Source organism: Megalops cyprinoides, chromosome 11, assembly GCF_013368585.1.
Source record: "Megalops cyprinoides isolate fMegCyp1 chromosome 11, fMegCyp1.pri, whole genome shotgun sequence".
Lineage (NCBI taxonomy): Eukaryota > Metazoa > Chordata > Actinopteri > Elopiformes > Megalopidae > Megalops > Megalops cyprinoides.
The window spans coordinates 5332173-5620530 of record NC_050593.1 but is presented as its reverse complement, the minus strand read 5'-3'; the positions used below and the strand labels follow the sequence as shown (position 1 = coordinate 5620530).

The 288358-nt window shown below is 43.7% G+C and overlaps 8 protein-coding genes and 1 long non-coding RNA gene across 13 annotated transcripts; 6 read left to right on the top strand and 3 right to left on the bottom strand.

Annotated features, from left to right (window-relative positions):
- The first annotated feature begins 46652 nt into the window (after positions 1-46652).
- Positions 46653-90795, top strand: slc39a10 (solute carrier family 39 member 10). 3 transcript variants are annotated; one of them, XM_036541241.1, is made up of 11 exons: positions 46653-46758; positions 62167-62195; positions 64705-66150; positions 68219-68396; positions 75318-75493; positions 76530-76694; positions 79181-79304; positions 79860-80192; positions 80666-80746; positions 86601-86791; positions 90639-90795. In XM_036541241.1, the coding sequence occupies exons 2-11, from the start codon at positions 62193-62195 to the stop codon at positions 90789-90791; spliced, it is 2850 nt and encodes a 949-aa protein (XP_036397134.1). In that variant the 5' UTR covers positions 46653-46758; positions 62167-62192; the 3' UTR covers positions 90792-90795. The 3 variants fall into 3 exon arrangements, with proteins under 3 accessions (XP_036397134.1, XP_036397135.1, XP_036397136.1); XM_036541242.1 differs by lacking the exon at positions 62167-62195; XM_036541243.1 differs by lacking the exons at positions 46653-46758; positions 62167-62195 and adding an exon at positions 62913-63177.
- A 3861-nt stretch (positions 90796-94656) lies between these two features.
- Positions 94657-181364, bottom strand: dnah7 (dynein, axonemal, heavy chain 7). The gene is made up of 64 exons (XM_036540748.1): positions 181353-181364; positions 180986-181057; positions 180312-180384; positions 179668-179824; positions 178941-179031; positions 177735-177915; positions 177485-177557; positions 176918-177043; positions 176343-176462; positions 175859-176042; positions 175180-175359; positions 173949-174221; positions 172622-172749; positions 172408-172486; positions 171766-171990; positions 171106-171252; positions 169988-170676; positions 169428-169614; positions 165461-165654; positions 162836-163034; positions 162097-162237; positions 161542-161754; positions 161154-161263; positions 160346-160514; positions 159379-159481; positions 158794-158921; positions 157814-158026; positions 156842-156940; positions 156364-156612; positions 154788-154937; positions 153391-153573; positions 150086-150262; positions 149464-149595; positions 148298-148519; positions 146036-146233; positions 144090-144245; positions 141400-141568; positions 141126-141252; positions 140812-141031; positions 139444-140316; positions 138108-138337; positions 137451-137781; positions 136772-137118; positions 135568-135748; positions 133882-134067; positions 130596-130759; positions 129070-129224; positions 127194-127384; positions 119429-119562; positions 118750-119085; positions 115575-115701; positions 114750-114944; positions 112587-112679; positions 111560-111736; positions 110679-110840; positions 109405-109605; positions 109082-109243; positions 106519-106704; positions 105197-105334; positions 101072-101302; positions 99852-100004; positions 98031-98208; positions 96046-96149; positions 94657-94880 (listed from the first exon to the last, which is right to left on the bottom strand). Exons 1-64 carry the CDS (start codon positions 181362-181364, stop codon positions 94674-94676), a joined length of 11991 nt encoding a protein of 3996 aa, XP_036396641.1. The 3' UTR covers positions 94657-94673.
- Positions 181365-183571: 2207 nt separating this feature from the next.
- Positions 183572-212031, top strand: esyt3 (extended synaptotagmin-like protein 3). Of its 2 annotated transcripts, XM_036540551.1 has the most exons (23): positions 183572-184451; positions 192850-192891; positions 193575-193709; positions 194439-194515; positions 195068-195137; positions 196218-196307; positions 196582-196637; positions 197070-197190; positions 197568-197744; positions 198038-198120; positions 198398-198446; positions 200617-200706; positions 201505-201567; positions 201860-201919; positions 203247-203318; positions 203523-203609; positions 205823-205972; positions 207593-208116; positions 208378-208476; positions 209501-209632; positions 209743-209848; positions 210206-210255; positions 210905-212031. In XM_036540551.1, the coding sequence occupies exons 1-23, from the start codon at positions 183990-183992 to the stop codon at positions 210942-210944; spliced, it is 2835 nt and encodes a 944-aa protein (XP_036396444.1). In that variant the 5' UTR covers positions 183572-183989; the 3' UTR covers positions 210945-212031. The 2 variants fall into 2 exon arrangements, with proteins under 2 accessions (XP_036396444.1, XP_036396445.1); XM_036540552.1 differs by lacking the exons at positions 210206-210255; positions 210905-212031 and having other exon boundaries at positions 209501-209650; positions 209743-209802.
- Positions 212032-213292: 1261 nt separating this feature from the next.
- vps16 (vacuolar protein sorting 16 homolog) lies at positions 213293-230014 on the top strand. The gene is made up of 24 exons (XM_036541321.1): positions 213293-213445; positions 214023-214111; positions 214209-214300; positions 214766-214894; positions 215319-215463; positions 215595-215710; positions 217237-217359; positions 217728-217783; positions 218275-218364; positions 218732-218826; positions 220313-220389; positions 220568-220699; positions 220882-221009; positions 221161-221196; positions 221340-221448; positions 221626-221760; positions 222069-222177; positions 222447-222544; positions 222669-222773; positions 223082-223159; positions 224455-224624; positions 229035-229131; positions 229221-229324; positions 229500-230014. Exons 1-24 carry the CDS (start codon positions 213396-213398, stop codon positions 229642-229644), a joined length of 2508 nt encoding a protein of 835 aa, XP_036397214.1. The 5' UTR covers positions 213293-213395; the 3' UTR covers positions 229645-230014.
- Positions 230015-230159: 145 nt separating this feature from the next.
- On the bottom strand, positions 230160-242729 carry parp14rs1 (poly(ADP-ribose) polymerase family member 14-related sequence 1). Its single transcript, XM_036540747.1, has 14 exons — positions 242435-242729; positions 241648-241872; positions 239240-241497; positions 238548-238784; positions 237825-238046; positions 237435-237507; positions 236284-236430; positions 235795-235857; positions 234227-234403; positions 233509-233718; positions 232183-232815; positions 231819-231964; positions 231192-231366; positions 230160-230903 (listed from the first exon to the last, which is right to left on the bottom strand). The coding sequence occupies exons 1-14, from the start codon at positions 242727-242729 to the stop codon at positions 230620-230622; spliced, it is 5145 nt and encodes a 1714-aa protein (XP_036396640.1). The 3' UTR covers positions 230160-230619.
- A 1469-nt stretch (positions 242730-244198) lies between these two features.
- parp9 (poly(ADP-ribose) polymerase family member 9) lies at positions 244199-250575 on the top strand. The gene is made up of 10 exons (XM_036541010.1): positions 244199-244464; positions 244783-244941; positions 245565-246457; positions 246916-247137; positions 247587-247805; positions 248153-248225; positions 248666-249241; positions 249364-249488; positions 249681-249837; positions 250154-250575. Exons 3-10 carry the CDS (start codon positions 245756-245758, stop codon positions 250450-250452), a joined length of 2373 nt encoding a protein of 790 aa, XP_036396903.1. The 5' UTR covers positions 244199-244464; positions 244783-244941; positions 245565-245755; the 3' UTR covers positions 250453-250575.
- An 842-nt stretch (positions 250576-251417) lies between these two features.
- faima (Fas apoptotic inhibitory molecule a) lies at positions 251418-257723 on the bottom strand. 2 transcript variants are annotated; one of them, XM_036541111.1, is made up of 5 exons: positions 257408-257723; positions 256378-256623; positions 255782-256010; positions 253642-253691; positions 251418-252570 (listed from the first exon to the last, which is right to left on the bottom strand). In XM_036541111.1, the coding sequence occupies exons 2-5, from the start codon at positions 256489-256491 to the stop codon at positions 252421-252423; spliced, it is 543 nt and encodes a 180-aa protein (XP_036397004.1). In that variant the 5' UTR covers positions 256492-256623; positions 257408-257723; the 3' UTR covers positions 251418-252420. The 2 variants fall into 2 exon arrangements, with proteins under 2 accessions (XP_036397004.1, XP_036397005.1); XM_036541112.1 differs by having other exon boundaries at positions 256378-256509.
- An 11645-nt stretch (positions 257724-269368) lies between these two features.
- LOC118786312 lies at positions 269369-270848 on the top strand. Its single transcript, XR_005005322.1, has 3 exons — positions 269369-269471; positions 269803-269883; positions 270802-270848. It is a non-coding gene; the product is annotated as an uncharacterized LOC118786312 (long non-coding RNA).
- A 70-nt stretch (positions 270849-270918) lies between these two features.
- Positions 270919-287232, top strand: cep70 (centrosomal protein 70). Its single transcript, XM_036540746.1, has 17 exons — positions 270919-271190; positions 271588-271687; positions 272948-273071; positions 274470-274650; positions 275235-275410; positions 278621-278680; positions 278958-279060; positions 279260-279348; positions 279478-279549; positions 281044-281149; positions 282002-282100; positions 282347-282511; positions 282720-282872; positions 284564-284732; positions 285081-285195; positions 286548-286627; positions 287062-287232. Exons 1-17 carry the CDS (start codon positions 271110-271112, stop codon positions 287121-287123), a joined length of 1935 nt encoding a protein of 644 aa, XP_036396639.1. The 5' UTR covers positions 270919-271109; the 3' UTR covers positions 287124-287232.
- The last annotated feature ends 1126 nt before the right edge of the window (positions 287233-288358 follow it).

Here is a 288358-nt window from a genome sequence, read left to right as displayed (position 1 = left end):
GGGTTTAAAAGGCTTCAAAGCAAGTAAAACTAAATTAAACATACATACATAGGTGTCCATTTGCATTTCTAATTTTATTTGAGGTAGGTCACTGTTTTTTATTGGACTTTTCACCAGGAAAAGTGGATTCCAACCCCCAAAAATTCCAAACTCATCTTAAACCTAAAACCCATCTAAAATCTAATTCAACATCTTCAACACTAGACCCAAGGCATGCTTTTTGGGATGTTAAAATTATAATAACTCTGCCTTAATGAAATCCTTGTTTCCCCATTAGTGACTTCTACTATTGTGTTTAACATGCAGACAAAAAAAAATCAATGCTTATATATATATATATATATATATTATTTTATATTACAGAAATGCGAGAATGACATAGATTAATAATCTATTGATCACAACAATGAATTTTTTCAAAATATTGCATGAATGAATTTTCAAAATATTGCAATCGGTGTCTTAAGAATTTGGTATAAATTTCATTGTGCTGTCACCTAAAATGCTGAAGAACTCGGTAAACTTAGCTACATTGTACACTGTGTGAACACGCCTGTAATTCACTATAGATGATTCCGTCGAAGTACCGTAAGTAGACAAGTCGCCTATAATATATGCACGCATGAATGCAAGCTGTCCTCAGAAGGGTACAATTTTCTAATTTTTACCTTTTACTTTCAACTTTTGAAAACGATGTCAAGGAAATCGGGAAGAACCTGTGCTGTTCTGAGCTGCTCCAACAGTAGTGGAAAGTGGTGGTTAAGTTTGGAAAAAAAAAACGTAAGCGAAGTACACAAGCATTGCTTCATAAAGAGTGCCCCTGTCTAAGACCACACTCCTTACATAGATTCTCTGGGTGTGCAGAGGACCAAGATGTTCACCAGAAGTGAACAAAGAATATTAACAGAAAGGACTTTGTTCCCAATAACAACAGCATAGTAGGTTTTGGTTAACAGTAATGTTAGTCAATCTCTGTTCATGTCACAATGACTAGCATGCAGCTGCCTGGCCTAACATGGTGAAACAGGTAACATAAGCTAAGTTAACACTGCTTAGCTAGCTAACATTAGTGTGCTAAGACGCTCGCTAGGGGCTGTGGTGGTCGAACAGAATAAATTAACTCAATCAACTAACTGTAGCATTATTGTAAAATATAATGTTAGTTGCTCTAACTAGGGCAATGTGGTGGATATCCCCCTGGTCTGGGCCAAATGGACCGAGGGTCTTCCTCCACATTTTGATGCCTTCCGGAAAATAATAAGTCCTCACAGAGTCTGATGTAATCATGGTTGTTTGGTTTATTGCATATGGTGATCAATCACATACAGTAAACCAGGTTGGTCCGCGGAGCAACAGGTGTATATGCGGTGTGTATGCATTCACAAACACTCCCCAATCACTCCGCCTTCCCCTCAGCCTACATCCATCCTTTATGCCTTTTCTCATTCCTCCTATCCCAGAACACAATTTCCAACTCCTCCCAGGCTCCTCCTTCAAGATCATCCCATTTTCCATTTTAATACACCATTATTTAATTTTTAAGCTGTTACATTTACCCCGCCTGGAAAGTCCCATAAACTCCATAGTCATTAATTGTATATTATTTTTAAACATAACACTTCTGAAATTTCCCATTATTTCCACTCCACACCTATATGATTTTTAAACATAATTAATTAATACACAGCATATATGCCTGGAATATTACCATTATTTCCAGGCCCACATTTAAATAAAGGTTAAGTAACTCGGTTAGCCAGACCGCGGTGCTGCAGACTGTAAGAAGGCACACAGATATCAATGTGCCATAAGCTACAAGGTTAGGCCTTAAAGCAAAGGGTTAATGTAAGAACTAGGCCCCGTCTGGACACGGCCCAGGAGATGGGCCACGAGAGCAAGACAAAGAAGAATTAAACCCCGCAAAGGGGGGCCGTTGGCTCAGCACTACTATGATGGGCAACTGTCAGGACTCAGGCACGGACTCAGACGCGGACCACGAGTGCTCCAATTACAGGCGTTTATTAGCAGAATCGTCAAACAAGCAGGCAGTCCAAAAACAGGCAGGGTCAAAATACCAGGTAGGCAGTCCAAGGGGAAAACAAGGATCAAAAACAGAAACAGGCAGGGTCAAACCTTGAAGGCAGGCAGATCAGGCAATCAGGACAGAAGGGCAGGCAAAAACGATGTCGAGGAACAGGCGAGGCAAAAACCAGCAAAAATCCAAACAAGGAAAAACAGGCGGGAAACGAGACAGGCAGAAACACTGAAACGATCTGGCAAACAACACAGAGACAAGCAGGGTAGATATAGGGCTGGGCTGATTAGGTGATGGGATGCAGGTGTGCAGGCAGGCAGGTGGAGACAATCAGGTGGGCGGAGACAAGGCGGAGAGCGGGGCAGGGCTAGAACACAAGGAAAACAAAAGCACATGGGCAAGAAAAAACAAAAACACAACAGCTAAGGGGCGGGAGCCCTGACAATACCCCCCCCCCCCCCCACGGACGCCATCAGGCGTCACAGCAGGTGAGCCCGGGTTCCGGCGGTGGAAGTCCCGGATCAAGGCGGGGTCCAGCATCTCTCCTTGGGTCCGTAGCCCTCCCAGTCCACCAGGTACTGGAGACCGCACCCTCGACGCCAAACCCCCAGCAGACGGCGTACAGTGTAGGCTTGGGTTCCATCGATTAGGCGGGGAGGGGGAGGAGTCCGGGGAGCTGGGCAGAGAGGGCTGCGGACGACGGGCTTGATCCTGGAGACGTGGAAGGTCGGGTGGATGCGGCGAAGAGAGAGCGGGAATTTCAGCCAGACCGCTGCGGGGCTGATCACCTTAGCGATGGGAAAGGGACCAATGAAGCGGGGAGCCAGCTTGCGGGACTCCACCTTAAGGGGCAGGTCCCAGGTGGAGAGCCACACTCGCTGACCCTGGCGATAGCGAGGGGCCTTGGAGCGGTGGCGGTCGGCAAACCGTTTAGCCTGAGCCACAGAGCAGAGCAGCGTGTGCCGAGCGCGTCTCCAGGTGCGGCGGCAGCGTCGGATAAACGCCGCCGCTGAGGGTACGTCGACTTTCTCCTGCTGGGCCGGGAACAGGGGAGGTTGGTAACCCACACAACACTGGAACGGGGACAGCCCTGTAGATGCAGAGGGCAAGGAGTTAACGGCGTACTCCACCCAGGGAAGGTGCTGGCTCCACGCTGATGGTTGCTGGGACGTCAGGCATCGCAGCACCGTCTCCAACTGCTGGTTCGCCGGCTCGGTCTGGCCGTTGGACTGGGGATGGAAACCGGACGACAGGTTGACGGTGGCCCCCAGTAGCCTGCAAAATGCCCTCCAAAAATGAGAGGTAAACTGCGGCCCCCCGTCGGACACCACGTCGATGGGCAGACCATGCAGCCGGAACACATGATGAATGAGTAGCTGGGCAGTCTCCTTGGCGGAGGGTAACTTGGGCAGCGGTATGAAATGTACTGACTTTGAAAACCGATCCACAATGGTAAGGATGGTGGTGTTACCATCAGACAGGGGCAGGCCGGTGACAAAATCCAGGGCTATGTGGGACCAGGGTCGTCTGGGAACAGGCAGGGGTTGCAGCAGGCCGGCGGGCGGTTGGTTGGACGTCTTGTTCTGGGCACAGACCGAGCAGGCGGTGACGAAGTTCCGGACATCGTCCTCCATGGTGGGCCACCAGAACCGCTGGCGGATGAACGTCACCGTGCAACGGGCACCGGGATGGCAGGCGAGTCTGGATGAGTGCCCCCACTGCAGGACCTGGGAACAAACAGACTGGGGAACAAAAATACGGTTAGGGGGGCAGGAGCTAGGGCCCGGCTCGGCCTGGAGGCGGTGCGGACGGTCGTCTCGATGTCCCAGCGCGCCGCTGCGACAACGCATTGAGCGGGCAGGATGGTGCTGGGCTCCTGGGTGTCCCCGGCGGGCACGAACTGGCGAGAGAGGGCATCCGGCTTACCGTTCTTGGTTCCCGGGCGGTAGGACAAGGTGAAATTAAACCGGGAGAAGAACAAGGACCAGCGGGCCTGTCTAGGGTTCAGACGCTTGGCCGACCTGAGGTATTCAGGATATATAAGTTCTTATGGTCAGTTCACACCAGGAATGGCATGCTCGCCCCCTCCAGCCAGTGCCTCCACTCCTCCAGAGCCAGCTTGACAGCTAGCAGCACCCGGTCGCCGATGTCATAATTGCGCTCCGTAGGCGAAAGGCGATGGGAGAAGTACGCGCAGGGGTGGAGTTTGCTGTCGGTGGCCAAGCGCTGTGACAGGACGGCCCCCACTCCCACGTCTGAGGCGTCCACCTCCACAACGAACCGCCGGGCAGGGTCTGGCTGAGTCAGGATAGGCGCAGAGGTGAAGCGGGTTTTCAGGTCACGGAAGGCCTCTTCGGCTGCCGGGGACCAGGAGAAGGCCTTGTTGACAGATGTCAGAGCGGTGAGGGGAGCCGCTACCGTGCTGTAATCCCGGATGAAGCGGCAGTAGAAGTTGGCGAATCCGAGGAAGCGCTGCAACTCCCGGCGGGAGGTGGGATGAGACCACTCCTCCACCGCTCGGACTTTCTGCCGGTCCATCTGGATGCTCCCTGCCGTGATGACAAAGCCCAGGAAGGAGATAGTGCTTTGATGGAATTCGCACTTCTCCGCCTTGACGTACAGGTGGTTCTCCAGCAGGCACTGGAGAACGCGACGGACGTGCTGGATGTGTTCGGGCAGGGAGCGTGAGAAGATGAGGATGTCGTCCAGATAGACAAACACAAACCGGTTGAGCAGGTCTCGGAGGATGTCGTTGACCAGGGCCTGGAAGACAGCCGGGGCATTAGTCACACCGAACGGCATGACCAGATATTCATAGTGCCCAGATGGAGTGTTGAAGGCTGTCTTCCACTCATCTCCCTCACAAATCCGGACCAGGTGGTAAGCGTTGCGGAGGTCCAGTTTGGTGAAGACGGTGGCCCCCTGTAACGACTCAAACGCAGAGGACAGAAGTGGCAGGAGGTAGCGGTTCTTTACTGTTATGGCGTTGAGGCCCCGATAATCAATACAGGGACGGAGGGAGCCGTCCTTCTTACCCACGAAGAAGAACCCAGCCCCTGCGGGTGAGGAGGATGGACGGATGATGCCTGCAGCAAGGGACTCCCGGATGTACCGGTTCATGGCCTCGGTCTCTGGGGGTGACAGGGAGTACAGGCGCCCCCTCGGAGGTGACGAGCCGGGCAGGAGGTCGATGGCACAGTCGTATGGACGGTGCAGAGGTAGCGACGTGGCGCGGGACTTGCTGAACACAGGTTTCAGGTCCAGGTACTCAGGAGGCACCGCCGACAGCTCCTGCCCCCGAGGAAGTCCTCGGGGGCAGGAGAGACCGGCGATACAGGAACCAAGGCATCCCGAAGGCAGTGGGAGTGGCAGTACGGGCTCCAGCCCAGGATTGTATTGCCCACCCAATCAATGTGGGGGTTGTGCTGGGCTAGCCAGGGGTGACCCAGGACCACGGAGGCTTGTGGGGTGTTAATAATGTGCAACACAATCTCCTCGCGATGGTTACCAGAGACGAGGAAACTCACCGGAGGAGTGGCGTGGGTGATCCGGACCAGCGGGGCCCCAGTGATGGTGTGGGCTTCCAGTGGCGAGTACAGCGGGACACGGGGCAGTTTCAGCCGGGCCGCCAGGTTGGCATCAATGAAGCTCCCGTCGGCCCCCGAGTCAATCAGGACGGAGACTGCATGAGGCTGACCCCCGATGAGCAGCGTGGCCGAGAACTGAGGACAGACTTCAAGGGACTGGTGTAAGGGGGTGACGCTCACCTGTAACCCCCTGGCTGTGGGTGAGTGCTGGCCTTTTGCCGGGCAGGTTGCGATGAAGTGACCAGGCTGTCTGCAGTACAGGCAGGATCGGGTGCTGATCCTCCTCTGACGCTCGGCGGAGGACAGACAAGTGCAGACAACCCGCATCGGCTCTGGGGAGGCAGGTGGTGGACGTGCAGGGTTCCGTGCGGCCGGCGCAGGCGGATGTTCTCGGGTGAGGCTGAGCGGTCCACTGGCCCCTCTCTCCCGGCGTCGCTGCGATAGGCGCTGATCAACTCGGAGGTCCACCAAGGCGTCAAAGCTAGCTGGCAGTTCCCGGGTGGCCAGCTCATCCTTGATGGGCTCCGAAAGACTGTGGAGGAAAGCGTCGTATTGCGCCTCCATGTTCCACCCACTAGTGGTGGCCAGGGTGCGGAAATCAATGGCGAGATCAGAGACCGACCGGCGCCCCTGGCAGATCAGCAGCATCTCCCTGGCGGCCTCGTGACCGTGCCTGGAGCGGTCAAACACCCTCTTCATCTCCTCGGCAAAGGCTCCGAAAGAGTGACAGAAAGGATGCTGTAGCTGAGCAGTGACAGTGGCCATGTTGGTAGTGAAGCTCTCCAGGGAACTGCTGATGACTTCCAGCTGGCTCTGATGGCTCCCCAGCAACGCACCTTGCAGCTCCAATGCCACCTTCATCTGGGGAAGGTCCGCTGAGTCCATACTGGCCAGATCGTACTGTCAGGACTCAGGCACGGACTCAGACGCGGACCACGAGTGCTCCAATTACAGGCGTTTATTAGCAGAATCGTCAAACAAGCAGGCAGTCCAAAAACAGGCAGGGTCAAAATACCAGGTAGGCAGTCCAAGGGGAAAACAAGGATCAAAAACAGAAACAGGCAGGGTCAAACCTTGAAGGCAGGCAGATCAGGCAATCAGGCTTCTGTCCTGGCCCAATGTTTAGTAGGAGTGATTTTTTTTTTTTTTTTTAACCATGGAAAACTTAAATTACTTGGCAGACAGTCAATAATGTCTACAAAATTCTTTCTCAAAGATAAAAATAAACTAAAACTTGCAATAACTACAATGACCACATTTTGTATTGCTTATCTGTGAGGTTCACATTTGAGCTGCAGCGTGTGTGCACGTTCGAATGAGACGGTCTACGAGAGAGAGACAGGGCCTACTAAAAGGGGGCTAATATTGATGTTGTGGGTAAATTTCAAATTTGTCTATGGTTATCTTATTTTGGCTACGCAACAGATGCCTATTGCTATTTCAAAAGCATTCAATTATTGGACGAACAATGGCAATCATTACGTAAATAAAGCAAATTTATACATCATTTAGGCTACATTTTCATCATAAAGTGTAAAATATCAAACCTTAAATCTAGCCTGCGCGTCCACGCTTTTTCTGAAGCTGTGGGGAGATTATAGGAGCCCATTTGCTCATAAGTCATTTATGTGAAAAATGGACAGCTCATACAAAAGTAGGGTACCGTGTAGAAGGACTGTGATAAAGTTAGCGAAAATACTGTTAAGTACAAACTCTGTGCTGCAAATTTTTATTTTAATAACTCAACTTCCATGATGGTGATGAGGCCAAATGAAGAAACATCAAAGCAGCAAACAGGTATTATCAGCTTTGCCGTGAGGTTCCGACATACAGTGCAACCACAAGCGAGCTGACGTTTAATTGGGGGCCAAGCAGCGAACCTGCGAGACACCCATTGTGTTTCTACCTTTTCTTATTATTATTATTATTATTACACATCTTTCTTCCGTCAATGAAGTCTATGGCAGCCCATAGAACCATCTGGTAAAAAGTTGAAATTTGAAATTTGGCACACTGATTCGGGACGCTCCCTTAATTCTTTTCACCAAGTTTCATATCTGCACCACGACAGCTCTAGCACCACCAACAGGTCAAAGTTGGACCTGCGTTTACACATGTAACTTTTAAACCCTTTGTCCAATATTCAAAAATGAGGTACCGTTGGAATCCTTGGGTCAAGCCGAGTTCAACACACCCTATGACGTCAATTTCTGCCATATTAGATTTTTTCGAAAACGCAATAAATCACAGGTCACAGATTTTCTCCAATCAATTTTGGCATACGTGATCTTCAGACCAATCCTCACAAAAGTTATCAAATGGATTTTTCATTTTCGAAAGCCTTCGCCCAACACAGCCAATCAAAATCAGCAGCGAAGCCACCAAATAGGAAGTGAGCTCATATCTCTGCAACACTTTCACGTATCAAAAACAAACTTCGTACATGGACTTGGGATCCCATTGGGGGAATGCACACGAAATTTGGTGGTATTTTGCCTCTAGGCAGTGCTGTAATTACCAAAAAAAGTATTTTAGCTGATAACTGTTTATAAGTTGGGATTTATATTTCAAACTGCTTGTAAATGCTTATAGTTATGCCTGACGTAATAACATCACATTGCCACGGCAACTCTGGCCTGCTTCGCTGCTTGGCCCCCTCATTGCTGCTTGCAGCTATATTTATTAAACATCTTTCTTCTGCCAGTGAAGTCTATGGCAGCCCATAGAACCGTCTGGTAAAAAGTTGTGAAATTTAGCACACTGATTCGGGACCCTTCCCTGATTCTTTTGACCAAGTTTCATATCTGTACCATGAGCGCTTTAGCGCCACCAACAGGTCAAATTTGGACCTTTGTTTACGTACGTAACTTTTGAACTGTGTGTCCGATTTTTAAAAATGAGGTACCGTTGGAATCTTTGGGTCAAGCCAACATTTAATTGCATTTAATTTTTTTTTAATTGGGACTTTAGATAAAAATATACCAATGACCGATAATGAAAAATTTGCAAATATCGGCCTCGATTATCTAACGACCAGATAATCGGTCGACCCCTAGTCCATAGGTGTAACTTCATCGAAAAGACAAAACACTAAGCTTTATCTACATACACAAATCTTTGCTGACCTGATAGTGATGAATCTTTTCTGAAGCATTAAAATATTGTTGTCCAGGACACTGAGCCCGGCGGTTGTATAGCCTACGGGACACTGTGACTTTGCGCTAGTCAGACGCGCACCCATTCTCTCCTGCTCAGTCTCACACACACACACACAAAGCAGTAGCCTAACCTCACAAAATGTAGCCTACATACAACAACGTGACAACACCTTTCAGAACCCCTATGTCCCACTATAATTGCCACCAATTAAAAGTTATCTGCATGTTATTTTCTTTTAATAATAACGTGTTGTTCTCTTTCCATTACTCTTGAATTATGCATTGTGTGTGCTATCAGTTGATGATATTGTATAATGAAGAACGATAGGATGTCCTAAGAGTACAGTAATAGCTGCCATGCAGTTGCCATACCAGTGCTTTACCCCTTCAGAAGCATTTATATAAAATTTTAAGAAAAAATAATATGCTGTGATATATACCTTTCCTGTCCATGCTTCAGATTATACCATGATATAAATTTTAGGCCATACCGCCCAGCCATAGTCCATACCAGGAGCTTACAATTTGTTTTGTTTGCACAATGCATCACTACTTGGACCTGGTAATAGTAGCCTAATCCTGATGCAGTTTTCCTAAGAACATATCTTGCATTTATATGTTTTACATCATATTTGTTTGATTCAATCATTTTTAGCAGACTGCCATCGTGTGCCTCAAGCTTCTTCATTGTAGGACACAATCTCAAGGATAGTATTTGTGTCAGTGCTCTCCTCCTTAGCTGTTGTGTTTTTGTTTTCCTTGCCCATGTGCTTTTGTTTTCCTTGTGTTATAGTCCTGCCCCGCTCCCTGCCCGGTCTCCGCCCGCCTGATTGCCTGCACACCTGCTTCCCATCCCCTCGTCAGCCCTGCCCTATATCTTCCCTGCTTTTCCCTGTCCTGTTGCTAGTTCGTCACAGTGTGTTTCTCCTGTTTCATCCCCGCCGTTTGCTTCTGTCTGCATGTTTCTCCTTTTCGACCCTGTTCGTATCCTGACCTCGTTTTTGCCTGCCGCCTTGCCACGTTCGCCTGATTGCCTGCCTCTCCGGTTCCCGACCCTGCCTGCTCCGGTTCCCGATCCTCATTCTGTCCACGGACTGCCTTCCGGTTTTCGACCCTGCCCGTTTCTGATTTGCGATCTGCCTGACAATTTCATTAAAGACGCTTGGAACCCGAAGCTCCTGTGGCCCTTGCCTGAGCCTTGACAATTTGTGTCAATGATACCATCAAGGCTGGCACCGCGCCAGATTTTCTCTCGTGCCCAACTAAACCTGAAGTCTCCTCAAGATATTTTCCAGCTAAAGGCTCAGATGTGTGTCCATACCTAGTGGCTGTGTTTCCAACAAACTTGCAGTTAGTTTTCTTTCCACCCAGTTTCTTGGGTCTGCTTTTTTGGCATTGCAGATGCCTCACTACTGGTTATTCTAATTTTTTCTCTGAGCCAAAATGGACAATTCTGGCCCTTGTTTTTGTTTCTGTTGTCTCTCTTTCATCTTTCCCACATTTGACATATCTTTCAAAAACTATATTGCACAGTTTACATTTGTGTTCAGAACATTGTGCATGATCTTTGGGTAGTTCATTAATATTTGAATTCTTCTGTGGCTGTGCAGTGAACACATGATGTAAAATGGTTCCAGGTATCATGACAAAGCCAACCATCTCAGGGGATGAAAAGTGTTGAATGACATCTGCATCTGTTTCAAATACTGTAGCTCTAACTTTCATACTTTGCCTAGGTCCATGGTCTGGTCCTTGAATGTTCTCAACTTTGTCTGGCACCACATTTTTTACAGGTGGATTGGTTCCAGGCACACACTTTGTCAGTGCAGGCCATGCCTGTGAAGCCTTGGGTCACAGCATCTTTCACCTTGTTAAGTAGTCCTGCTGTATGACTGCAGCACTTCCCTCTGTTGGCCATACAGTCACAGTTCACACCTACAACTTTGCCATCCTTCCCCTGCAGAGTTAACTCAACATTATGATAGCTGTTAATGGACTGTGAGTATTGGACAGGTCCTTTTAGAATGATGTGTTCACCATCTGGTAGAGTGTGTGTATATATATATATATATTTTTTTTTTTTTACTAATGTAACTGGTCTGTAATGGTTAAATTCAACTCGCGAATGATTATTCTATCTAGCTAGTACAGTGACGTTAGTACAGTATATTACACTTGAAATGTGGTGGATGGTCAAGTGGTCCATTTTTTCTCTATTTCTGGCTATTGTCGTAACCAATGTCTAACTAATATGTAAAAGTTGAATAACGTTAAGATCGCCATCCATATAAGGTACCTTCATCAGTAACTGGGGGCCACTGCCTAACGTCGTCAATCCAATTAGCCATGCTGCTGTCAGTGTCAGCCGCTGTCAGCAGGCAGCAGGAGACAGACTTGCCATCACAATAATGGCGGCCCCCACAAATTGGTCACCGAACTTGTCTATTGCCAAGACAGCGAATGTATGCACAAAAGTATTGACGTTGCTTCACCAAATGGATCCGATGAAGTAAGACGGAGGCGATGTCTATAGAATATTACTTTCACCTTGAGCCAAAACTCTCGGGTTAAAAATAATGAAGAAAATTCAAAACTATTACTACTTATGGACAGTGTGGTTTATTACTTTTCCAGAGGTCAGGGAGCCATCGATGTTCATTTTGCTGGCTAGAGTGTCTGGCAATTGAATGGGGGTAAATACTTATTCCTAATAGGTTTTGAAAACTAGAAAAGTCATTCCGGACCTTTGGGAAGGATTCGGAACCTAACTGGGCATAGTGTAATACTAATAACGGACCCCCCCCCGGCCCAGAGCCCCACCATCCGGGTTGCGATGCCAGTAACTGTGGACGGTTGTGTTTGACGTGTTAGCTATCTGCTTTGCTGGCAGATTTGTCCCTGGACTTAGCTTTGTTCTGCATGGTCCCTCTTGTTCAAGGTGGAGACATTTGAAAACAACGGTTGTCAATGTTAATTGTCAGTTGAAACCATCAGACAGCCAGCTAGATAGCTAGGTATCTCACGGCTGACCATGCTGGGCTGTGGAAAACTGGTGGCAGTAGCTACTCATGAAAAAGAAAAATCTCGTGTTTCAAAAGTAGCGCGGGAAATGGAGTCTAGTAACGTGATCAATACCGGATCAAAAAGCGAGGGAACAGACCATTAATGTCTCTGTCAAGTTGCAAAACGTAAGTAAGACTTTTGCATTATTTTTATATTATTATATTTATATTAAATATATGCTTCTGTTATAAAATGAATCTACTTTTATGACTGTGCACCCTTCTTATTCTTCATGTCTCATGTTGTCCAGTTCCATGAACATACAATTTATTGCAATAGACCTAGCCTACAGGTCCCTACGCATCTACAATTTTTGGTAATTAGGCTATCCTACACCTCCCTATGCTTGATTCTGTTTCATGTGTTTGTCTATTGGGATGGCTTACTGTTGCTGCATGTTCTGTATGCAGTGTTCAGCATGTTCAGGTACAACAGCTAATGCTTTTAATTTGGGGTGTTTTTGAGCACCCTGTCTATATGTTGTTTGTTTCTGTCAAGCACCACACTGAAAATGGTGGGCTAGATACAATCAAACGCACCCAGCCTCTTAAAAAGCGTATGCAAAAAAAATATATGCTATTCTATTTTAAAATGAAAATAACACATCCAAAGGACATGTCTGTTTGTGTGATATTTTAATCTTATATTGTTCTTTTATTTTTCCTCAAACAAAAACCCAACCCACCTACCTGCCTGAATGACTGACTGACTAACTAGCTAACTAACCCACCTTCCAAGGTCTGGAAATCCACTTAACTCACCATATTTCAACATGTCTGTACAGGTGTCATGACAAAAAAGGAAGGAAATTGTGCTCATTAATTGAAGGGCATCAGACCAAGAAGGGGACCAGGAAGTTAATAAAATGGCTACAAAAAAGTTGAGACAGGCCAACAAAGCAGACTACTTTGAATGGTTTGTACTTTTGTCTATTTTTTGTAATAATTGCAGTATATAAAGAAAATGTTTCAATACATTAATTCCTATCTTGAAAAACTAGATGCAGTCTGACATGTGAGAAATGCCCCATTTTGGTGTTAGGATGAATTCAAAATGGAATCAGAGCAGGTGTTCACTGCTGACATAAAACACCAGTTTTGGTGTAGTTGAAAATTGTTTTGGTGTAAATGAATTTGAAGTGGTTGTTGCTTTTTTGCCAGTAAACTGAGTGATGTTTATCTTTTTTCTCATATATGCAATTCTTCAGGGCACCAAAGTTTATATAGTTTATATGTTGTCTATAGTTTATAATACATTAATACATGGCTTGTATGGATCCACACTAGTACCCCCTACATGTAACTATGTAACCCCACAGTTATGTTGTTTCTTGCAACACTCTTGTTCAGTTTTACCTGTTTATAAATGACTCTGCTCTGAAAAATGTGAGCACTTTGACTTGGTGTTTCATGTCCTCTGAATTGAAGGCAGCTTACCCCCACTTTTTAACAGTATGTGAGAAGATGGCTCATGAATGAACAGCTTGTCTGTTTAACCAAGGCAGTAAAAATATCTGTAATCACTGTATGTTTTATTCTATAGAAAAATGCAATCTATTACCATTGTGGGCTGCTTGTTCATTGAACCCAGACTGTACTACGGCAGAGTTGAAATCTTCCTGTGTTTCTCTATTTGATATCACTAAGGATCTGTAGACAGAGGATGCACAGGGGAGTACCAACAAGAAAATCAGTAAGGTCTGGATCATTGTTCAGAAAGTCCAAGGCCAGTTTATTCTCCTGGATGAAATTCATCTATAAGTATTAAAAAATATCATCTCACAAATTTTACATTCAGGGGTTTGGTGGGTTAAACAAATGGTTCACAGGAAATACACGATTTTTGGGATATGTTATCTTATGTGGAGACGTTCCATATTTTGTTGGTACACTACTGTCACTGGTTTCCATTCATTCTGAAAAAATGTCAAATATACTTCACAAACACAGATTCAAATACTATTAATCTGTTGAACTATGATAGTGAGAAAGAATTGCTGACATAGACTTGATATGATATGATATGATGTCTGTTTTTATTATGTTGAAGTAATACGGTTTTTGGTAATGCAAATTTACAAAGACAATAGTTGTATCTTTCTCCTGAATACATCTGTCACCAAAACACAGGTTTGGACAAGGGCCCATCTTCAGACAAACTGATATGATCGAAGATGACATTGCTGGAAGCTCACGGACTCTCTCCAGGATGGCCAAGGAATTGAGGACCACATGCATAACCTCAATGAAGACATACACTATATGGACAAAAGTATTCAAAAGTATGGACGTCTGACCATTACACCAACAGGGACATTGTATTCAAATACATATACTTTAATATGGAGTTGGTCCCCCTTTTGCAGCTATAACAGCTTCCACTCTTCTTGGAAGGCTTTCCACAAGATTTTGGAGTGTTTCTGTGGGAATTTGTGCCCATTCATTCTGTAGAGCATTTATGAGGTTAGGCACTGATGTTGGACAAGAAGGCCTGGCTCGCAATCTCCGTTGCAGTTCATGAGGTTGAGGGCTCTGTGCGGGCCAGTCAAGTTCTTTCACACCGAACTCATCAAACCATGTCTTCATAGTCCTTGCTTTGTGCACTGGGGCACAGTCATATTGGAATAGAAAAGGGCCTTCCCCAAACTGTTGCCACAAAGTTGGAAGCATAGCATTGTCCAAAATGTCTTGGTATGCTTAAGCATTAAGATTGCCCTTCACTGGAGATAAGGGGCCTGGCCCAAACCCTGAAAAACAGGTGTGGCAAAATACTTTTGTCCATATAGTGTATGTCAGAAGGAAAGGCCAGATTGTTGGATGGTGCAGGGAGTTTGTAATGTTGTATGAGAGCAACTTCCGATATAAGCGATAGGTAGAGCGCATTGAGTGATATTTATGCAATCTAAGCTGTGAACATGTGGCACAGTTTTTCCCCTAGCAAACAGCATTTGGAAGTTGTATGACATTTGCATTTCCCTATACTGATGCAGCTATTGAAAAGTATGGATTGGCTTGGTAATTATATTCATTTCATCTTATCAGAAGATGCCAGAAAATGAGGGGTGTTCAACAGAGATGTGAATGAGGAATGTACCTGGCTAGTAGTTAAAGGCAAATATAATATGAATTAAAAGGGGTTTAAGGCAAATCTATGGACAGATAAACAGCATGGGGGGATTTGCGCCACTGTCCAGTACATAAATAGAGCCCAAAATATATAGAAGTTGTCTATGCTGTCTCTTTGTTTGAACTCTTGTTTTAATGCAGGAGTACACAACTCCATTCCTGAAGGGCTGCTGAAATGCATAATGTTCATATTTTTCAGTATGGATGAGGAAGGTTTGCAAATACGTGGAAGAGAAGAAAGTGGGTCTTTAGGATTCTAGGTGTTGGCCCAAGGAGTAGCAGACCCGTATTAAAACTGGTTCACCGTAGGTCCAGACATCACCTTCTTCCATTGATAGTTTGCCATGTGTATCCTGGTAGCACCATCCTTAGTGATGAATGGCGGGCCTACAGAGGTGTACTCACTGATTATGGCTTCCACCATTTCCCTGTCGACCACAGTCAATGGTTTGTTGACCCAGTAACAGGCAGCCACACACAGAACCTGGAGAGAGCATGGTCTATATATAAGGGTACCGTATGGTGTAATTCCCTGGAGGACCTACTGCAAGAACATCTTTCAGTAATTGAGTGGACTCACTGGCTAGGTAACCAACACAGAGATGGTCCTCTTGGGAGACTCTTAAAGGACATTAAACACAAGCACGACTTGTAAGAAGCCCCTCCCCCCTTTTTTTCCTCCCCAGTTTTTCTGAGGTTTATGTACAGGCACTTTTTGTTGAAGTTTATGCTTGCAAATTCAGCTTTGCAAGCCTCCTTTAGTCCAATTCTGTAAATGGTGTGTTGACACACTGTTCTTCCACATGCATTGATGGCAAATTGTCTGCATTGCAAATGTTGAAAATAAAAAAGATGTCACTTTGTTAAAAGTTATTGCCCTCTCCTCTATATTTACTGTCTTCTCCTCTCATTATATATTGTTGGGCCGCAAAATAGTGAAATGTGGATAACATTCCCAGGTTCTTTACTGTGGAATTTCCTCTATTACGGAAATGGTTACCAGTTGAAAATAGTTTACAAATGTTTAATTACTGTTAAGTGTTTGAAAGGTGTGCCCCTGCATTTAAGTACAAGTTAAGGTATGCTTTGTTTACATTTTACAATAAGGGTCACACAGGCCATTAACTAATGGTTACTTATGTGTAAGTAATGCTTACAAAGTGTACCAATGCATTTGTTAAGTATTAGTTAATGTGTAGATTGTTTACACTGTACAGTAAGGGTCACAAAGGTCATTAATTAATGCTTAGTTATATGTTAGTGATGCTTCTTATGGGTAGACAAGAATTTATAGATTATTAATAAAGAAACATACAAACACCATATACTCTAGATGAAGACAGGATGTCCACATATCTCAAGATTAAGAAGATGTGGTCAGCCAGAGGATGAACAAGTAAGTCATACACCCAAAAGCAGAATAAGAGACAAATCTATACAGTCCAAACAATTTGAGAGTTTTCATATTGCTTTCAGACTATAGATTTACAGGTTGTGTACTGTACATGTAGCCAGCGTTGACATAATGGTGTGTGTGTGTGTGTGTGTGTGTGTGTGTGTGTGTGTGTGTGTGGCAAGGGGAGGGGGGGGGGGGTCACTTTTAAATCATTCACATCCTGCATGATAAACGTTTTTTTTTTTTTACCACTTTTTCATAGAGGTGTATTATTTTGTTGGGGAACAAATATTAAGATATTTATGAACATTTGCAAACATTCAGATTAACTTGAACTTGAACTAACTGTATTAATCATTTCTTAATGTATGTGTTAATCTTATTCAAATTTCACAATGCTAAAAAATACTTTAGCTAACTGTTAATTCATGTCTACTACTTAATGTTGATTAGTGTGCCCTTACACTTAAGAAACACATTTGTTAACTGTTTAACTCATGTTTACTACTGTATTAATTAATATTAATTAGCGTACCCTTATTGTAAAGTTTTACCGGATATATTTATCGTAATGAGAGAGCCACATTGTTGCTGAGAGTGATTTTGATGATGGCTTTATGGTCCTGCAGCTTGGGTTCAAGGTGATGCGACAGCTCGGCAGAACCTGACATTCACCCTGTTGCCTCCCGGTCCCCTGGGATGCCGTCTCCGTGGGACATGACTGATTGCTGCGGAGACGCAAACAACACTCTTTGTCTGCCTCTGACACCATCTGAGATGCATTTTTGTTGTGTAATAATGGTTCACCTAGGAGTGTGTGTAAGTGAGCTCTGGGGAAGAGTGATGCCCATCAGCACAAGGTGAGCTTGTGTTTATGAAGCCCAGCTGATGGTGACACAATAGCCATTACCTTGATTACAGCTGCTTTGTTCTTCTCTCTGTATTGTCTTTTTACTGAAAGTCACACTCCATTATGCCTTGGTCTGCTGTTTTTTCTCTAAACAGTCATTTTTGGCTTCATGCCATTGCGATAACAACTAACTTGAAGGATTATCATTTTTTACTTTCCTTAAACTAAAAGAGAAGGCAAAAATACAACTGCATGTGTACAACTATAAAATCAAGCATGAGAATATGATAAAGCTCATTGAATCTGGGGATACTAGACATGGGTTCCCTCAGTCTTTGCTGCCATTTAAAAAATGATTTGTAAGGACTTTGAGCTCAGTAACGAGATGCCTGTAATAGCAAACCTGGTCAATTGTAATAAACATGCATTACCTTCCACTGACAATGCTGGGATCAAAATATTGGATATCAATTGATCTGTGCCTGAATGCTGAACTAATGATACTAAAAAATACATCTGCATTTCAAAGCCAAGCTCTATTAAATTCCAGGCCAAATGGTAGATTTCTACTGGATAGCAGTAAAGCCTAGGCAAACAGATTGGATTTCTCCTTGATTGGCAGCAGAGGAGAACATGGAGATTGTGATTTAATTAGGGAGTAAGCCTCTCTCTCAATGCAGTCCCTCTTGCTGTGTCTGATGTTGATTCTGCAGAATTAACTGTTCAGGGGGAACACCAAAGGAGGCCCTGGCAGAGGTTTGGAGGTGTGGTCTGGCTGAAAACAGGAAGTCATGTGACTGAAGAGTGGAAGACAGTGATGGTGTGTTGATCCCACCTAGAAAGAGAGTTCACTTGTTTAGTCTTGAACTGGGGAGACAACCTACCTGAACTGTCCAAGTGAATCAACAGTCAGTTGATCAGTCCAAAAGCTACTTCGCATCCACTTCCAGTGTAACTTCAAGACTTGCTCTTTCCTTTCTAACAATTTCAAAAAGAAACTTGTGGTTTCACAACAAGTGCCTTTCTGTAGGACACATTGAGTACTATATTAAAAGAAGGAAGACAGTACAAATAAAATGTGCATTCACTTATCTATGCAATTGACATGGATCTCAGTCTTTTACTGTAATAATTCATGTTGACCTGCTGCATCAGGATCTGAAATAATCCCAAAATAATTTCTTGCAAATCAAGCTATATTTTGACTGGATCCTGTGAGCACATACCTGTATGGTAGCAACATTGCATATTATTAGCTAAAATAATTAGCCAGCAAGATGGCATTACAGCCAAAGCTGGCAGCTGAACTACAGTAATGTTTGCTGCTGCTACTTGCTGGCTACTTCACCAGACATTATCTAAGTGCGTAAAGAACTGCTTGCTGAATTTGGAAACAAAGTTACTCACACAGCCATTCAAAACCCCCCTTTTTTGCAATGACATGCATTGCTCAGAACATGATGTTTATTTATCTGCCGTCTCTTTAATCAATGTACTTTAACTGAGACAATAGATAATAAAAGTAGTTTGTTTTTTAGGCAAGAAGTACCCTCCAGAATGGCTAGTGACCCTGCAACTTTAATCTACTGCAAAAGTGAAGAAAAGGAAACGTGTATTGATCCAATATCTGAAAGCCCTTATGAAGGCTTTAACAACATTATGAGGCGTTATTAATATTTGTTGATTATGGCTTACCTCACACACATTTTTTCCTACGAATTGCCTAGGACCTGTATAATTTCAATCGCAACATGAAAGCGGCAGGTTTCTTTACATTTCTTCTTTTATGTAAACATCATGAAATGTTGTTTACATAAAAACACATTCCTATTGGTGATTTGCTCACTCATGGAATGCAAGGAAAATCAATAAGATCTTTGCACTGGTTTAGTGTCTAAACACCAATAATATGTCTGGTTTCTCTCATTTGTTGCTTTCTTGATTTACGATTTTGTGAACCAAACTGTATTTTTAACCACGGAAGTGAGCAGCTGCAAAGATTATGCTGTGCACCATGTGTGAGAGGGCATGTGCATGCGTGTTCGTGTGTGCTTTTTTGTTTGTGGGGGTGTGCACACACATGTGCGTATGTGTATGCATATGCATGCATGTGCATGAGTGTGTGTGCCCTTGCGTGTATTTGTGTGTGTGTGTGTGTGTGTGTGTGTGTGTGTGTGTGCGTGCGTGTGTGTGTGTGTGTGTGTGTGTGTGAGCGCAATCTAACAAATTTTCCCAGCACAACAAGGACACAGTGCACTGACTTTGAATGTCCTCATAGCACTTTAATGCACTCTATCATCTTTCAAACAAAGCACTGCTTCCATTGTACTGGGAAGACCTTGACTTTGCACAAACAAATTCAGATTATAAAATGCAAATGCTGTGCTCTCACTGTCAGGAGGTAGACACCAAATTAAAATGCAAAGGTCACCTGTCCATGGCGTTTCATTAAAATGTTACATGTTACACAACATTTATGTAAATCATGTACATAATGGAAGCAAGTCAATTTAGGCTCTCTTCAAACAGGGAAAGGTTTTTTCATTGTCTAACAGATGAGCTTTTGCTTAATTCGCCTTAAACTAAGATTAAATATCACATTTGGCGATTGCCTAGCTGTGTGAATGAGTCCTAGGTATGTGATTTACCCCACACAAGTTTCACAAAAGAACCTTGTATAGTGATCTCCAGCTGAAGAACAAGTACATGGGGAGGTCCTTGTAGTGTTTTCTGAGAAATGGTAATGTGCCTGGGTTCATGTGTATGCATGGGTCTTTTTGAGTGCGTATGTGAGTGTATGTGCATGCATGCGTGAATGTTCTTGTATGTGTGCGCATGTGTGTCAGTACACGTTTCATTACGTGTACATGCTTGCATGTATGTGACTGCACTCATACGTGCGTGTGCAATTGTGGCTGTGACTGTGTGTAGGTCTATACATGAGTACAGGTGTGTGTGTGTGTGTGTGTGTATGTGTGTGTGTGTGTGTGTGTGTGTGTGTGTGCATGTCTGTGCATATGTGTGTGGGTGTGGGTGTGTGCATGTGTGTGTGTGTGTGTGTGTGTGTGTGTGTGTGTGTGTGCGTGCGTGCACTCTTGGAAGGGTATTGCTCTCATTCTCTCAGCTCTCAGGTTACATTGTATTAATTCAGTCAGAACATGTGTATTATGTTATTGCTTACCAATCAAGTATGAATAATTGTTTAAACCATTAATAAACAGATTGTAAGCAAGAAGCAAATAGGTATGTCACTTCTATCAGGAAGTGAATATATCTCTAAAGATCCATGTTAAATCCTGACATTAATTCAAACAACAAATCCGAACTTTCCAGAGGTGTATTTCACATACAGCTACCTACCAAATATATTAGCACGATCATTGGAAGTAGCATTGGCATTGCCATCAATAGCCTGCTCACCTCACCTGATAACCCCTGCAAACACTTAATTAATGGGTACCAATGTATCCCTTTGGCGTTTCAAAACAATATTAGGAGGTCCTTAAAATGAACTGTGGTGGCCATGGAAAGCATGGCCATTTTAAGTGGAGGAAATGGATAGTTGCAACAAGCTCTAAAATAGATGGTTTTTCTTGCTGTCCCTGTCCCCAGAGGAGGACCATTCATCCCCAATATCAGTACAACAAGGATCATATGGTCCACATATAGCCCTTTCTTTGGCCAGAAATTCATTAATAATAAAAAATAAGGAGAGTGTCAAGGCTCAGGCAAGGACTCGGGCGCGGACCACGGGAGCTTCGGGTTCCAAGTGTCTTTAACGAAATCGTCAGGCAGATCGCTAATCAGAAATGGGCAGGGTCGAAAACGAGGAACATGCAGACAGAAGCAAAAAGAAAACAGCGGGGACGAAACAGGAGAAACACACTGTGACGAACTAGCAACAGGACAGGGAAAAGCAGGAAAGATATAGGGCAGGGCTGACGAGGGGGTGGGAAGCAGGTGTGTAGGCAATCAGGCAGGCGGAGACCGGGCGGGGAGCGGGGCAGGACTAAAACACAAGGAAAACAAAAGCACATGGGCAAGGAAAACAAAAACACAACAGCTAAGGAGGCAGAGCACTGACAGAGAGGAAGAAGAAGAATGATGATAATAATGATGACGATCATAAAGATTACAACAGAAACAACAATAATAAACTGTACATATATTCTTTTCATACCTATTCTCTCAAAGCCCTTTACAACTCACCGCAAAGACACAGAAGGAAATCTGAAGGATAAAATATCCCAGTATTGTAAAATATTAAAATATTAAAGATACAAATTTAAATCTTAACTTAAATATAAAGGGAAAAAAATAACAAATTAAGGAGGGATGTACTCAGAAGACATAATGAAAGGAATCTGCAAACATGAGTTTAAAAGTTTTAGTAGGGAATTAAAATCATGACTATAAAAGTGCATTTTCAATAATGACTTCAAACTCTATAAAGAAGGAGCAGCAATGATAGCTTTCCACCTAACAAGAGCAATTAGACCAGACGGTCTCGTGAGATTATTACAGTGATTAAAACAGACCTGTTCCACTAATTTCCCTAGCACATCAAGGACACAGTGCCTCCACTCTGGATGTCCTCGTAACACTTTAACACACTGTATCACCTTCCAAACAAAGTATACAAAGTATGTGCACTCCGAGTGTCTGAGGGTCAAATTACTACACAACAGTCACCGGTCCATGGTGTTTTTATTTCAACTGTTACATGCTGCACAACTTCTACAGTTATGTAAATCAGTAAAAGGAGCCAGTCAATACATGGTACCCTTCAAAGGGGAACACAGTCACAGGAATAAGTTTTTTTGTTGTTGTTGTGTGTGTGTGTGTGTGTGTGTGTGCGTGTGTGCGTGTGTGTGTGTGTGTGTGTGCGCGTGTGTGTGTAACAAGATGCATGTTTTTGCTTAATTCGCCTTAAACAAAGATTACACATTGCGTTTGATGATTGGCCAGCTGTGTGACTGAGTCTGAGGTATGAGAATTATCCGCGAAAAGAACCTTGCACGGTGATCTCCAGTCAAAGAACGGGTGCACCCACAACATCAGTGTTTCACTCCACAAACCAGTCAGATACCATTTTGCACAGATATTCTATACAATAACCAGATATTCAGCTCCATGTGGCTCATAATAAAGCTCTCTCTGCTATTGTTGAAGCTGAAAGTGTTCTGACTTGCCAGTTTGTTGTCAGCATTCTTGAAGGGGTGTGGTCTAAAACCAAACAATCTAGCATAGCAATACAGCACTGGAACTTCCTGTTGCCAGCATGTAACCTCCTACTCAAGGAAGTACAGAGGAAGAAAGGAAGGAAGATACACAGGTCTCAAATATTTAGTCATAACATAGCATATCTGCGGTGTAATTTTGATGCAGTTACAGCGTGTTTATGTTTTCATCCGTGAAGACCGCGCTTCAGTCAAGGGGTGGCCAGGGTCCTTTATGTAATGTAACACTCTTCATATATGACAGAAGGTCCATTTCTCAACGTGGAAAAAGTAAACCTATTTGGACCCCTATGTTAAATAGGTCTGACCATAGCTTGAACATTTCTCACATCTTAGTACCAAAGTAGTAGTGAAACAGGGACCACAGTCGCTTAGAATTAAGGTACATCAGTTGATATTTATGTTGAATATTGAAGAATGAACTAATAGCCGTTGTCTTTCTTGAATTACTTATTCATGTCATATCTGAAGAGCTTAATTAATGGCACTTATTCAGGCATGCTGAGTGCTTTCAACTTCAGACCAGATGGGACTCTGTGGTGGAGTATGACTGGAGGGTCAATGCACACTTGGTATAAACTAGCAGATGCTGTTGAAAATCACGCTCACTTAGTTTAAAGACTACATGAGCTAAAACACACAGAAAACAGCCTCTTAATTTCTCCCTGTGCTCTAAAATGCAATTTATAGGCACAACCACACATTGGTTTGTGAGTTTAAATGAAGACATTTTAAAAGCTGTTTCACATCAGCCAGATCACATGCATCCATCTCTGGACCTCCCTGAACACTAGGGGGTGGACTCAGAATGCTCAAGCGCATATGTTAGAACTCATCCAAAATTTTTAATGTCCGTGAGTTTCATGAAATATTCAAACATGCTGCTTGTCTCTTGGTACAATTATTAAATGTATTTATCCTGAAATCACTCTGGTGTTGGGCCCACGTTTGGTCCTCATGGGTAGTATGCTTCGAGGTAGCACGTGGCTTTGGAGTGGGGCCACATGGCACTGTGGAAGTGGTTCTGATGGGGGTTGAACAGGGACAGGGAGCCGGTCTTCACAAGGCTCAAAAAGTCACCTAACATGGCCTCACTATGAAAAACACAGAAAAAGGAAAACACCTATGGTGAACACTGAGGGTTGGGCATGTTTTTGTAGGTCTTAAGCAGAGCACCTGAGGTACTGAAACATAAATCCCAGGAAAGGCGTTTTGTTAGATGAGTCAAGTCATCATAAATGAGCTTTGCGTGGGCGCATGGACGCAAAAGGGAATGCCGGAGGGAGTGGGACCTTCCAATTTCAGCACAACAGATGGCACTACGGGCAACCCAGTGCCTGCTCAGGGGTGAGTGTGGAGTTTAGAGGAGGTGTGACACATATCGTGGGTAAAAGAGGCATCCCAGAATTCCCTTTGGCATCTGCTGTGTTATGCCTCTTTCCCTCCTCCCACACGGACAGCAGAGAGGCAACGAGACAGAAAGCTACAGCAGCAGTGTCATCAAAAAACAACACCCTAACAAGACACTGGGCTTGTGCAGTAGCAACAGGAGACTGTGACCTTGTCGATCCTAAAATTGGTGGCACTATTGCATTGGTAGTGATGCAGTGATTTGCTGTGAAGACTTTAAGTTCATTGATTGCTTTTAGCAAGTCAGAAACTGACACCTCATGGTAGCCCGGCCCATCATGGCATTCTTCTGTCGATACTCTTCATTATGACTTGCGCCCCCTGCAGGTGAACAGAATAAGAGTGTAATACTGTCACATTCCTTAAAAAGTATTAGGTAAAATAACGTCCAGTGCCCTGCAGCCTCTATGGCACCCGGCTGGTTCGACAAGGGAAGCATGCAGGGATTTTCTGGGTCCATATTTGTAACTGTTTTCATGCTGAAGGGAGGAGAGAGGGGTAATGCTGTTGTGCCCTTATATGATGCATCAATTTCTCCAGCATAAAAAATATATACACTAAAAAAAAGCATCAAGCTTGTTCAAATGGATTTACAGGCCAGCAAGAAAACCGCATGCTTCAGGATAAGGGTGTCTGTAAAGGCAGTAAATAATTCAAGAAGAACGCCACATCTGCTTTTGAGAAAATAGCATCTCTTCCACAGCCAGCAGCAATGACAACACAAAAAGTCAGCTGCCTAGTCAGAAAGTTTTTTTTCTGCTTGCGACTGAGGGGTCTGTGGTGGAAGTGGTGGCCCCCGCAGGGACAGCTAGACTCCATTTGTGCACCAATTTCACAGTGACTGACTCACACACTGGATGCGTCCCACTCCCCAGTGGAGTGTCCCTGGCGCCAATTTCACAGCCATCCTCACCAAGCCTTCACAGCTTTACAATCAAACACTAATAACCATGATATGCAATTAAAACTGATGGAAAATAACAAGCCACATTTGGTCTGTTTCACCTGACTCTTTCAAACACACACACACTAGCACGTACATGCGTAGATGCACACACACATACATTTTCAAATATGGATACATACACACACACACACACACACACGGACACATTTCTTTTAAAAGCAGAAAACTGTTATCCTTCTCAGAGTAAGAGATGGCTTTAGAACATGAAGCAGTGATTTGAAGCTGTGTAAATAGTTCCCCAGGGTCCCACCAAAGGTCCGTGCTGACAGCTCATGCTTTCTAAAGTCAGATAAAATGATAAAATCCAAACTGTTGAAGTGAGCATGCTCAAAGTCAGCCCTCTAAACGCCTGGGGACCACTGGGAATGAAAGCTGAAATTTTTGCCTTGACAAAGATTGTATGCTCAATGCTCAGGACTGCTTCAGTTCTGTGTGTGTGTGTGTGTGTGTGTGTGTGTGTGGGGGGGGGGTATACAAGTGTATGCTCCCATGCTTCAGTGGCCACTAAAGACCAACCTGATGCTTTTTTCTTTTTTCTGTCATCTGAATACTAAAACTCAATTCAACCACCAGGAGGGGGCATCACAGAGCAGGTGGAGAGGTTCTTCCCTCCTTGTTAGGCCTGGCTTTCTGGCAAACTTCTGCCAGGGTTTCGTGATGACACCCCCCTCCCTTCCCTACTTTCCATAATGTCATCAACTTCTCCTCATTACAGTCACCAGGGGCAACCTGGCTTCCTGTAACAAGATGGAGAATGCGCTGAGCTATGTGTCTGCGCGACTCATCAAGAGCTCCCACAACCACAGTCAGAGAGTTTAAATCTGTTCTTACTTATGTCCCCGTTCAGAGTCTTCCCTGCAACTGGGCAGAATATCCCAGAGTGCCAAGTGTTTTGGGGCTGAGAGTAAACTGTACCCAAAAGCACAACTTGCCAACCGCCCCTTGAAGCACACCCCAGGTGATGCCAGTCACCTCACTAGAGGCTATGAGGATAACGCAGGGTTGTTAAAAGCATTTTTTACCATATCGTTTCCCTTTAGCCTTCACTGCATGCATGAAAAAAGCATCTAATTTGATGTGTAAATGTCCAAAAATAAAGAACCTTTGTGCAATTCTACAAGGTTTTCACTGGTCAAACACTGTGAAAATGGGTGATTATTCCTAATTAGGTGCCTGAATGGATGGTTTGTGGTATGAGAACGTTTGTCTTCCTGTGTCTCTGAGCCCTGAAGCCATTTAAACGGCCCTGTCCTTAAATTTCCTTCTCCCCCTTCCCCTCCATTCACTCCATATTTTCTCTTTTTATTTGTCTAATAACTTCTCCAGTCTGTAATCAGACAGTCGGTCGGAAAACTACGCCGGGCTAAACTTGACCTTTTGAAAAATTCTGGGTAAATCGGAGAAACCGTTCTTTTTTGTGTCTTCTTTAATTAACTGGTAGTGAGAGGTTCTCCTACAGTTTAAATGCCACAGAAATCATAAAACAACGTGTCCTTCTTCCTCAGAGTTCTGTTTTTCAGACAGCATGATTCATGAGGACCCTGAAGGAGTATCTGTGGGGGTGTGTAGGGGGTGGAAGGGAGATGGATTGCCACCAGAGCTGTGTTGTACTAGTTCAGATCTCACATCTATTTGCTAGACCGCAGCATGGTGGTTGCTGTAGCCTTTTCATTGTAAGACCACTACAGAAATCCTACAGAAATCAACAATCAATACCATACACTGCAACTTTGATGACATCACTTTGATGACTTAAGTGATCAGTTTAGGCAACAATTCGATCCAGTTGATATTTTTTGATTTTTTTTTTCTTTTGTGTTTTACATAAGAACACATAACACATCAGGAACCGCCACCACCTAATCCCTCAAATTTATTGTCCCCCATGCATGGTCCTTCCTGGTCATCCACTACCACCTTTCTTCATCTGCTGCTGCACAGACATATAAAAATGGCCAGCTCACTTGCCACTGTCCCCACAGAACCATCTATTGCCACCTTCCTCTACTTCTCCACAGGTATATCTTTCACTCTACAGATGTGAATAGGATTGTATCCCTCTCAGCAGCGTCACATTCCCTTTATGTGGTGCTGCTGTCATATGATTTTTTGGTATCACCTTTCATATCTTTTGCCTTGATCATGCATTCATATTTTGCATTGACCCTGCTACCCACCATCTAAGTTCAGAGCATATGCCAAGAAAATTAAATGGCAATCATTTAAGGACAAATAATAGTCCATGGTGTGAACGCATAAAACTGGAAATATAGCCTCAATAGCTATTAATGTCCTTCACGTTAAAAATGAGTGATGTATAAAAAGTTCCTTTTCTTCTCACAAAGTGTCAGCAGGGTGTCTCTGCAGAAACAAAAAAAGACCTTGGTGTTATATTCAATAATATTGACTGTGATTGAGTGTATAAATGACAGAGTGAGTTCTGAGTCTCATGAAGAAGCAGCTCTGTGTGCTTTTTACTTCAAAGCAGAGGCGATAGCTGTTTCTCAAGAGTATGTGGCAACACAACCATTGTTTATTTTATTTTGAAAATCTGCAATCAAAGAGATGAGACTCATGCTTGTTTGCCCCAGATAATAAATTATTCTCCACTGTCCGCCTGCTTAAGACCAGACAGGAGGTCCATGTTGATCCCCAGTTCATTTTTTTTTTTTTCCAAGAACGAAGAAGAGTATCCTATGCCCTGGCAGATGTTCTCAGACATTCAGATCTGTCCTGGGAAGGTGAGCCACAATCTCATGCATTATTCATACCAGGGAGATGAGCTGAATCCATTTAAAAGGGACAGTGAATAATTTACGACTGTCTGGAAAGAATTAAAACGAGCCCCCCAAAAACTTCAAGATGGGCCACCTTGCTGGTGAGCCCTCTCTTGCAAGTCAATCTGGGACCCTGCTGGTTGCCAGCGCTGTGTATACTAAAAGTTCTTGAGTAAAGAGGCTGACAGGAATTGCTATGTCATTTTAAGGGAACATTCCTTCAAAAAATAAAATCAAACCCTCCTCATTGACTCTGGTACTGTGTTTACAATGAAGTAGACCCTGGATTTAATGAAAACTGTTGAGTCATTTAAGGGTACTTCCCTTTCAAAGAATAAAATCAATCCCTCATAGTTGACTTGGGCACTGTGTTACAATTAAGTAATACCTGGATTTAATCCAAACTGCTGAGTCACTTTGAGGGAAAGTTCTATTCCATGAATGAAACCAAATCTACCTGCAGTGATCCAGCACTATGTTGCAATAACGTTGACCCTTGAAGCAAAACCGCTGAGTCATTGTAGGGGAAAAGTCTTGCAATAAGGTGCCGGGTTCATCAGGGAGCATTGGTTGGTTTTGTAGTTGTTTTTATTTGATCAGACAGCACATTCAGTTAACTGATGACTCAGTGGTTTTGTTTGAACCCCAGGGCAGCTCTGCCAACACCGTTAAGGTGCAAACAGGCCTGCTTCATACCAAATGGCCTCAATTTGTCAAAAAAAAAAGCAGAGAACCTTGGAAGCATAATGAAATGAGGCCCTCCAAGGAGGTTTCCAACCATCTTCCCACAGCAGGACACTGAAGGTGGTGGGGTTCCTGAATCCTGGTCTGGACACCCCACTGTGCTAGGTTTCATTCCATATTAACGCTTGATTGAACTCTTAATGTAATAATTTGGATTTGTTGTCTCTCAACAGGTCTGCATTCTAGCCCTAAATGGTAAAAAATTATGAATATCTTCAACTTATTTCACTTAATGTCTGCCTTTCAAAAGGACACCTTTTAGGACACCTGTCCAAGGCCAAAATCGTTAAGGAAAAATTTAACAACTCGTTAATCTTAATTAGGCAAAATTCTAATCCATATTATACAAATGGTTAGGGGCATAAATAAATAAACACAAAAAATGTCTTCATTTTTTCAAATAATTTTTCCTAATACAAACAACTCTCTTCTAAAAACATTTAATTTGACAAAGGCCTTCAGGCAGAAAATTGTTAGGGGAGGTCTGATCAAGATCAGAATTCAGTTAAAAACTCAATAAATCTAATGTAATTGAGTGTGAGGTTTGCAGTCAGGCAGCAGTAAGCAGTAACAAATGGCAACAAACTGGACACTCCTTTAGTCTCGCCCGTATACCAAACACCACAACCAAGCATATCATTTTTGTAAATATATATGTACACAGCTACCCCAGAGACATCCATCATTAACCATGTGTTCATATTTCCTCAGGACCACTTAAATGAAAGTGTAACAGGTTATTTTGCTGGGAAATGGCTTTTTGACATTATTACTCATAATTGAGGACAGAATATTTTGAGGATGACTGGTAAATAAGTAATGTAACATGATTCTGGAAGTAAAGTTCCTGAGGAGAGTAATGACTGGCATCAGAGGGAATCCCAAAAAATGATACAGGACATGTGGAACAGCAATGCATGATGGGATAAAGTGGTTTACGCAGACAGCAGGAGCAAGCAAAAGTCATGATTTTCCTTAAAAAATCTACTTTGGTTCTGATAAGCGTGAATCCGTTATTGGAGTTCTGAGTGTGAGATTATTGACTCAGCATGATTAAAGTTTGTGCAGACTTTAATGGCGAGGTGCTTCATATTGATTAAGGGATATAACTGGCCCTTGGAACCAATGAACTTTTTGGCGAGGGCAGGAGGGGCTCCATGGGGTTTTTGGCATTGACAGCCATCAAAAAGAAGGTAGGAAAGTAACCCTCTGGAACGGAACCAATTTAACTAAACACTTCATAGTAAGAATATGAGGAAACAATGCCTGATGTGTTATGCCAGCGTTTTATTTTCTATTATTATTTTCCAGGAGTCTCTCGACCTCCTTTTCCCAGGGTCAGAAGTTAATTTTCCATTGTTTTCCCCATTGTTTTGGCCTGGGGTTTCTGGTTACTTGATTCCCTCTGGAAAATGCATTAGGTTTTATCTACAGAGCTTTGTCATAATCTTGATTATAAAAATGTGCTAAAACAAATAAAACTTTATTGATTGATTAATTGATAAGACAGCATTGTTCTGAATTTCCCTGTAGAAAAGATGTGTATGCTGGGACATAATGTAGGTATACACATCCTGTCATGTTTCCACCTTCCAATCAAACACTTATTTTTTTGAATACAAACCCCAAAAGCATACAGTCATATCCATGGCCTTCCCTTTTTCAGTTTATTATTACCATCCCCTCCAAACAACACATAATGGCATACCGTATGACTGACAACTACATATGATTTGTTCTATTATTTTGTCAGATGAAGAATGAGTATTCTTGTCTCCATATTTATAGGTCAAAGGCGATCTTGGATTTGGTCTGGCCCCTGGAGCTGCCGAAAGACTCCACTTTCTTCACAACAACTTTGTGTGGCCAATATTCCAAAAAAATAATAAAAACTGCTACACTGCATTACAAAGTTGTTGACATTTGCAAATGAAGTAGGATGCCCACCTGTATGAGCTGATACTGGTCACATGGCAGGAATGACTGGCTAAAGCAAATTATATCCAGTTATGATACATTCTGAGGATGGTTCAGAGAAAGAGGCGCAGAAGCAGAAAGCTCAAAGGATCAGAGAAAGAAGGTCATGCCTTTTTTAAAGCACAGGTCCTGTCATCATTTGGCCTAAAGCTGTGTTATTGTGGTAATGTGAATTAAAGTTGATCTAATCAAACCATGTTTTCTCAGTGTGTCCGCCACTGTGAAGCGAGGCAGAGCCAGGTTTGTCCTAACCTGTAAAGTGGTAAACATCATTTTCAGCTTCTCTTATTTTACTGTACAAACTGCATAAATGAGTTTCTGAGTGAACTTTCTCAAGGCCCGTAATGTTGATTCGTTTATGGCTTTCACATCAAAATAAGACATGAGCCAAATGTTTGTATACAAGGGAAATAAGGACATGCATAAGTAATGCAGAAGAATTTGCTTTGCATTTACATCTAAACTGCCACTCATGTTAGTGGCAGATAAACTTTGAGACCCAGTGCATCATACAGAAGCTGTGTGCTATGTTGCCATGTACATTTGTTCAATTTTCAGCATTGTGCTCAAGAGATTGAAGAGATGTACTTATTTTTCCTATTTTTTAACCAGGAATGAAAGGATAGCATTGTTTGAAATATAAATAGAATATAAAAAGAAAATGAAAGTGTGCATGTTCATGTGTGTGTGTGTGTGTGTGTGTGTGTGTGTGTGTGCATGCGCGTGCGCACTTGTGTGTCCGTCTATGTGTGTGTGAGTATATTTGTGTGTGTACGAATGTGTGTTTATGTATATTTGTGTATGTGCACACCTGTACATGCACACGTATGTGTATATGGAAGAATGACATTCCGACAAAGTCACCACTGAGTGGCAGACATCATATGATTTTGAAGGAGGGCATTCAACAGGTTTTTTTGGAAAAGAGAAAAAAAAATAAAACGCTGTTTTGAATTCCCTCCTGTCGGGGCAAGGATGGCAGGGTCGCTGTTCCCCCTTTTGATTTCCCAGGGCTTGCTTCACCATGGTGGCACCTTTAACAGCTCCCCCATCACCACCACAGCATAGCTGGAGCATGGTAGAGATGGGCAGACTCAGATTGCATTAGCAGGGATCATTCTGTGGCCCTCAGCACCAGAAAATGCCAAGTACCACTTCTGTCTCACTGGGAAACGTTCAGCAAAAAGCCCAATAAAATCTTTTTCCTTCAGTCTGACACCTACAAAGGTATACTTCAGCACCTGCAGTGCTTCTGTTTCTGAGAAAGCCTTGTCACGATCCCTTCAAACACATCATTTGTTCTTTTATGTTAAAAAAGGAAGCAAGTAAAACATTTTATGTTGTGACAAATCAGCTTACAATAACTTTCTGTTATCCGAACAGCACTAAAAGATAAATAAATAAAGATAAATAAATAACTGGGTTGGAAAGTTTGTTGGTCAAACTTATGTGATGGAATCTTCCCCTGCTGAGTTTTCATAGCCTTTTGGGTGCTTAAGTGACTATCACAATCATAACTGATTAAATGCAGCACCGTGGAAGGATTTGTGTATGGATATCTAGAACAGCAATGTTAAATCAGGGGCAAGCAGCTGTTAGCAAATCATAGTAGCAAGTTTTGCACAATTATTTTCACTTCCTGCCTTATTACTACTGCAGAACCTAACACTTATTCTAGATCTTCCTCTTCTTTCAGTTTTGGTTGTGAGTGGACACGGGGTAAAACAGGGGCAGGACCTGCGTGCTGACCCCCATTACACCCTCGGAGGCAGAAGATCAGAACCACCAACAGCTTCCAGTGATTGGCCGAAGACCAACACACCTGAGGTTGAGCGTCTGTGATTAGCAGCTGCATAAAGAGAAGCTCAGCCTCTTCTTCAGGGTTTAGTCTTGGGCTGACTGCAGGGCCGCTAACAGCTCTGCTCTGCTTTTTCCTCTCACAGACCCCACTTATGATGAGTACAACTGCCCTGGACTGTGAACCAGGTCTCTCTCTCAAGGAGCCACTGGAGGAGTCCTAATGCCGGCTGTACCTCAAAGCCCTACGTCTCTGTCCAGCTTAGTTTACCATCCCTCACCCCCAGACCACTTTTTTTTTTTTTTGCAATTATCTGGATGGTGAAAATCCTTTGTATAAATGTTTTAAGTTTCTTTGGAACCTGGTCTCTCACCCAGGTCTCTCATCTTTTGGAACTTGCAAAGAGGTCAACCCCTGAACCCCTCACACAGTATATATGTTTTATTTGAGTCTTTTTTTCACAGGTTAAGGTTTTTTTGACCAACGTATTGGCCAAATAGTTGTAGAGTCTCGGATATGCGTAAAAATAACCCTCCAAATAAATCATCAACATGCCTCCATTCTTGTCTCTCACTAACTTACACGTAAGTATGCTCACGGAGCCTTTTAGAGAAGAATGCATAAATGTACTCTGCATTTCAGAATTAAGTGCTTTTACATGAGTTTTTGAGAAAGTGTTTTTATTTTGATAAATTGAAATATAAGCCAGGCTGTAGGTTTAATTAACCATGCTTACTAAATAAGAAAAATTAAAATAAATTATCTCAAACTTTTCCTGAATACACATACACAGTTTGCTGTCTGAAGGTTCTGGTTGTGTATCCATCTCATTTGATTTCTCAAGCAGTACTTACTCATCCTTCCATTAAGTGTTTATTAATAGCCTGCCTGCGCTCTAAGAAACATTGTATACTTTCTTTCCAATTAGGCCTTAATTAAGCTGGCATGAGGAGGCCTGCGTCTTAATCAAATTTTTGTGTTCTTTTAGATTAATAAAGATTTATTGCTTTCAGAATGAAAAAATATAAATATTCCAATTAGCATTTTTAGTTGGGGAGATAGTTGGTTCAATCACTCAATTTCGGTTGTACAGTACTCCTGTTATGGAACAGCCAATTAACTGTTTGTTTGTCCTTTCCTAGTATGACCCAGTTGACAGGTAGAACCACCTTAATTCTGTAGGGGTGTTCTAGTACCCTTTGTTTATGCTCTGCCCTGCCTTTCACACAGTCCTGTTCTTGTAGCGTGGCAGACAGGGAAGGTGAATCTTATTGCCAAGTAGTGTGTGATAACACACACACACACACACACACACACACAGGCCAAGGCCTCCTGTCTTGTCCCCCAGTTGTCTCTTGTAATTGCAGGGTCCCTGCACATTGGGCAGGCTTGCGGCCGTGTGCCTAACCCAGTGAAGGGCACTGCAGGGGCAGTTTGAAGCAATTGAAGCAATTCTGCTGCTGAGTTCTGCTGTACAGTTCGAGAAGCTACAAAGCAGCCCTGCATGCAACAGTGGAGCATGTCTGTGTACATGCTTTCTAAAAGGCACATTGCATCACTGGCTTTCTGAAAGCTGTCTGGTGCTTTTACACAGGCAAGACAGCACATTGTGCTGGTTTTAGCATCACCTTTAAGCAACAAAGGGAGAGACAGAGGCTAGGGCAAAGTTTGTGGTAAACTTCTAATCTCCTAATATTTTTGTTATCAGCTGTGAATTTTCTTCTCTGGTTGATGATACATAATATGGCAGGGCTCGTCAACAGCAGAGATGAAGAAGTCTTCATAGAGTCACACTGTTGTTGTCAGGGGAAAAAAATAGCAGATGGCGATTGACAGCTGTTAAGTTACATTCACATCAACAGATTCATTACCATGTACAGATTAAAAAGGCATGTTTTTTCGGGTAATTTGCACACTGACCTCAGCCTCTTTTAATTACAGTTACAATCTTTGGTGACCTAAAATGTTTGGAACTGACCTTCAGGGTCCAATATTCATGGTTGCATATTCAAAGCTTGGTTACGTAATGCTGACAAGCAAAAACTTGGATGGGGCTGCATTCACATTTACATTTAGTCATTTGCAAGACACTCTTACATTTACATTTACATTCGCATTTACATTTACAATCATTTAGCAGATGCTTGTATCCAAAGAGACTTACAAGTGATGTAGAGTACAACACAAGCAAAAAACCATGAGGAGACATTTGTATCCAGCCTGCCACACAAAAGTGCATTCAGTAGTGTTAGACAATCAGCTGCACAGATACTAAGACATTAGTGCCAGTGTGAAATGTGGTGCCATTGCGGGAAATAATGCTGCAATGGGATTAAGCATTATACCTACATCTCCGATTAGACCTTAAGCCTAAATGCTACAACCTTAAATGCCACAGGTATGTATCATCACAACACATTCACAACTGAGTTTATGCCGCTGCGATGCCATCCAGAGCTAGTGGAGCAACATGGTCTGGCAGGAGACTAGGGTCAGAAGAGAGATTGTAAGTATGGGGGTGTAGTTTTTCTTAAAGCTTAGTGGATTAGACCCATAGTTTTGAATTGTATCCAAGCTGTAATGGGTAGCCAGTGTAGACGGATGGGGAGAGGTGTGACATGAGAGCATTTTTCACCAACAGAACTGTGGCAAAGGCACAACCCAGCTGGCAAATCAGGTTGTGCTGCCTAATCAGGTTTGAGAGCCTCACTGTTCCTTTTATTCTGAAATAACAGTTTAAGTCCCCTGAACTTCCTTGTCTGGGAGGTCCTGGTTGATGACAGGGGCATCTGGTGCTGTCTGCTTTGCTATGCTAGCCAAGATCAAACTTATTTAAGGATATTCATAACAAGCCAGAAAATCAGAAAACTTCTGACTTCAGTAATGGAAGCAGAATGGAATCCTCTATATAAGGCACATGAGCTGAGTATCTGGTCAATGTACAGAATATCTATGGCTGTACCACTGAAAGAAAGGTATGGACAGGCCTGAAATGAAACCAAAACAACATACATGTCCGTCTGTTTCCATATGTTAATATTTTTAGTGGTGGATCGTTATATTTGTTCATTTGATGAGCACGGCATAAGCAATGTAGTTATCCCCTTGCATTAAGGAGGTATTATGAAATAGGATTTCACCAATGTAGTTACCCCCTTGTATTAAGGAGGTATTATGAAATAGGATTTCCCCTGGCATACTGGGCCAAAGTGGTGAGACGTATAGAGGGTACTGTTTCAAATGACCAGCACTGATAAAGGGCATTGCTAGTCATCAGTCATTCCTTACTCCTGCCAATCTGGTCACATTCCCATGAGTGGCATAAGAGTAAACTCTCAACAGAAGCTTGGTGGGAAAGGGTGTAGTTTGCATTTAAGTCATTGAGTTCTTAAATCCCACTCACAGGGGCAGGGTCACCATGTGCATTCACAAACCATGTGTGGTTATTGTCATGGAAACACAGCCTTTGCTGATGGTGGGGGGGGGGGGGGGGGATTCTATGTAAGCGCTATCACGAGTGCTGAACCACACAGTCTCCCTTATTTAAAATAATTGAAATCATCAGATCGTGGGCTGGGATAACCCTTGTCATCATTGACATGTTAAACCCAGAGATTCATTAAAGCAATTATATTTTAATAGGAGACATGGCATGACATGTTTGCGCTTTTTATGCAATGTTTACTGCAGCAGAACAGCCAATAATGTTTAAGACTGCAGAGAGATAATCATTATGGTTTTAAAATAATTATGTACATAGCAGTTGCTTAGCAGACATTCTTATCCAAGGTGACAATTTTTACATCCTCCATTTATATGGCTGGATATTTACTGAGGCAACCTTTGCTAAGTGCCATACAACAGAAGTGGCCTACCATTGAAATAAACCACCAACCTTAGCATTATGAGCTCAGCTCCATGCCACTATGCCACACTGCTGTCTGTTAAAGTGCAGCCCTTCAATCCACACATGTACTGATTAGAGTAATGAATTATCAGTAACACAGAGGTATCACTGCTGTTGTTGCTCTTGTGGAATAACCAAGCCAACAAGAAAGCATATCCATTAAGGACAGAAAACTGTACAGTCCTCATGAAAATGTAGCTATGTTACAAATATATAATGCACACTCATACATGCTTATGTCAAATACTTCATTTTAAAGGTTATTCTATATTGTTTGCTACCTGTTTTTGAATTTGTTATTGCATGTACTGAAAATGTCACCTGGGTATGATATTTAAGCCTGCAGTTATGGCTTAAATTATTCACAGTATTTCCCTCAATAAAGACATTTAAATGCTAAGTAGCCCTTGAAGGTTCTGTAAAAATGATGACTGTTCAGCAGAAGTCCACAATCCAGCTGGTTTCTTTGCCAGCCATGCAATTTTAAGGGCTTGAAGTGACCAATTGCTGCCTTAATTGAGCCAGTTAAGCCAGTCCTTCTCTCTTGAAGACACACTGAAAGAGAGCTGAACAACCTGCTGGATTGCAGCTGTCTAAGACCAGTACTGGAAGCCTCTGCTGTAAAACAACTGCTGATCCATACACAGAAACAAGCATGTGAGGTCAGTGAACCTGAAGTGTACAAAGCAGAATCTCAATTTCTACTACACCAAAAACTTTCCTTTACAGTGAGCCTTGTAGTTGTTTAGGTACAGAGGAGGGGGTGGCCCATGACTATAGAAAAGTATAGGTGCTATGAACTGTCTTTGCTGTCTCCTCATTTCCAGCTGATCTGTACGTATTTGGTCCCTGCTCTAAATAGGGCGGGACTGTTTCAAATCATCTTCATGGCCATGGGTCCCAACCTTTCTGCTCACCGCCCCTTTGCATGATGCCATAGTTTTTGTCTGCTGAGGCAACATAATGTCATACTGCCTTATAACTTACTGCACCCAAATTCACTGGTCATCCCATTTTAACCACTACTTTCTCTACCTTTATGTCTTTCGCCGTTTCTATCTTCCTATCTCGGTCTTTCCACTCATCTGAGGAAAAAGTGCTTCTACATGTTAACTGGCCACCATGAATATGATGCCTGGACCATTGCTGCACCATCCATTCTCAGAAGTAGGGTCCCCACTCTTAACCTGCCTGAGGCCAATAATTCCATCCCCTGTCCACCACACTGGCTACAGAACTATTCTGATGAAGTGTTGAGATGAAGTGATGCCTTGAGTTAGACCAATGTTATCTTTCCTATTATTTTTTTCCAGATGCATTTTGACTGTCTTTTTCCAAGGTCAGGGAATATTCTTCCTGTTTTTTTCCCCAGATTAGCCTGGGTTTTCTGTTTTTTGATAGAAAATGTACTATGTACAGCACTTTCTTTATTGTAAAAATAAAACTTGACTGATTTGTTAATTGATTGATTGATTTATTGATTGTGCTGACAGTGAGTGCTGTCTCAGTGCCAGTGGTCCTGAAAATTCTCCCTGCAGAATCTTGCTAAACCCAGCAATCAACAAGTGGGTGTGATGGGCCTCGGAAACAGGCACCAAAACCCACTTTGGAAGGCCTGAGCAAAATCTGAAATCTATATACTGCAAGGTAGTTTACAAGTGGCTAATGGTCTGACAAGTAAAAGCAATCAGCATGACTATGCAGCTTCTGGCCCGGTTTCAAGTGTAATCATGATCAATATCTTGTTTTCAACTTCATTATCATTATCGCTGATATACATATATAGCAATAGTATAATTGCTCAGCAATAATCATACAAAACCCAATTGTGAAATTAACCAATGTGAAATGATCAAAGCTTATATATATACATATTCTTGTAGATCTTCAGTGCCTGGATAAATAATGTTGTTTACGTTATGAATGTGTTATTAGTTCTTGCAGCGTTGAGTTATACATTGATAAATTCAGCCACTATCTAGTTAATAATAAAATTGTAAATGACGTAAGTTGCTCTGCATAAGAGCATCTGCTAAGCAAATCTAATGCAATGTAACACTGCTAATGTTTATCCTTCCTTCCAGCTCACTAGTGGCAATAGGTGGAATTACATAGAGAGTAGACAATTAGGCTTTTCTTGCTGATCTCAGTGTCATCGGGAGAAAAGAAGCCAAACTCCAGGTTTGGGGGACAGGTTGCATTACATTGTGTTGCGAACACTTTGATTGTTCCTCAGCTTGAATCTCCCTCTTGAGTGTGGTTTGAGTGTCACACCTATGCACCCAGCCCAGTTTTCCCTTTTGAGAATGCTTCACTGTAAAAAGGGTGAGATAGAGTTTGGTATGTTTAAACGGGTTCTTATGGCACCCACCCAAATTTTAATTCTGCAGGCTTTTGCCTGCCATTTATGTGAATTAAAAGCCATGTCACAGTGCACTAATGGACTGCCATGGTTGACATCTGGTGCTTTTAGTGGATGTTTTTGCTAAACTTTCTACCATCTTCCAAATTACACTTTATTGTCTATCACAACTGACAAAGTAGATTTGCTACAAAGCCTTTTCTTTGGTTGCCTCTAAGGGACAGAGGGGAATGTTTGAGGTTTTTTAACCACTGAAGAACAATGAGTAAGCTAATAAGTTTAACAACAGCAGTTTAGACAGCTCATCTAATCTGAAACATCTTGGCAGGCCTGAAATTCAAATGTCAACATTAGCTGAAGTTTGACCTCATTCTAGTAAAGTGTACATTGTTGCCTGCTTTGGGGTTCTTGGATGTGCATATAAAACATACACACTAGTTAGGGAGATGTCATTATTGCCGGCAGTAATGACATCTCCCTAACTAGTGTGTCGGTTTAGCTAATGGTATCCCTGGAGTTTTACATCATTAGATTGCCTTGCAGACTTCAGTTGGCTCCTCATGTTGATTTTTACAGGTAAGTACAGTATTATTAGTTAAATCAATTGTTTCAAGACTGGACATCTTAAGAAAAACAACTGAATACTCAGAGGAGGACAATAAACAGGTTTCCATAAGATATTAACAGAGTCTATATAACATTTAAATTATGGGTGAGTGACAGGTGGTTTTGAAAACAAAGGTAGCGTTATGGTGGTATTATTATTACGTTATGGTGGTGATATTAAGCAAGGTAATAATAACTAGCATTAAATAGCATTTTCAAGCAATAATATGTGAAAATATCAAAACTTATTGTGACAGAGTGCCGTCACTTCGGTTGAGTATGCGCTCTGACTGCCATACCAACGAGCCTGGCTCTTTGGCGTCGCGGTCAAAGTCGCATGGTTAGTACCCCGTAGACCCAGGTTTGAGGCTGGGGGGGGGGGTGACTGCTCTCACCCTTTGTTACAAATGGTGTCAGAAGTGGCATGGTTTGCCGCGAGGCCATCGGAGGCGTGCCCAGTGTGTGAGCCGTATGAGGGACCCCCAGGTTAGGTTGACCCTGGTGTGAGGGACCCCAGAGATGGGTGAAGCACTGGTGAGTGGGGCACCCTGGGATGGGAGAAGTATGGCAGGGGAATGTGTGAGGGATGCCTTGGTGTGTGAAGTGTATGGGCGCGCTTCCCGTAGGGGAGGGCAGTGTGACGGAGTGCCGTCACTAAGGTCGAGTATGCGGTCTGACTGCCATACCAACGAGCCTGGCTCCTTGGCGTCACGGTCAAAGTCACATGGTTGGTATCCTGTAGACCCGGGTTTGAGGCCAGGTGGGGTGACTGCTCTTGCCCTTCGCTACACTTATTAATATAAAGAGGGAGTTTTAATCACCTAAGTGAGTAGTTACTCAGCTGTATCAGCCAGCTTTTGAAGGCGTTTGAGTGTGGTGCCAAGAGGGGTCAGATGTCAAGTCCACTTCAGAATATGAGTTTAGGTTTTGCTCATAGTTGCAAAGCAATGATTGCGTGTGAATGGGACTTATTCAGTGGAACTCATAGGTGCTAGAGAGGGGGGCATGCGCTACTTGGCTGTGTGTTTCTGTTCAGCTTGGTGTCATGAAGGAGTCTCGAAATCCTCAAGAGACACAAAATCACCTCCTTTTAAGGACACGGTATTGAAGGTGCCACAAGGACACTCTTGCGTGTCTGATTGCCAGACATTGCCTCTTCAGTCGCCCGTGATAAACTGAGAGAGTGAGGCTCACAGAGACATATGTGTGTCCATAGTGCTTGTGCGCTTGTGTGTGTCTGTATGTGAGTGTGTGTGTGTGTGTGAGAGAGAGAAAGAGAGAGAAAGAGGGAGAGAGAAAGGGTATGGATGTGTGCATGTAAGAGATAGAGAGACACTGTGTATGTGTGCGTGTCCATAAAAGACAAGACAATATGGACAATTCATTAAGCAAAATTATCTACACCATTGCCTACACACATACAAATTCAATCATATAATATGAATAATCAAATAAATGAAGGGGCATGAAATAAATGAAAATGAAGCCTACAGAAATCTAAATCAGAAGGTGCCTTTAACCAAGGATGGCTTTCAGTTCACAATTACATTAAATAAAATACAGAATAAAATGCATAATGACTGTTACATTGGAATAAATTGTAAAGAGGCAGTCACATATGTAACATGATTATAAATATGATTAAATGCCATAAAGCAATATGTATCTGTTCTTTTTCATTTCCATTTTGGCCATTCCAGTTAGATAACAGTAAAATGATGTGCTATGATGGGTTTCTTATTACATTCTGCTAATGGTAAGCACCTGAGAATTGCTTCTTCAATTTTTTCTTGCCTCATTGTGTCTTTTTCCACTAGAGGAAACCATAACCATGTTTCACAACCATGCTCATGCTGACCACGTTCATGCTGAACATGTGTGAACTGAAGTGCAGCCAGTTTGTGTGAAACACGCAGCAAGCAAGTCTCTGACAAAGGGAAACAAAAAGATTTAGATCACCACCTGCTACTTTCTTTTTAACTTGAAATGCAGAAGTGTCAGAGAAAACCCATTCAAAGCAGTGTCTTTGGTAATTAATTTCAGTGGTGGGTGTATTTATTTATTTATTCAAAAAACACTGCAGTGTTATGTGCTGATTGACCCACCCCTCTCTTATACTTCTGAGCCAATCAGAGCCAATCAGAAATGCAGTGCATTGATTGAAAATTATGCCCTATCCAAGTTTCCTGTTGATTGCAACATTTGGGATGTGGGGATGCAGGGCTGTTATTATTTGTGATTATCATATCTCATTTCAAAGGCCTTCATTTTGCATTGAAGCAATGAATAGCAGACCAACTTTGTTTGGTACTTACAGTGCTGTTTTCTAAAATAAACAACTGACTAAATCAGTCAATACAAAATACAAAGTATTCAATATGCAAGCAATATATTATTCAGGTTTAAAAGAGGCCAATACAGTTTAAGAAGGAAAAAAAACATGAATCAACTGTGGGAATTAGTTTATTGGTAAGATTTTATGTCTTGTCAATTAACTATTAATAAAAAAAAAATTAATGTCACCCATTCTTTGTTTTGCACTGTCTGCTGTTAACATCAGTTCATTGCTTTGTGATGCCTGTTCTAATGCAGACATTAGACGGTAGGGGCTTTTTAAATTAGTTATGAATGCTGATTGAACACCAGTTAGAGCCATTAAGCATTAATAAACTTGTTTTTGGTGTCAGCCCTAAAGCCATTTGTAAGGATGGAGTGATTTAAGCCCTTAGGACAGACATAGCAATAAATGTGGAGAATGTCCTACAAGGTGTATACTAATGTGTAATCAATCCATCCTGAATGCAAAATACTACCAAAAGATGCAAGAATTAGGTGAATTGAAGGTGTTCAAATGACTCATGACCTGCAAAAACAGAAGTGTGAGCCATCTTGAGTGAGTGGTAATACAAGACAGGCCTTTTGGGTTATGGTGTAGTTGAATGAATTACTAGGCCTGGCACTCCTGTAGGTGTGAATGCTTGGACACTGCTGACAGGCAGCAAAATTATTGGAAAAGAAGGTAAACAGAACATTGACAAACTACATCAGTATTGTTTTTCCGTCAAGAGCTCATTTGATCACGCTGAATTTTTGGTGCTCAACATAGCGGATTATGTAAATATGGAAACGTTCTTTGTGTGCACTGATTGCTGTGGTAGCTAGTGGACCTGATTGCGTTCATTAGAATTGTTGATTGCATTCAGAGCTTTTGTGTGCCTGATTCATATCTCCGGTGATCACTGAAATCAAAGCATGGATGACCGACCCACCAACCGCAAGTGACAAATGAGGAGCAATTAGTCCTTGTTTTACTTGTCAGGGGAACATTGGATTGTGGGAGTGTAATATCTGATTAGCAGGTTCGGCTATGTTTGGATTTAATTTGTCGAATAATATATTCATTATAGGGTCTTAGGAAGCGTGATTCAATTAAATCTTTTTTTTCAGTAGTGTCATTGACTCAATGTAACCAATCATCTTTCTGGGCATATTTCTGAGAGAAAAAATGGCAACACATCTCCCAGAATAGGTTGTTAAGTGATGATGGTCCATGGTTTGGATGTCTGAAGCCACAGTATCAGATTCCTTTCTGTTGTTCATTCGGATTCGGTTTGAGTTCCCTTGTCACAAGGCACTGTTTTTCCTCCTTACCCTTCCTCTTGGTGAGATTAATCAAGGTGAAGTGGATCTGATACCTGTGCTTGTTTCATGTTTTAAAGGGGACTTTATCTATTGTGTTACAAACTCAGGTTCCTCATAATTCCTCTCCATGTGGACCATCGCCAGTTTGTGCTGAGAACAAGAGCCCATACACACCCACTGGTAAGGCTCACTTGCACGTCTCTCTTGGGGGACCTGTGTTGACACTGTTACGGTTGATAGCACAGATTCAGTTTAGAAAATCATTTAGCCACATTTGGTCCTGAAGAAGACTGGAGGAGCAAAAGCACAGTGCTTGGAGGTGCATTTAACAAGTTTGGAACCATACTGGTTTTGTCAAACAAACACAGAGACTTGAGGTTCTTGGAGTAATTAAACCACAGCCGCGTTGAGGCAAGGCAGGTGTGTGGAGTGGGGTCAAAAATGTTTTAACCTTTAGGTCCATGTAAATACAAGGATGGACAGCTATGACAATCCAATTGGGAGTGCCTGCACCATACAGCTTTACCATCCAAAGAAAAGCATTGTTTTTAAACCCACCTCTTTTGCAAGCAACTGTCTCATCATGTTTTCTTTCAGATAAAACCGATTTTAGGTGCCCCTGTTAAAGTTAATGAATTTCTAAGTCCTTGGATTAAGAGAAAAGGCCTTGGTCCCTTCTGGGAAATGGCATTTGAGTTATTTGTTTGTCAGTAAACACAAGGTGCAAGAGAATGCATTACACAAACCAGCAAGACTCAAAGTGACATTTTAAAGGATGAGGTAATCTTAAGTAGCTGAACAAAGTTTTCCAAAGCAGAGCAGTGACATTCATTTCACATAAAGAAAATGAGCCCTTGAAATATTAAATTTAATGGCATGGTTCATATTAAAACCAACATCACATTCTTTGTAACACCAAGACCATGAACAACTGCATAACATACATCCATTCCTATACACAAAAAGTTTTAAAAATGGACAAAGCCCCATTTATCCTATTGTCATCACTGACTTATCATATTGGTGCTCCATAAAAAACCTCAGAATACTGTACATTCCGGTACTTTGAAGAATCATGTCTTCTCAAGTTACACACTTGAGAAGGATGGGAGCTTAAATGTTGTATATTAAATCTTCTTAAACTGTTCATTAAAGTACAAGTATGCGGAAAGCAAAAAGTAAAGTTAAACATTCTGAAAATATTATTTCACATAATTGAGTAATTGGAAAATATATAAAGATATAATCCATTTCTTACTTTGGAAGAGCTCTGTCTGTACTCTCTTAATCAATGCTCTAAAATAGAAAAACCTCAGACATGTTTTACACATTTATTTGATATAGTAAATTGTAATTCCTTCACTGTCATTTTATTTGTGTGTGTGTGTGCGTGTGTGTGTGTACGCGTGTGTGCATGCGTGTGAGTGTGTGTGTGTGTGAAGAAAAAGCATAAAGAAAAGAATATGAATATTCATCTTACAGGAAATTCTTGAAAACACTGCAATACATTTTTATTCCAAACAGGTGCTGCACTATTTTACATTCATATTGTATTCATAACCAACAAAGGCAGAATGAGTATCCATTGTGAAGTCTGATTATCAATAGTGAGTCACACCAGATGGCAATGATAAGGCCCCTGATTTTGAATAGCTGATGTGAAAACAGGCCACTCCAATTTTGTTATTGGATGATTTTAATCTGAAAAGGACTCCTTCTGAACAAATATCCAGTCAAAACTTGAAAAACACATCAAAGCATGTTGCTCAATGAAAGTTGATTTGAAAGTAAGCTGCAACAGTTTTACCAGTTATTAAGAGCTGAAGTGGAGAAAAGCAACAGACACAGGATCAACTAAAGAGCAGCAGGGTCTCTGTACTATATACATCTGCTGCTGTTCCCTTGGGCAAGGTACTTAACACACAATTACCACGGTAAATATCCAGCTGTATAAATGGATAACATTGTAAAGGAAAAAAAAAACCTGTAATTGATGTAAGTCGCTCTGGATAAGACCGTCTGCTACATGCCAGTATATAGTATATATGAGGTATAATACTGATTTCTGATCAGAGTCCACTTCAGCTTTCCTTCTTTCTCATATCACAAAACCTTAAATTGTGACAATTGACAAGAATTCACAGACTACATTGAGATGAGTAAATAAAAAGATATAACCAAAATAATTGGAAAGCCTATCAGTAGACAGCATACGTCTGCCATGGTTAGCCGTTATTTTATAGCAGGCTGCAAATTCAGTTATTTCTTTCTTGTCCCAAAGTCAGTTGGTACACCATGTTCCATAATATACGCCCACTGTGTTTAGAGTTATCCTGCCCTTAGACAGACAGACAAACAAACAGACAGACACAGTTGATCACATAACCTCTGCTCCCTCAAGTGGAGCTGGAGGTAATAATTTGATAATGAGAGAAAATGAAAGACCTTGGTAGTTTAAAGTCCCTGGAGGTAAGTGACAAGTGAAAAAAGGCTTGTTGACACATTTCTCGATAAGAAGCACTTACTTATTTATTTATTTTCCCACCAAGGTCAGCAGACAGCCGCCGTTTCTCAGCACCACTGCGATCTGACAGCACAGCAGGTGTGTGCATCACAGCCTCTTTGCACACAAACACACATGCGCATGTGTGTGCATGCACACACAAACCATGCACACAGAAACACACATACTGTATACAGTCACAGACACACACATATATGTTCACAAACAGATATACAGAGGGACAGAGACACACATAAACATATAGACAGAGACAGACACAGAGAAACACACAAGCACACACACAAACAGCCACACACACACCAGCACACTCAGGCAGATACACAGAGATAAACGCACACATTTTTTTCCACAGACTGAAGAGCTATTGGTTTCAAGTGAGAAAAGGTGCAGTTAAAAATTACCCTCTGTCCCCCAGCTGCAACCAGAAGACCAAGTCCACCTTGTTGACTGGATCCAGCACAATATTTTCTTGGACAGAGCGTGCTCTTTCAACACTGTGCATGAATGTAATACAGTTTATAAAGATCATGTTTAAAATTATTGCACTGCCATCACAGGACGTTTCTTACAATAAACTTCATACAGACATTGCTATTCATACAGACATCCAGCTCAGTAGTATTGATGTTCACAGTGACTGCACGCATCGCAATGCGTTCAATCCTGTGTAAAATACTCCTACGCAACGTATATTGTCATTGTCAAGGCTTAAACCGAATAATAATAATAATAATAATAATAATAATAATAATGGCCTACAGCGGTACACCCGTACTTGACTTAACATTCCAGTGTGGTTTGTTGCACAATGAACAATGTGACGGACATTATGATTTCCACCTGACAGCGCAGTTCACGCGCACAGACCACTAGACCACCGGATAACACCAGCACATCACGCGGCTAGTTAGGGAGGTGAAAAGTCTTAGAAAAAAAACACGGTCTGATGTACATAACTTTTTTGGCGTGAGAAAAAGTTTCTTTCACGGCCAACTAACCACGTGTCTTCACTTAGAGATACGTGGTTAGTTGGCTATGTAAGCCCCGACCTCGTTGACCAGCATGAGTTATATTATATATTATTGAGGTTGTTTATTGTGTAGTCAAAATAAAACACAATATTTTGAACATTTGTCCATTTCTTTAATCATTTATGATCATCAAACGTTTTGATTTGATTTATAGCACAATGCTAATTGCTGACAATTGCCGATGGCAAAGTGTGTGTCTTTTTAAAATTATTTTACTCATTTATTTATACATGTATAAATCTGTGTATTAAAATCTTATGTTGCAACTATTTAAGGCTAAAGCACAGTGAATATTGAAGAGGCAGAACCGAAGAGTGCCGTCTGAAAAAAGTACGAATCAAAAAGACGTCACATTTCATCATGCGTCTATTCCGCAATTTTGATTTACTCTCCTCCGTGAACGCAACTGGGGAAAACACAGGACGTGTACGGCAAGTACGCAACACGCTTTCGTGAATACCCTTCCGCATACCCGTTGGCCTTTTGTGCGTGGCTGGCTGTACGGATTGAATTTTTTTGGTACCGAGCGAAGAGGAGATGCACACGGCACTCGAGTGAGGTAACTATATAAAAAAACCCGATTTGTTTTCATCCACTCCCACAACACGGAACCGGACAGCTTAAACACAACAAGTCGAAAGATGCTTCCAAGAATTCAATTTGTTCTGAAATAAAGTGTTCGGAGTTTAAAGTATTTGACAAAAAGCTTGATCTTGTTAGCATAGCTACATCGCTAAGCTCATTTCCTGGGAATCGCCAACGTTCGTTATCTAGTTAGCTAGATAGCAGTTTGCTAACCGCGTGTTTGGGTTTTACATCGCTTTTGGCTAACATTACCTATGAAGCTTGCTAACTGGCTAGGTAGCAACCTATTTAGTTAGCCAGACATTGTTTTGATTTCCTTTGTAAAGGATGTGCTTGCCGTATAGCTGGCTAGACATCGGTGTTTAGTGAAACACGCAGCAAGATACCTCGCTAAATTAAATCCACTGAACTTGATTGTAGCTGGTTGGGATGTTACCTTACTGCTAATGTAAAGCGTGTGTATGGAAACCTGGGTGGTTTGGTGTTAGTTATGTACAGGTATTAGCCAGCTAGCGTTCCGTCTCAGGTATTTTGTCATGCTACCACGTGTGAATCGTGGCTAGGTAGACTAGGAATGATTGCTAGCAAGTTAGCTACATATAGTATGAGAAATGGGTGTGAAACCCATGATCTGTGTTAACGAAGATGGCTATGACTAACCCGGGTTCGTTTCTGCGTGAAAATCATTTGGCTACTAGCTAGTAAGCTAAGCATCCCCAGCAAGTTCTTCTACTCGGTTTCCCGGTGTCACCCTACAGGAAGAGAGATGACTAGACTAGCAAACTAAAGGTAGAGAGAACCGCAGCTTGTCAGTTGTTTTCTAATGGAATAAAGATATTTGACTGTTTTAGCCAAGGTACACCATTGTAGACGTTTGGCTGCAAATGTAGTACAAGCAAATCTGTTGGAATAGAAGCTCACTAACGTAGTAACTAATGATCCATGACGCCTATGCGACAGTCCCGCCATCAAATTGCAGCTTGGGGTTGAAGCGTAGCTGACGTAGATACAACAGTTGCATTCAAGGTATTTCGTTTGTTTTGAGAGTTGGTAAATGCTGGCAAATGCGCAGATTGGGTTAAATGAATTGCCATTGATTTAAATAATCTACATATCTGTGTGAGCAGGTGTCTGTAAATCTGCATTGTCACGTCACATTCAGTTTCCCCTCGGATGTTCAGACGAACTGTTTTACTATAATGCAAGTTAGCTAACGTGAATAATGCACTTATGATACCTAGTCAGCTGTTTAATATTAGTCTGCCGAATGGAATGAAACGATCTCTTCTGTCTGGCGATGGTCTCAGTCATACATCTGCGGTGCGTTTCGCGCTACAAGTCTACGTCACCACCATTGTTCTTCATTTTGGCAGTTCGCTCCAAGAGCTGTTACGGCAGCATAGGTGACAGGGACACGTATAGATGAACATGAAACTAAGTACCTGCGTACACACAATCGTTTCGAGTCGGTGGGTAATGAGCTGGCCCTGATCGGATGGCATCGGTTAGAATATGTTGCGGGCGGTGTGCGTAAAAGAAACGCAGTTGTGCCCTACAGCCGCGCATTAGAGGGCGAACAGTTTTCGTTGCCTTTTCAATCGAATTTAAGTACAAAACATGGGGGCACAATGGAGATTGCGTGGCGGTAATGAAAGCGTGTTTTTATTTTCTGACTGGGAGGGATCGCCTGTGAGATCCTAAATAACGAGACATGTTTCTCTGATGCGTTAAAACGACGTCATTTGTCACCAAATAAATGAGTCTGTAAATGTACCCATCAGAAGAGTTTGTAGTATCCCTGCTAACTTTAAACAAAACCTGAGAATGAAGTTATAAGGTCAATACGCTGAAAAAGTGCAGCGTATTAACAAAATTGTAGCCACTTTTACATTTGAATCCGCTGTTAAATCACATGTAGCGTCAACAAAGTTATGATTTACCTGTTAAATGATCCACGTCTATTGGAATGGCTATCCATTAAATAGCCCGACCATTGTGAGCTGTGCCGTGCTGTGTAGGCTTAGCCGAAACATTTGGGGAAACGATTGCATTTGCTTAACAAACACTCTTACCCAGAGCAAATTAGTTTATGACATGTCACAATCCCATTTATACAACTTGATCTTTACTGAGACAGTCAGGTTAATTCCTTAACCCAAGGGTACAAGTGTCCTTGGGCCAGCTCTGGGTTACAAGCCCTGTTCCTACCACCACATTATGCTGCTGTTAAGTAAACATAAGTTTAGTACATATTTCCTAGTACACATGCTCCCATGTTTGGCTGGTTATTTCAAGTGTGTATCGCAACCATTGTCTCAAAAAATCACGTGACTATCATTGGGTCAGATGTGAAGATATTCAGGGAGAACTTCCTCTCGTTTACTTTCAAGTAACTGCTGACAATCAGAGGGTAATGTTTGGTACTTTTGCGTTGATGCAGTTGTTAGCTACCTTCAATGGTGTATCGGGCGTCAGGTCCAACAGTTGAAAAGCCTCCATAATTTCCACAGATACTATGTTCCTGTACTCTACATCCTCCGCTACAATGGTAACAATTCTGTGATGAACAAGAAGAGTCTTTCTAGTATTGGTGCATCATATGGTTTTTACCTGATAAAATGTTGCATCCAGTGGCATGCAGTATCAGACTTTTGTTTCCAGCAAATAACACACTCTGAAATGGTCATGTGCTTCGGCGCTGAGGGCTGAGAGTTCCAATCCAGCCTTAATCAGCAGCAGTCGTGAGAGTTACAGCCACAAGGATGTTATATTGTATGTCTATGGTACAGCTCATCCTGGAACAGGATGTTGGGACAGCAGAGAGGAGCTGAGTGGCAGTTTTTGGAATTACAAGGTGCAGACAAATTCCACAGTCAGACAGGTCACTGCTTTGAGCACTGATCCCAGTGCTGTTGATGCACTGTCCTGTGTGTGTTTAAAAGTGATCCGTTCCACTGTGATTGTGGAGACCCTTGGTTAATGCTGTCATCTGGTAGACCTCCTGGTTTCAAAGACAACAATTAGGCTACCCTCCAAACAGTTCTGCTAATACCGTTCCAATAGCCAACGCTAACATTAATCACAAACCTCTCAATTATTTGTGCTAATCCACTTTGCATAATCCACTTTTCATAACCACCTCATAAGTGCGATTGTAAAACATTTTTTTTCTGTCTGGCATTCTGCCATGCATTCATGTGCAACAATGAGAGACAGGGGCATTCTTAGGAAAGGTAAAAAGTTCATTAATGATCCCTTATTAAACAATGAAAGTAGACCCCATTCATGTGGAAACACCAGAACAGCAAGCTTTTAGGATCTGTTAACCATGGTCATTACACATGTATGGGTGATTTGTTCAGTATTTTCAGCAGACAGGAAACATCAGTCACATTGATGTCTTCTTTGTGCAATTAACCTCTTCCAAAAACATTACATCAAGGTATCATGCCGAGACGAAGTCTTGTGATTTGTACATCATGGTTGTAGTGCCAGCCTGTCTGTGTTGTTGTTGACATTCAGTTTGTTTCATTCAAAGTTAAATTTTGTCCACATACAGAAATTAGACTAAATAGCTGTATAAGTCGATTATATTATATTATATTATATTATATTATATTATATTATAGTCAATATATAATTTTGTGTTATTCATAGTAACTGTTTTTCCATCTACAGTGAGCTTAATTTGATAACCAAAAACCAGTCTGTGCTTGGACTTACGTTCATGTGACATTGCATGTGTGTGATGTCTCAGGTAGGGCAGCTTCCACAACCACACTAAGGTACATTTACATACATTTACATTTATTCATTTGGCAGATGCTTTTATCCAAAGCGACTTACAAATAAGGTAGAGTACAACACAAGCAAAACCCCATAAAGAGTCAACAGTGTTAGAAGAGCTGTATAACTAGGTTTCAGTGGTTGGCCAGATGAGGTACAAGCTAGGTGGCAGAGATAACAAGTGCGTTAAACATTAGATTACATTTTTTTTATAGTTTAGTAGGAAACAGTTTTGAGACATGAGAAATTCCTTTAGGAGGTAGTGTTTCAGGTGGTCAGGTGAGAGCGGAAGAGCTGTGTGTTCAGATGCTTCTTGAAGACAGAGAGGGACTCAGCTGAAGTGTGGAAGTTCATTCCATCGTCGGGGGACAACGGCGGAGAAAGTTCTAGAAAGTGATTTTGTGATCTGCCATTCGGTAGCAGAGTGTAGCAGCATAGGCTTGCAGTAGCACGTTCAGGTAAGTAGGTGCAGTTTGGTCATGGAGATGTCAGGGGTTGGAGGGTGTTGCGCATGGAAGCCTGGAGGAGAGAGGGCAGATGCTGTCGACAGGTGGTTAGATGCTGTCGAGCAGAGAGTGTCAGTGGCGTCATCTACATTTAGTGAGGAGAAGTGGTTGGGAGAGGGGAGAGAGGCAGAGATCAGGGAGGAAAAGTGAGTGGGTGGGAGGGAACGGAGGTCGCAGCGAAAGAAAACAGGAGGAGGAGAGGATGGTGGTTATGGAGGGAGACACAACATGAACTAAACAAAGTAGTGATCAGATATGTGCAGTGGAGTGACAAGGAGGTTGTCAAAGCGTTGAATCAGAGTAGTTACTGAGGAGGGCAAAGTCTCCTGATAGGTTGATAAGGAGTCGGTGGTTGGCAGCTCAGGGGACATCTGACCAACATGGGGTTCACAAGCGACTGTTACTACACCGACACAACAGCGCAACCTGTTCGAGTAGTGGGTGAGTCACAGTGCCTGTTTGAGCAACCCACTGATGAACGATGACATCATTTGATTACGCATAAGGCCCAAGTGTTGCCCGCCCAAACATGTCCATGGCACTCAAGTAACTTTGACCTCACGCCACAAATGGAATGCCCTGGAATGATTTCACTGAAACCTGGGGACAGAGAGAAGGTGTAAATGATTATTGACGAGTCAAAAAAAGTACCTGCCCATTAAAGCCAGTGTACTCGACCAGACCACTTCTCCAGTGACTGGATGAGACTGCCCTGGATCCTAACAGAGAAGAAAGTGAGCCCTTAGCCTATATTCCGTGCCTCTGTAAAAATATCCTTTGCTGTTATATGCGAAGGTAGTCATGCGTAACTGAAACGTCTTAGCTGAGCTGGGAACGGACTGTGTAATTGTATTAGCAGTTTTCAATATAACCGTGTTTCATTTTATTTGCCACTTAATACAAATCCTTGTTTTTAGCTCAGAAAGCCTTCTGTATTCTACAGGCTTTACCATCAGTTACATTCTGACCCAGAAACATGCCAGGAGTGACCTAGACCAGTCTATAATGTGTGTATAGTGTGCAGTGATCAACTGCTTTTGGAACTTTTCCATAAGTGGAATTATCAAGCATAATAGGAATATATCAGCAAAATGGCTTAGATAGTCGACTACTGGAGGAACCCCCAGGTATGGAGAGATAGTGTATTAAGAGATATCGTATGGCAATAGATACAGCGATAGGTATTGTTATTTTCAGTTATACTGTACATGTGTGTTATTTTATGTGTGTTTATTCCTTTTTTAGATTTCAGCAGTTTATGTCAGCCTGTTTTTTATTGCTGCTTTTTTAAAGTGTTTTCAATAAAAAGATTTCTTTATTTCTTAGTTTTGATCCTTGGAAGCTTTGTAAAACTTCAGAGAGTCTAATAGCACTATGACCAACACGTGGCCATTTCCTGTGCTTACAGCTCAGGGGAAAGCAGCACCTTATGGGAAAGTTCCATTGCCGCATACACAGACGTAAACAGCCATATGTGTACCCTTAAATACACCCTAGACTGTGAAGAATGGCTGCGGGGTGCAGTGACATTTCAGTGTCGAGGAGATGCAGCCCTCAGACAGCAGCAAAGCTAGCAGCAAGGGGCAGATTAATTCCTAAAGTCACATTTGTTAATGTGCCGATGGCAGCCGTTAAATGGACAGGACAAGAGCATCCTGAGGACGGTGGGCGGGGCCATCAGAGGAGCAGCGTGGCATGAAGGTGACGAGCCAGCGAGCGCAGGAGGCCTGGCTCGTCCCCACTCCTTACTGCTCCCTCCAGTCTGAGCATCCGAGAGGCCACCGACGCACAAATCACAGCCCGGAGCATTTCCGTGCGAAGCCGTCCAGAATGATACCCCCCCACCCAAGCTCCCTCGTTTACTTTGCATATCTCACCCAATGGGCTTCACTAGTAATGTGGGAATCTAGTTGACAGGCATTGAAAATCTCCTGGATTAGCCCCCACTCTGCCCCCCCTTCATTATTTTTTCCTCTCTCATAGTTCTTGTCTGTTCCCCTTTTTTCCCCTAGCCTGTTTCGTTCGGGCTCTCTCTTGTGTATTTGTTTAGTATTTCTCATTTTTAATATTTTTAAACAGGGTATGGAGTGGTCTTAGCGTGCAACATGCTTTTGAGGTCGCACTCCTGTTGGGAATAAACGTGGCGTGCTCTCTCGTAACCGCCTTGCCTCCTTTAGGTAATCCGCTGGGCGTGGCAGCATGCTTGACCTGCCAGGATGCATACGTCCTGCAGGCCCGCAGGGGGTCTCTTCCAAGACATTCGCCCACAAGCGCATTAACAGAAAGCCCCCCGCCCCCAAGACACCCCTGCCCTGAGCAGTGTCACCTGACTTAAGTGTAAGGTTTCAAAACATAAACCTCAGGCCCCTGTGCTTCCACTGCCATTTGCGTGAAGGGAGCCTGGGATGACTGACACTCCAGGTACTAAAGAGGTAAGCCGTGCCGCAAGAGGAATTTAGGAGCTCTCCCAGCCTCCTCTTCCTCTCTTGTCCTCTGGTAGCACAGTGCTCACAGTAAAGCCGGGGACGAGAAAGGGCCACAGCCGCAGGAGGCTCAGCGGCACCAAAAAAACGGCTGTGCTTTCTTCAGCTCCCGCTTTGCTCAGCCGGGGGTGCGTCTCCAGCTTCCGCAGTGCTGGTTTATTCGTTTGGGGCAGGGAGAAGGGAGAGGGGGGAGGCTGAGCTGGAGGAGGGAGGGGGAGAGGGAGGGAGTGAGTGAGCAAGGGAGGAGTTGGAACTGCTGCAGGATCCCGTTACCATCGGCTTAGTCTTACAGGTCTTTGTGCGTATGTTAATTTCACGGTCGGGATGCCCGGCAGGGCCGGTGGTGACGGCCTGAGCCGGTCCCGCACTCCTTGGCCACGGTGGCCGTTATTTGTTAACCCGTCTCACATGCTGATCGCCCCCAAGAGCTGCACGTCCGCTCCATCTTTGCCCCACTCTGGGTGTGTGTTTGTGGTTGTTCAGGCTGCAGAGCTCTGATGCAGTAGAATAAAAATGAGGAATGCAGGGTATCAATGACAGCTTTTTCCATGACAACTGTCCTCTGCAGGTGTGTTGTTAATTGCAGGGCATCGCTACGCTGCTGGGGATTAAAGAAAGGAAAATAACTGTAATAATAATTTGATTAATGATAGTTATAGTAATGATAATAGTAGTTTAGAAAGAAAATGCAGGCTGTGTGATGTAGAATGCGGGGACAAGAGCATCATGACACCTTGGCATCACAACCAGGTTCCTGATGCTGGTTTTTGTGGGTCCTGTTTTATTTCCACCACTGTTGTCGGATTAGGTATGTAGCAGAAAAGTTAAAGGAAACGTTGGCCTCTTACAGCTCCATTGTGCCTTTTTGTGCTTTCTTAGGGGGTCTGCCAGTCAAGAGGCCGTATAAGCCAGGAACACACAAAACGAGTCCAATCACATGGAACGAACACTGAAATGAGTGTGCTGAGTGTGTGACTAGCTGTAAGTGTGTATAGAGCGGTAACCAGGAGAAGCACAGCCGTGGGGTGTCAGTGGAAAGGCTGAGACAGGTGCAGGTGACGTTGTGCTGATGCGGGTGTGGAGGTAAATCTACAGTCTTCAGACTGGCAGTTTAAATCCTCAGAATAGGGTGTCCTCAGGAACCTTCGAAAAAGGACCATAATGTGACTTTTGCCGCAACCGGCGCGTCGCGCTTATGATGACCATGACTCTCCCATTTTTGTTTCACACTATATCTGCTTTTTGAAAAAATATGTGGGGCTCGTTTTTCCAATACGACTTCAGTTGTTGTGTTGAATTTATGCTCTCTGACCTGAAATACTGGGCTAGACCGTAGTATATTTTGTGTCAATGCTCATTTTAGCAGGTTATAATCAATCACAATAAAAGGGAAACCGAAATGAAATTTTGAATACCTTTGCGTGTTCCATTCCTGATCTACAGTTAAATGTATCCACATTAGGTGCTCTCCCTGTTTCTGTTCTGTTATCGCCTAAATATGCATATATAATATGAATATATGAATCCCTTTGTTATTGCTCTAAATCTCTTATTCTACTCTGATGTTTTTCATCCTATAAATAGGTTTGTTTTTGTGTCAGGAACAGGTTGTGTCTTTGGTTTTCGCTGAATTTCCTGATGCAGGAACCTACGGGAAGTATTTGCAGGGAACAAGTGTCTTCTGCTGAAATTATGTCAGTAAGGATCGCTGTATAAAAGCCTTCAGGGGACTCTTGAGCATGATCCCACCCTACACCACCAGCCAAACGGCAAAGCCTGGGAGAACCACTTTGCGGTCATCTCCGCAACAACTGTGTTCCAGTTCTCGGAACCCAGAAGGACTCCCACAGAGAATGTCTGTGAGGAATGAAAGGGCTTTTGTTTTTACTCTGTTTTTCTCAGATTATTGTGATCACTGATCGGTACAGTATGTGCAATATCCATAAATATGCAACAACAATCAGCAAAAGAAAGGCCAAAGTTGCAGCGGCCGGGACGTTGTTCGTTCTCTCCCCTCTGTTGGTCTGTCTGGCTCACACGGGAGTAGAGGTTGGGAGCAGGCGTTTGTTGGTCACCTGGTTTAAAGCTCAGACCTGTCCACCCAGCCGCGCCCGTTCACCAGCTGTCCGTTGATGCGGGCACTCGAGCCCGTTCTCTAGCAGAACTGGACACTGTCAGCAGACACCTTCAGTATGGGCTTCTGCCATTCCAGAAAAAGGGAAGTCTGGGGGGGTTGCACGGACGAGCGTACTCGCCCATTGACGGATTGGTTTCCCCCCTCCCCACGGGCGCGAACCGCCCACAGCTTCCGTCATGTCCTTGCAGGGCCGTGCCTGTCCCAGGCTGGCCATCTGGTGCGTTCAGGGAGAACACACATGGCAGAGGACCCGGCCAGCCGTTCCGCCCAGGGTGCTCACGTGGACTGATTTAGAGAAACCAGCTGACAAGCAGCCCTGCTAAGTTATCCAAACTGGGAGAGCTGCCCCTCCTTCCCCCAGTCCTGATGAATGTCCAAATTTTTTCTCTATTCATAATCATAAAGGCTCACCCTGACAATTTGTAATTTCCTTTTTTTGAAAAATTATCTTTTTTTAATCAAGTGACACACAAACTCGCAGCTGTAATTATTGTATGTGTTTGAAATGTCTGCATTGAACAGACTGATTGCTGCTGTTATTCTCCGCCCTGCCCACCATCGTTAATGCATTGCACGGGTTGATTTCAGCGTTATTCTTGGCACAAGTTTTCTGATTGTATGCCCCCAGCCTGAAACATGTAAATAATACGCTTGGCAGTGGAAGGAGGTAATGCATCCTGGTTTACAAGACAAACTCCAACTTTGAATATCTTTGAATATTTTCTGTTACATATCTGCCTTCTGCTTGGCTTGAAAATAAAGGCGAAGTATGATTATCCCTGTTTATCCCTGTTACCTATTTTGCATTCATTTTGAAACAGAATGTAATAACAAAGTGCACACAAGGCAAATCCAGAAAAGTGTTATGAATCTGTGACAGCTGGTTTGAGCTAAAGAGTGAAGCAGAATGACAGGGTTCCATTCTGACAGGGCGTTAGCGCCAATTTAAAATTCCATTTTACTGAGTGCTGCCTTCCACACCGCCTCCACTGTCAGCAGGTGACTCTCTTCTGTCCACTCTGCTGCTTGGCTGATTTTTGTCGCTTTGGTTGTCGACTTCTGTCTCACTAGGATTGAAAGATGTTGATGGACACAAGATGTGAAATTATCAGCTGCTGCAAAGACTCGCTTAAGGTCAGGAGGTGTGTGAACCGGCATGCTGTTAGCTCTGTTGTCATAGTAAATCTGATATACAGTAAGCAGTTGTGGAATTGTCGACTTAACCCTCCCATTACGGCTGAGGTCTTTGGATTGGCTGGGAAGGAAGGCGCCCTAGAGGGCACCGGTGGGAGCGCCATGCCAGCTTCCCGTGCTGAGCGGCCTTGGCGATGCTGGGAAACCGCATGCTGCATTCCTGCGCACAAACAAGCAGGATGGGAGGGGTGCGTGTGAGAGTCATATGAGAGAGCTTAAGGGGGTCTCTGTCTGTGCCGTCTGTTGTCTGGGAGGCCAGAGATGAGAGAGGGGTGCGTTTGCTTGAACACAGCCCAAGGAATGCAGTCCGTCCCAGCCAGAGGCACGCCCCCCCCCCCCATCTTTTTGGCTGCTTTTCATTTACTGCTGGGGTAACAGCTTGGTGGTTAAAGAACAAAAGTTATGCAAGATGTTTACCACCCACACCATAAACATGCACCCCCCCACCCCGTACAGACTCAGAGAGAGGGTCTCTGGAAGTTCACAGGTGAGCGGTGCTCTGCCATAGAGAGAGACAGCACTCTCATCTACCTTCTTGTTAACATAGTCTGCGTTTTACTTCCTCAGCCAAATTTGTCAGCTTAGCTTTTTGTTTTTTCCCCCCGATCAGTAGAAAACCTCTTGGAACGCCTGACACATTATGAGAAATACCGGCACTTTTAGCTTACTTTCCCCAGTGCTGAGCTACTTGATCCTGTAAAAGACCACTCAGGATTAAAGTATTGCTGACCGATAAATCGTATTTTCATCGTCATTGCGATATGAACATGCACGATAAACACATCGCAAAAGACTGCCTGCTTCGCCATGCATTCACACTCAGCATGCGAACATTTGACCTATGCGCTCCCGCCGCCATGTTCTTCCAGGTAAGATGACATGCCCCTTAAAACTGATGTTCCACCAGTGAGTGGTAAGGGGCAGGGGTTTAGTGAGCCCTGGCTGAATAGGAAATAAAATTCAGTAAAGAAGCGTGTCTTTTTGATAAACTACAGTCGGCCTTTTCGGCAGGGTTGCCAGTCTGATTTCAAGTGACGTCACATAAAAAGCTGAAATCGTGTTACACGCTATCAAAACCGATTCCCGACATGGTTTGCTTTGGAAAAAGCACTAAAACACCACTCTGCCAAGTGTTTACTTACAATAAACTGCTAATCGTGGAAACAAATCGTGGTTATTTCTGCGCAGGAACGAGTGTTGAAATTGATGGCTAAAATGCATGTTTTATTTTGTTATTTAAGTTGACACGATCTCAGTAAGGAAACCAGACTATTGCCATTTCAGTCATACAAGTCAGTGCGAAATCACTACGAATTAGGCAAAATAATTATGCCAAACCTGACAGCCCAGGTTAGCGAATTCTGTTGTATTTCCGACCAATAATCTGTTGTTGGTGTTATTAGTTAGTAGGGGTGTGCAAAACTATCGTTTTTTCAATTAATCGTTTTTTGAAATTCGTCTGATATCGATATCGATCTGTAAAATTTATGGATCGATCTTTTAGGCTAATATGCATTTTTTTCCGGTTTTCTAGGTTCATTTCCGAAATGGTTAAACATAGCCAAAGAATTAAATTGATGGGCTCTGACATAGCCTGTCAGATTAAAGGCAATTACTAGTCCCCCCCCATTAGATGTCGCCCTCTCTATGTAAACGCATAGAGGAAAACCTGTTACATCATATTTTTTTACTATGATACGACCATGTTCACCATGGCTAACCCTAAGGTCACACCATGGCTAACCCTAAGGTCACACGGACGACACAGGAGAGAGATGAAGCGACCGGCTGCCATTCATTTTAGAGTTGGCCATTTACAGTGACAAGAGACAAGTGCCCATTGCAAAGCCAACTAGGTGGGGCTAAAATAGACTAGACTCGAGGTCTGTTTTATGCAAATACTGAGTGATGCGACACTGCGAAGGCAGCATGACACACGTTGCTGAAACAAATGATCCAACATTCTGGTTCCATCCAGTCAAACATCGTGGCAGTGTTGGGTTTCCCCATACTCTACAATTTGTCTCTTGATACGTACAGAGATATAAATAAAAAGAAGAATGGAGAAGGGTGTCCGAGATGCCTGGTATACATATTCATATATGTAAATATATATATATATATATATATATATATATATATATATATATATATATATATATATATATATATATATATATATATAGCTTTTTAGATTTAACTTTAATACAGTGCCCAACCACTACCTAGCTACCTAACAGCTAGCTAGCTAAACTGAACCACAACACTTGCTCACGAATGCAATGTAATTTAGCGCAATTCAAGAGAAATGTAGTTGTTCATGTTTGTTAGCTAGGTAGCTAGCTAGCTAGTTGTTCATATTAGGCTAGCAAGAAAACGTTCACAATTGCAAAGTTGCTACTGGCAGTCAGCTACGTTTTGTCAGTCATTGTAGCTACCTTACAAACCAGCTTTCCCTGAGCTAACTGACTCAAACACATTGCTGCTTTGTGTCATTAATAAGTAGGCATTGATACAGGTTGGTTTTGTTTTAAGGAACTATACCCATGTATTCCTCAAATAAAAAGATTTTGGTATACAGCCATGCGTCACTTAACGTCCATGATACATTCTGTGAAATAGGACGTTATGTGATTTGGACGTTGTGCCAACACCATACTATATACTTAGCAAACCTATATGGAATAGGCACGAGATTGGATGCTGCTGCTTACGAGTCGAAGCATATACTTATACAGTAAACTTTTTAATTGTAAGTATGCAAAGTTCACATTAAAACAACAATAGAAAGTACAGTACAGTACATAGGCTTCATAAGACATTAGCATAGGCATTTATTATGACTATCAAAACATGTATTATATGGTATACTAAGTACTGTACCATACGCCTGGCAGGGCAATCGCTTTATTTCCATGAGACATGAGATAGACGTGTTGCGTGCGGGAAGCGTTGCCTGTGCTACGTCCGGTTACGTCTGTTACGTCCTGTTCTGCGATCAGGATTTTTAAACTTTATTATAACCTTATGGGACTACGGACATATATGCAAACGGTTGTCCGTATGGATGTTAAGCGGCGCATGACTGTAAGCCTTTGGCCTTTTCTTTAGTGATTTTCACAATTGTGCATTTGTAAATTTGTGTTCCCTTTTTAAACATCTCTCCAAATATGGAAAGCTGCTATATAGTATTTCATATCTCATTCTTATCGAATCAGAATCGAATCAAATCAGATTGAATCGAATCGTTAGCTTGTGAATCGGAATCGAATCGAATCAGGGCATCTGTGCCAATACCCAGCCCTATTAGTTAGCCAACGTTACTATAAAATGAAATTACCAAATCCCTCCGAGTGACCCTGTGAATGAGAAGCTAATTTTCGTTAATACGTTTTGACATTGTGGCTCATTAGCTACTATATGGCGGCATTTTGTGATGTGTAACTTAAACGTTGCTCAGTGTAAACCTAATATCCAATATTGATTTGTTATTCAGTGTTGTCACTATGATGTTTATATTTCTGTCAATTTTTCAAGCTGAAGTCAAATTTCCACTCGATTACAAAGGTGGACAATATAGCTGTTTTCAACTTAATTTTCTAAACCACCTTGAGTTGCGTGCACTTTCTGTCAGGAAGGTGTCTTTACTTATAAATATGTTTAGGCTCCCAAAAAGAAGCATATGGATGTTTTATGTTTTTGACAATCATCTCTGCAAATGAATAAAATTACTGTTAAGCAGATTAAAGAGTAGTGTTTTTATTTTTTTGAAATTTTATTTTAGATTTAGGATGTTAATTTTCTATAAAATGTCATACATTTTAATGTAATGTAATTTCACATAACATCAACATTTTTTTTTAGCCTGCGGCCCTCCATCCAGATTCATTTTTGGTCCTTCATAGGAAAGATTTTGGCCACCTCTGGTTTAGAAGAAAATATTTTAAAGGGAGCAGGGGAAATTAAACTTTCATTTCTTATAGTTATAATGTCTTATTTAAATTAATGTACTGTTTAATTGGTTGGGTATTCATGTGCAATTTGGTCAATAAAAGCATATTCGAAATAATTTATTTCATTTTTTATTCAGTGGGCATAGGTTATTCAATGTTTGGGGTCTATGTTAGCAGTGTACCTATTAAAGCAGAAAGACATAGGGACTGTATAGCTAATATGCACACTTCAGTATTTGTTTATTTATCGCAAGTCATATCGTCATCACAATATTGAACAATGTTATCGCACATCGCAGATTTTCCTCATATCGTGCAGGCGTAGATTAAAGCCCCAGCAAGGTCATTGTGTTTTACCTCACAATTTAATATAGCGACATTCATGCACTGTTTTCTGTTCTGATCACCAGTGGGCATTGCTTTAGACATTCTTTTCATGGAACGCTCTTCTGAATGAGTCAGATAGACAGATAATAGAATGACTGGTGCTTTTCTGCATAATTATAGTGAGCCAATCACAATTTCCTGACTAGAGGCAGACTTTGTGGCAATGGGGAAGTGAAAAGGGGACAGCGGGGTGTTATGATGTCACAAAGGGTGGTGGTTTCATTCACGCCCATGAGCTTGCACAGTCAAACAAGTTCCAGCAGTCTACAGAGGTCCGTGTAGGTAACTCTTCTGAACCCCTGAAGAGCATTGATTTGAAAGAAAGCATCCATTGTTGTCATCTATGTACTTCCATGGTAACTGACACAGTCGTCTGCACATAAACTGCATCAAGGATGGAAATGAATGTGAATCAATGCCATTATTACAGTATGTTTGTTGTCACACTGAATCTTTGTGTCTAATTTAGCCTAATTTCTGAAGAGAGGGTTGACAGTAAATTTGACAGGTTATTTTTGCACTCTGTGGTTTGTACTGAAACCTGTATATGATATTAAGCCATCTAATTTTAAGAAAAAATACAGGGTCTGTGGGAGTGGTTAGTGCAACATTTCCATGCTTACATCATACACATTTGAAAAAAAAGAATCGACTCAACGAATTCAACAACATTGTTCCATGGGCTGTAAGTTTAATTGTAGCCAAGGGCCATTATCAGCCTGATCCTCTGCATTGAGAGTTATGTTTTAAAGGCCTTAATGAAATTAATAGTTGCGGTTTGCACCCAAAACAACGCTCACGTTGCGATGAGGCTACATCACACACGAGCGAGGGAAAAAGGTCTCACTAATGCTCGTTGCCTGCGGCGGCTCCTAGACTCCTTCATTCATGTGTTGTTGGTGTATGGAGTGAGTAAATTGCTTTTTCCATTTGCAGTGTAGGTGAAGAAGCTACCCACGGATATGGTAAGTGAACCGTCCCATTTTTTCTGCTCCTCTTGACCTTTCAAACAAAGGCAGACATTTTCAGTACTGTAGATGATTTTTTTTTAGCTCCCATCTGATCGATCCCCCTGCCAAATCCCCCCACCCCGCGCCTTTGTCACGCGATGTGTTACAAACTCAAAGCATTAGGAGTATCATGATTACACATAGCATCATCAATTATGGCTGTTCCTTGAGGCCCCTGTGGTGGCCAAATGGTCCTCTTGCCCAGTTGTCATTCTAGAACTTTGCTAATGTAAAATAAATGGAGCCATCTGTGAAATTCTTGGAGGGAAATCACCTCAGTCTTAGTTATTGCGAGTTGAGCGCCTACACAGCTATAATAATAATTTCATGGTTACTGCAGGCCATGATTGACAATCTCTTCACCTGGCATTATTGTGAATGGTCTCATCAAATTAAAAGCTGAGAAGCCTAAACAAAATGCAAATTTACTATAGTAAGTTTCCAAAGGGGTGTTAAAAAAAAAAACACACACACACACAAATGATTGCATCAAGTTATGGGACGTCCAACCTCCACAAATTGGCCTTGACAATATTTTTACAGCCCTCAAGGATTGCCAGACATTAATTTCCTGCTCAACTTTAGAAGACTTTCCTGTATCGTGCTCGTTGTCACATGATGGCATTAAGTGCAGTTTTTTTTTATGCTTTTGACTTGGACAACAATCTTTGAAAAAGGTTTCGTCGTTCCAACAAAGAGTTTATTGAGGAAACACAGTGTGCTTTTGTGAAAGGGGAAAAAAATATCTGCCTTCAAACTGAATATGAGCCTGGCCTCATCCTATCTCTTGTGGGGGTCATAGTTCAGAGCCATTCCAAGTTTATAAACAGCTGATAGAAGCTGTGAAGTGAACCGTAAATGTTAGAAACAGAAACTCCCGACCTTCGTGGTATATCCAGTTAACTTAATTACACCGGGGGCGAGACACAACACTGCCGTAAGTACTCTGCGTCAGTTGCTAAAGCCAAAGAAAACTGGACAGCGCCAGCATGCAGTTCTAATATCTGTGACACCCGGCTTAAACCGGCCGGGGTTTGCCTTTGAAGGTCTGTAGGATTGTAGAGGTGAAGATGGAACCAAAGGATCCATGTGGAAATGGCTTGTGGGTAGTTTTTCAAACCTGTTTTCCTATAAGTGGTAATTCACAGGAAGTCCTGTGCAAAACTTGTTACAAGGATGTTCAACAGAATTGTAGTCGACTGTGTCAGTAATCCAGACTTTGATCATTATTGTTTGTTATTAGTGGTAGCAGTAGTAGTAATAGTAGTAGTCGCAGTAATGGTGGTAGTAGTAGCAGTAGTAGTCCTGTGTCTTGGATTCCATTGAGTAATTTAACAGTGTGAAATGAATGCCTCTAATTATTTTATTTTATTTTTCAGTATTGTCTGCTCTGTGATTGCTTCTCTGTTTGCGTTGATGCTACTGTTGGAATTTATACTGTTTTAAGACATGTCAAATCATTTTTACACAGGATTGACTTTGAAAGCAGGAAATGAGAGTGAAGCGTGTGGTCAATTACAGCAGTGTTCTGTAATTTTAATTTAGTTTTAACTGCTGTAATCATTACATGAATGGAATCTCACACTGCTCACAGGCTCCAAACAATGAAGATAATATTGATACCGGTATTTCTTGGCACAAATATTAGCTTCAGGAGGCTTTGCTTTGCTGTTGTGTGCAGAGTGAGTCTGTTTGTCCCATTAAAGTGTGTTTGAAATCACTTGAAATGGCAGAAAACAGGTGTTTTGTGTTTGTTTATAGACAGATGATTGTATACTAAAGATTCATTGCATTTTTAGCAGGCTGTAAACCTTGCAAACAGTCAGACAGAGTGGAACTGGTTGGACTTCTCTGAGTGTGCGAGAAATGTTTGACACACCTTGTTCGATCCCAGCCCATTCCATTTCATTCATGAATATTCGTTACAGCTGCTCGTACCACACTCCCTCTTTTCTTCTTTCCCTCTTCCTCCTGGAAGGGAAAGGGAAGCGAGGGGTTCCCCGCGAGTTTCGGCGGCACGGGCCACGACACACCCTCCACATGACCTTCGACTCGAACCACGCCCCTAGTTTCTGTGCAGTACATTCTTCAGTACATTTTTAGGAGGCATCTGGCACAGCTGTGATGCACGGCTCCACCTCTCAGTCCCTGGCCTGTGTTTTTATTTTACGGCTCTCTGTGATCATCCCCCCACCCAGCCCCAGAACCCGAGGAGAACATACGAACATCATCTGACTGGAATTATATTGTGCCTCTTGGCTCCTGACTGCACTGCTTTCACTCTCAGCAGCGCTGTAAGAGCCTGCTGAATTCACACTGTGGGAAATAGCTACCCACTCAGCGGGCCTGTTGTTGATAGGATTAGATATCATAGCAGTGTTTGAGGCAGATTAGGGTGGTTCTTGTTTGGTTTCTCCAAGCAGGCGAGTTATGTGAGATGGCGACTCCCGCGCTTGTTTTGCAGGTGTCTCGAAGTGAGGAGACCATGAAGGTCCACGTGCACACCAAGTTTTGCCTCCTGTGTGTGGTCACGTTCCTGTTCCACCAGTGCAGCCACTGCCACGGTGACGGCCACCACCACCACCACGACCACGGCCATGCCCGCACCCATGACCACAGCGACCTGCAGATCTCCCAGGCGCCCTACATCCAGGCAGGGGGCCACGGCAACCCCCCAGTCCCCGGGCAGGGCGATGCCGAGAGTGAGCAGAGGTTCTACATACAGCAGCTGTTCCGCCGCTACGGCCAGAGGGACCGGCTGGACTTCACAGGGTTCCAGAAGCTTCTGTCCAGCCTCGGGCTAGGGGAGGTGCGAGTGGTGGGGTTGGACCATGACGACCTGGGCCACGACCACGTGGCACACCTGGATTTGCTGGAGGTGCAGGAGGGTCTGCACTCCCACTCCCCGGCCCACCCCCACCCTCACCCCCGCAGCCACCCACACCCCCATCCGCATCCGCACGCAGAGCCTGAGGAAGACCACGATGTCAGTCAGAACTCCTGCAACCCAAGCACAGCAGGGGCGACCGTGAACCCGACCGCCATACCGGCCCCAAGCGGCGGTCCTCTGGAAGACCATGACCACGAACATGATCACGACCATGAACATGAACATGAACATGAACATGATCATGACCACCGCCACGACCGTGGCGGCAGAAGAGAACAGCAGCGGCATCGCCATGACCACCGCCACAAACACCCGCACGCACACCATCACCACAAGCACAACGGCACGGAAAGCCACCAAGTGCAGCCACAAGATGCCACGGGCCATGAGCAGCTAGCACAGCCAGAGCAGCCATCACAGCCTCCAGGGCAACCAGCGCAGACAGTGCTACCAGAGCAGCCAGGACAGACTGTGCAGACAGAGCAGTCAGTCCATACAGAGCAGCTGGAGCAGCCAGGACAGACTGCACAGTCAGAGCAGTCAGTCCAGTCAGAGCAGCTGGAGCAGCCAGGACAGACTGTGCAGACAGAGCAGTCAGTCCATACAGAGCAGCTGGAGCAGCCAGGACAGACTGCACAGTCAGAGAAGCTAGAGCAGCCAGGACGGAATGCACAGACAGAGCAGTCAGTCCAGTCAGAGCAGCTAGAGCAGCCATCTCAGGCAATATCACCCCAAGACACCATGACCAAGAGACCCAGGAAGCCTTCAAAGAACAAAGGCTCCCGCAATAAAAACAGAGGTGTCCCCGCCCTCACACCTGCCCCGTCTGCCATAGGGGATTATGGGAATGATAGGAAAGCTTCAGAAGAGCAAGAGGGCACCAAGCAGCCGCATATGCATGACCACGATCACGATCATGGGCATGTGCATGTGAAAAAGAGGGAGGCTCCTGGAAGCCCAGTAAACCCCGCCCCCACTGTCCTGGCTAATCACAGGGGCGTGGACCATCAGCATGAGGAGGTGGGTCCCACTTTTGTTGCTGTTGCTGCTGTTGTTTATTACATTCTCACAGGAGCAGCGCTGTGAAAAGAACAGTACATATCAGTTACCCTAAAGAGGGACAAGCTTAGCTCATACTAAAGTGAATACAGAGCCTAACAGTGATCAGCTTTATTACAATGTAGACATAGTTCCAAACAGTGGTGGTTCAGTTGATGAGCTTTGTGCAGTGCAGTTTTGTATGACTCTGGAACAACTGAAAATTAGAGCATAAAAGTGTCAGAAATGTGAGTTCAGATGCCAGTCAAATCATAAAAATGCCAGCAGAACAGGAAAGGGTTTGTAGCCAGTGTAACAATGATGTTGTCTGTGGATTCACAGTGGACAGCACTGATGTTTTCCCCAAGCAGTGTCTTCAGAAGTTCAAATGTAGTCACTCAGTTTACAGTATCAGATGTGAGAGTAATGACTGGTGCTCCTGAATGGAACATGGAATTGTGGGGCAAATAATGACTTGATTTGAGGTATGCAAATGAAATGATCCATTGTTATTAAAGTAAATCATTGATTTGGTATGATTTTGGTATGTTTGCCCAGCTCTATTGTATTTTGAGGGAGTAGACAAGATTTCTCTAATATAAAGAATATAATGGGATACTTTTAATTTAATTAATTTAAGTTATACATCAATTAACAATTAAGTTTCAGTGTAAACATCAGTATCAACATGGTATATTTATCAACACATTATGTTTATAAAAATGGCAGTTGATATCAGCAGTAACAGTGAGAGAGGGCATGACTAGAATGGCGATATTCCCCTTTTATAAAAAATGATGATTGGTCCATATCAGTTATAAAGGACAGGATTGGGATGGTGACATTTTGTGTCCTGGGGCCTTTTAGGATTCCCAAAATGGAACAAAATCACAAAACCCTTCTATAAGTCATTAAAAAAAATAGAAAGTGAGAAGAGTCCTTGTGCACATGTAACTAAGCTTGACATTTTTGCTTCTGAAGCAAAAATGTAGCGGTAGCAGGCGGCTCTTGCCCTTGGGCGTAAATGAGCCGTGATTGATGCACAACCCCCCCCCCCCCCCCCCCCCACTTCGCCAGTGTGAGAGGAGGTAGCGTCCCTCAGAAACCATTAGCAGCCTCTCTCCTCACACTAGGTGGTGGTGGGGCGAGGTTCACCCGTGCAAGGGTGCACAGGGTCATCTGTCGTAGTGGTGGGGGCCGCAACAGCTTTACATGCCAGCCCACGGCACTCACCAGTCGGTGTGTGAGCCGTATGAGGGACCCCCAGGTTCAGTTGACCCCGGTGTGTGAGGGACCCCAGAGATGGGTGAAGCACGGTGTGAGGGACCCCAGAGATGGGTGAAGCACTGGTGAGTGGGGCACCCTGGGATGGGAGAAGTACGGCAGGAGAATGCGTGAGGGATGCCATGGTGCGTGAAGTGCATGGGCGCGCTTCCCGAAGGGGAGGGCAGTGTGACGGAGTGCCGTCACTACGGTTGAGTATGCGCGCTGACTGCCATACCAACGAACCTGGCTCTTTGGCGTCGTGGTCAAAGTTGCATGTTTGGTACCCCGTAGACCCGGGTTCAAGGCCGGGCGGGGCGACTGCTCTCGCCCTTCGCTACACACACACACACACACACACACACACACACACACACACACACACCTGCTGTCTCTGTCTCTTTCTCTCACACACAAACAAACACCACACATCCGCCATCCCTGTCTCTCACACATACACACATGCGCAGTTGTACATGCTGTCTGCACCACTGGTAGTGGATCATGGGATTGACATGAGCAAATGTCATATCAGGGCAGCCAAACTCTGCAATCCAGCAGGTTTTCCAGCTCTGTCTAAACCTCCAGAACTGTAGAAGGGGTTCCTTCTAGACATCATTAGTGGAAGCAGGTGGTTAAGGTCTTGGCTCGGAGTGCAAGTCTGCGGTTACTGCGGCCATCCATGACCATAGGGTCGAGTCGAGTGGGCAGTAAGGGCTGTTGCCTAGCAGCGCTGTACCTCTGATTAATTGGCTCTCCCTCTCTGCGTCTGCCTCTGCCCTACCAGTGTTTGAACCTGACCCAGCTGCTCCACTACTACGGGCTGAGCCCCGACTCACTCATCTCCCCCACCACCTTCACCTACCTGTGCCCTGCCTTGCTGTACCAGATCGACAGCCGCGTCTGCATCCATCACTACCACCAGGTGGACATCGCCCACACGGCCCTGGAGCCCGCGCACTCAGGTGAGGACATGCTCTTCTGCTGCTGCCTTCTCCTAGTCACTAAACAGATACACACACATCCTACATACCTGAGCGTAGCTGTGGCCAGAGCAGACAAGAGGAATGAAGGTTGTTTGCCTCATCATACTACATTCAGTCTCCTGGGATCAAAAGCCCTTTTCATATGTGTTTAACAATGTTCTAGCAGCGCAAAGCCCTGCACCATGTCTGCATTGGCCAGCGATGCCCAACTGCCCTAAATGGCTTCTCATCCAGCAGGACGTGAGAGTGCGATCCTTTCTGGGTTTGCGTTTAGTGGGGTGCGCTGTCACTCTTAGTAGAGTGGGACGGACTGGGAGATCTGTGGGATTAAAGGACTGGAGAATAGTACTGAGTTTTGTTTGCTTAGGAGGCACATGTCCTGACAGACTGAAATAAAAAGTTAAATTAACATTGCGCGAAAACACCCTTCTCAAATAATGCTCCCTCAACATTGTGGCGCTGATAGTGAGCCACAGCACTGCAGAAATATTCTCAGAGTTTGGAAGGGGACAGGCAGGAGGCTGGCGCCATTGGATAGTGGCTGGACACAGCAGTGTTAGACGCACATACTCACGCCCTTTGTGTGTATGTTTTTAGGATTATGAGCAACAGAGTCATCACTGTGACTTGTTTGTCCAACATTGTTGCAGAAACATTAAGCAGTTTGCAGTACAAAGAACACACTCGCCCATTCCATTTGCCCTGGAACTTGTTGCAGAAAGGGGCAGTTTATTTGGATGTTTTGCAGTGCCTGTCTCCTGTCACATGCTGCCCTATCAGAGGGCCGGAGGAGTGTGTTTTCCTGTGACAGCGTTCAGAGAGGATACACGGTGTCACCTTACTCTGTGCCAAAGGTCATAAAAACCACCCTGTGATCAAACGTGTGGTTAACTATTCACCAGAAGCCACATTTGGACCAGATGACTCCTTTCCAAAACATGTAAGCTGATTTAGATTATGTGACTTGGATTTGACAGCAGCTCCGCAGAGTTTTTCTTTGTTTTTAACTCTATGTGCATCGTGCATAGTAAATGACCTTCTACCAGACATTGGTACATGATGTCTTTTTTTTCCCACTGTTTTTTTTTTGCTTTGTTGAAAACCCATTTCAGTCTTTTCCAGCTTCTTCTTCCTTTTTGTCCTCCAACAGTGGTTGGTTGAGGTAGTTGTATACTACTACTTAGCAGCCTTCATATACATGGTTTACATTTGTAATAGTACTCTCACATTATATAGTTATATACAACATTATATATTATATTAATATATAGCAGCACTGTGGTCTAGTGGTAAGGAACAGGGCTCGTAGCCGAAAAGTTGCTGGTTCGATTCCCCACCGGGATACTTAACCCACAGTTGCCTCAGTAAATATCCAGCTGTAATAACGGGTAAAAATTTAAAGCTACATGTATGTAGATCAAGTGTCTGCTAAATGACAATAATATAATTCCATATGCTGTCATGCACTGATATGTTTGGGCTTGTATTTGAACAGTAAACACTGCTGATGAGCCCGGTGCTGTTCTAAAGCAGTGTTCCACCAGGGTTCTAAAACCCTTTCAGGAGTAGCCACAAAGAGATCAAAAGTTATCAAACTGGGGGCAATAAAGCCATAAAAATAAAAAGCAGCTTAACAAGAACAAAACAAAGCTGGAAGCCTAATAGCCTGGAGGACAGCGCTCCGTGACAAAGCAGCATCGCGCACGATATAAATGAAGGCTTTCAAGGCCCCCACTGACAGTTGAATCTCCCCATAGGACCTTCTGCACGACTGTCATTTGTACAGAAAATGTCTCCTGTCAGATTACAACCATTACAGTCTCACATTCATAAACCCTAATATGTATTAATGTTGTCTGTGGCATTTAACAAAGACAAATACTACCCCGTTGTTTTCCTTTGAGAAATGTCGGAGGGGGATGGAACACGCGGTGAGAGAGGGGAGAAGGCAGTTTTTTGAAGTAAAATGTGGTCAAAAGTCAATGATATATATATATATATATATAATTTTTTTTACGGCCTCTCTTAAAGGTTGCGTGGAGCAAGGTAGTTGGTGTGGGCAGGTACCTGAGCTGTCCCAGCTCCTCTCAGAGGCAGAAAGAACTTGTGTATTTGTGCTTCGTTCTGCTAGTGGGGGGAGCATAAAAGGGCTTTTAGGAGGCCACTGCAAATTTACCAAGTAGGTAGAGGCTATAATGTAATAATTGTAATTTTTTCAAAATCAAGCAACAGCAATCCATTTCAGTCCATTACTTTGATTTTTGAATGCTGTCCTTTGATTTCTTCTCTTTTTATCTTTCACTCTTGAGAATTGGGATTTAGTGGATGTCCCTATCTCTGGCTAAACTGAAAATATTCATCTTTTCAAGCATATATTTTCAATGTACAGCATGTTAGCTGTAAGTAAAACTAAGTAGTTTCATAGTAAATTCTAGATCATGTTAGACCCAAATCTGCATGTACTCTTTGCATATTTTGACTTGACTTGTCTGTACCACACACCCCTCCTAAACAGGTCGAGCGAGAGTGGGAAAGTTAAGGGCGAAGACTGGCTAACTGCATTGTACTATGCTGAGCAGATACTATATATTTCCACTCCCTAATAGAGTGTGATATTACTACCATTTATCTGTTCACTTTACAGCATTCAATCCAGCCTGTGCAGCTCTGTAAGTAGCTGAAAATGGTTTCTTTTTGTAGAAGAGCAGGGCTGATTTTGTGCCAGTCCCCGCACATACTCTTGCCCTTTCCTGTAAACCAGGCATGCTGACCTGTGGGCCACAGCAGTTCTGAATCCCCACATAAACCCCCTAATTAAGAAAAACTAGTGAAAAAGCATGCCAAGAAAGTTGAGATAGGGCCGTCCAACTCCAGGACTGTTTTTCCCAAAGTAATTAGCTTCTCTTCATTACCGTCCCTGGCTCATTTCTGATGCTTAATCCTCAGCGACGCGGCCGGGACCTGCTTGGGCCATACAGAAGCACACCCATCATGTCACGCTGCTGATGTCGTTAACCGAAAGCAGGAGACCCTGCTGGGAGGGGCTGGGTAATCGCATGGCAGCAGGGACAGGGACAAAGAGGCAGAGGCACGCAGAGGGGACACAGATAATGGCTCATCAGTTCCCCGGCCATTGCCACAGCATCTCGGAGGCATACAGCGATGGCCGGCTTGCCGGGAATTGCCGTGCCTCATTTCCATTCTGCCAGGGGGGCTTACCGAAGACTATTAAGCAAAAGGGCCACTAATCGTTTTTGTTTTTTTTTCCCCTCTCCGCCAATTAAAATGTTCAAATGGTGCGGAGTGCCCTCTTCCCAGACCTGGCCTGGAAAACGGCGTAATTGGAAAGCTTGTGCAGGCTGCCGCTTCTCTTGCTCCCTGAGAGTGATAATGAAACGGGGAACAGTTCAGTAAGCTGAGAATGGAGGACCTCTAGTGCATTTCCCACGATTCTTCTTGGCATTTTAAAGCACGCGGGGGCAGGTGGCTCGGTCCCAGGTGAAGTAAAGCACAGAGAGTGGCGGTGCCGTAACGAGGACAGATGCAGTTACCAAACTCACGGCTTGCAGGTAGGCGCATGAGAAGGGAGAGAGGAGCAGGGTTGTTTCAGAGGAGATCATAAGCAGTTGCAGCAGGTCTTTCCAATTAAAAGGAACACGTGCTAAGCTCTTGCCAGGAGATGGCTCACACTGACACAGTGGTCCTGTGGAGTACCAGTCAACACCTGTGGGCTCTTTTGGTTGTTTAACAATCACAGGATCAACATACCCAGTATTTAAGCCATGAGGTTTGGTGCCCACTCCCCAAGCTCAAATTCTGCTAAGGAGCTTTACTTGAGTTCTATTTTAGTCCATCCCACAGTAAAGGAGCCACCAACTCCCTGTGGGCTGTGGATGAGTTGACCATATTGTCAAAGGTGGGTTTTAACCCTGTCTTTTTCCATAGAGAGAGTTACCATGGACAGTGCTTAAACCTTCCTGATTGAGGACCCTTCAGGGCATGCGTTCTTTAAAGGGCAGCAAGAGCTGTGAAACTGCACAACAATTTCTTTCACTGAAACCTTTCACTATAACCACAGATGAAAGGAAAGGGGCCTGATTGGTCAATAGCTGTCCATCATTGAGCTCTGGTTGGCCAGACTCTGCATCCGGTGAGAGCCCCCAATTGGGTGCAAGTAGAACTCTCTTATTTTTCTTTTTATTGGTTTTATTGGTTCTTTTTATTGGTTCTAATCTGGACAATATTCACAGTTCTGAATGTCCACTTCCAAGCACATAGCCTACCAATTGCTCACACAGTGAATTTCCTTTTTACATAGTCATCCTGTGTGTGGCTTTGTTTGGGAGTGCACGGTGATAAGTGTTAATTATTACAAAACCAGCTAATCGTCTCCAAGTTGTAATTGCTTTCTGAGTGCCTCTTTTTGGCATCTCCCTTTTTTGATTAGTATTCCCTGGAGCGTCCGCAGTGCTGTTTGTCTGTGGCTTACAAAAGGCTTTGTGCCGTTTGGAAATTGAAAAGGGGAGGGGGTGGTGCTTAATGGTTTTTAATCTCCCAGCTGCGAAATGCTCTGCAGGAATTCATTCCACATAAGAGTGCACCACGATGTGAGGTTTCATTGTCCAAATCCCACAAAAACCAAACACAATATGTGACTAAATCCATGGGCACATATAAATGAAATACTAATAACTGGATAATGTGAACATTTATGTATTGGTTACAGTATAATCAAACTTTTGTATTCATGTATAAAATGGACTGCAGTCTGATAACTGCCTGTATTTGGAAGTGCTGCCATGTTATGCACTTAAGCAGTGCATGCCCACAAGAGGAGCATGGAAATGTCAGTGGGCTCATAACTGCAGCTCCATGCTATGCAATAAAGTGGAGTGTGCAGTTGTCCAGTATGCAGTTACGGGGAGTTTGCCATGTGTCATCGGGACAGCTCTGGCAGCGGTGGGTTAGGCCCTTGTCTTATTTGTGAATTCCTTGATCCCCTGGTTTACTGTGTACTCGATAGGGCAGACCCCTTATTAAGAATCTCAGACAGTGCAGGTATGGGCAGAGCAAGACTGATGTCCTCAACGGGGGCAGATTTTGGAGATACCCCCCACCTGGGGGGTGGGATTGAGAGGGAGGGCCTGCCCTGCTCTGGGGCAGAGCCTGTATTTGAGGATGGGCGTCTCTCAAGGCACAAAGCTGACACCATCGGTCACATAACAGGAAGCTCAGAGTGGAAACGACAGGAATGTAGAAGACCAGACTGAAATGACCCCCGCAGTGACCCTATGCCCTGATGACAGAGGACACTCGTGACTAGGGAGTGGCTGGTCGGTCCGTCTCGGCGTGATCAGGAGGAGAGGCCAGACAGAGCCAGGCACCGGTCACATGACACGTCAGGCAGGATCGGTATTGTCCATCAAAGCACCACCGCTCCGGGCCAGTGAGAAGGCCACATCTCCAGGACTCATGGGTAAATGCCACATGGAGAGCGGGTCAGCATACTGCGACAGCAGAATTGCGATCTCTGTTCAGAGAACATGCCCTGCAACAATGTTAGGCTGCTGCTGTGTGCCTCTGTGATCTGAGACCCATTGTTCTGAGCCTCTGGCACTCACACAGAGGGAGCTAGTGTTCAGCGCATTGACAGATAACCTGCCTTGTGTGCATTAACCCAAAGTGTTAGGTTGAAGTGTTTGCTTAATGTTACCTCATTTGCATTGTGTAGACTAGACCGGAACAGTCGTAGCCATGCAGCTGACTTACAGCCTGCCCTTTGCAGTTAATGCTCAGTTCAGTAATTACAGACCATATTTTTAATGGGGGAAAAAGACGTGTCATGAAAGCAACAATGAAATTAACTGGCCGGAAGACGATGGCAGGGAGCAATTACACAAGCTCAGCGTGGGCTGTAGTAAAACGCTGCTGTTGTTCAGGTGGCATGCGGGTGAGAGACGCTACGCTTTCACTGATCTTGAGAGTCCTCCTGCAGTTTGGATTTTACGCTGCATTTGGCGCCAAATGTTAAAAGCCTGTTGGATCCGCCTGAATCTTCCTTGGTGGATTTGCGGCACCCCGCCAGCGTTTTCGTACGGCAACGATGTTGTGTTGCAGCATCATGCAAAACGGCAGCTGCTTCCAAGCCCATCTCTGGACTGTCGCACACGTCGGCGTTTCGTTTCGGAAAAAAAAAACAGCTTTTCAGTCCTCTGCCGAAAGAGCGACGCAAAGCAACTTTCCACTAGCTCTTCTCCTGTCCCCGATCCTCGATGGGAGAGAGACAGGAACGTCTTTTAAATGCAAATGAGAAGGATCTGCATTCTTCCTCTGGCTGCAGATGAAAAGCTGGAAGCAGAGAGCACTCTCTGCTGTACAGGAACTGTAAAGTGATTGAGAGGGGAGACGTGCATTGTTTTGCCAGCCCCGGAGGGTTGCATTTAAGAATTTTGATAAAAGAAAAGGACTACATTTCCTCTTTTTTCCAACATTATTGCATTTGATTTTGTTTGATTTGGTGCTGATAGAGAGATGCTGATACAGTGCCATTTTAACTGACTGTTAAAAGTGAACAGAAATGACACTGCTTTTTCTTGAAATCTGAAGACTGCTATCTTATTTATCTTATTTACTAAGACTTTAAGACAGCTTTTTGGAAGTTTTTAAACACTGTAAACACCCATGTGCATCAGTTCCTTTTTGTAGCCTCCTCAGGGTTTCCTTAGGGAAAACAGACTTCTGTATTTCATTGTGTAGCAGTGTGAAACTTTCATTTGTTGGGTATAGTAAGTAATATGGTGCGTATGTCAATATCATTCATTATTTATTGAGATGAGTGGTGTGTGCTGGCTCCCACTGGTAGCATGGTGGAGTAACTGCATCTGTCCTCTCCCTCTGCAGCATGGATCTGGGTGTGGGGCTTCGTGTCCATCACCATCATCAGCCTGCTGTCCCTGCTGGGTGTGGTCCTGGTGCCCATCCTCAACCAATCATGCTTCAAGTTTCTGCTCACCTTCCTGGTGGCGCTGGCGGTGGGCACGCTGAGTGGCGACGCACTGCTCCACCTGCTGCCCCATGTGAGTACTGCGTCTCACCCACTGATCGGTCAGCCTGTATAGCTGACGATGGGAGAGTGGGGCTTCAGGAGCCCCATCATGGGTGGAGCTACCATGTACCACCCATCATCAACTACTGTCCACAGTGTAGCCAGGATGATTGTTTCAAATCAACAGCTCACTGATCATTTATAATTACATTTTTCTTGCAGGCACTCTTATCCAGAGCAATGTACAAGATGAGTACATGTAACTTTACATTTTCATTATTGACATTGAGTATAGTCCTCTTCTTCAGAGCAACTGCAGGGTTCAAGCACAAAGGGCATCCAACAAAGGATGACAGAAAACATTACACAAACAAGGACATCAATGATACTGAACATAATAGTACCTAAAACATGGTAATGCGTGGTGGCTCCACCCATTGTGAGGGTGAGGAGCCATACTTTTGCCACGTACAGCTAAACCTCTTCACGATCGTGTCAGATTGCACTTCCTTCAGGGGTGAAACAGTGTTTGCCTCACCCCCACACACACTGCTAGCAACCATGGGGTCAGGTGGCCTTAAATAGAGGAACAGCTTCCATTTGGCTCTCTCTCACACATTTGGATAGGTTACTGAGCCCGGCTGGGTGTCAGCGAATACGCTCAAAAATAGGACAAAGCCAGGAAGCTTGGAAATAGAGATGCACTCAGAAATATATATTCTACCTTGTTTCTGGTGTCATCTTTCCTTTGTTTTCTATTATCTGTACCAAACCAGGGTTTTTGTAGAAGACAAACTGATTTCAATTTCATGTCATCTTTTCTGGAATGTTCTGCCAAACCCCTTGATGATTAATACTGACAGGTCTGTTGGAATTGGGTTTAGTGCATAATAGCATGATTGCCAGGAATCTGCAGGTCTGGTTAACATGGACAGCAAACACAGGTTCCCATGGTCTAACACAAGAGGTCATGCTCAGTTGTACTGCTCAGACTCCCAAGGCTTCACCTCACCATCAGCAGTGCTTTTGCAGAACATAGTAACGCCTCTCTCTGCCTTGGCATGCAGTCACAAGGCCAGCATGATCACAGCCACAGCCACTTGGACCCAGAGGCCGACCTGCTGACCGCATTCGACGGGGTTTGGAAAGGCCTGACCGCCCTAGCTGGAATCTACCTGCTCTTCATCATTGAACACTGCATTGGCATGTTCAAACACTACAAGGACCAAGGGGTGAGGCATGCAGTTGTGTGAACACTCCACAGATAATGGCATGAGATATTGTTGGGACTAAGCTAACAAGCTTAGACACTATAGAGCAGGGGTCTCCAACACGTCCCTCGCGAGCTACCAGTAGCTCGCTGCCTGCTTTTGAGTAGCTCGCCAAAAGGTTCAAAGATTATGTGCAAAAAAATTTGACAACGAATAAATGCATCCTGGAAACCTCTTCCCATTTCAATCCAATCAATTACACAGATGTCCCACCCCCCTCCAACACAAAATGATATCAGCTGTCAAGCAAATAAGTTAGGCTACTGTCAAGTTTGCCAACACATCGTCACGTCACTTAAAATGTAGGCTAGTTTCTGAGGTAGCTACTGAGCTAAAGCAAGGAGTTCGGAAGTGTTAGCAAGCCGGTTTAGCTTATAAAATAGGCAGATTTATGATGAACAAAGAAAGTGGCCAAACATGCTATTTGCATGATGAATGGGAACGCCATTTTTTTTTTCCACGAATGTGAAGGACAAGCGTGTGCCTCATCTGCGGTACCAGCGTTTCAGTTGGTAAAAGATGCAACGTTCAGCGCCACTTCAGGGACATTCTAAAGCCCTTAACGTGAAAAGGCTTAACGTGGCTTAATGTTCCAAAACAGCACTCAATGATCACCAAATTTCTCTCGGACATGTCTTGTCATAAACACTTTCACCTGTTAAAAAATCAAAACCGAAATCCTATGAATATGGACGTTATCTTACATTAAGCGTGTTCCTCTCTATTGACGCCCATTATAAGGAAAAGGCTTAATGTAGCTTAATGTTCCAAAACAGCGATCAATGATGACCAAATTTGTCTGACATCTCACATCATATTCACGTAGTAATGTTTTCTATGTTTTCTATGACTTTGATGTGAATTTAAGATGTTTTGATATATAATGTGTGTGACAGAGTGCTGTCATTACGGTTGAGTATGTGCTCTGACTACCAAAGAGCCTGGCTCTTTAGCGTTGCGATCAAAGCTGCAGTTTGGTATCCCGTAGACCCGGGTTCGAGGCTGGCTACGGTGACTGCTCTCACCCGTCGCTACAGTGAGCTTGTCACTTTGAAATTTGAAACATATGGATATAGAATGTACGTTTGACATGCTATTAATGTGAATTTAAGATACTTTTGATACAAAGTGTGAGCTTTGGATATTGACATTTGATACATGTATATACAAAAAGTAGCTTAATTCAGCTGTTTAATGTGAGTGTTTTGATACGTTATATGAATAAGTGTGAGTAATATAAGACGTGATTACCTCCTGGCCAATTTCATTTTTTCAAAGTAGCTCTCAGATGAAAAAAGGTTGGAGACCCCTGCTATAGAGGGTAAGCTAATGAGTTTCCCTAAGACACTACAGGGGGCTAAGCTAAGGAGTTTCCCTTAGCACTTTAGGGGTTAAGCTAACATGTTTCCCTAAAATATTGTGAGGGGCTAAACTAGTGAGTTTCCCTAAGAAGCTAACACATATCCCTAAGCAGAGGTGGAAAACCCCGGCTTCAGAAAGTAAAAGTTCTGCAACGTATTTGTTCCACCCATGCACTACACCAGCTGAATTTAATTAGCACAACTCTTCAGCCAGGTAGAGGAGCTAATTAGTGAAATCACCTTGTTTAGTGAATGGTTAGAACAAATACATGGTAGGACTTTTACTTTCTGAAGTTGGGATTTTCCACCTCTGTCCCTAAGATACTGTTGGAGCTAAGCTAACAAGTTTCCCTAAGTCACTGTGGGGGATGCGCTATCATGTTTCCCCTTATGTATTTCTTATTTATTTACTCCATAGATACCCTTATCCAGGGCCACCCGCACAGCTTCCATTTTACCTAATATCCATTTATACAGCAGGGTATGTTCTGAGGCAATTAATTATCCGGCCTGGCGCTGATAATTAACTTCTCTGTGGGGCGCAAACCCCTTGCGGTTTTTGATGTGACCTGCAACTGTCCCAGCACGGCATGGTATAAACTGCAGTTTTTACAGCTGATTTGTTGTACCATCTATTCCCTATTCCAGAGCATCTCTTACACATTCATTTTTTGCATAGTATCCATTTTCATCTGAATATTTACGGAAGCAATTTAGGGTCAGCACCTTGCTCAGGGGTACAAACAGCTATCATGGAACTGAACTCACAACCTTTAAATTACAGGTCCAGCTCTGTTTGCATACAAATTATTTACACCAGTGCATTTAAATAATACAAATCTAATACAGCTAGTTATTGTTTTAGCATTTTTATTCCATCATGAAATAGAGCCAGGCAGCCTTATACTCTCTGATTTATTGCACATAACTCATACTTACATGTGACAACTGTCTGAATGCAGATGATCAAAGTCTGCATTAGTATGCAATATGTGCGCATTGTCACAGTGCATAACGCAGTCACATAATAAACTGCAACACAGTGACAAAGCCGGCTCAGTCCTCTCTGTTTTTTCCTTCTCCCAGGGGAGCTGGTGCAGGAAGACAAGGAAGGACGATGAGGGGAAGATCGGGAGGAAGCTGTCGGACCACAAGCTCAACCGGCGCTCAGACGCCGAGTGGCTGCACCTCAAGCCGCTGACCGCCGATGGTACAGTACCCCCCCCCCCCCACCTCCTTCTATTCATGGACCACTTTTGAATCCTCGAATCAAAAAGCATGACTGCCTACACTTAGCTGAGGCACTGTTTGTGGTGAGGAAAGAAAAAAAAAAAAAAGGTACAGGCCATGAGGTTTTTGTCAGGCTCTTCCTGGCTCTTCGGGTTCCTGAAGCGTTGGAACGTGTCGTACATTTCCTCTGTCCTCGCTTTTCAGACAAATTCAAAGGAAGTAAAGGAAGAATAAGTAAATGGAAACGTAAGGTCAATCCTGTTTTATGTGTGTGCTTTTGCAAAGAACACAGAGCTTTAAGACTGGTCTGGCATGCTGTTTTCCATTCTTTTTTTGAATACAAAAGAAAAAAAAATGAATTATTTTACTTACTTTAGTAGATTCTGTTATCTTCTGATGCATTTGTTAAACTGCTGTGTGAAAATGAGGAAGGGGTTTGACTCGACCACTGTGCGAAGATGACAAGGATGTGTGGAGTTGAACTTGCAGCAGGGTGATTTCAGAATTTTAAACCCCGCCATTTCTCTGTTGCCAGGGCCTGACAGCTCCATGCTGTCATGCGACAGCAAGCACAACAACACCCAGCTGACGGAGCTGCAGGACCCGGAGTCTCCCAGCAAGAGGCCTCTGTCTCCCACCGATCCCGAATACGGCCACCGGGGTGTGGGCTCCCCGGCCGTGGAAAATGGCAGGAAGGCCAAGACGAAGAGGCATGGTCACGGCCACTCTCATGGCCACTCCCATGGCCACGCCCACCACAACCACTGTCACTCGGACCAGGAGATGAAGGATGCTGGGATAGCTAGCATTGCCTGGATGGTCATCATGGGAGATGGCATGCACAACTTCAGTGATGGTCTGGCAATAGGTAAGACCCTCTATTTACAGACTACAGGCCTACATCTTAGAGTACTGCTTCTTTTTATCATCGGATATCTTTATGAGTCATGTCTCACAAGTAAATGATATTGGGGAATGTTGCTATTATAGATCAGAAATGTGTGCATGCTGGTATCCTACAGGTATGTAGCTGTCTGGGATAAATACTGGGGTCTGTGTGTGTGCCGGAACACTGACATATGCTTACTGACATACTGTTTTTCAGCTCAATACTTATTCAGTGAGTTATAGGCTGTTCAGTACTTGTTGTTCTGTAATTCGTGCTGTTCTCGTTGCTCCTGCAATTTGCATTTAATGTAGCGTGCCATTATGGCTTGGAAAGAATGTCTGCCAGATAAGTACAGACTGACAATAATAAGAATACTTTTAATTTTGACATTCTCAAATGTTGGTAGCCTTAAAGGTGGTGTTGTTGATAAAGCTGTGCCATGTGTTTGCCAGGTGCCGCCTTCAGTGCCAACGTGACGGGAGGCATCAGTACGTCTGTTGCCGTGTTCTGTCATGAGCTGCCCCATGAGCTGGGTGAGTGCGCCGTGCCCGGCATTTTCAGGGCTTCCCCCTTCCTCCCCAGTGTCATTACAAGGGGTTCATGGCATCACGACTGTAGAGGACACGAGGGCACAAGCGCACAAGTTTGAGGAGGAAGACCGTCAGCCCTGTTATAATAACCATTTTCAATTTGGCTCAGCTTCAAGGCCACGCCAGTACTCCTCCACCTCTGGAGACAGGACACATTGTGTATTCCTAGCAGTCTTTGCTGATCAGCTAGCACTAATATTGCTATTCGTACTTCATTTCTTTGTTTCATACTTGTGGCTGGGGATGTAAGTGTTCACATTCCATAATGTGAGTGGTGTTCGACAGCGAATGCCCACCGTGAGGCTGTGTGTGTGTGTGTGTTTGACTCTTGAAGCACAGGTGTTGAGTGAGGAAACAGAGAAAAGTGATTGGTTCCCCCAGTCTCAGGGGCACATGAGTAGGGAGAGGGAGACCGTTCCCAGACTCAGAGGGGGTATCAGTCGTGTAATTGCGAGAGGAGAGTGACCGGGCTGTGTGCCATAGTAAGTAAGTAAGCCGTGTCCAAGCCCAGGTGGCTCATAGGCCTGGATGTTAAGTGGGTCTCTGCTGCACTTGTAGTTAGAAGTGTGCCCGTAATGACAGAGCCACAATCTGCTGCAAGGCCATTACCTATAATCCATCACTTTTACTTCTGAGTGACCGGCAGAAAGGCCACGGTCTACCCACGGGGTTAATCCCATAACCTCCCATAGCATAGCCAGTGGAGATTCTGGACACAAGGCCACTGAGCCATGTGGGTTAGGTGGGGTGGGTTGGAGCAGTTGCATTGGAAGGTGGGTGTGGGGTCCCTGCCATGGGCCACCTGCCGGGGGTCTCTTTAGCTGTGATTGTGTCCGCCCGAGCACGGAGTCATTAATGACCCGTTAATGACATCGTATCCCGGATGTGCTGTCCCTTGATGCCCCTTTGCTGAAGGTCACCATCATCGGCATGCAAGGATGAGAGAGTAGCACTTTCTTCTCACAAATAGCTAACGCTCCAGTAACTTTTAACACACACGAGAGTGCTCTTAGCTTCTCATCAGTGTGCATGTGCAATCACATGAATGTGAAGTTTAGTCGACCATGTTCCGTTTTTGGAAGGTAATCACGTATTACAGGTTCACAGATTTTACAGTCAGTTTGTAACCCAGAGTGTTTTTATTTCAGTGAAAAAAGTTCAGTGGGGTGAAAAACACTGCCCCTTGCTCATGCTCTCCTCTTCACTCACACATCCAAACGCTCAAAGACCATGCAATTCTGGGAGCAAGTATGTTAATCACATCCACACACACAAATGCAGGGCACTTCGATTGACAGTTTTTCTATGCAGCCATATCTCGAGGACATCGTTGTTGAATATTTCACGTCTCTGAGCTTCTGTGCACAGCGTGGGTGAGTAATATTCACTGCAGGCAGTGCAGCTCTGGTAGCTGATGGAGTTTTGTACCTTTGGATTTGAAGGGATGTTAGCTGTCAGCGCATGCAAGCCTGCACGGGACAGACTCGATTAAACAAAGCGCATTTTCCACATATTTTCTGCTGCAGTTCCGTGTACCTCTTACCTTTTCAAGTATTCACACATTGTCTAACAACAGCCTGTAGAGACATCTTACAAACCTAGAACAGGTCTACTTCATATTACATTCAGTTGGAATAATATTATGTTCACACACAAATATGTCAAAATCTTTGCTGAAATAATATTTTTTAAACATGAATCATCACTGAATCATTTTAAAGGATTCTTGAAGATTATGTGAGCTGGCCATTGGCCATGTGTCTGGTATCGCATTGTGGATGCTATAATAGATAATAATAATAGATAATAGAACATGATAATACTTCTTTACAAACATACTCAAGCATAGTCATAACATATGCTATTCTATATCTGCTTGTGAGGAGTGTGTTTGTAAGTGCCTGTAATGCATTCTGCCACATTAGATTTTCTGCCATTTTAAATTTTTTGTGATGCGCTTAAACAATTTAAGATAATGAACAGTTGGGCGGATTTGCCCGAAAATTAGTGTGAATAACATATGCCCTGCCATCTGTCAGATTTGTTAAATACAGATTCAGCTCTTTCCAATTGGGGCCCCCTATTTGTAGAACTCTGAGCATTTCTGAATAGGATTAAATAGAGACCAGGAATTCTTCCAGCTGTGCACAACTGCAAATGGGTCTAAAAAAAAAAAGAAAAACTGGAACTGTCATTTGCATGAAAATTGGAACTGTCAGTCGTATTAATTTAGCCATCTGTGGCATAATCACACATAATCGCTAAGTTTGTACTTTGTAGGGTGTTTAATTCGATTTGTATGAGACAGATCTGTTTAATTTGCTGTGAAGCTCTGACGTGGATTGTGATGGGGGCCTCTCGTGTCACTCAGACAAAGTAACGCAATATTTTTGATAGCACCAGATGCATCCTGCGTGATGAGATGTTTGACGCTGACGCATATAGTGTGTGTATGTGGAGTGTGTGAGAGAGGAAAAATACAACAGACCGGGGCTGACTTGGAGGAACCAACAGATGACAGACATGTTGTGTAACCAGCACAGAGTTCCCATTAATTTTAATGTATGTGTGTATGTCGTGGAGAATTATTGTGTGTGTTTGCACCAAAGAAATGCAGTAGTGACTCCACCCCTTGAGACAGGTTCGATCACAAGACTGACGATCTGCAGTCATAATCGTTTGTACATATTTATACTATACATTTACACTCATAGAATCCTTTTTTGGAGAGCCCAACATCCTATGATGCCCCTTTGACTAACTAATCAATTCAAGTCTGTTAAGTAGATTGAAAGTGACATAGTGCCTGCTTGCTTTTTGTTTGTGGTTGAGGGGGCGTCACTTGACCCACAGCTGACCCTAGACTAGCAGAAAAGGGCAGAGAGCTTGTCAGCCTCCTAGACCGTGGGGGGTGGGATGGAGGCAGAGTCAATGGGGACAGTAAGGCGTCGTTCTCGGAGCTCCTCTCCGCCACCGCGGTCTCACCTCCAGCTTGTTTAATGAGGCAGTTTGGCGGCGCGCTCAGAAAGTGACAGTTCCTCAGCGCTAATGATATCTCCTGTCAGCGAGGCTGATGCGAGGAATTTCTCAGTTGATGAATGGGCCCGTGACCGCCTGCCAAATGTTACTTTGTGAAAGCTAAGTAAATACTCAACAGCTCGCTCCCCACGTCTGCCTGCCTGCCTTTGTTTTCGTTAACTTTCGCTGTCAGGTTCCGTCTCTCACCCATCCCCCAGCAATATTAAACTGACAAAACCCCACAGCACGTACGGCTCACAGTTGTTTTCAAGCGGCACACAAAAAGTTGAACTTCTCTTAAAACTTTTACGCAGAGTGACACTGGCGGAAAATGACCACTGTGGTCTAGCTTATGGTGAGTGAATGTGATTTTTCATTGTTAAGATGTGCCCTTAAAGTAATTTCATTCTAAAAGGTTAATGATAGTGCCTAATGCTTTTTGAACAACAGTTCTTTTCCACAGCCTAGTGAACACGAGACAGGCATTGATGTCAAATTTTCCATGATTCATCATTTATCTCATGCTGGTTCAATGTCAAAACATGAAGATCGATCTGTGTGTGTTTCCAAAAGCCGTCTTTATGAATTCACATTTCAGCATTCTTTTTTGTCCTCCCATGTGTACTACTAAATGAAAGTAAACTGCAACTAAATGGGAATAAAATTTAAATACAATTAGTCTTAATCAGATGAAAGATAAAAAAGTAAGCTCGTTAATGCGTATGAGAAGATAAGAAGTCTTGCTTAAGTTTTTGCCTCTTTGTGAGTTTTATTATGCACAAAAGCAATGTAAATCTATTCAAGTTTTCAGATAAAAAGGAACAACTACATGGTGTGTAATATATTATTAATGTAAGTTGTAAGATTCTGTTTTTGGTTTGCAAAGTAGATACCCGTGTCTTATTGACCTAAATAAGTTTAATCATGCATTTCCATGGATACATCATGTTTCAGGTAGGTAAAAGCCCATTACAGGATTTACCTTTGATCGTTTGATTGCAAGTGTAGCCCATAGTCAACAGCAGTCAGTCAAAAGTATATGAGGTAGATCTCATGTCCACAGTAACAGTGTTTAAATGCCTTGACGATCGGCTCACTGATTTTCTTTATTCTAATATAGGAAGATTTAAAGCCTTCATTTAAGCAGTTAAGCTGATTTGTATCACACATGGATTTTCCACAGTCTCTCTTGTAGGTATGTCGTCCCCCAGCCAGGGGGGACTGTAACACTGGTGTAACACTGATTTCCTGGAAATTTAAGGCAAATCTGGAGTTTGAAGTGAAAGGGCCATGTTGCTTTCCCTACTGTCCAGCGGCTGGGAGAGTGTGATGTTCGGCGATTTTTATCACACTCACTCTTTTGACAGATGCAACGGTCACCGGTGGGGCTGCCTCTTTGCTTTTCACAAGACAGCCTCCCACTCTTAGTGCGGTGATACGATAAGGGGTTTGTACCCCACAGAGAAGTTAATTGTCGGTGTTGGGTTGGTAAATTATGCTCACTGGCACGGTTATGTTTCCGTGGTGTGCCAGACAGGGACAGCAGAGCAGGTGAAGACAAAGGCTGAAGACCTGCCGCTGGGTTAAGAGCCGCGCACTGCTTCATTGACTGATAGATGTGAAAAGAGCCTGTTAAAATGCTAATTTTGGTAATCTGCAGGACTGCAGTAAAGTCAATTTTTCCCAAAAGTGAAGTTCCCTTTTCTGTACTTTGAATTGAGGCCATTTTGCAGAGTTTGCGGAACTCGATGCAACAGTGTGTGTGTGTGTGTGTGTGTGTGTGTGCGCGTGTGTTTGCGGATATGTAGTTTCTTTTTTAAGTGATTTAGAACGGTATATATTTTCCTCTGAATCTGTTGTGTGCAGCACAGATTAATTTCACATTCAAATATTCTGTGGCTCCCAACATCAAACATCAGAAAAATCAAAAGGCTTCTTTTTCCCCCTAAGCACTGTATGAAACTCCTGTTCCTTCTATGTAAAGAAGCACTCGCTGCAGAGGGATCATCCTTCACTCAAACTTTCAGGCAGGAAACTTAATATCAAGGAATCGTTATTTTTATGCCATGTTCTCAGGCTGTCCTTCATGAATATTGACGAGACAGAATAAAAGTGGATTTTTTGGTATTGTTGGTGAAGTAACAACATTACTATTGTTGTACTAAATGATTAATCGTTTAGTAATGTTAGGAGAACCAGGCTTCATATTGACCCCATACTAGGTAGAGCTACCAGAACTGCTATCAGGCACTGATTTGAACCAATTAAAAGACTTTACTCTTCACAGCAAAATAGTATGGTTTCAATTTGTTAGTCACTGACAGCTTGATAGCCCCACACATTTTGTGGTCCATGCAGCTTCATTGTCTGATTGATATTGAGTAGTGACCTCATGATAGAATAAGAAAAATACTCATTTGTCCCTATCAGAGATTCTTAATACATGGACCAGATAGTCACCTGGGCACATTTCAATTTGAAACTTCTGTCTCTGAATTGTTGAAGCTACAAGCTTTCTGAATTTCTGGTTTGCTAGCAACATTCTTGAAGGGATATTCTCTAAAACAGAACATCCGTAGTCAGGAAGTGAACTCAGTCAGCACTCAGGCTTCCTGTTACCCTCTGGAGCATTCTACAGGCATGACAGGAGGAACGCAGGATCTGAATATCTGGTAATAATAGAGTATCTGCATCCCTAATCTATAACTGGCGTAGTGATGCTAGGAGGCCCCAGTCAGGTGCAGACAAGGCAGCGCAATGTCTGTGTTTTCTGCCGCAGGCGATTTTGCGGTGCTGCTGAAGGCGGGGATGTCGGTGAAGCAGGCCATCGTGTACAACCTCCTGTCAGCACTGATGGCCTACGTGGGCATGCTGATCGGCACGGCGGTGGGCCAGTACACGCACAACGTCACCAGCTGGATCTTCGCCATCACGGCTGGCATGTTCCTGTACGTCGCTCTGGTGGACATGGTAAGGCTTCTCTTGCTGCGGTGGCACTGAGAGGTGTTAGCTCTGACCTCTTGCTGTTACTCTCTGTGGTCTCCTTCCTCTGTGAGTGCTGGCAGTGAGAGCACCAACATAGCTTTGTTCAATGGATTTTTTTATGTGGTTGTCTTTGTAATTCGGGTAGCAGTGGAAAATATTTGCCATTTTTATGTTAAGAGATGCTCAGTTCCTGCTCCTACTATGGCTAACATGACCTACCATGCTAGTTCCATGAGTTAGGGTATAAAGGATATATGTAGTGAATGGTGTCAGCTCTGCTGGCTTTTCTGTCCTCTGCTGGTGCTGAGGGTAGGGGTATGCAAACTACAGCATTTGATTTTGTCTTTTTATGATGCTCTGTGTAAAATCGACAAAGGCCTTGTCATGCTGGCTTTTTAGAACAACTTTGAAACATGGTACCAGCTGCTTCCAGCTCCATCTGTCCAATAATGTACAAGGAAATGTATGTACGGCAAACTCCTAATGCACACCTCCAGAATGAAAGACCCAGAATGGTGGACAGAGAGGGAGAGAAAGTTGGGAGGGACAGATTGAGTGAGGAGAGGGAGAAAAAGGGAGACAGAGAGGGGAGGAGGGACAACAGAAGGAGAAGAAAAACAAGGAGAGGGGCACCTCATAAGGAGCATCTAACAAATTTGACTATGGCAAACGTTGGTCTTGAGGGGGAGGTGGACAAACAGACAAAGCCAGCCTGAGAGAGCTGGAGCCCAGCCAAGCCCCTGTCCTTTGTGAAGGGAGCAGATAAGCGCCCCCTGCCCCTGCAGAGCCCCTACCTCCCTCCCAAGAGACTTCACACCCCTACCTCCCAGATCCCGGAGGGCTCGGATGTGTGGGTCTAGGCTACATTCACGATCGCCCACACCTCCCTCCTGAAGGCACATTCTTCCCCATGTGCCTGCTTCGGCGACAGCGTGCCCATATCAAGGCCAAACACACACTTGGAAAGGCATTGAAACTGTGCCATCCCTCAGCTCCTGAAAACGAGGGTTCCGCTGGGTTTCTGCGACCGAGCTGCGAACGTGCAGACACTGAGGTGACAGCCCTGCCTCCATCGCACCCGGCATTTATTCGGAGGCAGAGGGAGCCTGTCTGGCGGCAGACGCCTCTGGCCCGCTGACAGGCTAAAAAGGCTGGCACATAAATGTCACCATGCTGGTGTGTTCAGCCACTGCCTTTATCAACCTGTCACAGTGCCTCCAACCACAGTCAACAGAGCGCACTGTGCTTTTACTGTCCCTGCTGTGGCCAAGGAAGAGTAAAGTTCATATTAAGATCAACACCACGCTCAATGTGTGCTGGCAGCCACTGCAGCAACCCATTTATTTGTAAGAAAAGAGATTATTTTTACATTCCTTTTTGTCCCCCACTTAAAAGCCAGTGAGATTCACCTGGTCTACTGGTCGACAGTGATTCACAGACTCAGGCTCGGGAGATATTAATTTATACCATTTATGATGACAGGCTAATTCTTCAGCGCACAGAGGCCAGCTGCAGGTATGTGGGCAACACCTTGAGCCCAAAATGCAACAGGAACAAAAGGCTGTCAGGGGACAATTACAGGTGATATTTACAAATGGCACACCTTGTGTCATTGTGTCCGTGGATCAAAGGAGGGTGCAAAAATCCCGCCTACGTCCCACTTCCCGCGACAGCAGCTTTAACGATAAGTCTATCAATTCTGTCCTTGCTCCCACTATGATTTAGAGACTCTGGGCACAAGGCGGCGGGCATGATGCCAGTCTGTCTTGACATCTGTGAGGTGACAGGGCTTAGCAAGGATAGATTCGCGACCACAGCCCCAACGTTGTTTAGGGGCCTGGAGAAATGGAGGAAGTAGGGATGGGCTAGATGCTAAGAGCTGAAAAATCTGCCTCCGATTATATGACTTGTGACTTTGTATTCAGTCCTGCAGGGGAAAGACAGACACTACAGACAGGAGAGGAGCCACGCTGAGAATTAAGCCTCTGTAACAGCAACAGAGATCTACACAGGAAGGGACTTGGACAGCCAAGCTGTCTCAGAAACAGAATGCTTAAGAATAAAATTCTTACGAGAAAAAAATGTCCTTCCGTACATCCCATTTTTACCCCCCTTTCAATTAAAAGAAGAAAATTGTATTTGAGGAAAGTAAAAAGCACATAATCATTTCATTAAAATGAGAAAATTCTGAAGAGAACGAATCAAATCGTGCAGCCCAAGCAAATTCAAAGTCCCGCCCCCCTGTAGAGCAATCTGTCAGGTGATTGATTTGCCTCTTTGCTTTTATCTTTGTCTGTTTGGTCAGATGAGGCAGGACAGGGAAGAACCATTTCCTGTTTCTTTTTTTGAGCAATGAAATTAAATGATCGTGATAGATCAAATTAATCTGCAAAACCAAAGATCAGCCCCCACAACACAAATTGCATTAATTGCTCTAGGGTAATCATCACTGCAGAGAGGAAGACATGAACTGAAAAGTTCAGTTCCTTTTTAGAGAATACTACAACAGAAAATATAAAAAATGAAACTTAAAACAAACACAGCAGCAGAAAAAAGCTACAGTCTTGACACAAAATACATAATGTACCCAAAGTTCTCACTGCAGGCAAGTTTTGACATGAATCCCACAGAGTGCAACATGTCAGAAGTAGAATTCGTCAGATGCGATGAGGACAGCGTTTTCCAGCAGCACTGAAGTTCCACTCCCAACAGAAAGGGCAGAGTCCGGTCTCTTCCCTCAGCCAGCAGACAAGCTCCCATTGGTTTGTTCTCCAAGCTGGCCAATAATCGGCTTGCTGTGATACGTGCTTCATCGGACGCCAGCCCCCACCTCCATGGTGGGTTGCAGGAATCTCGTTAACACAGCGCTGATGGTTAATGAGGCAAAGATCAAGCGCCAAGATCTGATGATAGAGTAAGGGAACAAGAACAGCCTCCAAAGTGCTGCGTCGGGATCCGGACAGAGATAACTCTGCATTTTTTAGGGGGCCACAGAGGGAACTTGCACAGCACAGGAAGAAAAAGCGGTGCCCCTCTGCTGCAAAGTTTTCATTTTGCCCAGGATGCAGGTTTCTGATAATTAAAGTGGCCCTTGCAAAAGCTGATAACGTTTAGTTAGAGAGGCCGCATAACATGTCACCATTCATTCCACTCCAAAGTCATACTGCCGTAAATCTGTTCCGGAGGTCCAGGCTGAGATGTGGATTTGCTGGTCACAGAATGATAACAGCACATTTTGCCTGTGTGGTGTCCTTTCCTTATCTGGTCATTGGCTCATTTTCAAATGGCATTTTCCTGTGAGTGCCATACAGGTGCATCATGCAGTTTACTTTTAAAAGGCATACTTCTACCCAAACTCAAACCAGCGGCACCAAGGGGTCAGCACAAGTCTGCTCACCACGTACTGGTGTCAAAATATATTATCATTTAACTGGTCACAATCTTATGGGTTCACTACACCAATCGGTAAACAGCTACTCCTTTACACACTTAGTATGTTGTTTAAGTGTTTTGAACATGTAACATGCCATCTTGCAGCTTATGAGTAGTGTTTATTCTGTCAAATACACTAATACCCTAAGGCTATATCAGATGCAATCAGTTGTACTAAGTGTTGTTTTCATGTCTCAGTGCATTGTATTCATGTCTAAGTTTGTTGTTTTTAAATCCTGGTGTGTTATTTCTGTGTCATTACATTGTTTTGGGGTCTCGGTGTGTTACTTTTGTCTCTTACCACATTGTTTTGTTATGTGAGTGTATGTTGTGTCTGAGTGTCTTCTGAGATGATGTGGTGTGTTTAGTGATATCCCATCTCCCTCTCTGTGTCTCACAGCTGCCAGAGATGCTTCACGGTGACAGCGAGGACCACAAACGCTGCCAGTTCGGTCACTTCCTTCTGCAGAATGTGGGCATGTTGACCGGCTTTGCCATCATGCTGCTCATCGCCATCTTTGAGGACCGCATCGTGCTGGACTTCGGCTTCTAAAGTTCGCCTTAAAGCGCATCTGTGACAATACCATCCTGCATGAATCGCGCCCAGCAGCCATGTCTCATGTCCCCATCAGAAAACATTGGCTTGCAGTCACCTTTGTCACCGAGAGGTTTACACACCCACATTTCCATCTGACATTCTCTCTGTCCTGTCAATCATGTCTGGGCATTCTGAGCATTTGCTGTAACCCTGTAAAACACTGTGTGTACCCCCCCATGCCAGCACAGCTAAGTTTAACCACATCCATGTCTAAATGCAAACCCCACCAGTCTACAGATGTGCAAACCCCCACCCAGCCTTATTATCAATTTCTGACAGCAGCCCTTTTTAAACAGTTCAGTTTACACAGCCAGGAAACATATGACTCATCATGCTGTGCCAGACAAAGAGAACAGAAAAAGCCTTCTGATCATTAAATTTCAGCACCATAAAAGCTGCTTGATGGTATGTCTTTAATCAACCTCCTGTGTGCACGCTGATCAGACACGCTGTCCCAGAGAGCACCGTGTTTAATTAACTCAGCCACCCACCACCCTGCCACCCCCCAGCAGCCCCCTTCCTCTGGAGGCCGTAAACACGACTGGGTTGCCAGCAGGAGAGACGGTTGCCAAAGAACGATAATTTTATCCTTTCTGAACGCAATCCCAATCCCAGTCAGGGTCCACTATGGGAAATCAACACCAGCCAGACCCACACACCTTGTGAGTTCACCTTCGAAAACCTGAGATCCCTCATTTTTACCGCTTTTACTTTTGACCAGTACAAGAGCATGTCACACTGATGGCTATTATAAATCACTTCTGGTTTGCCCGGGTGGGACGGGGCGAATGGTGCCCCGCGTCCCTTGCTGTGCCACTCCAGGTGTTCCGGGTCACCACAGCGCTCGATGCAGGTCACTGCCATCACCGGCAGACCTACCAAGTGTTTGTTTCAGAATCTGTCATGCCAGCAGCCAGCTCTCTGACTGGACCCATCCAAACGTTAAATGCATTGCTGCCTCCCCTGGCTCCTTCACAAACTCCTGGGGTTGCTTTTCATCAAGTGTTAAAAAACACGAATGCCATTTGGGAGGTTTGAAGTTACAATTGCACACAAATGGAGTATTGAAAGTAAAAAGCTACACAGCAGTGTTTTACAAGCAGAAAAAATAAACCTAACAGCTATTAACCAATCCTGTTTGCCTGTGGACAGCTCCCCTGTTCTCTCCAAATATAAAAATTAGATACAGCGGTTCATCATGTTCATCTCAGTTCAGCTATGTACAAGTACCCTTCAGAGGAGTGGATTAATCAGGTGAATCCCTTAATCTGAAATGCAGTCCAAGCTCTGCTTCTGCAGTGAGGAGCTGGTGTCCGATTATGCCAGACTCCTACACCTTTCCATCAAGTGTTCATTCATTGGTCCCTGTTCATGCACACGCAATCTGTATATGATGAAAAAGGCTTTGATTTTAAGCTTTAGGAGAGCGTCCATAAATTATTTGTTAAAAAAATGTTGTACTACAGTCTTGAGAGAGTTCAATGGCTCCATTTTTATTTATTATCTTTTTTTTTTTTTTGAACTAGTGTCTTCCACACTGCCTACCAGATAGTCTGTCCTGTTGGTCTGTCATGTGATGCACACATAGTGGAACTGAAGGTACAACTAAATCATTAGATGTAATGTAGTCTTTTGTAGTCATTTTTATTACAAAAATATTAACATAGATGATCACGTTCTACAAGTAGCCATGTGTTATAAATGTTCTTTAGTTTTAAATGGGTCACAGCTTGGATAAACTTTTCATGAACCAAGAAAAACTCCCAACTTGGGATGACTTCTTTTCATATAAGACATTGACATAACTCACTGAAACAGGAGTGCATCTGATATGTTTTAAGTAGTCTTATGGACTACAATAAATTAAATGCTGCTCCCTATTGTTTGATGAACTCCGTTCTCAAATCAAACAAGGAAAAAAAAAGTCTAAGAAACTGGCTCCTTTAAGAGTCCCGAATCAAAGACTGACAATCCAAACCAGCACTATTTATTATTGAATCATTAACTTGGCTACGCCCCTATATCATTTAAACCTGCATGCTGTATGTTGCTAAGTGTTTAATTCATATCAGGCTAATTTGCACTGTGATTGATATCTGACAAGCTAAATTGGAAGCACTGGAGAACACCACTGATCGTTAATTTGATAGAAATATCTTCTTTTATTTTGCTTTAATGGTTGTATGTGACAGAAACCGATATGAGCTGTGCCAAACACTGGTCATTCCACTCACCATGAAGTTGTGCACAAATGATAGCAGTGCTGTAGTTGCCTCCTGACATTCCATTATCGTTTCTGTTGCGCGTGTTACCAGAGCATTGTCTGTGCATAGACTAACTAGTGCAGATGGCTTGCCTCTATGTTTGCTGGAGTTCAGACCTGTGTGACTTATGTAAAAATGACACCTGTCACTGTGTGACAACCATGGTCTCGTTTTGTTGGGTGCAAATCATCAAGATCACATTAAACTAATGTAACTAGATCAATACATGCATGAGGCATGACTTAAGCAGACAGACAAAATGTTTTGGTTGTAATAATTTTTTGTTATTAAAAAAATGAATAACAAATGTGACTGTGTTTGAACATTGTGTTAGTTTTTTCCTTTTTGTATGGATTACATTCAGAGATGCTGTACTTTGGGGCAGCTGTAACTGGAGAGAATGGTTGTTAGTTCACATGTGAACGCGGTGGATGCAGCATCTGATTGGTCTCAAGGGAAAAAAAACCTGCACGCCGAGTCTGGTGAATGCCCCCTATTCTGTGGAGAATGCTGTCACCAATGGGAAGAGAGAGATAGAGAATGAGAGATGACAGCTGTTTGGTGTGGCTCTTAAGTCACATAGTGGATGCACCTCGCAAAGACAAAAAGGGGGCCGTAAGGTGAGGTGTGGTTATCTGTTTCTCAGCCAATCAAGAGATGTTCCAGCCAATGCTCTGAAGGCTGAATCAGACCACTTTGGACATGGAGGGATCTCTACACTAGAATTTCATTTTGAAACATTAGGCATCAGGCCCAGCTGAACCAAACAGAAATCTGGGATGTAAAAGTACTGACAGGTCTGTAGTTTGAGGCCTCAGGCTTCATGCCTCACGTTTGAAACGGGGTATTTACAGCCTTTCTTACCACATGCCGGTCATCACTTTTCAGCAGTCACTACATGTATGCCACATCATGGCTCAGAAATGCAGTTCCTGGGCTGACCATTATAGAGATGATTTACAGAATGGAGAAATTAAGAGGACAAAGCAACAACCTGAGGTTACTTTGCCCCAAAGAATACCTGGTCTCTTTGCAGGTACGCCAGTGTAAATCTGTCCAGAGGTCAAAACAATGAAGGTTCATCTTTGTTCTTTCCTCTTAATTTTATGTATTGTTTACAAACCTGGATATATAAATGTGTTCACTGCGTTAGCCATACTCGCTGATTGTCTTTGGTCTGATTGTGTGGTTTACCCATCAAAGAAAGAAAATAAAGTTCGAAAGGAGTTGCTTTTTGTGTCTCTGACTGGTCATTGCTTTGTATGTCTGATTGGATACTGTGTACATCTGACTGTCTGATTATATATTGTATGTGCCTGACCCTGCTTTGATGCACCTGATGGAGATGCACCTGACTCTGATTAGAGACTGCATCTCTCTCTGTCTCTCTCTGATTGGAGACCGTGTCTCTCAGGCTCACACTGCTCAACCTTGGCCTTAAGGGAAAAGTCTTCTAACCAGAACATGACTAGTGGTCACGCAGGTCAAAGGAGAGTTTAATAATGAATGGGAAGAATGAGTAGGGAATGGAATACAAGGTTTTACAGCTGGCTTTGGGGAGAGCAGCTGAGAGTTACGAGTTCAGCTGGCACAGGAGTGCCACCCCTCGTCTGATCCAGTGCTCGGGGGGCACGCTGGAGTTGAGCGTCATGGAAATTACAAAGTTGGTGGAGTGTCCTGTGGTGGAGAGGGTGCCGCGGCGCTCGCTGGTCTTGTAGACAGGGGAAGTATAGCAGAGCCGCTCAGGGATCTCCTGCTTCTTCAGTGGCTTCAGCCAAATCTGGGGGAGGATAAGAGGGGTGGAGTCAGAGTACTGAGGGGAAGGGAGGGGAAAATTGAAAGGAGAACGGTGGGTTTGACCCCATTGCAAAACCAGTGCTATGGTTCAGAGTTGATCATATCTGGAACAAAGCCACAGGGGTACTGTCAGCGCAATTAAACAAAGGTGATAAACTGTAGTCCCACTTTTGGCCAGGCCTGCATGTGGTAACCTCTCAGCTCCCATATATAAAGCATGCAGTCGATTTAAATAATAGGGATGCAGGGCACGGCTCTCTGGAGAGATTTGCATTTCAAAGTCCGTCCCACTGACTCCGTTGTATTTCCTTCTCAAACGATAAACACATTCTTAATTTAGTTTTGCTCTTGTCAAAAATGGTTTTGGTAATAAGCTGACCTGGAATGTCTGAATATCAAAGAAACACTCCTGAATAATGCATGACCCTGGGGTGTGGGTGGAGGGGGTGGAGAAAACTTTCAAAGTAATCGTCCATTTTCCCTCCAAGCACCACAGCCACACTGCCATCAGCGATCTGTTTTAATATAACGCTTAATAATTTATATAGAAGCTGTATCGGGTTGTAATTAATATAAACTATAAAATGAGGAAACAAACTCCTTTTTCTTTGTGTATTGTTCTACCCATAATTGGATGGCCTCAAAAGCCCTGCCATAAAAATTTCAAGAAGCTGAGCACTGCAATGGTCTCTGTGGCGGAAGTCCCAGACGCCTGAGGTATTGTTGCTTTTTGCTGCTGTCCACAAAGCTCCACAAAGAGTTTTTAGGGATCCCGCTTTGATTTGTTTCAATGTGGTGACACAGAGAGCAGAACAGAGATGGAAAGAGCATAATTTTTATTATTAATTATTTACAATATTTAATACAAATATGTAATGAATTAATTACTACTTTCTTTATTGTTCGTCTACATTGAAGACACCTTGTGTCTTGACCACCCACTGAGGTGGCTTTGATGGACAGCTGCTTTGACTCCCCTGTCCTTCGTGGGGTTTATGGACCAGGGAGGGGTGGAGAGACCAGAAGGGTAGGACCCGGGGTACACCATCAGTGTACATTCTACAGTAACTTTCTGCAAGTGGATCTGACAGTAACTGCTACAACGACGCAGCAGGTGTTTAGTATGAGCAGTGAAAGGTAGCACTTACCACAGGCATGGTGTCGTGCAGCACTTTGGGGTAGGACTCCGCCAGGAGCTTGGTCTTTCGATCCCAGCGTGCACCGTCCAGGAAGAGCCCGTAGATGTAGACACCTGCAGATACACACACACACGCACACACACAAACACACACACACAGCACAATCAGACTTTAACACAATATAAAAGCGGGGACACGTGCATTCTCAGCTCTCTTGGACTGTAACGTTACACACTGATGAAATACATGTACACAGACAAGGCTGTCTCTGCCACTTAACACACTGTAGAAACACACGCAGCTGTATCAGACCACAATGTCAGACATCGGAAAACCAAACTCACACACACAACCACATACTCACACACACTCACACACTCCCTGTGGCACCCTTTAGATATGCTCTCATCCAGAGCGTCTCAGGTGCCCCTTTTCCACCAACGCATTTCACGGGCTGGTTTGGAGCTGGTGCCTAATCTCAAACCAGTCCTTCGCATTTCGACAGCCAAAGAACTGGAAACACAGGAAAACTGGTTCGAGAGCAGCACCAGCCCTTTGCTGGTCTAGAACAAAGAACCGCTACGTCAGGGGCTGGGGGCGGGATTATCGTGACCAATAAATCCAACTAAAACTTTGTGACCGCCATTTTTAAAAAACAAGAGCTAGTGTAGTGTCTAGTCTGCCTAAAAAGAAGAACCAGAGTTTTATTTTTCAAACATTTCGCCTTGTTGCCAGTCAGCTATGTATTTCTCACCTGTTTAGTGAGCTACTAATTTCTCACATCAATGCGCTAGCTATCTAGCTGTTGGTTAGATAACATTACCCAAGCAAGCATAGCTACTAATTTCTCACATCAATGTTACGTTCGACATTCGTATCATTGATGTGAGAAATTAGTAGCTATGCTTGCTTGGGTAATGTTAGCTGACCAACAGCTAGCTGGCCAACTACCATAACCTTGGTAACAGTTGCTAATGTTAGCATGCTACTTTCTAACATTGCCATTAACTCAACTACCAATGTCACTTAACATTTGGCTTCACAAAAGGTTAACATTGTATAAAGTGCAGTGGACAAGTTTGTTTTTTAAAGCACTGTTCTCTTGTTTTTATTGTTGTTGTTTGTTCCCGCTAGCTTGCAGTGGCGGCTGCAACCTAGCGAAACATGCTCACGAAACACCGCAGATTGTCTGAAATTTGTGTGCTATTGCGAAAGCTACATCATGAGATTGTTTAATTAACAAGGATGGCAATTTAAGTGGCAACTAATCCCAACGCTTTCTCTTAAATGTGTCACATTCCAGCTTTCTTGTGTTACAAAATTAAAATTACAGAACGGAGCTAAATTTAGTTAAATCGATTTAAATTACTGAGAATAAACTTTTAGGTTAGTTTGAGTGCAATGAACAATAACATTTAGAACACAGACCTCACAAAAGCTGTGATGTGTCATAAGCATTTAACATAGTTTAAATCGATAAATGCCATCCTTGTTAATTAATCTCATGTTGTAGCTTTCACAAGCACACAAACTACAGACAATCTGCTGTGTTTTGTGAGCATAATCATTTACTCTATTCACGCGACTGGTGTCAACTATTATGTGAATTACTTGTTTTATTGTTAATCAAGGAGAATAAAGGGGAACAATTTGAAAGTATTGGTAGATTTAAAGGTAGTGTTTGGGCTTCCCGTTTCCAGCTCACCAGCCTCCACTGCTAGGTTGCCGCTAGCGGGAAAGCGGAGACATATACAGACGTATACAGTGACGTGATGACGTGGCTCTATGGTGGCTCTCTAACCCCTGGAAAAGCAAAACCATTCTTGGAAGGTTTGCAACTCCGAACTGGCACTAGCACCAGCCCAGAACTAGCACGTAGTTCGCGTTGGTGGAAAAGGGGTAAGGGAGAGTTGAGTAATACTGATGCCAGTCCAGCAGGCACAAGAGAGCAGTGTCGGATAGCAAAGACAGGCCACATGGATGGGGCCTCTCACCATCCTCAGGGGGCTGCCGATACTCCTTGTCATCCAGCACCTCAAAATCGAAACCCAGCAAGTCAATGGGGATGGTGTGCTTGCGGGCGTAGTTCTGCTGGCCGCCCGTCAGGAAGGCTTGAGTGAAGAAGAACCCAGACATCCAGAAGACCGCGGGCGTGCCATTGTCATACCAATCCTACAGAGGGAAAGACAAACAAGCACCCATAATGCACTGCAGAGGACTTTTACCTTCACAATCCATTAGCCATGGAGTGTTAACAACTACTACCTTGAGTAAGTGCAACATGGTGACAATACTGTGCCATGTTTGATTATGATGTCACTGACCGGTTCTCTCCCCACCTAAAGAATTCTGGGAAACACAAGGCCAAAAATGTGTAAATACTTTGCTGGAGTTGAGAAGTTGCCCTGATGCTTTTGAGTTTCTCCTTGCGTAGCTCCTTCCCTGTCAGGCTGTCTTTGTGCTCCAGTGTGTGTCTGACGGTTGCCCCGTGGTCGCACCGCAGTCACCCCTCAGCGCTCCACTGCCCCTGCCATCCTGGCCCAACGGTATCTGTCCCTGACCGCCCGGGCGTGGCTGCTGACAGGGGCCGACTGTGTGTGTATGTGTGTGAGTGTGTGTGTGATAAGAGACACTGGATCACCGTAGTGACTGCCAATACACTACTACTGTACTTCATGCGCCCCCTACCGTTAGCCCTGCAGTGGCACACTGGCTGTGATTTTAGCCAGAGATGAATCTCATTGATTTACCTACAATATTTCCACAAATTGAAACAGTGCAATGATACAATTCTGGCTGGCTGAGCTTGCCGTCTGTGTTAGGCCCCTCCCTTTGAAGGTCCACGATCAGAGGTGCCACCTGTCTGTGTGCTTCAGCTTTTGGAACAGATCCCTGGACAAGGAACAGCAAGAAACACCCACAATGGTGCAGTGCGTGTTGAGTACCATCAGGTGACCAGAGCGTTCACATTCTAGCATTACCCAGACGGCTATTCCCAGGGAATACGCACAGCGGTTGTGACCTCATGCTGAACTGTAAGAGCATGTCTACCAAGTCTAATGCCAAGAGGGCTTATTCATACTTGAGTGACCAAAACATGGAACACCTTTCCCTCGACCATGTGAGGGAATATCCAACCTCAGAGGTTCTGATGGCCAGGTATCGGATGGCAGAATGAAATGGACACTAGAGAGCTGACAAAGTATGATAACATAATTGTAATAATAATAATCGTAATAATTGTTAGATACTTCATTGATCCCCATGGGGAATTTCGTCCTCTGCATTTAACCCATCCTATACACAGTGAGCAGTGAGCACACACACACTAGCAGTAAACACACACACAATAGGAGCGGTGAGTACACACACACACACTAGGAGCTAGGAGCAGTGGGCAACCGCAGGGCAGTGCCTGGGGACCATCTCTAGTTTTTTTGCCAGTGCCTTGGTCAAGGGCGCTGACAGGGGTATTAACCCTAACATACATGTCTTTGATGGTGGGAGGAAACCGGAACGCCCAGCGGAAACCCACGCAAACACGGGGGAAACCTGCAAACTCTGCACAGAAAGGACCTGGGACCGCCGGGATAGGACCTTCTTGCTGTGAGGCAACAGTACTAACCACTGAACCACCGTGCTGCCCGTGAAAGTCTAACAGGGCATTTCAAAGCCCAATTCTCCTGGCCTCTCTGTGCTGTGTCCTGGAAAACTATAACACGCTCTCAATCACATGTCTACAGTGTGCTACTGAACTTGTGTAGGTGGAGCAAAGGACTCTGGGTTTGGGTGGGGTTTAGGGTACTCTGGGTCACCTGCAGGAACTTGAGTCTGTCCAGAAAGTCGCTGACATAACTCCCCAGGGGTTTGAGGCTGGGGTAAGACTTCTTCATCCACATCCCGGGAATCCGGCCTTTCAGGATGCTGTTAACCACCTCCTCCAGCTCTGCTGACATCACGACCAGACCCTGAAACACAGTCTCTGTTACAGACATTACCACCAGACCCTGAAACACACAGTCCCTGTAACACACAGATATTACCACCAGACCCTGAAAAACACAGTCACCATCACAAGTTTAACACCTTCGCATACGTCACATATTGACTGGTCTGTCACAATGTGACTTCCACATGATCCTGACTATCCCCCATTGGAACTCACACACTCAGCCTACACTCACAGGGAAGGAAAACCAGCCATAACTTCAGGACTTTTCTTCAGAGCTGAACTTCAGCAAAAACTTGAGATGAGAGCTGAGCTGACAGGCCAAATGTAGAAAGTAGAAATGAGGGTTTTAAAAGCAGATTTACTGAGGGCCCTCATGCATTAAGTCTCAAGTTGAAAGCAATGTGTCAGGGTCTTTGGGGAAAAGAAAAAAACGGTGTGTAAAATAATCACTTGCTCAGGTCTGTCGCCGAAGTTGTGATTAAAGCAGAGAAGTATGTGACGTCCGAATAAGTACGATTTTATCAGGCAGATAGTTTCATTACACCGGGTGAGGGTTAAGTCCCGATGATTGACAGACAATAGCTGATAAAGCCTTCTCCGCTGGGCTCCTGGCCTCTGTAGTCCTCTGTGATGTGGAGGTATTTCAGCGAGGTGAGCTCAGACTTGGGACATGCTTTGAAAAGCCTGAGAGATAAGAGGGGTGCTCTATATTTATTCGGGGCACTGGATCCAAGGGAGCCATAGAAGCCCCTGAGGCTGTTGTCAGGTGGAATTACCTGCCTGAACTTCCCGAGCGGGCAAATGCTGCTCCTTTTAAGAGGGGTGCCTCCACAAAAAACCAAAGAACCTGGGGGGTAGGGACCAGCGATGAACGTGGAGGGGATGTTTTAAAGACATTTTAAAGATGTTCTAGTAAAGTATAGTATAGATGCACAGCTATAAACACAGTTCAATTCAATTCAAATCACAATTTCAAGATTATTTTGAGGATTTGTCCTATGGTTGACTCTCAGTCAGATTTTCTTTTCTTTATTTAACCAGCTCCCCCTTCCCATCATGCCCCCATCATGCCTCTGCTCTCACCTTGATGGCCTTCTGGATGTTCAGGCAGGAATCGCGAATGGTCTGCAGCAGCTTGTTGAAGCGGCCCATCTCCTGCACCAGCACCGTGTTCATGCTCTGGTTGTAGTTGGTGGGGAATTTCCACATGGACGCTTCAATGTCAAAGTCCAGGGGCAGCTTGCTCAGCACGTCAGCTGCCACCTCAAACACCATGTCGTCCGATGACTTGGCATCGCCCCCGGACGAGCGGGACTGGGAGGTGCAAAGAAAGAGATAGATGAAGAAGGCAATTATGTCATAATTACTGTTGAGACTGTGCAGTAATCACTTCAGTTATTATATAATTACTCTTGCAATTACTGTAATTAAATGAAAGTATTGCCATATGGTATTGAGTCGTTACATATTATTTTACTGAAATATTGCTGTAACTGTGTCCTCAGTGACATAGGAGCACACTCACTACAGCCCTACTCATTGTTAGTGGTAGGGAAGTAATGTACTCACTGCAGCGCTACTCTGTTCTCAGAGTTAGGGGTTGTATACTCACAGCAGTGTTGCTCTCTGAGGTTGGGGCAGCATACTTACGGCTTTTGTATACACAACATGAGCTCTTGGTTTCCTCTAGTAACACCTAGCTCCGGGCCTACAAGCACTGAGTGAAGGGATACTGACTGTGTGACCCTAAACCCTGCGCTCAACTTACGGTTAACTCTCCCTGGAAAACACAACACATGCACACAAGAGAAGCTACATTGGTGAAATGAGAAACACAGACCGCAGCCAGGGTCAAGTAGTTACTGCACTGTCATTCACATCTGCTTATAAAAAATTACAAACACATTGATATGACAGTTTCAAAATGACTGAATTAAACATCTAATTTTTTACATGTAATCATGCACAGTATTTACAACAAACTGCTCAGCCACAACTAAGCAATACTGGACATTCAAGAGGAACACCTCTGAGTTTCACCAAGAATAATTGCTTAAATTACAATATGCTGTCTTGCATTAAAATACACCTGCAGCATTTATTCCATTTACAGAAGAGTTTATAACTAAGTTTTAGTATGCCTCAGTGCAACAAATTACAGCAATAACCAAGGTGTGATTTTGGAGTCCTGGCTGTTGATTTGTAATTACATATTGTAAAATGAAACAGAGGTGCAAGAATGCTCAATCTTCCATATCCTGACTTTGTAGGGCCCCCAAAGTAATACCATTCTATATGTGCATATGTGTGTGTGTGTGTGTGTGTGTGCGTGTGTGCATTTGCACGTGATCACGAGCATGAGACTATGTATTTCTGTACTGAGTGTGCATATGTGGACAAGTGTCTCTCTCAATGTGTACGTTTGTTTGACATTCTTCTGCTGCACCCCCTTGTGTAACCACTTGAAAGGGCAGCCAACTTTATGTAGCTGTGTGCCTGAGCAAGGTATTTACTTTAATGGGTTGAGTCAGTAACAACAGAATGTAAAGTGATTTTAAGTTCATTATCATCATATCGTGTTGAGCAGCTAAGCTTGCTACAGCTGGATAGACAGACATAATAAAATTGTCAGAATGTTTTCTTAGCAATGAAAGTGGTTTTGGTACTTCTTCTTGGCAGGTGAGTAGAATGCAAGAGAGTGTTAGGCAACACACACGGCGTACAGAAAGTATAAAAAAGGAGAGTAGCTAACAGAGGAATAGCATTACACAGAAATGAAGAGAACATAAGGTTCACAGGTAGTTATGAGACAGTAGATGTGTTATTGTCAGACTTTTCTAAATTTTAACAGAACATCCTGAACATTATGGTGAACTGGACAAAGACTTCTTTTTGAAACAGCAATGGCTGATGAACTACCCATGATTTTCCAGCTAGCTAGAGATATCAAGCAGGCACCTAATGAATTAGGAAAAAGGCTCTTACCCCTAGTCCCCACAGAAATAACAAGACCAAGACCAACAAAGGAGTAGTAAGCAGTGTAACTTCCCAGTAGGATATGTTGATAATCATGATTACATTCTTACTGGTACCTTGTTGTAACTCAGATCTAGGTCAGGACCCACTTATGTGCACCATTTATTTAACCAAATGAAATTTTGACGAAGTGGCCATTTTTTGTAGGTTGGCAACAAATTGTTCATGTGCAATTCATTTTTCACAATCGACTGACACTGTCTTCACTAAGCAATGGACTTGCAGTCCAACCCAATAGATGTTTCACACTCCGAGATAAAGACAGTGTATCAAATGTGCGTTTCTCCAATCCTTATTGCTCTATAATAAACTGCTATTCTTCTTTGGTCATTCAATGAAAGAAATCTACAACAGAAGGGGGGAATTACAAACTAAAGACGTCTCTGAGACGGCCAACTAACCCCCTTCACAACTTCCAATGAGCCATGGCTGAAATGCGACCAAAGACAGTTCAGCCATGGATTAGGTGAGCTGCTCCTGGGGCGTCTTGGCCAATTTACACAGGGAACCGTGGCACCTTGGAGCCACAGTCGAGTCAGCGTTTTCCCTTTGTGTGAACATGGCTTAAGGCACCGACCCCCTGCCATCCAAGAAAGTTGCCTCATTGATTTTTCACAGGATCCGTGATAACCAGCTCAGCCCCGATGCTAATTTAGCTCTGCTAAGCACCTGCTAAGTGGGGGGCTGTAGAAATAAAATGGTTGTTGTGCTTTCCGAGTAAATGAATGCAGGCTTCAGACTGAAGAACTTCAGGTTCTTCAATATAGTATAAGAACTAGTGGATCTTCTCCCCAAGTACAGAGATAAAAGAACCCTGATGGTATGGTAATGCTGATTTTTTAAAGGAAATCTTTCCCACCCCCTCTAACATTCTGGGTACCCATCCTGGCTGGTTACCTTTGGGGGCTGGACATTCCCGCAGTCCCCCCCAGGAAGGAATCATTTGCATTCTGTAAGTGAAGCAACACCTTCCCTTGACTTCCTAGGTTTAGACTGGCCTGGCAAATGGTCAAGCAAAAGATTGTCCCCACAGAGTTAACATTCAATTGGCATTGATGTTAACCACCATTCTGAATACCCATATGAGCTATTGTCCTGTGGAGAGCAGACAGTCCCGCTGTCATCTCAGGAAGGAGTTGTTTGCATATGAAACAGTGGGCTCAAGCAAAACCTTTTCTCAACTTCCTGGGATGAAGCTGATCTGCCAAATGCTCAACCACAACATATTACATATCTCAACAGGGGTATGTCCAGAATCTGAAATTTTCTGCTGTGCTAGGTCATTTTGTGTTGCACATTTCTGTGAAATCGTCTCTGTACCCGCTCTGATTTCAGCTGTTGGAAATGCTCACTGTTAGTGCAACAACCGTGGCCCTTTAGCAAATACGAGGCAATCTCCACTAAAAAGGGTGCCAGTCTCCTCTCTGTCACAGGCAGATATCAGGGCTCGGGTGTGCTGAGGGGAATTCACGTTCTGGTGGTTTTTTCAGATCCGCTCACAAACAACTGAAATATTAATTGAGTTGTTTCTAATGAATGTTTCATGATAAATATTTATTGAATTTTATGAAATATTGAAGTCATCTAGGCTTGATACCACATCATGAAATGGGTCTGAGCTCCCTTGGGACGATAAGCAGGATCGCGGTCTGTGTGAAGGTTGAAGATGGCCCATGAATAAATGAGGAGATACACTGAGACCTGCCGTTCAAATCGGGGGGAGCTCTACTTTTTAACCAACTTTAAAATGTAGCTTTACTGCAAGCACACATCTATATACGCTGTGGCTTTCAACAATATACTGTATCTCCATATTTAAAAGTACTCAAAATACTAAACTTCATCTGAAATCATTTTGTGCTTTAACTATTTCAGCTAAATTCAGCTGTCAAAGGGCCAAAATTAACAGCTAATTTATCCCTGTGGCCCACAGGAAACTGTTTGTTAATTGCAATGCTTTTGTTATCCCTGTTTAATGTACAACAGCACTTGTGACCATACAGTGGTGTTCAGTATATGCTCACTGTGACAATGCAGAGCTGTTCAGTATGTGTTCATTTTGCGCTCAGCATGCTTTCAGCCTGAAGGTACAGTGCTCCTCTGTACATTTTCAGCATGTGTTCAGCGTGACAGCGCAGCACAGTGCTCAGCGCGTGTTCAGCTTTCCAGTACCTGTGTGAGCAGGATGCTGTCAAACAGCAGCTGGGTCTCGGCCTGGTCCTTGGTGATGTCGGCATTGGCGTTCATGCCGAAGATCTCAGGGGAGGGGTTGAGGGGGAGGTTCTTTGTGTACTCGATGTAGCTGCTGTACTGTGGGGGTCGAGATTGAGAGAAAGGGCACTTTTTCACAATGCCAGAATGCCACGAGCTACTGCGAGAAATAACAATCATCCACAACATTAACATTCCAAAGATCGCTGACATTTATAAGAATGACTATGTAAATGCATGTTCATGAATAAAACATTTGGTGTGGAAATGTCATATAAAATGTGTATTGATTACACTTGTGCTGACAGAAATCTAATGAGGGCATTAAAAAAAGATTCATGTCGCTCATTGGTGGCGGGACGGCGATGTGTCTGTGGACCCATGAATGCGGCATGACAGGGGCCGGCTTGGGCCGCTCCCGAGAGGCCATCCCTTTCCAGCTTTTTGTTCCGGGCTCTGCTCTTCATTATTTACCTGACATGAGCTCAGTCTGACATTTCTACCATTTATACACAAACATAAAACCTGCAGAAATTAGTTTGGAATTAACCTTTTGAGCATTCTGCAGAGTCAAAAATGTTGTCAGGCCACTGAGGAATTAAGCAATCATGGAGCAAGAACCAGTGGCCCTCTAGAGCTCTTCCACCTCAACAGCTCCGCATCCCTTTTTTTTAGGTGTCTCTTCCACAATGCAGCTGGCGTCAGCCACATAAACCAACAGCTCTAATTTAATACAACTACTGACAGTCCTTCATTTTGTATTGTGACCCAATTTACCTGTCCCTGCATGTGCTAATCACAGACATTTGAGTAACCTGCACACATCAAGTGTGCCCTAGTAACTGGGGTTGGATTTAGGTGCTGTGTGTAAAACGCCCTCTAAAGCTCTGGGAAAACAAAACTCCTTGCCTGAGAACAAAATCACTGATACATGAACTGCTCAGTAAGCTTATCTAAAAGTGATCTGCAAATAAGCTCCGTAAAGGCTTTCAAGGGCTTAGGGCGGAGACTCACTCCATCAGCCAATCAATTTTTTTGACAGGAGGCTCCTTCACAACAGAAAGTTGTCACAGCACAAAATGAACAAGTGGATCCCATACAAAATATGGACACAAGGTAATAAGACATTCAAACCATGTCAACATTTGAAAGCAAAGGAGCCTGAAATGAATGAATGAGTAAATGTCCCCTGACTTGTCAAACGTCAGGAGTAGTCAGTTCTGCTATAAGTGGGATAGGCGTTGTGTGGATTGCACACTGCTGCTGGGGTTTGGGGTCTGTACCTCTCCCTCCGGGGGCGAGTAGTAAAGGCCGCTGGAGTCAAACTTATAGTCAGGGTCCTGGATGATTTTGGGGGTGTAGAAGAGGGACAAGATGGTGCGGAGTGTGCGGCGGTCCCAGTCGTCCGTCACACGGCCACCATAGTTACACTCGCCCGTCATGTAGTGGATAGCAGCGAATGGAACTTCCTGTTGGAGGGTGGGACGTGGCAAGGATTAAAAACTCTGGAGAACAGAGCTGGAAGGACACCATCTTCATCATCATCTCTGGCACCACAACTGTAGTCCACACCACTATAACCACTACAATCATCATCACCATCATTGTCATCATTTTCATCATCAGCATCATCATCATGGCTGTTCTGTAAACCCTTCATCATTTAAACACTGTTCAGTTGAGGCAAACCCTGCTCCTAACGTTTATACTGGCAAATGCACATTCACAGACACAGACACTGGTAATCTGTACCAACAGCAGTTTGAAGAATCAACAAGACTACCCATCATTTGCATATTCCTATAAGATTATTTTAAGTGTTTCCTTTTTAAAAATCTCTTAAAATCGTGAAGTCATAAAATGGCCCATCAACCTCTGCCTGCAGACAGTTCTGTCCATGAGGACACCTACAGGCTAACCAGCAAAGATTTCCTTAAATTGTAATCTTTATGCAGCTGATTGAGCAATCCTTTATTTGTCACAAAAGCTCCTCTCAAAGTAACTTGTAAACAGAGGAAGAGCTGTGAGCAGGGAATTCCATTGTTCCTGTTGTCTGGGTAATGCAGCCATTTCAAATCTCGCTGCAATTAAGCCTCAGCATTTCTTTGTTGTTTACTTTGTTTCTCAAACAAATAAAATGGACAAGGGAAACATTTAAATGTGGCATTTCATATTCAAATTCCACTTGCAGATCCTGCTCATGGCACGCTACACCTGTTATTGGGAAAATGTCAAGGCATTCAAAACCACTCTGGCTCGCTTTATTTATGCATTGTTTTGAAGGGAAGATATAACAGTTGACGTTTTCAGTTCCCAGCAACAGAGCAGCAGTCCTTAAATGTCAAGTGTTTTTAATCAACTGCAAGAGCAGATGAAAAGAGAAGTATGGGACTATGAAGTTACTGTAGACAGGATGTACAGTAGCTACCTGCTGCAGGCCGTTTACCTGATTATGGCTGAGGAACAGGGCGTCTCTGCGCAGTTACTGCAGACGGGATGAACAGTAGCCACCTGCTGCAGGCCGTTTACCTGATTATGGCTGAGGAACAGGGCGTCTCTGCGCAGTTACTGCAGGCGGGATGAACAGTAGCCACCTGCTGCAGGCCGTTTACCTGATTACGGCCGAGGAACAGGGCGTCTCTGCACAGTTACTGCAGACGGGATGTACAGTAGCTACCTGCTGCAGGACGTTAATGCCTGGTGCACACTAGAGAATTTTCAAATCTTAACCGATTTTAAAAACATGGGAGACCACAGACATAACGATAGATTTAACCGATTTTTTATATTTCAATCATAAGAACACACACACCAGACAATTCAGTCAAGGTGTAGGACCACACACTTAGCGTTTATACTAAACGATTTCAGAGTGGCGAAATCAGGGGCTTGGGATCTCACAGAAACTCACAATCAAATGTGACTTCAGAGCAAAACCAACAATGGAGGTGGACTGTCGTCTTCAGCTTGTTGCGCTTGTATGTGCTGTTTTGCACCAAAGAAAAAATAGGAGAAAAAAACTATGGATGAAGTCATGGCTGAGAAGACGGAATCAGCATGGCTTATACATTTTGCAGCGCAAGCTGGAGTTGAGTTGGAAATAAAGTCTTATTGTTAGTCTCAAACAGGGCTAGTGCAAGCTACTGCTACAAGCTAAGGTTATTGTTATTTGTACACAGGTGGAGGGGAGAGTGAAACCTGTGATCATTAGAAATGTAGTTATTTTTATACATTCTCTGACCTTCCACTGCCCTGGAGATGCCCTTCCATATTTATATTGCTGTGCTCTGGGCTTTTGCGAAGGTTAAGTGTCAATTGCTGGGTTGGAGATGCTTCCCGGTCAGCTCGCTCTCATTGGCTATTGCGGGTTTCTGCTCAATATTACATCGCTGTTCCTTTCACACAACAAGATTTCAAGTCGTAAATATCAAACATATTTGATATTTACGATTCGAAATCGGGGAATCTCCGATCAAGTCTGTAACATTAAGATTATGTCTTTAAACCCCTCACACAACAGGATCATTTGGGCAGTTAATCGGTTCAGACCAGCCTCGAGTCGGGAATGCCCCCACAATTGTCGGGAGGGGCGACTTGGACCCAAAATCGGCCCAATTATCCCCTAGTGTGGGGCCAGCATTACCTGATTATGGACGAGGAACATGCAGAATCACGTGGCCGCATCATGAGTTTCCATCACATGAGCATCCTGCACAGGTGTGTATACAACAGTTGCATCTACCAGTTGTGCTTCTGAGTTGTGTGTGTGTATACATGTCTGTGAGTTTGTAGTGTGTATGTGTGTGCCTGAGCTTAGTGTACATACGCATGTGCATTTGTGCCTACCTCGTACTGGTTGAGGAACATGCGCAGCTGTTGCACTGAAATGCGCAGGTCTGTCTCGTTGAACTCGTAAGGGATGTTCCATCCCAGGGGGCCAAACTTGCGCCTCTCTTGAGTCAGGGCATGGAAGAAGCACAGTCCATACAGCAGCTTCTTAAACACCGCCTGCAAAACACATACACTTACTGACTGGATCTTACACACTGCCAAACATACCCACATACACACACACACTCACACACAGGACCCTAAATACCACCTGCCAGACACATGCAAAAATAACTGTCTCCACAAACACACTGACTGACGGACTGACAGTGACTGACCGGCTTGTTGCAGCTGTTGAAGAAGTCTGGGTCGGAGATGGGGTCCATGAGGAAAGAGCGGGCGATGTTGGCGCGGAGGCCCTTGGGCGCCTCATTGGTCATCTTCACCCCGTTCTGCAGGACAGCCACAGGGAAGGTGGGTGAGGGGTAGCTGGTGAGCCAGAGCCGGAAGTCCGGGTGAGTGGTGTCGGGGTTCAGCTCCTGGGAGAAGTGTGGTGAGGGACGAGAGAGTGCATCATTTCCTCAGATGAACAGTAGAACCTCCTTACATTCCAGTGTGGTTTACCCAGCAGATGCAATACAATCCTCCTCTTACTGTACATCCAGGAATTCCCCAAGGAGGTAAACCTGTGCTTAACCTGTGAGCACATATGCCAGCAGTGTGGTATTGTGGTTAAGAAGCTGGGCTTATAACACACATGGCTCCAGGTTCAACTCCCCAGTAGACTGCTTCTATAGCTTTGAACAAAGAAAGGTTGCTCCAATAAATATCCAGCCATGTAAATGTGGGCTAAGGTAGTTGTACTGGCTGAGGTCTTTAGCCCAGCAAATAAATAACGTAATGCTGTTGGAAATAATGGACGTGGTGATTCCAGCTGGATTTCTGCAGGAGTAAGCGACACTTAATCACAGCCCCACGCTGCTGCCCTCATATGACATTTAATTAGAATGAAATGCAGGGGTGAGTGAAGCAGGAAAACAAAGCGTGACACCAAGGTGCTGCCGGAGAGACTCTTCCCTCTAATTAGCAGGCTTCAGTAATTTCCACCAATTTAAAGGCAAACAATGACATCACTTTAAATTAATCGTACAGCCAGTCAGCAAACTGCCTCACCCCCCTCAGCTTAGCCGGGTAGTGTTTTTTCCACTATTCCCATTGACATTCCTAGGCTTTTTTTTTTTTTTTTTGCTTTTTTATGCAATTGGCTTTTGCATTCTAGTCTTGTTTCACTGTAATACCTTTCTGCACTCAGCCAGCAGTGCTGAGGAGAGATGATCGAAATCCTCAGATTCACTTGCACACAGCCACAGCGAGTGGCCAATCTACCCACCCCTACCTCTGACAAACAAAGCCAATGTGTTCTGCTGCAGACCTGATCAATGCTAGTAAACAACCTAGGCCGTAGGGATCAAACCTGGGCTATAGGGCTCGCCTGAGCCACTGAGGACTAAAAGAGCTGTGTTTTTAACAGAGAAGCTCAGAGAGCACAGAACGCAGTGCCACCCAGGATTCTGAACCCGCAACCCTCCCGGGCCAGAGTGCTGTGACTGACCTCGCACACCCGCTCCAGCGTGGACATCCAGGAGGTGGCCAGGTGGCAGTTCTGCAGCACCACCCAGGTGCCCTCCTTCACGCCCGTCTGGATCATGTTCATGGCAATGGGACCCTGCCCCTGCCCCAGGGACAGTGAGGTCAGCTTGTTCCCGCCGAAGCCCTGGTGGGATGCAACAAAACACACAGGGATGCATGCACTCACATCCTCTCCTTTTACACACTGTCTGTGACTCTGCATGGGATGGGGGCAGCATGAGGAGTATAAGAAACATAGGAAAACACCTGCTACATTCAGTATATGTGACTTAACTGTGTGTGCTGTAAGATCTGTGTGCGAACAATAATCTCTGTTACTGCTCTGGAAACGTCTAACTCCTTATACCAAGTGAGGCTAGAGACTCATGGAAAAGGACTTTGTTTTCACAATTCAGCGTATCTGTAAAATATCTTTATGCATGCACATATGTGTATAAATAAAATGTTTCTATATATATGCGTGTGTGTTTAGCACTACAAAAAATTCATGTTAGTATACATTTCAGCATACATATTCAGCAACACATATGCAGTGCTGTAGACTTGAAACTTGCTGGTGCTTGAAACTAAGGTTATATTTCCTGGAAATTACTGGAGGGCCTTGAAAAACCCACAGAAAATGTAAAGTTTAGCCAACAAAGCACATACTAAGTCAAACTGATGACTCTCCCAAAGATGATTTATAAATGATGGGTATGTCCAACCAAACACTTTCCCTGGGTTTCACTTAGTCATAAAGCAGCTCTGGATGTGTGCGCTGAGGTAGGCCCAGGTCTGTCTCAAACAGGAGCGTCACGCTGCAGTTGTGAGTCGTGGGAGGTGGGGGCCTAGGCTGGCTCAAACCTGGTCGTCTGCGAATTTGAGCAGGGCGGCCATGGGGTCGGAGCCGGGGGACAGGATGAAGATGAGGGGGGCACAGCAGTGGCTGTCCCCAAACGCCTTGCCCAGGTTGAAGGGCGGTGTCTCGATGAACTGGCGCCCCAGGCTGCCTGACACAAACTCCTGCACCATGGGAATGATCTGGGAGTGCAGGAAAGAGGGAGGGAGAGAGAGGGGGAGAGATGGAGATGGAGGGGTAGAGAAGGCAGAGAGATGGAAAAGAGAGGGAGAAAAAGAGAAGGGGAGAGATAGAGACAGACGTGGAGAAGGGAGAGGGATATGGAAAACCAGGAGATTAGAGGAGCGACAGAAGGAGAGGTAGAGAAGCAGGGGGCAGACAGGAAGAGAGGTAAAAAAGTATTGACAGACAGATGAGGGTTTTGTGACAGGAAAGGAGCACAGTCCAAAGAAAACAGAGAAGAGAGGGTGGGAGGGGTAAAGGGGGAGGGCCGTGAGGTAGACGTGAAGGAGAGAAGGAGGACACAGACAGAGGGGAGGGTGCGTCGATAAAGTCTTCCTGCCACAGAAACTCTGTAACTCACCAAATGGAGAGAAGCGCCTTGAGCGTGTGAAGTGAGAGGTGTATCATTGTGTCCTTGTGTGTCTGGGGTCAGGTGTGTTTGCTAGATTGGCTTTCTGGGACAAAGATGCTCTCTGGCAGCTGGTTTGTTGACAGCAGCTTCAGGAAAGCAGTGCCATGGGACCAGAGGAGTGTTTCACTCAAGGTTAGCAGCACCAAGGGGAGACAGAACAGCTTCACCTAGATGCCAGCTCCTCTCACACTCAGATCCAGGCTGCTTATGGGGTTGCCAGTCTGCCATTTTTTTGAGTGTGAACATTGTCTGTGTGTGTGCCTATGTGTGTGTGTGTGTGTGAGAGAGAGAGAGAGAGAGAGAGAGAGACTACTTGTGTGTGTGTGTGTGTGTGTGTGTGTGTGTGCGCGTTTGTGTGTGTGTGCGTGCATGTGAGTGTGTGATTGTATAAAGCTTACCTTGTCTGGCCGCAGGCAGCGTATGACCAGCATCCTCTGGAACTGTCCGAGGCTGTCCTGCCACTTTTCAGGAAAAGGGGCGTGGTGCGGTTCCTGCAAGAGCCATTCAGCACTCAGACTGCTTTCACTTAACCTTTTCATTTTCATCACAATGCCTACTCTTTCACTAACCACAGCCTTCTTTACACTCGAGCTTTCATTTCACATTTCAGCATCTACCCTTTCACTAACCACAGCCTTCTTTACACCAGGGCTTTCATTTCAGCATCTACCCTTTCACTAACCACAGCCTGCTTTACACCAGGGCTTTCATTTCAGCACCTACCCTTTCACTAACCACAGCCTTCTTTACACCAGAGCTTTCATTTCAGCACCTACCCTTTCACTAACCACAGCCTTCTTTACACCAGAGCTTTCATTTCAGCATCTACCCTTTCACTAACCACAGCCTTCTTTACACCAGAGCTTTCATTTCAGCATCTACCCTTTCACTAACCACAGCCTGCTTTACACCAGGGCTTTCATTTCAGCACCTACCCTTTCGCTAACCACAGCCTTCTTTACACCAGAGCTTTCATTTCAGCATCTACCCTTTCGCTAACCACAGCCTGCTTTACACCAGGGCTTTCATTTCAGCACCTACCCTTTCGCTAACCACAGCCTTCTTTACACCAGAGCTTTCATTTCAATATCTAAGCCTTTACTAACATCTCAGTCTCATTTACACTTTACCTTTCATTTCAGCCCAATGCTTTTACTAATCTCAGTCTCCTTTACACCCACACTTTCATTTCAGTTGTTTTAAAAATGTATTAATAACAGGACATGAATACAAACGTACATGATCAAGCATTTATTACAGACAGAATGTTGTACTTTGTTCAGGTTAATGACTTGATACAGAGTATTTATACTGCAAAACTGAAATACAATGATTTGCTTCTCATATTCTTATATAACCTCATTTTTATGTCTCTTTTATAGCAGGGTTATGTGATTTATAAGCCACTTTCACCAGCAGTGTTTCCAAATTAAGGCTTTTACAATGGCAGACAACAGTAATATTTTTCTAGGAATATCACCAAAGAGTCTACACTGCAGCAAGCTTCGGCACGCAGGAGCCTCAATATGCACACATGAGGGGACTGTTTTGATTATTAGCCAGGTTTTCTTTAATACCTGCCTTAATGAAGGCGTTCAGATGCATTTACATTCATTTGGAAGAGATAAACCTTGAAGGGACAGCAGCGTTTCATCACTTAATCAAGTTATTCACGGATAATAGGGGTGCTTTATCACCAAATTTGTTTGGGGGGAATCGTGGGATTTATCGACCTCTTGCAAGATTAAGCAACATAATTAAGTGATGAGGAAGGCGATCCATATCTGTCAGGCCAGCTAACATGTTTTACGCCGCGTGATAAACGCTCATCTCAGGTGCGCGGGAGGAGTGATGGGGCCAGATAAAGCCATGCGAAAGCAGTAATTAACTCCCCGTCCGGACCACACTGACTACATCACGGCGCTCGCTGTCAGCTCGGAGTTCCGCTCAGAAAGCACAAGCATGCCTGAGCTGATCGTCCGAGGGCAGAATTTATGCCCTCCTATGGGCTGAGACGATGTCACTCCCTCCCTTGCCACCATAGCCCATGCCAGAGGGACTGAACAAGTCCTGTTAAAATACTGCTTTTGAATATGCTCCTCCACCCTGCAAGATCACCTGCAACAAAGTTGCAATCAATGGACTGTGGAGGAATAGTGGAGCAGTGTCTCCAAGGGCCACAGTGTAGCTGTATGTCATACAGCTGTTTCTTTGCTGTAGCATGTGTGAACGTGCGTGTGTATGTGTATGCATTAGTGTGTGTGTCTTTGTGAGTGCGTATGAGTCTGTCTGTGTTTATGCATTTACGTGCACACCCATGTGAATGTGAGTGCATGTATATTTACATTTACATTACATTATTTGGCAGATGCTCTTACCCAGAGCGACTTACATAGATTACAACTCTTTACAATGTTATCTATTTATACAGCTGGATATTTACTGAGGCAATTGTGGGTTAAGTACCTTGCCCAAGGGTACAGCAGCAGTGTCCCAATGGAGTATGTCTGTGTTTGTATGTGCATGTGTCTGTTGGTTTGTCCCAAGGCAGCCAGGCTCACCATGCTGTCATACACCTCCTTCCATGCGTCCCGCAGTGTAGCCAGGTCCTTGCGTAGGCCCAGGAAGCCCTCCATCTCGTCCAGCCGGCAGATCTCATCCCAAGACTTCTTGGGTAGCCAGGTGCAGGGGTTGGAGTGGGGGTTGTCCAGGCCCACTCCCCCAGTCAGCAGGAAGCGCCATTGGCTCTCGTCCACCTGGTGGAGGGGCAAGCTTTTAACGTCAGAGCACCAGGAACGCCAGAGTCAGTCCATTTACTGATAAGAAAGGACAAATCTGTCCAAATGGCCTTTACCTGTTAACACACAGACTGTAGGATCTAATAATAATCTAAAACATACAGTATGTCTGATTTTGGTGGAGTCTGTCAGCTGTAATTACAGACTATTTTCTTTACCATAACCTCCCAGTCCTTAACTGTCCCCTGAAACTACCTAAAAAAGATGTGTATAAATAAAAAATCCCTTGAGATTGTAAAGTGCAAAATAAATTATAAACATGTCACTTTTGGAATTTCAGTATCATCCATGAAATCCCTCCTTGCTGCACTCACAGTTATATTGGCCATTTGAAAGTGAGGCAATATGAATCATCAGGGATTATCAGCCTTTAGCTTTGACTAATCCCCAACCTTCCTCTGCATTAGACAACATTGCCCCTATGGGAAATGCTTTCTAATATCTAGCCTGTTATTTTAGACATTAAATCCTACTAGCAATGTCTTGGGCTCAGTGGAGTTAATAAGGCTCAGGTCAGGGGTGAGTGTTGCCATGGGAACACAGGAAGTGATCCAAAGGTGAGGCGTGCCGGCCAGAGCCTCCACTCACCAGGTTATCGTGTTTGAGGAGGTTGACGTTGAGGCAAAAGGAGAAGAGCAGCTTGTCCTTCTCGAAGAGTGAGCGGCACACATTCACGTACAGCGAGTATGTGAAGTGGTCCCTCAGGATCTTCAGCCTGGGATGGACACACACCCGCATCATGAGCGTGGTTTCAGAGAGCTGCAGCCATTAGCATGAGGCCTAGAGAACCCCATTACTGCATTCACATTCTGAATATGACTAAGCTTTACACTTGCGGGCCAAGAACAAATGATGAGCATACCATTGTTCAATAACTATTATTCGCTGTATTGATATTAGAAGTCATGACCTTTTATGGAAAGGCAGAAAGTGCATATCAAAATCTGTTGTCAGGTCCCTGTGATTTCATTTAAATATGACTAATTATCAACTGTTTCTTAATGAGGAGCCATAATTTTAAGAATAATGTGGAAAAAGGCAGGCTGACAAGACTGACAGTAAAATAAAAAAAATGCTGAAATGAAAACCATTCTGAACCCCGCACATAATAGAGAAAAATATGAAAAATAGAGAAAATAATATTTTTTCTGCCTTCTCTGGTTGCACCTGTAAATCTCAAACTTATGATACTTCACACTAAAAGGGTGAGACTTCAGAGTTCTTATTGATTTTTCAGCTGTTGTTTTCTAATGCTCTAGAGGACACAAACAACACACTTCAGCTGCTGGGCCTTGGACAGTGCTCATTTTTCAGAATCATTTGTTTCATGGTGTCTGGATAAAGCACCATTTTATCTGTCTCCAAATCCAAATCAGAAACCAGTGCTAGTAAATTATTTGCAGATTACTCCAGAGGTGATTCAAATGTAAAATGTCTACTAAGCGCTAGAATCAAAACTTTGCACCTTGAACTATTCAGTCATATTAAATCTGTGACTGAAAGTACATTCACACTACTAGGGATGGTAGCTGTCTAGTGGTTAGCACACTAGCCTAGCAACCAGAGGGTTGTCAGTATCCCTCTTGAGCAAGGAAGTTTACCCCCAAAACTACTTCAGGGGTCACTGCACCAACGCCGACCCTGTGCCTCATTACTGCTCTCTTGCATTTGGAGATGAAAAAAAAAAACACGTTTTCACTATCACTCTCTCTTTCATAGCAGACAATTAAATTACATTCTATTCTATTCTACTATTAAGTGGACGCTTTTGAGCTCAAAGTAAGAGATGCTGAAATACTTTACCTTAAACTGGTTTTAACTACCTTGCACAATTAAAGTTCCAAACAAAGATTCAGGAGAAAAATTCTCAGATAATTCCTATATATTTAACCAAATGGGGAACAGGGAACAGGGAAACCGTGAACAGCTGATGAGGAAGTGAAAATGGGATTTTTTTTGTTGTAGACCTGCCCAGTTTGTCTAAGTTTGGTTACTTGCATACTGATTGTGTGAAAATTGTCCACATGAATTTGGAACTTCAAAAATGTAAGGTTAAAGGTAATGGTCTGATTGCCACTACTTTTCTTTGCAAGGCTAAAAATGTGGCCTGTTAAAAATGAACACATCATTGAACAGTTAACAGCAAAGCTTGCAAACAGTCGAGTGAACGCAAATGAGACAGCTATCAGAAATGCCAGCGCGGTATTTGAAACACACAAAAGAATGAATAAACGCTCTATTTCAGCCTTTGTATGTGTGTGCCATATAGCGCTGAATGTTTTGTTTTGATGAGTGACTGTTTTGCTTTTGCCGTGACTTATACGATGCCACTTAATCGCTGATCAAGTCATCGGCAGTTGATTTTTTTTTAGCCCACAGAGCAGCGGCTGTCGTTCTGCGACAGCCCGGAAAGATGGAAAAGGTCTGTCATTATTTAATTCTGCCTCGGCCTCTCCGTCTCTGAGTGTGCACATTAGAATAAATGATACATTTGCCTGCAGTTTCCATTCATTTTTATTCATTAGCTGGAGAGATGTACTCATTGTGCTTTCGGAAGACGACTGGCTGAGTCGCTGCGGGCTCCCCTTTCGGGTAACTGATGACGCACTGTTTAAAATGAAGCCGGGTTGCCTGACAAGCCCATGTGCCAGAGATGCAGACAGAGAGGGAGTAGAGAGTGGGAGTGGTAATGATGCCTCTTTCCATTCAAATGAAATGCAACCTCTGGTTGCTAATATCCAATTGGTTGATTTCATGCAGGGAACTACATGGAATCTCAGGGCCAAATGAGGAGAAAAAAAGCTTCAGAAATGAAGCAGTGTGATTCGAAAGCTCCCAAAACTGCCAAAGTCAGGTGAGACTTCCATATTAGTAAACATTTTTTTATCCCTGAGAAAATCCCGCTTTCATGATCAATGAGACAGGGAGTTGCATGTGATCGCTCTTCCTTTATCTCAACAATCGTTCCAAAGGTGAAACTTGAATTGGTTTTCAGAAAGGACACAGATGCCAAGGGTGGACTGCACTGATTGCGAATGAAGGCACTCGGAGTGAAATTGGTCTCAAAATCTTAACAAGACTGAGCCAGGAGGCCCCTCCCCAAAAGTCGTGATCACATCTAACCGGACCAGATTGGAATGGTTATGATGGGAAATTATATAGATTTGGCCCTGCCCCCTGCAATGAAAGTCTCATCTTTCTTTTTCAGATGTGGGTTAAAGACCAGCCTCTGGCAATTGTCATGTGGCATTCACATGCACATTCAAAGTCTCCACACAAGGCCAGACAAGTATGCCAAAAGCCCAACCGGCACAAGCGCTGCAATTTAACAAGCATCTTCAGAGCTTTCAGATCCAAAGGGTATTGGACAATCACTCCAGTACCATAAAAATCTCTGAATAAGAGCATATTCAACTGCATTGTTCTTCATATAAAAAGAAAAACCACAAAAATAACTCCCATTTGTTTGCCTGTGGCCTAAAAGCTTCCCCTTAAATGCTGTAATTGACTGTTACATGCAACGCCAATTTAAGATGACACTAATGGCATTGTTTGTACCGCCACTTTAATTGGAGCGTGAACTGAATTAGGTCTTTCTAAAATTACAGAATAGCAGTCTTCAAGATAAACACACATTAAAGGCTGTGTTCAGCATGTTTTGGTTCCCACTGCACTCACACAGATTTGCCCAGTGAACCTCATGTGTTGGAAGTCATATGAGTGTGATGATGTAATCATCATGGCAAGCGCATGGCGCCCGTACCTCTCATCCAGGTTTTCGCTCTTGTCTGAGTTGTCGATGGACATGATGAAGAGGTTGATGAACCAGCTAAGGGAGTACTGGTACATGGGCTCAATGTTGGCTAGGTCGGCGATGGAGAAGAACAGGATGGAGGAGTGCACAGCGATGGGCGTGTAGCCCATGCGTGTCTCATCAATCTTCACCTCTGTCGCCTCAGCGACAGCCTGCTTCTCTGAGATCTCGTTGGCCAGGACCTTGGAGGAGGAGAGGACCTGGACGGCCGTCTCGTCCTCGAGAATGTTGCCCTCAGAGGACGACAGCACCTCCAGGATTTTATCCTCAATTTCCTTCAGCTGCCTGGGGGGGGAGTTTACCGAGGAAACAGGTGTGAGGGCACAGCTATGACAATATGAGAATTCCTTCCAAATTATTCCTTGGGCCAATCCTGAGCAGGCCCGGCTTGACTTATAAATGTCCTGCACAAAGAAGCCACAGTAGTCTTTCATGACCAGAGCAATTTAAAGTTACATCTGATGTGAGATGGGGCTGGGACTACATCTAGACATTGTAAAATAAAGAAAAAACCTTAATCCAATTTAGGGTCAGTGCTAAACACACTTCATTCCAATGCCAAAGATCTTATTTTTCCCTGTAGACCCACCCATAAGAGCCCCAGTCTCGCCCTGCAGTAGTAGGCTACCTCTTGTTCTCCGCCCCCTGCAGGATGAGTGCCTGCTTCTCCTCCTCGAGGTCAGGCCTCTCCCGGGCCACCACAATGCCAAGCAGCTGGTCCTGCATGCCCTCTGGGGTGATCATGAAGTTCAGCAGGGTCACCTGGATGAGCGGAGCCAGAGCCCATCAAGCATTGTACCACGTCAGCTGTACTCAAATGTTATTCAAATGTGATTATTACCAGGTTAAGTTACCCAGACTGCTGTTAAATAATAGCAGTTAGCATTAAACACCTATTCTACCATGCTACACATAAAGTAGGAAGTACGTAAATATAGTCATGCGTTCTTCTGTTCCTCACTAGCATCTAGCTAGCTATTTAGCATGGATTCAGATGATAGGCCATTAGTTACAAATGTCTTTCCTCTGTGCAGTGCAAGCAGTTGTCATTCATGAAAATGAACTGGGTATTTATTTACCTTCTTTGTCACTGCTTCTAGTAGTTAATTCAGTGCAACTACAAAATGCAACTTAGATGCAACCTCTGTGTTCTGTCAGAATTGCTCTCCCATACAGAACCCCCAAGCACATTTCTGTGAAGGACAGAGCAATTACCTTGAGTTGCACAAGGGAAATCAAGCATTTTGGGGGTCAACTGAAGCACCCCACATTGCATTTAAATCCCATCCAAAAAGAAAAAATCTTGACTGCAACCTGGAACGTGGTGGAACAGTTGAGCTCTATTAGCAGTTAATGAATCCACTGGGAAGCGCCACACCCAGTCTCAGCTCTCTTGGAGAGCTGGAGCCTCTCAAGGTTTCATTCCTGAATGGATGAAAAGGCAGCTTCACTTTCTACTGATAAATGACTGTGCCGATGCGGGCCGTAATTTGGTTTCTATCGACGCAGGCGGAGTGGCTGATGGCAAAACCTCTCGCGGATGTTACACGTTTTTCGCAGCTGTCAAATTAAAAGCAGCCCCGCCTCCCCAGTTTGAATGCCCATTCCCCCCAGCTGATTGGCTGGATGGGGAAGCGCTGACCTGAAAAGAATGATCATGTTCCCAGTGCAGCAGGATTCTTAATGCACTCCTATCAAGATGGGAACGCTATGAGAAAAGGAAGCCTTAAGTACTCATGTAAATGAGCCAAATCTCCTCTACCTGGGGACTATGAACAGCAGTAATTGTTTGAAGCGTAATGCATGTTGGAAATGCACTGTTGTAGCCTGCCAACCCGCCCACGTTGCAGGTTTAAAACTTTAGGGCTCTTGGTTTAATCGCACCTGCTATAATCTGAGAGCGAGTAGACTGCGCTTTGAGTGTTTAGCAGTTCCCCGCACTTGCTGCTTTAAGGAAATGGCACGTATAGAGTTTGAAGGAGCTCACAGATGGTGTGGGTGAATGCAGGGATGCGAGGATAAGTGCAGCCACTTCATTAAAACCACGTGCTCCTGACAGAAGCAGATGTACAGCTCTACTTAGGCTGTAAACATCTGTAATTCCCCCAATGACAGCAAACAAAAGGGCACAAATAAGAGCCTGACAAGTGGCAGAACGGGGGTGGGGGTGGGGAGGGGTTAGGCCTACTTTTAAGGATGGCATTTGAATGAAAGGCTAACGATTACCCATCAAACTTATACATCGCTTCACCATGAATCTGAAACACTGATGTGACCAATTCATGTTCAGTCATGAAATGTTGAGTCCCGCACTCACCTGAGTAAGCAATGTCTATACAGTATGCAAAACATGCCAGACAAAAATAAGTGTTGCTTTCGAAATGAGCCTGCCGTCACTTCTGTGAGTGTCAAATCAAGATTGCGAATAGGGTGTTAAGTTCAGTGCTCCATTTGTAATTCACCAGAAGCCGGGAAATGATTGACAGGCAGTTACTAAGGAGTCAGAGCGCATAAAAGTCCACTTTGACAAAAAAAGCATTTAAAGCAATTCATCTAATTTGACCTTTATGCGTTTGATTAGGGATGCAATTAGTAAAAAGGCTATACTCTGTCTGTACTGATTAATTGCAGCTTTAAAAGCAGGCAGGTATATTTGGGAATAAACTAACCTTTAAACATGTGTTCAGTCCCATATCCTTGGAGGCAACAGCCACATTAACAACATGACAGGTAGACCATGCAGGATCAAGCTATTCGTTTATAGCACTTACCCCAAGCGATTTGCAGTAAAGTCAACTTTTCCCCCATCTGTACAGGTTTGCAGAATAGGATGTTTAGCAAGTTAATATTGTAATATTAATATAGATGTAATATCCCACATATATTTTATCAAAGCTAGACAGCCAGTAATAATGATATTCCTAGTTAGCTGTTAATGTGGTCTTGTTATATTCAGAACTCTTCACAGCATCTCAATGAGCTTTAACTGAATAAGAGCATTAACTCATACTGGGTGCAAGCACAGGGGTTATTAATAAACCCAGGAGGTTGCAAAGCATGTCCTAAGCAGCCACTCTGTGCTAGGGCACTTAGTCCTTATCTTAATGAGATGGTTGCCAGCACAGCAATGCTATCCTTCATTTCGTCCACCGGAGGCCGTTTTTGTCCCAATATGTTCAACAAAACACTATTCCCTGAGTTTTCATCCTTCAGTCAGGGGTGCAGACAGGTAAGGGGTAAAAAAGGTGAGAACAGTGTGTGGATAGAGAAAAGCTGCCACAACTAGGGGGGTCGGGGGGCATGCTCCCCCGGGAGAAAATGTTGAAAGATATTCGCTTTACATGCTCATTTCTAGTTACCACAAGTATATTTGCAGCTGCCTGTAAACTAATTCTAACAGCCATTATGGGGTAAAACAACCCTGCATAAAACATATAAAAGGAATGAGTAGATGTGGGAGCTGAATACATTAACAAGACAAAAACAAGAAGACAACAAGAAAAAAAGTATGCTGGAAATCTGCTTCTTTATTCACTCTTCCACAGACATGTAATTGGTAAAATTCATAAAAAGGATAAAAATAAAATAAATAAAAATAATAATAAATAAAATAAATAATATATATTATATAATTTTAAGGCAGCATATTCACTCTCCTGACATCAAGGCTGTCCCAAGCGGAAGGAATTGTTTTCTATTACGGCACTGACAAAATAGAACTGAATCATAACTGACACGGCGGTAGCGAAGAGTTTGGCGCTGGTGTGCGGGGTAGTAACAGAAAACAATGGAAACGAAATAATCGAACCTCAGCAGCGGAGTGCGCCGCACTCATGTCGGTGCTGGTGTGTGGTCGGCTTAAGGTAGCTGCCTTTTAAGATACCTTATTTTGGCTATATTTGTGGGCAGCGTCGCATGTATCCTTCACAGAGAAGGCAATCCCATAAATCCCTTAGTCTAACAAACATTCCATGAAATTTTTAAAAAACATGGTGGACAGCCGAAGCAGAGAGGCAGAAGAGTTAGTTTATAAAAGTTCAAACATGTCTTAACCATTTGTTTCTTGGCAATATTTTTATGACTTAAGCTATATTTTTCCTCAAATAAGTATAGAAGCCTGTTTCCGCCGCTTAAAAGAAAAAAAAAAACATACATAATTCATAAATAACGACATACTATCTCAATATTTCAAGATAGTATCTCTAAATAACGACGTAAGGCTGTGTTCACACGTAGCGTCTTTTTTGAAGCTGTCAGCGTCTGTTTTACATTATATTCCTATGGAGTAGACCGTGTTTTCAAAAACATCCTGAGCGTTTTTTTTAAAGCCGTCACCGGCGTCTTTTTCTGCAGCTCAGGGCGTTTTTTTTCTGCAGCTCAGGGCATTTTTTTTCTGCAGCTCAGGACGTTTTTTTTTAGTTGAAAAAAGTTCAACTTCTCAGAAAAAAACACCCTACGTCAAGCGCTTTTTTGACAGCTGACCAATCACAGGCGGAGATGAAGAAGTTAGCGGTGGAGAAGTCAATTGTGCTAGCTAGTTTCTGAGCACAGTGAACTGCACACCATGACAGTTAAACGGTATCATAACATTCATTATAAAGATGCCGTTTAGAGTCAAATTGGACAGATCATAGGAGTTTCTGGGAAGCGTTTGTGTTTACTGCTTGTCGTTAGCAAAACTAGCCTATTACCTAAAGTTAGCTCTGCAACAATGTATAGCCAGCTACATCGCTAACAACATGCTACTGTACATGCTACTGTTGTTATGGCAACAAAAGATGCTCTCAACTGCTTTTTGGAAAAAAAAAACGCTGCCGGCGTTTTTTTAACTTGAAAAAAATGCTCTTGCCAGCATTTTTCATCAAAAAAAGGCGCTACGTGTGAACACAGCCTAATATCAGGGCCAGCCCGACTTTTAAGCGACCTAAGCACCTGCTTAGGGCCCCTGTGGCCACCAGAGGGCCCTCACAAGTGTAAAAACATGCCAGGCTGACATTGGTATGATGTAAGCAACACAGCTACAACTAATAAAATTGATAATGTGTTAGATTGACAGTAGGTGTGCGAATGATCAAGCATCGACAATATTCAACAGTATTGGCAGCGCAGAGACGGTGGGGGGCCCCAAATCAAATTCTGCTTAGGGCCCCATAAAGACTTGGGCCGGCCCTGCATACTATCTGTAAATAACGAGATGATATCTCTAAATAACGAGTTGTGATCTGTTTTTTTTTTCTTTTAAGTGGCGGAAACGGGCTTCCATAAATAAGCCATAAACATAGCTAGGTTGTCAACCCAGTCATAAAAGCAAACTGGCTAGCTAACTCATAGGGGTCAACCTATAGAGTTTGCCTGTATAAAATACTGGGTTTGCACATATACTGTGGGATACAGGAAATGTAGTGTAATACGAGGTTTCCCCAAATAGAAACAAAAACAAAAATAATAGAAACGAATGACCTGTAAATAATAAATTAAGCTGTAATATAAATTAACAAACTGTAAATCATCTGATGATGCAAATAGCAAGCTAGCTCACATGCACAGTGGTTCTGTGGCACGTCTGATTTGTTTATTGTGTAGCTAGCTAGCTAAGTAGTAATTCTGCCAAATTTTATTAAACATTGTAGGGCAAAACGTTTCGTCGTAGCTGGGTGGCTCAGGTAGAAAAGTTTGGCAAGCTAGACTCCACAGTCACCAAGGTTAGCGGTTTCTTCCGCAGCTAGCCTGCATTAATGATGTAGCCTACTAGTAATGATTCTCCTACCAAAAAATGAGTGGGAGAATACGCCATTGAATAATATATTAATATTATAATAGGCAATATTATCATTTAGGGTTCTATCCTTTCAATTATTTTAAAATGTAATTTTGTTTGGTGCCTGTGAAGCTTAGTGTGAACACATACTGTCAATACTGCACTTCTTTGATGAAGACGGTGATGTGGGAGTAAATATAAGTCTCGTGTGAGGCTTTCAAACTTCAAAGGGCATTCCAAACACAATTTATACCGCTGCCTTCTGAGATACCTTACAGGTTAAGGTGCTGCCTATGAAGGCAGTGACTACCAAGTCACTATGATGATGTGCAGTACGTGAACGAACAAATCTTTTTGAATGAATCTTTGAGGTGTACTGAATCGCTAGTCTAAAAGATTCGTTCCTCCCTCTTTGCAAACATGCGTGCTGATTAGCTGGCATAGCAGCTATAACTCTCCCTCCAGTGGATATTAGCTATACGGTCTGTCCATGAAGCAGCCTATCACATAACTGTATCAGCAGTACGTTCATGAGGACAACTAGCCAATGGCTGAAATGCTAAAACACTCGAAGCACCTCCCACTGGCCATCTTGGCACAGAGACTCAGTGACTGTGCTGACCATGGTGACTACAGCACATGACTGACTCTGGAAGACTCAAAACGCCCCCACTGTGTATTGTGTACTGAATGACGTGATGTACTGTTGACAAGTTCTCAGTACAACGGTTCCTTCAGACTCAAAAGATCCAGTGACTACGAAGACTCTAAACTCCCCCTACTGACCTGATGTACTGTAGAAAAGTTCTCAGTACAACGGTGCCTTCAGACTCGAAAGATTCTCTGACTATGTTGACGATGAGACCTGAAATGCCCCGAAATGTTCTCAGTACAATGGTTCCGTATGACTCCAAAGAGTGCAGCGTGAAATGCCCTCTACTGACCTGAATCACAGTTGAATAGTTCAGTAAACTACAGTGGTTTTGTGGATCATTTTAATTATGATGCTTAGACTACATAATATATTGTAGCGGTTGATAGTTAGCCACTGCTGCTAAGGAAGTGTGTGTTCCCATGACTCTTTTTGTTTTTGTCGTTAGCTTTTCTTTGTGATTAATGTTCTTCCTTTAAGACTTTATTACACAGTTACGTTAGGTTGTGTGTATGTGTGTGTGTGTGTGTGTGTGTGTGTGGGAGACCCCATGTGTTTGTTTGGTGCATTTAATGAACTACCATATGTGTGACAGATAGCGGGGGCAGTGACATGCCTTCACTGTCACATTACGATTTGAGTGGTGACTACAGCAGCGGTGTACTGGCCATCAGGCATACCAGGACAAATCCCGGTGGGCCGCCATATCAGTGGGCTGGTGGACCGTCAAAAAATCCATAAAATTTTTAACGGCCCTCTCTGTGTGCCTATCATCTAATGAAATGGTTCAGTTGGGAGGACTGAAAAATGAATCTCAATAACAAGATACCATGAATGCTTTCACTGTCATGTTGCACAGCAGTTTTCAATGACAAATGTTCGTATGTAATCCTTTACTTTGACACTGACAAAGTCATGTCACGATTAGTTCAAACAGATTTTAGTTGCATAAGCTTACCAACAACGCACTCATCTAACCTTAGTAAAATATTGCATTGTTACTGCTGTTTTTATAATTAATGCTAAATAAAACAAGGCAAGTTTTCAATGTCAGCTGTGTGCCGTTAACAAGGCAAGCTAGCTAGCTGGCTACCTAGTGGGTTAAAGGGAACTTCAGGACCACTGATGTCCAAGTTGTACCTAGCTAGCTAGCTAGCTGCATTAAACACAATTATATAAAAATTGCTACGTGACTTATATTCAGAAGAATATAATCATTTGTAAAGTCCATGCATATTAACTAATTAAGAGATAGTCTAAGTTGTAGACAGAACTTGAGAATCGTTGCCAAATATACTTTAATTCCAATTTAATTTCATTGCCATTTGGTTTCACACATGCTGTTTTGCCACAGAGCAGGCTAATAATGGACATGATGTTTGGAACAATGTAGGGTAATTTTTAAAATGCAATAAAACTATTTACAGATTTGTGTATGCTGCCTGACCGGATATGGAAATGAACGAATCAGTGAGTCAAAGATTCGAATCATTTTATTGTACTGAACGAAAGGAACTGAATCACTAAAAAGAATCGTTTTGAACACCATTATAAGTCACCTGCCTTCCGAATGGAAAGCACAGGCCTTTTTGTTTTTTATTTTACCTTCTCTGATTGGCTAGTACTTGTTGCCTTCGTTGGTTAGGAGTGAGATGGTTAGGGTAAGAATATCAGGGTCAAAGCCAATCAGAGGCAGAATAGGGGCAGGTCTTCACAGAATGCTGATGCGAAAAAAATGCAGTTCGCAGAGAAGGTAAACAAGTGTTTCTGCTGTTCTTCTGCTGTTGTTGGTCACCCGACTGACCCCCAACCCCCCCCCCCCCCCCCCCCCAAAAAACAATGGGTGAGGAGTTTGCATCTTTGTTCAGTATACAGAGACTCTGGGCATTCTGAAACATCACAGCCCAGTCCCTTCTTAAAACGCGTCCGCCTAGGGAACATTGCGTTTCTGTAGGCAGTAGGTTTCAGTAGGTGGGGGCCTACCTTTACAGAGGTCTCAGGCAGGTAGTGGGGGTTGCGGAGCTTGGTGGTGATGTAGAAGCGGAAGTCGGGTGCGTACTCAATGGTGGAGTCGCCCAGGCGGATGCAGATGCTACCTCCCTGTTTGAAGGTCTGCTTCAGCAGCAGTGGCTCCAGGATGGGGTCCAGCTCTTCGCCGACGTTCTCCAGCAGGACTGTGGAGAGAGGGGCAGATCCCACTCAGATTACACACACATTCTCACTGACTGTACCGTTTTTTAGTTTAGTTTAACAGGCGTTTTATGTTTAACAATTACTGCACTGAGGAAGTGCAGGGGAAAGAGTGTTTACTGTCAGAATCCTTTGTGTCCACACAGCCACGCTTGCAGGTGCTCTTGACAGGAAATACCAAGTAATCACAAATGGCTTTTCGTAGCGAGCTTATAGTACAGGCCAGTGCAGCATCAGCACATTGACAGACTTTAATTAACATCCAGCTTGTGAAACAGCAAGAAAGATGGACATTTTTTCTGCAACCAAAAATAATAATAAGCTTTTTATTAACTTGATTATTTTGCTCCATGAGCTGTCGAGGAGTAATTTTCCTGGACTTTTCATGATGAAAATATTTTCAAGGACCGTGGGAATCTTGACCAGAAACTACGTCCACCCACACCTCCCATCCACTAAGCCTAAGATATGTTCCCTTTGAACCATTAAGAGGAGCTACATGCCTAAGTACCTGAGTTATTCAATCGATACTGATCTTATTCAATCAACAGAGACTTAGTGTTTGCTGCAGCACGCTTGCGTGGATTACCCCCTTAGTGTCAGCAGATCTGTCATCTATCTACAAAGATGGCCCTGATAGAAAGCCCCAGTAATGAAGGCTCAACTGTGACAAGATGTTTACCTTAACATGAAAGCACAGTGTGAATCTCAATGCATATTACTGTAACCGAAGGAGCTGTCTTAGTATCTATGTGTTATTGACATTCATGTTTAGCATTGTATCTGAGTGAGTATTAATGTGACTTGGTATAAAATGTCATACTGTTACTGATGATAATAATAATAATAATAATAATAATAATAACACATACTCCTTTTATTCTGTATTAATACTCATGTTTATTTATTAATGTAGGTTTTAATTTGGTCCTACGTTGTAATATGACAAGAAGAAAAACGATTGCAGAAACCTGTGGCTGACCTACGCTGCGACAGGGGTGCACAGGCACCCTCGATCAACACAGTACTGTGCAGGTTTCAAGAGGCCGCAGGACCCTCACCTGGTGACGGGACAAGCAGAAAACAGGACTGCGATTGGCGGAGGGGGGATGGGCTGCCCAAAAAGAGTCATGCATGGGTGCACCTTCACATGGAGCTGAACAGTGGCTATTTTGTGAAGGAAGCTATGTTTGCACCCACGTGGCTGTGCTGGGAACCGAGGGGAATGCAGTTAAAAGGACTCTGCTATGCGGCCGAGCCTCAAGGTCCTCGGGGGGGATTTAAAAACACAAAGCTGCCCAAAAACACGTCCTTACACCCACATCTGTTGACAAAGGAAGCCTTCCAGTGCACGACAGCAAACAAGCTTAGACAAATAAAAGCATCGATACACATTATTTGTGCTTTTGGTTCCTTGTAATAAAAAAAGCTTTCCCTGGAGGTTCGGTTATGCAGCTTTCATGACAAATTACTTCTGAAATGTTCTTCTAAATACTGTTAAGACATTAACCAAACCTGGCTCCCCAAGGGCAGAGTGGGGCCTGCATACTTATGTCCTCGCCTCCCTGTTTTTAACAGCGGTTTTATGCCCTGCTTGAAGAAAGGCAACCTGGCTGAGTTCTTGTGGCGGAGGGAGACCCCTTCAGGAAGGAGGTGGTACTGCACTCACCGGGAGTGCCGAACTGGATGCAGTTCTCCAGCGTGCGCACAAAGTCAGAATCACTCAGCTTGATGATGTGCAGGCTGTTGGCCTTCTCCATGTTCTTCACCCACTTGTTGGCCTGGCCTTGGGGATCGATCATGAGGGGCCACCTCCTCGCATTCCTGCACAAAAAATGAACGCTCTGAATTCTCTTTGGAAAGAAATGACCTGCTGGAGGTATATTTGTGCTGTTATTATTTAAAGCCATCTAGCCAACAAAGCTTTCTATCTGCCTCTCAAATGGAGTGCAGCTGTCTCAATGAAGCTGGATGTTCAATTACTTGCCAGCTCTGCAATTTATCTCAATAACTGATCATTTCTTCATGAGTACAATAAAATAGCTTTCTGCATTGCTTTAGGAACTCAAATGAATAGAAATATCTTGGTCCTTTAGAAAAGGACAAATGCATTTTCAACAATGAAATATCTGTAACAAATAATGGATGCTTGTTACGTGATATCAGATTCACCTCATTATTCAGCTGAGCGGCTCATTCAAACCTAATTAACTGAGAGCTCAGTGGGGCTGCAAAGCTACACACTCCGTGTGCCCCCTGGATCAGGTTTGGGAACCTCCACTCTAAGACACCGTGGACCAGCGGGGGGTCGGGGGGGTGGGGGGTTGGTGGCGAAGGTTGCTGACACAGCGTGGCATCTTTCAAGCGTTTCCACCTTTGTTTTTAGTCCTTAGCCTGTAGCAAGCACACTCTGTGGGGTGGTTAATAATGTCTGTACTTAATGCCAGGGAAAGCTAGTGATTTCAGTGATTAAAGGCTGCAGCATCCTTAAAGACTCAGAGCTGACAGCATCTCAATCAGCGAGAGGTTGTAATCTCTTCCCGCCAAATTTTCTGTGCCACAAACTTTCTGTGTGAACTTGTTATGCCCTCTGGGCAGGCCGGTGAGTGGGGGAGAGAGAAAAACATCTCCACGAAATTCTGGGATGTGCCGCCGAAATATGAGACCCATTCAGGAAGATTAACCCTGGCATAATTAGAGCTCCAAAAGAACCTCACTAATGCCTGGGGGATGGAGGTTGTTCAGAAACTGAATTTCTGCACCGATCGCTTTATCACAAAGGGCTTTAGCTGCACTGAGGAGTAATTAAAAAAGGCCCGGTGCTCATTTCTGCTCAAAATCTGTCTGATTTTGCATTTCTGGGTAAACATGGAGATAAAAACTTCACTGAAGTCATAAGGTGCCAGAAAATTTGTGGCCTTAAAAAACACCTGGCTTGCTTTTTCGCATAGTACCACGTACAGTGTAGACATAGTGCCAAGACGCAAGATGTCCATGTGACTTGTGATGTGCAGCTGCATTGTCACTCATGTTCACAACCAGAAATTTGGGATTCTGCCTGTCACTGGTGTAATCTTTCAGTGACAAATAACTTTGTGTGTGTGTGCATGCAAGCAATGAAGTTCAGGGTTTGGGGGAGTGGGCCTCTGACAGTCACTTGGGCTGGAGGGGTGGGGGAGTGGACAGGGCACTCACGAGATGATGATGCCATTGTCGATGGAGAAGCTGTCGGATGGCAGGCCTGCGATGGTCCAGGCACGGATCTTCACTGGCTCCCCCAGCGAGCTCATGAGGGACATGTTTTCAGAGCAGGGGATCTGCCGGCTCTTGCACAGCTCAATCCACTCCTCTGTCTGGCTCTGAAACAGGCCCCCACAAGAGTGTTACTGCGGCTGTGCCTGTGGTGCTCAAACACACACCCTAGTGTCTCTGCAGGGAGCCACAATTCAACCCCAGCTTAATAAAGATAATTCCTCTCCCCCGAAGAGGAGAGCCGTGGCACTGCCCTTTGAAAAGACCCACGTTGTGTTCAAGCTGGCTGGTGTTCATTACTGTAAATATTTATTCATTTGCATCCAGAGTGACTTACATGACTTACATGTATGTTGCAATTCTTACATTTCAAAACAAAACACATAATTACATATTACATTACATGTACATTGTTTTTTTACTTCACTTGCTTAAAGGCACAGCAGTAGTGCCCTACCTGGGAATCCAACCTAAAGCCACCTGGGTTCAAGCCCAATTCCTTAGCCAATGAGCCACACTGTGCTGATGTTACAGAATGTGTGGGGCAGGGTTGTGGCGTAGTAGGACAGGCAGACTGTGCGTTGTGAACACTGAGCTCCGACATTCTCAAAGACCTACCCTGAGCTGCCCATGTGTGTACTCAGTTACATTCAATATTATGCTTTTTATGCTCCAGCAAAAAAGGTACAGTTCCACCAATTCAGACTAATATCATCCTCACTGCTATGATTCTGACCTGAATTTTTAGACTGAAAGGTCTTCTGGGGATTCTACACTGTTCTGAGAGTAGAAAAAAGTACGCCTTGTACCTGTCTAAAGCTAACAGTGAGCACAGCTCTGGGTGGACAAAGACATTTGGAAAAATAAATAGTGAAATTACAATGGGCTTTTTATTAGGAGAGTGATATTTGGGAGTCGAATGCAATCGCGCAGGAGTGGAATTGCTTCCGTTTATCATGTACTGAGACGGATTGAACAGTAATCTATAATAATATATTTATGAGTGCAATTTAGAAAGCACAACAGCAATGTTCCCGACAAACTGTGGCTACTGTTGCCACGGGAATGCCAAAAATTACATTAAATGTATCAGTCAGTTTTGCATCTAGTTCAGTACCGTTACCTTTTAGGTACATGCGCATCTCACAGACAACAAAATTTGCATTTCCAAACACAAGCACAGTCCCTAGAAAGGTCCTCTCTAAGGCAAGAAATTATTAACTGTTCAAGCACCATTCAAGGAATTTCTTGCAAATTCTTTTTTTGGGTGGTGTAACCTACTACAAAAGGACATGTCAGGACCTAGCCTGTGATCCGTCCTGTCACATACGATATGATGGACATGTGTTTTTCAAGCGCAAGACCAAAGATGGGAACTGGGCTCATTTCCTGTGCAGCGCTGCGCTATCTGCATGATACAACATCCTCCAATCAAGAGTCCCGCAGCTGTCTTTCCCGCATTGAGTTAATTCATTTTTCATGAGGGTGCCTTTGTTGTTAAAAATACATGCAGAAAGAAGCATGTGTGTTCCAATAACGTCTTCAGAGAGGAAAAGGACAAGCTCTCAAATCTAGATCACTTTGAACTTCATGAAAAGTGGTTAAATATTAAAATATCTGGCATCCCGCTGTCAGATCAAAGCAATCGCTCATCAGCGGTCAGGACCAGCAGTGGCAACTGAGTGCAGAGGGCAATTCGTGGTGGCAAAGAGAGATAATCCAGCTCACCCCCCTCCGTGTCACTTCAGCTTCAGATATTACTGATGGTGGGAAATATGCTCGCTGCCATATCATAAAGCAGGCTGTCTTTGCTTATCTGACGAACCCTTGTGTGCTTTCCAACCAAGTGTTTCTTCAAACAGAAGTTCACTGCTACTTCAGGAAAGTCACTAATCCACGAGCCAATCAGAGAGCTTTAAGATGACTCTTCCCAGAATGCCAAGGGTTGGTTTTATGAGGGCAGCAGTGTGGAGTAATAGCACCAGATTTGAATCGGGTGATCCGCTACTGCTGTATCCTCTCACACCGCAAAGCTTAACTAGAAAAGTGCATTTCCTTAAGAAAATGCAGTGTGTGATTGCAACCCGGCAGCGAAAACGTGCTATATGAGACAATCGCTAGGATGTGGCTAAGTGGTTGATAGCGTGTTGCTAGGTGGTCACTAGGGTGTTGCTAAGTGGTTGCCAGGGCATTACTGGGTGGTTGCTAGGCTGCTGCTAGGTGGTTGCCAAGGTGTATAAGGTGGTTGCTAGGGTGTTGCTAGGTGGTTGCTAGAGCGTTATTGGGTGGTTGCCAGGATGTTGCGAAGTGGTTGCTACGTAGTTGCTAGGGTGTTGCTAGGTGGTTGCTAGGGTGTTGCTAGGTGGTTTCCAGGGCATTACTAGGTGGTTGCTAAGGTATATTGCTACGGTGTAGCTAGGTGGTTGGTAGGATGTTGTTGGGTGGTTGCCACAGTGTTGCTAGGTGGTTGCTAGGGTGTTGCTAGGTGGTTGCTAGGGTAAACAATATGGTCGCTGGAGTATTGCTAGGGCATTGCTGGGTGATTGCCAGGCTGTTGCTAAGTGGTTGCTGGGGTAAACAGTATGGTCGCTGGGCATTGCTGGGTGGTTGCCAAAGTGTTGCTAAGTGGTTGCTAGGGTGTTGTTAGGCAGTTGCTATGGTAAACAATATGGTTGATAGGGACACACCCACTTTTGATGAGTGTTGGATCACATGACCCAAAGCAGCATATCAGTGTTAATACTTTAAGAAATGCACTGAAGTGAATGGGAGGATGGAAGGATGAATAAACGAGTAAAGGACGAGTGCGGGTCAGTATGGCTTTCAATGAGTGTTGGGTGGCATGACCTGAGCCAGCATATGAGGTACTGTGACCGTAGGCTGAACGGTGACCGAGCGGAAAGACTGAAAAATGAATTGAAGTCAATGGCAGGATGGAGGGATGAGTGAACGAGAAAAAGACGAATGCAGGTCAAGACAGTCTTGCGAAGCATGGCAATCACGCTAATAAAACTATCGGATAACAACAGTGTGTTTGCTTCGCAATCACACCAATAAAACTATCGGGTAACAATAGTGTGCTTGCTTCGCAATCACACTAATTAAAACAAATAAATAACATGCTGCACAAACATATTATGTGCATATGTAAGCAATTCCCTGTAACTTTGAGTTTAAAGGGCAAGCAGATATGTACTGATATTCCATGTAATATACCGATATGCCATACCTGTCTGTAGCTGGAGGTGAAGGCGCCCAGGTAGGCCACGATGGCAGCGGAGATGAGGATGTCGCCAGTCAGGTTGTTGTACAGCTCACCCAGGTTAAACGCTGTCTCACTCCAGCGGGTCTTCTCTCCTCCCAGACCACCGATAAGCTGCTCTGCCCTCTCCAGCTTCTTACTGCACAAGTCCACCTGTAGGGGGCAGTGGAGGGTGAAGTGAGGGCTCAGTGCGGCTCTACACACTGCATACATGCCGTGTATACACCCTCTACACGCACTGAATATGCACACTATACATACATAAATACATTGCTGAATTAATGTACACATTCTACACAAACTTTACACATCTTGAACACACCCTGTGCAGATTTGATATACACCATATACATGGACTGAGCATACTTTATAAACACGATAAACACCCACTGTATACACACCCAATATACACTTTTATCTATATACCTTGTCCATTAAATTCAGTGTATATTTTGAACAGACCCTAAACTCATTCTACATGCCCAGTCTATTACTCTACACACTCAATGAACATATCATCAAAACCCTTTGTAGACTTAACACCTCTTTGCATATCTGTTCATAGCAATACAGTCATATTCACCCACATTTCTCATGCACTAAACTACACATTTCTGCACAAGGCCGGAGCGTGATGGGCTACACCATAAAACCTTGCCTCTGCTAAGCAGAAACTCAAACTCTTAGCAGTGTCTTTCAACAGGCTTAAATCTAATGCCTGATTTTTGAAACACATTAAATGTTAAGACTGTTTGGTTCCCCTTTTAGATTCCAGAGCTATGAGAGGATAAAGCATACTTCACGGGCTGAGGAATGTTAATGAATGAGGAGCTGAGCTAATCCTACGCTAACTGGCACACTAGCTTGTTATCTCTTCCATGGACAAATTTGGAGAAAGTGACACACTTAAGAAGGCTCAGCAGACAAGACATATGTATCATTCCAGACATGATATCAGAAGCTTCAGAGTTTGTAAAAGTTTAAGTTTCACGTCTTCTAAACTACACGAGAGTGTTTGGGAGCTTCCAAATTTAGAGCACTGCGTCGGGCAGCAAGTCGCATATGAGACTTTTTAATGACCTGTAAAATGTTAAAAGGCAATCGAACAAAAAACATGAATGACGAGTGCAGAGAGAGCTTGAAAGGTTGACTTTGCAAAGTTTTGCGTGCTCCTGCGCGCTCGATACGACACGCAAGAGAGTGCACCGCAAAACAGCTTCCCCGCCTTCAAACCGTCAACCTGGGTGAGCAAACCAAGACTGACAACTAGGAGTCCAAACAGTGACTGCAAAAAGAAAAAGAAAAAAAAAGGAATATGAAAGGCAACAAAATAGGCCGAGGAGGAAAAAAAGACGACACGGCACTGGTTGAGTCGCCAAACTAGCAGATGTGGACTGACAGCCCTCCCCAGTGAATTAGCCAGATGAAAATGGAGAGTAGGGAAAAGACGGGAAAAAAAAGAGCAAGCATCAGCAAAGCTAAAAAAAAAAAAAAACCTCCCCTGTTGAACCGTCAAGTTGGGAGAATGCTTTGCATTCTGTTATCCACTGAACATCAGGAAAACCGCATACCTGGCTGCCTTTTAAAGAGGGTTTTTAGTGTGTTGTAATATCTCCCCATGAAGAAACAGATGGTCTGACCGTGGCCCCTGACCTGGTTCTCGAGGTCGGCCTTCTTGTTCTTGTTGGCCTCCAGGGTCTCCTGCAGCTTGGCCAACTTGTCCTGGACCTCCTTCAGGGCAGCCTGCTTCTTGTGGAGGCTCTCCATGGCCACCTTCAGTTCAGCCTCCGCCTGGGCCAATTTCTCCTTCTTTGGAGCGACGACCTTAGCAACACTAAGAGGGAGGAGGCACAAGGCATGTAAAACTAACCAATCCTGCTGAAAAGCTTTAATCGAGTGCTTCATTAACTGCTTTTCCTCTGTTTAGGGAAACAGTTGACAATATTACAACTAGAAAATGCAAAATTACTGCACCCACTGAGTTTGAATTTTGTATTTATTTGTATTTGTTATTTCTTTTAAATACTGTATGCTCTTACTACGAATCCTTGCACAAAGTGGTTGACAATTTATAATGTGGGACTATAGCAACGGAGGCTTATGAAGGAACAGAGTGCGTCTCTCCTAAAATATGAAAAGACAAATGAATTAACTGACTGATCCTCTTTGTTGGAGGAGGGCCAGTTCTGTGGACATGTTACGATATCCACCCTGAAGCTGTAAGGCTGTGGGGTCAATACCCAGCCAAATCATAACAAAGAGTACAGGAATGGTAACTGCTACCTCTCTGCATGGCAATGAGTGCTATATGTGATCAATGGGGGCCCTTAACCCAGACGGATATGAGTTCAATACCCTGCTAAATGATATCAAAAATTTTAGGAATAGTAACTGCCATCTCAAATGCCTGGAATGAGGCATCTGAGGTGATCAGTGGGGGCCAGTGAGTTACAAAGACCCAAGGCAGACAACATGAATCAATAAAGTTTCTCAGTCTGTTTTTGTGATTGACAAGCTCAGCATGCTTATTAAGGACCACCTAATTGATAATGATACATTTTTACCTAACTGTGTGTGTTGAGGCAGCATTGCCTTCGGCAGCTTCACATTAAATCATTTCATTCTAACTGAAAAATTGTATTCCATCACATCAGTTTAGAGTTTAACTTGAAGATTGCTTCTAAATTAAAGTCTGTTTTGTAAATTCTTGTTGATTGGTTCAGGACAGTTACAAAATGAAGGTAAGTCGTTAGCCTCCACTGATTTGCAGCTCACCAGCTGACGCTGAAGTAGACAGATTGTGGGTGACAATCCTACGACAGACTGATGCCACGACCCACCCGGGCGGCTTCCTTACTTGTCGTAGGAGTCCATGGCGCGCACCCATTTGCAGAGGCCCTCGGCGGCAGTGGAGGCGGTGCGGATCTTCTCAGGTACGAAGTCGGGGTTGGTGATGTAGTTCTTGCGGATGATGGCCATGAGGTTGGGCGGGATGTTGTCCTTGTCATACTCGTGCAGACTCTGGAGGAACCGCATGTCCCCCAGCAACTTCTTGGCCGGGCCCCAGTAGTCCTCCACCTTCTTGCCGGAGCCCGAGGGGTCGGGCACACGGTCGGGCTTCATGCCCTTCAGGATACAGATGGCCTCCATCACGATCTTCACTGCGGCCGGAGGGCTCTTCATGGACTTCACCACCGTGATGTCCTGGAGACACAAGCATGCGGCATTCTGAATGTTTACTCTACCCGACACCACAGGGTGGAGTGCATGTCATGTGAATGTCTGCCTGTCTGTGTTTTTGTTTTGCCTGTGCATTTGTCTGTCTGTGAGCAGTCTTAGGCATTCTCATACGGTCTTGGTTAGTGCTTGAACTGGAGGGCTTACTGCAGCTGTCTTGTGTCTGTTAATGTGCTCGTAAAAGAGCTGTTAAGCAGTTCAGATTTGTCTAGTCTACATTGGTGGGAGTATGTGTGTGTGTGTGTGTGTGTGTGTGTGTGGTGTCTGTGTGTGTTGAGGTGTCCTCCACAGTGCCATACCTGTGTGGTCAGTGTGTCCAGGGCAGCCAAGGCGGACTCCAGGATGGGCAGGGCGATGGCAAGATCGGCGTCACACTCATCCTTGATGGCCTTGGCTGCCATGGCCTGTTCGTTGGCCACCGCCTCGTCCATCTTCACCACCTTCTCGGTCTTGGCCACCTCCACAGACTCCCTCTCGATCACCACCATCATCTCGTCCACCTCCTTACTGGCCACCCGGAGCTGTGGCTGCAGGGCCTCCAGCTCCACCTGCATGGTGGCCACCTGGTCCGCCGCTGACTGGAGCTTCTCCAGACCCACCTCATACCGCCGTTTCAGCTTCATCACCTCACTGCAAGCACAAGGGCCCGAGCACTCAGTGCATAACCAATCACAGTCACCCAGAGTAACAGCACAACCAATCACAGTCATCCACAGTAAAAGCACAACCGATCAGTCATCCACAATGAGAGCACAACCAATCACAGTCATTCACAGTAACAGCACAACCAATCACAGTCGCCCATTTGTCCTTAACTCTAACCAGCACTAAAATCCAAATTTTAGCTTGCTCAATCCAGACTTATTTAATCACGAGTCAGAGTTAAGGGCAAACGTTTGCCTGGACCTGGAGCAGGCACTCTAAAGCACTGACAACGGGAAGGGGGCTCCACTCACGATCGCTTCCTCTCCAGCAGGACTTTGAAGGTGGAGATGAGCTCCAGGTAGGAGGTGGGGGTGACATAGTTATGGCGCTGCAGCTCTGCCAAGAAGCGGGCGGACAGCTCGATGGTGGAGGTGTGGAAGGACTGGCACATGTCGATGCAGCCCTCCCGTGTCTGGTCCATCATCTCGATGTCCTCCAGGAAGCGCGAGGCCACCGCCTGTAGGGCGTCCTCCGGCCAGCTCTGCCAGAGAGGGGAGCACAGAGAGACGCTGACCACCAAGGCTAGCATGCCATAGAGTGATATCATTACTGTACTGAGAGAGTACTCCACAAAGTGATATCATTACTGTACTGAGAGAGCACTCCACAAAGTGATATCATTACTGTACTGAGAGAGTACTCCACAAAGTGATATCATTACTGTACTGAGAGAGCACTCCACAAAGTGATATCAGTACTGTACTGAGAGCACTCCACAAAGTGATATCATTACTGTACTGAGAGAGTACTCCACAAAGTGATATCATTACTGTACTGAGAGAGCACTCCACAAAGTGATATCATTACTGTACTGAGAGCACTCCACAAAGTGATATCATTACTGTACTGAGAGAGTACTCCACAAAGTGATATCATTACTGTACTGAGAGAGCACTCCACAAAGTGATATCATTACTGTACTGAGAGCACTCCACAAAGTGATATCATTACTGTACTGAGAGAGAATACCATAGAGTTGCTACTATTACTGTACTGGGAGAGCACACCATAGAGGTGATTTCTTTGCTGTAGCAGGGCTCTTCTCATTAAAGTTGCATTATCACTGCAAAACGGCTTCATTCATTATAGTAGTAGCAGTAGTGCTACTACTATAGCACAGAAAATGAATACAACAGAAAATTTTGTGATTCTTCATCCAGTATCAATGCTGTAATTGAACACTTGGTAGGACAGCTTTATGTAAATTAAATTGAACTCGACAAGTCTCAGGGTTACAGTAACGCTTTTTCTTTTGGCTCAGACACACTGTATGGAGCTTCTATATGCTAATGTCCCTATCTATTCCTTTCATCGGTACAGACTCCTGTATCCAAAGCTACATTTCAGGTTATTTACATCAGTATCTCATTTTAATAACAGCAGCACATTTTCAGTGTTCTGTAAAATTGCTTTGTTAAAGTTGAAGTGCAAACTAAATCAATAGCTTAGAACAGTATTCCGTGAGTGACTTATCTCAGAATCAAGACTTGGACCAAAGGGGATGGACACACACATATTTGTAGCCTGTCTGACAGGGGGCTGTAATATCAGAGTTATAATATCAGGGCTGGGGGAGTGCTGCAGTACCTGGAACCAGTCAATGGTGCAGCAGTTGATAAGGGCGGGGAAGCGGCGCAGGCGGCCACGGAAGGTGTCCCCGATGGGGCTCATGGCCAGCACCACGTGCAACTGGCTGCGGCACCGCTCCAGGAACATGTTGAAGAGCGCCAGCGGGCTGCCGTCCGTTTGCTTCTCGCGCTCGCGCTGCCGGTCCAGCACGCGCATGCGCTCGCAGATCTCTGCCTTCTCGTCGGCCGCAAACAGGTTGGGCACCTCGCCCGTGTTCAGCAGGTTGCTCACATCCTCCAGGAAGGACTCCAGCTTGATCTGCGTGTCGGTGAACAGGAAGACACCGTGCGCCTCGCCCGCCGTCGACTTGCGCATGATGGCCTTCAGGTCTTCACGCCACTCGGCGGGGCCGTAACCCTTGGCGATCTCCACCTGGAAGAGCTCCGACTCTGCCATGTGGGCGGCAAGCCGCGTGAGGGACTGCCGCCCACTGCCGCCCACACCCACCAGCAGGGCGTGGCCACGGGGCTGCTTGAGGACACGCGAGATGCGGCAGACGTGCTCGATGGCGAAGCGGAACAGCACGAGGTTCATGGGCTTCTTGCTGACATTGTTGAACTCATCCAAGTGGGCCTCCACCACCTGCCGCAGCTGGTCCAGGCAGCCCACCTCGCGGTAGTTGTGGTCCTCGCCCTTAGGGTCGTGGAAGTCGCAGAACATTAGGCTGCGCAGGTCGTCCTCTGTCACCTTGCCGTCCTCGTCCCGGTCCAGCCGCTGGAAGAGCTGGTGGAAGTCCTCCTGCAAGTGCTTCTGAGTCACCTCCTGCAGGTAGTCCACCAGCCAGGCCCGGTCCACGTTGTCCACCAGCCGGTCGTAGTAGACCCGCTGCACCTGAATATCAGGACCAGAACCGGAACCGCAGTCAGCATATTTTTTTCCCGAATAATTGCTTAGTGCTTATGTGTCAAAAAAGAAAATGATGACAGTCAGTAAATTAAAAAAACAGCATCAGCTGCTAAAATGTATTTCTGCACAGTCCTATTTAGAGATTTTCCGCTTGGGCAAACCATAGCAAAACCACAAGAAAATGCTGAGAGCTACACGCATAATTATAACCATTCTTTCCAAATCCAATTCAGAGGGAAATTAGTAAAGCAACCCGTGACCTTGCAAGACCCTAAAAGATCTTCTTTTAACAGCTTGCTTCCTGATCTTATTGAGATAGAGATTCTTCCAGGATTCAGATATGATTCTAATTCTGGCAATATTCAAAATGTACAGGCCTCCTTTATATCTGCCTCTAAAGGAATATAACTTAGCCTGTTGGGGAAGATCGTGGAGGTGAACAAGGAGACACGAAGGATCGCGGGGACAGGCGGGGATCACCTCATGCACCCAGAGGCGCTTGATGGCGGAGGGGTGGTCAGCTGTCTCCGGGCGGGACAGGCAGATGCCCTGGATGACACGGGAGAAGTCGCGCAGATTGAAGATGTAGTGGGACTTCGCAGGCGTGGGCAGCAGGCTCATGGTGGCCTCCTTGTACACCGCCATGGTGGCATTGATCACCTGGGGGGTCAGGCTTGCGAACTCTGCAGGGAAGGAAAACCTGGGCCCCCAAGACAGAGTAGGGAAAGACTCAGAGCTGCATTCTCTTTGGGGAAAAAGTGTGGGGGTGGTATGGAAATGCATTATTCTGATACCTTATGGTGAGATGCCAGTTCAGGATTCTAGAGAAGATGGTGTACATGGTTTTCTCGTCAAAGTCATTGATGGTGACCGTGTTGAAATGGCGCAAGTAACGGGGTGTGACAGGATTCCTTCCTCCACCTAGAGAAAACAGACAGACAGACAGATCTGAAATGCGCAAACAAAACCACCAGCTGTGTTTTCAATGGTTTTCTAGAGAGTAGCCCATATCACAGCCCCAGCAAAGCAGCACGTACTCCACACCAGCAGGAGGAGCTGCAGACTCACCAGGTGGTCCCATGGCACACATGATCTGGATGTCCACCAGCTTGATCATGGTGCAGTCCTTCAGGTCGTACCAGTTCCAGTGATCCAGCCACTGACGCAGCAGCTCCACAGGGGGCTGGGCACCATATACCTCCCGTGCTGGCATGTTCACGTCATCCACAAACACCACCTGTCCCAACATATATACACACACTGTATTACACCATTCATAAGCACCATCTGTACCCATATATAACACAAATGCTCTGTAACACCATACAAAGACATCACCTGTACTGATACCTGACATCAGTAAACACCACCTCTACTGATATGTACACATGCACTGTATTACATCATCCATGAATACCATCTGTACCCACATATAACACACATGCCCTGTTAAAGCAAACAAAGATCCACAAACACCACCTGTAATCTTATATAACACACACACACTCTCTTTTACACCTACAATAAACACCAGTTGTACATGTATATAGCATTATACAGTCAAACACACTATGCTACACCAGCTACAAATATCCTTTGCACAGGTATACAACACACATACTCTACTTCGCCATCCATAGTCACCTCCTATACAGGTATATTAATACACAGCTGCCTCGCGCCACTCACAAACACCACCTGTATACTTACACCAAATGCACTTATTGCACATGCAGTGTGTATATTGCATATTACACAAATACAAAATGACACTATCTATCATGACACTGTCTGCACAGGCATTCTTTACAAATGTATGGGGCCACAGTGGGGGTGCTGGGGAAACCGCGGTCTCCAGAGAGGTGGGCACTGTGAAGGACGTAGCCTCTGTCCACAGGTTTATTGCATGGCAAAAAATAATGACATTCAACAATCATTGCATTAAATAAGATAATCAGCGATGCCTCATTCCAGTGTGTTGCTATATGGTGGCGCTTCCATAAAAGCTCTTATCTGTACCCTGCCCAGGAGCTGGTTCCCTTGACTGGCCTTGGATGATTGGGAAAGAGCTTTCTAAAGACTGTTGAATTACTCTGTAGCTCTGCAACAGCGAATTCAAACCTCATGATGGACCGTAATTAGATAATTTTGTCATTTACACTGCTGCAACCTTATTTTACAAAAGAAGATCATCTGCATTTCTTCATTAGGCAGACACTCTTATCCAGGTAAAATTATAAAGCATGGTAAAAAAAAAGTGCAAATAATTTGGCTACAGAAAACACTGGGACTCATTTGAACAAAAGTGTCAATGCCACACGGTGCTACAATGACCACTGCCACACCGAAAACACTGTGAAACACAGAGTAAACAGTACAGTGCTGCCAGAATGAAAATGTCAATAATGTACAAATCAAGCAGTGTTGTGATTATTAGTCAGGGGAGTCAACAGGAGATTTTGAGGAGGTGGGTCTGCAGAAGATGGCAGGGTAGGGCAGACAGTCAGGTGTCTTGAATTTGCAGAGCAGAGCGTGTAAGGCTGGTGTGTAAGGTCTGATGATTGCTTGTAGATCTGGAGGAGCCGTTCCCTCTCCACAATCTGGGCAGGCTAACAGCTAACAACTGCGTTTGGAAATGGAGAGCTGCTACAGGCAGGCAGTGGACGGAGATCAACAGGACTTGAGCTGAGGGGACATCAGGGAGGTCCTAGACCAGGTGAGCAGCCACGTTTTGGATAAAATGTAGAACCATGATTGCACAGGCAGGGAAACTAACAAGGAGAAAGTTGCAGGGGTCCAAGTGGGAGAGGAGCAGGTCAACACATCTGTCTTGAAAGTGTACTTTGCATCTCCTTGTCATTCTTGGATTTTTTTTCTTCAAAAACAATGTGGAAGAAATAAAGGTTTTGACGTCCATTTTGTCATGTTAGGATATTGTAATTTGTGTATGGAGTGTATCTGTATCCTTTAATCACGCTTAAATCAAACAGAGAGCAAAGAAAGAAAAAAAGAAAAATGGTCAGAAAGTGAGGTACCTAACAGAAATGAAATAAATGCAACTAAAAAGAGCAAGCTAAACTTATTGAAGTAGCTGTGTGCTGTGAATATTGCTATGGATTACTGCATAGAGATTCTTTAACAGTTGAACAGAAAAAGTGAATAACACCATATCACTGCTATGTATTCTGTTGTACCTGCAATATAACATCTTTCACCTACACCTGGTGCTGCCTGCATAAAGGCCTAAGTGACTTCTCTAAAGCAGTGTTTCTCAAACCTCTCCTGGAGGACCCTTTGTCCTGCATGTTTTAGATCTCTCCCTGCTCCAAAACAGCTGATTCAAATGATCAACTCGTTATGAACTCCTGAAGCTGCTTAATAACAAACTGATCATTTGAATCAGCTGTGTTGGAGCAGGAAGAGATCTAAAACATGCAGGACAAGGGGTCCTCCAGGAGAGGTTTGAGAAACGCTGCTCTAAAATATGATGTCATGCCAACTAAGCAGACACTGAGGCCAAGTACTGAACATAGGTTACTGCAAACTCCAGAACACACACTGCAGCTGACTACAGGAGAAAGATTGTGGTCAGCTACAGGATACACAATGCAGCTACTACAGGACACAGACTGCGGCCAACTACAGGACATGGACCATGTCCTACGGCTGCAGTCTGTGCTGTAGAAGGCTGCAGACTATTGCCAGCTGAAGGATACACACTGCAGGTAACTAGAAGACATGGAGCCAGGCTTGCTTACTGTTTTCTTCCCCAAGGGAGGGCCAAAGACACCCTTGCGGCGCTTGTCCAGCTTGGACATGATGATGTCCTGGGTCTGGGCAGCTGTCGTCTGAGCTGAGAAGTTGATGAGCAGGGGGCTATAGACGTCCTTATCCAGGTGGTTCAGAAGGAAGTCCTGCAGGGAAATATGGGTAGTCAGACAACTAAGAACTGAGCCAGACTGCGTGGGCCAGGGCACTGGAGCCAAAGGGGTTAATGACAGAGTAAAGAGAATGCGCTGTTCAATACTGCACAAATTCAAAGGGTGTTAGTCGCAGAGCATAAAAACTATTGTTTGGTGTACTGGTGTGTATCTGATGCATCAACTAAATATCATCTCTGGGGTTTTCTTTCTGATATTTACTGATGTTTTCCAGACAACTTAATTTATTGCATTTCCAAACATGCATTTAAATGATCATTATAATTATTTTTCTAAGAACAGCCTCATGCACCCTTTAAGTATATTAGATATAGATTACACTGCAAAGGCATGACTTTCCAATCACATTTCTTTTCAGTTCTTTTTCATTTTTTTCACATGAATTCCGGTCAGAGCACATCAGTTCAATCTTTGAAGTGATTCTTTTTCAGTGTGACCATTTTGGGTCAACAGAAAAAAATATCAAAGACACTAAAACACGCAACAGTTAACCCACATTGAAAAAAAACAATAACAAGGTTGAAGCACACTCGCAAAAAGTGTAACTAGATATGCAGTCAATAAGGCCACTCAGTAGAAGGATTTCAGAGGCATGTTGCCAGGGGATTTCGCACACAGTTTGGTTCTGATCTCTCCCCACATCGTGCTGGGAAGAGGCACACGGCCTGCATTTGTCTCACCCATCAATTTCCATCGGTGGCGGAGCTGGTCGTCACCTGGAAACCATGAGCTCATTTATCACCAGAGGTCCCTCCCTCTATGCTGGAGACTAGGGCCGGGCAATATAGCCGTCGCGATACATCCAATAGCTATTTTTAGCGCAATAACAACTATCCCTGGCATGTGGCGTTAGGTTTCTTCCCATATTTTTTCCCTTTTAGTCTTACCTGATGCGGGAGCACACCTCCAGTTTTCCGAGCCCATGTGAAATACTTCCGGGGGAAAAAACACCACTCGTAACTATACAATGTTGATAGGACATCAACAGCACTATGCTGCTTCCATGTGGTGAATAGAAACACGTGGCTACAAAGATAAAGAGTGAAAACATATGCTATGTGTTTTTCAAAGCTAACAGGTAAGTTAACCAACATATAGATACAAGTGATATTTTTCTGCCTCGGAAGCATTTCACTGAACTTTGGAGGTGTGCTCCCGCATCAGGTAGGCTATGACTAAAGGGAAAAAATACGGGAAGAAACCTAACGCCACATGCTGAGGATAGCTGCTATTGTGCTAAAAATAGCTATTCGATGTATTGCGATATATATAACCCAGCCCTACTGGAGACGTCAGAAATAATCGCGGAGCAGAGCAGGGGAAAACAGGGGATCTGCGCGAAACATTCATTACCTACCCTATCTGTACATAGCGCCTCTTTACACGGGCTGAGGGGGGCCAAGGGGGAATGATGGGGTTGCTGGGGGGTTAAGAAACCACGGACCCCTTCACCAAACATGGGCCATCCCACAGTTTCCAGAAAAATAAAACCTTAGCACGGTTACATTCTTTCATAGCCTTTTCTAATACAGATATTCTCTCCAGGTTTTTATTCTATTCTTTATTCTAACGGTCACAGACAACGAGCGCTATTGTTATAATTTAATATATAAAGTATATTAAAAGGATCCAACGTAGTGCAGTACTACAAGTCCTCAAACCAGAGGATGAGAGAATCAGTGTAACTGTCAGCGCAAACATGCACACAGAGAAGTGCTGTGATGCAGGAAGGCGGGGCGGTGGCAGAGGGCGGGGCCACTCACAATGATGTAAACGCTCTTGCCAGTGCCAGTGGGACCAATGAAGACAGTGGGCTTCTGGTGAGTGATGAGCAGGTCCATCAGGGCGGTGTAACGCACTGTGTTCTCCGTCGGCACAATGATCTCATTGAACTGCACGTCCTTGGGGATGGGGAGGGCAGCTTTCAGCTCCTCAGTCCACAGCTCCCACCTCCCTGGACCCTGCGGGAGTGTGACAGGCCATGAGCAGAGCTGTATTAGCGCACCCTGACCCCCTGACCCGACCCCCTTCAAATGCTATCTGGTGCCACCATGGTGCTTCTTTGCAACTACTAAGCTATCAAACCACCCATACCCCAGAACCATTTATCACCTCTGACGGGTCGAAATCACTGTCCTGCACACTTCCTGTTGCCTCTCACCCTACCCCAACATGGCCCTCCATCTCCACCCCACCTTTCTTCCCTGACTGACTGGGTGGCATTCATTAAAATTACCATTGAGACTCCTCACTTCCATCCCTCAGGAATACAGACACAGACAGCAGGCAACACTCCAACTCAAATGGTAGAATGATGTCCGCTGACTGCTACGCTCCCAATGCAGTTGATTTAACACCTGACATGACACTTCAAGCTATACGCTTTTCAGCAGACTTAATACATACACATTAAGATGCCATAAATACCCATGATTCAAACCAAAACACAACAGTCACATGACCAACACCTCAAACAGACAGGATAGAATAAAAAAATTCACAAAATATTTGCAAGTATTTACAACTTTGTACACAGATATGTCAAGTCAAGCCAAAGATCAGCAGGCGGATAAACACACAGCTCCACCCCACTCCCGAAACAAAGTGAAAGAAGCTCTAAAGTCAAACTGGGGGAAATTTCACACAAACCGCAGTCTGTCGCAACCTGAAAACTTTTCAACATCTTTAACAATGCTGGCTGACACACAGGCCTATAACAGAGTGCTAATAATAATTTCTCTGATAAACATCTCACGCTGCAGGTGCCGTGGCTTGCAAAGAGAAGCGATCTGGATAAATGTGGCCTAGGAAATGGCTGGGGGAGCAGACCTCCTGCAGAGTTCCACCCCCGCCCCCATCCAGCACATTTCCTGCAGGATTCCCCTTGAAGTGAGCCCCTGATAATCCCAGCCTTAGCCCCCCGACTCTTTGAACTTCCTCGTTAAGATCCTCACTGCTGGCGGATCAGGCCACAAGCTGCGTGTTTTCACCACCTTCCTTCATGTTCTGTTAAGTCTGGGCTATACTGCAGATGCAGCCAAGGCACAACATCCTCATGATGTCTCTGGGGACAACATCAGCACAGCATTAGCACAACGTTAGAGCAACATTAGCACCACAATGGGAGTTTGCATTGGCTCTCCCTTCTCTGTATTGAGAAGTTATTATCACTCCCTTGGCAAGTCTTGGGTTGGCACCCTGATCCATTGTTAGCTAAATGAAAGGGATACTAGTGACGGCCTTTCCAGCTAACAAAAAACCTTCCTGCCACCTTTTGGTGAGGTTGAAACAATTCTATTTTGCTTCAAATGCCAGAGCAGCATTGTGAGATGATCACTCTTCAGCCTATCAATGTGCCTTTTTCTCTCATGCAACACACATCACTTCAGGCCAAGGGTCCTGACATTATGTACCATTCACAGCTTCTTATCTGTTCATTTTCTGTCCTCACAGTGAGAATTGTGACTTCAATGTTTTCTGATCTACACAACTTCAAAATAATATGATGTGACTGCAGTGAAAAGCAAGCGGGCTAACAAACTGCCATGTCTGTCTGGGTCACACCAACTAACAGGCTGTTAAGGCACAACATCACCTCTTGAAAGAAAGAACAAAAACATTTGTGATCTGATTTAATTGGCCAGGGTAGGGTTAGGCTAGAGATTCAGAGAAATAGCCCCTGCTGTCCCAGTGAAAACCACCTTAATGGGTTCCAGAATATGTACCATAAGTCAACATGTCAGCCAGGGCAAAGACTCGTAAGATCTGAGAAAAACAAGAAAACAGCAATAGAATGTCTTATTCTGCTCTTCCAGAGACTCTGGTTTTTATACTTGATACGTGATATATTTTCATCCCTGTTCCTGTCCATCCCCAGCACTGTCCCAGACCTCTGTGAAGCTCACAGTTGTCCCTGTAGGATTAACAGTACTGGTGTAGAGCCTTGTGAAACTCACAGCTGGTCCTGCTGGATTATAAATACAGGTGAAGAGCTGTGTGAAACACAGCTGGGCCTGCAAGGTTACCTCCTTGATGAAGCGGTACTCGTACAGCGTGCCCTCTGTGGGCGGGGGCACGGTCATCTGCTTGGCGGGCGGGTCCATTTGCTCCAGGATGCCGTAGCGCGCCCGCGTGTCCTCACTCAGCGGGCCCTCCAGCATCTCCCGCACCACTCCATCAAACCGGTTACGGCCCTCCTCCTGGCAGCTGGCGCCCACCGACCACACCAGCGAGAACACGAAGATCCCCTGCTCACATGACAATATACAGCACTCAGCCACACTGACCACACCACCCAGAACACAAAGATCCCTTGGTCACATGCCAATATATGGGGTGGAGTAAGTTACTTATTCATAAGCGCAACTGTACCTTTCACTGAAAAAAAAAGAAATTAAAATGCGTACTTTATTTGACAGAAAGACAGACAGATAGATATACAGACAGATACGAATAACGGTCAGACAACCAGACGAACACAGGCACGTAAGGTGCTGTATCATAAAAATGTAGTGTTATTCACATTTTTGCTGGAAAAACCCCAGGTGGTTATCTGATCCCAGCTGGGATGCTGCAATAGCACAGTGAATTCTATTTTCGGAGAACCACGGGGGTGAAAGCAGCACTTAAATTGGCATTGATTCAGACCAGGTGAATCAATGCGAACATGTGTACAGGCTTAAGAGGACTCAGCTGCGAGCACTGCTTCTCTGGCCACATGCAGAGATAGAGACTTCACTACGGCTCCCTTTGTGTACCGTGACAACAAACAGCAGGGAGAAAGGCAATCCGTAAAGACTCCATAAACCTCGGAAAGAAATCAGAAAACAAACAGTACCAGGAGTTCTTTCTGCTTCCATTTGTGTGGGCGTCTCCCGGCTTAACAATTCAGTTAACAACACCTGTGTGATGTAACGGCTAAGGAACCAGTCTCGTCACCACTGGGCTGTAGGTTCAATGCCTGGAATGGGAGGTGTGACTGAAGCCTTGATGAAGGAACTTAATCTGAACTGTTTCAGGGAATATTATGTAATTCAGTTGTGTAAATGGATGCTGTGTGTTAACAGCGTGGCAATAAATGAGTTTCTAGCTGACGGGCCATGCTCCCCACCATTACAAATAGTGGTATGAGAACCTGAATCTGAAACTAAATCTGGATCTGGATGTGGATCTGAATCTGAATGTGACTCACCTCCAGCCAGGAGCAGATGTCCCGTTCGTTTTTGCTCTTGATGAGGGCCTCATCCCTGAACTCATCCATCAGGCAGTCCATAAGGTTCATCAGAGAGTTGACCAGGTTGGTGTCCGACGTTGGCGACAGCTCCTTCACGTTCAGGGAAGACAGTACATTATCACATCACAACATTTTCAAAAGGTGTTTTCTAAAGGGTGACATGACTGCAGACAAAGAAAAATCATAAAGGGACTGTTCCGACAAGACAGAATGTTAATACTAATCTCAAAAACAGTGCATTAACAGATTGCAGACATTCCAACTTTTGATGTGAATTCTAAAGGTAGGACATTGTTTCTGTGTCCCTTTGATGCATAAATGCACTACTCTCATGGCATTGGTAACAAAGAATATTCAAATTAAAAAGTCACTGAATTCAACATTATACAAAACAAAACAAGAAGAACTGAAAAGTACACATACATCACAGCAAATCAGTGATGTTTTGCATATACATATGCATATACATACAGAGCATATAATTCATATTATAGAGTGCCATGTCCTATGCAGGGAGCCAACTGCAGGGGCTGTGTGAGTGGGAATGGCTGAGGCATCGAGGTGGTGCTGTATGCTGTACCTTGGTGCCTCTGCGGATGAACTGCAGGCAGGCGGGCAGCATTCTGTGGAAGAGGCCGCTGATGAGCTCTTTGTGCATGTCACTGATGGTGGGGGGCAGAGTGTTGAGCCACGACACCATGAGGGGCCCCCAGCCCAGCATGTGGGGCTCCATGTAGATCATCCCGCAGCGGGACACCTGAACACACACACATGTACACAGTGACACACAGGAATACACATTTAAACACACAAACAGACGTACACACATGCATGAACACACACAATTACACACGCACACACTCAGTGAAACAAATACACAGACACCCAAATGTACACATTGACACATACACACACACACAAATGCGCATACAGATAAAAACAATATGTGCTTTTTCATAAGTATTTTCATAATCAAATTACACTCCTAATTGAGCTATATATACAGTGCTGGCCAAAAGTATTGGCACCCCTGCAATTCTGTCAGATAATGCTCAATTTCTCCCAGAAAATGATTGCAATTACAAATGTTTTGGTAGTAATATCTTCATTTATTTTGCTTGCAATAAAAAAACACAAAAGAGAAAGAAAAAAAAGTCAAATCAAGTATCAATTTACACAAAACTCCTACTGCTATTGGCACCCTTTGAAAAATCATGTGATGCTTCTCTAATTTGTGTAATTAACAGCACCTGTTACTTACCTGTGACACATAACAGGTGGTGGCAATCACTAAATCACACTTGCAGCCAGTTAAAATGGATTAAAGTTGACTCAACCTCTGTCCTGTGTCCTTGTGTGTACCACATTGAGTATGGAGAAAAGAAAGAAGACCAAAGAACTGTCTGAGGACTTGAGAAGCAAAATTGTGAGGAAGCATGGGCAATCTCAAGGCTACAAGTCCATCTCCAAAGACCTGAATGTTCCTGTGTCTACCGTGCGCAGTGTCATCAATAGGTTTAAAGCCCATGGCACTGTGGCTAACCTCCCTAGATGTGGACGGAAAAGAAATTGACGAGAGATTTCAACGAAAGATTGTGCGGATGGTGGATAAAGAACCTCGACTAACATCCAGACAAGTTCAAGCTGTCCTGCAGTCCGAGGGTACAACAGTGTCAACCCGTACTATCCGTCGGTGTCTGAATGAAAAGGGACTCTATGGTAGGATACCCAGGAAGACTCCACTTCTGACCCAGAGACATAAAAAAGCCAGGCTGGAGTTTGCTAAAACTTACCTGAGAAAGCCAAAAACATTTTGGAAGAATGTTCTCTGGTCAGATGAGACAAAAGTAGAGCTTTTTGGGAAAAGGCATCAACATAGAGTTTACAGGAAAAAAAACGAGGCCTTCAAAGAAAAGAACACGGTCCCCACAGTCAAACATGGCGGAGGTTCCCTGATGTTTTGGGGTTGCTTTGCTGCCTCTGGCACTGGACTGCTTGACCGTGTGCATGGCATTATGAAGTCTGAAGACTACCAACAAATTTTGCAGCGTAATGTAGGGCCCAGTGTGAGAAAGCTGGGTCTCCCTCAGAGGTCATGGGTCTTCCAGCAGGACAATGACCCAAAGCACACTTCAAAAAGCACTAGAAAATGGTTTGAGGGAAAGCACTGGAGACTTCTAAAGTGACCAGCAATGAGTCCAGACCTGAATCCCATAGAACACTTGTGGAGAGATCTGAAAATGGCAGTTTGGAGAAGGCACCCTTCAAATCTCAGGGAGCTGGAGCAGTTTGCCAAAGAAGAATGGTCTAAAATTCCAGCAGAGCATTGTAAGAAACTCATTGATGGATACCGGAAGCGGTTGTTCGCAGTTATTTTGTCCAAAGGTTGTGCTACCAAGTATTAGGCTGAGGGTGCCAATACTTTTGTCCGGTCCATTTTTGGAGTTTTGTGTAAAATGATAATTGATTTAATTTTTTTTTCATTGTCTTTTGTGTTTTTTCATTGCAAGCAAAATAAATGAAGATATTACTACCAAAACATTTGTAATTGCAATCATTTTCTGGGAGAAATTGAGCATTATCTGACAGAATTGCAGGGGTGCCAATACTTTTGGCCAGCACTGTACATATCAAAGTCTGAAGATAGCATATGTTGGATACATATCAGTACATATCAGATGTGAATGACATTGCAGTGATAATGAACATGAAATTTAAGCCGCCGCAGTGAGAGGCAGCACCGCAGCCTGCTTCTCCTTTAAACACTTGCGCAGCGTGCTTCTCGCGCTCCTATTCCAGAGCAGAGGGAGGCACGGAGGAGGAGGATTAATCGAGCAGGTGCGGCGGCCCCGCGGGGCGAGGGGGATTTGTTTTGGCAGAGCCCAGGTTCTCCCCCGCTCGCTAATCCTCCTGCAGGAGCCGCAACGCTCCGGAGAGGGGCCCTCGCCGCCGCCCCGCCCCACTCCGCACATACAAAGGCAGCAGGGGTGGGACGGAAACAGAACGTATCAGATGCGTGGAGCAGGAAGGTGACAGAAAGGAGAGCGAGACTCGCAGAGGCTTCTGCGTAGTAATTACACTGCGGCGGTGACCAGAAGGGCCACCGCCCTTTTCATATTCCCAGTCTGAGAGGAGCAGGGGAACCAAGCCTGTAACCACAACTCTCTGAGCTCCAGCCCGGGCCCGGAGGCTGACCCCAAGCTGTTCAAGTAAGGTTAGCAAAGGGAGGGGGGGGGTCTTCATTAGCAAGTTGGAAAATCACTCCTCTGCTCCAGTTGTTGCACTCCTGCCTGCAAAAGCTCAGTGTCAGCCATTGAGGCTTCACTGTCAGCTGTTAAAAAGGCAGGGTTACACAGGACAAACCATATTACTGCGCACACGCCAACGTCTGCTACAGATCCACACGCTCTGATACTTTTAATGGATTCGCTGGCCCATGCTCTCACACTGTGATAATGCTGTGAATGACTCTCTGTTGTGGAGTATGCCAGGAGCCATGCTTAGTGAATCAGAGTAACACGGTTTATCCCTGCAGCTTGTGTGAGATGTACACCTGCTTTCTGCTGTGACATCACACTTAAAACATATGCTTTCACTCTAATTTAGAAATATACTGAGTCATTATTGAATCATTATTGATGATAATTAAATTAAATAATTAGTACTAAATATTACCCTACTGTATCATGTAGCTTTTACTTCCCAGGAAGTTTTAGAATGGAATGGCCTGGAATGTTGGAAACACCAGTTACAGGTTTATGTAAACAACACAGTGCTGAGCACGAAAAGGTTGAACTAATGGGGTGTTTTTCAGACGACACTCCCTGAAGAACTTCACCCTGACCCCAAAAAAATAAAAGTCCCAGAATCCCCTTGGTGCTTCACCGTGGCAGGCGAAGCCACCTCCAGGTCCATGGGCTCGAAGATAAGACTCATCTGTGGGGACATCTGAATGATCTCCCCACTCATCAGACAGAGCTTCTTATTGTCATCCAGCACTGTGTTCATGTTCTCGATCCACACCGCATCCACAGGCCCATCGAAGATCAACCACTTCCTGTCCGGACTCTACGGAGAGGCCACAAGGAGGGATCACACCATTAGCTACTGTATCACACCACCCTTGGGCTACTTTATCACAGGCTGACATTTAACCTTGCTTTAACTTTTCAATAACACTTACAGACATATTTGAATAAACAGGTTTTTTACCCACCTGTCCAAATCCAAGATGCCAGAATTATTACTAAAATATTAATATCATGATACATTTTGTGCTATGTAGCTGTTCATTTAAAGTTGCAAAAGATCACACAAGATCTTTATAAGTTTAACACAGCTACTGAAATAACCATCAAAGTTTATTATTAAGTGCTGACCTAGTTTCTCCAGTTAAAAAAAGAGTTTGAACTCAGAAGGACATTAATCTTTAAGAATAAGGCCTACTACAGACACAGGTTAGGGCAATGACCTTGTGATTAGGTGACTAGGGTGGGTTTAAATCCCATATTGGACTCCAAAGGCCACAGCTGATCTACTCTTGAACTTAACTTGAACTTAACCTTATCTAAAATCCTCCTGTAAAAACTCAGTTGAAAAATGGAAAAAATGGAAAAAAATAAGAACACAACGATATCACTGTATAATATTATAAGAAAACATTTATCTGAACTGCGCTGATACATAACTTAAATTGCTTTAATAACTGGGGGCCACAATAAACCAGTCCCTGCACAAATGAAATATAATTATGGAGGTACATAACAATGACTATAGTTAGGAAAAGTAAAATGATGAAAGCAACCATTATTCAGAGTTAATACAGTTTATTGCTCATATAAAAGTTCCCAATCTAACCTTAATATTAAACTTTGGTATGAGGTTTCATTTCAAGTGAAACGCATACATCTCTATTTCTTATCTGGGAATCCAACTCATTTTCTGTATAAAAGATTCTGAGCACAAATACAAGAAGTCTTCAGTGAGAAATTTCATTCCAGCTGCTGTCACGTAAAGGAGAGATCAATCTCCCATGTCCCACATTTTAAAAGAAGAGGAGTCCCAATTTCAATCGCTGACAGCCAGCACTGCTCTTATTGTTGGGGTGAGTATACCAGTTTAATTTGTGAGAGCACGTAATTTACAAGGACCCTTAACACCACCAAATAACTGCTTTTCAGTTTGTGTACTGACAGAACAGTGACAGTGCAGTCTCTCATTTAGGTGCGGCTTAAGGACTTACACTGGCCACTCTAACGACAGTCTTGCAGGGGCTGGCTTACTTGAGACGTGGCGAAAGCCCTGTAGCTGACCGCTAGGATTCCGTCCGACCACTCGTGGGAGACCGGGTCAAACTGTCCGTACAGCTGACCCATGGTAATCGACTTGGGGTTGATGACCGTGATCTGGACCCTGTTCTCATCCATCAAACCCTGCAAAGATGGCACAGAGAGCAAATGTTGACCCCCCTATTGAATGAACCGCAACCACAGCAGATAAATACAGTGCATTAATATCCACATGACAGAGCCATCATATGCAGTACACAGACAATGCCGCAGCTGATATGCATTTGCTTAGCACATGCTCTCCAAATATTTCCTCATGGCTCTCTTCAGTGAGAGGAGAGGTGCTCCGAGAAAAGCTTTGGTGATTCCTCTCATGGTGACCAAGTGTTTCACCAAACAAAAGGGAAAGGGCCTAGTGCGCCCGCCATGCCTGAGAAAGGAGCTGTCAGGCGGTGCTTAAGGAAGCAGGGCCTTTCGCGGCAAGGATGTAGGTGTCTGGATGAGATGAGAACCACGCGGGGTCCTTGCGGTGATGGACAGGATGGCATTTTGCTGGGACTATGATGGATGCAACGGCCGCTCCCCTCTGTCAGTTGGGATGGCGGGCCGTGGAGGCTGCCTCCGTCTTGCTCTGCGACGCCTGCCACTCAGAATCGCTGCCCATCAGGGCGTGTAAACACCATCAATCCTGTGCCTCGGCGGGCGGAGCAAGCCCACAGAGCTGCCGGCAGTCCCCTGCCATCCTACGCTCCATAAGAAAAGAGCGTGCTGTGTGGTGACTTCAGCTCTGGGATCTGCACTGGAGGATCATAGAGCATTTGGGTTGCAGCCCCTGCACATGGCAGCTTACCTGCTTTACTCCAATCCTGGTTACACACTGACCACATTAATCACTGTAAAACCCTGTGTCTAACAGTGACTTAATATGAAAAATGAAGTCCTGTAAACAGGTCCCCTTCATTTAAAAGGAAGATGCTGCATAAGACTATGAAAGTTTTGAGCATTTTAGACAATAGGCCAGTTTAAAGGAAGTCATGTTCTAAACTGACACTGAGACTGACACCCTTGCCATTTTGACCTTGCTAATCTAAAATTCTTGGCTCGTACTTGCAGCACTATCTCTTGCATTGTATTTGTAGCACATTTTTGGCCTAGGTAGTATAGCGGCACTTTATTGTCCCAGTGACTGTATTTGGTATATGTAACCTTAGATCACATTAGTTCTGTCTTGCTACACTGACCTTGTGCTCAGCATCAGCACTATCTGCATTGTATGACCTGTACACATCTTGCCCTTGTGCCTGTTTGCCCACTATATGCACTTTTGTATGTCGCTTTGGATAAAAGTGTCTGCTAAATGAATAAATGTAGATGTAAATGTAAACTTTGGTGTTCAGTTGACTAAATGAGCCGATTCAACCAGTGCCACTGGCGAAGGTGAGGTGAGGCAGCTCCCACTAAAGATGGTGGTGTCATTGGGGAAGGTGAGGTGTGGTAGCTCGTGTAGAGATGGCGGTGCCACTGGGGAAGGTGAGGTGTGGTGTGGTAGCTCGTGCAGAGACGGTGGTACCTGATCGCAGATGTCGTTCATGGCAGCCGCCAGCACTCGGTAGGCGCAGGTCTTCCCCCCAAAGGGCTCCCCCACCAGCATGAAGCCATGGCGCACAATCATCATCTCAAAGATCTGCAGGATCTTCTCTGCAAAGAAGTCGGTCACCTGCAGGTTCATCTTTGCCGCGTTTTCTCTGATGGCATCCAGTAGGATTCGGTAATCAGGCTTCGGCAGTGTCACGCCAGGGAACAGGTCAGATGTAATGCCCTGCAAACACATGCACACACATGCACACACACGAAGGGTGCAGATGCAGAAACAAGGATAAACACGCGCATGCGCACACACACACACACACACACACACACACACACACACACAAAGGGTGGAGATACAGAAGTACGCACACACGCACTCACACGTTGAGAGTAAAGACACAGAGACTTACACACACACACTCACACACAAACATGCAAGCACGCACAAACATCCTCACCTCAAACAGTGGCAGATCGTGAGCCAGGAATTTGGGCAGATTGACATCAATTATAGACCTCAGCAACAAGACATCTTCATTTTCATCAGGAAACTTCAACTACAGGAAAAAACATGTTATGAAAGGCTTGCCCTGAGAGACGAATCTCATCCTTACCGGGAAAGACCGACTTTCAACTTTTGCGCTGACACAGCCTATTTTCAAATGCAAAAAAAATCAACGGCATTTTCAGCTTTAGCCCTGGGGCCAAATCAGTGTCTCCCCTTCCCACAAAGCAATTTCAAAGGTGGAACTCACAGCACAGGAAAAACAGAGACTTTTTGATGTGTCATATGAATATACTCGTCGCATATGAATATACTCGTGCATCTGGCCTCCCTTTTGAGGTGAGGGGAATGGCGAGGTCTGTATCTGTGATGATTTTTCCTGAGAGGTGTATTAATTAGACTCGGTGACAGACAACTTCGAGCTGAGCTGCTCTGCCACTGTGGCCCCGGCACGCTGACACTCCAAGAGTTTCACAGAACTGTAAATATTGTGATGAAGCGTCTCCTCTGCGCAGGCTGCATACCGCACTCCCGCAGTTGTTGTTATTTATGACAGACATCTACCCAGAATGCAGGGGGAAACAAGCTTGCAGCTGATTCAGGTGGCGATGAGCAAAGACAACAACTTTGTATGGTTTAAATCCTCACTTGTGTATTCTTTACTGTGCGATCCTGCTATTTTCATAGTTGCACAATGGTCCTCATGTGACTTCAATTTATGCACGTAATTACTGTGATTACAAAACTGAACCTGAATTTGAAATGTAAATGTACTGTAAATGCTGGTATACTGGGGAGCACTTCAAACTTGTATCTGAAGGGTGTATAGGGAAGGGGCAGTAAATTTAGGTTACTAGATGAGGTAAGGATATAAGTGAAACGTTATGGTTTGTGATGTGGAGAGGGCGTGGGGGCCAGGAGATACCTTTAGGTTTCCGGCGGCGGTAAGGACAGACTTGACGGCCCTCATGCCGTAGTCATAGTGATGCTGGGAGGACAGCTGCTCGGAGCACAGCCGGTATGTGGCCACTATCTTCACCGACAGCGGCCGTGCCGTCACAAAGCCACAGGAGTACAGCACGATCTCGGCAATCATGGCATAGTCTGGCACCATCATGGCCACAGTCCGGAACAGGGCCTACGGGGCGGGGCAGTGTGCGTCACATGGCTGTCAGTGCCCTGTCACGTTACCTGCCCTCAGTCAACACCCACCTGTGAGGATCTGGTCACACGACTAACCCGTGCCCCTCCAACACCTTCAAAACCTGCAAAGATCTGGTCACATGCCTAGCCCATCCTCCACTAATCCCTTCAAAACCTGTGAAGACCTGGTCATATAACTAACCCACCCCCCACCAATACCTTGAAAACCTGTGATGGCCTGACTAACTGAATAACATGAGACAGCTTGGGCACATGGCCGACCCCACCACTAACATCATCCACTGTACACTTGAATGTGAACTGGTCACATGACAGTTAACAACTGTATATTCACAATTGCCTGCAACCACCTGGTTACATGACTCCGATGATCTCTGTCAATGCAATACTCTGTCAGACAAATGTTTTCATCTCAATTACTGCGGCTCTTGTTCTTTTATACTTATAATGAAATTAAGTGGACACAAGACCACAACTACCAAGGCATTGAAAAGAGACAAGGGATCATTCATGGCACTACCAAATGCAATGCTGGTGTGTGGTGAGCGTTCTGACACAAAATCGCCTCCATGCATTATCCAGATGGGTACTACAAATTAGGGGTGGCTGAGATTAGTTTACTGTAACTGAGCTATATAAGAACTATGTAATGTAATTCATTAGCATTATAATTATTACTACAAAATGAGGCTGGGCCCCATAAAGCCCAGTCTGGACTGTGTGTGGGGCCCGGTTCTGTACCTTCAGGTTGTCGGGCAGCTCGGAGCGGCCGGCGTAGCCTGGGTTCATGGTGATGAACACGGCACAGGTGGGGTCCAGCCTCAGCTCGGTGCCCTCGAACAGCAGAATCTCAGAGTTGGCAGCGATTCCTGCAGGACACCAGATTCAACATCAACAGGCCCGGCCAACAGTTTGTCGAGATGTTGCTGAACACACTACATTGCTATAGGTCAGCCACTCCGGTTGTGTCTGAAAATCAATACCCTCTACCTGATCCCTTCTTTCTGCTCTGGACCTCAAAGGCATTGGACAAGAACAACGTTCCAAGCCAAGTCCTCTCTCTGAAAGCTGAGATACTCTTGCTTTTTCAGGTACTTGTAAATAAACAACTACAGGTCTTGTATTGCAAATTATTTAACTACCAGTACAGATACTGGCTGCAGTTAAGTAATCAATACCTGATTACATGCAACTATACAGGCATTGCGAAGAAAAAAAAGCAACTACAAAACAGCGTTCCATGGTTAATTATTAAAGCCAGGCCTCCATCCAGATTCCTGCTTGTACCTGCCACTCACGATTTTAGTGGCACTCCATAATACTCACCTCTCTGTATGGTCAAAATCTGCTGCGCCACCACGGACAGCACCTCCAGGTCAATCCGGTTGAACTCATCGAAGCAGGCCCATGCACCACATGACAGCAGCCCCTGGGGGGGGAAGGGACAGATCAGTCCACATTTGAACACTCCGCCACAGCTGCTCAAAGTAATCTTATTCAACCTGATCCATCAGAATCTATATCATCACCGACCATGACTGGAAACACATGAAAGTATTACTGTTATCGTTAAGCATGGAATAAGCAATTGGAACATTTATTTTGAGGTATTTCAGAATAAAACACAGAAATGGTATTTGCCAGGCCAGTTGTCTTGTCTTTTCCTGCGATGCGTGCAACCTATATCAGACCAAGAGCAATCCCACAGTTTAATTTTTAATAACAGTTCAAAAGAGCTAAAGAGCTGAACTGAGAAAAGTTTGCATTCAATTGTCATTCTTTATCCTCTGCCTTTCCGGACAATTTACTCTTTCTGAAATCTTTGCAAACACCTGTAGTTTTTTCTTTTTTTATTTGTGCGCTCAAAATAGGTTTCAGCTCAGACTGGATAATTACACTGGGGTACAATAGTCAGGTAAAGCTGTCTGAGTGGTATTAATGAGGGTCCTCACTGTGCCATCTGAGAGCTGTGTGCCCCGCCCCACTGATGTGGCACAATCACAGATTGCTACAAAGCGTCCGCCCCGCTGCCCCATGTTTCCCTGCAAACAGACTCTGATTTAGCAGGCAGGGTGCCCAGTTACTCCAAACCGCCTGATTGCCCATTGTTGCAAGGGTAGCGATCCCTCAGTTCCATTTTGATCTGTATGTAAGGCCAGGCAGAGTAATAAAGTTACAGAGACACAAAGCTGTGTTAGCTCACAGTAATCTCAAACCTTTCTTTTATTTTTTTCACATGGCTCTTGTGAGTGAACAGGTAGATGCTACTGAGGAGACAAATAGTGTGGCTCACCTTGAAGAACTTGCCGAGTGCGATGTAGTCCAGGCCGTCGGAGCAGTTGAAGACGACACACTGCTTGGCGACCGCCTTGGCCAGGTCCTTGGTGGTTTCAGTCTTCCCCGTTCCCGCAGGCCCCTCAGGGGCCCCTCCGAGATGCAGATGCAGGGCCCCGAACAGGGTCCTGAGGTAGGGGAGGGAATGGGAGCATCAGACACCGTGAACCGTGACACATACGTGAACCAGATATGCACTGGCAACATCAACAAAAGACAATCTCACAGCATGAGAAACATTAATGTCAGTTAGGGACTTCAGTGTGTTCTGTGACATCCTGATTGTAAATGTCGGCAAACAAAATTAATTTTGCTTGATTGATTGAGTGTCTATTTTAATGGCAAAGCTCTGCTGAAAATTTGCTGAAGATGCTACCTTATATGTGTTACTATACTGTTGTAGCCACTGTTTGTGGAGGGTTACTGCCCTCCTAATTGCTTAATAGCTTACTGATTGATTGCGGGTGTGCTGCTAGGAGATGCTGTTTTGACATTAATGGTTCTGTCTCTATATTTAAAGCCTGCTTTGCTATATAGGGCTGTGCTGGTTTTCCTGTGACGTCTCAGAACACAAACAGACTGCAGCATACTGTTGTGGTAACAAGCTCAATCAAAGGTTTTCCAAGTTTCCTCTGCAATATATGTTATTAAAGTTGCAGTTGATGTTACAAATGTTTCTGCCACATTTTTACATTGTGAATATATGCTTTTTGCTCCCATGGGAACCACCCAGCCAATGGAGCAGAGAGGAGAGAGGGGATCCTGACCTATAGCAGCGGTCGGTGAGCGGGGTGATGACAAGACGAGGGGTGTTGCCCAGGTATTCGTAGCCATAAGCCAGGCCCGCATTAATCATCTTGGTCTGGAGCTGGTCCTCCTGATCGGAGAGAGAGACAGACATTGCCAAAGGCCTCAGAGCAACATGAAGGCCTAAGCTAGCTGTCCTCAGACTTCAAACATATACATCAGCCTATACACCAAACTTAGAACTAGACCCAAAGACTGGACATGGGAATCTCTCAAGATAATACAAGGTGGTTTCTGGAAGTTTCAATGTATTGAAAAAAATGAAGCAAAAAAGACTTAGACTGGGGAGTGTCCAGTTGTATGGTTTTGACTATCACTTATCACTGGCAATGACATGGTCACACTCACCAGCCAATAGTAGCGCAGTTGGCTGAGCCAGTCAAAGTCATTCTCGTCGCTGATGCCCTTCTTGACGAGCGAGGCCAGCACGTCGCGGGCGTGCACGTCCAGCACCACAAGGGCACCGAGAGTGACACGGTTCTGCTTGGACAGCTTGCCTCGCACCAGTGTCACAATGTCATCAATCTGAGTGTTGTTCTGTTCAAGGTATGCGTCTAAAGCCTGGGGAAACACACACAGACACACACACATGCACACACACACGCACACATACACACATGCGCACACACAAACACACACATGCACGCATGTACTCCTAAGAACATGCAAAGAATGACCTGAAGATATGCTGATACTCAGTTTTCACTTCACAAGCAACTTTTATCACCATGTTTTTAATCATGCGAGCAGAAGTAGCACAGATTCTCTGTTTCTAACAACTGCACTGGAATATTTTTTGAGTGGGCAGCTGAGAATCCCAATTCTAAATGTGTCAGTGAATTTAATTCATTGAGTTGACTGAACAGAACAGACAGCTGGGCCCCTGTGGAGTCTCTGCCTTACCTTCTGGCCCTTGGAGATGGCCTCATGGATGTCCTTGGTCCAGTATACCTGCGAGACGCACAGCACTGTCTGCCCTGGCCATGCCCGCACCCAGTTGATCCGCAGGTCCTTGGGGTAGGCCTGGATCGCCTCTCCAATCACCTGATGGGCACAAGTCATGTCACATCCCAAATGTTCTTCCCAATATCAACTCCAACCTCAGAGCTCAACAATACCCAAAAAGCCAAATGTCACAGCCAAATGTTCACATTTGTCAGTACCACTATGATAAACAAGACTGGTTGTGATAAGGTTGACTGTTGTGTGTTCATCTGTATTGGAGCTAACAATCAGCACACTTATGATTGAGTTAATCATTCTCAGCACCATCCTGATGGAGTTGATAACTATTGGTAACAGTTTGACAAAGATGTTTGTCAGTACACCTGTGATGAAGCTGAATGGTTGTAAATAAACCTGTGGTGGAATTGAATGAATTGACAGGTTGTGATGACTGCTGTGATGGCACTGACTGGTACTGTGATGGCACTGACTGGTACCACTGTGATGTAATTGACCAGTAGTCAGTACAGCTGTGGCGGAGGTGACTGGTAGTCAGTGCCACTGTGAGGGAGGTGACTGGCAGTCAGTATCACTGTGATGTAGTTGACTGATAATCAGTACCATTGTGATGCAGTTAACAAGCTGACATTCTTGCTGTGATAGAACTGATTCTTATGCATACTGGTTGACTCTGTACCTTATGCAGGGACTTCAACATGCCAGATTCCAGCTCCAGCAGCCATTTCTCCACCTGGCCGCGGGCCTTGGAAGTAGAGATGATGTCCTCCAGCTCTACCACCTCACCCTCGCTGCTCTTCATGTGGGTGATGTCCAGCACGTCTGTGAACTGGACACTGGCAATGCCCTCGAAGCACTTCTTCAGGTGGGGCTGCACCCTTCACAAAGACGGGAGAGGGAGAAGGTAACCAGGAGTCATGTTTTAGCACTCCAATTCAAATATGTATGTGATGGCACAAGCTCAATTGGCTCCTTGGGCAGAGTGAATGCAGAGCGCTCCATTCATTCTCCTTCAAATTCTGGCAACAGTTCAGAAAAGAAGGCAATCATACAATCGCATTCTATCCATTTATAAAAGATGACATTCTGAAAAAAATCCAAGAATCTCTCTTTGAAGCTCTTTGTGTGCCTTAGAGAGCATACTCAACAGTTGAGAAAGCGTACAAATTACCAGCGGGTGGTTTGACATTCCCCAGTCAAAAATAGAACTGCATTGCTAATACGCCTCCCTTTGCAACAGAGCGTCACACATGCAGTAGGCCACATGCAATAAAGTGCGTGAATGACACTGATAGTACGTAGGCAGGGGAATGGAACACTCAGTAGGCAAAAGGGGTCTGCAGCCCTCATCAGGCACATTGTGAGGGATTACATTATAATGGGACAATAGGGCAGGGGCTATTATAGAGTTGGGATGTTTGGTGCAAAGGACGGGGCCCCTCTTGACAGGAGTACATGCGCAGGGTTTGGCTTCATCGGGCAAAGAAACTTTAACGAAGGGTCGAGACTTCCTGCTGGACTTCTTGTGCAGGCCACCCCCCTCTCCCTCCACGGCCCATAAGCCCTCATGCTCGCCCAGCCTCAGAGCAACGTGCTTAGCTGGATGAATTAGCAGCGCACTTTAAACCCATTCTTCCTTTTTAAAGGGGCACCGGCAGCCGCAGGTGCTGATGTAATTCTTCGTGGAGAGAGAAAGCACAGAGTGGAAACCTCCTTTGTCTGAAAAGGCATTATTAAACAAATACCTTAGGGTGGAATAAGACAAGGCTTGCTTATCAGCGGCAGACCGGTGAGGGACCAGCAGTGCCTTAAGTAGGGCACGGTGTCTTCACTCAGAACACAGCAGCTGCTGAGGAAAAGAGCCTTTATAATTAAATTCCCACAGTAAGTACAGGACTTTCAAGGTTTGAAATTAGTTTTCTAAGCCCGGACTCAGTTAAATTGCTTTTTTCCATTCGTCTCCCCCCGCCTTTGTAACGCAGAGGATATTAAAAGGTGGCACGATCTATGAAGGAAAAAAAAGAAACAACATTCCCATGTGTACTCCTCCCCGGACAGTGGGCGGCTGCTTGGTTGCAAAGTGCGCCCCTTTGCGTTTTTTTTTAAAAGAGACGGAGCATCAGTTATCTGGTGGAAAGCTCTGATTCTGTTGCATTTATTTGGTTACACAGTGTGTGAATGCTGTGAATGCTTCACAAGGCTCTGTAGTGTTGTTATGCCTGTTTGCCCACGCGTGACCGATGCTAGCCGCTGCCTTCAATACCGCCGGTTGTCCATCATGCACCTTGAGAGACGCTACTATGCAAGAAGGAAAATCCTATTATGAACTGCAAGAGGTTTCCAGGTACTATTTCATAAAGCAGGGGTGGATTATCTGCATGTGGTCCACTGTTTATTTGAACAGGGAGCTGGTATTTCATGATTATTCTGAAATGCATGCAAAGCCAGGATCTCCCACTGTGTTTTCAAGCTGTCCTTCACAGTGGACATTTGATTCACACAGGCTGCAGGGTTGAGTAAGCCACTTTTGTATCTCATCGCTTACTAAAGCTGCGCTAACAAGTATAAGGGGTACATCTACAATCCATTTCAGTGGCTGTCATTCACAGGAGCAGCCAGGTGAAGCATTTTGCTTCTGATCAGCCGTGCCTCACATAGGATCCTCAGAGTAGACTCCTGAGGCATGCTACTATAATAGAATAAGCTGGAGAAACTCTAACACAGGTAATTCAAGGAGGTTGAAAAACATAATGGCTAGATGTGCACTTTGCTGACTGAGCAAAGACTCATGCACTGAATGAGTGTTCTAGAACGCTGATCCTTAGCCTGACCAGAAATATATGGTCACCAACATTCCAAATGTCAGAATAGTCTAGAGCGTTCGGAATTCTGGTGACTATAGTCATCAAAGGCAGCGAATGAGTTAAATGAGCATAGGTTACAACACTGTGTTTTGCGGTACAGGTTTGAGGCATGGGTTGAGATTCCTCTGCTCTCGTCTGCTGCCAAGAGATTCACTAGCAAAATGGTCCCCCGTGTGCAGAATCTTAAATAGTAGCCTACTGAGTGGCTGGGGTTGGGACAGTGGGCTCTACACCATGAAGACAGTTATCTAACTGGCGTATGGGTATCCATCTGGTGGGGGTGTAGTTTCACCTGGTAGGGCTGGGTCTATTGCTCTTGGAGGTAGGTCTTTACCTAGTGTGGTGCTGGCTTTACCTAATAACAGCAAAGCTTCACACATTGGGGGGTGGGACTGTACCTAGTGGGGGTGAGGCTCAGACTGTTAGGCACAGAGCTCTACCTGGTAGGGTCTTTGGTCTCGGAGAGGATCTCCAGCAGCTCGTCGTTGGACAGGAAGAAGAAGCGAGGGAAGTAGAGGCGCTTCTTTTCCAGGTACTCATTCAGGCCTTTTAGGATCAGCTCCAGCAGCTCATTGGATTTCTTAAGCTTCTCCAGCATCTTGTCAATGGCCAGCACTGACAGTACATTTTTGTCCTGGTGAAGAACAAGAAAGATGGCCATAACATGCCTAAATGACCTCTAACACTCTCGCTGCCTCAGACAGCACAGCACCCAAAGTGCTTTTAGAGCTTTAAACAGTCAGCGTAAACCAATGAGAGAGAACACACTGACACACTGACATGTCTCACAGACAGCAGCTGGAACAAATGAACCCTGTACGAGGAGCAACAAATGAGAAAGATGACTGCAATCAAACCACTGAGAGACTTGCATGAAGTTATGTTTACAGCTAAGGGCCTCCTTTTGCAAAAAAACCCATCCCTCATGGTGAAAAATGTACCCTTCAACATCACAACTGGATTCTTTAGACAATGGGTTCTTCATTCCCTTTCTGCCTGTTCTGAAATTGCATTTAATATTGTGTTCACTGCACTCACTGCCATGGCTTTGCAGTGAGTCATTACAGCTATCCTCAGCCATCTGTAAACATTAAACCAAGAGATCAAAGATGGTGTCAGAAAACTGGGTGTCTCACACAGCCACATATTAAAACTGTCACATTTTTTTGGGTATCTGCTCACCAGTCTTCCTTATCTACAGTGACTTACATAGTTTAGGCATCATCCAATTATCCAACTAGATGTTTCTGAACTCAGCTTGGGTTAAGCAGTAGTGCCCCACCTCAGCATGAAATGGCATCTTTTGGGTTTCAGGACAACATCCAACTTGGTTACATGCACTACTGCCAAAAAGCTTTCACTCCGTTTAAAATACACTTAACACACTGGGTTAAATTCACATGGCTACTCTGTAGTTGCTACTGTTGATACAAGTTCAGTAACAGTTGACACATGCTGCAACCTTGCTCGCTTGTAAGCAGCCATTCATTGCTCTTTGTACTGCTCTCGCTGCCATGAGGAAGATTCCAGTGCTTTATCATGGAATTGGCAGTAAATTAAAAGTTGTACTTCATTTTTCTCCCTTTTCTTTGACTAATTACTGTTTCTCCCTCCCTTCCTGATAGCTCTTATTCTGTTACCTTGGCAGCTTGAGACCAGTGATTGAGTGGAGACCAAACTTAAATGATTGCTTTCTTAGTCAGACACTTTTTTTGAAATTCCAGTGGCAAATAACAAAAGGCAGTAATAACGTTTCATACCAGCTAAGCCTTTCTCAAATCCCCTTTTTAAAGCACGAAAAATGACTCATTTAAAGACTGAGACGAAAATAAGTCCGGGGAATCTTATTTCTCAGATTACATCTCTTTTTATTAGAAAGTATTGATAACAGTCTCCTGCCTTGAATGGCGTGAATAAACCGCTTGGAGTAAATGAGGAAATCAAATCTTTCCCTCGTTTGACTGACAATCCAATATGAAGGCAGACAAAATTGGAAATGGAAGGATATGATATTTCTGCTGGTTCATTTTGGTTCATAAGACAGCACTGGAAGGAAATATGATGCTGTTCCCTTTCATTGAGACAAATGAAGGTCATTGCAACATTCGTATTAGAATTACATAGCTTTTTCTTCCCTTGCATAATCAGGATATGGGGCATATTATAAGAATCTAGCTAGCATATTACAGAGCAGGGCAAAGAATGATGGTATGTCCTGCTAAGGCAAGCCTTTGCGCAAAGGAAACAGGGAGATAGTATTGTTCTCTTTATATGATCAGAGAAGCATTTTGTTCATTCATCTCCCTTGTATCTACGTAAGACAGCGTGTCCATGTGGCCCCTGTCCCGACACCTATTTGAAGACCCACACCGAAATGGCCATCATATCCTCATCCTCTCCCCTCCTCCCCCAGGGCCTCCAACCCCCTGTCATATTTCGTCTACAATTAAAAGCAGGTATCACCGCAGGTCAAAATGTTTTACCTGGGGAGAGGAAGTGTCTTGTCACCACCAGACAGATTGTCTCTGCTTTCTACTCTGCATGTCTGACAGCTCAGTAATGATTTCTGTTAGTTCAGCACCCTGCAAAAGCCCACCAATAAATTGAGGAGAGATATTCCTGCATTTATATTCGTTAGAGAGAACCCCTGTTAGTTTCAAGGAATCCAAGCAGAATCGAACGAAAGCAAATCTATGGAACCGTGTTTTTTTTCAATTAAAAAACTGTTTTATCTTCTTCTTTTCCAGAAGAGAAGTTAATTGACATGTTAAACTGGAGGGTAAATAATGACTTGTGATGCGAGGACGATCACAAATGGTCACGACTTCAGGAGGTGTCATGGAGAAACAGCTCCACCCTGTGGTTCTGAGGAAGCTTTCGCTTATGGGTTTTTCCCTTTGATGTTGAGGGAAACGCTTCATACTCTTCAGACAAATATCATTCTTCAAATTTGCCTAAAAGTTTCATGCATCCAGCTCTTTCGGTTAGCTGTAAATATTTTTCAGTGCTCTGACTTTGTTGCAAACAGATATATCCAGGATGAGATTACAGGTCACTTCAAGGCACTACTGTTTGCTGTGAGAACATAGACACCAGCTATGTACAACAATGAAAAGAAAAAAATATTGTATATATAGAAAGAGGGTGAGTTCAGATCTAAACATTTTTAGCACAAATATCCATGAAAGACTGGCACTTCCTTTTTAAAGCAGTCTCATCTAAGTCCATACTTACTATGCCTTGCTATGTGTTAGTATACTCACAAACACACGATAACACACATACAGTGAGCCAGAGGAGTTTTGTGTGCGTGTGTGTATATATGTGTGTCCCTGTGACCTCATTTCCTTGCTATTCCACATCACCGCCTTCTCGCAGACAAAAATCCATAATTTCTATTTGATGGTCTTGTCAGGCAGGGTTTTTTTTGGAGAACAGTGGGTGATATTGATGTGTTTCATTTCAGATCTGCTGAGGGTGCCAATTACCCTTTGGAATGTCTCTGAGGGGGGACAGCGGCAGAAAATTCTGCCTTAAAGTAACGACAGTGGGGGGGGGGGGGGGGGGGGGGTTGGGATCCTCGCTGATTAGACAGCACCACTCGCTGGTGCCACGTGGTGGCCTGGATAATGACCTGCTCTTCCTCTCCTTTGTCCTTTTGGCGCAGCGGTACGTGTGACGCAACCCACGGAGAGCAAATGTGTGAGCGCCTGGGCCGCACCCCTGTCCACCAAGCACTGGCAAGGACGACATGAAACCAGGGGACCGACTCTGCTGTAGCTGAACCTGTTGGTGATCACCTGCAGAGCCTTACTCCTGGCTGTCTTGGCCTGTCTTTGTCTTTGGCCTGTCTTAATCCCCCTCGGGTGATCGGGGATGTGCTCAACACAATGGTTACCTGCTCCGCCAGAAACACTGCTGCTATAGACCTTGGATAGGCTCTACATTTATTTGAGTATGATATACATATTTTGATCATAAGGGTAATCATGAGGCACAAATAATGTGAACATAAAACCATATCAATGTTATTTAAAGACATTTTGCAGCTTTACGTTGCATAATTTTCATTTTTTTGTCATCTAGCAGACTCTTATTCATCGTTAAGTACCTTGCCCAAGTTACTGCAGCAGTGCCCCAACAGGGAATCAAACCAGCAACCTTTCAGTTATGAGCTGTGCTTCTTACCGCTATGCTACACTGATGCTTTACACCAATTTACTGTGACTCTGTACCTTTCCTCTGATTCTTGCGATATGTATGCACGTCTTAATGGCCTTGCAAGCCACGTTGCACAACAGCATGTTTTGCCTATCTGTGGTGATTTACACTGGAGGTCCTTGTAGTGGATGTGGGTGTGGCATATGCATTGGGGGAGGGGTTGATAAGCACAGGGGCGGGGCTTACCAGGGAGACTTGCTTCATGGTGTCTCTCCAGTTCTTGTCGACTGTGGTGAAGCGCCGCCCCTCCTCGGGCATCTGGGCCATGATGTCAGGCGAGCTGAAGATGGGCTCCAGGTAAAGCCAAGTGGCCTGCACCTTCAGCCACTCGTCCAGGATCTCCTGCAGAAGCAGCAGCTTTTCCTCCCACTCCCTGCAGGGGGCAACAATGCACTCATATTACTGGCCAGTCGCCTTCTTTTTGCTCATTTGTCTTTGTCCTTGTATGCCAGCCAACATGTAACAGACTGTATGTAAGCTACTGAGTAACACGCACACGCACACACACACACACACACACACACACACAGAGCATGCCCTATGCAAGTAAGCATAAAATTGTGAATGAATGAATGCCACTGTGAATGTGTTTGTCAGTGTTCCACAGACAAACTGACACAAACACAAAGAAAAACATACATGGGGCACATGCAGCCTGCTGTGTACTAAACAGCAGGCTCACAGCCACATCTGGAATATGTGGTGCCTGTTGGGGGGGGGGGGGGGGGGGGTCTGAGGTGTCTAACCGGATCTCATTCTCGAAGGGCTTGATGAAGGGCGAGCTGCGCATGGTCTGGGTCTTCACAATGTGGTCATCTAGCAGCGTCTGCACCTCCTCCACTGAGGACAGGATGGAGGTGCCCGTCTCACGATAGGGAAGCAGCCCAAACTCCATGCCATTCCACTCCACCATCATCTTCTCCATGGCTTTCTCCAGCGAGTACTCCTTGCTGGCCGCCTCGCTGATGCCCTCGAAGCTGCTCAGGTGGGCCTCCAGGCCCAGGGGCAGGAAGTTAGCTACACAGGCCAGGTCGTCCTCGGGCTTCAGCGGGAAGCCCACCACCTCCGTCATGGCATCCCAGTGGCGGTCACGCAGGCCCGGGTTGCAGAGCACCTGGACTAGGGGGATGTGCTCCTTGAAGCCCTCCACCTCTGCCTTCATGGCCGTGGCAATGTTCAGGGCCTGTGGCGAGTCCTGGAAGGTCTTCTCCAGCTTGTAGAGGGCACGCCAGTAGTTGCCCACTTCCGTCTCCACCTTGTCCGGATTGACCGAGGTCAGTGGCCCTTCCAGCCACGCCCTGTGGCGGCTCTGGAACTCGGATGCCGTCTCGTACAGGCGCAGGTAGGGCATCAGCCGGTCCTGGATCTCCTTCCGCTGCGGGTACTGTGAGACCGGCCAGTCGTAGGCCTCCTCCTCCTGGTTGAACCCCTCTATCTGTTGGAGAGGCAAAGGATCAGTGTGGTGCAACTGGGAGCACAACGTTTGAAAGTTGTACTGGAGCGTGTATGACAGCCATTCACTTTAGGATTAGAGTGATGGGTAACCAGATTATTTTATGAGAAGTCTGATGGTAATTTTTTTAGGGTAATCCTGAAATCCTGAATCTCACAAGAAAAAGATTCAAGCTCTCAGATAGGACATATATTTGTTTCACTTCAACTCACAGCATGACCACCATTATATTACAGATTCTATTCATGGATCTTTGCACATTAGCATGTGTGTATCTATTCCAGATCTACATGTAAGTATTCATTTTATATTTACTCTAAGTACTCATGTACTTATGCCTTCATGGTAAGAAGCTGATTTATGCACAGACGTGTGCGAAAGGCATAGCCAGCAGGCCTCGTTCTCCTCTACCTTCTCCATGGCTGTGTCCAGCTTGGCGCTGAGGGCCTGAGCCTTCTTCAGGTACTTGTTCAGCTCTGCCAGGTCGCCGAAGGTCACAAACTCCTCCACCTGTTTTCTGTAGCCCTCCAGCTCCTCCAAAAACCTCTCGCACCTCAGCTGGTGAGAGACACAGCAGGAAACACTCAGCTGGGGGTTTCATGAACCCATGTGGTGGGGAGATACTACATACTGCCAATCACTGACTTTGGACCAATCAAAACACTTTACTCTCTGCAGAAAAACACTGTGATTGGTTTGACTTGGTCAATTCTACCTATCATGGTGTTCACAAGGACCTCACTTTTCCACCACTAGCTTTCACTAGTCCAGCAACACTATTACTGTGACTGCATCACACTATCATTAGAGTTCCGCACATGCAGACTACATAAAGAAAATGTATAAGTTAAGATCTGTTGTTCTTGTGCATGAGAGATTGATAGAAGCCAGAAGGCCTAAATTAGCTCATACTAATTAGGTAAAAGGTAAAGACAAGGGGACAATTCATTTCCAAGACAAATCCATTTCTGCCTTTGAAATGCATGAGCAGTGAATAAATCAGCAGTAAACGGCTATTCAGTGTTTGCACCCTATTTCCCTCTCTCTTTCACACAGAATGCAGGGCCAAACCTTGAGACCCTCCTGGTACTGCTCGGTCTTCTCCTGGACCATCTCGCGGTGGTCAGCGAAGATGGACGGCATGCGCGCGTGCCACTGGAAGGTGTCCCGGTTCAGGCGCATGTCTTCGGGGGAGAGGCTGGTGTAGTCCACCAGGAAGCACAGCCGCGTCTTGGACTCCAGCAGCGTCTTCTCCAGAAGGGGCATCTCCTTGGTCTCCACCTGGTCCACATACGCCTTGGGGGTTGGGGAAGACGGGGGGTGTATCAGAGCATCACTCATTTTAAAAACCATGGCATTATGTATTCCTAAAAAGTATGTTTGGGATTCAATCAATCCATGTTACCTTTCATAGGATGGTACTATAAAACTGTTGTAACTGTTATAATAACTTTTTTTTAGGTTTTGGGTACGCTTACTTGATCTTAAAAGATCAGAACAGTAAAAATAATATGGGGTAATAATATGGCAAAATTCCAGCTAAATTAACAGCTTTAAACTGCTACTTTTTTCTAATTACATTTTTTTCTTTTTGGAGTGATTTTAGGGAAACTGTAATTGAATCACAGAAGAAGCAACACCCAATTAAAATGTTTGTGTGCAAAGTTGGGGGAGGAGTTTTTTGAAAAGGAGTTTTCACATAGCAAGTGTTACCTTCAGCTCCATCAGCTCCTGAGTGTTCGGCGGGGTGCTCAAAGCCTTCACTGCAATGTTCTCAAACTCCACACACAGCCTACAGTTGGAAGACACGCATTCATGTCACAGCTCAATTCTCACACAAAACAAGCCATCCCCCTTCACTGGAGCCCTCTACAGAGAGGAGGGACTCTAGTGTGGTGCAGGGTGTTTTGGCGGGGGTCGGACTCACTGTTTGTTGATGACCTGGTGGTCCTCTAGCATCTGAGCCACGAGTTTTTGGCAGATTCCCTCAGCGCGCCTCACCAGGGCGTTGATCAGCTCAACACAGTGCACCTCGAACATGCCCAGACGCACCACCTGCAAATGGGCCACAGGTCAGCCTCTGTGCTGCAGAGACTCCTAGCCTTGGCCTGGGACTCACAGTGCTACGATGCATTATCACCATTAAGCAAATGAGCGATTTACACAGTGGATCTACTACAGTGGCATGAAAAGCTGCACAAACAAGATACCACTAGCCACACATGAACAAGCATCACTGCCAAACACTGTGCTGAGATCCATGTAGAGTAGCATGTAAATATCAAACATACACAACATAGGGACTGTATCATTCCGAACAAGATGTTAACACATACCCTGAAGTAAAACTAACACATAAGAGAACAATCCATTTGTGCAGGATTAGCCTTCCCCTTTCAGAAGAACTCATGATCCAAAATGTTATTGTAAAGTAAATATTTACAGTTATGAGTCTCTCCAGTGAGGTTAAAACAAATCCCTTGCATGATTCTTAGTAATTTAATTTCATTGAGCTGTTGATTGAATGTTAATCTGGGTTTGACATCCCCTGCTTTAAATCCTTGAAGAGAAATGTGCTGTTGGAAATGTGCTTGAGCCGAAACAGACAATTAAAAGAGTTTATTCAACATATTATGGCCAACATGGCCCTAAAATAAAGATGGGAAGCTGTTGCCAATTGATCTTAATTGGATGTTGAAACCAGTACACCTAACCGAACAACTTTTTAATCCTAATTAAATTGAATACCAATCTGTGTTTAAATCTAATTAAGCTCTCGGTTGAAAGGAAGCCCAGCATACACCAGTTCCCGCAGGGTCTGGAAACAATGCTTTACAGCCACCTGTGGTTACCAATATGACAATATGTTATAAAGGTTCCATTATTTGGCTGAACACGTCAACATTTCAAGATGATTCTGTGAAAGCAATGCAACAGAATGAATCTTTTACATCACATCCGACATAAACACAATTAACCTGTTATCATGTAGAGATAATTCAATGCATACTAGTCGATATCCAGTTAGAGATGAAGGTTCCATCATCTGTGTTGTCTGTGTTACTGTTCTAGTTATGGATGCTCTGTGTTAGATTGCGGCCCTCCCCTAACAAGCCAGCAAACAAGAAAACATATGGCTTCAACAACAGCACAGACAGAACTTCCAATGCAAAGTACATAGTGCTGACCATCTGATCAACATATGCAGTATCCCTGGCTGTAGAGCAGTGGCGGAGTTGAGCACAGAGCCGCACCTTGGCGCAGTTGTACTGGATCTCGTCGGAGAGCTGCTGGTAGCGCGTGACCTCCATCATGGTCTCCTGGAAGGGGTGCTTCTCACGCAGGAACTGCTCCACGTCCTCGTCCGCCTGCCGAGTGACCAGCGCCGCATACTTGTCGTAGTTGCGGACATGCTGCAGGGGCAGGGCACTCTCAGCCTGGATCATCTGCCGCACCTCGGCCACTCGCGCCTCCAGGATCTCTGGCAGCACTATAGGCTTCAGGGCCCCCGGGGTCTGGCTCCCTGGCTGGAGGACAGGATGGGACAGGGGGATTAGAGTGATGATTTCATCAACAGAGTGCCTTATCACAGGTGCAGAATTACAGGTTAAAGGTAAAAGGCAGACAGGGAAAGGACCTCCACTGACTACAGCTTCAATGTTAGTGAATTGTCTTTAGTCTCCTTCAATAACTGCATGCACTCCATTCATTTCCAACATATCATATACAACATGTGTTGCTTAAAACAAGAGCAACTGGTAAAATTGAAGTTGCAGCTCTTAAGAAAGGCCCTCAAGCTGAGCAGCACAGGCAGTCAACGGCTTTAAAAAAGTGTGCCAAGCACATCTAAAGTATATTTCAGTGGGACACTGGCATCTCATGACACCTGTGTACATGACACCTGTGCACTGGTCACAAGGTGCCCCTCAGGGAAACACTGCCATACAATGGATATTTCCAAATCAAACAACCCACACAGTAGTGTCTGTGCAAAATGCATTGCCATCTGGTGCTTGAAATTAATTGTTTCATGCATGCATAAGTGCCACAGATCCCATCTATAAACCCAGCATCTTTGTGCGCTTTGTGAGTGGGCACGCTGCACTCCAGGATCCTGCTGTCACATTCTGCTTTCTACCGCCAAAATTAGATTCTACAATGCATTTTTGGGTTTATTTATTTATATAGCCTTTACTGATACAAAATTAAACACTACATTTAGTCATACTGTGTCTGTGGGCCAAAAAATGGATTAAAAAAAAAGACAGTCTCCAGTTTCATACAGTAGGGAACGAATATTGGACAGGTGTAAAATAATAATGAAATAATGTATGGCCCTTTTAAACTTTATTTGATTTCTTACTTTTACTAGATGAATGTTAAAACTGTATTTGTTTAATACAGAAAGCTTTTGAAGGAAAATGCCTACATATACCAAAGAGGCAGGCTGTGGTGAATAAAAACACTGAGCGTGGAATTGGGTACCCATTCAGTGTACAGCGTTGTCTCCACACGCTGCACAACGCTGATGGCGTCCAGCATGAGGTCATAGACTTTGAGCATGACTGCCTCAAAGTCTTTGAAATCAGGGTGCAACCTGATAGTCGTCTGATCCAGGACCAGCTTCAGGACAAAGCCAGGGTGTTCATATACACGCACTGAATCCTGGGAAATAAACATGTTTGTATTAACAATGACACCATTGTTCACTTCTCTACTGAACTGAACATAGCTGAAGTCATTCTCAGAGTTTTCATGTTGTGAGGATTAGTTTTGTTCCAGAAAGCATCAAATGAAAAAACATATTTCAAAAAAGCAACAAGGGATTAAATTTGTGTATATACTGAATAGATTCTGGGGGTTAGTTTGTTTTAAATGTCACAACTTTTTAGACAACCAAAGCACTGAGCAAAACAGTAATATAAATGTGCATCTCACAAAGCTAATAGGGTCTTTTAAATAACAACAATATTAACATGAATGACTCTCTAACAAGATATTCCTAAAGTACTTTAGGTGGGTGGTTCTGGTATAGTATCAATTTGCCATCTGGTGCAGTAATCCTACAATAGGAGGATGGCTAAGGTACAGTGTTGATGGGCCTGGTGATGCAATGGATTGTGGGTATCAGCAGTCCTGGTTAGCATGTTGCTGCACTAAGTACCTTGTCCTTAATGATGAGGCGGGTGTAGTCACGGATGGACTCCAGGGCCAGGCTCTGCAGCTGCTGGGTCATCAGAGTGGCGGCACAGTTGAAGAAAGACTGCAGCTTGCATGCGTGGTTGATGCTGGGAAGCAGTTTGCGCTTATTCCCCTGGTAGTAGATCTGCTGAACCTCTATGTACCATCTGAGAGCACACATGAAAAAGAGCTCTGATATCAACATCAATCACCATGTTCAGACTCACTAGCCTGCAAGGCTAGCAAGACTTTTGTGCATATCAAATAGGAAATACCATGACAACAGTACTTTAACTAGACAGAATGCGTATTATAATATATTTTAAACTGTGATTTATCAAGGGTTAACATGCACAGTTGAAAAGCAATTGGTAAACCCATCACTCAATGTTACTTGACTCCGCCCCCCATTCAGCTTTTTAAGAACAGAGAGAGCCGGTTGCCTTCTCTCATGTGACTGCATTTACTTTTTAAGGAGAGTCTCTCGGGCACAAATGATATGCTTCCTGGCTGACTGCTCAAAGAAGGTGAGCTCCATTGACTGCTTCAGGCTGCGGAACTCCTCCACATCGATCAGGCGCAGGCTCCTGTGAGTGGAGAAGGTGGGGCAGCGAGTTGGTCGCATTGGTAGGAAGGAGATTCAAGGGCTTAGCTGATCATGGCTGTTCACGGGCACAACAGGTTGTGTAGACACCTTGGAATCAGCAGGTGGTTTAAGCATGAAGAGGCGCTCTTTGGATTCAATTGTTTTCTGTACAGGCTCCCTCTAGTGGCCAATCTGTAACACTGACAAACCTTTACACCCTTATACAAACTAATACCGGATGTTGATCAGCTGAAATACAGGCAATTAGCTGCAGATTACGACCACTGTCCAGGGGACAGAGTGATGAAAACTCCCCTTTCTTAGGGGAAAATCAAGAAAAAGTATTTATTTCTGAGATAATCTCACAAGCAGACAGACAGACACAAATGTTGTACCAGTAGAGGGTGCTGTGGAACACAAGCAGGCTGTAGGAAGGTGGGGGAAAACTGCACTCACTTGTAGGATACCTGCCACAGGTCCAGCACAGACAGCATGGTAGGGTTGATGGTGTGCAATCTGTCGCGCATCATGTTCTGAGCATGCAAAAAGGACTTTCTCCAAGGCTTCGGCACCACCTCCAATCTGAGCAGTGAAACAGGAAGTTTCCCTGATTCTAAACACTATACATGCTAGGTAGGGAAATAACATTTTTATCCTGCATGTTGTTATACTTTGAAAGCGATCCTTATAATATGTTAGCATCTGTCAAAATGATTTCAACACATGCTAAATAATACTACGAAAACAATGGTTGATAACACCAGTGGTAAAATTGAAATTGGTAAAATTTATTCGGCCATCCAAATTAGCTGGATGACTCATCTTACTGACTGTGCTCTCCATTTCACCTGTCCTCACCCTCTAAGCCGTGAATCTGCACACCACTGATCTGACCAGCCACGTGGCCACGCAGACAGTGCAGGTGGCGCTGGTACATGGAGGGCTTAGAGTCTACACATCATGTATAGGCCTTAAAATAACAATAAACAGTGTGCCAACCAAGGCTCATGGTGCAGAACTCACTCAGCTCGATGTGAGGGCAGATCTTTCACCTTGTTCTCATGCTTATCCCTGGGATCCCGAAGCACAAAATCCACTGGAACAGAAACCCTCCATTTAAGGATAACTAGTAGAGTAACACCTAATATGTATCCATTCCGAAATAGCTACTGCAGATATATGCAATCCACACACACACACACACACACACACACACACACAGTTCCATGCTGTGCATATGATTTGGTACATTGAACAGAGAAGGTGGGAATACCTATAGCTTTTTTGACACTCAAAAGGTAGTCCTCTCTCATCTCATTTGAGAGCACCTCTATGGTGTCGGTCAGCCTCTTCAGCGGTGTTGGAACCAGGGTCATAACGTTCTCCAGCCAGGAGTCATCCATAGTGGCCACATGCTTGGTGTCAATGCCATTTTTGATATAATAGTGGTATCTCTAGATAGCCAAGCACAGAAGGACAAGGGAGTAGTTTCACAGAGCTGAACAACAGCCCCTCCAGGGCAAACACAATGTAGGTCTCCTACAGTCTTACCACTTCTAATTTTTCTTTGAGATAAACTGAGTCAATAATCACTACAATTAGTTTTAATTAGTACAATCTGTGAAAATTCTTGTTCGTGTCTCTCAGTGTCAGTGTTACGTCTAACTGTTGTATTGTTACTGTGGGCCTGAGAGAAACTCAATTTCAATACTCTGTATGACCTGTGCATATTGGAGAATTGACAATAAAGTTGACTTTGACATTGACTTTTAATTACATTTATTTTCCAGGGTGAAATCAATCGATTCAACATCCCATTAGTGTTTTTTTTTATCTAAATAAAATATCTATTTTAATTAAATACCTATAAGAACTAACCCCTATCCTCCTTAAAACTAAACCAAACAACTGTATTAAAATATTGCCTCCTAAAACACTGGAAGAGCTGTCAACTATAAGTGGTTCCTAATTACAAATTACCTCTCCATTTGCTGAACATACAGATATACAAAAACACTATAAGATAACGCCACATGCTTAAAACAGACCTCTCTTATGACAGAACAGGTTATTCAAGGTAACTCACAGGACAGCAGATGTTATGAAACTGGAGCTAGATCACAGAAACATCCTCATTGTAATTTCCTTTCCAATCTCACAGATAGGACATAGTTCAGAACATTTGCCATCACAATTGTATGTCAAAGACTTGATGGCAGACCTGATAAGGACAAGATTTGCATTCCCAAGTTTGCACAAGATGTTCCAAGTATGGTTATGAGAGCATGGGTGTGACAAGACAGGATTAGAGTATCAGAGCCAGCACTTCCTTTCAACGTAATTTAATACCAACAGATGAAAAATCTCATCTAAGCCATACCTGAGAAGATTGGATCTGGAGATATGATTTTATTCAAAAGTAATGTGCCAAATTTCTTCCGGCAGCTGTAAGGCAAACATATTTAGCACCATCCCTTACCAGAATGTCCTTCTCTGCAGAAGTCAGTGGCCCAAAGGCAGGGGGATTTGTGTCATCCAGAACAGGTGGACCTGAAGTGGACTCCTGCTGCCTGATATCAACACAAAGACTAATTAAGATGTAATACCAGCCCCAGCAGTGGGTACGAACAGAGCCCAGCCCGTTAATATTACAATTGCAGGCTTCAAACTCTCAAACGCTCCCCAGGGAATATCCACAGAATATTTTCATATAAAAGGTCTCCTGTGCCAAAGCTTAATGGGGCACTATCTGATTTCAGATGTTGTATAATGTGAGAGCTGGTACATTTATGACTGAATGACGCTTGCAGAATATAAGGACATAGAGCTGAAGCCTTTTATTCAATGATGGTACCATAGCTTGAATTAACGCAGTTTTGAGCTGCTGCCTAAGTTTGTATTAAAAAGAGGGATGTTTCCAGAGGGGTTGCTGAATTTTGTTTTTGTTGAATTTTGTTTGTTTCTCAGAACGAGGTAGAAAGGAATTGTTTACATTCAATAGTCTTGTACATATCTATTCATCGTGCAGTACTATAATGACCTCTTTTTGGCAATGTGTATTTTTTTACTGTGTGTCCCTATGATATCTATGTATTCTTTCTGTGCTGCAATTAGCAGAAATTAATGGATAACCCCGCTGTCTTCCTATATATTCTACAGGTATTTAGATTTACTGCAATAACATGAGCTATGCTGGGCAGACTCACGTGATGATGCTGACGAGTTTGCTACGGAACAGCTCTCGGTCTGACTTGGGCTTGGTTTGCCCGCCACCCTGATATCTCGAGGGCTCTGCTGCAATTCCAGACTCTCTGCTTTGGCTGTCCTCAGGCACCTGGCTCTGGCTTCTTGACACCCCGCCCCCTGCAGGAGAGAGTGACGCAGCACAAGTAGTAAGGGCAATTAGGTTCGCCATGGGACTTTAGCCAGCCTTCGAGAGCGGCCGTCGGAGGATAGCCAAGAATTTGATGGCAGAGGCAAGAGACAACTTGGGCTTGCTTCTCTACTTTTTTGGCACAGTGTAAAATCAGTAAGGGCAGAGGTATTTCACTGCGGGCTGATTCTCCACCTCCCTTAACTGTGCCAGACTAGGGATGAGCTCAATCAGACATTCTTTCCCATATGATTCATGATGAATTGTCATGTTAATGTAAGACAAAAGCACATTTACAGGTGCAGACCATACACAAGGGTGAGTTAATTTGACAAAAATGTGTTCATTAATCTTGTGTTACTTTTTAAAACAGTTTCCTGTTGAGTAACTAGATTAAATCCTAAAGCTGCTACACATAGTGAAAAAGGCTGTATATTGAGCACTTACTAGATAATCCACTTGAAGACCCAATCTCACTGTCCTTTTCCGGCCGTTGGGCCTGTAGCTGAAAGGAGGGGGCAGCGTCCAGCCATTGGTGCTTAGTACGGCCCTGAAACAGCGAGAGACTGCAAGGACTACCATTCATGCAACGACAGACCTGGAATGAGTCACAGCTCTTAGGGTCTTCCACATTCTCCACATTCAGCACTTCACTCTACAGCAAAGGAACTGGGTTTTCGCTGGCCGGTGGTCCTGCAGGGTCCTGGCAGTGTAACTTCGGGACACCAATGAGACTTTTCTTTCCAACGGAGGTGGGAATTACTTTGTACATGATAACTTTATGATCATTCTAGAGACAAAGATGACTTCGTCGATTGCTAACATTTTTACTTGCTATTTATAATCCGCATGTGTACTTACGTTCAGGGTGGCTTCAATGCCATTGATAAATTAAAACGTGGCACCTGTCGCTGTATACTATACAAAAGAGCTTGCCTGTAATGTAGTCTAGCTGGCTAAAGCAGAGGCTCCATACTCACGGTTTAACTGCTTCACGGAGTGAAATCATTTCAGAGCATGCAAGCTGTCTGCAGATCAAAAGATGTTTATACCGTTGCAATATTAAAATCATTAGCTCGCTGAGACAACTCGGAGTGGTAGCAGTGAAAACTACTAGCTGCTAGCTGCATTTGTTAGCTAGGCATAGTTACCTGTGGAAGTTGGGGCAGACGTCGCACGATAGTTTTTGGGAGTCTGGGGAATTTCTTGTTCTGTAAAGCTTCCTGTAACGGCAACCAAAATGGACACTTGATTCAGGTTAATGTTTCTTTTATGTTTCATAGGCCAAGTCATACTCCAAGTAATGTTTTAAGTAGCTAACCAGCTAAGTTAATCAGTTAAACTAGTCTAGCTGGCGTTAGCTAATATCCATATCATCAACTTAAGTAGGCAGCTGGTTAGGTATTTTGTTAATCGGCGTAGCCAGCGAGCTGTAACATTTTAAAGCTAAGAATGTTTAACATGACAAACATCTGGACAATATCAGTCTGGTAACATCAATCTAATTAAACAACTTACCTCAGCATCCATTTTGTAGCTAGACTTCAAGGATGCGATTCAACTGTTTCCGTTAGTGGTGGAACCGTTCCATATTATTTTTCAAAGCTCATACATAGTGAAATGTTACCAAGTCACACGTGTTGATTTAACGCCTTTCTCATTGTGTTCCAAATTAAGTAGTTGGTACATTAAACTAGACTTAAACCAAGTTGTGCGACTATGCATTGATTGTACACTTCAAGGAGTTGCGTTCTGTAGTAGTAATGACCAAAAACAACCACAGAAAAAAATCGCAAAGTCCCACAGAAGGTTTTTTTTTTTGTTTGTTTTGTTTGATGGGTTGTTGAACGCGGCTTGACGTTGCTAGCCTGGTTGCTAAGGAAGCTTAATGTATGTGGCCGGGTCGCCCATTAGCTCTGCAGACAGTAACCAGGGGGGTGTCTGGAGGCAGCCTGGAAGCTCTTCAATGTTTCTCCAGTTCAGCTTAGAGCAAGACGCCTTGTCTTAATTCAATTGTTTATTTGTGCACGGAAACATTACGTTTCGTCTTGATCGGAGTATTTTACACATGGACACAATGAAAGTTTCACCGTACAAATCCGCCAATCACTCGCACGTTTTTGTACTTTGGCTACTCTCTGTAAATCTGTAGATAAACTTGCATAGAATGAGGCCAGCGTTCCATAAACCACCTCACACAAACGGAACAGGCACTATTAAAATACAAGCCTACACAATGTTTTCTATATTATTTTGTTTAATTTGATCCTTTTTGCCATATTACTAGCACAAGAGAGCTTTATGTGTTTTGTCATAAAGATGGTGTTTATGTGTCATGTCCAAATCTTAAATGGAAAGCCTACCTGTGGGGCCGGGAGCAATAGCTATTGTTGATTATAATGTTGCAGGAAAATTAAGATTAGGAAGATAAGAAAGAAAGCGAAAATCGTCCAAGTATGAGTGTTTATTTTGTGGCCGTATGAGATTGCATGCAAATTGTGCACTGTGCTATTTAAAACAGATTCAGTTGTACATAAGTTAATGTTTGTTGTGAGTAATATCCTAGGGCCATTTTGGCTGTTGTGAACCCCCCAAAAGGGGAGAAATCTAAGTGCTGTGTAAGTAGGCATATGCCATCCCACCTGCTGTTGCAATATTGCTCAATACTGTGCATCAGCTTAACAGGGAACCTGCGAAGGTGTTTAAACCAATGATTAGTCGTCTTCCCGCATTCATTTGCCCAGTAGCCATAAAGTTGTTAGTTAGCTAGGCTACTTAGCCAAGTTATTTCTGTTTTCGCACATACTCAGGAGCAGCAATGGTGAAATGCATTCAGAGTATTAGGACTGTGCGAGGAAATTAGAGTCACTGTGGGTATGAAGATACAGAAATATAGCTAAAGAAGGGAAAATATTAATGCAGATTCTCCTGCGACTTTCTTCTTACCACGCAGATGAAAAACGTTGCTAGTGTATTTTCGCGGTCGCTGTAATTGCAGTTCGTTTTAAGTCCACAAGATGGCGGCCATAGCAGACAGCGCAAGCAAATCAAAACCATCTGGCAGAAGGCTTCTTGCCAGTTTCTGAAAGGTATGCAATAGACTAGAGCCATGGCTCTAATGGGCAGTGGAAAAGTATTCGGTTCTGTTGATCGATCGATCACCTCACCGTATGACACAGATGCACTTTTGTTGAAATGAAATGTTTTCTGTATGTGCTGCTTTATTAAATGCATTCACGTTTGTAAGTCGCTTTGGATAAGAATGTCAGCCAAATAAAAAATGGCAGACATATGCATAGGCCTATATGAAAGTTACGACAATTTCATTTTTTCATACATGACACAAACTGTGACTATATCAAGAATGTGTCCTTTCACTAAGTATATTAACACATATAGCCTAATATAACGTATAATGTTTTTCTCCTCTCAAAAGGCACGCTTGGTATGTCACAAGCAACTATTATACCAACTAGCGCTCCGTTCGATTTTATGAGAACTAACCATTGTAAATGAGTAACATGGACGACAGAGAACGGCTGTACTTAGTCGACCACGCTCCGAGCAATTCAACGCCACACGTACTGTGGAAGTGATGGCAAAAGGTAGTGTAAGATGCGGCTTCATTGGCTACATGCTGGAAAGCAGGGTTCATCACTATCCCTTTTGGGTCTTACTGAATAAATGTATTTATGAAAAGGCTCTTTCGGAAACATCGTAAATCTCATCGGAAAGCATGATGTTCACTGAATGCAGGAGCCACAGGCGTCTCATCTTCCCTTAGATGTGATGGAAAGCATGGGGATATATGAGAGGGCGGGCGAGTCTCATACCGCATACTTGAATCACCTATGGGAGTGTGTCAGGTAGCTAAAAACAGACAGGCAGGACAACACGGAAGTCAAAACGTGGAAAACGGAGGCAACACGAAAGTGCATTTAAATCTGGAACACCGCACCATATCAGGAATAGGCTAAAGCTTTAGAAATCAACGACAATCGGGAATCGAACTCAAAGAAAGTTGATGAAAGCGTATTAGTAGGCTACCACATGCTTTTCTTAGTTTTTATATTGTCGGCTATAGCCTTGCTCGCTATCGAACAGGCTGCATAAGTTCACATTAAGCCTACAAGAGGGGAAAACATCGCCAAGGACATGAGAGCTGCTAGCGAAGCCAGAAATGAAATGCGCGAGCCTTTCCCAGATCACAGCAGAGGACTTCAGGATCGATACGGGAGTGTGTCTGCTTTAAATCCCGTTCTCAGTCATTCAGAGACTCCTGCAAGAACGCTATCAGGAGATTCTGGAGATATTCAGATGTACAACGGAGGTGTATCCCCGGACAGCCAAGAGGAGCTCAGCGTGAATTCGGTCAACCACCTTTTGATGGAATTTCTGCTGTATTTTGGGAGAGCTTTACTATTCTTGTACCCCGTCTACCTGACCGGGTACCTTGGGCTTAGCATCAGCTGGGTTTTGTTGTGCTTGATGATATGGACGTGGTGGCGGAAAAATCGAAAGTGGAAAAGTCTTCGAATGGAATCAGCCATCGATTTTTTGGACAATGAGAGAACTGTGATCACTAGTGAATTGAAGGCACTCAACATGCCAGCCTGGGTAGGTAACGGTGTGGGCTCCGATCTGTGAATATTAGTGCTACTGTTTGCGAACACTGCACTTTTCTGCCACTGCAAACGTTTCTGATTCTCCCTGTGCTACCCCATGTCGAAATATTATTCGCATCCGACTATAAATCCAGGCTTTGGCGGTGTGTAGACTAATAGATGCACAAGCCCAGATTTATTTGTTGGACAAGTGCCAGTGAACAGTGCTGGCAGCACTTTGCTGGTACTATCGTGCGCCACCCCTGAGCCTTTAAATTGTGACAGTTTTCGCATGCCCGTAAAAGTCGCTCCTTTCACAACTCGGAGTGCAACGCGTTACCCGATGAAATAAAATATTATCATTAATTTAAATTTCGCCTTTACGTGATTAAAAAAATGTTATGAAAGTGATGCATAGATTTCTGTCAGGTGTCATTGCATTGAATGAAAATTGTCAGAGACCAAAGACCTTCTGGTATTCCTTCTAGGTGTTAGTACTGCATAATTTTACTTGGTTTCTAGGAATGAGGTGTAACTAGCACATTAATGACGTACTAGCTCTGTATCTGCTAAATATACATCAAATGACTTGTATCAAAAGTAGTGCGACATATAACGACGCAATGATCAATTCATGTCCTTTTCCGTTTTCACTATTATTTGTACCATTAGAAAATGGTTGCGTTCAATCTCTTGCCTCGTCTCAGGGTAATGTATCCAAGATCCACGTATGTACAGTCACCGAAGTAGTACTTCCTGTTTACGGATGCAGAGCTTTGATCATCTCGGTCCCCTCTGTGTGGGAGGCGCTCGCCACTCCTGCTAATTCTGGAAAGAACACCTGCAAGCGCTGACCAGGACACGAGCCATAGAGAGAGAGGGCCCTGTTTGCGTATGGGCATTGGGCAGATAGCGAGGTGCAGGAGTCATCACAGGCCAGGAATTTATGTCATGGTTCCACATCCTTTTAAATCTTTTTTTGATTGGTATTGACACATATTAGTTTTAGTGACAACCAAATGTACCTGCTGTGTATACAAATGTTATGCCACTGTATGATACATTTTTATTCTGCAGTACATTTTACCTCTAGCCATGTATCATAAAGGATCTTAAGTATCTGATAAGACTCCTTAATTAGGATGAAGATTGTAAGGGATACATTGAACAGGAGGTATCTTTCTTCACAGGATCTCTAATACACATTCTCCACACCTAGGATCACTCTACGCAACTGCCACGCCCTCTCTCTTTAGTTACTGGCTTATGGAGAGATGGCGACACACTATAGCAAGTCTGCCAATTCTCTGTGGAAGTTGCCTTGATGGAACAAATGTTTGACTGTACATTCTGTGATCGGTCCATCCCTGTTCCTTTGTGTGTTGGTTGAAATAGGGGTGGCTAATAGGCGTGTCGTGTTGTGTGTCTTCTGCCTGGTTCGTGTTGCTGCTTGTCTGCTTTGAGGTTTCAGGTGGCGTTCCTGCATTAGGCAGAGACTCTGAGCTATGGACGTGGTAGGGGTTCCTTGTCTGAGTTGGGGACAGTCCCTGCATCAGGTGGAGTGAGGTACGCGGTGTTTAAGGAGGAACTGGCCAGAGTGAGTTTGTTCAAATTACTGTTACTTTAGGGTGAGTTTATGCAACCTTAGGAGGAGGGATTAACCTCAACCTAGACGAGAGGCCCTTCCTGTCACTGCCTGAGGCCTTCCTGGTTTTACGAGGCTAATATGTGTATGTATACATAAAAAGAAGTGACTGTAACACCAACCTGTGTAAAACATTAAAGATCTGTTTTGTGAGTATAGATTCTTGGAAAGTGTACACTTGGATATGCCAGGCTTATAATAAATAAGGGTCATTGGATTGTGTGTGCCTGATACTCTCAGCCAAACATTTTCCCTCACATCCATTAAGTCCTCCATTTTCACCTGAAAACTTAAAATTGGTAGTATGTTCCGCATGGTTTTACTCATTTTAAAGTGAGCTGTTGATCATTATGAGAAGACAGCCCTGGTTCTATCTGTGATGCAGCATTTAAGTTCCTGAGAGAAGTGAAATGGAAGGAGAATCTCAAATCTTTGTGTCCCAGGAGGCTCCAAGGTACTTAATCCATAATTTCCCCTCAAGACCATCAGGGTATATAGCATCTTCTTCCCCTGTGCACTTGTGTATATATAGCTTCCGTCCCACCTCATCATTACATTATAATATACCACAAAACGTATTCTCACCATGGGAGCCTTTTTCATAGTCATACATTCACTTCTTTGTCCTGTGTTGTTTCCGGTTTGGGAAAGAGAAAATCTATTTTCAAAGGGCCAATTACAGTTTTTCTTTTCATTTTTGTTCTTTCACTTCAATCTGTTCATTTTCACTCCCTTCTTTTTTTAGAGCACTTTTACCCCATCCTCTGACATCTATTCAAAACTTCCACAGAAGCACACTTTTAGTAATGAATGCAACCTTGAACAAGAAAGCTGCAATTGCAGGGTTTCTCAGGAGGTGGAGTCACTGTCTGTCATTGTTGGCTAATCACTTATTCTCACTGTAGCCAACCATTTGAGAGTGGTATTTTTGCATGTACACTTGGAACAAAATGATAATGTTATCAATGCTGATGAGGCTACATACCAAGCACAGACACAGACCATGCAAGATAGTCAGTTAATGTGTGTTGCCTATGTAGTGTATCAACATGTCAGTCAACATGTCCACACCCTCACATTATCATATGTAATTGCAGAGCACTCCCCATTTAGTAATATCACAGTAGTTGCCATGCAATTACTTGTGTGGTCAATGGCAACTGATCTCATTATGAGATACCCGCTTCCTTATGGAAACTCTAATGTCTTTCGCAAATGGAAATTCCGTTCCCAAAGATCAATCATGCAGTTCTGCTAGTGATGCCGATACCATTGAAAACTATGTTCTATGAATGGATGCAGGTCAAAGGGTCACACTGGGTCCAGATTCACTCTAAAAACAAATCTGAGGAACACATTCCTGCACTTTTCGGTGCTCAGGGAGAGCTTTCACAGAGCCCCCATGTGTCATCCACTATGATACTGGGTTTTGAGATCCTGCAGGCTGATTTCTCAGTACAGGACAACAGTGCAGCTTTTATCTTCCATATTCCAACTGCTTTGTGGGTGTTTTTAATTTCCATGTTCCCCACATCAAGGAGAGGTTTTCACCAAATCCAGTCTAACAATCTGGTAATCCAGTTAGATTAGGTAATCACTTAGCCAAGACATGCTGTTCTTATTTCTACAACAATGCAGCAAGTGTGAAAATATTGAATTAGCCAAGAATAAACTGAGTGAAGATAAACTGAAGATTTATTGCATATTGATCTCTGGATTTGAATACTTAATGAAATGTGGATGCAGTGAACACTATGTGGCTTGATTTTCCCAAGGCATATTTACATAGCCACTGGAAGATGGAAGTAATTGGTTTTCAATGGGAGACTTTCAGTCCATCTTGAGGTGTCTGCCACCTTTAATAGCTGGACCTAGTCCTGCTTTAATACACAGAAAACATATATTGGGCCTACTTCCTTCCCCTGTGCTTCAGCAAGCTCAGGAAAGATTGATCAGTCAAAATGTAGTTATTAGTGCACAAAGTGCTGGTTAGAGCATGGTTTCCAGAGGTAATCGAAAAGCCAGAAAAACACACATCCAGTTGGGGAGAACCTGGAAAATGATTCCCTCACCACAGGAAGAGGTTTAGAAACATTCCTGGAAAACAGTGGAAAAGGAGACAGTGGAAATCATGAACTAATGGATATTTATCAATGAAAATCTCCATCAGTTCGCTTCATAGTTGTACAGACTGTTAGACGGTTGTGATAGGAACCCATTGGTGAGCTGTAGGCAGGGGCCTCTGATCCAGTCATTTTTGGGGCAGGGACATCAGGGGATTGCCAGTTCAGTGATGGATAGGGTCTCCTATCCATGTGAATGCTGGGTGTTACAATGATGTATGTTAAATTCTGTACATGGCAACCTCTTGATAGCTGGGACTGGGTATTTACTATGTGGATGGCATGAGAAAGAGAGAGAGAGACTAAGAAGAAAGTAAGGGAAAAGAGGTTGTCAGAGTAGGAAAACAAGGAAATGAGTGCAACATGCAATGGGCCAGTGCAGCACTTTGTAGCCTCAGTAGAGTTAAATAAGTGTGTGGATATACATTTAGGATCAAAGTCATCTTGATGTTCATCCTTAGGAGGGAATACTGTTACCAGGTTGTTGTGAAAACTGTGTCTGTGTTGACATTGTCATAGGCTTGTGTTCCCTCAGATTGCTTGCAGGCAAACTCTGTCACATTCCATTGTTATAAAGTGGGTGTGGAAGGTTGACTGTTGCTAGGGAATGTCTCTCAAGGGGGTAGTGGGATTGTGTTATGGAAACTTCCCTTCTCGTGATCCTTAGGAATTGTGAAGGATTTTTTGCACTAATTACATTTAAGGGTCCATCTAAAATTATATCAGAAAACAAAGGTTTTGCATGTGTCTGTGAGAGTGCTAGATTAAAAAAATGCCTCACATAGTTCTTTGAGAATATAAAACCCATGGTAGTGGTTGTAAAGTCACCCTGAAAAAGGGGTGTTGATTTTATGCATGTTTGGTACATCCAGGTAAAACATTCCCTAGGGTTTATTCACAGAGTAAGCTTAAAAAATAAGTTCCAAGTAGATACATGTTCAATGATAACTTTTTTTAAGAACAGTTTTAGGTGTCCAGGAATTTGCTCAGCACACTCATACAAACGTGTCTGTTTCATTATGTACAGCTCCTCTCCTTGAATAAGAACATTCCAGGGAAATGAGCTGGAAAGGCAACTACTTCATATGAATGGTCACACCTTGTGTCTTCATTCACATCTACCTTGCTGCACAATAGCATTTATTCCAACTGAGAGTTTAATACTGAAAGTAAATGCTTATGGAAAAAACATGCATATGTGGAATGCCACTCTTCAGATTCAGATTCAGTCTAGAAACAAGTACACTCCTCCACACCTTGTTACCAACCCATATAATTTCTCTTATTACTCTAATTTCTCTCATCATCTAACCCTAGCCCTGACCCTTTGAGAAGAGCATGGTGAGAATTTGATATGTCAATATCAGTTCACGTGCCCTAAAATTTAGCATTCAGATCAATTTAATAGCTCACTCAGACCTCTTATGACCTTTATTTCAATACAGACTACTAATTACATGTCTGCTGTAGGACATTTTATATGTAGGTGGTAACCGAGAAATGATCACATCTGGTTAATGTAATGACTAGAAAATAACATAATTAGCTTACTAATTTTGCTTTTTTTTTTTTTCATTTTTCTTCAATCAACCCATTTTTATCCAGGCTGTTTTTAGCCAGCCTTCTTTTGGTGATGAACTGGGTAGGCAAGGTTGGCATGAGGTGCACAAGAAAATGTAGCCAATCTCATGCAAGGGGGTGTTTGTAATATAGCCAAGGCATGACAATTGATGATTTTTTTTTACTCTTTGAGATAAGTTCAGTGTGAATTGTAAGCATTAGTGTCCTTTGTCTCCTCAAATTTTGCATTTGTTCAGATCAGCTTGCATTTTAACAACGTTTTCAGACCATGTTACCTGAGAGTTCAGCTGTAAAGAAAACTAGCACACACAGTGTGCCCTTTGAGGTCAGCGTTAGGATCCACTGTCTTCAGCAAAAGTGGCAGGCCCAAGTACATGTACAAAGAAGGAAGACTGGAACTGCATCAGGATTTGTCCTGTGTCCTCTGTGGAGTGTGGGCACAGGAGGGAGCAGTGCACCATGGGGGTAGTCGCTGAAATACTAAGCACTAGGGAAGATGTGGGGGTATCAGAAGCAGAGCAGTACTCAAATGTCCTGGCAGCACCCTAGTCAAACCCAGTCCAACCCCCTCCCCTACCTTGTTGGTAGAGATAATGCTGGTAAGACCTCTCCACAGCTTAACCCAAGTAACTCTGTTTGTTTGATAGCTTAAGTTATTCAGCTTGACTGAAATTTGCTTTGAAATTTGCTTGACTGCTGTGACTGATGCAACAAAACAACATTCCAGTTTCTAGGCAACAGGTGGAAAAGTATGTATCCAGGGTAATATCAGGTGTGTTTTGTAAAGCATTACAAAGGCCTGATTGTAATGAAAGGTTCAATCCACTTTTGTTTTCAATTTAGCCCAAGTGAAGATTCACATGAAAGACATGGTCTAACAAATATGTTTTTAACTGAGATAATGTATACCACAGCCTGAGAAATGAAAAACAGTGGGTGATTTGCTCATATGTAATGGTGGGCAGACAAAACAGGCTAGACATAATCAATCAATGAGGCTACATCATACCCATCTGCGGATTTTAGTCAAATCTCTAAATCTCTGTCAATATATTTAGTCTATGTATGGATTTTATTATAAAAATTGTCTATACAAAAATAGTGCTCTGAACAGTTACAGTGTTGTGTAGTAGTTGCCAATTTGAATCATGAGTTTGGTACAGCTGCTGTACCATCAAGCAAGAATTGCATTATTGAATATAATCAAATTTTATTTGTTATAGTGTATTTTTCAATTGAATATAGTGCACTTTCCAGAGGGAACCAAGCAGATAAGGAAACCCAGACCATTCTGCTGTGTGGGTGTGTAACAGGTAATGTGAAATATGTCTCCCTGGGTCAGGGTGTCTGTTGGCAAGGGAACAGATGCCAATCAGTGATATTGTTGGTCATGTGACTCACACCCAAACAGGTTTGAGTTCATTAATAATTTAGGAGGCATTGTTGGAGAGACTTGAGAGAACCCCATTAATAATAAGTTCCAGGGCAGCCTGGAACATGATGTCTGCTGAATGAGAACAGAGGTTTCACAGCTGTCCCACCAATAGAATCTGTCTGAGGGAGGCAATCAACTTTATCAGACTCTGCAGTGGGGATGGACATAGAGCTGCCTTCAACGAAAAGGCAATGCCTTTTGAAGATGAAGACACAGAGGTGCACAGAGTGGAAACAGCCTGATAAATGATACCTCTGAAGTGACAGTGAGCATGTCGGGCTGTGTGTTAGCCTGTCAGTGTGCTGTGGTCTCTACAAAGCACAGAGGTATTTGCAAAAGGAAATGTGATGGTTATCACACACTGCTTCATCTCATTTCCTGTTGAGAGTGCAGTTCTACTCTCTGTAAATAATGCAAACCATCTCTTATCTTTAGCCCCTTTCCCAGACGCATACACACACACACACACACACACACACACACACACACACACACACATATATACACACACACACGTGCATATTTACACAGACACACTGAATAGTGGGTTAACCACAAGTGTGGATATGAAGGCATCGGTCAGAGCACACAGACAGTCTCAGACCACATGGCCTTAGTGAGGAGTTGTGTTTAGCCCACAGAGCATATGGCCAGAAGTTTCATTCCCAACATGTGAGGGTTGGGAGCTGCAGTGCCAATGCACTCAAACGTCATTCATGTAGCACCTATTCATAAGACAGTAACACATCAAAGTGTTACGATGACTCAGTGAAGGATCCTGCATTACCACATGAAGGCTTCATAAGAACAACATAAAAGTTTGTATACACTTATACCAGCTGATTAGGCTTACCATGAGGTATGTCGGCAATGGCATTGTAAGTTAACATATAAACATAATGGAATGTTACCAGAGTGGATTGTTATATTAATGCCATTACTGTTATGTGATAATGGCATAGCATACGCAATGACAGTGGACAGATGTATTTATGACTGGTTACGTAACTTTTAAGGTGGTGAAATGACGTTCTTATACAGAACATATTCTGTGTGATAAATGTGCGTCATTTAATAAAGCAGCCTTCATGTTCATTACTCTGCCAAGGAAAATGGTATTTAGAATTACTGTAAATCAGAGTGGCAGATGAACAGGCTGACAAGTTAGGGTATTTAGGGATGATTACTACATAGGGATGGTTTTAGGGATGGTTTAGGGATGGTTATTACATACAGAGGAAACACACAGACAGCCATGACGATAGCACAGCAGGGTACATGTGTTGTTTCTGTACCTCTCTGACAGAAATCTTGCTAGTAAGAGCAGGTTGCACTTGAATTTAGCCCTGTTCCAGGCACAGCAATGTAGCACTAACCTGCTGAGACTCCCATACCACATTAATGCAGTACATGTAGAAAACATACAGGTCTTGGAGCATTTGTAAAGCTCATCAGAGAAAGCTTAGCAAAGCAAATATAATGTCTCTGCAGCTCAGTGCACTGTTGCCCCATGTGCCAGTGCTTTGGGTGTTCTTAAAAATGGATGATGTCACATGAAAGACTCAATGAGTCAATGACCTCTTGCTGCTCTAAGCCCATGCACTGACCTCTCTGTCTCCTCCCCCAGGTGCATTTCCCAGATGTTGAAAAGGCTGATTGGTTGAATAAGGTACTGTGGACAACTCTTGCTTTTCTCCACACTGGCCCAAATAACAGATTTGGTCTAATCTGCAGTATAATACAAATGTACACATATAATATAGAAGAGACATATTTATGCTATTGTAAAGTACATCTCTACACTGACTTCATATATAGCCATCATTTGCTCATGTTTAGTTTTGCTTGTATTTACAATGTCTTTACATTATTTAACTTATTTAACTACATAATATGTTGCTAGTATACAATATATTTCCTGTTTGTATCTGTGTCTGTATCTCATGAGCCAATCAAGCCACTGTGCGGGCATGTTCTGTCCATAAGAGTGTATAATGATGAGAACCAGTCATCCACTCTGTTTTGACTCAGAGTCATTTGCCTATAATCTAAAGAACCTCAGTCCTTCACAGCCACCAGAAATCCCAGCAGGTTATTCTATGCCTTATTAGCATTGTTTGTAACTTCTTAGACACACTATGAAATGCATCTTGAACTTGCTTATACTAGAATCTGCCAGTTCTGACAGAACGCAGCTTGAAAGAGGTCGCAGCTTGGTCCACCTCATTAGTTCCCGTTGAGATATTACGGGAGGAGAAGCTGAGTGGTTCTGAGAGTAAGGTGTGACCCATTGAGCCTCTTCTCAAGTGCTCAACGGGCTGACTAGTCTTTGACTACCCCTTGCTTCTTCAGATCCTGCAGCAGGCCTGGCCTTTCTTTGGTATGTTCATGGAGAAGCTCCTGAAGGAGAAGATACAGCCATCCATCCGGGCCTCCAGCCCACACCTCAAGACTTTCACCTTCACCAAGGTCCACTTTGGACAGAAGGTGGGCCTCCACTGCCAATTTCAAGATGGCCACCTCTGTCTCTCACTGTCTCAGCTGCCTCACTGTTAAGGCAAAGGTTTTCAGTAGAGGAAGTGAAAGGAATATGAAACATTCGCTAGCTTGCAGTTGTAGCTTTCGCAAGCACACAAACTACAGACAATCTGGCTGTTTCGTGAGCATAATCATTCACTCTATTTACGCGATTGGTGTCAATTATTATGTGAATTATTTATTGTTAATCAAGGAGTATAAAGGGGACCAGTTTGAAAGTAATGGTAGATTTAAAGGTAGTGTTTGGGCTTCCCCTGTTTCCAGCTCACCAGCCACCACTGCTAGCTTGCCGCTAGCAGGAAAGCGGAGACGTACACAGATGTATACAGTGACGTAATGACGTGGCTCTATGGTGGCTCTCTAGCTCATGGAAAAGCAAACCGGTTCTTAGAAGGTTTGCAAGTTGAATCAACTCCGAACTGACACTAGCACCAGGCCAGAACTAGCACGTAGTTTGTGTTAGTGGAAAAGAGGCCTGTGAGGAACCAGGTTCATGTAAAGGAGAGGAGGTTCTTAAGCTATGGTTGGGGACTGGTTTTATGTGCATATGTGCTACACTGTAACGCTCAAAGTTATAATGAAGAACAGTGCTGTTACAGAAGCTGAGCACAATGTGAGGTTCCCTTTGAGGTCAGGGAGCAGTGTTTACATGAACTTATGATGTATTCTGTGTTTCAGCCCCTCCGGATCACTGGGGTGAAAGTGTACACAGATGAGGTGGACAAGAGAGAGGTGATCCTGGACCTGAGCCTAAGGTGCGCCCTCCACAACCTCAGAATGCACTAAGATTAGCCCTGCTAAAGGCTGGCCCTGGAAAACAGTCAGGAATTTCTGGTTTTACAGAGCCGTCTTCAGTCTCACCCAAAGTAACCTTCAACCGGTCCTGCTGCTCACCAACAGTGTGCTCTTCCAGCAACAGGCAGTGGTGCTGAGCAGTGAGCTGCATGCAAAGCAACCAAAGTAGTTAACAGCTCATATTTCTCATTCTATCCCTGACATTTGGTTTTTAACCCTTAACAAACCCTGTTTGCCATTTCAGCTGCATGTCCTTTGTTATCTCTTTTGTAACATCTGAGAGGGGTCGCAGGTGCATCCTGTTCATTTGATTCTATACGTTCAATGTGCAAATATGTTAGTATAATGACAGAGAATCATGTACTAACAGACCCTGTGGTTGTATTGTATGTATTTGGACATGCAATTAGGTAAATAAGTCAGGTTACACATAAAATAGACCCGATATGTCTGATATGTTGATTCTGCAATTGCTCACAATAACCAGTCAGTGTAATCTGTGTTAAATGTAGCTACGTGGGGGACGTGGACATCAGCACAGAGGTGAAGAAGCCAATCACCGCTGGAGTCAAGGGCGTACAGGTGTGTGCTATGAACCTCCTCCACCCCCACCCTGTTGCAGAGTTTCCCTGTGTAGAGACCACAAACGCCATCATCCCACTGCAAAAAATGAATATCTGTGTGGTTGAAAAAACTCTGGTTTCCACCTTTCAAACTAGCTAAACCGGTCTCTTCCTATGATGCTCCTGATGATCTGATGAAAATCAAGTGCCTAGAAGCTGTGCTCTCGCTGTGTTTAAAGACAAATGTTCCATGCACTACAAAGGGATCCATTTTGTGTCTGCAGGTATAGAACGGCTGAATCCTCCCTTAACTTTTGGTGGCCAGGGCTATAGTAGGTTCGCAACCTTTGGGCAAGGTCTCAGGTCATGAAAAACCACTATGCATATAGTGCAGCTTTTAATTCTGACTGCTTCCTGAATTGTTCAGTTTAATTACTTCCATGGCTTGGCTGGGTAGGTATGACATATATCCAGATATTCAATTTATGAATATTGTTCTTTAAATTGCCTGCACAGATTGTATTCCCATGTTGTTTAAACTCAGTGAGAGTAATTAATTGTAGTATGGAGAGTAGAGTTTTGGCCGATAATGAACACGCCCTCTTAGTGGCTCATCATGATTATTAACATCATAGATAAAATGCATTCTCCAATTTATGAGAATATGACTATCATAACTGGAATATTTATGGTTGAGATGACTGCTACCTGGTTTGCTTTTGCCTCATAGGACTTTGGCAGCTAATTTAAGCCAATTAAAGAAATATCAGCTTTGGTAAAGACTAAAAGTAAAACTGTCAGATCATCAGACTATGACAGTGACAGCTGTAGCATTCATCTAGCTGCTTTTTATGGAATTTCACACATCTGGCTGACGACCAAGTACCACAGGTGACCTCTTCATTCCAGAAGTCATGCCAGCAGAAAGATTAAAAAATGATGACAGCTAAAGAAATGGTGCCCCTCGAGTGTCGTGCCAGGTTTGGAAAAGTGTTGCATTGGCAGTGTATCTATGCTGTAAACACCTGCGTCTGCGTCAGAGGGTGCATTACACCATCATGATTCTCAGGAAAATAAGTGCAATCAGTCTTTCTCTTAGCTCTATGGAATGCTACGTGTGATTCTGGAGCCTCTGATTGGCCAGTCCCCCCTGGTGGGAGGCATCACCATGTTCTTCATTCGTCGACCGGTGAGGAGGAGCAATCATATTTAATTATATTTCTTCTGTTTGATTTTATTTTTGTCTGTTATTTGAAAATGGTATATTAATTATTTGTCAAAGACACCTAACAATGTAACCATATTTATTTATTTATTTATTTTTACTTAGGAATTGATTACAATCGAATCAAAAATTTACTTCCAGTTAATTTATGATGATAAAATGTACTTCGTTTTCAAACCATTTCAGCACCTACATCACATCCTTATTGCAGTATCCTTGACTATCACATTAATTTTAGAAACTGGAAATCAACTGGACTGGAATGACAAACCTGCTAGATACTCCAGCCCTAAGGTATGCTGTGTTTGGTTGATTACCTGTTACACCAAAGGTTAGGCATGCATGTGTCCTCTAAACACTGAAGAAAAGGATATTCCTACCCAATAACAAGTGTAGATGAGGCTCTTCTTATTGATTTGTCTGTTAATATATCAAATTGGATTTGTTGTGCATTTTTTCATTGCATTTGTACTGCTGGAAAGAATGTGTTTTTAGAAGGAACTGAAAAACTAGATAACGCAGAACTAACTTCAGAATAAAATGAGTACCTGGCTGCATAAAAAGGCAATTGAGAGACCATAGTTTCAAACAGTGGAAAGGAAACAAACAGCAGAATATGCACAAATGAAGGCTTGTAAATGAGAGTTTGTCAGTTCACTAGATAAATCACTAATGACCCATTTGATTAAACGTTAACATTGGCTGTGCCCCCCATCTCCCCCTCAGTCACCTCTCAGAGTCGGCCATCATGGACATCATTGCTTCCATCATGGTGCTGCCCAACCGCATGTGCATACCTCTGATAGACCAGGTGAAGGTGGACCAAATGAGGTTCCCACTGCCCCGCGTGAGTATTATGCTCGAGCACAGTACCTGCACTGCCAGCGGTGCCTTCATTTTGTCTCTGATGGAGGGGTGGTTGAGGTACTGTGGGTTGTGTTGAGTTTCGGGGTGACTTCTATCAGAGGTAATATATTGGGAGTAATTCTGGGTTTCAGGGGTAACTTTTTGAAGGTTGTGATGGATTTCAGGGGTAAGATGTTAGGGGTTGTGATGGGTTTCAGGGGTATCCTATTGCAGGATCATTGGGAGTTTCAAGGATGACATGTTGGACATGTTGGTTGGTAGTGCATTTCAGGGTTAACATGTTGGGCATTGCGGTGGGTTTTGGGGTTAACATGTCATGGGTTGCAGGCTTAACTTGTTGTTTGTGGTGGGTTTCAGGGTGTGGTGAGGGTGCACCTTGTGGAAGCACAGGACCTGATGGCAAAGGACACCTACATGATGGGTATAGTGAAGGGCAAGTCAGACCCCTATGCCATCCTGAGGGTGGGCAACAGCCAGTTCCGCAGTAAGACCATCAAGCAGAACCTAGACCCCCACTGGAATGAGGTGTATGAGGTACGGCCAGTCAGCTGCCAGGGCTGTGGTGTGTCTGAGCTTGGGTGGCTCACAGGAACCTTCCTTGGCACAAAGCAATCAATGATATAGTTACTAACTTATGATTATAATCATATCTGACTATATCTGTGACTATACCTGAATAGTATGTGGACATTAACATTGAATGGAGGAAATCTTTATGGAGCAGGTTCTGTGTCACCTGTTGACATTTGGGAAAGCGTGACTGTAGAGGTATTTCCATGGTGGTGTCTCTAGTTGGGGTTGTTGATGTGTTGGTTTGTCTTTTGCAGTTTGTAATTCACGAGGCCCCTGGGCAGGAGCTGGAGGTAGAATTGTATGATGAGGACACGGACAAGGATGACTTCCTCGGCAGGTAAGGTCACCTGGGGGCAGGTAAAGTCACTTGGGGTCACATGCGTGGGAAATTCCCATTACCTAAAGATAAGTCAGTTTAGTTCAATTACAAGAAAACCACACAAACAACCATTACTAGAATGGTTGTAAAACACACAATCACAACAGAGTAAATCCGTTAACTTCTACATAAATTTTTACACAATGTGGGAATTCATTATTGAAGGTTGGCATTTTGTGGCAGAGAAGCTGTAGGACTTCACTGGAACCACTGGGTTTTTGATCTCTTCCCCTAGGATAAGTCTGGATTGTGGAGATGTGAAGAAGGAGCGTGTTTTAGATAAGGTGAGAAAACCATATTACAGGCCACAGAACAGTTTTATATGGCGTATACGGCCTTTCTCTATGAGAAGCTGAGACACACAAAGGGATCAGCTGGAGACTGCCTGGGACTACAGCAATGGAACAGGGTCAGCTGGCATTCCAGCTGCTGATGATCATAGCAATGTTTGTGGTGTTGTTGTTGTTGCTGCTCTTGATTGTGCTACCATTGATGTTGCTGCTGATATGGGCTAATGTTATTTTTGGTGTTGATGTTGTTGGTTTGGGTACTGGTGTTTTATTGTCATTCTGCTGCTTATCATGCTGTAGTTGCTGGCGTTGGTGTTTTTTTGCTGACATGGTAATGGTTCTGTCATTAACACTGTTGGCGCTTTTGTTGCTTGGCAATAATTTGCATAGTGGACACCTGTAACAGAGCTGGCCGATGCTCTGCGCATAAATTAGCAGAAGGAGAAAAACTTTACAAAAAACACAATTTATTTAAAAAAAAACACACAAACACAGGAGAACCAGTCTAAAACCCACAGCAAAATGGCTTGCAGCAATCTCTGAACCTGGCCACACACCTGTATATAACAAGCCTTAATTAGTGCAGGTGTGACCAGTTAACTGGCTCTCAGACAAAGACAAACAAAACAATGAAACAATCATTAAATCAAGAAACATAAAACCTGTCCCAGTTGTAATTGATTGAATGAAGCGCTTATTTTACAAGATGGAAAGTAGACAATGAGGATCCTCAATTTAACCAATTAAACAATTAACAAACATTTAACCTGTTGGGGGTGAGGTGAAGGGCTACTCCTTCACAACACCCTTATCCATGACGCGTCACAACACCTACAGCCTTGGATATTACACAGAGCATAAGCTGTTTGCATAATCTATTTTACTTGTACAGTTTTGGTAGAATAACCTTCTCAGGGATACAATAGTATCCCACATAGGAGTTAAACCCATGTCCTTGTGGTGCATTATCTAAACCAGTGGTTCTCAACCAGTCACACTGGTGTGCCGTGAGGCAAAGTGAAGTGTGCCTTGGAATTTTGAGGAACTCGATGTACTTTTATATAGGTGTGTGTGTGTACTTATACTCTGTGAAAAGACTGTGCTATTAACCCTTTCGCATGTAACTTATTTTTATGCTATGTAGCGTGCATGTTACGTTAAACCGCTGTTTCCTCAAAGCTAAAATTAGTCAGAATTTTTCCAATCTAGTGTTCTAATTGCACCGGTTTTAGCATACACGCTAAACAGCAAATCACACCGGAATGACCATACATGCAAAAGGGTTAATGGAGTAATGTTTTGTTTTATTTTATTTATTTTATTTTAGTATGTTGCTCTTCATGATGCCACACTATGTCGGACAATTCTTGCTCCAATGCACTTCAATGCATTTTTAATAAATTATATGATTGCCTGTCTGATTTAACTGTCTGTTTGATAATTATTTGACAGTCTGCTGTAGTGCAATATGGGTCAAATCTCGCTAATGACATTATAGCATAGTGTGTGACATTCTTCATAGTCAAAAACCAACTTTAAGTTGGTGTGCCTTGACTGTCTGCTTTGATCTTTGATATGCCTTAGCCCCAAATAGGTTGAAAACCTCTGATCTAAACCACTGACATAATAGTGGGATGATTTTACCACTTCATTACCCCTGATTCCTGTCCAGATGGGTCAGGAGGTGACTGGAGATTACCTTCAGACTATTATCAAAACTTATATCCCAGCCATTCTGCTCTTGAATCTGGTCACCTTTCCAACCCTTCCTGAAAGGGTCCATCTTCTCAGTCAAATCTCTTCTCTACTCTGGCCCCAAAACAGTCAGGAGAGCCAAGTCTGTCCATTTTACCGCTGAAAACTGTAGACCTGGCTTCTCAAATATTTCCAAAGTAAAATCCCTATATCCTTATGCTCCTACCATGACGCTTAGCAGACTGCTGTATGTTATGTAATATCTCCTACAAATGGTTGTGACACTGATGATTTGGTGTTGTTTCTACTCTTAGCTTAGCCTTTTTGTATGCACTTTTGTAGCTCTGCATAAGAGTGTGGTAAGTGGTTAATGTAAATGTAATGTAAATGTAGCTGAGGAGAGCAGGCTGTGGCAGCAGCTGGGAGCTCGGTGTGAAAGGGCTGCTTCATCCTGCTTTCTCCTCTGCAGTGGTTCACCCTGGAGGAGGCAGACAGCGGCAAAGTGCACCTGAACCTGCAGTGGATGTCTCTGCAGAAGGACCAGAGCGAGCTGGTAGAGGTAGGCCCCCCAGACACACACACACACACACACACACACGCACACCCTTCGTTCTTATTCTGAGCATTCACAGTGTTCTTTACACTGCTGGCTCTCTCACACTAAACAGGCTTGTTGCACTATAAAACTGCATTGGATCATTACATTTTATTTTCTTGTTCTTCTTTCTAAGTATACAACACACTCGTACTGTTCTGTCATGAGACAGGCATTCTGTGGTTTCACAGAACACTTCACATCACACAAGCTGGCTACTCCAGTTCAACAAGGCTGGGTTCCTACATGTCCCATTTGTGTTTTTCAAATGACTAATGCTCCACAGTTGTACACTTTAGCAGGCAATTGGCTGCTTCCCTCTCTGAATGTGGTACAAATCATAGTCTGATCACACATCTGATATTATTTCCTAGGCCACTTTGGTCTAGTTTAGAGTGGTAGTGGTAGGACAAAGTTTGATTCAGAAAATTCAGTCTGTGGCAGAACAGGGCAGGCAGCTAATGGCTTCACAGGACGACGCCTAAGACAGCCCAGCACCCAAAGTCACCATGCAACATTTCTAAGATCATGTGAATCCTTTGTCACCATCATAGACTCCCTGAACCATGTGGAAAAGTGGGTCATTTGTTTTCAGTGGAAAAAACAGGAGGTTAAATGAGCTGAAAATGGAACAGTCGGCAGGAACCTGGATGTAGCTGGGACCTGGAGACCTGTCTGCCCCTGTCGCTGTGTTTGAAACCCTGATAATGCACCATTGCAGTGCATAGGTAACCACCCCCATGTTTTTGTTTTTTTTTTCAGACCCCAGATGGCCTTGCGTGTGCGATGCTCGCCGTCTACCTGGACTGCGCCTCCAACCTGCCAGTGAGTGCACTGACACTACTAATATCATTGTGACATCATGATCGTCACTGTATCAGCTATGGAATCTTACAGCGCTGTCATTTGTATCCTGATTAGCTTCTTTCACTGGAGAATTATCGTTAATATGTTGTTCCTGTTATGCCTCTGAGCAATTTTGCAGTGTAATAATAATGGAAATATCAGTCATAGTAGAAGTCTGGTAGAAAGCTGTTGTCCCCACTGGCGCTAATTGTATTGTGTTGATTGTGGCATGTAGACATGCCTGGTTGAATCCAATCTATGTCCAATGCAGAAAGACCACACCGAATTCAGCCATAATGAGAAGACTGGCAAGGCCTCCAAAGAAGCCAGGGTAAGGAGAGACGCAAGAAGAGAAAGCACTGAGCTTGCTGCTTGAATAGGATGTTAGCAATGTAGCCCAATGTCCTGTTTACATCAGAAACTACATTATTTTATAATACATTTGCTTAGCGCAAACTTTTATCCAGAGTGAATTATATAGTTTAGTTTATATTATCCATTAATACAGATGTGTATTTACTCAGGCAAACTTGGTTAAATGCCTTGCTTAAGGGTACTACAGCAGTGGTTCATCTAGGGCTCAAATGAGCAACATTTATGTTATGAATCCCATTCCTTGACCACTACATGTTCATATTAAAAGGAACATGAAGGTTAATGACAACTATCCGCCAATCTGAGATAATATAAGCAGCAGGTAACTTACCCCTGGAACAGCCAGGCTCTTCCCTGCTACCCATGCATACTGATGTCAGTTTAGCATATGGTTTTCAAGTGTCTAGGCCTGGCTGAATGTGGCAGGCCTGACACACAGCTATATAGCAAGGCTAAACAAGGCTAAGGTTTTTCTTGTTAGGCCAGTTCTGTAAGCTTGAAAGTGTGTGTGTGGGGGGGGGGGGTATAGGAATCTCACTATAGCAGGGTGTGTGTCCCTGGATTCTATGTCAGTTCTCTATGACTCATCAGCAGAGGCTCTCTCACTTGTGTCACCTTACATATTGTGCTCCCCCTGCTGGCCTTATGTTAACACTACATTGTGTGATAGACCATTCCATCTGTTTGGTAACCCAGACAAATGCCTCACGGAGGTGTCGTTCTAACAAGGGACTGTCTTAGTATCCTTCAGCAGTCCTCAAAATATAGCGTAATGGTTCAGGAAATTGGCTTGCGCCCAGAGGTGTGTAGGTTCAATGCCTAATTGTTGTCATCTTGCCCTTTGGCAAGGATCTTAACATGGAGAAAAAAACAGAAAAATGTAAGCTATGTAAGGTAAGGATTTCTGCCGAGCAAATGAATTATAGTACATTCCTGCTTTTATGGTACATTCCTGCTTTTGTGAAAGCACTCCCTGTTCTAGTATTTCTTTGGATTGTTCCCTTAAATAATGAAAGTTTGGAATCAAACAAAACAGCATAAATCATTGGCAAATGTGTTTTAATGTTTTTTTTTCCTTTTGCTTGTGCTAATTTATCAATATCCAGCCATTTCATTGCTAAGTTCCTATAGGTATTGCGCAAGGAACCAGTATACTCCCCTGTTACTCTGCTTGCTTGCAGTTGTGTGTGTGTACGCTGAGCCTTTTGTCCATCACGAGTGAGTTACAGTACACTACAAAAACTGCAAAAAACTAACTCCACTGTTTGGTTCTTTGTTTGTAGCTCACAAGGAGAAATGCCAACCCCAATTCCTATGTGGAATTTTCCATCGACAAACAGACTCAGAAGAGCAAGGTGTGTGGACTCTCCGTTTCCTCATTGTTGCAGCTATCACAGAGTTATTGTAGAGTAGTCTCACATTGTCATTCAGTTGTATTATGGTGAATAGTGAAGGTGGTGATATTAAGTTCACATGAAAGTATTCTCAGTGCCACTTTGCATCTAAAACTACTAAAGCCACTTGGTTTTAAAATCTGGTCTGTCCTTGGTCCCCGGAAGGTTGTGTACGCATCCAAGGATCCAATCTGGGAGGAGTGTTTCACGTTCTTCGTACACAGCGTCATGAACCAGCAGCTGAATGTTCAGGTATCGTGCTGTGGTGTCGTCCTTAGGCATGCAGGCAGTGCCCTTCAGTTATCACACTTTATGATCACTGCCAGGATTTTTAACTTGCCAAATCACACCTATCAAACCAAATCATCAATAACCTCCACCCTCACCCACCATAGGTGCCTCCATGTGCATAGCCACTGGAACTTGATGGGGTCCAAATCCTGGATATCATTGTACTATTTCCTATGATCTCAAATGCCACCTTCCCACAAACACTGGGCTCTCCATTACAAGCTTTTTCCTCTATTGCGCTAGCATTTTAGGGGTTAACATCCCTGCAGGTTTTATATTAAATAAGCACCTGGTTGTTTTCATGGATTGAGGCAGCTTCATTGTCACTGCGGGTGTTCTCTTGGAGATGAGAAGAAATGGCTGCTTCTTGACAAAAACAACCATAACATGTCCCTGAGTGCTCATTAGTGGGCATATTCATGTAAGTGACCTTATCATTTGATCAATGATTCAGATATAGCACCAATCCAGGCATTCCTTTTACTAGAACGGTGTCTGAAAATTGCAGCATGAGCCTAACACCTACTGGTTCTGAGTTCTAAGGTCTGCAGCTCAAGGCTGTAATACAGACAAGATGGCATGCAGGTGCTGGGTGTGCCCAGGTTAGAAGTACCCTGCACTGTGGCCCTGGTGTAGAGTGTTTGCCTAGCAGCGCTGGCTGTGGTGTGGTCAAACCCCTGCTCCACCCAGCCGAACAATGGTGTGAAAATTACAACACAGCAACCAGAGACGCAAAACTGATGTCTGTGGAGTGTAAGGCTCTTGGTTATAGCTCCTTTGCTTTGTGAGATTAGCAATGCAATTTCCCCAACACAGACATTCATGGTCCTGCAACATACCATCTTTAAATACAGTCAGTAGTGCTATCCTTTTGGTGGATGAAGTTGATTTTTTTATGTTTCTTCAACATTAAAGATGTGTTTACCCATTACAGTGGTCTCTAAGGGACTGTAATCGGATCAAGGTACTACCTTGCTGGCTCACTGAGGTCCAGGAATGGAAAGTCAAAATACAGTCAGCCCAATACAATCAATAGGTAAAACTCAAAGTACTTGAAGTAGTTAATCAAATTTCAGGTACTCTCTGTCGGATAAAATCATCTTTTTCATCAGAACAGCTGACTGTTTCATCCTACACAAGGCACTTCAGTGTTGCTGAACTTAGTGCTGAGGTAATGCATCCAGTTGCCTTGGAGCAGATCATTGTCTTGTTTATCTACATAGTGGTCTGTGCTACCTTAGGTGTCTAGTGTGTAAAGCCAGTGCTGTGTGTGTCAGTCCAGTGCTCATGACATGTAAATCTAGTACACATTTTGTATAAGTCCAGTATTCATTGTGTTAGTCAAATACTCATTGTGTGTATGTTGTGCCAAATCTCTATTTGGTTATCCCCTCGCATGGCTTCTCTTTCTATTGGTATACAAATGATACACAACTCCCTCTCTCATTTCCACCTACCAAAGACCATACTGCCTCTCACATCAAGACATGCCTTAATGATGTGTCTAATTGGATGATCAGTAAACACTTCAAGCTCAGTCTCCCACAAGTTCAGCTGCGCTCCATGCCAGCTGAGTCTGCACCATTGTATGACCTTTTCCTTTACCCTTGATAGTCTGACTGTGTCAGCATACCGGACTGTCAAGGGACTGGTGGTGGTGCCGGGGACTAACCTGTGCTTCTAATACAGCTGCAGTGACACAGAGCCGCAGATTTCTGTTGTTTTACTTCTAAAAATGTGAGTGTGTCTTACTACCAACACAGCAGAACCCCTGGTCCAGGCCATCATGCTTTCTAGAGTGGACTGCTGCAATGCTCTTCTCTCTGGTCTCTAGGCATGGTCCATCAGGCCTCTCCAGCTGATTCAGAATGCAGCGACTCAAATGATCTACAACCAACCAAAATACTGTGCTGTCTCTAATTATTATGGCTTGCATAAAATTCAAAACTGTGGTTCTAGCCTATCGAGCAATAATTCAATAACAGTTCCTGCCAGACCACTCTGCTCTCACTGTGTGTCCATTGTGTGTAATTCCAGTACTTGCTATGCAAGTCCAGTATTCATTGTGTGTAATTCCAGTACTTTCTGTGTAGGTCCAGTACTCATTTTGTGTAAGTACTCACTGTGTTTAAGTCCACTTCTCACTGGGTCTGAATTCCTGCTCATTCCTTCAGATTAAGGAGCATGAAAAGAAGACTCTTTTGGGCACGCTTTCTCTGCCGCTCACACGCCTTCTTCAAGCCTCAGATCTGACCCTGGATCAGCGCTTCCTGCTAGAGCGCTCCGGCGCCAACAGCCAGATCAAGATGAAGACCACCCTCAGGGTGAGAGAGCCAGACTGCCCCTGCTTAGTAATGCGAGAATGGAGCTGCACTAGCCCCTTAAAACAATTGGTTCAAGCAGGCAATGGTGAGGTCCAGCCATGATGTGTTTTGTCATGACTCACTCTCCCATCATTGTCTGCTCTGAGTCTGTAAATGTACATCAACTCTATTGCTTTCTGAGGGTGCTTTCACACTACAACTTTTGGTGCAGACCCGAGTCCGCTTGAGCCGTTAGTTCGGTTCGTTTTGTTGATGTGAACGCTGTTTTCCGTACCCGAGTCCTCCAGAAAATGGCAGTCTGGGGTACACTTGAACTCCAGTGCGGTTTGCATTTGGTGTGAAAGCTATCCAATCTAAAACCAGGAAGTAAACGCTATTGATGACGTGTAATTTGTTATTTGCTTGTTGTTTGCCCGTCTCCACAAAAACCTCCTTATCCGAGCAGCTTGTATCACTCTCAGACAGCGGGAAGCAATTATGGCGTAGTGAAAATGTCGAACACGGTTATTTTGGTGCTGACACCATATTAACAAAAAGATGAATAAGAAAACTATTGTGGCTTTCCATTTTGCCCCGCCCCCCTTTTGTGTCGTTGCCTAGCGACACAAAACGGTACACAACACAAAACACAACCTTACGTGTTGATGATGTAAACGGACCAGGGTTCGCAACCAAAAAATGTAATGAGAACGGAGATCAGTGGGGGCAGGGGGAGGGGGGAATAATCACACTCAAGTTCGGACCAGCAAAACAGACCAAGTGTGAAAGTGACATGAGTATCCAGAATGGCTTGCAGAGCACTGGAGGACACACGTGCAGGGCAGAGTACATGCTGTGTTTGTAGAGCACTCAGCACTGTTTGTCTTCATTCCCAACACCAACAGCATGAAATTGAGTCAAGTCCCTCCAAGTCAAACTCTTTTTGGCTTGTTTGTTCTTCATATTCGGGCTCTTGTCTACAATCAAAATGGCAACACCCCAGTCACATAATACCAGTCAAGTAAACAGAGCTCTGAGAGTGGCCTTTTGTCGCTGTGTCTTAATGGTATTCTGTAAAATGGAATAGACTGAAGGTAACAAGGACACCTTATGGTGTTGATCAGATCAGTCTGGATAGGAACTTGCTGCTGTTGTCATGGAGTTTGATCACTGAAAGCCATCAAAACATTCCCAGTGTTGCCAGATGAAATCTACAGACCGTGACTTCCCCCTCACTGATAATGTATTATTGTTACAGCATTGTTCTGCATTGCAGCATTGCAGCATTGAACTGTGAGTGTTACTTGGAAACTGGTTCATATTTCAGTTGCACTTTACATTAAATTGAGCTGTAAAGAAATATGACTCAACTTCCAAGTAACTTTCAGGCAGGGGTAATGATAGGGGCAATGATGAGGTAAAATGTGGTTACACAGCATTGTAATCTCAGAGTGGCTCATTGCATAGAAACAAAAAGTGGAAACACAAAACAGAAATTACACTGAAACAAACTGGTTATCAGAGCTGTGAAGTGCGTGCCATTCTCTGGAAAGTTATTTAGGAGGAGATGCTGTGTGACTGGGTCAAGGGGACTGTTGGTGTGTGTTTGATGGTGTCCCTGTGCCACTCTGCTTTTGCTAGATCCTGAAGCTGGAGAAGCCAGAGCCAAAGCCATTGGTTTCCAAACCACCCCTTCAGACTCGAGCCCAGCCTCAATCCCAGCCTCAATTCCAGCCTCAGTCCCAGTCTCATTCTCAACCTCAATCCCAGCCTCCACCGCAGCCCCAAATCCAGCCTCAGCCTCAAGTACAGTCCCAACCCCATATAAGGCAACAGGACCGGGGAGTGTCTGAGCTGAGACCCTCCCCATCCCCCGCTGCTTCCATTTCCCCCTCCCCCACACCTCAAGCCCAGCCCAGTGAGGCCCTGTCCGTCGAGCCCCCGCAAGCTGCCTCCCATGGTAGCTCCATCAATGGGCTGTATACAGAATACCGCTCCCATGGCCGGGCATCCCTCCAGCCCAGTGGATCATTTGAGAGGAGGTCCCCGGCCCCCGGGACCCCGTCCTTGAGAGACCTCCGGCGGTACGACTCGCACAGCCTGCTCTCTGAGAACTCCATTGCCTCGTCACGCTTCGACCTGACCGAGGGCTCCCCCTTTCCAGAGTAAGTTGCACATTTTGACTCTTGGGCCACTACGGGTCGCTACCAAGTAATGAACCTGGTGGGCTAAACAAGATAATCAACTCTCTGCATGTACCTGCTGCACTACACAAATTGTGCCTGAATAAGAGCGTTGACAATGTTTTAGGCAAAAAGGATTCTCACAACTAGTTGTGTGTCAATGTTTTTATGTATTAGCTGTTTAGGGAGAGTGTTATCAACAAGCTGTTTTGACATCTATTTGTGTGTGTGTGTTCAACCCAGGGCCATTATGAACCACCAGGGGAGTTTTGGGGAGATACGGCTGACAGTGCGATATGCCACCCTTAAGAATCGTTTAATCGTTCTTGTTGACTCCTGCAGGTGAGTCTGCCACCCCAGGCCTTTGTGCACATTCACTTGAAAAAGCTAGCTAAGCTAACTGCTTAGCTATTTTCTGCAACCCAAACCTTATGTCTTTTAGTATACCTCCTTATTTTTGAAGTGCTAACATTCTTCAGAAACAAATTGAGAAACAAATGTGTCTCCTAAGGTAAGTTCACAATTTAATTGTTAAATGAACGAATCAAGATAAAACAGTGAATATATTTTTTAACAATGACCATCAGTTTCTACTGTAGTACTGCAAGGCTCTGTTCTTGGTCTTCTTCAGTTCTCTTTACTTCTGATTCCAGAAGTTCTCTCATCCTTTACTATGGCTTCTTTAATCACATTTTAATTCTGTTGATAAGACACTGGTTTCTCTTCCACTTTTTAATCCTCAGGTTTCCATGATTTCATTTAATTTCATATCTTTTGGAAATCTCCTCCTGGGTGTGTTCTAACCATCTTTATCTTAAACTTTCATCCCACTCTGATAACGTCACCTGTCACCTCTTGAATCACCACTTCTTCTTAAAACCTGTTGGCCACTGTAGATTCCTGCCCAATTTCTTGTCCGGGATACTCTTCAAGAGTCTTCTGCTTTTAGTATTCTTGCAGAATTTGTAGAAGTGTACATTTCACATCTCCAAGTTCAGATTTGATTCCTTATGTTTATCACTGTAATCTTGGTTAGCATAATGTAAATGACCTGCTCCATTAAACTCCTTTTCATGTTCAATGTTATTTTATCCTTCTCATCCAAGTCTCCTAAGTGTAGACTTAAGTCCTCTGCTTATCAGTCCATCTGTTTCAAAATCTCATTCTCCTTCTGCTTTTGCCAGCATTAGACCTGCACAGTGAATTATTATCCCTTACGCAGTCTCAATCAGAAGAATTTTTAACCCTTCAGCTTTCTGGTCAGTTGTTCAGAGCCCTAACATCTACTCCAAATAACTTCATTAAAAGTAATACAAGCTTGTTTGTTGTCTTGAAGAATACTAAAATAAGTTTTATTCTTCTATAGAAACTTGTTTCCCTGTAGTGAGAATGGCTCAGATGCCTATGTCCGACTCTACCTGCTCCCAGATCAGTCCTGGAAGCACAGGATGAGAACACAAGTAAAGAAAAAGACAGTGGATCCTGTCTTCAATGAGAAGTAAGAGTTCTCACCAGGGTGAATGTCAACCTCTTTTTTTAAAAAATGTCTTCCAATGAAGTTATGTCACATTGAATAATCTCTTTATCAAACACTAATCTCTCTCTCAGGTTTGAATTTGCTGTGTCCCTGGAAGAGGCAAAGACCAGGAAGTTGGACGTTTCAGTCAAGAACAACAGAATGTTCCACACACGGGAACGGAAGGACATTGGAATGGTATCAGTAATAGCAACATTGGCAGTAAAGACTGTTGTGATGGCATCGATTTAAGAATTCTAGAAAACAAAAATGAAAAACGTACTTTAAAAAATGTCACTGTGTTAATCCTCAGCATAGTGTAAGTATAAGAGCTCTATCACCACAGATATAGGATCATACAAAATTACATGTCGTGTGCTCAACCAATATGGAATGCTGAACAGATGCACAGATGGAGTGCCTGTTGTTCTAGAACCCCTAATAAAACCAAACAAGATGCATTCTATGCCTTTCCATGGCATTGTTTCCATTGTTATGGCTTGGTTTCCAGTAACCCCTAAACTCATGAGCTGTCTTTTTGTCTTCTCTCTGCAGGTACTGGTTGATTTATCTGGACTGGATCTGGTGAAAGGCTTTACAGAATGGTGAGCTGCACTGAAAAAGTCATTCTCACACTGCACATCACCTCCCCCTAACATTTGTCCCCGTTTATCTCAAAGGAAGATGTCTGTGCCACAACAGATTGTATTCCTCTACATTCTCTGCACCCCACGCCCACCCTTCTAGCATCCGGCTTAGCATTCATGAGCCAAGATGTTCCTGCCAAACCAGTCTGAACTGGGTGCATCATTAGACTAACAAATAGATCTGGTCTACATTGTACAGAGCATAAACAATATTAAGCAGGAGCCAGTGACGTGGTGGTATTTAGTGCAGAGAGCAAATGGACCTGCATCTTAGCCCACAAGATCCCTGCTGGCTTCACTTATAAGGCAGAGCTGAGAATGAACAAAGATGTTTATTCACATGAGACAATGTGGTTTAATTAATTTCCTCATATGTGGAAATTTTACTTCGGTGAAGAATGCATGCAGGCAAGCTGAAACCATATAAAGAAATATGAAAAACAGCCTTATCTAAATGCCATTGCATGTTCCAGTTAAAAAGGAAACAAAACAGTGCCCATTGAACAACAATCAGCATAATATTTCCACCTGCTGGACACTTCAGGAATTGCCTCATATTTAAATCTAAGCCATCAGTGGTTCCTCACTCTTCTGTTTGTCTCTATAGGTACGAGCTGACTATACCTGGACTGAAGAAAACAAACTAGAAGAAGGAAACGTGTATGATATTCACCAAAGCAAGTCAAGAACTTCATTCATGAATCAGACGCTAAGCCTCAACCTTTTTAACAGCAGTTCTTTGCGAGAGCTGTCCTATTGATCTTTCCCTTAGTAAAGGAGATGCCTTCAACAAAAGAGTGCAGGTGAAGAACATTAAAGACTGCACAGGGTTTGACACAAGGTGACCTGCAGTTTGCAGTTCATCCCCATGAAGGCTGGAAAGTGAATGACAAGACCAGTTATAAACGTAAATAGATCTCTATGTGAATGAGCAAGGAATGTTCCTTGCTAGGGGTGAAATCTGATGTGCTCTCCAGAATTTCTGTTGAAGTTCAAAGGTCAAAGGTACACCCAAAAAAAAGAATCACCACACTCCACTCTGCTATTAATTATTTCATTAGCGAAGCACTCTTTTCAGTCATTGACATTTATAACTATGGTAAATCAGAGCTATAGACTGTATTTTTACCCTACATTGAAACAGCATAGCGGTGAATGTATTAAATGGTTTCACTACAGGGACAAACTAGTGCAGTTTGTTTTAATGAAAATGGGAATATACTTGTACTTTTAGGATTTCAGTTTGCAGTCAGGGCTGGAGGCATTAAAGGGTAGATTATCATAATTCAGCAAACAACTGGTCTCTCTGCACCTGGAACACTGTCTTTTGGCTAATTTAAAACAGATTTGCTTGATTTAAACTAACATTCCATGTGCTTCAGTTGGCAGAATCAGAAACTTCTTTGTGGGATGTAGTTTGTATTGGTTTGAGTGACATTACTCAAGTTCACAAGACGTAAAGCACATCTTGTTTCAGAAGGACCTTTTATCATTAGCCCCAAATTGTTTACACTTTCATATTTCAATCAGCAGCATCAGTCAAGGAATTCTCAGGTGGGAAAAGATGTATTTTTAGTCTCCAGGCCTGAAATCCCTTTGTTTTGCTGAATGTCATTGGCAAAAAATGCATTTGTTTCCCTTAAACTGTTTTGTTGAATGAATGGTTAGGTTTATTTATCATTTATGAAAATGTATGTGTGTGTGTGAGTGAGTGAGTGAGTGAGTGAGTGAGTGAGTGAGTGAGTGAGTGAGTGAGTGAGTGAGCGTGTGTGTGTGTGTGTGCATGTCTGCATGTGTGTCTATGTGTTTCAGGAATACTTAAAGCTGCATATCTTTTTGCAAACATTGGTTCTTTTTGCAAACATTGGTTCCCTATATTTTGATCATATTTTGGTATAGTCATATACTGCAATAAAGAGTCTTTTTTTAAAAGTGGAAGACAATTTCCCTGCCAAGGTCAGGTTTTGATTTTGGCAGTAAGTAGAGGAAGTGCTCATCAAGTGCACAAGACACAGTAACAACATTTTAGCGCTAGAGGGGAAATGGCTGGCAAAATTGAACGGTACTGGTTCATTTTTAAATAAACATTGTCTTGGTAGGTGGTTTCATCTTGCAGATTCTTCCCGATCAAATTTGCAATGATGTTTAGCCTCTCATCAAAAAACTGGCCACACCCTCAAACTAGAAAATCTTTGATGTTGATGGCAAATTTGTTGTTACCTATTATTTTGTGTTTCATCCATTTAAAGAGAAGTCAATGATTATGGAGACCAGAAGGTTTATATAGAATAAGGTCCTATGTCTTGAATGAGAACAAATGATAGTCTTACAAACTCCGCTGGCATGATCCATTATCAATTATAAATGATAAACTCTGATAAAAATAGATTTATAAAATATCCTCTTAACTGCACAATGGTTGATGTGAACATGTGTTACGCATCAGCACTACTACTATAAACATATTAATTAATATCAGTTATAGATATCCTGAATAATTTCCAGAAAATGTACAACTGAGTACATTGTTCTATAAAAATGTAATTTTTCAAAAGTGCAATGTTTAAAATTTGAGTAATAATTTTCTATTTGTAAATAGAAAGGTGGGTGTTTATGGTGTTCTGTTTAATTGTACATTCCTCTGAATTGTTTGCAAATAAAGTTGCTCTTTAATTTGTGCTTCAGTTGAAAATATCTAAGTCGCCAACATTGAGAAATTGCCCGTAAACTTCAAAGCACTAGTGGCCTGAGAATATGGTCTAAAATTTGCACTGTAGTCCCTTGGTCCTTCATCCCGAAGTAAACGAATTTGGTTGACTAGTAAAGATGCACACGTATCTATACATATACAAGAAACAAACTAAATGCTCTTCGCATGTTTCAAACATTCCATACGAAGAAAAGCAGATTGACCTACAGAACCCACTCAAGACTTGTGTGTTATGTTCGGCGGAAGGCGTCGCTATAGAGCCAAATCGTAACGAGGAAGCGGAAGGATTGGCATTGGTCGGTCAGCTGAGGAGCAGGTGACAAAAACAATAGGGGTACAGTCACCAAACCCCGATCCGTTCGAATGAAAGAGATCAACAGCGGTCAATATGGCGTTCGTCACTGCAAACTGGAATCCGCTGGGGGAAGCTTTCTACAGGTTTGGACAAGCTTTTTCTGCTGCTCAGAAGAAGTTGCATGAATAGCCAGCTAGCTTCTTAGCTAACGTTAGCTAGCAGGCTGCATTGCGTTTAAGCGGTTTAGCTTGGTGTCTAGCTAAATAATATAATATAATAAATAATAATAATACAGCCAACTTTTGCTGTTTGGAGTGTGGCTCGCTGTGTGCACATCTTTGTTTTGTAGTTGCATGTTGCAGCTAGTATTTCACTATTTCACTCTCGATTCGTGGGTCGATGTAGCTAGTAAGCTAACACCCTAAGTGATGTGCATCATGGTAGTGACGTGCTTGTTGTATCATTATACACTCACATGCTGGCATTTACTAGCACAAACGCCAGGAATTGGTTCTGTACTACAGCAATACACGTTTCTGACTATTGTTTCTACACACGGCGTGCTTTCACGACTTTCCTTGGTGGCACTCCGTCACAGTTGGTGATGTTCTGACATAAGTGGGTTACCGAATTCAGTGTATGGGTTAACTGCAGCTGTGTGACTGTTGAATGCCAGTGGTTGAGAACGTATTTGTCAGGGTGTAATTTTCGGTTTTATAGAAAGTTTGAGCTGTACGAGATGGGGTGGACCTTGAGAGATGGGCTCAGAGATTGCCTGGTCGCCGCAGCTCCGTATGGAGGCCCGATCGGTGAGTGACGGGGGGGTAGGTTGTCTTAACACACTTCGTATTGTCGGTAGAACCAGGCGGTACCACAGTCCTGTTAATAATCGTTTTTCTCTCCTAGCACTTCTGAAGGAGCCGCAGCGGCGCTCCCCCAGTGCGCGGCCCCAGCTCGAGATCTACTCCTCCTCTGGCGTCTCCATGGCTAGCTTCCCGGTGCGCAGACACTCAGCCTTCCTGCTCTGATTGCTTACGTTGTGTATTATTAAGTAACGTGTCAAAGCTGTGTCCTGCTGTAAGAATGCAGGTTTGGTAAGCAGTTGCACGGTAGTGCACAGGCTGTCTTAGGCGTGGTGTAACTAAACTAACAGAGCTTTTCAGCTCTGGACCGAGGCCCACGATCTGACAGGATACATATGCTAAGGGCTGGGGAGGAAAAATACCGGGGTGGAGGACCAGGGTACTGTTACTCTGCAGGCCTCCAGGATCAGGGTAGAGTAGCCTTAGCCTCTGGGGGGGTTTAGCAGGTGGTCTTGTGCAGGGTGGTAGGTGTTTGGGGGTGGTTAGCATGTGTTCAGAGTGGTCATTATAGTTTGTCTCTGGTTGTTGCTGTCTGACAAGTGTGTGTGTGTGTGTGTGTATGTGTGTGTGTGGGGGGGGGGCACACACATATGTCCACAGTGGAAGAGTGGGCCAGTGAAGCACCTGGGTTGGACTGTGAGCGACGACTTGCTGTGTGTCCAGGAGGATGGCACTGTGCTCATCTATGACCTGTTCGGAGAATTCAAGAGGCACTTCAGCATGGGCAACGTGAGGGCACAGTGTAGACTGCAAATGCACATGACCATACACACACGCATGTACATGGATATACAGTCTAGACACGCGCACACACTCAATCCACACGCACACACATACCTGCACACATATGATCCACACATCTACACACGCACTTTCAGTGTCTTGCATTGTGCACACAAATGCATGATTCACAGGTCACAATACACACGTCCACGTACACACTATGCACATATACACATCAACATACCGTAAGACACACACACAAATACACAGTCCACACACAGGATCTGCACATGAATGATTACATTATTTGTACACCCACAAAGACACTCACAAATACACACACTCACATACACACCCCTTCATCTGTTTGTGGTGCCACATGCTAGTACATTGTGTGAAACTCTCACTTTGCCTCCATGCACACTTACAGGAAGTCCTGCAGAACCATGTGCTGGAAGCCAAGGTTTTCCATTCGCCATATGGAACAGGCGTTGCCATAATCACAGGAGCGTTCCGGTTTACCCTGGCCACGAACATCGATGACCTTAAGCTCCGTCGCTTGCCAGAGGTTCCAGGTATTTTCGTTGAGTCTGTCTGTCTGCCTGTATTTGTGTGTCTGGTTGTGTCCTTGTGTCATGTGTTGTGTTCCTTGTATAATCCAATACATGCACTTTTGTGATGACATATTTTGAAATTATTCCTCCAGGGCTACAGGGGGTGCCATCATGTTGGGCAGTGCTTACACAGGACAGACAGAGCAAGGTGTTGCTGGCCAGCGGCGCAGATCTCTACATCCTGGATAACACTGCTTGCACTGCAGTGGTGAGGAAGAAGTACATTCACTAATGCATAGTGAATGCATGTGTTCTATCTATGGTCTCATTCACACTGACTCTAGGGCTGTATTTGAAACCGCATACTATACTACCAGTGTATACTGATTTGGACCAAATGTACTATGTAGTATACAGAATGCAAACAAAATGAAATTTCCAGTAGGCCAAAGATACCCGGATGACATTACCTTATTACTTATATGACATATAGCCTAACAGATGTAACACCATAAAAAGTTAAGCTTGCAAGCGACTACTTACATTGTATTCATATTCAAATATCACAGCCAAATTTTTTTTTTTTGTAGCAGCCCTTCTCGTGCCACATTATGTGGCTGTACTACCGAACTCGTCAATACTTTTCACTTGTGCATAGGATACAACTGTGACAACTGAAGCAGTCCCTACAGAAATACTATCTTTCTATGTAATTACACACACACACATACATATATGTGTGTATATATATGTATATATGTGTGTGTGTGTATATATATATATATATATATATATATATATATATATATATATAGACACAGTTGCACACATCTAATGGATATTTCACTGAATAGTTTATAAATCTTCCTGAAAAAAAACCTTGGATTGGCTTTTTAAACAATATTACATTTTATGGATGAAATACCATGTCAATTCCAATGTAATACAAAATTCAGTTCAGTTGAACATGGGTGTTCCATTTGCCTCACCATGTTAGGTACTGCCTTATTTTCTCCTCGCATTTCTACCTTGTTGCCTCGATGGCTGTCATCGAGGAAGCGACATGAGGCCACATCTGTAAAGTATAGGGAAGTCAAATAAATATGCTGTGAACTGTGAAGACACATTTTACCTACACATCACCTGGTTAATTGGGTGGCTGTCCCACACAGTAAAGCACACTTAGAATGCTGAGGAAGGCTTTTGTCATAACATCTTCATGTTTATTTTGTCCGTGACTTTTTAGAGAAGTACAACACATTTCTCCAGAAGCTCACTGTTAATCGTCTGTTATGAATTTATATGGGATTGTGAGAACCTGATCTTTTTTCGGTCATTGTTGTTTTTACAACTGTATTGCAGAACCCAGTGAGGCCTGAACAACAAATGATTATATTGTGTTGGGCAAACTGTGAGCATTTCGGCGGTATCCTGTTTGCACTTGCACTCCTGGCTGCCTGTCTGTGTCTGCTTGAGGCTCAGTAGTGACATACTGTATTGATAAAGTGTTTTGCAAGGACATCAAAGTGCTTTACAGTGTGTTCATGTCAACCAGAATCAAATTGTATCTGACCAGTGGGGGTTGTACAGGGGATCCACTTAGGAAGGGTTTATTTTAAATGGTTAGCCAGGAGATGATTGAAAGTGTGGATTGAGGGAGCCAGAGAAGACCCAGACACCAGGGAACCCTGAACACTCTACAGTAAATGCTGCAAGGTCTGAATTGATTGCCATGAGTCAGGACCTCGGTGTCTGTCTCATCATGACAGATATACATATGTGTGTCTGTGCCAGACCCCTCCAGGCCTCACCCCGCAGGCCAGCAGCATTGTCCAGATGGCAGTGTCCTTCAGCTACAAGTACCTGACCCTCTTCACAGACACGGGCAATGTGTGGATGGGCTCGGCCAATCTAAAGGTGAGCTGGAGTAGGGGGTTGGGGCTTAGTCCATACTTACAACATAAGTGGCCTTGTGGTCAGAGAAGCCCCAGAAGGTTGTGGCTTCTGTCTCCTCCTCAGCCTTACCAAGTGCTTTAAAAGAGGCAGCCACTACTTACTCATCGTTGTAAGTGATGGATTGTAGGTAATGTCCTTGATACATTAGGGATATACACAGAAATCCAGATGATATAATTCTCTGACCCACTCGGGTTAGAAATGACTCCTTTTCAAGAAGCCCTTGAGTTGCTTGTGCATGTGTAAGCTGTGGTACTGAGGGTGTTGTGATATTGTAAGTGAGCTCGGAAAATGCAGGGATGTGAGTGACATTGACCTCATTCTCACAGGAGAAACTCAGCGAGGTGGACACCAAGATTAGGACCCCACCAAAACAGATGGTCTGGTATGTGTGTGTGAGCAGTGCGTGTGTACATTTGCTAGTATATCTAGGTGTATATATACAACAACTGTACGTCTGTCTAGTTTTGCAAGTATGTGTGTTCCGTAGTGTTATGACTCAGCTTTGATCCTACCCTGTTTTATCATGTTGGTTGCACTTCAAGCCTGGCTGCGTAATTCTACTGTATGATCAATGAGCAGTGTTCATTTTCCAGTCAAATTTTAACAATAAATATATATCTGGCATAAGACTGCTCTCTCAAAAAGCACACTTGGTGATTCTGCTTAGTTTAGACACACCCACGCTGGTCTGTGAGACACAAATTTAGGTTTGAACCTGTACATTTTTAAATACTGAAACTGAAGATATGTGGCATGAGAAAACAATGCAGGAATTGCTGTCAGAAGTTAATTTATGAAACAATTGCCCAGAATTGTGGTAGATGAAGTTAGCTGCTGAGTGGAGTTGTTTTATGCTGGCTTTCATGTCTTTAGGTGTCGGAGACCCAAAAGCCAACAGCCCTCAGTGGTGATTATGTGGGATCGGCACCTCCTAGTGGCAGGAGAGTGTAAAGACACCATCCAGTATCTTTTTTTCCCCACTGCTGTGATTGACATAAGCTTGCTTGGAATGAAATTATTCACTGTGCTATGACCATATTTGGTCTCCTGTGTAATTTCCCCCAGCCCCCCTCTAGTTTGCCCAAAGCAAATCGGGTGTAACTACATAAGCGTCAACTGTACATTTATCCCTGTAGTTCTGTGTGCACCTTAGTTATCTCTGCAAGCTGACTGAAATATTAGGGAGGACCACATGTCTTGGTTCACAGGCAGGTTAAACCAGGTTTCGGAGGTGTGTGATTCTGACCCATCCCAGTGCGGTTGCCACCGTGGTTGCTGCATAAACGAGACCCTGGTCAATGTTGGTCAGTGTCCTTGACCAGGCGTGCAGGTACCACCTGGACGATGAGTCGGTTCTGGTTCCGGAGCTGGATGGCGTGAGGATCATCAGCGGGACTCACCATGAGCTGCTGCAGGAGGTCCCAGGTCAGTGCCCCAACCCCGCTCACTCCCACACACGTCCACCCCATCTGCCCTTTGTGCTCTGTACTGTAAAGGTTAATGCTTTCTTCTAAGGGATAAGGGCATCTACCAAATGTATTATTGTAATTTTTTATTGTAATTTTTTTTGCTGTTAAAGAGCAGGTTTGCCTCAGTGCAGTATACACTGATGTGCCAAAACATCATGACCACTCACAGGTGAACTGAATAATGTTGATCATCTCCAAATAAGGGCACGTGTCAAGGTCTGGGTAGATTAGATGGTAAGCGAACGATCAGTTCTCGTCTTCAACGTGTTGGATGCAGGAGAAATGAGCAGGAATAAAGACCTGAGCGACTTTGACAAGGGCCAGACTGTTATGGCCAGATGACTGGGTCAGACCATCTCTGAAATGGCAAGGCTTGTGGGGCACTCGCGGTCAGCAGTGGTGAGTCCCTACTGACGGTGGTCCAGGGAGGGACAATCCACAAACTGGCGACAGGGTGTTGGGCATCCAAGGCTCATCAATGCGCGAGGGCAACGAAGGCTATCCCATCTGGTCCAAACCAACAGAAGGTCTACTGTGGCACAAGTCACAGAAAATTTTAATGATGGTTGCAGGAGGAATGTGTCACAACACACAGCGTATCGTACCTTGCTGCGTATCGGGCTGCGTAGCCGCAGACTGGTCAGAGTGCCCATGATGACCCCTGTCCACCTTCGAAAGTGCCTACAATGGGCACTCGAGCATCGGAACTGGACCTTGGAGCAGTGGAAGAAGGTCGCCTGGTCCGATGAGTCCCATTTTCTTTTAGATCACGTGGATGGCCGTGTACGTGGGCGCCGTTTACCTGGGGAACTGATGGCACCAGGATGCACTGTGGGAAGATGACAAGCCGGTGGAAGGAGTGTGTTGCCCTGGGCAATGTTCTGCTGGGAAACCCTGGGTCCGGCCATTCATATGGACGTCAATTTGACACGTGCCACCTACCTAAACATCGTTGCAGACCAGGTACACCCCTTCATGGTATTCCCTGATGGCAGTGGCCTCTTTCAGCAGGATAATGCGCCCTGCCACACTGCACTGTTCGAGAATGGTTTGAGGAACATGATGAAGTGGTCAAGGTGTTGCCCTGGCCTCCAAATTCTCTAGATCTCAATCCGATTGAGCATCTGTGGGATGTGCTGGACCTACAAGTCCGATCCACGGCGGCTCCACCTTTCAACTTACAGGACTTGAAGGATCTGCTGCTAATGATTTGGTGCCAGATACCACAGGACACCTCTAGGGGTCTTGTAGATTCCATGCCTCGGTGGGTCGGCGCTGTTTTGGCGACACACGGAGGACCAACAGCATATTAGGCAGGTGGTCATAATGTTTTGGCTCATCAGTGTACACTCTAAACTATAGGCTGAGTGAAGAGTCTAGCGGGACTGCATCACCTGTTCTTAGGTCTTCACCCTGATCACTCTGCTGTGCACTCTTTACAGCGGCATGCGAGGAGATATTTAAGATTGCCTCTATGGCCCCAGGGGCTCTACTGCTGGAAGCACATAAGGAGTACGAGGTATGTGTGTATATTACTATATTGTGTGTTTGTGTGTTAATATGCGTGTATTTGTGTGTGCTTGTGTATATGTATTCATTTTGTGTGTGCTCATGCAGAGTGAAAAATCAGGTGAGTGAGAGACACTGTGTTTGTGTGTGTGTTAATATGTGTGTGTTTTTCTGTACTGTGCATGCAGAAAGAGAGTCAGAAGGCGGACGAGTACCTGCGGGAAATTAAAGAGCAGAACCTTCTGGGCGAGGCGGTCAGACAGTGTGTGGAGGCAGCCGGATACGAGCACGAGCCAGAGACCCAGAAAACACTGCTGAGGGTGAGAGAGAAGAGGAGAGGGGGGTAGTGGGAGGGTGGAGACTGGGGTGGGCGAAAAGCAGGGTGTGGGATGAGGGTGTAGGGGCTGTGGCGGACAGGGAACGTGGAAAGCGCGCAGCTGGGAATGAACAAGGGAACTGCAGATCTTGAAGCTCACCTGTCCCCCCTGGCCCCCTGTCACAGGCGGCATCGTTTGGGAAGTGCTTCCTGAGTAACTTTCCTCCGGAGCAGTTTGTCAGCATGTGTCGAGACTTGCGCGTCCTCAATGCAGTCAGAGACTACACTGTAGGAATCCCGCTCACATACTCCCAGTATCCTTTACTGTTAGAGAGATCTATGTTTTTCTTAAAGTTATCTGTTTACAGTAAAAGGCTGTCTAGGGTAGGATGGGGTTAATAGAGAGACACAGCAAAAGGGCACTGATCTGAAAACCAGCACAAGATTCCTCAACAACTCCTTCAGATACAAACAGATGACTGTGCAGGTGCTGATAGACAGGTAAGGCAGGTATCTATGCTTTAGAATGCTTTCTTCACTGCATCCAAATGCTGATCAAGCGATGCATCTCTTTCATTATCTTTCTCACTTTTCTCCCTCTTGTTCATTCTCCCTGTATTGCACACACATGCACACACCTACAGGCTGGTGTACCGCAAGCTGTACCCACTGGCCATTGAGATCTGCCGCTACCTGAAGACCCCAGAGTACCAGGGGGTGAGCAGAGTGCTGAAACACTGGGCCTGCTGCAAGGTGAGTACTGCACTGGTGTGCGCACACACTGAGCATCTGCCAGCAACCTTTGGGTTACGAGCAGAGCTGCTAACCACTGTGCCACACTGCGGCAAAGACGTGTGTGTACATGTGTATGTGTATGCATGCATGCACACCTCCTTTAACCCCCAAACTGTGCTCCTCTGTATATCTCAGGTTCAGCAGAAGGAAGAGGCCGATGAGGTCATTGCCCGAGCGGTCAGTCAGAAGCTAGGCGAGGCTGCTGGGATCTCTTACTCAGAGATTGCAGCCAGGGCCTATGAGTGCGGCAGGACAGAGCTGGCCATCAAGGTATGGCAGATGCAATCAACGTCATTCTCATGAAGGAACTATTGCCATAGGGGTGGCTTCCGATTTTCAATCCCCTCCACTCCCGTTCCTCTGGTTGTCTTTCTCTTTTCATCTGTCTTTCTTTTTTGTCCCTCCTTACCTCTTCATCTGTCTCCCTCCTTATTTTCATCTCTTTTTTTTATTTTCTCCCTCTTCCCTCTCTGTCTCTTTACATCACCTTCTCTGTCCTTCTCGTTCATTTTCTATTTATGCCCTCTCTCTCTCTCTCTCTCTCTCTCTCTCTCTCTCTCTCTCTTCTTCTCCCTCAGCTCCTGGAGTTTGAGCCTCGCTCTGGGGAGCAGGTGCCTCTGCTGCTGAAAATGAAGAGGAGCCAACTGGCGCTGAGCAAGGCCATCGAGAGTGGAGATACTGACCTAGGTATTCAAATATGCCACTACTCTCACTGACCTGGGCACAGCACAATGACACTGACACTGACCTGGGTACAGTACACTTGTAGTGCACTTGCACAATGATACTCACACGGATACTCATTCTTACCATGGCTACATGAACTTTGCACTGGTCTGAGTACAGCACACAAACGGGACACCCACACACACCACCTGTCCAGCAAATAGACACTGAGACAGGTACATGATGCTCTTCCCTGCTCTATCACTCAACTCTCTCCCCCCCATTTCCAGTGTACACGGTAGTTACGTATCTGAAGAACGAGATGAACAGGGGAGACTTCTTCATGACACTGAGGAACCAGCCAGTCGCTCTTAGTCTCTACCGACAGGTAAGAAGGAGCGCCCTCTGCTGGATGGAGATCCAGCATTGAATGCAGAAGGGTACGTTTACTGGAGTCTCAGAACCGACATGGGTACCCACATAGCTCATTTCTTTCTGTGTGTGTGTCTCAGTTCTGTAAGCACCAAGAGCAGGAAACGCTGAAGGACCTGTACAATCAGGACGATGATCATCAGGAGCTGGGAAACTTCTACGTCAGAGCCAGTTACCAGGAGGGGGTAATTGCACAGTTTTCAGTGTCATTGTGTGACTCAGTAGGTCATTTAGCCAGACCAGCTGCTTCCACTCATTTTTTTTATCAAAGCAGATCTTTTAGAATAGCAATTGGACCATAAACATAACTACAGTCCCGTTGTAGTGTTTACATACGTGTGTGATTTCAGACGCTTAGCATTGCAGTTGTTTAGACACAGTCACATTGCAGTGTAATCACACCTGTGTGATTTCAGACAGTGTTGTAGTTGTTCAGATGGGAGACATATCCAAACACAATCACATTAAAGTGTCTACACCTGTTTGATTTCAGAAGCTAGAGGCCCGCATGTCATTACTCCAAAGTGCAGTGGACGAGTACAACAAGGCCAAGAATGAGTTCGCAGCCAAGGTGAGATGGCACAACACATGGGGGCCTAAAGGACTGTTGGCCTCTGTGTTTTGCCATGTCCTTATGATTCATGTGGATGTCACAGGGACAGATTTCACAACCTTTTCCACAACCATTTTTGGTCAGAGTATGACATTTATAGAAACAGGCTAGGATTTCAGGTGTTTCCCATGTACACTGAGTACAGCTTTGCCCTTGATTTATTCTGGTGGATCTCCTGTATTAAGGGAACATAATACAGCAAGGGAACATGGGAGTTCTTTCTGTATAGGAATTGGGGGTCTGTTATCCGGTAATTACCGGTTTTTGCCTGGTAAAATTGATAAAATACCAATAAATTAAAAATTTGCCGGTCAAAATGTCTGGTAATAATGCTCATACAAAATGTAGCTATAATGAAGGCTATCCCTAAACAGGACATTCATGTTTTGACAGCGAAACAGCCTAATAATAGCATACAGTACCTTTTTCCCCCAAAAGGGTGCACTCTTTTATTGTGCAATACTTGCTATTAGGCCCAGCCGAGAGGGGCTTCTTTCTGCAAAATTGAATTAAGACGGCGCTGTGAAGTCGTCTGGAGGAGGAGAGAGGGACACGGCTTATGCGCATTGCAGGCTGCAAAGACACATTGGACACATTTGATTTCAAGTCGGCAGCAGTGCACTTTGCGCGAAGAAAAAAAGGAGAAAGTAAAATGTTACCTGCTAGCCTATAGGCTACATTTCATGCCATGCAGGCTTAGCCTTTTTTTAAATAGGCTGCAGATGTTACACGTTACAGATATTTCATAACAGCCTACATTTTAGCAGCTAATGTTGAGGTTTTGCTCAATCGCTACTGTTTGTTTTGTTTAATAGTTACTGTTCATTAAAGAGTCAAAGTGATTTGAGGTTGTTGTCATTCTTTCCCCAACCTAGGTGTACATTATATTTGCATTTGTAACATAGACTGTTATTGAAACATGACTGGTAAGTTTCAAATTTGTCCGGTAAACGTCTGTGTCCGGGATGACTCGCATAGCTCACATTTTTATAGGTTATCCATTTACTGTATACAGGTGGATATTTAGTGTTTCCTAAAGCAATTAGCTTAGCTGTAAATTAAATACCTTTTTAAATTTTAAATACCTTTTATTAAATACTTTCCTGTCCACCTCACCACACTTAGTGGAACAGCAGTTAGACTGTGCAGGAGGGGGAACAGACACACTCATACTGTGGTTAAGAGGGTCAGCCTCAGGCCGATTTGAGGGTTTCTGTAGAACTGTCCTGCTGACCCCCCCTTTGTTGACCCAGGCCACAGAGGAGGAGATGCGTCTGCTGCGGTTCCAGAGGCGGGTGGAGGAGGAGAAGGGCGAGCGTGTGCTGGGCTGCTCTCTGCAGGACACCATACACTGCCTGCTCACCGCCGGCCTCCACAAGCAGGCCGAACAGCTCTACAAGGACTTCCGCGTCCCGGACAAGAGGTGAGGACAGTGCCAGAGTTCGCAACAGCGGTGCTTACAGCAGGTGGCGTGGGGCCAGAGGAGAGGCAGTCATGGGAGGGTCTAGTGGACTTTGAGTGGAATTAAGTGTATGTGGAGTATGTAGGGTCTGGCTGAGTATATGCAGAGTAATCAGTCTGGTTGAGTTTGGTCAGCATCGGAAGGGTGTAGTAGAGTTTGGCCAGGGTTGGCAGGGTATGGTTGAGTTTGGTCAGGGTTGGCAGGGTGTGGTTGAATTTGGTCAGTGTTTGCAGTAGGGCTGGACTCGAATATTCGACTATTCAGATATTCATTCGTTGGATAGGTATTTGGTTTTCAATTGTGGGATTCGGATATTGTTTTTTTTTTTGCTAAATGTGGGCTATCAATTAAGGCGAACTGCAGAATACATTTTGTCAGCACGTTCTTGTACTACATTTATACTGTTAGTAAATGTCCCAAATACCAAAACGTGTTTCTTTCCGACAAAGAGGCAGATCTGATGTTCATAAAAAGGACAGGAAGGTTTATTTGCACAGCCGGCCGTGGAAACATCAGCATGCAGGAGAAGTTCAACAAGTATAGCATTTCGTTGTTTTTTATACAGTTACATTTACATGTGAGTTATAATGACCAGTGGGGGTGCTGTTTCTGATTGGTTTTGTGGAGCTGTGCATAGCTAAACAGCTCCCACTCTAATTGTGTCTTTCCTGAGCCTTGTAACCTAATTGGCTCCATAGGGTTCAAACTCAAACTTCAGACGGAAGTGAGGTCCATATATGGTCATGGGGAACCCCGTCTTCCGCAGACTGTTATCGTCAAGAGGCGCCGTTTGGCTCCGGTCGGATGTAGCGGCATCGCTTTGTATTCGAATACACATCGCTTGTTTCTAGCGTTTGTATTTGAATACACATCGCGTGTCTCTGGATCAAACGCCATGCCATTGCACAAAACTGTCTCCTAACAATACTTTTTAATTGCACTGTTGGAAATATGGAAATATATACCATATATATATATATATATATACCGCTTGGGCGTCTGACATCCCTCTCACTCACAAGAGTGAACGTCATGGTGATGGGAAATAAAAAGTAGCCTGCAATTGCCAAGCTTGTGCTTTGAGACTGAACGGAGGGTCTAATTGTTTCGACCGACCCCTAGCTAAGTTTGTCACCCTGGGAGAATGCTAGCTGCAGCGATGCCATGCTTCTCTCTGCTTCCAGTGGGGTGTGAGAACATTTTTAAATACCACGGCTCCGTAAGCAGTGACAGCGATGAGTGTATCGGATGGGTTAAATGCAGAGGACAAATTTCGTTTCAATGTATGCGAGTACTGAGAAATGACAATAAAGAAATTATAAATAAATATAAATCTTATAAATATAAATCTCAAATCTTAAATTTCTTGGAGCTAGTATAGCTTACTTCTGTGCTTCTGTTTCACAGTGCTTTGTCAGGCGCTGTCTCGGTTTCGGAGCCTATTATTATCAGCATATATGTAGGTCTATAATTTAGCCATGATAAGAAAAATTGTCACAAGCTGTTATTATGTCACAAAAAGCACATAGATTTTGTTGTGTGATTTGGACGTTGTGCAAACACCATACTATATTACAGTATACGGTGTACTATGTACTGTACCATTATACGCCTGGCAGGGCAATCACTTTATTTCGATGAGACATGAGATACACCTGTCGCGTGCGGGATTTTTAAACTTTATTATACCCCTATGGAACTATGGACGTATATGCAAACGGACGTTGTTCAAATGGACTTAAAAATTAATGCCTTTAATTAAACTGAAAGACACGCTATGTCTGGCTGAGTCCTTTCCGAGTCATGCTCAGCAACCCCCCCCCCCCCCCCCCCCCACCGAAGCTTTGAATATTCGCTGTTGATTACTACCGAAGCTCCGGAGCCCAAAAAATGCTATTCGGGACAGCCCTAGTTTGCAGGGTATGGTTGCGTTTGCTCAGGATTGGCAGGGTGTGGTTGAGTTTGGTCAGGGTTGGCAGGGTGTGGTTGAGTTTGGTCAGGGTTGGCAGGGTGTGGTTGAGTTTGGTCAGGGTTGGCAGGGTGTGGTACGGTTTGAGTGTTTCTCTTTGCAGAAAACACAGAAACACAGGGTCTGAGTGAATCAGTTCTTCCTCAGCTTGAGTACAGCTGGATGGGTCAAGCCCAGCTGGACTTGACAGAGCTGTGTTGGTGTGTAATTGCTGGGGTTTAGCTAAGTTTGGATGGAACTGTTGAGGTTTAGCTGTGATTGGATGCTGTTGGTAGGGTTGGACAGTGTGTGGGGTCAAGCATATTTTGGATGCAGAGTCACTCTGGGTTTTGGTGGAGTTGGACAGAAATTTATTGCAGGTGGTGAGGTTAGGTGGGGTTCAAGGCAAGGACTTCTATAACATCACATTAGACCAGAAAAAAGCATTTGATTTTGTTTCCAGAAAGTATTTATGGGAAGTTCTAAAAATGTATGGATTTACAAAACTGTTTATCGATGCAGTAATGTGTCTATATGCTAAATCTATTGTGCAAGTTAATGTGACCGGCCATCTGACAGAATGCTTTGAAATACGTCGTGGCGTAAAGCAAGGTTGCCCACTTAGTGCAGCACTTTATGTGTTGGCTATAAGCCCACTAATAAAAAGAATTAAGAGCGACGCACGGCTAAAAGGTGTACAGGTCGCCGTAGAGAGATTCATAATATCTCCCTATGCAGATGATATTACGGTTCTCAAAAAAACACCAGAAAAACTTAATATCATCACTGAACATTTTAAATTTTATGAAAAAGTCTCGGGAGCTAAACTTAACCAGGAAAAGTCGGAAGGTGTATGGCTGGGGAATCCTAATAAATGTTTTCCAATCAATGTCTCTGTTAAGGATGAGATAAGTGTACTGGGTATTTTAATTTGAACACAGCAGCGAGAAAAATTTGAATTAAAAGGAACTTGAAATAAAACAAGTGGAGAAATGGTCAGACAAAAACACTACGTATACATCTCGCATAGACCTGGTTAAAATGTGCATTCTGTCCAAACTGTTTCTATCTTCCGTGTTTCCACCTGTAGAACCCTGTATCCAGAGGCTCAATAAAATGTGTTGCCGCTTAATCTGGGGCACAACAAGGGAAGGAACTAAACAAGACCTGTTATTCAAATCAAAACAAAGTGGAGGATTGAGGGCAATACATATTGGAATCAAATGCAAAATTGCCATGTGTAAAATTGTAGCCAAAGGAATTAATAGACAGATTAATTAGATTGGAGACATCGCAAATTGGAAGCACAAAATGGACAAGGGTAGACATGCAGTTCCATATTATAAACTGATATATGGTGATTTCATTCACAAATATAAACATCTAAACATCAATTGGGGCACAGATTCCAGTAAGGAAATATATAATTCAGTTATTAACACAGATTATGGTGGATGCGTCGTTTATAAAAACCTGACGCTATCTGAGAGCCAAAATTGTGTTCAGCACCTAATGTGCAAAAACTTGACAGAAAAGACCAGAGACATCACATGGCTGATAGCAGTACGAAGACTGCCGGTAAAAGCTGTGGTTAAATGGTCTTGTTTTGTCAAAACAAAGATACAGTATGTCTGATGCCTAACTGTGACGAGGATGAAACCCTGGAACATTTTATACTGCAATGTGACAGGTCAGCCGCTGTTTGAGAAATGGTGAAATCTATTGGTCTGCAAGTTAGTATTAACGAGAGATCAATTTTTATGGCCTTTTTGATAAGAAACTGAGTGAGAAAGAACATTCTCTGTTTTGGATCGTAGTAAATATTGTTAAAATGAAACTGTGGAAAACTCGTTCCAGAATGACGACTTACTGTATATTTATACCAGCTGAATCAGTTTTCAAACAAGTAAAGACTGAATTAAATCACAGACGAACTCTGGACAGCAAGAAAGGAATGCCACTGCCATGGAATGTGCTTTTATCGTAAATATATGGTGATCTAATATATTGTAGCTAGGAAAGAGTCAAATATAAAGTACTTGATATTAATAGAATGTTGTGTATACAATGAACGTGTGCAAGATACGTATGTATACGTCATTGATGTAGTGTCTGATGTGTTATGCTTTTTTCTTTTTTTTCTCTCTTCTTGCTCTTTGAGTATACTAATGTGCACTTAATGTGTGTTGATTATACTTCTTGAGTGATGTCATCTATAAGAATGTAATCTCTCTTGAAAAATCTAATAAACATATTTTTAAAAAAAAAAGAAAAGAAAGGGAGGTAAAGGTTTGGGGAAAGGAGGCGCCAAGCGTCACCGAAAAAAAAAGTTAGGTGGGGTTTGGGTGCATCTGGTGGGGGTGGGTGGAGTTTGGGGAGCAGCAGTGGGTCTCCATCCAGTGTCTGTCTGTCAATTCACTCAGGTATTGGTGGCTGAAGTTAACAGCACTGGCAGAGAAAGAAGACTGGGAGGAACTGGAGAAATTTGCCAAGAGCAAGAAGTCCCCCATCGGATACCTGGTGCGACCCTCGTCTTTGTCGGTACAAACCTCCTGTTCTAAAGCGGCGATGTGCTTGTACACTGACTTCTCCCTCTGTGTCTCCACCAGCCCTTCGTGGAGGTCTGCGTGAAGCATCACAATAAGTATGAGGCGAAGAAGTACGTTTCAAAGGTCACTCCGGAGCAAAAGGTCAAAGCATACCTGGCGGTGGGGTGAGTGTCTGTCTGTCGATGGCACGAGTCCGCTTTTTCACCTCTGCTGTCTACACATGCCTGTGCCCTGTTCATCTGTATGCACAAAAACCTGTAATCCAGGGCACCTTTCTCACAGTGTCTCACAGAGAAACCATAATGCTGTGTGGCCACTGTACCGCTGTGTCTCTGTCAGGGAGCTGGAGGGGGCGGCAGAGGCAGCCATCGAGAGGCGCAACGAGGGTGAGATCAGCCTGGTCCTCTCCCGCTGCTCACCCACAACTGACCGAGCCCTCATGGAGCGCCTGAACCGCGCCCGTGCCACTGCTGCCAAGAAGTGACCACCCATCGTGCACGCTCTGCAACTGGCAACTCGCTCAAAGCTAGACCCCCTATACCCTCTGTCCCAGTGATGGCATGTGAACATTCCAGATGGATGTGCACAGGTGACAGAGAGGATACAAGGAGTGTGTAAGATAGGAGGTAGAGGAGAGGGGCATCCTCACCACATTGCTGTAACGTTGCCATAACGTTTCTGAAACAGGAACTCTGAGACTTACAGATGGAGCATGTAACCCTGGAGCCTCCCCACACACCACCACCAGAGGACAGTACCTTTGTGTATCAATGGAGAGATGTCTCTTGAATTACTTTTCACTTTTTTCCTGTTTGCCTGTCCGTGTAGAAATAAAAACCTTGGAAGAAAGAGGGCCCAAGCCATTCCTGCTTCATCATACATTTAATTATTTCATATTTATGCATATTTTTGGTTGTCTACATACACATACAAGGAAAGTTAATCTTACATGAGGTTTTTTATTTGAGGTTCCAAATATTAGTACAAGTAATGTATCTGTATGTAATAAGTATCAATATTATTTTCAAAGAAAGGTGGGTTTTGTTTCCAAGATTTGGAGTTGTCAGGATGAGACTATGAGGCTTATCTCTTCTTACATAAACTTGTATTGACTACTGGTTACAGAAAGTTCACACTGATTCTGTCTAACCATTACTGTGCCAATGTCCTGTATACAGAGGTGAGAAAAATGGCATTGATAGGATAGTAAAACGTAATGACATGTTTAAGACATGGCTGCTAGTTGGAAACACCGGGGATGTCCTCAGTTTGCTAGTGTTTGATTTTGTATGTGGCATGATAAACTGTATTTAACATGATTTTATTAAAAAGCAGCACCAATGCCATACCATATGTATATTTTCAGAAAACAAAATGTAAACCTTCAGGGCATTGGTCAAGTCAGAGTAAGTACAGGGTAAACCACGATCGTTGTGCTGTTCTCGCGAGTAGGCGGGCTCTAGCGGAATGTGATGAGGTACTCTGGATATGCCTGGATGTCATTGAAGATGACAAACATGGAAGGAGTGGCAAGGTTGTCTGTCACGCTGTCATAGAGCTCAGCAGTGGCACTGTTCTTGGCTGGAGGGACAATCATACCACCTTGTCCTGTGGTGAAATCCCCTGTGAGCACTCTGCACAGGTACATGTACTTCTGCCCCTGGGCGTTTGGAACTGAGTACGTGTGGCTGGCCGAGTAACTGGCATTAACTGCGAAATAGGTTCCATTCCCAATGGCCGCAGCTGCAATGCAAACAATGTATAAGTAAGTCACGGTTTCAGTTTAATCTCCATGAGGCTTGCAGTCAAGCCAGTCGTCTCCTCTATAAAGCATTAGACAATTTACCCACAATGCAACTTCCTGAACCATTAAAAATTACAGCTGAGTAAATGTGCTGTATGTCTATTGTGAGCTGATGTAGGAGCCACTGTGGCACCTTAGACCCATAATGTTTCTTAGAATATCAGACTTGACTCTAGCGGAAATGGTCTGAATTGTTTTTCAAACATCCAAATCAAACATGACCATACCATTCTTTCCAGCATAGCTGCGATTGAAACCACGGAGGTTGATGGGCTTGATGGTGGGTTCACTAGTCCCATGGAACAACCTTTTTTCATTATTCTGGTGTCTGTTCTTTTTGTCCATGGCTTGTTTCAAGATCTCAAAGCTCTTCCACAGAGTTGGGTTCTGGACCCTTTCAATCTATGAAAGAGAGGGATCACATGGCAAAAGGCAGGATTTTTTTCTTTATCGTTCACCCATTTTATCAGTTTCGAACAACTGGACACTTCAGAGAAAGGAAGGTTTTCATCTACCTTTTTTACCCACACCAGGATGTGCACAGTTGGTATATCTGCTTGTGCATCATCAGTTTCGAACAACTGGACACCTCAGAGAAAGAAAGGTTTTCATCTACCTTCTTTAGCCACACCAGGATGTGCACAGTTGGTATATCTGCTTGTGCACTCAAGCCACTGTATATTAATATCTACTTCGAAAAAATTAATAAGTACAGAATTGAGGTTGCAGAATGTTCTGAATCCCTCAAATGCAAATTCAAAAGCATATTGTTTGAGCTAAAGTAAAGAAAAAGTTTCATTTACGGACTGACACAAAATAGTTTACCAAACAAAAATGACAAACTAGAGCCATACCTTTAAAACTTGATTTCTACATGTTTTCTGGAACAATCCCAGGACTTCATTGTACTCTTGCATTCCAACCTGTAGAGGAACCATCACATACTGCTCGTTTCCCGTCATGGGATCCCAGTGCTTTGGAAGACTGTCCTGTTCTAGGGCTGCAAAATATCCCACAATTACATATGAGGATATCAAGCTCAAACAGAAACCCTGCCCTCAAATGTAGCATCATGTTTAAAGTAAGGATGTTCTGGCAAGAGCTCCACTTTGCTCCAACTTAGCTTAGAAAGTGGACAAACACCATTGCCTACATGCAGCAAAACCTATAAACTTTGTACCATGTTAAAGTCTGCTCATCAAGGTGGGGGTGTGGTACCTTCTTGTTTGTCGATGCGTTTTATCTGAAGCTGGTTTCCGCTGCTGTCAACGGCAGGCCCGTCTGGCAGGGTGACTTTGTAACGCTTGTTCTGGATGGTGATGTTGGCATCTACCACTTGGCTGACAAGAGCTTTCTCCAGCTCGAGGTTGGCCATGATGTCAAAGGGGATGTACTGGTTACCCTGCTGGTATTGCCACTCCACCAGGGTACTCATTATCTCGGCATCCCTCTTTCTACTTTCCTCGAAGCGGATCTTCTTCACCATGTCCTGAATCTCTCCTATGGCGTTCAGAACATCCCGGCTGAGACCCTCCACAGTGAGAGAAGCCTCTTTGTCCCCCTCCCCCATTGTCACGCTCACGCCCAGCCTCTTCTGCATCTCCCGGATCTTGTGGTGGTCCCCCGCAGACAGGCTGAGGATAGCCTCATCCGTAACTGTCTGGAAGGCCAGCTCGTCCCGTATAAGGTCCTCGATCCAGCGCTTGGCATTCTCCACGTCAGCCTGCGAGCCCCCGCATATGTGGAAGACCGCCGGGTCAGCCTTTTCACCTTCCAGGCGGAAGTCCTTCAGCTTTTGCTTGTCCTCCTGTGCTCCCTTGTCGGACCCCTTCCAGAAGATTGATGTGTAGGCTGGAAAACAAGGGCACATTGTTCTGAGACTGCTGTCTGTGCAGTCATTTTTTTCATGCATTTTCTTCCGTTATAAAGCCCTGTGTTAGAATTTCTAATTGTATATTAGACTTATCTCACCACAACAACTTCTGCACAGGTGCAGGAACATTGAAGTTTACTTCATTAGGATCCTCATTAACTGTAGAAAGTGCAGCAGCTACTCCACTATTATCATCCGAACCACTCACAGGTGACTGACAAATCAAACGGCACCTGAGTGGGGTGAGACAAGGAAGTGCTGGCCAACCTCCCCACTTTGGTCTCTGGTGGAACAAAGCCATTTGATCCGCTGCTGTGGGATCCCTGTCACTCCAAGCAAATGACACAGCTGGTTTTGATTCAAACCCAGGCTGTAGGGCTCAGGCTGCACTCAAGGCATATGCCTACCAACTGATATACTCGGGAACTTAATTTTCAAAGATGCCTTGGCCAGTGTTTCCTAGTACAGGGTTTACATGGTGGATGCCAGTTTATGTATTTTTTAATGAGTTCAAACACTATTATATCTTATCAGTTTTTAAGCTCCGTTAAGATGTTTAATAATAACTTCATAGCTTAATGATATTACTTTATATAATGCACTAAACATGAAGAGCAGCATTGTGTTCCAATAAGCGCAACTTCTTAAAAGGATCTAAAATGAGGTCATACGTTTGAACTTGGACCAAATGGTCTCCTTCTCCTTCTGTGAACTCATGTTCTCTCTCTTCTGCATACTGTTGTGGAAGTCGGTCAGCATTGGCGCCTGGAAGATGACTAGCCTGACCAACTGCAGGGACGTTGTGGGATTCTGTTGCACGGTATCTGCCACTGCATCCAGCATGGTGTCGGCCACCTGAGAGGCACTGACCCCACCCTGACCTGGGGAAGTTTCAGTAGACATTAGATTTTAAATACCTTTCTTCAAAAATGTTTTTAAAAGCTCATGGAACATTGACTTCAAAATGCAGTAGGATTTAGTCTTTTTCAAAAATTCAAAAACAATGAAGAGAATAAAGGGCTGATAGGAGAGTGAGGCTTCACGGACCTCAAAATGGGTGGAGCTATTGTATGTTTACAGTTACTGTGTTTCTTTAAGAAATAATACTGTTTTGCAAAAGAGAGTGGTTGGGATTGGATCATTTGCACCACTGACTGACAGCACTTGGAAGCCCCTCCCTTTATGGTACTCATGATGTTTCACAAACTCAATACATTTTACTGTATTTTTCCTTCATTCAATGTATATGCAAACCCTGTATAACTGTGGCTATGGTGTTCCAAAGCAATACACCTACACAAAGTATATAATCTCAGATCATATCTGAAGAAAGGATGAATCAAGTGATGATGGAGTACATGTCTCAGAAGATCATGTTTAGCGCCTGACCTGTTCCAAGAGCAGGAAAGGAGACGGATGTAAGGTTGTTCTGAGCGCACATCTGGAGCACGCCTTTCACACATGCAGAAATCTTGGCAGGATCCGTCTGGCCCTCGATGTGAATGATTTTCTTGCTTTTGAGGTTTCCTGGCTGGGTCATTATCATTCCTGTGTTGGGCTGGGAACCTGAGGTACAGAACAACTGCTCATCCTATGCATGACCAACAGACCAAAGCAATCTAATTGTGTTTGCTGTCACCTCCACTGATGTCAATGCATTTGTCATTCATTCCTTACGGTTTCCTGCACAGAAATTAAACCATCACCTACTACACTTTTTTCCCTTTTTCCATTTTGTCCCCAATTTGGAATGGCCAATTCCCCGAATTCTGGAAGGTCCAATTTGTTACCATTCGGTTCCATTGTACAACCCCCATTGTCAAACCGGTAGAGTGTGGACAAGCACATGCCCTCCTCTGAGACACGTGATGTCAGTCTCTGCTTCTTTTTGCACTGCAGTCCACAAGCTAAGCTAGCACAGAGACATTTCATGTGCAGCTTTGGCTCATGGACCACAGGTGCCCGATTGACCAGCAGGGGTCACTGTTGCTAATGGGACCGAAGCCCCTGCTGACGTACCCACCCCTATCCCCAGCGGAACGAAGCCAATGTGTTCCGCCTGTGAGCTCCCGGTTACTGACGGCTAGTGACACGGTCGGGTTTGAACCTGGGCCGTAGCACTCAGTCTACCCTCAGAACAAGTGCTTTTACCGACTGAGCCACTAGGGAGCCCCTCCTACTACATTTGTGAGCATCAATCTTAACCAACTTATGGTTCTGTATACAACTTATTGTGTGTTATATCCATTGATAAACATTTTGCATTCACTTCATTTTAGAAACTAATTTTTGTGCTATTTGTTAACAGCAGAATGTTGAAACAGCAGAGAATTGACTAACTAAAGATAGCTAAATATCTAACTACCTAGCCACTACCTAGCCCTAGTGTATTTTAGCTACCTAACCAGGCATCACCTTTCCAGCTGCATAAAATAAAGTTATAAGTAGAAAGTCAGCAAACGCACTAACAGTGGGCTAAACTAGCATGCCAGGTGGCATCCAGCTACCTGTGAAATTATGTTTTAAAACTTAAATAGCTGCTTCTGTATAGAGTATATAGTTAACTAGGTAGCTGGCAGGCCATATGATAGCCAATACAGCGATAAATAAATTACAATAAATTAGTGATGGAGTAAAATACAGTGGAACAGTAAAATGCAGTCTTCCAGCTAGGACAGCAAACCATTCCATTACTAGGCATCTCAAAAAAAAATTTTCCAAGTTTATTATGTAACCATGGTGCAACATTTTCTGTAACATTTCACAATAATTTCTTTTATTTATTGCTATATAAATCTAAAAAATTCAGACTAATATTTGAATGTGACTGGAGGAAGCAGCCATGGAAATTGTGACACAGTGACACATTGCTGACACTGACTGGCTGACTGAGTGAGCAGTTCATGCAGTAACAACATTTCACCACAAGCGAGCAGATATACGTTAGATATGCTCACCAAGTAGCTTGCATTCTGCATCCACAGCCTGCCCTGCTGCATCCATAATGGCCTTTGAGACACCTAGATGGGACATCAAGAGTCATTCAGATAAAATACCTTCTTCAGCTAGCAAGGCGTTTTTGCTAAATAGTTAGATTTAGTGTTAACGATTTTTCAACCTCTCAGCCAATGACTGAAAAAAACTGGAATAACAAGCGTGTACAGTTCATGGCTTCAAAACCTTCAGTAGTTGTTGTTGCAGTCCTGAAATCCCATAATCCTGTTAGAATTTTTTTTCTTTGACCAAAAATCACAGTTCTTTCACCAAAATTTTTCCAGAACTGTCTACAACCTTTCCAGCGATATAATTCACAGATAGCCAGACACCAATGGCCTTGGTTTGCAAAATCACAGCAAAGCTCCACCCTTATGGCTTTAAAGGTTATGCCACCTTCTACCAGAGGTTTTGCTGAACAAATCCACAAAAATGTATGACCAAAACCATACCTGATCTGAGGGAGAAGTCTGCGTTGGAGGAATTCACAATGGCGTCAGTGGTCTCCTTGGTGATGTCGCCCGTGACAACCTGGAGCATCACCCCTCCCAGTTTCATCTCGTGCCCTTGCTTTGATGTGACAACCTTGGAAAAGAAACCTGGCAGGTGGGAAAAGAACAGAAATTAAACTATGGCACAGCGTCCTAAATGTTTATACAGCATGTATAAGTGAGGACAAAAGGTTAACAAAGGCCTTGTAGATGCATTTATAGAGAATTGAAAGAAAGCATCTTCCTAAACATTCATGGAACACAGAAAGTAACCACCTTAGAGAACGGATACGTTAATGCCATCTAACTCTGGGCTATTTTTGAAATCATTTTGTAACCAAACTTTCCCAAATTCTTGCACATGATGTCCCTCACTATCTCTCAAATTGCTTACTTGGTGATTTTCCTAAACTGAACCCTCTTCCTTGACACTAAATATACTCTCCTCCCTGCTCCCAGCTAAGAAAGTATTCCAGCTAAACTAGAGTGAAAACACAATAATATCAAATCATCATTGGCACAGACTTACGACTTCAACCCATCTGACAATCTGTTCAGATTATTCTACTCATTTCTAGGGTGATCACTACAGACAATTATCATTAGGGCTGTCAAGCAATTTAAAAAATTAATCTAATTAATTACATGCTTTGTGATTAATTAATCTAACTTAATCGCATATATCAATATTTGCTGTGAGAAGCATTTTCTGTTCAAATTATGCTTTATACAACAAGTAATTTGATTAGACAAGAAGCATTCCATGAGTGTTGATATTCAGTATAACAGCACTGGCACTTTTAACTATACATATATCACTCCGCTTTACAGATGTTCCGATGCAATCGTTGATTACACCAATGCGAACTTAATTCTCATTTACCGACAGCACAAATGTGGAAAAGTTTCTGTGTATGATATAAAAGAACCTAGCTAGCTTGCAGTTGGGTATGATACATGCTTAAATGCAGTGATGTATGGGGTCAAGGGGCATCATAGAGTGCGATTAATCTGCGTTAATTTTTTTGACATGTTATTTTTTTCTATAATTAATTAATCGAAATTAACGCGTTACTTTGACAACTCTAATTATCATATTTCCAAACTCTTACCCTTCTTCCCGTGCTGTGCTGGTGCTGATGCTGCTGCAGAAGAGAACCTCTTTTTGAATTCATCAGTGAATGCCTGGAAAAGCAAACACAGGAAACTACTTGCTTATACCCCGACATCCCGCACCCAGAATAACCAGAATGAAGACCTGCCCATTCCTTTTCTCTTTTTTGGGGCTGCACCCTGTTCATTCATTGAGTGAATGTGCACTTGAGGTTAAGCTTCTTGCTTAGTCGTACAGCAGGATTTGACCCTGTGACCCAACTCCCCAAGCCAAATTGTAAAAACTAACAGAAAATGGGAACCCTACTCTGTCTCAAATTAAGCCCTGCTTTGCAAAACCATTAACAGCATAAACCCTCCAGGAGGCCTTCAGTGTGACCGGCCCTTACCTGACCCGTCTGCATGTCGCTGGGGTGCAGGACAAACATGACCTCCAGCAGGTGCCTGGGTTTTGCTTTGCTGCTGAAGCTGAGGACCTGGTCCAGCATCATGGAAGCCACCAGGTCCTTGGGGAAGCCCAGGTTTCCACTGCCAATGGCTGAGAAGGTGATGGACCGCTGCTGCCGCTTCTCTGCTTGCTCCAGGCACTTCTCTATGATGCCTCCCAGCAGCTGTGTTCAGTAGCAGAGCGGGTGTTACTCTCATGGTTCAAAAAGGAAGGTCTGTGGGTTTTTCTTATCATTTTAAATATATTTTGCCCACTGAACAGCAGAAAACACTTTATTCAGCACAGGGTGATGCACATATCACATTATATGAAAAAAGGTACTCCTTTTAGGACTGACAGACTCAGGAACCTGTACTCACTACCCTAGTAATGATATGGTAGACAGGTATTTTCACACCATTTTAGTCTGTCTCCCTGTACACTCTTTTTAAAAACATAGTACAACAAATTCTTCAACAAGATATCCCAACTTCCTCTCAGTCTGCCTTGTTGGTAAATTTTCCTCATTTAATCCCCCTCAACAGTAAATTTATCCTTCCTGCAACCATAGCTAAGAAAGTAACTAAACAAGAAAGATGAAAGCAAAATATCACTTCATTGATGACCCCCTTCATTGACTGTGCTGATTATTCCGGTTGGCTGTCTCAGGATCAGTGCCTTTTACCTTCTCGGCTTTGCCCTTTCCTTTGTCCCAGTGGGGGGCAATGGCGTGGAACACCAATTTGCTTTTCAGGTTGCAGCCCTTGGTTACAATGACCGATCCTTCGCCTGGGTTGCTGCCAGCCGCCTCAGTGTTAACCTGGTTTTGCAGCTCTGGTCCAGCTGCATTCAGGATGGCCTTGGAGACTGCACCGGAGTGCAGAGCCAGGTCCTTACTCATGGTGTTCACAATCACATCCGTCTGGCAAAGAGAGAGTTAATCATAGTGGCAGGCGCAACGCATGGAGAAAATGACACAACCTAGACTTTACCTGGAAATGTGTGACCTAATACTGACTAGGAATGTCAGAAGCTTATTCAAAGGGTATATTTGTTGCTTATTTATTTTTCTTAGGAACAAATGTTAAGGCTGATGAATTCTACTGCAGTTAGCTATTTTTAAAAAAGATACAGTATCATATCCTTGTAATAATAATAATAAATGTAATTATTATTGTTGTTATCGTTACTGTTGTTCATAATCAGAATACCCTTATCCAGTGCACCTTAACTAATAGCTAATATTTTTCACTTTATCCCTTTTCACAGCTGGACCCGAATCTTAATCAAGGGTACAATCGTGCTCTTCCCTGGAAATAAATCTTTCAGTCTTTGAGTTAGGAACCCAATTCCTTAGCCACTACTCTTCCAACTCACAGATGCATCCTGGATGTTCCCCTTCATCAGGATAATGGTCAGCCCCTCTTTTGTCTGGACCCTGTCCTGGCCAGCTTGGCTGAGTACCTTCCCAGACTGTCCATCTTTGCCAGCAGGGTTGACCTGTGGTTGGGGATTTGACTGAGCCAAATAATCGGCAAAGACCTTCCGCACCGCTGCCTCTGTGGCCTGAACCTTCTGGTCATCATTATTCACCAAGTGGATCTTCTTCAGAGTGTTTTCCCCATACAGGTCCTCACAGTGCTCCTTCACAGCCTGAGCAATGGTTTCTGCACACAGATCCAGCGGGAACCCCAAGTTCCCTGAGCTGATGGCAGGGAGTGCCACAGACAGGCAACCACTGGTCTCCGCTTGTCTCAGGCTCTGCTTCACCACCCTCTTGAGCAGCCCGACTGATCTCTGTCGTTGTGAGGGGTCAAAGCTGGGCCCCACCGCATGCACCACATGCTTGCAGGGCAGACGGCCAGCACGTGTGATGACTGCATCCCCTGGGGCCAGCCTGTTCCTGGTGGCCATGAGGCGGTCACACTCATCCTGCAGCTCAGGGCCAGCTGCATCCAGGAGAGCGCCTGCAAGACTGCCTTCCAGTTTCAGGCGCTCGTTAGCTGCATTGACCACTGCGTCGGCTGGATAATAGCAGATATCAGCTTTGCAAATGGCAATTGCCACTCCGTCAGTCATCTGCACCTGGAGGGAAAATTTATCGTCACTGAAACCTTTCTCCAAATCCTCTTCCATCAGCTGGACCACACACCTCATCTGACTCATTGCTGTGCCTAAATACACAGCCTGCTTGTCTTTAAAAAACTTCTTTGCTCCTGGCTTGGTGACCGTTAGGGTGTCAAAATGAAGAGAAGAAAGCAGGTCTCCAAATATTTTCTTGGCATCCTTGACATAATCCCTGGGGCCATGCAGAGAGATGTTTGGTATCCTGTTTTTTTCATTGAAAGTGACTTTTACATCTTTTTTTGAGACCTCTGACCACATGTCCCTCTTGTGTTCCTGGATGAATTTGACTACGACCTGTGCTGGAACATCCATGGTTTCATCCATGATTGTGTTTTTAGATACAAAATCTGACAGTTGATTCCCAACTGCATTAATTGAATCTTGACAGCCGGACACCACCACTTCCAGTTTAGTGTCAGGACCTGTTCTCCTGACTGTCACTGTCTTATAGGGGGTGTTGAACAGTTTCTTTAAACGAATGACTAAATCCTGCCACTCTGGCTTCCTCAACACGCTCAGGTCTTCCACCTCAATGGTATAAAAACCCAAAACTTTCTTCAGCTGGGTCTCAGCTTCACTGAGGACCTGCTCTGTGCTCCCGAGCACCAGGACTCTTCTGCCCTCCGTTTCATATGTGGCGCTGATGCCCTGTGAAATGAATAAAGTGTCGGAAAGCTCCTCTCTGTCCACCTCACTTAAGAAGGTGAGTACATGGTCATCAACTTCCACTGCCTTCCGCTTCATGCCAACAATTTGCTCCAGGACCTTGCTCTTGATGCTGTACACTTCAGGGAACAAACCACAGAGGACAAGTTTCCTGCTCTCCTGGTTGTACGTCATCTTCAGCTCCGGGTGCTCTGCGGTGCTTCTCTGTTGCAGCCCATCCTTTTGCAGGATGTGGAAGAGCGAAGGAGTCACGGAGACCTCCTCCACAATGCTGTTACTCTCCCTCTCGATTTTGTTGGTAGCCCTGTCCACCACCCCCACCAGCACTTTCTCCAGCCTAGCGACATCCTCGGAGGGGCCTGCCAAAGCCACCAGTCCCCTGGCCATGTCAGGCACCAGAATGACGGCCTCCGTCAGGGCGCTGCGGATCTCCATCTCCGACTCTTCCCACACTGAGGATGGAACCTGGCACTCAAATGACCTGTACCTGCTGATAGCACTGCAAAAGGCGTTGGTGGCATTCTCCTTCCAACCATCAATGTGCTTGGCTGTCAAACCCTTCTGCTGCAGGAGGGTGGGCTGAGGGCTGATCTTCACGATGGGACGCTGGAGATCCACATCACAGAAATGCTTGCTCATGTACCGCAAGATTTCTTCAACCTGCCTCCTTTCATGCAGAAACTTCCACACAGAGGAATCCATGCTCTCTGTAAAGGAGTCTGGCAACTTCCATGGCTGTCTGTCTTTCCCATACAGAGCGGTACCCAGGGATTCATAATATGGATACACTCTGATAGGCACTCTCTGGATCTGGTGTGATTTATTGCTTACTTTGTCGACAACTGAAAAAAAAAAAATATTGTACATGAATATAATGCATATGTGAATATATTATGCCTTTGTCAATACACTGCACTGCTTTTCATTAAACATTGAGTAAACAGTATCTTTACTCTCAAAAGTCATTTTAATGCTGCATAATGGCACAATACCTCTAGCATCCACGAAAGTTATTATGGCAGAGTGTTCATTCTCCAGGTTTTTGACATCTTCCACTCTTCCTTCCCGATCAAAATATAGCTCCAGATGTTCAGTGCTAACATTGGGTGGGATGTTTTCAATTTTTACTTTTGTTGTGACTTCAAGGGGTTTAGCACACAATTTGTTCTGTCTAAACATCTTATTGCTGGTGCAGCTGGAAAGGAAGCGATGCACTGCTGCAGAAGAAGAAATGGCAGAGTTATCACTCATAAAAAAGCAATAATATAATGTCAACTTAAAATGGTTGTCTGTAATAAAGTTCAAAATATAATTGCTCATGTAAATACGCTACTACTGATTGATTATTATTATTATTATTGATATAACATGTTTTGAAATATTACACACATTTTATAAACACTGAATATATTTAGAAATACTTTTAAAGTATCAAAACTGTCAGTTATTTATCAAAAGCAGGCCGGAGTGAAGGTCAGAGTGGCTCATGGGGTCTGGTCTTAGCCCGACTTCTGTGGGGTGAAAAGGCTGCCATACAAGTACACAACTCAGGACAGGACACAAATCACTTGTAGGTTCATCTATCTGCCGCTTTTAATACTGAGCCACAAGCAAAGAGGCAGAAAAATCCATTTTTTGGATCTCTGGTACAACCACAGTCCTGGATAGGGCCACCCAACCCTCTGGTGTCGTGTTGTATGCTCTAACTAAACTGAGCAGATTCTAACCTGAATGTGCCAGCTTCTTACAAAATGCCTCCTCTTTGAACACCGCCCTCACCTTTGCCATTTTGAAACGTGACTACGGCCATGCTGATGTCAGGGATGATCTCCAGGCTAAAGTCCCCCGTTTCCACATAGCAATCAGAGATGTTCTCAACCAGCATTTCCAGGATGTCCTTGGTCATCTTCTCTGGGATGTTTTCGAGCACCACAGAGACGGTGTCCAGCTCAGCCTCCACCTCCTCCTGCAGCAGGTCCTCCAACTGCACCTCACTTTGGCCTGAGGGGACCCTTCCATCTGCCCCATCAGGTATTTCCCTTTGGATGCTAGAGCATGCTGGGGGAAAAATCATTGTTTTACTGATGGTGGATGGTGAAACAGTGTAGCGACATCAAGACAAAGTACAAGTTACAATTGTGCCCCAGTAATCACAGACACTCCACTGACATGAGGTAATGTATGACATCCTTATAGGGAGAATCTGAGCGATATATACAGTATCTGCCTACATCAGATTTTCTTGAAAGCTGACGCATACATTTCTTTCATGGAGCTCTCAAATGAAAAGTTTTCAGAGTCACATCTCAAATAAGATTTGAGACAACAATTGATCTCTCATTTTTAATCATTTGCAATTTGCACGTACTTACACATTCTTTATGATTCTGGTAAGCCATTCCCGTGTAAAGTGTACATAACACACTAATAAATTCTCTTAAATCACAGACTACCCGTGAGAGCCTCGCTGGTGCTGTGATGCTAACATAAACACTCCAGTATTGCAAAGGGAAATATCAATTTTGTTTTGTTTTGTTTTTTTTTTTTTTTGTTTTTTGTTTTTTTCGAAACTTTGTACTTACGGATTTCTTTTGAGGATTCAGGTAACTTCTCCTGTTAAAAGGACAGCAGAGCACTTTTAGAACTATAATTTCTGTAGCCAACACGTTGCTGTTATTGTGTACTTATAACAAGAGAGGGAGCTACATGTATTTCATAATAAATTAAAAACGGTTTACTGTGCAACATACGTACACTGTTAGCGCCTTTCTCCTCTTCTGATGGTAGCAGTTTTACAGTCAGCTCCAGCGCCCCTTTGCCCAGTCTCAGCTCATGCCCTTGTTTTTCAAGAACTCTCTGCCTCACTGCCGAGAGAGAGAGAGAGAGAGAGAGAGAGAGAGAGAGAGAGAGAGAGCAGAATTGTCATTTTTATTAATTTGTTAATGATCTAAGTAGACTCTCACGCTAAAGAACACAATAAACTGTTACCGAACGTAGCAAGATCGGGGTGTAGTTACGTAGACTTTCATGTTCAAATTTAGGGGGTGGGAGTAACTTGTCACATCTGATTCATTTTTGGGAAAGTTCAGATTTTGTCTATCGGTGTAGGGAAACACGTGTTTAAAGTCAATTTTACAGTAAAAATTAATCGTTTGTCAATAAAAAACGTGAACTAGAATCAAAATGCATGTCATCCTTTGCTAGCCAACTAGCTCGGGTACTTACCCTCTTCGGTCTTGAAACGTACTACAGCTCTTTGTCCGTCCGATTTTTCATACTCGACTACACAATCGCCACCATTAGATTTTTTACTTTGAAAATAAATGTTAAGCTTGTTTTTTAATTTAAGGGTACCGGGATCCCAGTTCCCTTCGACACAGAGAGGGAACGGAAATCCTTCGTCCATCGCTCCGCTCTTCAAATGCTATGTTCTCTTCTTCTGTACGCTGTACAATAATTGAGTTTCGCTTTTGTTTCTTCGAAAACGTACTTCCTTATGATTAGCCAGTTAAATGCAAACTAAAATTACAGTTACGTAATTTAGCTGGACTGGAATAAAGTTGCTTTCAAACATAGGTCTATAGTGTTTCTGTCCATGTATTGTTAATGTGCAAGATAGATAGGCCTATGGGTTTTGAAGTGAAGAGAAATCCCAAAATAGAACGATATTGGGAATATTATTATGGTAAAACAAGAAGCTGCCTAACATACCATTCGATCTATATATAATGGAAAACCTCGTCTGTAATACTATACTGTCAGTTGTGGTCAATATATAAGTTGACAATGATGGAAATATTTAGTAACGGGTAAGTGAAATTAAAGCTTCCTATAAACTGTGACTGGACTGCAGATTTTATCTCTAATCTAAATAGCTAAATTCTTATTTTTTGTAACCCTACAATCGCTTTCACCAATCTCAGTTTATCGTCGACATATCATTTGGATTGGAGTGAAGCAAGATTGTAGTTTAGCAGGACGTTTTAGGTTAGTGGAAAAACTGCCCGACGATGTAAAATCTCCTAAAACATGTAAACCTGTAAAATAACTGAGTTGTCTTAAAAGTTATCAAAACAAATGCCAAACAGAACTTGTTTTGATAACGCTAATTACTTAAAATATGCCAGGTAAACTGCTGCCCTGGGTGAAAAAACAAGGAAGTTTTTTGCGCTGTTTGTTTGATGACCCGTCTTTCACTTTCGATTCCTGGAAACGACATGATTATTTTCACCGTTGAAGAAACTATCGAGAAGACCGTACAGCAGACCTCCGCAGATAGCGAACTGGTAAGTCCCTTGAACATCGATTCTCTAAAATCCTTCTGCATTGCCTAACAGCCGCTGTTACGTTATTGCTGGAAACTTATAAGTTAAGCAGTCGATGTATTTACTAATAATTACCTATAACTTGCAGTCTCAACGACATGATTTAGGAGAGGTTCTGTTAATGTCTTCGCTGACTTGTCCTGTAATGTCATTTTACGTATAGCCAGCATGTGGAGGCAAAATTGTTCGTCTTGATGCAGACATTCACCTTAACTTTAAAACTTGTGTTTCACTCATCAGATGAGAATGAAATGGAGGGAAAGTGATTGTACATGAAATCATTGATAACATTTTATTTCTAACACATGACAAAATACAATTTTAAAACTGGGCGTGCCTCAAAATTTCGTTTGTAGCAATGTTTAGCCTATTTGTTTAGCCTTGGTCGGTTTATTTGCCAACAGAGACTCAGCTCTCAGTTTTTCCTCAGCATAAGGTTAACTTTTTGTATGGCGAACATTGCCATGATTAGCTTGCGGAATATTTGTCCACACACACACGTGTGTGTATATATGTGTAAAATGTATATAAAATGCTGGATATTAATGTCATGTTTTCACATTTTTTATTAGAGCTCTCTGTAGTTTCCTCTTCAGGCCTTTTAGCTGGTGAACATGAACAATAGCGGAAAGATTCCTGTCGACGTCGCGACAGCACAGCTCCTCAGTGAGTGCGGGGATGTTCTGATCCGCGTAGTGCAGAGTAAGTTTGGCTGCCGTACGGTTCTCCGCAACATTGGATCGCCGGCCGTCCAGAGAGTGACAGGAAAGCGGCGATGACCCAAGAGAAGAGGTACTCCATAAAGCTGTCTGGGTTGGAGATCTCTGTGTGGAAGGGTGACCTAACCACTCACCAGGTGGATGCTGTGGTCAATGCAGCCAATAATGATCTCCACCATGGGGCGGGGCTAGCAGGAGCTCTCGTGCGCGTTGGTGGGAAAAGCATCCAAAGATGGAGCGATGACATCATTACAAACAATGGGAAAGTAAGCACAGGAGAGGCTGTCCTCACCCCAGCCGGACGCCTTCCTTGCAAGTACATCATCCATGCTGTAGGTCCAGATCTTTCATACAATCCAAAGGAACAAGATGTTCAAACTGCTACTCCTCTTTTAAGAAATGCTGTTTGCAACATCATAAAACTGGCAGAACAGAACAACCTTCAGACCGTCGCCATTCCCGCTCTGAGCTCTGGCCTCTTTAACTTCCCCCTTGAGCGCTGTGCAGACGTCATTGTAAAAACTGTGAAAGATTGCGCTTTGAACAAGTATCAAAGTTCACAGCTTTCAGAAATCCGCCTGGTCAATAATGATGAGCCAACAGTCTCTGCGATGGAGAGGGCTTGCAGAAACATTCTGGGACAGAAGGGATCATATAGTGGAGCTGTGTTGGGCACTAGAACCAGCTCAGCTGCGTCCTCACTGCAGATGGGCGATGTCATCGTGCACATCAAACGGGGGAACATTGAACTAGAGAAGGTGAGGCTAAATGAGAGATGGTACACTGAGCAACATCCACACCTGTAACTCTCTGTGCAGACCCATAAGACCTGTTTGAGCGCCATTTGGCACACTTCAAATAAATCATTGAAGTCCATATAGTTGAACATGAATTGGAGCAACACATTATAAAAGCTTTACAGAAGAATACTGTCTCAGAGGACATATGTTAGAGATTGCTGTGACAGAGATCTGTGGCATGTAGAAGAATGAAGCATGTGACATAGAATAGCATGTGTAACAAAAATGTTAGTTCACACATAAATATCCACTTACAACAGGTTGGCATTTCTCAAACTGTAGGAATATAATGCCACTGCTGCAGTTTATGTTGCATTGTGCCATCATAAGAGTCATATACAAACCACAGCTATTATGTTTAAATGCAGAAAGTATTTTTTTTGTTGCATTGAGGTCGAATGTTCTCTCATTTACAGGTAAATGTAATTGTGAATACAATATCCCCTGCCCTTTGTTTATCAGAAGGGGCGATTTCAAAGGCTATATTGAAAAAAGCTGGTGACAAAATTCAAAATGAAATAAAATTGCATCATTGCAAAGGATTTGGGGATGTTATTGAAACCAACGGCTATGATCTCAATTGCTCTTGCGTGTACCATACTGTATGTGCACGCAGAACTGTGATGGATTCTGCAAAGGTAAGTTTCAAATTTCAGTACATTAATGTATGACAATTAATTTCAAGTATCAAGGTGAATGAATGTTGAACACTCACTGTGAAGTATCTATTTCAGTATTATTTTAATAACAGAATATTAATAAGTTGCTAATTGTCTTTTTTGTCTGCCTTAATATGGGAATGTTGTAAGACATTAAAATGGGGGGAAAAGAAACAGGGATCTAGCTAAAAAAAAAGAATAGGATGCATTGGAACATTGTCTGTGTTGTTTGCATATGCAGTTTAAACCATTTGGGAGCATTAGGATATTGTGCAGAGGTTTGTTCAGTGGTATTTTAATGTTGCATCCAGTACTACTTTCAGGATGTGCATGTGACCACTCAGTGTAGTACATGTAGCATGTATATCCACAGTCTGCTATGTTGAGATCAAAGGACTTTATTCTTGGTTTATGTGGTACGTTTCTAGATCCTCCATTCAGTTGTTTTGAAATGCTTGGATAAGGCAACCTGGAGCAAGCACACATCCATTTCCTTTCCTGCCATTGGCACTGGGAACCTGGACTTCAGCAAACAGGAAGTAGCCCAAGTAATGATGAGAGCAGTTTCAGATTTTGCTCAGAAGTACCAAGGAAAGAAGATGGATGTTTCCTTTGTTCTGTATCCATCTGAAGCAGATACATATAAAGTAAGATCTACTTTTGGTACTTTGTGAGAACTTACATTTATTTGATGCAAAAGATACACAAGATACCATAATCATCTCACCAAAGGTCATTTGTCAACAAAAACTACAACAGATTATTTTTTATGGATGTTTTTATTTTGTTATTCTTTGTTGTAATGTGCTGGTCGGCACCTTAAGAAAATGTTGGCTCTGCATACTTCTAGTTTGTATTCATGCAAGGACTGTAAGTGAAGTTCTTAGGTGGAATGAAATCCTCAACCTTTCCAGTCCCTAATAATTAAATCCTGTGCCCTTGACATTTCTGTTACCTTTGTTTGTCTTTTTATGCCACTGATGTTTTCCTTTAGGCTTTTGAAAAAGAAATGCATTCTCTTAAAGATGCAACAAAAAGGCCCAGTGCAAGCAGCAGTCCCAACAAAGGTATGCAATGTATGTAAACATATCAAAGAAAATAAACCCAAAAAGAAGTACCATTTTGGCTTCAGACCATTAACCTTTCTCCCAAACCACGGGTTTCCTGCAACAAATCATTTCGTGTTGTAGATGCAATTTTGGGGCGGAGGCTACTAACCAGGTAGCCTAGGTGACCAGGTAGGATAAAAATTGGCACTTAATTTGAAAGAGGTCAAAACAATCTGAGTGACTGCATATCAAGAACAATGTTGTACAGCTACAGAAGATATGGTATGAAAGATAATAAGTATTTTTGAACCCAGTGAAAACAGCCTGTTGATGCGGAAGGCATGTGACCCTGCTTTGCATTTTGTTTCATCTCTACAGATAGCAATGGATAAGCCTTGTCCCTCTATACACTGGATTTCTTAATGCATTATGTTTTGTGTTGTTCTCTGATTTATAAGGTTCATATTCAGAACATGTCAGCTCCTATGAGAGCAGTGGGGCCATGAATGAAGCACAAGCATACATTGAGCTCCACTGTAATTCCACTGAGAATCGCAGGGAAGCCACACGGTGGATTCATGACAGATTGCTCCTGATGCGTAAAAGTTGCACCATAATAACCAACAATCATATCCAGCACTTTGGCCTGAGGGAGCATGAGGAGCTGGTCTCCCTCCAGGCCATATGGAAGGTGTCCATTGGGGAGTTCCTACGGGATGGCAGTGCTGGAGTGATCATCAAAGGACCCTGGGAGGGGGTGAAGGGGGCTGCCCTGGCAGTGGAGGCCCTGTGCTGCCAGGCCCAAGAGGAGTTTGCCCGGGCAGAGGAGAATGCCATGCTGCACACTCTGGTGCGCTGGAGATGTGCGGATATCCCTGAGCTTGAGGAGCCAGAGAACAGTGGCACTTTGGAGAGGGCCTACCTGACTGGAGGGACTATTGAGACCTTAGTGTTGAATGGCAGTGAAATCGAGGTTCACCTCAAGAAACTGGAGGCAGAAAATCTCAGTGGGAAGAGTTGTAGAATTGAGAGAAGTAAGTGGACATGTGAACAACCATAATAGGGGGTATTCATAATAGTTATCTGAGCTATGGACACATGCCAATGATGACTTCTCTGCTGAACCTTCAGTCACCTCCTGTGTGTTATTTTTCAGGTGTCTTGAAAGACTACGATTTGAAATTTCCTAACAAGTCCTTTTATCAGAGGATGACCATAAATGCAAAGAGCACTGACCAGAAAGGCACATTAAATCAGTTTAATGGACTTAATATCATCAAAGTGAGTGGCAATACCAAAGACTATCCTTCTCTTACGCTTTTACATAAACAATAAATTATATTGTACATTTTTAACCATCAAGGCAATTCTAACTGAATGTTATGAGTGTACATTGCAGGTGGAAAATTGCTTCCTCTGAATTACTCTGTTAATTCCCAAATGAATAAATTGATGCACCTATTTTTGCTTTAGATCGAAAAAGTGCAGAACCCCCTTCTGGAGTATCACTTCAAACTAAAGCAGAAGCAGGTGGCTGGCAGTCCACAGCGTCTGTACCAGCAGGTTCCAGCACAGTTCTGTGACCTGGTGTGCCGCGTTGGTTTCCAGAGGCCATATTCCCTGCCCAAGGGTACGAACTCATCCTCCTCCAAATCATATAAAACTAATTGTAATTGTAGTAATGGGAGTGCAAGGCATAAGGAATCCCTATATTGGGTGCTGCCCTGCACTATGAATTACTGACTCACTGGACCAATTAAAAGACTTTGCTCTTTGTAGCAAAACACTACATTGATTCAGAGCAGTGAGTCAAACAGCACAGGATAGCTCCAGCTGTTCTGGGCTTCATGAAGCCTCATTCTCTCATCAGTAAGCTACAGAGCCTTGCAAAGTTTGTGATAAAGTCCCTTCACCATCACACCTATGGTAACCATGTCTCATTTCAGAGCAAAAGTATGGAGCAGGAATATATTTCGGCCACAGCGTGGACACAGCAAGGAAGCAGGCGGAGCATCTTTGCCAGGAGGAAGAGTACATATACATTTTTGAAGCGCAGGTGCTGATGGGAAAGGTCACAGCGGGTTCGCCACATCTGATTGTTCCTCCTGCCCTTGGTGTAGACCCCCTCTCTCTGTATGATAGCATGATGGGGGGGAAAGACACCTGTGTCATCTTCAACAGTCACCAGGCTCTTCCTGTATATTTGTTCACATGCTCAAAACCATCCATGAAAACCAACCTGTAGTCAGCATATGTGGATAGCTGAGTTCATCAGTCTTTAACAGGGAATTTGCTGTGCAGGCAGCACTTATCCATTCAGTCACCACGATTATCCAATTAAAGACTGTATTGTAAAGCTGTAATAAACCCCTCAAAGCCTGTGGATCCGCAGTGGACATCACTGTCTTTCAGTATCTGTTTGTGTCCAGATTCATGTTTGACTTTGAAATATTTTTTATTCGCAATCACTGTGGGAAATGGTTATCTGCATTGTGATTATCTAAGATGGAGAACAATTCACAAGTTGAAATTCCAATATCAAATGTATACATATTATTTCTGAAAATTAATCTGTAAAAATTCTTATGTTCTTCTGTATGTCTTTTTGAGATCAACAAATTATTGTGGTTGGAAAGGATTTTCTTGGATCTTGTCACACACTGTAGATAAAGATTGATTTCTGTGTTTCTGGAAGATAGAATAGTAAGATTCTGTTTATTGTTATTTTAAGGGTTATGGGATTTTAGTGTTTGGTTACATAATGAAATACCCATAGGTACAAGGATTTAGCAGTCTGGATACAACATAAATGTATAACCTTTAAAACGTAACGTTTAAAACGTGCTGAACTGGCTAAGGTATAACGCTAGCAGGTTATGTAAGAAATACAATGTGACTTCATCAGTACCAATAAAACAAAAAAAAATCATATGTATTGTGTCTTTTTACAGTTCAGAATATATTGTCTGCCTTTTTCCTTTTAAAAGAAGGACTTCAGCATGGTAGGTATGTCATTGCATTCATTTTCATAAGGAATCCAGTAGAACTGGTATGCCACACCGAAACCAGGTTTTCTCAGACTGCAATGCAAGAAGTCATTTCCTAGTTATTTGCAAGAGAGGTTGTCTATAAATGAAATGAGAGGTGACTAAAGCGTTTTTGTTTTGAACCTTTCTTTTTTATTGTACATTTTAGCACTAAACCCCCTAATGAACAAATGTTTTATTTGACAGCTGGAAAGTTTCACCCTGTGACACTGGAAAAGTGAAATTCCAATTTCAACAGATTCATACAAACAGAGCCATACATAATCTAGTCAAATTAGAATTATTTTCTAATTATCACATCATAATCCAGTACAACAGAAAAATAACATCACATATATTAAAAATTTAATACCCACATGTTTGATGGTGTTGCGTACAATATCCCTGTAATACAGAAATCTAGTCTCTGAAACCTGAGAAAGGACACAAGCTATCCTGTAAATCAACAAGTTACATGGAGCAGAGTGCCCTGAAGTGACATATTTCAACTAAGCTGACACATTTTCATTAGACATGACACTTCATAGATTGTGCAGTACACATAGTGTCAATATACAAGCATACTTAACACAGAAAGCATGAGTGCGAAGTAGCGGATGAAGCAACTGACTCGGAGGGTTGTGGGTTTCAACCAACGCCCAATACTGCCAGTTTCTCTTATATGAATCTGATTGTAAGAGTAATAAACACTCAAGTAGTAAATTGCTAAGATAAGCCATTCATAAAGCAAACCACATAACAGCAGAAAGTGCACTTCCTTGGGAATGCTGGTTATTATTGCAAAACGTGCAAATGCTCTGATCCTGACAGTGGGTCGCAAAGCCAAACTTGCAAGCACCAAATGCGTTCACGCTTCCATGTTCATTTACTGAGTGACAGCGGAGTGGGTTCTACCAACAGCAAGATGACTGCTCATCCCTCTTGATGCTGTTTTACGTGCTTTAAGTTACATACTGATGTAAATTCAGTCAGAAACACAGCTGCCTACTGTCTCTCCACTGATCTAACAGGTGACATGAAAGGCGGCTGTGTGTCTGTCTGGTCCTCCTCACGACCACTTCAGTGGGACACCTAGACGTCCGTGTTTGATCTGTGACTTGTAAACTTCAGCCCCCTCCTGGGACGTGCCGAGAGCACCCACCTCCTGCCACCCCCTCCCACTCCTGTCACTCGGTGGCCTCAGTCACCTCAACGCCATCCACAAGCAGGGAGTGGATGAGCCCGTCCCGCCTCTTCCCGCTGCTGACGGCCTTGATGCAGCAGTCATGGTCGGCCACTGTGAAGTGTGTCTCCGTGCCGTCATCCACAAACTCACCCTGTATGCCAAAAGCAGGGGGTGGAAACAGTCACTTTCATTTTACCACTGCAGCCTGCTCAATGCACTTCTATTTAAAGTGTGCACTTGCACTGCAGATAAGTCAATAAGCGTGCAGCCGTGTTGGCTAGTTGTTTGGGACAAAACTAAGTAGAGGTGGGAGACAATCCCCACTCTACTGACAGTGACCACTAACTATTCTGAACCAATTATAATCTTTTGCTATGGACAGCCAAGTCTTTCAGTTGGTTCTTACGAGTCAGTGACTGAAAGTACATGGTAGGTCCACCTACCAGGGGGTTTGGGAAGCTTCACTTCCCAATGTCTCACTGCAGCATCTCCTGCAACATTAGAACCCCTGTCCCTTCTTGTAATTGGGCCTATAACTGGCCCTAATGTGGTTGTTCTCAAGGCACAGCTTGTTCTCATGGCACACCCACATCCTTATGCTGATAGTAGGTGCTGCACTAGAGCATAACTGTATAAAGAGGAAATATATGTAATTGTTCTATGGTCAATTATTTAACAGACAATTGATTTTGTACAATTACAAAGTGTACAAGTCGATCTTTGAAAGAGATCAATTACATCAATCACATTGGATGAACTTGAAGTTATTTATACAGGCGAGACGCTGATGTTTGTTGTCCTGACAAAATATTCCCAGGGATGAAAAATTTGTCCATTTTATGGTTACTTGAAAATAAAACTATTTGAGAGCATTATAGTAATGTCATGACTCCATTTCTTGTTTATACAGTTTGCAAAAAGCAAATTGCATTTAAGACATAATACAAATAAATATGTCATTGGTGTTTCGCAATGATTCATCATAAAATGCAAGTACAATAAGAAATGACATGGTTGCTGAAGAATGCAATTAAGTTCATCATTGGTGTTTCGCAATGATTCATAATAAAATGCAAGTACAATAAGAAATGACATGGTTGCTGAAGAATGCAGTTAAGTTGGTTTTAAGTTCACTGGTTAATGTGTCCTGACAGTTCATGTGTCTTGGCCTTTCATTTCAGGTGGGAGTAGAACGGGCCAACGGGGAATGCTGAAGACTTACCGCAGTCTCCATTTTTTGCCCGTTGCACCATATATCCATCGTATCTTTCTCTGTCAAAAGAGAAGGTCTGAAATTAATCAACCTGCCAAGAAATTCCTGTTGACTATCAAGACATCTGGGTACATGGGATACACAAGACATGCAATAGCATTGCCTATCACAACAGGGAACATGGCAATTGCTCTACTCCGTCATATACAGTACATTGTTCAGCGTTGACAATACTTAACTTCCTGGTATTATGGAGGACTGAGCAGTCACTGAGTAAATATACAACTAAAATAGGTCACAGCAAAGTGAGCTCCTGACCTGCTTAATCTGTTCTAAGAACCAGGGACGACACTGCCTGAACTGTGGACACTAGACTACAAAAGGTCTTGTATACAGAAGAGCCAAACCCCTGCTCTGCTGCACAGGGCTACTGGATCTCCTGTACCTTTGAGCTATACAGCACCCTGTAAATGTTACAAAACTAAACAACCTTTGCATAGCAACACATTGCCACACCCTACTGTGCAAATGCCTTTAAAGTGATACCACACAGACAAAATTCATTACATTTTTTTCTCAGCTAGAACAGAGATACTATCAAAGGGTTTTTTTAGACACACAGCCCGAAGAAAAAAAAAAACATGTCCACGGTATAAGATGAGGCAAGATTTGGACAAACAGTACCCTCTGGTTTAACTCTGCACATGCATCCAGATTAGAGTTCAGCAGTTAGTCAGGTATTTTTTGAATCTTGAATCTTGAATCTTTGAGTCTTGGGCAGTGATTAAAAACAAAGCAGCTGAGGTGATCAAATTCATAACAGCAGTCACCCATTCCAATATGAGAAGAAAAGGAAATCGCATTCAGATTCTCTGTCCTACACCATAAATTTTATTAGTTGCAACCTTTGGGACCAGCAATCCTTCTCCCTCATAAAATATATTGCCATTCAAGCAAATAAACATCACAAGGAATTACACTGGAGCAATTGTTCAGTGAGTTCAGAGTTTTATTTCCACATTAGCCCAGCCGTGCCTTTATCACACACAACAGAAAACAACAGAGAAGAATATTTGTGGGACTTCTCAGATTTTCTCACAGTATATAAAAGTTTTTAACCTGTAATGTGTAATAAACATTTTAGGCATTTCTGGCATTGAATTTTTAGATACTTTCAAGGCTAATTAGTCTTTCCAGTGGCTGGTTTGGGTTGATTTTGCATGTGCACCACTGTTTGTTACTGCTGACGTGAGTAAATCTCAGACAAATTATTTGATCAAGGTAAGCACATACGGGCACAGGGACATGAGCACTGTATTTCATATATGGGGTGCACTTCAGATAATCAACACACAAAGTGGACTCTGAGCTGGATGTTAAGCAGGTGACTGGGTCTCTATGCTAAGGTCAGGTAGACACTTGGAACTTGTGTCTGACATATAGCATGCAGCTTTGGCAAGTCTTGATCAGAGGTCCCCAGTCCTGCACAGGGATATCTCCTAAACAACACTGGGTCACTAGAACAATACATACAATATGCATACAAGTATGTGTATATATAATAAACAACAATAAAATTAATATAAATACTATACAGAAGTGCAAGAATCTGAGACAGTGAACAAATACCACCTGTTGAGCTAACTACCACACAACTGTCCCAATGCTCATGAACATGCTGGAGAAATCTGAAGAATTCTGAAAAAATGTACGCACTTTGGAGTACAAGTGAGGGTATGAAGTGTGACGACGCAAGCATTCTGAGATAACTCTATGCCAAATGTAATCACTGACTGGTGTGATTCCTGCTGAAAGCATCCAGGAAAGTACCTTGTGACTGACAAGGAGTGTCAAATATTCCCAAATGATGAGAGACAAAGCTTGACTGAAACGCAATGTTATCAGCATTCTGGGGAAAAATCCACAATACAAGACTGTGATTTTCTAGAATTGACATGTGCTGTGCTTGCACTGATCTATTGATCATCCAACCATATGGACACCTTTGTTCAACCAGCCCACTACATCAGCTCAGAAACATACAGAAAACACTAGCGAATTTACACAGATGCAAAGCAGACACAACCTACTTGTCTATCCCTTTCAAAGCTAGCATCAGGAAACTTGGACAAGGAGGCCAGCCTCTTACCCAGCACGATCCTGCAGTCAACTCCATCAAGGTTCAGCACCCACGTGTTGGTGACCTTGGACCTGTTCTCCATGTACTTCTTCAGACTCTTGCCGTTGATCTCCAGGGTGTACTCATAAGCGAAGCCACTGACCGCGTCAATGTTTATGGTCGCTTTTGTGTCCATACTCCCAACCGTAAATGTCTCTTTGCCAACAAGTTTAAACATCCAGTCCCTCCTTATCACTTCCTGTGTAAGAAATGTGAACCCCCCCGCCCCAATTATTCATCAAAAAAAATTACTTAATGTTGCACATTGCTTTCAATGCAGGCTGCAGGCATATTGTAAGCCAGAAAACTTGTCAATTGAATAGCAACATCAACACAGACACTGTAAGATCATAAACAACATCAAGGCATCTAATTAATCAGACAGAATCGTGTAATTCAGCATAAAAAATACTATTTTTACCTTTCCTTGATTTTCAAGGATTCATATTTTCAAGGGCCTTGGGAACACCATAAGTATTTATGTACGTGACTATGTGAAATTCGCAAGTTCTCTAAATGTACCCACACATGAATTCTGCGCATCAGTGGAGACGCCTCTGGCCTACCTTTCCATCGATGTAAATAACTCGTTTTCCCGTGGTGGTGCCGTGCTCAAATTCGATCCTGTGAACCCCGTCGCTCAGCGCCACCTCCCAAACACCCACCAGGTCCCCTGACATGTTGTCACGCTTGCTGTTCTAGCGGGCCAGAAAGATGGACGGACACCAAAGACAGCGATGACTCACTCTTCCAGTGTTTTATGTTGATGTCATAATATTACAGTGACTCGTGGCAGCGGCATTCCTTGTCTCCTGTGTAATTACGAATAGAGAGAAACCCTCAGAGCGGGAGCGACATACTGTGCTGGTCAGTTCTGTGAGTGCAAGATCAGCACCAAGTTCATTAGTGTAAGAGGCTTAATGCAATCACACTGGCTATATAAGGACCAACTGTCACTGCCAATTCATGCGTTATGTGACTGCAACACAGGAACGCAATTTCCGTTAAAGGGACTACACTACAAACAAACCATGAAGCTATTGTAAGAGTAGAATACAGAACTGTTGAAACACAGATGGCGTTAACAAGCTATTCGGTTGGCTAATATGCAACAGGTCCTTTTTGAAGTGAAGTGCAGCTGGCTAATGTTAGTCCAGTGAACTACTCCTTGAGAAATTGAATTCCCTCCTCCCCCTCCGAATATGTAAGTGTAGCTAGCTAGCTGTGACCTTACCAGTCAGCTAGCGCTACTCCCGTTTGGTGAACTGTGTCTACAGTATGTTTGCTTATTACAGAAAGTTAATGTTTTCACTTCTGATGCAAGCAAATGCAAAAACTACACAGCTGGTTGCAGGCAAACCACACTGAACCAAACGGTATGCCCATTTAATAACTACTCGTATTTTAACGTTACCCTGCCAGCACATTAATTGCTAGCGACTGAAGTGATAGCTGGCGAGCTAAGGTTACCTAGTTAAGATAATAATGCATAGCCATCCTGTTTTATCTAACGACAAATTATTGGCATGCTTCGTTTGTAGTGCGCATGCTATATTACACGAAACAAGATGCATATTCATTTATGATATACCTTACCTTTCCGTTTGACGCAAACACTACAGTGCCTCTTTGCTGTTCGATGTAAATAGATAACTATCTGGAAAAGACCTTGGATAATATTAATTAAAGGGCCTTTGTAGCTGTGATAGAAACTGTCGCTATGGAAACCAATCAAAGACTTGCAAGTAAACCTCTGCTTGCAAACGTTACCCCTCTATGTTCCTCATTTCGCCGTCGGGTAAATGCCTAATGTTGCCTATTATCAAAATTTTAAGACACTTGCATTCCAACTGCGTTTAAATGTTGTATTGTTACAGAGATTCGGACGTTTGTGTATTCTGTGTATCATGCATTCGAAATTGAAAAGGGACGAGCTCCCGTGATAACATAACGCCAACGTCACAACAAACTTTCTCGCGAGATGTGAAAGAAAACTTTTTCCTCCGTCTTAGCTAGGGGCGTAGCTTCTTTGTGCTCTAGCCTGGTCATCCGCTGTATCACAAGGCTGCATGCGAAAATGCAAGCGGGGGGAGGGAAGTATACTACATGTATGGAAAAGAGATTTTATTATCAAAATGAATATTCCTATTTCTCCAAATAAAACATTTATTAGGGGAAAAGTTATGTTTATTTTATGTTATATTCGGACAATTTAACATTTAATTTCTCAATTTTATAATTGCATCTCAGTAAAAAAATCTATATCACCCATCAAATTAAACAAATATTTGGAAATGTATTCAATGTTATGTTTTTTCTTTAATTAGTCTGATAAGCCAGTTAACCTTGAATATGTTATTTAAAGTTTCGTAAATTAGTGCTTCTAAACCAAGATTAAATTTCTTATTACATAAAACCTCTTTTGTTAAGTTTGTAAAGTGAGGTCTGCTCGTCCATGTGCAATTGAATAATGTTTTATCTAAAATGGTGAGGGATGTCTAAGGATGAGGAGATGTAAATGGATTTTAATGTTCTCAAGAATAGTATTAAAGTTGAGTATACTGCGTTCATCTTTACTTATTATCAAACTACCCCTAAATATATAATTTTGTTTTTAATACCAATTACATTTAATTCTGTCACTTTATGCTGGCGCCACACTAGAGGATAATTGGGCCGATTTTGGGTCCCCGATTTTTTTTTTGGGGGGGGGGGCGTTAAAAATTTTCGTTTGTGCTGCTATGGATTTGTAGATATAAACATTAGATTTTTGGGCGATGAGATCACCCAGCACCCGGCACAAACGTAGCACAAACGAATGAGACCATTTTGGAGCAATTCGGGTGACGTCATCGCCCAAAAATGCAATGTTTATATCTACAAATCCATAGCAGCACAAACGAAATTTTTTACGGCACAAACGTAGCACAAGCGAACGAGACCATTTTGGAGCAATTCGGTGAAGGTTGTGATGCTGGGTGACGTCACAGCACATACAATATAATTTGTTATATCTAAAAAACCATAGCAGCACAAACGAAAAATTTTACGGCACAAACGTAACACAAACGAACAGTAATACCATTTCGAACTTTTTAAATACTTGGGGTGCCAACTTCACGCAGGTCGTTCACGAGGCGGGGCTGGTCAGAACCGATTGTCTGCCCAAATGATCCTGTAGTGTGAGAGGTTTACAGACTTAAGTCTTAAGTGTTACCGACTTGATCGGAGACTCCCCGATTTCGAATCGTAAATAACAAACATGATTGATATTTACGACTTGATCCTGTAGTGTGAAAGGAACAGCGATGGAATCCTGAGCAGAAACCCGCAATAGCTAATGACAGCGAGCTGACCGGGAAGCGTCACCAACCCAGCAACTGACAGTTAACCTTCGTACAAGCCCAGAGCACAATCATATTAATATGGAACGGCATCTCCAGGGCAGTGGAAGGTCAGAGAATGTATAAATGACTACATTTCTAATAATCACAGGCTTCACTCTCCCCTCCACCTGTGAACAAATAACAAATAGCGGGCAGCAGTAGCTTGCACAAGCCCCGTTTGAGACTAACAATAAAACTTTATTTCCAACTCAACTCCAGCTTGCGCTGCAAAATGTATTGTGACGTGTGGGGAAGTGGGCGGAACATAGACCAGCATGCTTGTGTCCTTGTACAAAGTTACCCACCGTGACTGTGTTTTCATTCCCTTGGAGTTATTCCCCTCCTTTCCATCGCGATTCTGAGTCGTTTGTTTTGTGTTGTTAAATAAATGGCTAGATATCGTTCGCTATTAGTGCTGTTCAAGTCCATGTGTCTTCGTGATGCGTTTCTTCTCTTTCAGTTCAATAAAATGGTTTGAGTAACTGATTCGTACATTTTCGTATCTAATCAGGCGGCATACACGAATCTGTAGCCTGCTCTGCGGCAGAACAGCGCGTGTGAAACCAAATGTCAATGAAATTAATAACTAAATCGTAATATTCATTACGTGAAACTGCACCATGGTATTTAAACAATCATGCAGTCCAAAGTATACTTCGTCTTTAGGAAGGTAATAGAACCCCACATTTTAACGCGTATAATAGCCTAAGTACATGTCATTTCCTAAAACAAAAAAAAAAAAAACAGCCATATATATATATATATATATAAGAACTTGTCAGCATAGTCACCAGTTCCTTTGAGTCCGAACGAACTGGTGAACTGAAGAACTTGTCATCATAGTCACCAGTTCCTTTGAGTCCGAACGAACTGGTGAACTGAGGACTCACAGTTCCTTTGAGTCCGAACGAACCGGTGAACTGAGGAGCTTGTCAACAGTTCATAAGGTCAGTAGGTGGAGGTCAGAGTCTTCGTGGTCACCGGATCTTTTGCATTGTCTCGCATCGTCAGCTGTGCTGAGATGGCCAGTGGGAGGTGCTTTGAAAGTTTTAGCATTTCAGCCATTGGCTACTTGTTGTCATGAACGTACTGCTGATACAGTTTTGTGATAGGCTGCTTCATGGACAGACCACATATCTAATGTCCAATGGAGGGAGAGTTATAGCTGCTATGCCAACTAATCAGCGCGCATGTTTGCAAAGAGGAAGGAACGAATCTTTTAGACTAGGGATTCAGTACACTCAGTTCACCTCAAAGATTTGTTCAAAAAGATTCGTTCGTTCATGAACTGCACATCACTACTCACTACAATTGGTGTCAGAAATGGGAAGAAAAATTATGTCCCTACGTGAAGTAGAGGGGCTCATCGCGCAGCTACAGCGGGAAGGGGCATTGGTCCAAAGAGCAAATGCAAGGGGAGACCGCCCATGGAGCCAGAGTCCCCCGCCTGATGGCTGCGCCGGACCGCCAATGGAATTCCGGATCCCCAACGTCGCCGCTCCAATGCGATCCTGGGCTGACTCTGCCAGCGGACTCACCTGCGCCGTGGTCTGTGGGACCAGTCGCCGCCTCCCCCGCGGTTCAGCTAGGAGCCGGCCTTACAGCTTCCCCCATGGAGCCAAGGGGCTCCCACCGGGGTGTGATGAAGCTGCCGCGCTACAGCGGGGAAGAGACTTACCTCATTCAAGTGCGGCTGGCCTCCTAGTTCAACGAGTGGTCAGCGGAAGAAACAGCGGTCCAGGTCGCTCTGGCATTACAGGACAAAGCGCTGCAGATCCTCATGGACCTCCAGCCCAAGGAGTGTCTCAGCTGGGCAGCCATCAAGGGGCGATACAGCGCCGATTCGGCCGCTGTGAGCACTCTGACGACGCCAGGGACAAACTGGTCGGCCGCCTGAGGGAAGAGGGAGAGAGCCTTGGTGCCTACACCGTGGACGTTCAACTGTACGCCTGGTGTGGGTACCCATCCTTCGACACCGCAACACAAGAGGAGCTCACCCTCCAGGCCTTCGTACGGGGGCTCCGGCCGGAACCACTTTGGGAGCATATCTGTCTGCTTGCATCTGGGACTCTGTTGGCAGCCCTGCTTGAGGCAGAGCAGGTCGAGCACATGCTGTGCACGGGAGACCGTCCCCCCATCGTGAGGCACTGCGTATGGCAGATGGATTGTAAAGGGAGCGACAAAGAAGAAGTGGCTTGCCAGGTCTCCACCGCACCACCACAGCGACCACGACAGGAAACGAGGAGAGCAGCCAGGCAATCGATGGAGGGCTGCTACCAGTGTGGAAAGCCGGGGCACGTTGCATGCCACTGCCCGGCTCCGGCCCCATGGAGCACATTGTCCCAGCCACCATTAAACTGAAGTGGGGTGGCACAACAGGGGAACTGCCACCCGTCAACAACCCTCCTTCCCTCACCAAGTCATCACTGCGGCTCGGCCGGCTGGGCCAGTCACATGGGCTGTATGTGGACTGCGACCTCAATGGCATCCCGTGCCAAGCCCTGGTGGACACAGGATCCACCATTTTGCTGGTTCGCTCCGGAACCCTGCCTGGTACTGATGGGCCGAGACCACGGGGCTGGAAACCCCCCAGGCTGTGCATCGCCACAGTCACTGGTGAATGCGCTCAGATGCAGGGGGAAAAGTCGCTGTAGGTGTCCGTCGCTAGCCACATCGGTTTTGGCTAGCTGACATCCAGGACCCCTGCATCATTGGGATGGACCTGTTGGCCAAGTGGGAGGTCACAGTGGATGTTCCCAGGGTTACGTTCTACCTGGGTTTGGAAGCTGTGGCACTCCGGCAAAGAGGGACTGTGACCAACCGCCTCGTTGCCGCCATCAGCTGTAGGGTCTGCCCCGTCACCAGCGCTAGCCAGGAGGTCCACCAGGCTGTCACCATCAGCCGGAGGGTCTGCCCTGTCACCGGCGCTTGCCAAGAGGTCCGCCACGCCGCCACCAGCGACAGAGGGGGCGTCCACGTCTTTGCTGCTGCCCCAAGCCTCACCCAAGACCAGACAGGCTGTCGACGACCTGTACCAACAGAGTTGCGGGGGCCTCGAGGCTGACCAGAAGCGCCAGCTAAGGGAGCTACTGGAGCAGTCAGCTGACATCTTCACAGCCAGGGATGAGGACTGCATGCATACCAGCCTGGTGTGCCACTACATTGACACCGGCGATGCGTGCCCCATCCGCCTCCGCCCCCATCGCCTACCCCTCACCAAGCGGGCGGCAGCGGAACAGAAGGTGAAGGAAATGGTGGAGGCGGGTGTCATCGAGCCCTCCAGTAGCCCCTGGGCCACTCCTGCTGTCCTGGTCCAGAGAAGAATGGCACCTGGAGCTTCTGCGTGGACTACCACCCCCTCAACGGGGTCACCAGCAAGGCTCCTACCCCCTGCCGTGCATCGATGACCTTGACCAGATCGCCGGGTCCCGCTGGTTCTGCTCCCTCGATCTCCGCAGCGGCTACTGGCAGGTGGAGTTGACGCCGGAGGTGCACCCCAAGACCGCCTTCTCCATCAGCCAGGGGCTGTGGCAGTTCCGGGTCATGCCCTTCGGCCTCTGTAATGCCCCGACCACCTTCGAGCACCTGATGGAGAGGGTCCTGGCTGACATCCCCCAGAGCCGCTGCATCGTCTACCTGGACGACCTCCTCGTCCATGCTATGGACTTCGAGGGTGCCCTGGCTAACCTGAGGGATGTCTTCTGTGCCATCCGCCGGGCCAGTCTGCGCCTTCACCTCAAGAAGTGCCATCTATTCCAGTGGAAGACGTCCTTCCTGGGGCATGTGGTCAGCGCCACAGGGGTTTCCACTGATCTGGCGAAGGTGGCCATGGTAAGGGACTGGCCTGTCCCCTGCAGAGCTGCGGAGCTTCCTGGGGCTGGCATCTTACTACTGGCGGTTCATCTGGGACTTTTCCACCATCGCCAGCCCACTTCATCGGCTGACCCAGAAGGGCCAGGTGTTCCATTGGGGTGAAGACTGCACCGCCGCCTTCGCCCAGCTCCGGTCGGCACTCATCAAGGCTCCCGTGCTGGCTTACCCCGACCCCCAGTGTCCATTCATCGTGGACACCGATGCCAGCAACGTGGGCCAAGGCGCGGTGCTTTCCCAGGAGGGGGAGCATGGTGAGCAGGTCATTGTCTACTTCAGAGTGGAATTATTGTGTCACCCGTCGGGAGCTGCTAGCCTTCATCCTGGGGCTTCGTCACTTCTGGCCGTACCTCTACGGGCGCAGGTTCGTCCTGCGCACCGACCATGCCTCCCTCACCTGGTTCCTCAGCTTCAAGGAGCCAGAGGGGCAGCTGGCTTGGTGGCCTGAAGCGCTGCAGGACTACCACTTCGAGGTCCACCACCGGGCCGGGCATCTCCACACCAACGCAGATGCCCTGTCCAGATGCCCCTGCAAGGGAGAGGAGTGCTGGTACTGGTCGGGCCCCGATGGAGCATGTGGGCATGGACGTCCTCCATGGACGGCCCTTTCCCTACCACCGACCGGGGGACCTGCTACGTGCTCGTGGCCATGGACTACTTCACCAAGTGGTCCAAGGCATATGCGGTTCCCGACCAGAGTGTCGCCACCACCGTCGAGTGCGATGAGGTCTGTTGGTAGCTGGGGATTAAGAAGACCCAGACAATGCCACTCCACCCCCAGAGCAACGAGTTGGTGGAGCTGTTCAACCGCACCCTGGCTACCCAGCTCACCATCCTCACTGGTCGTCAGCAGCAGGACTGGGACCTCCACCTGCCCCTGGTCCTGTGGGCGTACCGGACGGCAATGCATTAGTCCACTCACTGCACCCCTGCGGCCTTCATGTTTGGGCGCGAACTTCAGACCCCCGCGGACCTGGTGTTCGGCCCACCCCCCGAGCCTGAGGTGGAGGGCATGCCCAGATTGGATTAACTCCACAACATCCGGGAGCAGCTCTGGGAGGTGCACGAGCTTGCCAGACGGGCTGTGTCCAGTGCCGGGATCTGACAGAAACGGGCGTACGACTCAAGGTGCACGGGGGAGGACTTTACTCCAGGGGTGCTGGTATGGGTGTACAGCCTGGAGCTGAAGAAGGGTCTCTCCCCCAAGCTCACAAGCCAGTGGGTTAGTCCGTGCATGGTGCTGGAGCGACTCTGTGTCGCTGTGTGGTGTGGCTTGTCTGGCGGAATCAGGTGGTGGTGCTCCACCGCGACCGGCTCACGCCCTACCAACCCTTGGCTCCATCCGGGGGGAGTCAGGGGCCGAGAGCCAAACATCGACTTCAGTCGCGCCGCCAGGGGGCACCGAAGGACCTTTGCAGCGGGATCCACGTTAGCGGCAGCTTCCCCAAAACCTCCGGGACTTTATTGTTGGTTGCTGGGGACAGCAACCCTCCTAGGCGGGGGCAGTGTGACATGTTGGGGAAGTGGGTGGAGCATAGACCAGCATGCTTTCTGAACTGTTCATTTCTCTCGTACAAAGTTACCCACCGTGACTGTGTTTTCATTCCCTTTTAGTTAGTCCCCCCCCTTGAGTGTTGCTTGCTCTGTGTTACATTATTTGCTAGATTTTGGGTGGGCCGGAAACGTACATCTCTGGATATCCCTTACGCTGAGACGTGTCCTCAACTTTGCAATGTAGTGAAACTATTTCTGAAGAAACATAAAGTTTCAGCTATTCTTAAAGAGAAATTATCTAGAAGGCAAATTGAAAATGTATCGTCACCAGATAAGAACCAATTGACACCTGTTGGTGTTTTAAAAGAGAGGTGTAGCAGCCTGGAAAAACATCAATAATGCCTACCTATTTAACAAACATAAGGACCTGGCCTGGCAGATAGCCCACGACTGCCTACTCACTCGTCTATTTCTGAAGAAACGGGGATGTACCCTGAGTAGTAAGTGTGTGAGAAAGGGTTGTTTCAAAGACAAGTCAACTGAACACATTTTCTGGTCATGTCATTATGCCCACAGTGTGTGGTCAGAATTTGAAAGCTGGTTGGCCAATATACATTGCCCTCCACCCAACCAATTTTCCATCATGTACGGATTGACAAACTTGCAAGCCAATCAAGATCAATACGTCAGGTGGTGGGCAATAGTTAACTGTATTAAAGAGTCATTATGGAAAACTAGAAACATACTGGCTTTTAAGAAGTACGACCTACCTGTACCAAAGGTTTGTAATGCAGCCTTGAACTTGGTTAAAGATTATATACAAAGGGAAACGCAGAAACACAGTATTGCTCAAGTGAAAAATTTATGGAAAGCTTCACACCTTCCCCAGATAGCCAAGACCCTTTTTAATGAGTAGTGTAAGCAGGGAAACATTAGCGTTTATCATCCTTACTTTTTAATACCTTTCAGTTTGGTGAGCGATACACTAGGAAACTGTGATTGTTTTTGTACTGTTGCCCGTAAAATTTAAATCAAATGTCATGTACTCCTTGTTATGTATTGTTTTATTCTCTTCCCTTTTCTGAAACCTCACTTACCCCCAATAAGGCATTTGTACAAGTGTGCCCTATTATTGTGTAAATCCATGTAACAACCTTTTCAAGAATTTTAAAGTACAGTTATTTTGTGTTTAACATTCTCATATTTTACTACCTCTAAAGTTTTCATGCGTGATACACTTGGAATTGATCGTCGTAATTGTACTGTTACCTTGCATAATATACAGCAAATGTTTTGTATTCCTTGTTATGTATTGTTGGATGTCTTTCCCTTTTTTTGGGGAATCCTGCTTCCCCCCAGTAGAATATTTGTGTGTGATTTGTGTGATTCTTTCTTCTCAGCCATGACTTCATCCACAGTTTTTTCTCCTATTTTTTCAGAGTAAAACATAGCACACACAAGTGCAACAAGCTGAAGACGACGGTCCACCTCCGTATTGGTTTTGCTCTGAAGTCACGTTTGATCATGAGTTTCTGTGACATCCCAAGTCCCTGGAATTGCCACTCTGCGTTCTTACGATTAAAATATTAAAAATCGGTCAAAGCTGTCGTTATGTCTGTGGTTTCCCATGTTTTTAAAATCGGTTAAGATTTGAAAATCCTCTAGTGTGCACCAGGCCTTAGTGGAAATAATACAGCTTTGTATATGTTCATTTTAAGACCTGATACTAATGAAAATTCATCTATACACTTGATTGCTTTTTTAACCTTAAATGTTCAAATGTTCAAATTAATGCCATTTTTTAACTAGGCCATTTTCCAACACTTGTTTCAAGTCAGTGGTGAACTCTTTTAAATTTACAATGCCAAGTGTTTTGTTTGCAATTTTTTATCCCTTTAAATTCAGTACTTAGGGGACTGTATTGATTCTGCACATTACTGCCATCTAGAACATCAGAGGGCAAGCTATAACACTGCAGTGTCAAATATGCTCAAATGTGTTTGTCCAGGCCAGCGTCATTTAAAAACATTATCACTGCGTTGAAGTACTAGTACTACAAATACTAGAGCTGAGGTATTCTTTCAATAAAGATATCTGAATGTATCCAGATGCCTACAGAGCCTGGGGCAGAAAGCTTTTGCTTTGTCTCATTCCCCATCATCCCCATGTGTTCAGTATATCTTGCCTAGCCTAAGATTTGCTTCACTGAATGACTAGCAGTCCACTGGGCAAGCCTGAGGAAATACCCACTGGTAGTCCTGACCATCTCTATCATATCTACCATATTGCTATCAGTTCTGCAGTGAAGATCATTAATTTATCTTTCAGCCATGTCTCTAGAGCATGACTGCTCAACTTTAGAGACCTTGGGACAGGATTCAGCTGGACCAAAGAGCCACAATTACAAGTTTTTCATGGTATCATTTCATTTCTAACTTGCTAGAACAGAGTCAATACTAACTGCAAATAGGAGTAATTAATGTAATAATCAGCACTTAAACAAAGAAATTAAGATACCGTGTGAGAAATGTGCAGTTAATTGGTTGCACAGCTTGGATGGCTGATTTATTTTTTCAAGTAGGACCCTATCAGACAACAACCAGAGTATTGGTAGACAGTATTTTTCAAAGATAAAAAATAATATTGTTTTCAAAGGACAGAGAGGAGTGATTGAAACAGCTTGTAGGACAGGGTAACAATAGCTACAATAGCTGTGGAATTAGTCCATCAATATTTAGGCTGTAATGTTACCTGTAAACTGGAATAAAACCTTACTGATGTATCACGTGTGTGTAGTCATAATAATGGATTCTTTCACAACTATGCACTCCTGTGTGTTCATATTTAAAGTTCAGTTTTAAAAGAATTTCTTCATGTCAACATTGTGAAATTATAACATCAAGCAATTCATGAGGATCTGTTGTTCAGGGAATGGACCATAAAGGAACAGATATTTTGTGTTGACTACCTGTCTGACTGCCATCCTTTAGTCTATGAGACCATATTAAGTGCTTAGTGTTCACAGAGTGTATCAAAATGTGCCACAAACAAAAAAAAATGTTACAGTGACATTTGAATACCATCAAGAATGCGCATATTACCACCAAAAGCAAAAGCATGAAATATACACTCAGTGACCACTTTATTAGGTACACCTGTACGCCTGTTCATTGATGCAAATATCTAATCAACCAATCATCTGGTAGCAACTCAATGCATAAAATCATGAAGACATAGTCAAGAGATTCAGTTGCTGGTCAGACTAAACATCAGAATGGGTAGGAAATCTGATTTAAGTGACTTTGACCGTGGGATGATTGTTGGTGCCAGACGGGGTGGTTTGAGTATCTCAGAAACTGCTGTTCTCCTAGGATTTTCACGCACAACAGTCGCTAGAGTGTATAGAGAATGGTGCAAAAAACATCCAGCGAGTGGCAGTTCTCTGTGGGCGAAAATGCCTTGTTAATGACAGAGGTCAGAGGAGAATGGCCACACTGGTCCAAGCTGAGAGGAAGGCAACAGTAACCCAAATAACCACACATTACAACAGTGCTATGTAGAAAAGCATTTCTGAACATACAACATATGTCAAACATTGAGGTGGATGGGCTACAGCAGCAGAAGACCCCTCCGGGTACCACTCCTGTCAGCTGAGAACAGGAAACTCAGGCTACAGTGGGCACAGGCTCACCAAAACTGGACGGTAGACGATTGGAAAAACATTGCCTGGTCTGATGAATCTCAATTCCTGCTGCGACATGCAGATGGTAGGGTATTTGAGAAGTGTACCTAATAAAGTGGTCACTGAGTGTAGTTAAATTACACCACTGCCATAGCAGTGTTAGATATAGTGGAGTCACATTACCCCAGATAAAAATGGATTTACACCAGTGGCGGCTGGTGAGCTGGAAACGGGAGGCTGAAACATTACCTTTAAATCTATCATTACTTTCAGCCTGTTCCCCTTTATCCTCCTTGATTAACAATAAAACAAATAATTCACAGAATAACTGACACCAATGCGTAAATAGAGTAAATGATTATGCTCGCGAAACAGCGCAGATTGTCTGTAGTTTGTGCGCTATTGTGAAAGTTACAGCATGACGTTGTTTAATTAACAAGGATGGCTATTTGAACAATTAAGTGGTAAGTAATCCCAAAGCTTTCTCTTAAATGTTCCACGTTATAGCTTTTTTGTGTTAGAAAATTCAAATTACAAAACGGAGCTAAATTTAGTTCGATTTTTTTAGACCGATTTAAATTACTGAGAATAAACTTAGGTTAGGTTAGGTTGAGTGCAATGAACAATAACGTTTAGAACAAAGACCTCACAAAAGCTGTGATGTGTCATGAGCATTTAACGTAATTTAAATGGAAAAATGCCATCCTTGTTAATTAAACAATCTCACGTTGTATGCCAGCCTATGCCAGCAGCAACTACAGTTGTCATTCCAACAAGGAAAGCACCATACTCTCTACGACCCTTTTATTTGTGAGCAGTATGAGCGAAGACAGACGCAAATGTCTCTTATTTTTTCGTGAGTGGATTTTTTAAAAGCTCACAGGAAATGCATACCTACACTGTATGCAGTACTAGCTATAACAATTCGCGTTTCCCTTCAGCAAATTTCAACTGCCAAAGATACAGCTTAGTTCTCTACCTCACCATCATACCTTTGAGCCAATCAGGCAAGGTATGTGTGTGACATAAGCGTGACATAAGCATTTTCACAACGTCAATTGGTTGAAATCAAACAAATCAGTTTCTCTCTTCCTGGTTATGCTCTTTTCAAACCGTCAAGAAAAATGTCAACAACACTGGCGAGAAGAAGTAAATAGAAGTGCAGTGAAGCATGAAATTATGCAATTGCTATTTTAAAGGCGTGATAGTGGAAGAACAAACAAATCAGGTAGCTAGCAGGCTATAACACATATTGTCATATTAACGCCACAATACGAAGATAGTGTACGCATTGATATGAACCACAACTTTAGCTAGTATGCGTTAGCTACGGGTATAGGCAATTTATGGACGGCTCTGTTACGGCCAGAATATGCTTATGTGGTTTACGTTAAACATCTAACGTTAATTCAGCTACTGCACTTTTATCTTATCAGGTGTCTACAAATTAATATCAGAAATAGGTTAACTGGCTAGCCAAAACCAGAATGCTTTTCAGCTGTTCATTGTTGAACTCGGTGAGTTGTTTAACTAGCTAATGTGAACTCTTGTGTTTTTAGCTAAACAAGTTAACGCTACTCAACTGGCTATTTGTGACTAGCCGACTTGGTCAGACGCGTGCGACGACCTAGCGAGCTGGGGTAAGTTCAGTTCAATGAAATGCTGATGTTGTCGATGATCTTTCTAGGTAGCTAACTTTAATTTTATGATTTGGCAAAACTAATTTCACTAAGCTAATTGAATTAAATTGCTGTGTACGTTGGTTTGAAAAAGTAGGGTAATGTGAATCGGCAAATTAAGTTGGCTTTCGAAGACATGCCAATTTACTGTTGCCAGTACTATTTTGTTATTGCTACTCCATCCCCCAAATTCTGACTGGTACACCTCTTAACTCCACACATTCCTGACTCGGCCAATGGCCAACAGCATCTTCTAATTTACACAAATTGAGGGCATTTTTTGTTGCATTTCATATTGTTACATTTAAAAATAAAGGCATAGAATTGAAGCAAAGCCATCATACAAATCATTAAAATTCATACATAAAATATATACACAAAAGCAACTACCAAAAGGGTAATTATACGCAGTAAGGCCTCCTATGCAACTTTAGTAGCTTTACCCAAACAAATCTCATGTTTGTCTCTATGCTTCAAACATTCATCAAGGGTTTCAACATCCATCCATTCCATAATATGGAACCATGTGTCAATAAAAGAAATCTGGTCAGACATTTTAGACCAAATTAAAAATAAAAAATAAAAATAAAAACAAAGAATTAGCACCCACTGAAGGTTATTGAACATTAAGTAAAAAGCTTTCCTTTATCTCACATTGTATTTACAGTATGTTGAATAATCACACAGTACTGTTGGTAGTACTTGCTTTGCAAAACTGTATTAAATGTTAAGGTCTAATTAGATGTAACTAGCTGTTAAAAACAAAGTTGTGTAATATAGCTTGTTAGCCGCATCCAAGTTAAGAGCGTTAGCTAGCTGGCAAGCTACAGTGTCGTCCATGTGATGTCTTTGTGCCTAAACCAAACTTTTTGTTTGCAGGTGGATGAAGGGAGATGGAACAGGTAATGGATTCAGTTTTCTGGCTGGCTTTTGTGTAGTGCAAAAGTAACTCGGTTCACAAAAAAGGCTGAATTCCTGCATTGATAAAGAGTGGTTTTGTCCACTTGGTCAGCTGTGGTTTCATTTGCGTCTAGAAACTTGATGCTCTGCTCTGCCAGTGTAGGAGGAGGAAGAAGGGTAGCTAGCAAAGGTGCGCACAGTCAGGAAAGTTAAGAGAGCGAAGTCGCGTGTCACGCAAGGATCATCGGGGAAAGTAATACATAGTCTGACAACACACTCCAAGACAGATGGACAGGAAGAATTTGAATATTGTTGTGCAGCCGAGGGAAAAGACCTACGTGTACTTGTGGACCTGCAGCCAGTTCAAGGTAAATTCATCTTCACAGCAGCAAATACTGGTATCCGTTGATAATTAAGTAGATCAGTCGTATGTCATTTCTACATTTCTTTCCCATGCATTACAAAATGATCCCTTATTAAACATACAGTCGTTGCATTTATGATAAATGAATGCGTTTTAATGTAGCTAATTTTCTTTACTTTGGTAAGGATTTAATCACATCATTCCTTTCGGTTTTCGTGATGCTGGTGGGTCAGATGCACTGATCTTCTTGTAATCTGGGAGGATTATCGCATTCACACCAACTGTATGAGCTGACCCACTCTCAGCACAGATTAGTTAACCCCAACAGAATTTCGCAAACTGACAGTATTCTATTGTGCAGCTAGTTCAGTCATTAAATGGTCTTTTTTGTGAAACTGCAGCAAGAGCAAACAGAGTGGGATGCAGTGAACAGAGTCCTGCAGCACCATGGATTCAAGCCAGTCCACTTTGCCGATCCAATGGAGAACAAGAACCTTGCAGGTGACGTTTAGTAACAGGAATCAGCAGAACCCTTTGACTGTATTGCTGGGAACCAGTACTCTGAATCAAATGCAATAACAGTATCAGTATCATCAGTTTCCAGAACCACAGAGATGTATAAATGCAATGATATCCTGAATAATTTCAAGAGAACGCAATTGCTTGAAAAATACATTCCGTCAAACTTGGCTCATGAAAGAAAACTGAAAAATGTAAGATGATATGAAGATTTGGTGCAAAGCCAAGAAGTGTATATTAATTCCATAGTTTTTGTTATGCTTATAAAGTCATGAAATGTGGAAATATTTTATTGAACAACTTGAAGATTCTCTGATGCTCTGAAGCTGATTGCTTGCACTGAGTAGATAGTTGCAGCAAAGAGGCAAAGTTCATTACTTCTTGAGTACTTCTTAACTACTTCTCTACTTCTACTTCTTAATTCATTTATCTCATATTATTGAAACTATATGAAATTGTTGCTTTTTGCTGGATTTTTGGCCTGGACGTTGTTTCAAGTGTTCATATTGCAAGGATTTAGTTTGCTATTTGAAGAAGTGTTTGGGATCAGTGTTGTTCTGCTGTTGCCAGTTTGTCTTGGTGAGGTTTGTGGCTTGGGTTGTTTCCACCATGTGATGACAGAACGGCCAATCCCGTCGCACCCTGCGACCCCTCCATGATAATGAAATAATAATCTACCTTCAACACCAGTGGACATCTGGCTCAGAATGATTTCCACCCTACACCCCTCCTCATGTTCCCAGCTAATTTGATTGCTGTGCTTCTGCGGCACACTCTTGAATGTGAAGTGCAGCTTATGTTTACCCACAAGTGGAGGCAGGGGGATTGTGGGTGGAGTGGGGCACTGATGGTGGGGAAAGGTGACGGGATAATTTCTCATTGTCAAGTTGTTTATTTGAAATTTGCACAGAGCCCTCTCCTTGGAGTTTTTATATATAATACAAAAACAAGTACGAATTTTATTTACTTTTTACAGTGTAATTATAATCAAATAACCTAATTAAACGTTCATTCTGTTATGTTCATTCCTTTTGCCTGTAAATTCTTTTTGGATTTAACCCTTATTCACCTCTACTCCATGTCCTACTGAAAGGCGTGCAAGGATACACATGGCACAAGGCCTCGTAAATGATTGAATATTATGATTAAACAATTTATATTTGTTCTTCTAATAATAATAATAAAATAAGTTAGCATAAAAACCATGTTGTTACACTTTACTTGCTTGTCTCTGGCTCTCAGATTTGGTCATTTTGGAGAAGAAGGCTGCTGCAGAGATCAGGCTGATGCTGAAGACTATGGTGACTGATTCTGAGAGGAGACAAGCCCTGATCCAGGAGCTCATCCAGTCCAACAGCCAATTAAAGTACCGTCCTGGATCCTCTGTTCCTTTTTGAGTCTGTCTGAGTCTGGCACACCACATGCTAATCTGTGCTTGTAGTACCCACAGTACTGCTACCGTCTGCTACTAGTATCTGTGTACAAATAAGGAATCTGTATGCTTTTCTTGACAGATCTTGCTCTCCTCTTTGTCAAATGGTAGAGTGCCATATTCTTATATTGCAAGGTAGTAAGGGAAAATGAGAACTAACTAGAAGCGAGAAATAAAATGCTTAAGCTGGTTATTATAACTTTGTCAAGGTCAGAAGCAGTTAGTTCACTCAAATGTGCTTATTCACCATGATGCTCAGTCATATAGATACCCCTCTTGTAGGCAAGGATCATGAAAACCCTGTCAGTCTATTGTTTGGAGTGTTAGAGAGACCCCCTTTGTGGTGGCTGTAGTCTTGGCCACCTGTTTCCACACAATAGAGCCAGTGAAGATGAGGAGTATGCACCTGCTTGACATGGCTCACTGAAGCATGAGCCAGGGGTCCCACCTGTCAGTAGCTTGATTCTTCCCTGCCAAGTGCTTTTCCTGGGTCAGTATTCAAAGACACACTAGGGAATCATTATCCAATTATGCATATTGTACTTCATACAAAACCTATTTTAATGTTAGGAAACAGTTCTGCTGTACCAAGATAGCTAGTTATTTTGCATGTGCAAAATATTTGCATATATGCAGAAAGTGGTGAATGAAGCAGCAATATGCTACATTCAACATATCCCTCATCTCTGCTCAGAATCAGGATGTTTACTAAATGTTGCCCTCTCCTGGTGAGGCCATAGAGAATGTTCTGTGTGAGCTGGAAATGCTTGTACTTATACTTACCTTTGAATATTGATGGGTGGGGATCTTATTCAAACATGGAGATATGTAAAAGTTTACATTGTCACAGCTTTGGTTGCATGCTGTGATTGGTAACGGCACTCATCTTCCCTCTCCAACCCATATTCATCACCTTTGTCAGAAACGTGGCTGCAAGGCTTGCCCATTCTGTCCTCAGCTTGCCTATAAGGAAGTCAGCACCAGTGATCCTAGCAGGCTGAGCTGACAGGTGGTCAGCATGACAAAAAAAGACAACTGAAACATCCCAGAATCTGAAGTAAATGAGCTGACATGGTACAGTGGTGATACGGTGAAAGGACACTATGTATCTGCCCAGCAGTGTGGGGCAGTGAGTGCCAGAGCTTGGCGTAGTGGTAAAGAGTGGCTTTATAAGGCTGACCACTGATAACACTTATCACTCAGGCAGAGTCTTTAAATTGAATTGCTACAGTAGATATCCAGCTGTTTAAGGGGATGGTGCATAAGTGCTGAACCAGTTATGAGATGTGATGCAGTGTGTTGATCAATCAGTTGGTTGGTGTTCCTGTGCAGGGAAGAGGTCCAGCAGCAACAGGCCCGGGCAGCGCAACAGGCCCAACGGGCCGCCGAGCTCCAGGGAGTGTTGGACACAGTAAAGGCTAAAGTCCAGGGTCTGGAGGACAGCTACATCAACAAAGCTGCGCAGCAGCATGTCCAAGTCAAGCAGCTGCTGCAGGACCAGAAGGAGGCGCAGGTAAATTGGAAAACAACAAAACAGTATAAAATGCTTATCAGTTGACAGAGATGATTTAAGTCTAATTTCAATCATTTATTTTGGTGTTGTATGAGACCAGTTCAGTGAGGTGACTGAGGGTTTGAAAATTGCCTTATTATTGGAAAAGGATCCTAGAACCACACTGTTTTAGAAATAAGGATCAGAGTGATGCACTTTCACAGGAGTAGGGATGAGACTACAGTGAGTGTTGAGTTATTTGAATATTCACCCATGAGATTACTTGAATTGGAATTAAAATGCTTATCCATTAACGATGAGTGAATATGCAGTTTTATTTTTTCTTAGTTCAGGAAAGTGGTTTCATGCAGTAAAATTAAAGAAAGTTTTAATTTTATTTTATGTAATCACTTGAAACATAGAAATTTTGTGTGAATCAAATGAAATGTGTATAAAATCAAATGAAAATGTAAAGCCCTCATTTTTATGAATGCTGCACAGAGAAGTGATGTCACACTCATGAAAGTGCTACTCATACATTATGAAGGCCTTATGAAGTTAGTGTCGATGCATTGTAACTGTGCATGAGTTCCTCCTTCATGAAGGAGCGGCACCAGGCCCTCGAGCAGAAGTTGGCTAAAGAGAGAGAGGTGATTGCCCAGCTTCAGCAGAAGCTTTACTTTGCTGTGAAGGAGGAGGAGCGGCGAGTGGCCAGGCAGAACCAAGTCTTTCAGCAGATTCAGAAGAGGTCCATCCGGCCACATTCGCCCCTGGACCAGCGGTGAGTACCGGCAAACCAAAACCTGCTCGCGTCCCATGCTGTTTTGTCCTGTTCCCATCTTCCTCTTCCTCCTCTTACACCTGTATACTGTTTATTTTTCTGTGTACTAAGAGGGTTGATGTCATATACTGGGCAGAGCACTAGGGATTGCACCTGAGGGTCATTTATTGCTGCTTTTGGATACAAGTATCTCCAGCAGATAGCTCTCTGGAAAGAATTGCATCATCATAATGTTGAGCAACAGCTTATGCTGTTATCCACACATGAAATTTGTATAAAAAGAGTGTCTACTAACCATACTTAAAAATGTGTCAGTGCCAGAAACAGTGTGGCATCACAAGTGCATACTCATTCAACATGTATGGGCAAGCACAACAGCCTGGCCTGTGGACCTGATGATGGACTAAAGATTACGGGGAGCCATTCTCCATATCACTAGTTAACACCGGCATTTTGAAATGAATGTGAACCATCATCAGTAGCGAATGTAGCGAGAGCGGGAAAATTTGAGGATATTGTTGACTGGCCAAGTAGTAACATTCTGGATGAGCTTCAGGGATATGGATATGCAAGGAGGGCAGCAAGGAGAGGGCTGCAGTGGTCTAAGTAGGAGAGGACTATGGCTTGGACCTGGAGTTAGGTTGATGGCGAAGAAGCAGTGTCATCAGCATGATAGTGATATGACAAACCATGGGAAGAAATGACAGAGCCTGATCTTGTGTCCAACTAAAAGAGAAGGGGACTGAGGACTGAACTCTTAGGAACTCCTGTAGAGAGGGATAGAGGGGTTGATACAGCACCTCTCAGGACACCTGACAGGTGCTCCCTGAGGGTAAGTGGAAATTCAGCTAAGAATAGTGCCTGGGATGCTTAGACAGGATGTTTAGACAGTGCTTTGCTGTGCTGAAGGCCACAGAAAGGTCTAGAAAGATCAGAACAATAAATTTGTAGGCAGCCCTTGCATTGCGAAGAGAATTTGTGACAGAAAGAATATTTCAGTTTGGGACACTGTGACATAATGTTTTTATCTTAGAGCAGGGGTGTCCAAACTTTTTTCAACGGGGGCCAGATTAGATCTTGTGAAAATACCTGAGGGCCAGCTCCTTGTTTTTAATTTTACATATGCATTCTAAAAGCTCTTATTTTCAGTGTAATAAATCAACAATTAAATGGGCTGTAATCAATAATATAGCAAGCCTTGCCTACTCTGACTTCTTAGTAAAATTCAAAATGCACTGTGCAGTTTTTAATGAATTATGAATGATTAATGAATGATTAATTATTCAAATCCATTAACACATAGTAGTGTATGTAGGGGCCTACTATACTTAAATAAAATGTCTTAAAGACTTGTTTATTTATAGTGCCGTTAATTCTGACTGGTATAAATGAAATATGAATATAAAACAGGCCTGATAAGACATCATTGCAATACAATACATTTCAAAATTCAAATAAATTCAGCTCATATTTCACCAACTATAGATGTGTTTGCAGGCTAGGCCTACTGTTGCTACACACAGGTGTTTAATAAGGTATTGTATGTATTATTTGTAGACTTATTATATATTTGGTTTATTTATGTATTAATCATTTTAATCTCATGAATAACACAACAATTTTTTTCAATCACTCAGACACTTGCAGTTATGAATCCAGTTTCAAAGCAGGCTGCTGTCCATTTGCCAACTAAGAGACAGGCCCATAGCTAATGAGATGGATGAAATTGGGATCTAGATCCCAGTATATACGTCAGGTCTGGGGTGAGAGCTGCGATACTGATACGTAGAACATCACGTAAGTGGGAATATGTCAATCTGGACCTCAGGCAGTTCTTGTTCAAGTTCATAACAGAGAAGGTTTGTTCACATATGTACGTTGACCCAAACAAGTTCAGCGTGGCTAATCCACTCCTTAGCAATTCCGCTCATTTTCACCCATGGCAGTTTTATGTCATTGACAACTTTAGATACGGACTGAAACAAATCCTCCCCCCAGTATGGCCCTACAGACTCTGAATGTCAAGTAATTCTTCAGTAATGTTCATGTCATCATCAACTCCCCTAAAAAAAAATAAGTAGCTGAGCTGTATTGCTTGGTCAGTGCTGTCATCATAGGTTAGTGAAAAAAAGTCAAACCCTGCCCCCCTCTTACTCACTTGTCTCTTGATGTCTGTAGATAATTCTTCTGTTCTCCGTGCCATGGTATTTCGAGCCAGGCAAACATTGGAAAACTCCTGCTTTTTCTCAGGACAAATGGCATCCACCATGTTCATTATACAGTCTTTCACAAACTCGCTCTCAGCAAAAGGTTTAGCACGCTTCGTAATTAGCATCGCCACTTAGCTAGTTCTGGTACCTTTTTCCTTTGAATCTTTTGCCCTTGAGAAGAGTTGTTGCTGAGAGGCCAAGCTAGCTTCCAGTTGCTTCACTTTGTAAGTCCTTTCATAGCTGGACAGTTTCTGGTGCAAACTAGGCTTAGTTTCATAATGTCTCTTCACATTGAATTCTTTCATAACAGCGACAGTCTCTTGGCAAATGAGACAGACACAATTATTTCAGCTTTCAGTGAAAAAGTATGCTACTGACTGAATAGCCAGTTTGCTATTAAGGGACAAGTTTAATTTAAATATTTTGCAGGTCTGCAAACTCTAGTTAGTGCTGCCATCGTGTGGTGGGCCACTTGAATAGCACATTTCATGTCTTCACCACATAGCCTAATATTGTACTGTAGCTCTGGCACCGTGGCGGGCCACTCGCAGTATATTTTGGGAGAGAGGCCACGGGCCATTTAAAATCTGCCACCGGGCTGCATTTGGGCCATGGGCTGGACTTTGGCCACCCCTGTCTTAGAGCGTTGCTTATCTCAGAAAGGTCATCCTATCATAGATAAGCAACGCTCTAAGGTATAAACGTGTGTGTACATAAGTGAGTACATAACCCAGTGTGAGTACATAACCCAGCAGTAACCTAGACACCTTGACAAATTATTATGAGGTCACCCTCTGGGTATAGCTCAGATTTCCCAACCAATGTGTGCCTCCAGGTGCTACAATGCCTTAGCAACATTGAAAGAACAATGTGTGTCATCTGTGTTGTTGATCACATTTAGCGAATATTTCCCTTGTACCATACTGTTACCTGAGTGCTGATAGATTGTACTTAGTATGAGTGTAAGTGGCAGTAAATCTAAATCCTGTCTTTCTCCCAGGGTGCTGGATGTCATAGATGTCTATGAAGCCCAGATCCATGAGTTACACACAGAGCTGAAGTAAGTATTTGATTTTATTTCGTAACAGAAATGAGTGGAATAAATGCGTGTCACATGCCACAGCGTGGGCTGGCTCAGGAGTCATCAGATGAGAAGCTGAAAGCAAAGTTTTCCATTCTACAGACTGGTGTTGCAGTAGCATGCAGCTACAAAGGCTAAGGGGAGAGCTGTAGTTAGATTTTTCTTAGAATATCTCTGTGATTAGGCTATGGTTAATCACAGTGAAAGGATACTGTCACACAGCCAACAAAAGCATTGACCACTCCTTCTTTAGCAGGGATCTTAAAGAAGGCCATGGTGGGAAAGATCAGGCTGACCCACAGCCTGACAGAAAAAATCAAGAGAGCAATGCATCAGATTCCAGAAAAGCACTTCTCAAGGTACTTCTCAATCTTGACAGAACCATGTGAGATCTTCTCTTGCACTCTTGATGGGGCTATAAATTTGGCCAGTGCTCCACAAATTAAAAAAGGCTTAAAATAACTAGTTCAGAGTAAACAGTGTTTGTAATGTTGCCTTTCTGAATCACAGAATATGCATTTTCGGCAGTCAGGGGTCTAAATTATTTCCCTCTTCAAGTCCTACCAGGAGCAGCTGAAGGAGACCAAGGCCCAGAGAGAAGAACTGAGAGGTGAAATCCAGCGCTTGAAGCAGGACTTGGAGTACAGGTAGACACTAATGGTGATATGCTGAATTGCCTATGTGTAAGAAGACTGGCCTTAATTCCTCATTGTATGTGCAAGTCAACAATGATGGGGATCCTCTGTTCCATTGTTTCACTGTCATTGCTCTTCCAGGCCCACGGTGAAGGAACTAAAGTCCTACAAACACCAGCTGAGACGGATGGAGAGAATTATCCAGCAGAGCAAGTGAGAGGCCTCTCTGGTCTTTTGCTCAAGTGTGCTGGGGAAAGGTAGTGGACCTGCCAAAACCAGGAGTAGAAGGCCACAAACCATCTGAACTTCCTGTTCATTTTACATGGCAGAACTGGAAGCCAGTATTCAGTACAGGTCAAGTGATATAGATTTTTCAAGGCTGATAGCAATATTTCAGATATTGGCTTCTATCCTTTTTTTCTATCTTGATGTTCCTCATGTTTGCTTCCAGAGCAAGTTAAAATTTGATATTAAAATTGGCAATGTAAAGAAGCATCAGTCGCGCTTAATATCTGCCTAATAATAGCTCCACTTTTCACATTCAACCAATCAATGGAGCTAGAGTAAAGCATATGTGTACACTGATGATCCTGTCTAAGAGACCATCAGTCTTACATTAGTGCAGCGTTTCTCAAACCTCTCCTTGCGGCCCACTGTCCTGCGTATCTTCTGTCTATCCTTGCTGCTTGATTAAATCAGGTGTGCTCAGCTAATCAAAAGTGCCACTGATGAGTTCAGTCAGGTAGGTAGAGCAAGGATAGACAGAAGATATGCAGGACAGTGTATTAGTGTATGCATTAGTGTATTAATATTATCACACTTTGGGATAGATGCAGTGTCACAGAGAATGCCCTCATTCTAGTAAATTAAACTAATCATAAAAATTTTTGGCTCTCTGTCTGATTGGCATTAGCATTGGCAACTTAAGCTAGCCACTAGCCAGCTTTTTCCGATGATAATGCAGTACATGGAACTAATATGAACATTTGCTATTAAAAGTTTTAACATTGCTTAACACTAACTGGATATAACAATAAATAAGCAATTTTATTAATAGACAAAAGAATCTGATGAAGGTCTCTTGGACCAAGGTGTTAGTCTGTTAATAAAACTGCACCCTTCAAGAGATGCAGGGCTCTGGAGAATTTCTTCACTATATACTTGAATGCTTTTAACAGCACCTGGCTGGCTAGCTGTTTTTCAGACAATGGCAATATTCTCAACCATCTGAATAGCTAGCTAATCTTATTCCGCACTGATATATGATGTTCCAAAATCAGTCAGTGGTCCTTTAATTAGACTAAATGCAGTAAAGTCTGATGAAAGTAATACATTTATCTCAATTTTCAGTACTTCATTAAGAAGTTTTTGTCTACTATAGCTACTTGGCAAACTAGCTAGCTAACTGAACACAGTGGGGATAAGCAGGCATTTGGTAGCTAACTGTAGCCACAACAGTTTGCAGTTTGGGAAGTTGCTTGATAGACTGCCAGTAATCTCTTGATAATTTTATTGATGAGCATTTACATGTGAATATTTATGAAAATATTCACATGAAATGGAGAAGGAAGTACATTTAGATGTATAAATGGAGTTGATATATCTTCTTCCTATTTCCAGAGCTTTGATTAGGCAATGATCCACTGTAATTTACCCACCCATGAAAGTTTCAGTACATTTATTAGTAATCTCTTATAGTGTCACCAGGTTGGGTCAGCCAGCCAAGGCAGATGAAGACAGTGCGGATGTGCACAGCACAGAACTAGAGAACATCGAGCGCCTGCAGGCCAACGTCTGCAGGAGGTACCTCAAGGTGACCTTCCTCACTCCCATCCCTTGTACTCAGGCATGCTCCCCTACATACCCTACCACATAATCAACATAGCATTTTACTATCATTGCTGTGAATTGCATGTCCGTTCACTACTTCACAATGCACAGGTGACCCTCCCTGACCTCTCAGAGTGCCACCAACTGGGTGCTCAACTCAACATTCCAGGGGCCTAATCCAACCCATGGCTGGAAATGGAGACACTAAGATAAACATTTTGCAGTAGCTTTTTCACCAGAAACTGAAATTCGACTCCACAGCCACTGAGTTAGCCCAGTTAGCAGGCCTCAGCTGGCTGAGATTACCCACTGGTTTGGTTATTTCGCATCCATATAATAATGTGTTTATATATTTTTCCAATACCATATATTGTTTCACTCAATAAACAAAAGTGATGAAGAATTCCTAATTGCCAGAAGCAAACAGATTGGTTTCTATGTTCATCACGCATCCTTCCAGCAGCACATTACACCAGACCTACATTAAATACAACTGTGCGCAGCAGTCATCATGAGTCACTCAGCTACTTTTTTTTGAAAACCAGTCAAGTGCAATGGTAAATGATAATCCACACAGGAGTTTTCATTACCCTCTTTCATTAATCACAATTCACTGTTTGACCAGTCGTACCCTTTCTACATCTGACATGCTGCTGTCTTCATGCACCCTGGAGTCTTGCTCCTCAGCCTCATATTGGGCCCATGTTTTCATCCAAGCAACAGTTAAACTTGCATTGCCCCCATATCGCATATAGCATAGTTTTTGAAAAGGCTTTTAATTCAGTCAGTCAGTTAATGTCTTTTGCCATCTGTCCATGTTGTCTGCTTGCTTTAGAGTGCCTGTCAGGAACTGGAGGTCCAGGATTTGACTCATCTTGTTCCAGCCATTAAATTAAGGGCTAGACAGGCAGAGTCTTGTCTTAGACTTGTGAAGGTAGGTACAAGCTCCACCTTTCTTCTCTGAGCACATGCATGTTAGATGGGTGGGGTATTAGAATCATTCACCTGCCTCAAAACAATTTACCTGAAAATCATCCACCATATATCCAAAGTCAGTATCTTTCATTTTGAAAGTTTAAAGTACATATTGCACCATGGCATAATCTTATGTTGCACTGCCATGCAGAGCCCATCATGAGATTGATTCATTGATTGCCCACTTTTCTTGTTTGATTGGTAGATTCTCAGCGCCATCAAGACAACCCTGAGCAGTCCCAGAGCTCCGGTGCAACTGCTTAAGCAGAAACCCAGCCGTCAGTCACATAATGGGGATGGACAAGATGTGGAATTTGAGGAGCTCCACCCAGTGGTGGAAATGTGGGCGGAGCAACTAAGCTCTCTGAAGGTGGGGGTGAGGTCCATGAATTAGCTGGAGTCTATACCCCGTAAGACCTCAGACTTTGAGGGGTGTTTTTTTGGATTGTTAGTATTCTTTAGATATATGAATGTTTCACATTCATAAGCAAATGTAAATGTTAAATGTTAACACTTAACATCTAACAGTTTTGAAAACTCTTCAGAAGTTATAAGATTGTGCCATTGACTATTTAAAGGAGCTGCAGTGTGCAATGAAGAAGCTGATGCAGAGGCTGTTGCCCTGGCAGCCAATAGAGGACAGCAGTAGCCCCCAAGAGGGGGTAAGAGTGGAGGAGCTGCTGTTGATGGTGGACACCCTGCTGGAAGAGACAGCAAAAAGCGACTCCAAGGTAACCTGTTTCAACTGTGGCATGTAAATCAGCTACCAACATTCTTCTCAGCTTGTTTACTAGGATACATTCAATCCAGAAAGGGCAACTTCGAAGCCTGTAGGACCTGGTGGCTTACGTAGATCTTGCATATTTTATTTCAACTTCTAATTTCTTTATTGAAGTCTTATTTTGGACTGACTGCTTCCCTTGGTTTCCAGATGTAAACTTTTCATACCAGCAGGAGGTCACACTTTGAGGCCTTGAGCTCCTTGTGGTCAGAGTCTCTGTCCTGACCTCGCAAGGTTGTGGGTTCAATCCCATCTACATCTACAGTATACATATTGGGGGCGGGGGTGACTTGCACTACAGAACTCAAGATAAGCTCTGCTGCCATGAGCCCCAGCATTTGGCCCTTACTTGATGTACAGTGGAAACTGCTTATAGTGATCACGTCTGTCAGGGTGAAATTGATCACTATAGGCGGATGATCATTATAACCGATTTTTTTTCTTTTCTTTATTTCTCATGCAGATTACCATCTAATTGACATTTGTATATTTATTACGTGAATATAAAGTAATGAAACGGACAGCGCCACTATTTACTGAATTTTATTGACTTTTTCAAAATACAGTACAACTGTTTCAAACGCTTTTCAAATTACAGTACTGTACAAATTAAATTACTGAACTATGTATAATTCAAATACACTATAATACAGTATAGTACTGTGTATAAAATATAGCTTATTGTAGTTCAAATTATAATTAGGCAATAGCCTAAAATGTAAAAGTATTGTGCGGTTTACAAAATACAGTAATGTCAGTAGTGCAAATACAGGCTAAAACACGGCTTGGCCGGAGTTTCAGTGCATTTCTCAATTTTAACTGAAAAGAAACTGTAGGCTATCAGTGCCGAACTGGTAGCAGAGTTTGAAATCAAACTTAAAATCAAAAAGTTGAAATCAAAATTTTCGTAAAATATTCATCCACTTGACGAGGGCGGCTTCAACCACAGGTGCTTTCCCTGTGTGCATTCGTTTTCTGCCTCCATCATTAACAGCCAGGACTGTTTCTCGTTGTTTGAGTAGACTACACAAAGTAGGCTGAGGAACACCAAGTTTCGCTGCTACGTCTCATTGACTTGTTTTTGGCAGTTTGTCATAAGCTTCGATGAGTTTATGTTTGTCATTGAGAGAAAATGACTTTCTTTTTCCCGTCATGATTTCTGTCCATGCAGCATTAGCCTCAGGTAGCTAGCCAGAAGCAGGCGGGTTACCGCGAGGCAAAGTAGGTCTATCAAAGTAAAGTAAAGTTAAAAAAAAAAAGAATTACCGTAGTTTTATTTTTTTTCTTGTGTTTTCATGTATAAAAAGACCCAAAATGAACACTGTGAGCAGACTACTTGATTACTATAAGCAAATCATTTCAACAGTATTTGTATAGGAATGATTCTGTCCCAAGCTTTGTGATCCGTATGAGCGGTTGATCACTATAACCATGATCACTATAAGCGGTTTCCACTGTATTTGCCTATTAATGAGAAGTGGTCAGATAACGTTGCTATACCTATCAATCTGCTTGTTTTCAACAGGAAATCCCTTATTTTATGTGTTGACCTATGTATGAAGTAACCTCTTTCTTGATGTATTTACCTATTAATGACAAGTGGTCTGATAACCTTGCTATACCTATCAATTTGCTCAACAGGAAATGCAGAGTCCCACCAAACACTCTCTCAAGTCAATGGTGTCCCACTTCCAGAAGCTGTTTGACGTGGCCTCTCTCAGTGGAGTGTACCCTCGCATGAACGAGGTCTACACCAAGCTGGGGGAGATGACCAATGCCATGAGAAACCTTAGGGATGTCTTGGGCATGGGTAGGCCTTCAGTCCATTTCCCTTAAGGGAAATTTTCATCTGCAGCTTTTCTGCTCTTACTGGTACTGGCAATTAAAACCTTTATTGAAGCTGAACAGAATGTCATGTTCAAAAGATTCCCTTAATAAAGGATCAGTACTCAACAATAAAAATATTTGTGGTTAGCAGAAAGTCATGTCGCTGGGAACAACTTTGCAGTGATGTCATGTTGAAGGAAAAGAATCAAAGTTTTTTTCTTCTGTAGTAGTCAGTGTTTGAGTATTTGCTGAAAAAGGTACAAGATTTGGACATCTTTTGACTGCGTTGATTCGGTTTATATATGCACTTATTGCTGGTGCCTTTTCTCAGATGACCGAGCTCCCCCTAGTGAGGTAGTGAATCAGGTGGCACAGGTAACATCCTCCATGGGCCTTACCACCAGCCAAGAGCTGCACAACCTGCTGGGAACTAGCGACATCGACAGGTACTTTCACCACCTCCAGCCCTGTTTTACGCACATTGAAATGGTTTGCAGTTAATACAGTGGAGATTAATTATTATATTATAATAATAATTATTATAATGTTTAATTATTATAATAGAGTAATAATTCCCCAAGAATTTGTCTTGTGGTTGCCCTTAAACAAATCTAACAAGATTAGCCTGAATGTGCCCCAAATCAGGTTGGGGTGTAATTATCTGAAACGATTTGTGTTAGCGGTCTTTATGGCATCAGACTTAAGCATTGCATTCATTCAAAAAAGTGAACAATGCTGGCTGTGTGCATATGAGCATATAGGCGGTGATCCTTGATCCTTAATCTGCAGTTATGGAAAACTAATAACTTAACCCTGAACTGACCCTAGAGCCAGGAGATAGTGAGTGGCAGTACAATGTACCTACATAGGGGATGGGCAGCAGTACATGCATACAGCAGCAGCTGATGAGAGAGCCAGTGAGACAGAAACGGCAAAATACTGATGCATCAATAAAAAAAAAAATCCAAACCGTCAAAGCACACGAGAGAAAAAGTGAGAAAGAAACAAAGAGAGAAACAAGGGAGCCTAAAACAGTGGTGTGTCATTAAAATTTCCATAAATATTTTACTTATTTCATCTGATCTATTATCTATTCATCTGATCTGTTATCTATTGCCTATTATTCTGTGTTAGCTACACGATAAATTTTGCCTAGTAGCCAGCGAGGTTAGCCAGGCCTAGATGGCTAAGTGGATTACATGTGGCAGTATATCAAAACTGCCCAGGAAAATCTGAAAATGCACATAATTCTCATGTATTGACCTATCTTGGTGGCCAAATTCTGAGGGGCATAACCAACTTAAAATTTGGTCACCCAAAATTGGCAGCAAATTAACTTACTTATATTACTTAAAAGTTAATACTTTATATAGTAATTAGTAATAATAGTATTCCTGTTAATAACAAGGTTTGCATGGGTCCTTGAAATCCTGGAAAGTCTTGGGATTTGATGAAAGCAAATTCCAGTACTCAAAAGGAGAAAACATGATTTTGTTAAAAAGGTTTTTGAAAGGGCTCTCTGTAGCCTTCCAGCACAAATCTTTTCTAGGGCACAAAATTGTTAAGCCCACCCCTGTGTCCAAATAATGACCATTTGAAATGGGATGTACTGTGTTGTGCATTGGTGTGTGGGGTGCATGCTTTTGACTAACTCTCCTTAGCATAGCACAGCAGTTAGTGTCACTGTGTAATAAGTTGTCACTTTTTCAGAAGAATTCCTGGCATTTGTAAGTTACTCTGAATAAGAAATCATCTGCCCAGTGAGATAACGTAGAGGAAAAATGTGTGTCCTTGTCAGCATCATCACAAAGCTGGAGGAGCATGAGGAGTTCTTCCCTGCATTCCACGCTCTGGTTCAGCAGCTGCTGCAGACTCTAGGTAAATCTTTGCCACAGTAGCACACCAGATACAGGTTCCCTCAGTTCAATTTCCTGCCTCACCAAATGCATACCTGGCTAAAGATCTGGAGCTTCTAATAATAATAACGATCACAATACATGCATTTATACATCTCATGGTGGCACACCCATCTATGTGATGCACAGCAGCCAATTTGCACCGGAACACTCGCAACACATCAGCTGAGGTGGAGACAGAAAAATCATTCAACCAGTTAAATTCTGTTCATGTTGCTATCCTTTACCAATAACAGAGAATCACCTATTAAGAACAAATTTACTATTCTGCTTGTTGCTGTTGTTGGGTACAGTTTATAAAAGGAAAAAAGCCATGTCTCTTAAGCATTTCCAGTTGGAAAAGTTAGTCAGTACATGATGAGGTTGGCCTTGACTTTATTGTTGTTGCTGTTGCAGATATCCAGTGCCTGGATGACATTTTGCCTGCAGTGTGCCAGTTGAAATCCAGGACAGACTGATTGAACAATGTCACTGGATAAAGTGGTGGTGTGGATGCTTGATAATGTTGTGGCATTTCATGTTAAGGGGCTGTATGTGCTATTAGAAAACAACTTATAAATATGTTGCTACCTATTAACTTCTTTTAGAAACAGTTAAAAATTGGTAGTAAATGGGTAATATGATTTACATTTTGCTTGTTGGTATGCCCCATTTATTAGGAAATAATTTGTTTGAATTAAACTGTAAACATTAGTGTTAGAATCTGACATTAATTCAAATCTTAATTTAGAATAGCATAGGTGGCATTGTACAAACACCCTTTTCATGTGCTCTGTCTTGACATGTATATTTATGAATAAATGACAAAGGAAGGCTTTTTGTTATTAATTTATTAAATTATAAGCATTTAATTTCTCATTGATTGTATACAGGAATCATTTTATAGACATTTTGTATACAAGATATATATTTTAGACAAGTCCTCACACAGTCTGGTGCAAATACATACAGACAAAGCTGGGTAAGTGCCATTTCAAGCATGGCATGAACACACAAAATCTGATGGCAGAAACAAGAGTGAGGAGTCTATTAAATCCAACTCAAGTGTTTTTGCTAGATTTTTTAATGCAGGTGTCAAAGGGAAATTGTTAATTATGCAATATAGACAAATGTGGAGAGAGCTTTTGTCCATTTATAATGTATGGAGACACACAGAGACAGTTTTTAAAGTTTGGACTTAAATAGTGAAGTAGGTGGCAGGGCAGGGTGTGGTACCCAGTAGATTATTATAATCATTTTCATTTTTAAAGGAAAAAAGATTATTGGGTACAAATTTGTCAGTCAAAAAATAAAAATATAAGAATATATAATTTGATTTTACAAAAATCAAGTACAAAAATATTGATTTTGTTACTATTTTTAAGTTTAAATATATATATTTAAAAACACACATTCACACTAGCCTTGTACCATAAATCATAAAATTATCAGTGGACAGCACAGCTTGAGACCACAAATATAAATTAAATCAGTGATAAATACATACACATTCACTGGCCAGCTCAGCTGTGACTTCATTAATGTAATTCTTGTAGAGATTCTGGTAAAATAAGTAAGCAGGCAACGGTCCCAAAACCACCTCAGAACTGGAATTAAAAAAAATTCCAGATAATGATAATTCTTAGATTAAAAATAACTAAGCTTCTGTATTTATGATTATTCTGTATAATTATTATACAGAATAATTATTTTG

What these genes read in the sequence shown, in the direction of transcription:
- parp14rs1 (XM_036540747.1), bottom strand. Translation starts at nt 242,729, where the DNA reads ATGATTTTTCCCCCAGCATGCTCTAGCATCCAAAGGGAAATACCTGAT. An exon ending in TGCAGAATGCAAGCTACTTG is followed by an intron (nt 234,404 to 235,794) that starts GTGAGCATATCT and finishes TCTGTACCTCAG; the next exon opens with GTTCCCAGCCCAACACAGGA. An exon ending in ACGCATCGACAAACAAGAAG is followed by an intron (nt 231,965 to 232,182) that starts GTACCACACCCC and finishes GATATTTTGCAG; the next exon opens with CCCTAGAACAGGACAGTCTT.
- slc39a10 (XM_036541241.1), top strand. An exon ending in TGGACCATCAGCATGAGGAG is followed by an intron (nt 66,151 to 68,218) that starts GTGGGTCCCACT and finishes CTGCCCTACCAG; the next exon opens with TGTTTGAACCTGACCCAGCT. An exon ending in CAGTGATGGTCTGGCAATAG is followed by an intron (nt 80,193 to 80,665) that starts GTAAGACCCTCT and finishes TGTGTTTGCCAG; the next exon opens with GTGCCGCCTTCAGTGCCAAC.
- parp9 (XM_036541010.1), top strand. Translation starts at nt 245,756, where the DNA reads ATGACCCAAGAGAAGAGGTACTCCATAAAGCTGTCTGGGTTGGAGATC. An exon ending in CTGAAGCAGATACATATAAA is followed by an intron (nt 247,806 to 248,152) that starts GTAAGATCTACT and finishes GTTTTCCTTTAG; the next exon opens with GCTTTTGAAAAAGAAATGCA. An exon ending in AAGCAGCAGTCCCAACAAAG is followed by an intron (nt 248,226 to 248,665) that starts GTATGCAATGTA and finishes CTGATTTATAAG; the next exon opens with GTTCATATTCAGAACATGTC.
- vps16 (XM_036541321.1), top strand. Translation starts at nt 213,396, where the DNA reads ATGGCGTTCGTCACTGCAAACTGGAATCCGCTGGGGGAAGCTTTCTAC. An exon ending in AAGCACATAAGGAGTACGAG is followed by an intron (nt 220,390 to 220,567) that starts GTATGTGTGTAT and finishes CTGTGCATGCAG; the next exon opens with AAAGAGAGTCAGAAGGCGGA. An exon ending in GAGTGGAGATACTGACCTAG is followed by an intron (nt 222,178 to 222,446) that starts GTATTCAAATAT and finishes CCCCATTTCCAG; the next exon opens with TGTACACGGTAGTTACGTAT.
- faima (XM_036541111.1), bottom strand. Translation starts at nt 256,491, where the DNA reads ATGTCAGGGGACCTGGTGGGTGTTTGGGAGGTGGCGCTGAGCGACGGG. An exon ending in TTATTTACATCGATGGAAAG is followed by an intron (nt 256,011 to 256,377) that starts GTAGGCCAGAGG and finishes TTTCTTACACAG; the next exon opens with GAAGTGATAAGGAGGGACTG. An exon ending in TGACTGCAGGATCGTGCTGG is followed by an intron (nt 253,692 to 255,781) that starts GTAAGAGGCTGG and finishes CTCTTTTGACAG; the next exon opens with AGAAAGATACGATGGATATA.
- esyt3 (XM_036540551.1), top strand. Translation starts at nt 183,990, where the DNA reads ATGAGAGCTGCTAGCGAAGCCAGAAATGAAATGCGCGAGCCTTTCCCA. An exon ending in TGTTCTTCATTCGTCGACCG is followed by an intron (nt 196,308 to 196,581) that starts GTGAGGAGGAGC and finishes CATTAATTTTAG; the next exon opens with AAACTGGAAATCAACTGGAC. An exon ending in AACGGAAGGACATTGGAATG is followed by an intron (nt 209,849 to 210,205) that starts GTATCAGTAATA and finishes TTCTCTCTGCAG; the next exon opens with GTACTGGTTGATTTATCTGG.
- dnah7 (XM_036540748.1), bottom strand. An exon ending in AGGAGCTGATGGAGCTGAAG is followed by an intron (nt 171,991 to 172,407) that starts GTAACACTTGCT and finishes CCAACCCCCAAG; the next exon opens with GCGTATGTGGACCAGGTGGA. An exon ending in GATTTTGACCATACAGAGAG is followed by an intron (nt 158,922 to 159,378) that starts GTGAGTATTATG and finishes GGTGTCCTGCAG; the next exon opens with GAATCGCTGCCAACTCTGAG.
- cep70 (XM_036540746.1), top strand. Translation starts at nt 271,110, where the DNA reads ATGGACAGGAAGAATTTGAATATTGTTGTGCAGCCGAGGGAAAAGACC. An exon ending in CAGTCCAACAGCCAATTAAA is followed by an intron (nt 273,072 to 274,469) that starts GTACCGTCCTGG and finishes GTTCCTGTGCAG; the next exon opens with GGAAGAGGTCCAGCAGCAAC. An exon ending in GCAGCTGCTGCAGACTCTAG is followed by an intron (nt 286,628 to 287,061) that starts GTAAATCTTTGC and finishes TTGCTGTTGCAG; the next exon opens with ATATCCAGTGCCTGGATGAC.